Below are 288358 nucleotides of genomic sequence, written 5' to 3' on the forward strand. Positions count from 1 at the left end.
CTTCACAAGGTAGACAGGCTAAGAAAGTCTCCTCTGACATGTCCAGATCGGATTGGAGCGGTCTGGATACAAAAGGTCCTGGGGCAGCAGCATGTGCACTCATAGCGCCAGAGATGCCTTTGCACGTACATGTGATGTTCCATCACAAAGTGGCACTCCCTTGTCCAGAGTTTACACCAGAATCCCATCCACCTAAGCTTGCTGGGTGACATTTGCAGTGCTGCAGCTATTGATACTTTAGATACAAGTGCAGCACACAAAGAGGAATGACTATGCAAAAAAGGCAGCCAAAAAATCTTTGCAAAACGATCAATGCAGAATTCTCCCAGGCAAAGAGAGACTAAATTTAAAATGCGTGGTGCTGGTTTATAGAAATCTCTGCAGGCCAGCGAGGCCAGTGGCGTGGCATCACAAAAATGCTTGTTGGAAAAATCTGGCATGTTGAGATTCAGCCTACATGGTAAGACATCCTAGTGCGTAATGCTACAGTGTATGCTTGTATGCGCGGGAACACACCTGTACCGCACGCTATAGGGTAAATAAAATTTAGCCTATTACTGTAAACAGGTGTGAAATTTAAAGTGCCGGTGAGGACCAAGGTGGTGGTGAAGAACTGTTGCTGCAATGCTGGGTCCTGATGCAAGGCTGTGGGCAATGATGATGGTGGTCTGTTTTCCCCGGGTAATGGGCATCAACATGCAAGACCAGCTGCAAATTCATGAAGTGAAACCCTTTTTTGTTCCTGAAAGCAGTGATACTGGGGAGAGAGACCTTTATGGTGACATGCAAGTCATCAATAATGCTGTGCTTTGGAGAAATGCAGCCAGATGGTAAAAGTGGAAGGCTCTTGTGATTCTGCTCATTTTCGATGGGCCGGGCAAACATGTCTATGACCTGCACAATGCCACTGCGTGCGGCAGGTTGAGATACTTCCTGATCTGAAGAACCCAGGAGCATAAAAAATGCACGCCAGCAGTGACCTTGAAAGCCATTGAATGAGTAGTCCCTGTCCTGGAAATGTTTCTAAGTCTGGCTGAGGTTCTGTCATGGCCTCCTTGGGGAATAATGCTGTCTGCATGCAGGTTTTTTTTGGAACTATATCCAGCAATGATTGCCTTGGGCTGCATACAGGAGTGGCGGCAGAACAGGACGTCTTACTAGATGGCCCAAGGTGCAGATGCATCTGTCTTGCATTCCTTCTCCAGAACCTCCAAGTGGAGGTAGATGGCCAGAGGGATACTGAAAACACCTGTATAGACTGCTTAGGGAAACAGTCTCAAATAGCAACTTTATGAATCAGAGCAAGTTATAACCAGACGGATAATGACGAACAGGAAAAGACCTATTGCCTTGTGCATCACAACATTCCCCCACCTCACCCAGAGCCACGTGATCTCCGGAGACGAAAAAGCAGATAAACACAAGATAATCTGGGAAATTCCTCTCCAACCCCCTTGGGCGATCAAAACTAGTCCAGGAGAGCACTCTGGCCCTGATTAATGTTACATTATCACTTTAGGAATGCAGCAATGTAAATCAGTGTAAACAAACCAAGCAGGTATTGGTAACCAGTATAAAAATATAGGGCCCAAGTTTTCACACGAGCTTGGTGCCCGTTTTTCGCGCCTATAACGGCGCCGGAAAAAAAACTCGCGATTGTGGAGCGCCCTGCAGCTCCTTGTCTGCCTGGCGCGGCGCCCAGGGGGGCGGAGCCTACACTCGCGCCGGTTTTGTAAGTGGGAGGGGGCGGGTACTATTTAAATTAGTTTTTTTCCTGCCGGCAACGCTGCGCGTTGGAGCGTTCGCGCACGCTCAGTGTGAAGGAAACATTGGCACTCGGCCATTTTTGTAGTTCTTTGTAGCTGTTTAATTTTTGAACATTTTTTAATAAAAGCACATTGCCATCAGCACATCAGCACTGAGGCTTCCCTTCTCACTGTCTCCTTCCCCCCCGCCGTCTGGAACGTCTTCCTCCTCCTCCCCCTCCCCCCCGCCGCAGGAACGAACGAACGAACTTGTGTGGCTGGCTGAAGCACTTTCACACAGGTAGGAAGATGGTTTATTTAATCTTTTCTTTGCTTATAAATGTTTATTCAGGTTAGATTTATTTGTCTAATATTTGTAGAAGTATAAATAAAATAAGGATTTATTGTAGAATTTAATGACTCCCCCCCTCGTTCCGGACGCCTAATTTGTAACCTGCGCCTGATTTTTTAATGTGTAGAACAGGTTTTTTCAGTTCTACAAAAATCTTCATTTGCTTCCATTCTAAGTTAGTTTGGAGTACGTTTTCACTGTGGAAACTTTCAAATCAGGCGTCAGTGGCCAGACACGCCCCCTTGTGAAGAAAAAATTCTGTTCCAAAGTAGAACTGTTCTACCTGACTAGAACTGCAGAAAAAAAATGTGGAGAATTGCGATTTCTAGGATAGTCCGTTGTCCACCAGTTGCTCCTAAAAATCAGGCGCAAATCATGTGGAAACTTGGGCCCATAGAGTCTACCTCGAGAGGCACTAACAGGGAAGCCAAGCGTTCCATGCAGGACCCATTTGAAATGGGCACATGAGCTATGGAGCGCTGTTCAGCATTATGACTCCATTATGGGGATATGCTCTCAACATTTATTTTTAGGACTCAACGAGCCTTGCACATAAACAGGGCTGAAAGTCCCCAATCCCCTCTATTGCTTCCACACCCCGAATCTCCGGGGCCCTCTCCTCACCAAGAGGCAAGGGTCTTGGTTTCGGTAATCCAGCACACCCTCCCTCCCCTCCCCGGCTTCCCTTACATTACTGCTCGTTATGTACAGGCTTCTGTTGCAAGCAGATAGAAATGGGACATGGGTTGGAAAGAGAAATCAGGCGTGTGCACTCAGCAACAAAACATATGCGAGTCTGTGAACATGCAGCGTGCAGGTATATTACATGTTGGCAGTTTGCTTGGTGTTTGTTCTTGCAGCAGGGCAAACAAACTGCAATGGCAGCAATACCCAATTCCCTGGTAAAATAGAAGCATGCTTGTACATTTGGAAAGTGCATTAAACAGTTGCTAGAGTGCTGTTTATTCTCCTTGTGATGCTGGTCCAAACAAATTGCAGTGCCGCTAAGGCGCCTTGCATGGCGACATTTTAAAATGAAGCAACAGGTGAGCAGGACTTACCTTGGTAACCGTCCCAAGACCAGCAAATCATTTCTTCACCTTCTCCCAAGTGAGACAGCATTCACTCTTTCAGTCACCTCCATCCAGACTGTTCATCACTGGAAAGTGGCCCTCCCCTCCAAAATGGCCCGTCCTTCTTCACAAAACCTCTTCCAGCATCACTTCCAGAGATGCCTCATGAAGTGGAGTTGCTCTAGCATTTGCGCTTGCTGCAGCCATTCCTTCCCCGCTTCTAGAGCAGGACAATTTCACGGCAAACAGCAGCTCTTGAAGAACTGCTGGCACCGGATAACCTACCCTTGGCTACTGGATGCACCCAGCATTGTATGCGCTGTTAACCAGGAGCAAAGGAAATCGATTTAAATGAGCTGGCCTCAAGGCACTGCACCAAAGGCACCAAGAAAAAACAGCCCTGGTGCCTTTGCACAGGGACTAGATTATCGGCCCCATATCACCACTGAACAGCCTCACATCGTGAATGATCAGTAAACTGGAGAGCTCCAGATAGGTCTGTCAGTCTGGGTTTCTGAAGAATTATCGTAAGAAAAGATCAGTGAATCAATAAATAAATAAACCCTTGACTTTCGATCCTGATTTGCGTTCCTCCTACCTGCTGATCCTCTACAACATCGTTTAGTATCTTCTTCTCCTGCTTCAGGTAAGCAGCGACAACCTTTGCCAATAGGACAGGGTCCTCTCCATAACAAGCCTAATGAAAGAGAAGCCAAAGCATTAACGTACTACCTGCAATACAGGGAGAAGTTCTACTGTGAGGATTGGACGTTTCGCGTCGTCATCATAGAATTATACAGCACAGGAGGCCATTTGGCCCATCGTGCCTGTGCTGGCTCTTTGCAAGAGCTATTACATTAGCCCTACTCCCCCGCTCCTTCCCTATTGCCCTGCAAATTTTTCCCTTCCAATATTTACCCAATTCCCCGTTTGAAAGTTACTGTTCAATCTGCTTCCACCGCCCTTTCAGGCAGCGCGTTCCAGATCACAACAACTGGTCAGGCCATTAACATGTTAATAATATTTCTATATCCTTTCATTTAAATTGTAGCTAGGCCACAACATTGGATTTTAGTTGAATTATTTTTTTTAAATAGAAGCCATGGCTGCTGTTTCTGTTAAGTTTCCTTTTGTCCCTTTTAGCATGAGGGCCAAAGTGAAAAGGCACAGGAATTCTCTCTGGTCTGTAACATTTGATGACTTGTTGATGGATAATGTTTTGTGGGGGTTGGTGGTTGGAGATGGAGAGGAGAGCTTTACACTTTCCAACCAGCGGGAGTTATAAAAATAATTGATGTTGTTTCCAGGGCTGTTGAGAGAGAGTTTGGGCTTGCCTCAAAGGCACTTGCCTATTGCGATAGACCTGCCGTTCTTGGACATCAGAAGTCGCCTGGACCTGGTATAATTCCTGCAGCTTTGCGCTATATATTTAGCTCATTTAGCCAAACCAGAGTTACTACAGGAATGTGGAACTCCAGGATACTGAAGCACCCATGTTCTTTAATCCAAGATCCAATTAAAGGACGAGGAATTTAGAAAATCTTGATTTCAGAAAATGATTGATGAGTCACGTTATGGTATTGCTAGTTTATCTGATTTGCTTCAATGTCTTATTTCTTTCTCGCAATAAACAATTTGGAATTTAGCCTCAAATATAGGATCGATCATAGCAGCACTTTCCTACCTATCGGAATGGTCAGGAGAGTATGACGGGAATTCCAAACTGCAGCCGCATTTCCCCACCAAATAAAGCACTGGCAGCCCAATCCTTGCGTTCATACAGCTTACTCGCTGCTTTGTCCGGTTTGAATTGCACAGGCTCGAAGCTATGAAAAGAGCTGTTCTTTGCGCTGCTGCCTCATACTTAAATCCAAAATGAGAACAGCAAGATCTGCTAGAGTGTAAATAACCGCATATGCACCAAAAATGGGACGGACCGCGCAGCCAGTTAAAGGGCCCATGCACCGAAAAAAAATGACAGGGAACATTGTACAGGGGTATAAACTTTATATGTGGCTCCTGAAGCTGTGACCACCACTAGAGTGTTGAGACAGACTGGATTTACAATGTGGGCCATGCAGTTTTTGATGCATTTTATATTTAAGATTAGACGGTGGATGAGAGAGTATGGATGTCGCATACTGTGCCACAGATCGGTAGGATATGAATTCATGCCTATAATTCCCAACACAGTTTGGTTGGGGGGGGGGGGGGGGGCGGGGGGGAAAAGAGAAAGGATTAGAAGAGACAGCCCATCTTAAATCAAACACAATGCCCTCCCATCAAGTCAGGCTCCAGGCCAGCAGGTCTAGCTCCTCATTTATTCCACAGAAGACAAGAGATATATAATTCCAGAACATCATTTCAAAGTAAAGCAGTTCATTTATTTTTCACTAACTTAAATGTATAAGATATTACAAAGAATTTACTCGAAAGGGTTAATTGTTTGGAAACAGTAGGCACAAAGATATTCAGGCTTTGAAAATGCAGCTGGATCCTTGAGAAAGAAAGCTTCGTTACACATAATCTCTTTAACAGAGTGCTCATGCAGTTACTTTGAAATGCAGTGACTTATGTAGGCAAACGCCGCAGTCATTTTGCGCACAGCAAGATTCAAACAGCGATTAGCAACTAATATGTTTTTGATGGCCTTTGACTGAAAGAGAAATGATGGCTGGGACAAGTCCCTGTTCTTCAAATAGTGCCACGGGATCCTTAGCATGCACCTGATGGGGGTCTCAATTTAACACTTCATTCAAAAGGCAGTAACTTGGAACAATGCAACACTCCCTCAATACTGCACTTGGAATACCAGCTCTGATTACATGCTCAAGTACTGAAGTGAGGCTTTCAGAAAAAAAATAGTTCTCTTTTGCGCTTCATTCACTTAGACGGTGACCCAGAGATGCGTTCTCTGTGACCTTACAACTGTGGCTTCGACAACCACTGCGGTCAGAGCTGAAAACACCAGCAATCTGTCCAAACTGGAACTACCAACAGCCAGTTTGAAAGTAACTTGCAAATCTAAATCAGATCTTTTATTTTCCTTCTCATGTAGCCAACAATGCCAGACATGTGGTATTTCAGTGTAGTCTTTGTTAGAGAGGTGAACCAGTAACAGTAATTAAAATAGGTGGCAAAATACAGCGCAGGAAGCACAAACAAATACAACTCACATTTATACAGCACCGTTAACGTGGTAAAATGTCCCGAGGCGCTTCACAGGAGCATTATCAAACTAAATTTAACAGAGTCCCATTAGGAGATATTAGGGAAGGTGACAAAAAACTTGGTCAGAGGTAGGTTTTAATGAGCGTATTAAAGGAGAAAAGAGGTAGAAGAGGCCAGAATTAAGGGAGGGGTGTAGGGGCCGGAGGCGGTTACAGAGATAGGGAGGGGTGTAGGAGGTTACAGAGATAGGGAGGGGCAGGGTCATGGTCACAGAGGGATTTGAAAACAAGGGGAAGAATTTTAAAATCAAGGTGTTGCTTTGAGGATGTAACGAACAGGGTGGATAACGAGGAACCAGTGGATGTGGTGTATTTGGATTTCCAGAAGGCATTTGACAAGGTGCCACATAAAAGGTTACTGCACAAGATAAAAGTTCACAGGGTTGGGGGTAATATATTAGCATGGATAGAGGATTGGCTAACTAACAGAACAGAGAGTCGGGATAAATGGTTCATTCTCTGGTAAGCAACCAATAATTAGTGGGGTGCCGCAGGGATCAGTGCTGGGACCCCAACTATTTACAATCTGTATTAACGACTTGGAAGAAGGGACTGAGTGTAACGTAGCCAAGTTTGCTGATGATACAAAGATGGGAGGAAAAGCAATGTGTGAGGAGGACATAAAAAACCTGCAAAAGGACATAGACAGGCTAAGTGAGTGGGCAAAAATTTGGCAGATGGAATATAATGTCGGAAAGTGTGAGGTCATGCACTTTGGCAGAAAATATCAACGAGCAAGTTATTATTTAAATGGAGAAAGATTGCAAAGTGCCGCAGTACAGCGGGACCTGGGGGTACTTGTGCATGAAACACAAAAGGATAGTATGCAGGTACAGCAAATGATCAGGAAGGCCAATGGTATCTTGGCCTTTATTGCAAAGGGGATGGAGTATAAAAGCAGGGAAATCTTGCTACAGTTATACAGGGTATTGGTGAGGCAACACCTGGGATACTGCATGCAGTTTTGGTCTCCGTAATTGAGGAAGGATATACTTGCTTTGGAGGCTGTTCAGAGAAGGTTCACTCAGTTGATTCCGGGGATGAGGAGGTTGACTTATGAGGAAAGGTTGAGTAGGTTGGGCCTGTGCTCATTGGAATTCAGAAGAATGAGAGGTGATCTTATCGAAATGTATAAGATTATGAGGGGGCTCGACAAGGTGGATGCAGAGAGGATGTTTCCACTGATAGGGGAGACTAGAACTATAGGGCGTGATCTTAGAATAAGGGGCCGCCCATTTAAAACTGAGATGAGGAGAAATTTCTTCTGAGGGTTGTAAATCCGTGGAATTCGCTGCCTCAGAGAGCTGTGGAAGCTGGGACATTGAATATATTTAAGACAGAAATAGACAGTTTCTTAAATGATAGGGTATAAGAGGTTATGGAAAGCGGGCAGGGAAGTGGAGCTGAGTCTATGATCAGATCAGCCATGACCTTATTGAATGGGGGAGCAGGCTCGAGGGGCCGTGTGGCCTACTCCTGTTCCTATTTCTTATGTTCTTAACCAATGTAGGTCGGCGAGCACAGGGGGTGATGGGTGAGCGGGACGGTGCGAGTTAGGACACGGGGCAGCCGAGTTTGGGGGAACGTGGGAGGCCAGCGAGGAGTGTGTTGGAATAGTCAAGTCTAGAGGTAACAAATATTTGAATGAGGGTTTCAGCAGCGGATGAGCTGAGGCAAGGGCTGAGTTGAGCGATGTTCCTGAGGTGGTAATAGGTGGTCTTGGTGATGGTGCGGAAATGTGGTTGTAAGCTCATTTACAATAAGTCTTTGTTTGAAGGGACTACCCGTGTACAAAGACAAATTATAAAATTGGCAAACCAGCCTCCTGCTCCATTTCCTGATGCAAAGCAATCCATCAGAGCAGATTTTGCACAAGGTCATGGAAGAATTTTTTAAAAAACATTTGGTTCCTGGTATGTGGATGTTGCTGCCAAGGCCGGCATTTATTGCCCATCCCTCATTGACCTGGAGAAGGTGGTGGTGAGCCGCCTTCTTGAACCACAGAGGGCAGTTAAAAGTCAACCACAGTGCTGTGGGTCTGGAGTCACATTTGGCCAGACCAGGTAAGGACGGCAGATTTCCTTCCTTAAAAGGACATTAGTGAACCAGATGAGTTTTTACGACAATCATGGTCACCATTACCGATACTCGCAGAATACAGATGGGCTGGGTGCTCTTTGCCTTTCCGTCATTGTTTATAGGTTTATATGCGTCCAGGAGTGGAAATCATGCTGTGAAATTAATCCATCTCCTCTTCCCCCTCTGTGGCAGGGTGCAGCCGGCGAACAAGGGGATCCCCTCGACCATTAGCTCCCAAGGAGAGCATTACCTGCGAGAGAATAGCTCCGCAGGTCGGGCTATAAAAGAGATGGAGCAGCGTACCACTCCAGCGCGAGCTGCTCCAAGTGTCTGCCAATTTTCAGATAGGCGACTGGGTGATGTCATCAAAACCCTGGTCGCCGTTTTGGAGTGTGGACAGGAACATCGGCAGGACCCAGGCACAGAGGAGTGGGAAGGTCGGGGCGGATGAGCGGCAAGAGATCGTGGCGAAGGTGCGACAGATGAGGGTACGGGGCACAGGAGAGCCGAGGGCCCAGGGGCAGCACGGGCCAGCCCACACTGCGATATGTGTGCGCACTAGGTCCGTGCAGCAGAGCTGGTCTCCAATCGTCCTGGTTCAACCCTTGCCACTGGATAAAGACCTAGCTCTGTCAAGCCCGTGTGGTGGCTGGTGTGCAATGGTCACCACACGTTAAAAAAATCCACGCACAGGCATCTTCCACCCCCTCAATTGGAGTTCAGTATTGGAACATCGGGTCCTTCATCGAAACACCTGTGAACTCTTGGAAACAAGTCATCCTCGTTCGAGGGACTGCCTATGACATGATGATGAATACAGTGTAGAAAGCAAGGGATGGCAGATACATGTTTAATGTATTTTTTTTTTAAATCACGAGTCCCTGGACATGCCATTTCAATATTCAATTACACAAGCATGGCCTTTCTAACACAGCCTATACTTCATGCAAACTACAGGGTATAATAGCAGCTCAGATGAGGTTATGTGATTAAATCACATTAGAATGCTTGCTTCCAAGAAGACACTTGCATTGCTGAAATTAGAATGCAAACATCCTTTCCTTTCCCACAAAGATTCACCAACATACACAACAGTCTGCAATACATTTCACAAATATAGCATATCTAAGGGCGTGATAATGATGGGCTACTCAAGCTTGCTCTCAGTCCCCAACATCATCTCGACACATTACTGCTTTTTAACAGTCCACACTAAGGTCGTCTCACACATTATAAATCACATACGCAGGGCGGAGTGGCACTAATGTTTAGTTCCTGACCTGAGCTGCAGTGGGCTGGTGGGGGGAATCATGTGAGTGCATCATATTCCGAGCAGTCTTTTGTATCTCCCATAGGCCAGCTTCCATGCAACCTGAAGCCACGGTGATGGCATCAGTCACAGTGGAGTCAAGCAAAACCCAGAAAGCCACAATCTAGGAGGTATCCCATCAAGTGAGGACCTGCCGAATACATAGCAATAACCAGCTAGCATGGATTACTCCTGGCTTGGCCATCTTCACACACACACACACGCACGTATACAGATCTCCTGTTAATCATCAGTACAAAATTCTTCCCCTTTAAGAGCAGGTCTCTGTGGGTAGATGTGCCATCCTGTGTGGTAGTGAGGCAGTGTGACCAGGAGGGTCTCCGGTGCTCTCCATCATGTGTGCCGTTTCTGATCGCTATACAGTCACCCCTGCTGAAACATACTTGTGTGGGGCTGTCATGCGAGGGCAGGTTTGGCTTCGCTTGGATTACTGCCCCCACATGGTTATATGGGGGTTGGGGAATTCAGAGGTCGAGAAAAAAAACGACAGTTTAAACAAAATAACCCACATTAAAATCCATGACGTTTCTTTTGTTCTTAATCAAAAATGTTTCAAAATTCACAATACTCACTTCCCATTTCTGTCGATGTCACTTCCTGTTTCAACAGCAATGAAATTGATCGAAAATGCTCCGTTTCCCCAAAGAAGTGTGTTTTACCCAGGACACAGATCAGACAATTTGATTTTTTTCTTTAAACATTTAGTTCATTCTGTACTGTTTGGTTCTCACAACCAGATCCACGACCATCATATTGTCGGATTCTGTTACGAGTGTTGTTACTGGTCACTCCAACTTTTCTTTAATTGCGATCTCATCATGCACCTCTCAATCAACATAACAAAAACAGACTATCTGGTCATTATCACATTACTGTGTGTGGGAGTTGCTTGTGTGCAAATTGGCTGCTGCGTTTCCCAAAATAGCAGCTTAGAGGTCACAAGAATGGCTACGAGAAAAACAAAAGTGGTTTCTTTAACTGTGTCTCTGTGCGTGTACTTTTTTTGCTCATCAACCAGAAGGATACTAGTGCCGGGGAATGAATGCTTTCACGTGTCAACTTCAAGCAATCCAAGATCATGTACAGCAGAACTCCCTCTACTCCACCATGCAATGTGCCACAGCCCCAACTTTTTAAAAAGTGCTCTTTAATGCACCAATACAACATTTACCATTCCCCACATTAGCCATCCTGTAGCCTCAGAGTCTGGTGGAACATTTGAGGTAATTTTGTGCTGCAAACCCACTACCCATGCCCACTAGGAACTGGGTTAAAACTGCCAAATGTTTCATGTAGAACCATTATAGCCAGTTGACAGAGGAGACTTTCACCCCATCAGTCTGGGCTGGGTTTGAACCCAGAAGATAAAGATCAGTATCTAACCCACCGCACCATCCAGTCTCTGGGGGACTCTCTTCGAGGTGGCATTGATGCATATTATTGAGGTAGATGGAGCTCCATTCTGCAGCATGTTAGGAAGAGAAAGTTAACCGAGACTCCTCTAGTGCATCTTCTGGTGGCTGATCAGAGCAACACTGCCAGAGGCCTGGGATCAGAATTGGTGCATAGCAAGAAAATAAGGCTGAGGATGTAAGTTTAAAACAAAACTGTGCAAGTTTTCTGGAGTTTCCAGCATCCAACTGCTAACAAAGACTGGCAAGTTAGCTCAGGACCCACTACTGTAGCTGCACTTAATTCTCTCCTCCCATTTTCACCCCTTCCCTCCTGGGGTGTAGTTCCATGTCTGGTACAATGTTTAAGTGGCCCACTCTTCATAGTCAAGTGTAGACAAGTATTGGCAGGCTATTTGATATCAGAGCTGAGCCCAACCTGGTTCTTGCTGGACCTCCAACAAGGGCCAGGAATGTAGCATTCGAAAGCACTAATCCTGGCTGAATTATCCAATCCATTGCCCAGGAGCACTGCAGCCGATTAGAGCACCCCTAACAAAACAGAGGCAGGTTGTAGCACCCCTAAATCAATAACAGCAGAGATCAGCTAACAACACAGACCAGAAATCAAACCTGCAACCTTGCTGATCTGTACAGTGTAGTTACATGTTAGACATTGAGCAATCAGATGGGCTCTATGGCACTTCGAGTGGTTGTATAATCAGAAGCAACAAACGTAATGAACACAGCGATCTTTTCATTCCGCCCTTACAGACATGTATACTCATCTTTGCAGATGCAAGAAAACTATTTGCAAGACCACGCGATACCTTAAAGGATGCCATCAATAATGTACATCTTGCTGAAGAGTGCAGAATTGTGTGGAGGTGTAGAGTTGGGACTCCAGTGAGAGTGAGGGAACCAATTAGATGCGAAGAGGCTGTTTCTCCTGGGCTGGAGTGTCTAGAACGAAGGGGCACAGTCTCAGAATAAGGGGTCGGCCATTTAAGACCGAGGTGAAGAGGAATTTCTTCACTCAGAGGGTTGTGAATCTTTGGAATTCTCTGCCCCACAGAGCTGTGGACGCTGAGTCTTTGAGTATATTCAAGGCTGAGATCGATAGATTTTTGGACTCTAGGGGCCGGATTTTCAGCTTTCGGGGATTTTCGGCGAAAATGGTAGCGATACATGAAACTTACCGTTTTCAGGCTGAACGTTTGGCCTTTACATCATCGGTAACGGGGGCGCTGCACAAGCATTTGCGACGCAAAACCCGAGTTTTGGCAACTTTAGTCCGGGGCCGGGAGCACTGCGAGAGAGGCCTTGGGGCAGGGTGGGGGGGGGTGAATTCCAAAAAACATTTACAAGACGCTTAACTATCTAATTGCGGCAAAAAAAAACTTTAACTTGCCTTTTTTTGCAAGTTTTCTAACGTACCGCTGCTGGCAGGGCTGCACCGACAGGTTTGACCTGTCGCTATTCTGGGCGCGAAGTACGGGTCGGGAGAGCATCGAAACTCGGACGCAAACACAATCCGAGTTGTTGCACGTCAGCGCACCTCTCCCCGGCGGTACGTGGAAGCGCCGCCGCAAATAGGTACCCGAGGATCCCGCCCGAGCTTTCGCCGCAGAGGGTCAAATCGCGGCGAAAACCCGGTCACAAACCTCTCGAAAATCCGGCCCTAGGGGAATAAAGGGATATGAGAATCGGGTGGGAAAGCGGAGTTGAGGGAGAAGTTCAGCCATGATCTCATCGAATGGTGCAGCAGGTTCGAGAGGCCGCGTGGCCTACTCCTATTTCTTATGTTCTTATCAACGGGGAGAATCATATCTGGGCCATCTCTGGCGCCTTCCCTTAACCAGCGACAGGGCTGCAGGCAAAGGCCTAGCATTCCATTCACTTGGCTGGAGGAGTCGGCCAAACAAAACAAATAAAAATACAAAAATAACACAGAGTGTGGGACAAGTTGACCCAAACATGTCGGTGAAAGAAGAGTTTCACCTCCCCAGATACCCCAGTTGGAACAGCCATACAGACCAGACAATGCCAGGTTTGATTCCTGTTGTATGTGGAGTTAGCTGACTGCTGCCCTGGTGACAATTAGGGCACGACAATTGGTCTAGGAATAGGAAGGGAGAGAAACAAATCAACAATGCTCCTGCTCTTGGTTACCATCCAGCGGCCACAGCTGGAAGACTGCATGGGTTTTGGGCTGGGGGACGTTCAGTCTCAGCTGTGATGTGCTCTCCCTGCAACCTCCCCCCCCCTGCTCCTCCCTGGTCAAATAGCCCATCAATATGCACTGCCTGAGTAACCATTCTTGGATGTGAGCATAGAGCAAATGTATATGAGGACAACAAAGGTGAGTGGAAGTACACCACAGTGGAAATCAACACCTTCAGGAGAAGAGGGAGAGGGAAAATGGTGAATAAATTGGAGAAAAAGAAACACCACACAGGAATGGAAGAAAATCTACCTGCAGAAGCTAAAAATTCACAGCTTCTTTCCCAGCACTGTAGCTCAAAACTAATTCTCAGTATTACTCTGTTCCAGACGACAAGCAATGAGACAGCAGCCAGTTTGAATTACACAGTAAATAGAAGCCGTTGCAGAATTTAGGCTGTACAGTACCTGCATGTTTTGCCTGTATCTCTTGAAATTGTGCTGACATACAAACTTCTTCTCCTGCATAAAGCGGCTGTACTGGTTGTTGATTTGGTCCAGCAGATTTTGGTAGTGGATGGTGGCCAGTGAATAATTTGTTATAGCCTTATCCCTAGAAATAGAATAAAGGACATGTTTTGCTCCATTTTAACATTGCATGCACCAATCGCCCATGCGACTTCACTTACCCCTCCGATCTTTGGTTCCCTTCTTGTCATCCACCATCCCTCCTGTAAGAACATGGGCAGGTGGGCAAACGGCCACCTCTGCCAACGTTGCCCCTTCTGCTGTTTGTGAGCAGCTGGAAGCTATTTGCCCATTATGCCAAGATCTTGAACCGAAGCCCCATCACTTCGTAGCGCAACAGGTTGGAGTTTGACCAGACTCTTTTGGACCAGGTTAATAAAGATCATTGACTTGAGAATTTTCCCCCCCACAATTGTCTTTGCTTCTCTTCACCCATCTACTGTAGGTGGTAACTGGCAGCCTATCAATACCTCACCCAAGACCCCATTCTTCACGGGAACCCAGAGAGCGACTGATCGCTGCAACGACAACATGCAACTCGGTTGAATCCCCTGCTGCTGCAGCATGAATTCAAATGAGGAATGGCCCACTTGGGTAAAAGGCCTGTGGCATCCACAGACCTGTACCCCAGCATGTGTCAGCAGATGGGGGAAGTCAGTCGTTCTACAGTTCTTCGCAGTGCAGTCAGCCAGGCATGTTCAGGATAATAACCACTTTTAATTACAGTGTCAACAGATGCAGGGTTAGCATAGCACATGCAAACCATGATTCATTTACTATTTTTAGTAAATGACTGAAGTATTTCCTCATATTTATTGCCCATAGATCTCCCAGGACGATAGGCGGTACTCTGACGGGCAACTGCATTCCAGATCTGGCTGCTACCAACAGCAGCCTCGGGCCACTCATCCTCCCTGGGCTCAATTCTTCCCTAGAGGCCCAGCCAAACACAAAAACACAATGTGGGGGGAAATTGCCAAGCTAGTGCCACCTGGTACCAATGTGCAGGCTCATAGAAACATAGAAAATAGGAGCAGGAGTAGGCCATTCGGCCCTTCGAGCCTGCACCACCATTCAATATGATCATGGCTGATCCTCTATCTCAACACCGTATTCCTGCTTTCTCCCCATACCCCCTGGTGCCTTTTGTGTTTATAAATCTATCTATCTCCCTCTTAAATATATTCAGTGACTTGGCTTCCACAGCCTTCGGTGGTAGAGAATTCCACAGGTTCACCACCCTCGGAGTGAAAACATTTCTCCTCATCTCGCTCCTAAATTTCCTCCCCCGTATCCTGAGACTGTGACCCCTTGTTCCAGACTTCCCAGCCAGGTTCTATAAAACTGCAGACAGAAAATGTCAGAACATATCTAGATATCATCTCAGTAGTTCTTGGCCTCTTGTAACACAGACATATGCATCGGTTGCAGGCATGGCACCAGAGTAGTGGCATGCAGGTTTGGAGCCATACTCTCCCTAGAGTTCCTCATTCCTGCCAAGCTTTGAAAGGTCTGGTGTCGGACTGGAAAGGAGGGGGTGGTGGGGGCAGAAATCACTCTCTAACGTCTGCATCTCTCCTGAAGGCTGAATTCAGTCACTAGGACCAAGTGGTCTGTGCACTCTGCAACAGACATATTTAGCTGTTGAGGGGTTTGGGGTTAATGTCTGTTGTAGACCAGTATTGAAAGGAAAAGGATGCAGAATCTGGACTCCAGACTCACAGCCAGAGATTCATCCCATAGCTCTCAGCTTTATTCCAATTGTGCTTTCTATAGAAGTATCTGGTCTACATCAGCTGTCTGAATCATTTGCTTTGGCTAAGCAATGCCTCAGTCATTTGAATGTGATGTACATGCCAATGATGTAACGAAGTTCCTGTAGCACATTGTGCCAAATGAGTCACAATAATTATCCATTTACAGGGTCCAGGGTTGTCTTTTTGAGTTTGTTTGTGTCAATACAACTTCCATCTGAACCGCCAAACATTATCTAGGCTAAAGTGCAAAGAGAACAACTTGTTCCCATACATCTGCCAAATCTATGCTGCCCTGTAACCAAATGTCAGAAAATGGACAAGAGCTCCACAATTTATTTCCTTCTCTCCGGGGAATTGCCCAAAGCAGACTGACCAGCGAAGACCATGAATTCCCAGGGCACTGGCTGCATTCGACCACCTTGCCCACTGCTAAAAGTCATCTTCTACACTGCACTTCAGATAGCGGCACATGCAAATCATCTTATGCAATTTATTCCAATGCACTCTTGGCCGACCTCCTATGTTCTACCCGCTGTAAACTTGAGGTCATCCAAAACTCGGCAGCCCGCGTCCTAAATCGCACTGAGTCCCGTTCACCCATCACCCCCTGCGCTCGCTATCCTACATTGGCTCCTGGTTAAGCAATGCCTTGATTTTAAAATTTTTATCCTTGTTTTCAAATCCCTCCATGGTCCCGTGTCTCTCCTCTCCTCTCCTCCCACACTGAGATATCTCCAATTCTGGGCTCTTGAGCATCCCTGATTTTAATTGCTCAAGCATTGATGGCCGTGCCTTCTACTGCCAAGTCTTTAAGCTCTGGAATTCCCTTCCTAAACCTCTCCATCTCTCTCTTCTCATTTAAGACACTCCTTAAAATCTACCTCTTTGACCAAGCTTTTGGTCACCTGCCCTAATATTTCCTTATGAGGCTCGGTGTGAAATTTTGTTCCATAACACTCCTGTGAAGCACCTTGGGACGTTTTACTATGTTAGACGATGAGATAGGAATACAAGTTGTTGTATTAGAATTCAACAGTTCAGATCAAACCACAACCTTCCAGAGGGCCAATTCCACTGCCTTCCCGATGCAGCTTTTTGATGCCCACCTGAACAGGCAGGCAAAAAGTCAGTTTGTGCAGTTCAACTTAGAACAGCACCTCTGACAATGCAGCAATTCTTCAATACAGCACTGGAGTAGCAGCCTAGAATCGGAGCTCAAATCAGAGTGTGGAACTCCTCACCACGACATTCTGAGCTGAGTGTGCAACCTAACAATTGGGCCACTTTAAAAAGAAAATTCTCCCTTTTGGCAAATTGGACCCCTCCATGTCATTCCTAGACAAGAGTTCCCTATCGCAAGTGTGCCAGAGCACAGGCCAGGCACATCGACACAAGAGTCAAAGGAAGAAATAAATCAAAGGTGTAGTCACCCTCCCCAGCCAGCTTTCTAAAAGCATTGAAGAGGCGTGGAGGAGGTGCATACAACACAGGGAAAGCAGCGTAGTGTTTACTTAAATAGCGTTTACTTAATGATTTAACATACCAGTCCTGAGTTTCAATCCAGTGGGAAAGATATTCCCGGACATCCATAGGAAAGTTTTCATCCTGGTACAGAATATCCAGCTGCTCCAAGTACTTCGTATCCAGTTGCTTTAGGTTCTCCCACTGACTCATACTGCTGGAAAAAAAAATGTTTGCATCAACCAAGGATCACCTTCATTGAATCACATACACTAGAGAGCTTGGCAGCACCATTACAATGCCTTCTATTGGTTGGGAAAGTTGAGATGGGGGGTAACTAATTACAATGTATATTAATGACTTGGATGAAGGGACCGAGTGTATTGTAGCCAAATTTGCTGATGATACAAAGATAGGTGGGAAAGCAAGTTGTGAGGAGGACACAAGAAATCTGTAAAGGGATATAAATAGGTTAAGTGAGTGGGCAAACATTTGGCAGATGGGAGTACAATGTGGGGAAAATGTGAGGTATCCACTTTGGTAGGAAGAATAGAAAAGCAGAATATTATTTAAATGGAGAGTGACTATAGAATGCTGCAGTATAGAAGAGAATCCTCGTACATGAAACCCAAACAGTTAGTAAGCAGGTACAGCAAGTAATGAGGAAGGCAAATGGAATGTTGACCTTTATTGCAAGGGTGATAGCGTATAAAAGCAGGGAAGTCCTGCTACAACTGTACAGGGTATTGGTGAGGCCACACCCGGAGTACTGCGTACAGTTTTGGTCTCCTTATTTAAGGCGGGATTGTGTTTGCATTGGAGGAAGTTCAGAGAAGGTTCACTGGGTTGATTCCTGAGGTAAAAGGGTTGTCTTATGAGGAAGTTGAGCAAGTTGGGCCTATACTCATCGGTTTTTAGAAGAATGAGAGGTGATCTTATTGAATCATAAGAGACTGAGGGCACATGACAGGGTAAGAACATAAGAAATAGGAGCAGGAGTCAGCCATTTGGCCCTTCGAGCCTGCTCCGCCATTTAATAAGATCATGGCTGATCTTATCATGGACTCAGCTCCACTTCCCTGCCCGCTCTCCATAACCCTAAAAGAACATAAGTATACGCAGAGAGGATGTTTCTCCTCTTGGGGGAATCTAGAACTATGGGGCAGTTTCAGAATAAGGGGTCGCCCATTTAAGACAGAGATGAGGAGGAATTTCTTCACTCAGAGGGTTGTGAATCTTTGGAATTCTCTACCAAAGAGATCTGTGGAGGCTGGGTCATTGAATATATTCAAGGTGGAGATAGACAGATTTTTGAACTACAGGAGAGGAATGGGGAATGAGGAACAGGCAGGGAAGTGGAGTTGAGGCCAAGATCAGATCAGCCATGATCTTATTGAATGGCGGAGCAGGCTCGAGGGGTCAAATGGCCTATTCCTGCTCCTAGTTTGTATGTTCTTAAGTTAGCCTGCTTTGGTATGTACTATATGATACACTGCAATGAACATCAGAAGCTCTTAATTTAAAACTCAAATTTCTCACGTTTGTTATCTAATGTATACATACAATGTACCTTTTTAAAAAAAAAAATATTCTTGGGATGTGGGCATCGCTGGCAAAGCCGGCAGTTATTGCCAGTTTCCTAGTTAACCCTTGATAAGGTGGTGGTGAGCAGTAGCAGGATATTTGAAAAGCATAATTCAATCAAGCAGAGTCAGCATGGATTTATGAAGGGGAAGTCATGTTTGACAAATTTGCTGGAGTTCTTTGAGGATGTAACGAACAGGATGAATAAGGGGGAACCAGTGGATGTGGTGGATTTGGATTTCCAGAAGCCATTCGATAAGGTGCCACATAAAAGGTTACTGCACAAGATAAAAGTTCATGGGGTTGGGGGTAATATATTAGCATGGATAGAGGATTGGCTAACTAACAGAAAACAGAGAGTCGGGATAAATGGGTCATTTTCCAGTTGGCAAAAGGTGACTCAGGGATGGGTGCTGGGGCCTCAACTATTTACAATCTATATATAAATGACTTGGAGGAGGTGGATAAGGTAGTTAAGAAGGCATACGGAATGCTTGCCTTTATTAGCCAAGGCAGAGAATAGAAGAGCAGGAGGAGTTATGCTTGAACTGTATAAAACACTGGTTAGGCCACAGCTGGAGTACTGCGTGCAGTTCTGGTCACCGCATTACAGGAAGGATGTGATTGCACTGGAGAGGGTACAGAGGAGATTTACGAGGATGTTGCCAGGAGTGGAGAATCTTAGCCATGAGGACAGATTGGATAGGCTGGGTTTGTTTTCCTTGAAATAGAGGCGGCTGAGGGGAGACCTCATTGAGGGGCCCAGATATAGTGGATAGAAAGGGCCTATTTCCCTTAACAGAGGGGTCAACAACCAGGGGGCAGAAATTTAAAGTAATTGGGAGAAGGTTTAGAGGGGATTTGAGGGGAAATTTCTTCACCCAGAGGGTGGTGGGGGTCTGGAACCCACTACCTGAAAGGGTGGTAGAGGCAGAAACCCTCACCACATTTAAAAAGTACTTGGATGTGCGCTTGAAGGGACGTAACCTACAGGGCTACGGACCGAGAGATGGAAAGTGGGATTGGGCTAGATAGCTCTTGTTGGCCGGCATGGACACAATGGGCCGAAATGGCCTCCTTCCGTGCTGTAAATGATTCTATGAAGGGACCGAGTGTAATGTAGCCAAGTTTGCTGCTGATACAAAGATGAGTGGGAGAGCAAATTGTGAGGAGGACACAAAAAATGTGCAAAGGGATATAGACAGGCTAAGTGAGTGGGCAAAAATTTGGCAGATGGAGTATAATGTGGGAAAATGTGAGGTTATCCACTTTGGCAGAAATAATAGAAAAGCAAATTATAAATTAAATAGAGAAAAATAGCAAAGTGCTGCAGTACAGAGGGACCTGGGGGTCCTTGACGTGAAACACAAAAAGTTAGTTTGCAGGTGCAGCAAGTAATCAGGAAGGCAAAAGGAATGTTGGCCTTTATTGCAAGGGTGATAGAGTATAAAAGCAGAGAAGTCCTGCTACAACTGTACAGGGTATTGGTGAGGCCACACCTGGAGTACTGCGTACAGTTTTGGTCTCCGTATTTAAGGAAGGATATACTTGCATTGGAGGCTGTTCAGAGAAGGTTCACTAGGTTGATTCCGGAGATGAGGGAGTTGACTTATGAAGATAGGTTGAGTAAGTTGGGCCTATACTTATTGGCGTTTAGAAGAATGAGAGGTGATCTTATCAAAACATATAAAATAATGAGGGGGCTCGACAAGGTGGATGCAGAGAGGATATTTCCACTCATAGGGGAAACTAAAACTAGGGGACATAGTCTCAGAATAATGGGCTGCCCATTTAAAACTGAGATGAGGAGGAATTTATTCTGAGGGTTGTAAATCTGTGGAATTTTATGCCCCAGAGATCTGTGGAGGCTGGGTCATTGAATATATTTAAAACAGAGATAGACAGATTTTTGAGCAATAAGGGAATAAAGGGTTATGGGGAGCGGGCAGGGAAGTGGAGCTGAGTCCATGATCAGATCAGCCATGATCTTATTGAATGGTTGAGCAGGCTTGAGGGGCTGTATGGCCTACTCCTGCTCCTATTTCTTATGTTCTTTAATATAGTTCTTGTTAATTAACTAGTACAAGAGTACAGTGATCTTTTGGAATAAACAAGGAGTTGTTGATAAAGGCAGCTAATCATGAGGTCAGGAGGGAACTCATCATAAGGAAGTTAGAAGGAGTTAGCAGTCCAAAGGTCGGTCGATAAAATATGACGTACGTTACTTTTGCAGTTAACAACTAGGGTTGTAGGGCTAGGTAGATAGCTGGAGGGAGAGAGGAATCCAATACTACCCTTGTACTGTATAGATTGATCACCGATGCTGTATAAATAAAGTTGGTTCCGTGCACTCAAGTCCCGTAAACGTCTCACTCGAAGCGTGTTTCCAGAACCAGAGAGGGAAGGAGGTTGTCTAACAATAACACTACAGCTTCACCTGGACTACGCAGTTCCCTTCCTGAAGGCACATTCTGTCAGCCCTCAGGACTCGAGCAGTAGCACAGATGGAGAGGGTCAGAATTCTACTCAATCATAGAGCACCCCCACTTCGAGTTTTAAAATATCCTCACTAGACACCCACACACAGGAGCTTTCCAGACAGATCAATGCAATAACAGCTAGAAGCACAAATTCTCACTGATTTCTCCTGTCATTGGCACAGGCGAAACAGAACAATTGTCTCATGCCCTACCATCGTCAGTCATGGCTCAGTAGGTCGCACTCTCGCCTCGGAGTCAGAAGGTTGTGGATTCAAGTCCCACTCAAGGGACTTGAGCACATAATCTAGGCTGACACACCTGGTGCCAGTACTGAAGGAGCGCCGCACTGTCGGAGGGGGGCAGTGCTGAGGGAGCGCCGCACTGTCGGAGGGAGTGCTGAGGGAGTACCGCACTGTCGGAGGGGGGGGGAGGGGGGAGTACCGCACTGTCGGAGGGGGGGAGTGCTGAGGGAGCGCTGCACTGTCGGGGGGTGGGGGGAGGGGGGAGTGCTGAGGGAGCACCGCACTGTCGGAAGGGGGGGGGGGGGGGGTGGAGTGCTGAGGGAGCACCGCACTGTCGGGGGGGGGGGCAGTGCTGAGGGAGCACCGCACTGTCGGAGGGGGGGGGGCAGTGCTGAGGGAGCACCGCACTGTCGGAGGGGGGGGGTGCAGTGCTGAGGGAGCACCGCAGTGTCGGGGGGGGGGGGGCAGTGCTGAGGGAGCACCGCAATGTTCGGAGGGGGGAGGGGGGGGGGGGGAGTGCTGAGGGAGCGCTGCACTGTCGGAGGGGGGAGGGGGGGGGGTGCTGAGGGAGCACCGCAGTGTCGGGGGGGGGGGGGCAGTGCTGAGGGAGCACCGCAATGTTCGGAGGGGGGAGGGGGGGGGGGGGAGTGCTGAGGGAGCGCTGCACTGTCGGAGGGGGGAGGGGGGGGGGTGCTGAGGGAGCGCTGCACTGTCGGAGGTGCCGTCATTCAGAGGAGACATCAAACCGAGGACCCGTCTGCCCCCTCAAGTGGAAGTAAAATATCCCAACAGCCCTATTTCAAAGAAGAGCAGGGGAGTTCTCCTCAGTGTCCTGGCCAATCAACATTAAAATACATATTATCTGGTCATTATCACATTCTGTTTGTGGGAGCTTGCTGTGTGCAAATTGGCTGCTGCGCTTCCCACATTACAACAGTGACTGCACTTTAAAAAGTACTTTGGCTGTGAAGCGCTTTGGGACATCCTGAGGTTGTGAAAGGCGCTACAGTAATGCAAGTCTTTCTTTTATCAGCTGAGTCGTCACAGACTAGGAATTGAGCCCTGGATCTGTCTGTTCTGTATTGCTCAGTTACACACTGCCTTTATAGCAGAGCCGCAGTATTTTGCTACTTTATCATAAGAGGTCGGAATTCAAACACCATCTTGGTCACAAGTGCAGCTTCATTTTTGGAGATGGCATTCACAGTCCCTCGGTTACAGCTCAACGCACAGTAACCGGCAGCGTTCCATTTCCACCGATTGCATTCCTTGGCTCCTGAAATGTTGGGCGAGGCCAGTGCTCCCAGACACACAGAGCGGCATTAGCTGTCCATGCTACCACAGAGCAGGATCGGACTGGTTGCATTCTACACCACATCCAGCAGCTATCTCAATGACGCATTGCTCCAAGGTTCAGTTAGCCTAGATCCCAGCCAAACCACAGGTAGTGTGGGAGCACAAGATATCAGCCAAGCTAATGCAGTAATTAAAAAAAAAAACAAGAAGTGGTCGGGGTTCTTGCATCTGCTCGCTGATCGAATAGGCAAATTCACGGAGTCTCTGTTCAGTGGGGAGGCACAGTCGAAGGGTGTGCAGGTCGGGAGAATTAACACTATCGTTTTGTAGCCCTGCATCCAACCTGCGCACCCTACGAGCAAGGCATCAATTAATTTAACTGTATACACGCTAAAGGGGCAATACTGTGATGCTAAGAAGCTTTTGGGTAGGCCTATTTTTGAGGTGGACCAGTAGAGCGGCAGTGGGCTTGCCCAATGCCACCAGGACACAGATGTCACTACAAGTACCCCATGAGGAGGAGGGCACCACTATTGCACAGACGGCCCACTCAAACTGCTATCCATAGGGCTATTTTGGAGTGGACCAATAGAGCGACAGGGTGCTCCAAGTCAAAAGCACTGCTGCATGAGCTGTCCAGGAAGTCATTTTCTGATAACCGTCAAAACACACCCAGTTCGAAATCTCATGTTCAGCGACCAGTACGGGCCTGTGCTCAGAAGAACATAAGAACATAAGAATTAGGAACACGAGTAGGCCATCTAGCCCCTCGAGCCTGCTCCGCCATTCAACAAGATCATGGCTGATCTGGCCGTGGACTCAGCTCCACTTACCCGCCCGCTCCCCGTAACCCTTAATTCCCTTATTGGTTAAAAATCTATCTATCTGTGACTTGAATACATTCAATGAGCTAGCCTCAACTGCTTCCTTGGGCAGAGAATTCCACAGATTCACAACCCTCATGAAACAATCCAGTCAAAAGTCACCACGTTGTAGTGTGTAGAATGTTGAAGACTAACTGCATACGCTGCACTACACAACACAGCACAGTATTAACACCATGGTGAGTTAGAGACAGAGTGAAATGACTCAATTCTGGGCTGACTTGGGTAAACACCTAATGGAACAAACAGTAGTCTGAGATTGAGTGTCTCAGGACTCCAACCCACTGGTTACAGAACAAATACTGTATTCTGACTGATTTTTTTGGTTTCCTGTTGTTTTCTTTGGAACAGGAGGCTGAGGGGAGACTTAATTGAGGTGTAAAAAATTATGAGAGCCGAGATAGAGTGGATAGGAAGGATCTATTTCCCTCAGCAGAGGGGTCAACAACCAGGGGGGCATTGATTGAAAGTAATTGGGGGGAGGTTTAGAGGGGAAATGTCTTTACCCAGAGGGTGGTGGGGGTCTGGAACTCACTGCCTGAAAGGGTGGTAGAGGCAGAAACCCTTGCCACATTTAAAAAGTACTTGGATGTGCACTTGAAGTGCCGTAACCTACAGGGCTACGGACCCAGAGCTGGAAAGTGGGATTGGCTGGGTAGCTCTTTATCAGCCGGCACGGACACAATGGGCCGAATGGCCTCCTTCTGTGCCATAAATTTCTATGATGCACCATGTACAGTGCGAGGGATTGCAACATTTTCCCCACTTTTGACACCTAGGCTCACCATCAAGCATTCCCAAGCCCAGTACAGCATAGACCAAACACAGGGCGAATCTCCCTCCACTCAGTCTCAACAGGATTGTGGAACTTCAGCCTCAGAAAAGCAGCTCCCATAAAAGACTCCTTCCATTCATTTTTCCTTCCCCTCTTCTGAAGGCCTTGCTTCCTTACTGGGGTACAGCTCCACGAATACTCAAGAGCCTCAATTCTCAGGAAGGGAACAGCAGCAATTGGAAAACAAATCAGAGCTTCCACCTCAAGGGTATGGAATATTAAAGATTAACAAGACGACTACAATCACTTTGCAGCATACCCATCAACATCATGAAATACCTAATAATGTAATCGTGTTTTGAACACTAGAGCGCATTAAATCCCATGGGTCTTAAGTTGAGACGCTGCATTTGTGCTTTCTCAACACCTTGCTCTTAATACTGGGAGCAACAAGAAATGAATGGTAGTTGGGAGGGGATGAGGGGTTCTGGCCCTGGACTTGCAGCCCAGAGGTCGCAGGTTCAAATCGCACCATGGAAAGTTGTGAAATTGATTTCGAAAATCGGGGAATTTGTGGGCTGACACTGGGTATAATGACCACAAAAGCTGCCAGATTGTCCTAAAAACCCAACTGGTTCACTAATGTTCTTCAGGGAGGGGAGTCTGCCACCCCGACCCAGTCTGGGCCTACACGTGACTCCAGTCCCACACTATGTGCTTGACTCTCAATGCCCTCAGGTTCACTAGGGATAGACAATCAATGTGACCTTACCAGTCTGACCCACCTCCAAAGATCAATTTGTTTTTTTTTAAATGGGTCGGACGTTAAGACTTGCACACAGAGCCCAGCAGCATTTTGGATAAATGGAATCCTGAACAGGAATTTGCTTTTTAATAAAATAAAGTTAACTGAATGGAGAGGATTATACAATTTATTTTAGTTTTTTTGGTGGTGGTGGAAGAAGAGACAGAAGAGAGCAAAATGAGCTGAATTCCTAAATTACAACACTGACTACACGTCAAAAAGTACTTCATTGGCTGTAAAGCGTTTTGGGACGTGCAGTGGTCGTGACAGGCGCTATAGAAATGCAAGTCTTTCTTTCAGAATGCTGGTCTGGTCAAATGCACAGATCATACTAAACAGCCAAAGAATTACACAGGGACCTAGACAATATTTGGAAGTGAACTATGGAATTCAATACAGATAAATAAATACAAGGTCTTGCACACTGGGATTGAAAAAAGTTTAGAGAACAAATGGGAGTTAAACTAGCTGGGAGAAGAGGCTGAAAGAGATCGGGGAGTGATATGGACTCTGCACTGACCGTGTGCAATCACAGCAACAGAAAGCAAAGCTATGTTGCCAAATCAATAAAGTACAAGGCATGCACACAATAATGTGTGCTGCTCAACAAGGCACAAGGGAAACATCTAAGCCTGGGAAGTGGTGCAGAAAAGTGCCACGAAGCTGATCAAAGCTTAGAGTCTGAACGATCATTCTAGGGTTAATCACCATCAACCCAGAGCCAACAGGTCTGCAGAGGGGTCCAGACACATACACGCAGTCAGTGAGGACAGGATTGTTTGTGCTCAGCTATTATTCCCTTCCCTTCCTATCGGCCTCCATAGCTGGGCTGCCTGCCAACGCTCACAGTTTAGGTTTCCACGTGAAGAATGTGCATTTGGACAAAGCACTGGGGGGTAGAGCCAAAGGTCAGCAGAAAGGAGACAAGTCGTTTCATTTTCTCCCCTCGCGCTGATTTATGCTGAACTTCTACCCTCCAGGGCCTTGTCCAAATGCACATTACAAACTTCCATCAGTGCATATAAAAAAAATCTAGATGTTGCAAAGAAGAAATGTACTTCTGTTGACATATACTTTGTTGAAATCCCAGAGACATCAATAATTCTGAATATAATGTACACTGCTCAGATCAATCTCAATAAGCTACTTCCAGCACAAGGTATAATAACAAAAAACATCTCGTGTCCTTGCCAAGGTCTGTCCAATATAAATTGTAAGGTTTTTTTAAGCAAATTGAAAAACCTACAAAAAAGTTGTTATTTCATATTTCCGCATTGTTTCCTGGGGGGGAGGGGGACGACAATGTGAAGTAATGGGAAGCTTCACTGGCTGATTAACAGTCTGACAGGCCACAACATAAATGCTCCTTCCAAGGCCATAACCATCTTTATACCAGCCCGTAGAGTGGTTGGCTAGTCCTATATGGCAGGAGGATTTTATGGGCACCCACCGGGCACGAGTACCCCGCTAGATGTCAACCCAGAATTTAGTGGCAGAGCTCCACTCACCAGGACTGTCTGGAGTGAGGTTCGAACTCTGCACCTTCTGACTCAGGAGCAGGAATGCTAAACAACTAATGCAAAAGCTCACTCTACCTACCAAAGTAAATATTTTTTTTTAATAATTACCTATATATACACACACACACACACAGTGACATTTAACATTTCATAGAATCATAGAATGGTACAGCACGGAAGGTCGTCATTTGGCCCATCGAGCCTGCACCGGTTCTTTCAAAGACCAATCCAGTTAGTCCCACTCTTTTCCCAACAATTTTTTCTCCTTCAAGGAGATAGAGTATAAAAGCAGGGAAGTCTTGCTACAGTTATACAGGGTATTGGTAAGGCCACACCTGGAGTACTGCGTGCAGTTTTGGTTTCCGTATTTACGAAAGGATATACTTGCTTTGGAGGCAGTTCAGAGAAGGTTCACTCGGTTGATTCCGGGGATGAGGGGGTTGACTTATGAGGAAAGGTTGAGTAGGTTGGGCCTCTACTCATTGGAATTCAGAAGAATGAGAGGTGATCTTATCGAAACGTATAAGATTATGAGGGGGCTCGACAAGGTGGATGCAGAGAGGATGTTTCCACTGATGGGGGAGATTAGAACTAGGGGGCATAGAAACATAGAAAATAGGTGCAGGAGTAGGCCATTCAGCCCTTGGAGCCGACACCACCATTCAATGAGTTCATGGCTGAACATGCAACTTCAGTACCCCATTCCTGCTTTCTCGCCATACCCCTTGATTCCCCCTAGTAGTAAGGACTACATCGAACTCCTTTTTGAATATATTTAGTGAATTGGCCTCAACAACTTTCTGTGGTAGAGAATTCCACAGGTTCACCAATCTCTGGGTGAAAAAGTTTCTCCTCATGACCTTAGAATAAGGAGCCGCCCATTTAAAACAGAGATGAGGAGACATTTCTTCTCTCAGAGGGTTATCAATCTGTGGAATTTGCTGCCTCAGAGAGCTGTGGAAGCTGGGACATTGAATACATTTAAGGCAGAAATAGACAGTTTCTTGAGCGATAAAAGGTTATGGGGAGCGGGCAGGGAAGTGGAGCTGAGTCCATGATCGGATCAGCCACGACTGTATTAAATGGCGGAGCAGGCTCGAGGGGCCGTATAGAAACATAGAAAATAGGTGCAGGAGTAGGCCATTCGGCCCTTCGAGCCAGCACCGCCATTTAATAAGATCATGGCTGATCATTCCTTCAGTACCCCTTTCCTGCTTTCTCTCTATACCCCTTGATCCCCTTAACCGTAAGGGCCATATCTAACTCCCTCTTGAATATATCCAATGAACTGGCATCAACAACTCTCTGCGGCAGGGAATTCCACAGGTTAACAACTCTGAGTGAAGAAGTTTCTCCTCATCTCAGTCCTAAATGGCCTGCCCCTTATCCTTAGACTGTGTCCCCTGTATGGTCTACTCCTGTTCCTAGTTCCTAGTTCCTCAGTACATCCCAAAGTGCTTTACCACCAATGAAGTACTTTTTGAAGTGTAGTCACAAGGAATACAATTCAAGACATCCTTTTGATTCACATTTTGTTCAAATTTGAAGCATCAATTCCCATGATACATGCTTTGTATCTTAAAGACTTTCATTTAAATCATGATTTTCACATCCCAAAGCACTTTACAAGAACATTTTTGGAGTGTTGTCGCTGTTGTATTATGGGAAACACGGCAGCCCACTTGCGCACAGCAAACTCCCACAAACAGCAATGTGATAATGACCAGATCATTTGTTTTTGTTATGTTGATTGAGGGATAAATATTGGCCAGAACACCAGGGATAACTCCCCTGCTCTTCTTCAAAATAGTGCCGTGGGATCGTTTACTTCCACCCGAAAGACAGCACCTCCGACATTGCAGCGCTCCCTCAGCACTGCATTAGGAGTGTCAGCCTAGATTTATGTGCTCAATTCCCTGGAGTGGGACTTGAACCCACAACTCCTGACAGAAGTGAGTGTACTGCCCACTGAGCCACTGGCTGACACGATCGTTTATCCAATTCCATGTTGAAAGTTATTATTGAATCTGCATCCGCCATTCTATCAGGCCATGAACTCCAGACCACAACAACTCGTTGCATAAAGAACTTTTTCCACATGTCGCCTCTCGCTCTTTTGCCAATTATCTTAAATCTGATCTCAGTAAATTTAGTGAAAAGGAGAGAAATGTTTAAATGATTGTTGGAGATCAGTTATCAGTAAAATTCTCTGAGCGATGCAAACTATTATTTAGAAAATGTCCATTAAGCTGCTGCCTTACCTGAACTCCTCTGTTCAAACTTAGAATTTCAAATCATGTAAAAGCTATATTCTGTTATCGCAGATAGTGCTGTGCCGGCTGTTCTTGTTGATGTTTCACTTTTAATTAATTACATTGTATCTTTATTTGTTGTATCCAACTGACAATAACTGGACACACTGGAATACCACAAACACACCAGGCCCTTCCAGCAACTCGACAAACTCCAACCTCGGGGCTGTCCGCAAGCCCAGAACGTGTCCCGCCCCGCCGCGCACTTACTGGCGCTTGTCACCCAGCGTTCTCAGCCTATTGGTGCACCTTTACATCAATCATCCCGCTCTCGTCCCACCTCCCGCGATGTCTGGCCGCCCAACGGGCCACGCTGCCCTCGCCGGCTGATTGGTCACCGCGCCTATCGCTCCGGGACGAATGGCGCGGTGTGGTTGGCTGAGAGCGGGTGAAGCGCGGGGCGCGCGGCGGGAGGGAGTCCGCGCGGGAAGAGCGGCTGTGCCGCAGCTCGAACACGAACAGCTGATTTCGAAGAAATTGCGTCAGGCGCAGGCCGTGCGTGCGACGTCAGACGCAGAGGTTTTCACTTGTGGTGACGTAAAGACGTCTGCACTCTCCCTTACTTTGGCGGGGACTCTGCTTTACAAGAGCAGAGGGGAGTTACCCTGGTGACTGCGACCAATATTTATCCCTCAACCAACATAACAAAAACAGGTCATTATCACACTGCTGTGTGTGGGAGCTTGCTGTGCGCAAATTCATTGCCGCGTTTCCCATGTTACAAGTGACTACACTCCAAAAAGTACTTTAAAAGTAATACACTGAGGTTTGAAAGGCGCTATATAAATGCAAGCCATTTATTAAAATTTCACGGCATTAATTGCCTCCATGGCCTCCTCGCTCTTCCCTATCTCTAATCTCCCACAACCCTCCGAGATCTCCGCTCCTCTAATTCTGCCCTCTTGAGCATCCCCCAATTGCCATCGCTCCACCATGGGTGGCCGTGCCTTCAGCTGCTTGGGCCCCAAGCTCTGGAATTCCCTCCCTAAACCTCTCCACCTCTCTCCTCCTTTAAGACACCCTTTAAAACATATCTCCGTGACCAGTCACCTGTCCTAATATCTCCTTATGTGGCTCAGTGTCAATTTTGTTCGCTAACACTCCTGTGAAGCGCCTTGGGACATATTATGTTAAAGGTGCGATATAAATGCAAGTTGTTATTATCACACTTATTTCCTGTTACTTTTCCTGTCACCAATGTACCCATTAAGCTGCACAGTTGCTCTAGTCAGGAACAGTAGCATAGTGGTTAAGTTTCTGAACCAGTAATCTAGAGTCCTGCACTGATCATCTTGAGACATAAGTTCAAATCCCACCATGGCAGCTGGCAAATGTAGTTAATTAAATAAATCTGGAATAATAAAAGCTAGTGTCAGTAATAGTAACCATAAAACTACCAGATTGTTCTTAAAAACCCATCTGGTTCACCACTGCCCTTTAGGGAAGGAAATCTGCTGTCTTTACCCGGTCTGGCCGATATGTGACTGCAGACCCAATGGCCTAGCAAGCAACTGAGTTGTAAAGAAAAAAACCATTAACAATAATAAAAATAAAACCAGACGGATCGATCTTGGCACCGGCTACGAACCTCCTCACTAACATCTTGGGACTTGTGTCAAAATTGGGAGAGCTGTTCCACAGACTAGTCAAGCAACAGCCTGACATAGTCATAGTCACACTCACAGGATCATAGCTTTCAGCCAATGTCCCAGACTCCTCCATCACCATCTCTGCCCTGCCGGTGGGACAGGACAGACCCACCTGAGGTAGCGGTATACAGTCAGGCAGGAGTGACCCTGGGACTCCTCAACACTGACTCTGGATCCCATGAAATCTCATGGCTTCAGGTAAAGCATGGGCAAGGAAACCTCCTGCTGATTACCATCCACCGCCCTCCCTTAGCTGATGAATCAGTACACCTCCATGTTGAACACTACTTGGAAGAAGCACTGAGAGTAGCAAGGGCACAGAATGTAATCTGGGTGGGGGAACTTCAATGTCCATCACCAAGAGTGGCTCGGTAGCACCACTACTGACCGAGCTGGCTGCGTCCTGAAGGACATAGCTGTCAGACTGGGCCTGCAGCTGGTGGTGAGAGAACCAACACGAGGGGAAAACCTACTTGCCCTCGTCCTCACCAATCTACCTGTCGCAGATGCATCTGTCCATGACAGTATTGGTAGCAGTAACCACCGCACAGTAATTGTGGAGACGAAGTCCCGTCTTCACACCGAGGACACCCTCCATCGTGTTGCGTGGCACTACCACCGTGCTAAATGGGATAGATTCAGAACAGATCTAGCAGCTCAAAACTGGGCATCCATGAGGTGCTGTGGGCCTTCAGCAACAGCAGAATTGTATTCCACCACAACCTGTACCCTCATGTCTACCGGCATATCCCTCACTCTACCATTACTATCAAACCAGGGGACCAACCCTGGTTCAATGAGGAGTGTAGAAGAGCATGCCAGGAACAGCATCAGGCATACCTAAAAATGAGGTGTCAATCTGGGGAAGCTGCAACTCAAGATTACATGCATGTTAAACAGTGGATTCAGCATGTTATAGACAGGATTAAACAATCCCACAATCAACAGATCAGATCAAAGTTCTGCCACATCCAGTCGTGAATGGTGGTGGACCATTAAACAGCGATTGGGAGGAGGAAGCTCCATGACTATCCCCATCCTCAATGATGGCGGAGCCCAGCACGAGTGCAAAAGACAATGTGTTTGCAACCATCTTCAACCAGAAGTGCCTACTCCTGAGGTTCCCAACATCACAGAAGCCAGTCTTCAGCCAATTCGATTCACTCCACGTGATATCAAGAAACGGCTGAGCGCACTGATACAGCAAAGGCTATGGGCCCCGACAACATCCCGATTGTCGTGCTGAAGACTTGTGCTCCAGAACTAGCCGTGCCTCTAGCCAAGCTGTTCCAGTACAGCTACAACACTGGCATCTATCCGACAATGTGGAAAACCGCCCAGGTATGTCCTGTCCACAAAAAGCAAGACAAATCCAATCCGGCCAATTACCGCCCCATCAGTCTACTCTCAATCATCAGCAAAGTGATGGACGGTGTTGTCGACAGTGCTATGAAGCGGCACTTACTCACCAATAACCTGCTCACTGATGCCCAGTTTGGGTACCGCCAGGACCCCTCGACTCCAGACCGCATTATAGTCTCGGTCAAACATGGACAAAAGAGCTGAATTCCAGAGGTGAGGTGAGAGTGACTGCCCTGGACATCAAGGCAGCATTTGACAGAGTGTGGCATCAAGGAGCCCCAGTAAAACTGAAATCAATGGTAATCAGGGGGAAAACTCTCCACTGGCTGGAGTCATACCCAGCACAAAGGAAGATGGTTGTGGTGGTTGGAGGTCAATACTGACAGCCCTAGGACATCGCTGCAGGTGTTCCTCAGGGCAGTGTCCTAGGCCCAACCATCTTCAGCTGCTTCATCAATGACCTTCCCTCCATCATAAGGTCAGAAGTGGGGATGTTCGCTGATGACTGCACAGTGTTCAGTTCCAATCGCAACTCCTCAGATAATGGAGCAGTCCGTGCCCGCATGCAGCAAGACCTGGACAACATTCAGGTTTGGGCTGATAAGTGGCAAGTAACATTCACACCATACAAGTGCCAGGCAATGACCGTCTCCAACAAGCGAGAGTCTAACCACCATCCCTTGACATTCAATGACATTACCATCGCCGAATCCCCCACCATCAACATCCTGAGGGTCACCATTGACCAGAAACTTAACTGGGCCAGCCACATAAATACTGTGGCAACAAGAGCAGGTCAGAAGCTGGGTATTCTGCAGTGAGTGTCTCGCCTCCTGACTCCCCAAAGCCTTTCCACCATCTACAAGGCACAAGTCAGGAGTGTGATGGAATACTCTCCACTTGCCTGGATGAGTTGCAGCTCCAACAACATTCAAGAAGCTCGACACCATCCAGGACAAAGCAGCCCGCTCGATGGGCCACGCTACCCACCACCTTCAACACTCACTCCCTCCACCACCGGCGCACCGTGGCTGCAGTGTGTACCGTCTACAAGATGCACTGCAGCAACTCGCCAAGGCTTCTTCGGCAGCACCTCCCAAACCCGCAACCTCTATCACCTATTCCGCAGCTCCGCCCATACCGATTCCATATTATCCAAGCTAATGTCCTTCCTTACTATTGCGTTAATTTCTTCTTTAACCAGCAACGCTACCCACCTCCTTTTCCTTTCTGTCTATCCTTCCTGAATGTTGAATACCCCTGGATGTTGAGTTCCCAGCCTTGGTCACCCTGCAGCCATGTTTCCGAGATGCCAATTATATCATATTCCTTAATAGCTGCCTGTGCAGTTAATTTGTCCATTTTATTATGAATACATCTCGCATTGAGGCACAGAGCCTTCAGGCTTGTCTTTTTAACACACTTTGCCCTTTTAGAATTTTGCTGCAATGTGGCCCTTTTTGCTTTTTGCCTTGGGTTTCTCTGCCCTCCACTTTTACTTTTCTTCTTTCTACCTTTTGCTTCTGCCCCCATTCTACTTCCCTCTGTCTCCCTGCATAGGTTCCCATCTCCCTGCCATATTAGTTTAACCCCTCCCCAACAGCACTAGCAAACACTCCCCCCTAGGACATTGGTTCCAGTCCTGTCCAGGTGCAGACCGTCCGGTTTGTACTGGTCCCACCTCCCCCAGAACCGGTTCCAATGTCGCAGGAATTTGAATCCCTCCCTTCTGCACCACTCCTCAAGCCTGTCACACTTTGTCAATAACACTCCTATAGTTATAAAATAGTTCGGACAATTTTAACCATGCCCACCCAGCAGCCGGATACTTACCAGGTGGACAGCCGCCAGGAACCCACTCTTCCCATATTAACCCAAAGTTACAATAGCTCAGGTTAGAGTTACTTGCTGGCACGAGCTTCTCGGCCTTTTGGCTAAGATCAAGTGTAGTATCTGTTCTTATCAGTTTAATATCCCCTATGGGGACATGATATTGAATTGATTTTTGGACAGGGAGCTGGATCAGGGGCTTGCCCCGTCCACTCCAGGCACCGACCTGGTATTGCAATATTTCCAGGAACGGTGCAACTTCGCCTCTCGGCCTTTTGGCCTAAGATCAAACACATTGGCGCAAAGTGATCTTTGGCGTTAGAGTTGATCTGGAACGAAATTGGATTAAAAAAAAATACTTGCTGGCACAAGCATTGCTAAAGGAGTCAAGCCTTACAGGAGAAAAGAGTGCTGAACTGTCGGAGGGGCAGTACTGAGGGAGTCCTGCACTGTCGGAGGGGCAGTACTGAGGGAGTGCCGCACTGTCGGAGGGGCAGTACTGAGGGAGTGCTGAACTGTCGGAGGGGCAGTACTGAGGGAGTGCTGAACTGTCGGAGGGGCAGTACTGAGGGAGTGCTGAACTGTCGGAGGGGCAGTACTGAGTGAGCGCCGCACTGTCGGAGGGGCAGTACTGAGGGAGCGCCGCACTGTCGGAGGGGCAGTACTGAGGGAGTGCCGCACTGTCGGAGGGGCAGTACTGAGGGAGCGCCGCACTGTCGGAGGGGCAGTACTGAGGGAGTGCTGAACTGTCGGAGGGGCAGTGCTGAGGGAGCGCAGCACTGTCGGAGGGGCAGTACTGAGGGAGCGCCGCACTGTCGGAGGGGCGGTACTGAGGGAGTGCCGCACTGTCGGAGGGGCAGTACTGAGGGAGCGCCGCACTGTCGGAGGGGTGGTACTGAGGGAGTGCTGAACTGTCAGAGGGGCAGTGCTGAGGGAGCGCCGCACTGTCGGAGGGGCAGTACTGAGGAAGCGCCGCACTGTCGGAGGGGCAGTACTGAGGGAGCGCCGCACTGTCGGAGGGGCAGTACTGAGGGAGCGCCGCACTGTTGGAGGGGCAGTACTGAGGGAATGCCGCACTGTCGGTACTGAGGGAGCGCTGCATGTTGGAGGAGAAGTACTGAGGGAGTGCCACACTGTCGGAGGGGCAGTACTGAGGAAGTGCTGCACTGTCAGAGGGGCAGTACTGAGGGAGTGCCACACTGTCAGAGGGGCAGTACTGAGGGAGCGCTGCACTGTTGGAGGGGAAGTACTGAGGGAGTGCCGCACTGTCGGAGGGGCAGTACTGAGGGAGTGCTGCACTGTCGGAGGGGCAGTACTGAGGGAGTGCCACACTGTCAGAGGGGCAGTACTGAGGGAGCGCTGCACTGTTGGAGGGGCAGTAGTGAGGGAGCGCCGCACTGTCGGAGAGGCAGTACTGAGGGAGTCCTGCACTGTCGGAGGGGCAGTACTGAGGGAGTGCCGCACTGTCGGAGGGGCAGTACTGAGGGAGTGCTGCACTGTGGGAGGCGCCATTTTTCAGTTGAGACTTTAAATCGAGGCCTGTCTTCCCTCTCAGGTGGATGTAAAAGATCCTGTGGCACTATTTCAAAGAAGAGCAGGGGAGTTCTCCCCTGGCCAATATTTATCCCTCAATCAACATAACATAAACAGATTATCTGGTCATTATCACACTGCTGTGGAAGGTCATGAAAGGCGCTATATAAATGCAAGTCTTTCTTTTTGCTTCCATCAATCTTATGGCAGACAAGTGGGGGAACTCGACGCGAAAAGTCATGCCCCCATCATCATCATAGGTCGTCCCTCGGAATCGAGGAAGACTTGCTTCCACTCTTAACTTGAGTTCTTTGGTGGCTGAACACTCCAATACGAGAGCCACAGTCCCTGTCACAGGTGGGACAGACAGTGGTTGAGGGAAGGGGAGGGTGGGACTGGTTTGCCGCACGCTCCTTCCGCTGCCTGCGCTTGGTTTCTGCACGCTCTCGGCGACGAGACTCGAGGTGCTCAGCGCCCTCCCGGATGCACTTCCTCCACTTAGGGCGGACTGGTCTTTGGGCCCAGGGACTCCCAGGTGTCGGTGTGGATGTTGCACTTTATCAGGGAGGCTTTGAGGGTGGTCCCCGAAACGTTTCCTCTGCCCACCTTTGGCTCGTTTGCCGTGAAGGAGTTCCGAGTAGAGCGTTTGCTTTGGGAGTCTCGTGTCTGGGACATGCGGACAATGTGGCCCTGCCCAGCGGAGTTGATCAAGTGTGGTCAGTGCTTCGATGCTGAGGATGTTGGCCTGGTCGAGGACGCGAATTGTCATGTATGTACATGCTGTTTGTAACCACCAGATGGTGTCATTGTTGGAGGCCATTGAGCAGCACACACATGGTGCTGCTCTGGTATAAAAGGCCAGCCATGCTGTGAGTCAGGCACTTTGGGCCAAAATAAAACAAAAGCAAGGTTGTACCTTGCTTAGTTAAACAGTACTCAGTTTGAACCTTTATTGCATACATAACATTTGGCGACGAGAATACAAGAACCTTTGTTTGCAAAATGAGCACGATTGGATTTTTAGAGCGATTTGTGGAGGGAGAAGACTGGGCAGACTTTGTGAGCCGTTTGAACCAGTACTTCGTGGCCAACAAAATGGAGGGGGTCGACGATGCAGATCAGTGCTGGGCCGTGTTCCTCACTGTGTGCGGTTCAAAGATCTACGGTCTGATAAAGAATCTACTCATGCCTAGTGATCCAACAGAGAAAACGTACAGGAGTTGTGTACATTGGTACGGGAGCACTTCAAGCCAGATGACGGCATCATCATCTCGAGATACAGGTTTGATACACACGTTCGATCGGAGGGTCAGAGCGCGGCAGAATTCGTTGCCGACCTGAGACGCCTAGCGGAACCGTGCAAGTTCGGGACGGTATTGACAGACATGCTGCGGGACTTCTTTGTTATCGGTATCAACCACGAGGTGATCCTGCACAAACTTCTGGCGGTGGAGGAGTTGGATTTAAAAAGGGCCATCCAGATCACTCAATCATGTGTGACGACGGACAGGAGTCTAAAGCAAATATCGGTGAAGAACCGAACCTCGGCAAGTACTGTAAATGCGATTGATTCGGCGTTCGGCAGAGCGGCACGTGGCAGGGCCTATCCGGCTGTGTTTGCGAAACCTGTGGCTGCCCAAAGTCCGTCAGCGGGAATGTATCCGACTTCTCCGTGTTGGCGTTGTGGGGGAAATCATCGGCACCAGCAGTGCCGATTTAAACAATATAGGTGCAAAGGCTGTCTGAGGGTGGGGCATCTCCAGCGCAAGTGTCCGCAGATGAGCAAGCGTGCTGCGACACACCACGTGGAGGATGAGCATCAGACTAGCGTGGATCTGGATAGGCAATCCGAGGTGCCAGAGGAAGAAATGTGTGGACTGTACTCTTTCATAATCAAGAGTAAACCAATTTTGATTAACGTGAAGTTTAACGGGATACCAGTATCGATAGAACTGGACACGGGGGCGAGTCAATCGATCATGAATGAGAGGGCATTTAATAAGCTGTGGGATACTAAGACTGTGAGGCCCAGGCTGAGCCCTGTTAACGTCAAGCTGCGCACGTACACCAAAGAACTGATAAAGATGATTGGCAGTGCACAGATTAATGTGTCGTATAACGGTGCGATTCACGAGTTACTGCTGTGGATTGTTCCAGGCAATGGCCCAATGGCAGGAGCTGGTTGGAGAAAGTCAGATGCGACTGGAACGATATAAAGGCGTTGTCATCGGAAGAAGATACTTGTGCCCAAGTATTGAGCAAGTTCCCCTTACTGTTCGAACCGGGTATCAGCAACTTCACGGGAGCCAAGGTGCAGATCCACGTGGACTCAGATGCAATACCCGTCCATCATAAAGTTCGGGCAGTCCCATACATGATGAGGGAGAAGGCCAAAATTGAACTTGACAGACTCCAGCGTGAAGGGATCATATCACCGGTCGAATTTAATGAATGGGCCAGCCCCATTGTTCCTGTGCTGAAAAGTGATGGCACAGTCAGAATCTGTGGAGACTACAAGGCTACGATCAACAGGGTTTTGAAACAAGATCAGTATCCATTACCGAAGGCTGATGACTTGTTTGCAATGCTAGCCGGAGGGAAGTCATTCACAAAGCTGTACTTGACGTCGGCCTATATGACGCAGGAGTTGGTTGAGACGTCGAAGAGACTTAGGTGCATTAACACGCACAAAGGATTGTTTATTTACCACAGGTGCCCATTTAGAAGTCGCTCGGCTGCAGCAATATTCCAGAGGAATATGGAAAGTCTACTGAAGTCCATTCCCAGAACCGTCGTGTTCCAAGGTGACATCCTGATCACAGGTCGTGACTCCAAGGAACATCTGAACAACCTGGAAGAGGTTCTACTGCGATTGGACAGAGTGGGACTCAGACTTAAATGCTCGAAGTGCGTCTTCATGGCACTGGAAGTAGAATTCCTCGGGAGGAAAATCGCCGCTGATGGCATCAGACCGACTGACGTGAAAACCAAAGCCATGAAGAATGCACCCAAGCCGCAGAACGTGACGGAGCTGCGTTCGTTCCTGGGTCTACTCAACTACTTTGGTAACTTCCTACCTAAATTGAACACCTTACTTGAACCACTGCACATGCTATTGAGAAAAGGCAACAACTGGGTATGGGGTGTACTGTAAGAGAGAGTCTTTGAGAAAGCCACTAATCTGCTTTGCTCGAACAAGCTGCTGGTATATTATGCCCCATGTAAACGTTTAGTTTTGGCCTGTGACGCATCGTCATATGAAATTGGTTGCGTGTTACAACAAGCCAATGAGTCGGGGAAACTTCAACCTGTCGCGTATGCATCCAAAAGTTTGTCTAAAGCAGAAAGAGCCTACAGTATGGTAGAAAAAGCAGCTTTAGCGTGTGTGTACGGTGTTAAGAAGATGCATCAATACCTGTTCGGTCTGAGGTTCGAATTAGAGACCGATCACAAGTCGCCCATTTCGTTGTTTTCCGAGAGCAAAGGTATCAATACCAACGCTTCATCCCGCATCCAAAGGTGGACGCTGACATTATCTGCCTATGATTATGTCATTCGCCACAAACCTGGCACAGAGAATTGTGCCGATGCTTTGAGCCGGTTGCCGTTGCCCACACCGGAGATGGAAACGCCACAACCGGCAGATTTAATGTTAATCATGGATGCTTTTGAGAGTGAAGGTACCCCTGTCACGGCTCAACAAGTTAAGACCTGGACCAGCCAGGACCCGATATTATCGGTGGTAAAGGGTTGCATCCTCAAAGGGGATTGGTCTGCCATACCTAAGCAAATGTGCGAGGAGGCCAAACCGTACATTCGTCGCAAGGACGAACTGTCTATTCGAGCAGATTGCATATTGTGGGGCAATCGAGTTGTAACGCCTAAGAAAGAGAGAGAGAAGCTTGTGCGTGAGTTACACATCACACATCCTGGAATAGTGATGAAGGCCATCGCCAGGTCCCACGTATGGTGGCCAGGAATTGATTCTGAGCTGGAAGCATGCGTGCATCAGTGCAACACCTGCATGCAGCTCAGCAAAGCACCAGCGGAATCGCTGCTGAGTCTGTGATCATGGCCATCTAAACCTTGGTCCAGGATCCATGTAGATTTTGCAGGTCCCTTCCTGGGCAAAATGTTTTTAGTGGTGGTGGATGCTTATTTGAAGTGGATAGAATGCATAATCATGTCATCTAGTACGTCCACGGCAACCATAGAGAATCTCAATGTCATGTTCGCGACACATGGTCTGCCTGACATAGTGGTGAGCGACAATGGGTCGTGCTTCACCAGTCAGGAGTTTCAGGAGTTTGTAAAACTTAACGGCATAAAACATGTAAGGTCAGCACCGTTCAAGCCTGCGTCCAACGGGCAAGCAGAACATGCAGTACAAATTATCAAGCAAAGCATGAGGAGAGTAACCCAAGGGTCACTGCAGACCCGCTTGTCCTGCATACTGCTGAGTTACAGGACAAGACCCCACACACTCAGGGGTCTCGCCTGCTGAACTCATGATGAAAAGAGGTCTTAAGACCAAGTTATCTCTGGTACACCCAGATTTAAGTAATCATGTTGAATACAGAAGACAGAGTCAACAAGGGTACCACAATCACGTAACTGTGTCATGCGAGATTTCTGTTAATGATCCTGTATATGTGTTGAATTCTGGTCAGGGTCCCAGATGAATCGCTGGTACGGTCATGGCCAAGGAGGGCAACAGAGTATTTGTTATTAAGTTCAAGAATGGGCAAACTTGCAGGAAACACATGGATCAGACAAAGCTGAGGCACACAGACGAGCCAGAGCAGTCGGACGAAGAAACCGTCGACGACCAACCAACCTACCAGCAGCCTTCAGTGGGTTCAAGGGTCATCAGTGAATCCGGAATTTCCATCACAGACATGTTCAATAAAAATGGACTTGCAATTCCTGACATGGCCACTGCCACCCCCAACAAGTCAGTCATCCAGCCACCAGCCACAACAGACCCCGCACATTCACCCAAGGCCGGAATCGAACTGAGACGGTCAACCCGGGAGTGTAAAGCCCCGGACCATCCCAACCTGTGAAAGACTGGGATAAGATCTCAGAGGAGGGTATTGTCATGTATGTACATGCTGTTTGTAGCCTCCAGATGGTGTCATTGTTGGAAGCCATTGAGCAGCACGCACATGGTGCTGCTCTGGTATAAAAGGCCAGCCATTTTGTGAGTCAGGCACTTTGGGCCAAAATAAAGCAGAGGCAAGATTGTACCTTGCTTAGTTAAACAGTACTCAGTTTGAACCTTTATTGCGTACATAACACTAATGTCGGTGCATCTGTCCTCCCAGGGGATTTGCAGGATCTTGCAGAGGCATTGTTGGTGGTATTTCTCCAGTGACTTGAGGTGTCTACTGTACATGGTCCGTGTCTCTGAGCCATACAGGAGGGCGGGTATCACTACAGCCCTGTAGACCATGAGCTTCGTGGCAGTTTTGAGGGCCTGGTCTTCGAACACTCTTTTCCTCAGGCGGCCGAAGGCTGCACTGGCGCACTGGAGTCGGTGTTGGATCTCGTTGTCAATGTCTGCTCTTGTTGATAGGAGGCTCCCGAGATATGGGAAGTCGTCCACGTTGTCCAGGGCCACGTCGTGGATCTTGATGACTGGGGGACAGTGCTGTGTGGTGAGGACAGGCTGGTGGAGGACCTTTGTCTTGCTGATGTTTAGCGTAAGGCCCGTGCTTTTGTATGCCTCAGTAAACACGTCGACGATATGTCGCCATGCAGAGTACCCCCGAATCCCACAGGGAAAAAATGGTTATGTCTACAATACGCACCAGAGGGCGCTATTGTATGACAATTCTGGAATTGAGATTTGCAAGTTCTGCACTGAAGTGAATTGCAGAAAAATATTTACACAAGGAAATGTGTAGAACCCTTCAATTTTGTGTTTTAAGAATTTATTCAATTTCTACTTAGTTACTTTTTTAAATGTTAAAAGGTGCGGCCCAGCACCTCCCCACATCAGCAACAATGGCGGCATACATTTCCATAACGCTCTCTGCGTACAGAGAGAAGTCTCAGAGTGGTCTGCAGGGTGGTGGAAAGTGAGTAAATGCCGAGCTGGGAGGTGCTGCCCTCTGGATGTGTTGCTAAACTGAGGACCCTCCTCTGCCTGTTCAGGTGGGCCTATTTCAATTGGACCAATAGGGATGGCCCTGAGTTGCCCCAGTGTCACCTGACGGGAAACAACATCACCAGTGCCCCTTTTGAAGGGCACTACTAATACAATAGTTTAACACGTGGTCCAATTAAACAAAGAAGCTGCGACCAAAATGAAATCAGGATATTGTCAATATATTCAGGAAAGGATGAACAGGCTGGGTCTCTTTTCTCTTGAAAAAAGAAGGCTGAGGGAGTGACCTAATAGAGGTCTTTAAAATGATGAAAGGTTTTGATCGAGTGGGTACAGAGAGAATGTTTCCACTTGTGGGGAAGAGCATAACTAGAGGCCATCAAAATAAGATCGTCACCAAGAAATCCAATAGGGAATTCAGGAGAAACTTCTTTACCCAGAGAGTGGTGAGAATGTGGAACTTGCTGCCACAGGGAGGGGTTGAAGCGAATAGTATCGATGCATTTAAGGGGAGGCTGGATAAACACATGAGGGAGAAGGGAATAGAGAGTTATGCTGATAGATTTAGATGAGGAAAGACGGGAGGAGGCTCGAGTGGAGCATAAACGCCGGCATGGACTGGTTGGGCCCAATGGCCTGTTTATGTGCCGTATATCCTGTGTCATCCTATGTAGCTACACATTGTATGCCTTTTTAATTGATCCATAAAAGATCTATAAAAGAACAAAGAACGCATAAAACTGAATAATAAGGTTTTTCCTCGTGCCCACCTGTCGTGGAAGGCCTCAGCATATCAGTGGGTACTGCCTGCTCCCTCGCCAGGGCCACCGGGCACAGACAAGACCACGGAAGCGAGCGGGCAGCCAGTCCACTCAGGTGGCTATTATAGATCCCATGGCACTATTTGAAAAAGAGCAGGGGCAACATTATCCCACAAGCAGCATCACCAAAAACACATTAACTGTTTATTTCTGATCTAGGCACAAATTGCCTGCAGTGATTACACTTCAAAGTTAATTTGTTAGCTGTAATGTCCTGGGAGATGTTCCAGTGCTGTATAAATGCAAGTCTTTTCTTTCTAAATGGGATTGGCTTTGACCAAGCTATTGGTAACCTGTCCGAATATCTCCTGATGTGGCTCGGTGTTAAATTTTGACTGGTAACGCTCCTGTGCATCATCCTGGGATCTTTTACTATGCTAAAGGCGCTATATAAATGAAAGTTGTTGCTATAAGTCTGGAGTATGGAAAGAGGATAGGTTCAAACTGGTGAACAGTGAATTTAGGACAGAGGTCGGGAAGAATTTCTTCCCAAAGTGTATTCAACACATCCTGCATTACAACAGTGACTACACTTCAAAAGTACTTCATTGGCTGTAAAGCGCTTTGGGACGTCCAGTGGTCATGAAAGGCGCTATATAAATGCAAGTCTTTTTTCACATGAAATAGATTTCTAGGTAGTGGAGATTTTAAAAATCTTGTGTCATTCAAGAGCAAGTTTGTTGGGCGGGTGGCGGGGGGGGGAATAGAATGGTAAGTCTTTCTGTCCAGGCAAGCAAGCCCAATCACCTTCTCTGTCTGTATTTAACTCATGATGTCGACTGGAAGGAAGAATAAAGACTTGCATTTATACAGAGCCTTTCACAAACTCAGGACGTCCGAAAGCGTAATGAACTATTTTGGAGTGTAGTCACTGTTGTAATGTGGGGAACGCGGCAGCCCAATTTGCGCACAGCAAGCTCCCACACACAGCAATGTGACAATGACCAGATAATCTGTTTTTGTTATGTTGATTGAGGGATAAATATTGGCCAGGACACCGGGGATATCTCTCTCCCCTGCTCTTCTTCCAATAGTGGCTAATGAAATAGTACTAGGTAAAATAATGGGACTAAAGGCGGACAAGTCCCCTGGTCCTGATGGCTTACATCCTAGGGTTTTAAGGGAAATGGCTGCAGAGATAGTGGATGCACTGGTTGCTCCACAGGTCGGCTACAATAGAGCTGGAGCGGTGTATCACTACTACATCCAGTGCGAGCTGCTCCAGATGTGCGACGGCTTCGAGGTGGGCGACTGAGTGATGTCATCAGGACCCAGGTCGCTGTTTGGAGCGTGGGCAGGAGCATCGGCGGGGCCCAGGTACAACAGAGGAGCGGGAAGGTCGGGGCGGAGGTGCGGCGAGTGATCGAGGCGGAGGTGCGGCAAATGAGGGTGCGGGGCCCAGAAGAGCCGAGGGCCCACGGGCAGCACGGGTCCAGCCCACACTGTGCGATATGTGTGCACACTAGGTCCGTGCAGCAGAGCAGGTCTCCAGTCGTCCTTGCCCCTGGACCAAGGCCTAGCTCTGTCAAGCCCGTGTGGTGGCTGGTGTGCAACGGTCACCCCACGTTAAAAAAATCCACCCACAGGCATCTTCCACCCTTCAGCATGTCGTTCAGGACTGGAACATTGGGTCCTTCATTGAAACATAGAAACATAGAAATTTACAGCGCAGAAGAAGGTCTGTTCAGCCCATTGTGTCCGCACCGGAATGTTTCAATGTAAGGGGTGTCGCAGTTGTGTGGGGCGGACAATCACCCACCGAATCTCAGCCACGATCCCTCAACACTCCACCACCTTGATCACTCACCATACCTCTGCCACGACCTTCCCGCTCCTCTGCTTTACCAGGGTCCCACCGCTGCTCTTGCAGGCCAGCAGCCCTGAAGGTTACATATAAACCCATGAACAATGACAGAAAGGCAAAGAGCACCCAGCCCAACCAGTCCGCCTCACACAACTGTAACACCCCTTACACCGAAACATTCTACACTCCACCCCAACCGGAGCCATGTGATCTCCTGGGAGAGGCAAAAACCAGATAAACACCCAGGCCAATTTAGGGGAAAAAATCTTGGAAAATCCCTCTCCGACCCATCCAGGCGATCGACACTAGTCCAGGAGATCACCCTGGCCGTATTCGATTCCCTGCTGTACTTACCATTATATCTGCGCTGTCCAACAAAAGGTCATCCAGTCTAATCCCAATGACCAGCTCTAGGTCTGTAACCCTGCAGGTTACTGCACTTTAAGTGCCCATCCAACCATCGCTTAAAAGTGGTGAGGGTTTCTGCATCCACCACTCTTCCAGGCAGCGAGTTCCAGATCCCCACAACCCTCTGCGTAAAGAAGCCCCCCCTCAAATCCCCTCTAAACCTTCCACCAACCACCTTAAAACTATGCCCCCTCGTAATAGACCCCTCCACCAATGGAAATAGACCCTTACTATCCACTATGTCCAGGCCCCCCAATATTTTGCACACCTCAATGAGGTCTCCTCTCAACCTCCTCTGTTCCAATAAGAACAAACCCAGCCTATCCAATCTGTCCTCATAACTAAGATTCTCCAGTTGAGACAGCATCCTAGTAAATCTCCTCTGCACCCTCTCTAGTGCAATCACGTCCTTCCTATAATAGGGCGACCAGAACTGCACGCAGTACTCCAACTGTGGCCTAACCAAAGTATTATACAATTTAAGCATAACCTTCCTGCTCTTATATTCTATGCCTCGGCCAATAAAGGCAAGCATTCCGTATGCCTTCTTAACCACCTTATCCACCTGGCCTGCTACTTTCAGGGATCTGTGGTCAAGCACTCCAAGGTCCCTTTGTTCAAGTACACTATTAAGTGGCCTACTGCTTAATGCTTATACCCTTTCCTTATTAGCCCTCCCAAAGTGCATCACGTCACACTTCTCTGAATTAAATTCCATTTGCCACTGCTCTGCCCACCTGACCAGTAGATTGATATCCTCCTGCAGCCCATGACTTTCCTCTTCATTATCAACCACACAGCCAATTTTAGTGTCATCTGCAAACTTCTTAATCATACTCCCTATATTCAAATCTAAATCGTTGATAAATACCACAAAAAACAAGGGACCCAGTACTGAGCCCTGCGGAACCCCACTGGAAACATCCTTCCAGTCACAAAAACATCCATCAACCATTACCCTTTGCTTCCTACCTCGAAGCCAATTTTGGATCCAACTTGCCATTTTGCCCTGGATCCCATGGGCTTTAACCTTCATGACCAGTCTACCATGTGGGACCTTATCAAAAGCTTTGCTAAAGTCCATATATACCACATCATACGCACTACTCTCATCGACCCGCTTGGTTACCTCCTCAAAAAATTAAATCAGGTTAGTCAAATACGATCTTCTCTTAACAAATCCGTGCTGACTGTCCCTAATTAACCCTTGCCTTTCCAAATGTAGATTTATGCTGTCTTTCAGGATTTTTTCCCAATCATTTTCCCACCACTGAGGTTAGTCTGACAGGCCTGTAATTACTCGGCCTATCCCTTTCTCCCTTCTTAAACAAGGGTACTACATTAGCAGTCCTCCAATCCTCTGACACCATGACCAGGTCCAAAGAGGACTGAAAAATGATGGTCTAGGCCTCTGCTATTTCCTCTTTTACTTCACTCAACAGCCTGGGATGCATTTCATCTGGGCCTGGGGACTTATCCACTTTCAAAGCTGCTAAACCCCTTAATACCTCCTCTCTCACTATATTTCATCCAGAATATCACAGTCCTCCTCAATAGCAGTATCTGCATTGCCCCTTTCCTTTGTGAAAACAGACTCAAAGTATTCATTAAGAACTTTACCAACATCTTCCGCTTCCACACAAAGATTACCCTCATGGTCTCAAATAGGCCCTACCCTTTCTTTAGTTACCCTCTTACTCTTAATATATTTTTAGAACATCTTTGGGTTCTCCTTAATTTTACTAGCCAAATATATTTCGTGCTCTCTTTTAGCTTTCCTAATATCCTTTTTAATTTTGCCTCTTAACTTTCTATATTGATCTAAAGATTCTATAGCATTTAGCTGTTGGTATATGATATACCTGCCCTCCTGTATGGCTCAGAGACATGGACCATGTACAGCAGACACCTCAAGTTGCTGGAGAAATATCACCAACAATGTCTCCGCAAGATCCTGCAAATCCCCTGGGAGGACAGACGCACCAACGTTAGCGTCCTCGACCAGGCCAACATCCCCAGCATCGAAGCACTGACCACACTTGATCAGCTCCGCTGGGCAGGCCACATTGTCCGCATGCCAGACACGAGACTCCCAAAGCAAGTGCTCTACTCGGAGCTCCTTCACGGCAAACGAGCCAAAGGTGGACAGAGGAAACGTTACAGGGACCACCCTCAAAGCCTCCCTGATAAAGTGCAACATCCCCACCGACACCTGGGAGTCCCTGGCCAAAGACCAGTCCGCCCTAAGTGGGGGAAGTGCATCCGGGAGGGCGCTGAGCACCTCGAGTCTCAACGGCGAGAGCATGCAGAAACCAAGTGCAGGCAGCGGAAGGAGCGTGCGGCAAATCAGTTCCACCCATCCTTTCCTTCAATGACTATCTGTCCCACCTGTGACAGAGTCTGTGGCTCTCGTATTGGACAGTTCAGTCACCTAAGAACTCACTTCAGGAGTGGAAGCAAGTCTTCCTCGATTCCGAGGGACTGCCTATGATGAAGGTGTTGATGATATGACATAAGCTTCCCTTTTTTTCTTTATCCTCCCCTGTAAGTCCCTAGACATCCAGGGGGCTCTAGAATTATTATTCCCAGCCTTTTTCTTTAAGGGCACATGTTTGGCCTGAGCCTTCCGGATCTCCTCCTTGAATGCCTTCCATTGTTCCGACACTGATTTACCTACAAGTAGCTGTTTCCAGTCCACTGTGGCCAAATCACTCCTTAACTTAGCAAAATTAGCTTTTCCCCCAATTTGGGACTTTTATTTCAGGCCTATCCTTCTCCTTATCCATAACTAACTTGAATCTGACTGAATTATGGTCACTGGCACCCAAGTGACCATAATTCAGTCAGATTCAAGTTAGTTATGGAGAGCGAGAGGCGGGAGTTCTGGCGGCAGCGTTGGTGAGGCCTACAAAAGGCCAGCTTCTGCAGCTGCAGGGAGAAGGCAAAAAAGAAATAGAAAGAAATAGAAAGGTGACGTCACAGCCAAGGGGGTAAGTGATTGGCTGGTGATTGGTAAGTAGCTTTTCTTTTTCTTTTCTATATCAGTAAGTAACATTTAGCATTGTTGTTGTCAAATTAAGTTAATCTAAGGGTTAAGTCATGGCAGGACAGCTGGGGCACGTGTTATGTTCCTCCTGCACTATGTGGGAACTCAGGGACGCTTCCGGTGTCCCTGATGACTACGTGTGTGAGAAGTGTATCTGCCTCCAGCTCCTGACGGACTGCATTGCGGAACTGGAGCTGCGGGTGGATTTACTCAGCACGATGCTGAGAATGACGTGAATAGCACGTTTAGTGAGTTGGTCTTACCGCAGATAAAGGGTACACAGCCAGACAGGGAATGGAAGACCAACAGGAAGAGCAGTGCAAGGAAGGTAGTGCAGGGGTCCCCTGCGGTCATCCCCCTGCAAAACAGATACACTGCTTTGAGTACTGTTGAGGGGAATGACTCATCAGGGGAGGGCAGCAGCAGCCAAGTTCATGGCACCGTGGCTGGCTCTGCTGCACAGGAGGGCAGGAAAAAGAGTAGGAGAGCGATAGTGATAGGGGATTCAATTGTAAGGGGAATAGATAGGCGTTTCTGCGGCCGCAACCGAGACTCCAAGATGGTAAGTTGCCTCCCTGGTGCAAGGGTCAAGGATGTCTCAGAGCGGGTGCAGGACATTCTAAAAAGGGAGGGTGAACAGCCAGTTGTCGTGGTACACATAGGTACCAACGATATAGGTAAAAAACGGGATGAGGTCCTACGAGACGAATTTAGGGAGCTAGGAGTTAAATTAAAAAGTAAGACCTCAAAAGTAGTAATCTCAGGATTGCTACCAGTGCCACATTCTAGTCAGAGTAGGAATCGCAGGATAGCTCAGATGAATACGTGGCTTGAGCAGTGGTGCAGCAGGGAGGGATTCAAATTCCTGGGGATTGAAACTGGTTCTGGGGGAGGTGGGACTAGTACAAACTGGATGGTCTGCACCTGGGCAGGACCAGAACCAATGTCCTAGGGGGAGTGTTTGCTAGTGCTGTTTGGGAGGAGTTAAACTAATATGGCAGGAGGATGGGAACCAATGCAGGGAGACAGAGGGAAACAAAATGAAGACAGAGCAAAAGATAGAAAGGAGAAGAGTAAAAGTGGAGGGCAGAGAAACCCAAGGCAAAAAACAAAAAGGGCCACTTTACAGCAAAATTCTAAAGGGTCAAAGTGTGTTAAAAAGGCAAGCCTGAAGGCTCTGTGCCTCAATGCGAGGAGTATTCGGAATAAGGTGGTCGAATTAACTGTGCAGATAGCAGTTAACGGATACGATGTGATTGGCATCACAGAGACATGGCTCCAGGGTGACCAAGGCTGGGAACTTAACATCCAAGGGTATTCAACATTTAGGAAGGATAGACAGAAAGGAAAAGGAGGTGGGGTGGCGTTGCTGGTTAAAGAGGAAATTAATGCAATTGTAAGGAAAGACATTAGCTAGGATGATGTGGAATCAGTATGGGTGGAGCTACAGAATACCAAAGGGCAGAAAACGCTAGTGGGAGTTGTGTACAGGCCACCAAATAGTAGTAGTGAGGTTGGGGACAGCATCAAACAAGAAATAAGGGATGTGTGCAATAGAGGTACAGCAGTAATCATGGACGACTTTAATCTACATATTGATTCGGCTAACCTAACTGGTAGCAATGCGGTGGAGGAGGATTTCCTGGAGTGGATTAGGGATGGTTTTCTCGACCAATATGTTGAGCAACCAACCAGAGAGCGGGCCATCCTAGACTGGGTGATGTGTAATGAGAAAGGACTAATTAGCAATCTTGTTATGCGAGGCCCCTTGAGGAAGAGTGACCATAATGTGGTAGAATTCTTCATTAAGATGGAGAGTGACAAAGTTAATACAGAAATTAGGTCCTGAACTTAAGGAAAGGTAATGAGGCGCGAATTGGCTAAATTAGACTGGCAAATGATACTTAAAGGGTTGATGGTGGATAGGCAATGGCAAACCTTTAAAGATCATATGGACGAACTTCTACAATTGTACATCCCTGTCTGGAGTAAAAATAAAATGGGAAAGATGGCTCAACTGTGGCTAACAAAGGAAATTAAGGATAGTGTTAAATCCAAGGAAGAGGCATACAAATTAGCCGGAAAAAGCAGCAAACCGGAGGACTGGGAGAAATTTAGAATTCAGCAGAGGAGGACAAAGGGTTTAATTAGGAGTGGGTAAATAGAGTACGAGAGGAAGCTTGCCAGAAACATAAAAACTGACTGCAAAAGCTATAGGTAAGTGAAGAGAAAAAGATTAGTGAAGACAAACGTAGGTCCCTTGCAGTCGGATTCGGGTGAATTTATAATGGGGAACAAAGAAATGGCAGACCAATTGAACAAATACTTTGGTTCTGTCTTCACAAAGGAAGACACAAATAACCTTCCGAACGTACTAGGGGACCGAGGGTCTAGTGAGAAGGAGGAACTGAAGGACATCCTTATTAGGTGGGAAATTGTGTTAGGGAAATTAACGGGATTGAAGGCCGATAAATCCCCAGGGCCTGATAGTCTACATCCCAGGATACTTAAGGAAGTGGCCCTAGAAATAGTGGATGCATTGGTGATCATTTTCCAACAGTCTATCAACTCAGGATCAGTTCCCATAGACTGGAGGGTAGCTAATGTAACACCACTTTTTAAAAAGGAGGGAGAGAGAAAACGGGAAATTATAGACCAGTTAGCCTGACATCAGTCGTGGGGAAAATGTTGGAATCAATCATTAAGGATGAAATAGCAGCGCATTTGGAAAGCAGTGATGGGATTGGTCCAAGTCAGCATGGATTTATGAAAGGGAAATCATGCTTGACAAATCTTCTGGAATTTTGTGAGGATGTAACTAGCAGAGTGAACAAGGGAGAACCAGTGGATGTGGTGTATTTGGACTTTCAAAAGGCTTTTGACAAGGTCCCACACAAGAGATTGGTGTGCAAAATCAAAGCACATGGTATTGGGGCTAATGTATTGACGTGGATAGAGAACTGGTTGGCAGACAGGAAGCAGAGAGTCGGGATAAACGGGTCCTTTTCAGAATGGCAGGCAGTGACTAGTGGAGTGCCGCAGGGCTCAGTGCTGGGACCCCAGCTATTTACAATATATATTAATGATTTGGATGATGGAATTGAGTGTAATATCTCCAAGTTTGCAGATGACACTAAACTAGGTGGCGGTGTGAGCTGTGAGGAGGATGCTAAGAGGCTGCAAGGTGACTCGGACAGGTTAGGTGAGTTGGCAAATGCATGGCAGATGCAGTATAATGTGGATAAATGTGAGGTGATCCACTTTGGTGGCAAAAACACGAAGGCAGAATATTATCTGAATGGCGGCAGATTAGGAAAAGGGGAGGTGCAACGAGACCTGGGTGTCATGGTACATCAGTCATTGAAAGTTGGCATGCAGGTACAGCAGGCGGTGAAGAAGGCAAATGGTATGTTGGCCTTCATAGCTAGGGGATTTGAGTATAGGAGCAGGAAGGTCTTACTGCAATTGTACAGGGCCTTGGTGAGGCCTCACCTGGAATATTGTGTTCAGTTTTGGTCTCCTAATCTGAGGAAGGACGTTCTTGCGATTGAGGGAGTGCAGCAAAGGTTCACCAGACTGATTCCTGGGATGGCTGGACTGACATATGAGGAGAGACTGGATCAACTGGGCCTTTATACACTGGAGTTTAGAAGGATGAGAGGGGATCTCATAGAAACATATCAGATTCTGACGGGACTGGACAGGCTAGATGCGGGAAGAATGTTCCCGATGTTGGGGAAGTCCAGAACCAGGGGACATAGTCTTAGGATACGGGGTAAGCCATTTAGGACTGAGATGAGGAGAAACTTCTTCACTCAGAGAGTTGTTAACCTGTGGAATTCCCTGCCGCAGAGAGTTGTTGATGCCAGTTCATTGGATATATTCAAGAGGGAGTTAGATATGGCCCTTACGGCTAAAGGGATCAAGGAGTGTGGAGAGAAAGCAGGAAAGGGGTACTGAAGGAATGATCAGCCATGATCTTATTGAATGGTGGTGCAGGCTCGATGGACCGAATGGCCTACTCTTGCACCTATTTTCTATGTTTCTATGTATGTTTCTATTTGCTCCTCTATCTCACTCCCACTGTTTGGGGGTCTATAATACACGCCTAGCAGTGCGATCGTCCCTTTTTTATTTTTCAATTCGACCTATATAGCCTCATTTGATGATCCCTCTAACATATCATTCCTCCTCACCGCTGTAATAGTTTCCTTAATCAGAACCACAACACCCCCACTCCCCTTTTTACCCCCCTCTTTGCCATGTCTAAAAATCCTGCAACCAGGAATATTGATCTGCCAAACCTGCCCCTCTTTCAGCCATGTTTCTGTGAACTCATGTGGAAGCAAGTCATCCTCGTTCGAGGGACTGCCTATGATGAATCTACCAAAATTCCCTGGATTCGGGGGCTGTCCCTCAGGCAGAGTCAGCATGGTTTTATGAAAGGGAAATCAATGTTTGACAAATTTGCTGGAGTTCTTTGAGGATGTAACGAGCAGGGTGGATAAGGGGGAACCAGTGGATGTGGTGTATTTGCATTTCCAGAAGGCATTCGATAAGGTGCCACATAAAAGGTTACTGCACAAGATAAAAGTTCACAGGATTGGGGATAATATATTAGCATGGATAAAGGATTGGCTAACTAACAGGAAACAGAGTCGGGATAAATGGGTCATTTTCCGGTTGGCAAACAGTGACTAGTGGGGTGCCGCAGGGATCGGTGCTGGGTCCTCAACTATTTACAATCTATATTAATGACTTGGATGAAGGGACCGAGTGTAATGTAGCCAAGTTTGCTGATGATACAAAGATGGGTGAGAAAGCAAATTGTGAGGAGGACACAAAAAATATGCAAAGGGATATAGACAGGCTAATTGAGTGGGCAAACATTTGGCAGATGGAGTATAATGTGGGAAAATGTGAGGTTATCCACTTTGGCAGAAATAGAAAAGCAAATTATAATTTAAATGGAGAAAAATTGCAAAGTGCTGCAGTACAGAGAGACCTGGGGTCTTGTGCATGAAACACAAAAAGTTAGTATGCAGGTACAGCAAGTAATCAGGAAGGCAAATGGAATGTTGACCTTTATTGCAAGGGGGATAGAGTATAAAAGCAGAGAGGTCCTGCTACAACTGTACAGGGTATTGGTGAGGCCACACCTGGAGTACTGTATAGTTTTGGTCTCTGTATTTAAGGAAGGATATACTTGCATTGGAGGCTGTTCAGAGAAGGTTCACTAGGTTGATTCCAGAGATGAGGTGGTTGACTTATGAGGATAGGTTGAGTAGGTTGGGCTGAAACACAGAAGAATGAGAGGTGATCTTATCGAAACATATAAGATAATGAGGGGCTTGACAAGGTGGATGCAGAGAGGATATTTCAACTCATAGGGGAAACTAAAACTATGGGACACAGTCTCAGAATAATGGGTCGCCCATTTAAAACTGAGATGAGGAGGAATTTCTTCTCTGAGGGTTGTAAATCTGTGGAATTCTCTGCTCCAGAGAGCTGTGGAGGCTGGGTCATTGAATATATTTAAGGCGGAGATAGATGTTTGAGCGATAAGAGGATAAGGGGTTATGGGGAGCGGGCGGGGAAGTGGAGCTGAGTCCATGATCAGATCAGCCATGATTGTATTGAATGGCGGAGCAGGCTCGAGGAGCCGAATGGCCGACTCCTGCTCTTGTTTCATATGTTCTTATGAGATCTTTTACATCCATCTGAGTACAGCACTCCTTCACTACTCCACAACTCCCTGGAGTGGGGCTTGAACCCACAACCTTCTGACTCAAAGAGGAGAGAGCTTCCACTGAGGCCGGGCTGACAGTGCATACCTGTGGGTGGTGGGCGAACCTACTGTGCTTAAATAGCCTGCCAACAGTCACTTCCCAGAAACATGTCTGAAGAATGGCCCCTGGGACCAGCTGTTGGAGGGCTGCCAGCAATAGAAATATATATATATCTAAAGTCTTTCCCTGCATTAACCAGGTCCCCGGATAAGTCAAGAAAATAAATCGAGTCAAGCGCTGGGACACTGGCTGCATCTTGGATGCAAGGGTTCCAGATTGATTTCTTCACGATCCCTGAAAGCGTCGATGCTTTCATTGCATGATGCTACCGCCAGCACATAAATGCCCTTTGGACGGCATATTTTTAGTCGGAGTTTAAATACTGGCTGCTGGAGCAGAGGTAGCGGTGACGTTGAACATGTGGGCGAGGGAGCTGACTGCCGGCTCAACAGACAGCAGCAGCATTGCCCAGAGTCAGCAACAGGAGGAGGATGGGACCCTAAGACCCACCCGCGGAGAGGCAGAGAGACCAGTTCTGTGCGGCTGTTAACCCGCTCACCGCTTGGAAAGACACCTTTGCACTGCTCCTCACACAGAAATAGACATCGTGCATTCAAGGTAAGAAAGGGAAATGATTCAGAATACACCTGCATCAAAATAGCAGGATCCAATGATTCAACTGTGATTTTTTTTTTGCTGGTAAATCAGAATATCGGTGAACTTTCAAAACAAGATGCGCTCGACCCTTTTGGGGGTTTCCAGGTCAATTTCACTTCCTTGTTTGATGAATGTTTGATTTGATTTCATGTCGTGCTCTGTGTGATGCAGTGAGTGGATGTAAAGTTTCCCCAGACCGGCTGCCCCGGGCTGAACTGCCTTGGTTCGAGTCACAATTTGCACAGAATAGCTTTGCATGACATAGCTACGATCCTCTTTTGATAGATTTAAAAAAAAAACATTAAACCGCCCATTTGTCAGTTTGGAGAAGATGTTGATGAGCTCCGAATTTAATCCTCGCTCTCAATAAAAGGATGCCTGCAATTACAAGTGCTGGGACTTCGTAGAATTTCACAGCACAGAGGGATCCCATTCAATCCATCGAGCCTGTGCCGGCTCTATGACAGAGCGACCCAATCAGTCCCACTCCCCCCCCCCTGCCCTTTCCCCCACAGCCCTGTGAATTTTTCCCCTTCCAGTATTTACCCAATTCCCGGTTTGAAAGTCACGATTGAATCTGCTCCCACCGCCCTTTCAGGCAACGCGTTCCTGGTCGTTACTCACTGTGTAAACACATTCTCCCCATCTCCCCTGGTTATTTTGACGGCAATAAAACTCCCATAATATCTTGTGTTTCAAATTTTAAGTTCTCCTGCCCTGTCCGTCTGTCCTCTCCAGAAAGCACTGACCGATTGGTAGCATGGGTACTGGTCAGTCTCTGGTACCCCTGTCCAGGTGGTCATCCTTCATGTGTGAGCCGAGCAGGCTATTCAACCATGGGGTGAGCTCAGCATCACTTGAGGGTCAAACCTGGGCCCTTCCAGGTCTGTAGTTGGGGAAAGCTCTGCTTGTGCATTAGAGATAAGGCCTTGGTTTGTGTCCCTCACTGGAAAGGTGCTTGGATCCCGAATAAGCTAAAAAAATAGTCTGTACTGAAAACCCAGCGTTGCTATAGCGCCCAACTTAGATCTGCCTCAGTTGAAGCTGTTGCGATGAAGAGCCGCATACAATGGCTCAGTGTAAAGATCCTGGGGTCAATCCCAGTCTGTGCTGTGTCAGCTGATTTTAACTGGGGAGGAGGTAGAGGTGCTCATTGTTGCACTGAGAGGGAGGGGGGGCGGGGTTTGAGGTGGGGTCCAGCTCCTGATTTCTATCCAATGACACCTGCAGAAAGGGTGTGGACGTTTGGTGAGGACAGGATCAAGCCTGTCTGTGATGCCTCCCACGTTCAAATATCCTGCTGAGACGCGCTGTCTTGGATAAAGCACCAGAGGGTTGGCAGTGTCTGCTCAACTACTCCCCAGCAAAGGGGCAGAGGGGTGGAGAAAAATAGTGAGGGCAGGCAAAAGTCAATGAGGTAATGGACATACCCAGCACGTTCCTGCTTTCGCCCTTGTTTCCCTACCGAGTAAAAGCTCTTTTGCCCACTTCAATTGGTGACCTTGTGCCTTTAATTGTGGCTCATTCTGAATTTAGCCAATCATTGATAGGAGAGCCTGATCAAAGCGACTCACTATTTCCTCGTAGAACTCAATGGCAAAGTGACAACTTGGCTCTGCTCTAGGCTTGTGGCCATAAACAAGAAAGCACAAGTTCCACCATTTTATAAGGATACATTGGACCAGCTGACCTTCAAATGAGCTCTGCACCTTTAAAGCGGAGGTGTTACCGCGATAAAGCAGACTGCAAAACACTGTTACTGCCTTACAGAGCCCTATGGCGGGATGCCTATATTTTACAGCAACCCCACAACAGACACCGGTATGGGAACGACTTTCAGAGCTGTGGATGTGTACAGGCTTTTTATTGAGCAACCTCTGCAAAATGGCGGCCTCGCTCCACCCAGATCATAGCCGGTGAGCGTCTGAAATAGCTGCTGCTGTTTCTGACACAAGCGCCAATTTTCGAAGAGAATGAATGACTGTGCATCTTTTCCAGCGTTCTTTAGAGGCCAACCAGCTAATGGACCATTAGTGGTGGTAGGGGTAAGGGGTGAAGGCAAGGATTCAATTAGTGAGAGAGGAAGGAAAGGGAGGAAGAAAATGATAAGGGATGGGAGGGGATGTTATGAGAGTATTAAAGCATTGGCTGAGAAACAGAGACAGACAGAAGATTCTAAATGTTATAACCTTCAATCGGTATTTATTGTTCATTCATGAGCCGACCAAGAAAACCACGGAAACTGCTTCACAATTTCATTATTTCCACACTTTTTTGTGCCCTTAAACTCTGTGTGTGTGTATATATATATATATATGAAAAGACAGACTTGCATTTATATAGCGCCTTTCACCGTCTCAGGATGTCACAAAGCGCTTTACAGCCAATGAAGTACTTTTTGAAGTGCAGTCACTGTTGTAATGTAGGAAACCCGGCAGACAATTTGCGCACAGCAAGCTCCCACACACAGCAATGTGATAAATGACCCAGATAATCTGATGTTGGCTGAGGGAAATGTCAAAGAGGGGCCATAGGATCTTTTCTATCCCCCTGAGAGGGCACACGGGGCCCCCGGTTTAGGGTAAGTAAAACAGCCCAAAAAAAGACAAGTTTAAAAAGTGAAATAACAATCAGAAAACTCTGGAACTGTATAGCACGATGATCAGTACCTGAAAGAGAAAAGACAGGTTAAGATTTCCAGAGGAACTAAGAGCAGAATCTGGGAACACTGTTCTTATAAAGAGCTGCCGATATGACCATGTGATCAGTTGTGTAACAGCACTGTCACTTTGCTGATTGCAGGATAGCGCAGATGAATACGTGGCTTGAGCAGTGGTGCAGCAGGGAGGGATTCAAATTCCTGGGGCATTGGAACTGGTTCTGAGGGAGGTGGGACCAGTACAAACCGGACGGTCTGCACCTGGGCAGGACCGGAACCAATGTCCTAGGGGGAGTGTTTGCTAGTGCTGTTGGGGAGGAGTTAAACTAATATGGCAGGGGGATGGGAACCAATGCAGGGAGACAGAGGGAGACAAAAAGGAGGCAAAAGCAAAAGACAGAAAGGAGATGAGGAAAAGTGGTGGGCAGAGAAACCCAAGGCAAAGAACAAAAAGGGCCACTGTACAGCAAAATTCTAAAAGGACAAAGGGTGTTAAAAAAACAAGCCTGAAGGCTTTGTGTCTTAATGCAAGGAGTATCCGCAATAAGGTGGATGAATTAACTGTGCAAATAGATGTTAACAAATATGATGTGATTGGGATTACGGAGACGTGGCTCCAGGATGATCAGGGCTGGGAACTCAATATCCAGGGGTATTCAACATTCAGGAAGGATAGAATAAAAGGAAAATGAAGTGGGGTAGCATTGCTGGTTAAAGAGGAGATTAATGCAATAGTTAGGAAAGACATTAGCTTGGATGATGTGGAATCTATATGGGTAGAGGTGCAGAACACTAAAGGGCAAAAAACGTTAGTGGGAGTTGTGTACAGACCTCCAAACAGTAGGAGTGATGTTGGGGAGGGCATCAAACAGGAAATTAGGGGTGCATGCAATAAAGGTGCAGCAGTTATAATGGGTGACTTTAATATGCACATAGATTGGGCTAGCCAAACTGGAAGCAATACGATGGAGGAGGATTTCCTGGAGTGCATAAGGGATGGTTTTCTAGACCAATATGTCGAGGAACCAACTAGGGGGGGGACCATCTTAGACTGGGTGTTGTGTAATGAGAGAGGATTAATTAGCAATCTCATTGTGCGAGGCCCCTTGGGGAAGAGTGACCATAATATGGTGGAATTCTGCATTAGGATGGAGAATGAAACAGTTAATTCAGAGACCTTGGTCCAGAACTTAAAGAAGGGTAACTTTGAAGGTATGAGGCGTGAATTGGCTAGGATAGATTGGCGAATGATACTGAAAGGGTTGACTGTGGATGGGCAATGGCAGACATTTAGAGACCGCATGGATGAATTACAACAATTGTACATTCCTGTCTGGCATAAAAACAAAAAAGGGAAGGTGGCTCAACCGTGGCTATCTCGGGAAATCAGGGCTAGTATTAAAGCCAAGGAAGTGGCATATAAATTGGCCAGAAATAGCAGCGAACCCGGGGACTGGGAGAAATTTAGAACTCAGCAGAGGAGGACAAAGGGTTTGATTAGGGCAGGGAAAATGGAGTACGAGAAGAAGCTTGCAGGGAACATTAAGGTGGATTGCAAAAGTTTCTATAGGTATGTAAAGAGAAAAAGGTTAGTAAAGACAAACGTAGGTCCCCTGCAGTCAGAATCAGGGGAAGTCATAACGGGGAACAAAGAAATGGCAGACCAATTGAACAAGTACTTTGGTTCGGTATTCACTAAGGAGGACACAAACAACCTTCCAGATATAAAAGGGGTCAGAGGATCTAGTAAGGAGGAGGAACTGAGGGAAATCTTTATTAGTCGGGAAATTGTGTTGGGGAAATTGATGGGATTGAAGGCCGATAAATCCCCAGGGCCTGATGGACTGCATCCCAGAGTACTTAAGGAGGTGGCCTTGGAAATAGCGGATGCATTGACAGTCATTTTCCAACATTCCATTGACTCTGGATCAGTTCCTATCGAGTGGAGGGTAGCCAATGTAACCCCACTTTTTAAAAAAGGAGGGAGAGAGAAAACAGGGAATTATAGACCGGTCAGCCTGACCTCAGTAGTGGGTAAAATGATGGAACCAATTATTAAGGATGTCATAGCAGCGCATTTGAAAAATGGTGACATGATAGGTCCAGGTCAGCATGGATTTGTGAAAGGGAAATCATGCTTGACAAATCTTCTGGAATTTTTTGAGGATGTTTCCAGTAAAGTGGACAAAGGAGAACCAGTTGATGTGGTATATTTGGACTTTTAGAAGGCTTTCGACAAGGTCCCACACAAGAGATTAATGTGCAAAGTTAAAGCACATGGGATTGGGGGTAGTGTGCTGACGTGGATTGACAACTGGTTGTCAGACAGGAAGCAAAGAGTAGGAGTAAATGGCAGGCAGTGACTAGTGGGGTACCACAAGGTTCTGTGCTGGGGCCCCAGCTGTTTACATTGTACATTAATGATTTAGACGAGGGGATTAAATGTAGTATCTCCAAATTTGCGGATGACACTAAGTTGGGTGGCAGTGTGAGCTGCGAGGAGGATGCTATGAGGCTGCAGAGTGACTTGGATAGGTTAGGTGAGTGGGCAAATGAATGGCAGATGAAGTATAATGTGGATAAATGTGAGGTTATCCACTTTGGTGGTAAAAACAGAGAAACAGACTATTATCTGAATGGTGACAGATTAGGAAACGGGAAGGTGCAACGAGACCTGGGTGTCATGGTACATCAGTCATTGAAGGTTGGCATGCAGGTACAGCAGGCGGTTAAGAAAGCAAATGGCATGTGGCCTTCATAGCGAGGGGATTTGAGTACAGGGGCAGGGAGGTGTTGCTACAGTTGTACAGGGCCTTGGTGAGGCCACACCTGGAGTATTGTGTACAGTTTTGGTCTCCTAACTTGAGGAAGGACATTCTTGCTATTGAGGGAGTGCAGCGAAGATTCACCAGACTGATTCCCGGGATGGTGGGACTGACCTATCAAGAAAGACTGGATCAACTGGGCTTGTATTCACTGGAGTTCAGAAGAATGAGAGGGGACCTCATAGAAACGTTTAAAATTCTGACGGGTTTAGACAGGTTAGATGCAGGAAGAATGTTCCCAATGTTGGGGAAGTCCAGAACCAGGGGTCACAATCTAAGGATAAGGGGTAAGCCATTTAGGACCGAGATGAGGAGAAACTTCTTCACCCAGAGAGTGGTGAACCTGTGGAATTCTCTACCACAGAAAGTTGTTGAGGCCAATTCACTAAATATATTCAAAAGGGAGTTAGATGAAGTCCTTACTACTCTGGACTTCCCCAACATCGGGAACATTCTTCCTGCATCTAACCTGTCTAGTCCCATCAGAATTTTATATTTTTCTAAGAGATCCCCTCTCATTCTTCTAAACTCCAGTGAATACAGGCCCAGTCGATTCAGTCTCTCCACATATGTCAGTCCTACCATCCTGAGAATCAGTCTGGTGAACCTTCGCTGCACTCCCTCAATAGCAAGAACGTCCTTCCTCAGATTAGGAGACCAAAACTGAACACAATATTCCAGTTGAGGCCTCACCAAGGCCCTGTACAATTGCAGTAAGACCTCCCTGCTCCTACACTCAAATTCCCTAGCTATGAAGGCCAACATACCATTTGCTTTCTTCACCACCTGCTGTACCTGCATGCCAACCTTCAATGACTGATGTACCATGACACCCAGGTCTCGTTGCACCTCCCCTTTTCCTAATCTGCCGCCATTCAGATAATATTCTGCCCTTATGCTTTTGCCACCAAAGTGGATAATCTCACATTTATCCACATTATACTGCATCTGCCATGCATTTGCCCACTCACCTAACCTGTCCAATGAACCCACGACCTTCTGACCCAGAGGCGAGAGCGCTGTCGACTGAGCCACGGCTGACACAGTGGAGCCTCTAACCCTGCAGCCTCTTAGCATTTTCAAAGTATTTTTTCTCTCAATTATTGCCTCCCCTCCTGAAAGCGTTGTATCTTTGCTGGCTCCCGTTTCATGAGTTAACCTCTGGTCCCTGAGCCGAGTGACTATTTTTCCTGTGGAAGTCTTGATTGTGAGTGTCAGCAGTTTGCTCACAGAGGCATCTCAGTCAAGACTAATCATATCCTCATCCAGCTCCACTGTGTCAGCCGTGGCTCAGTGGACAGCGCTCTCGCCTCTGGGTCAGAAGGTCGTGGGTTCAAGCCCCACTCCAGAGACTTAATCCAGGCTGGCACGCCGGTGCAGTACTGAGGGAGCACTGCACTTTAATGTCTCATCCATAAGGTGCCGTCGTTTGGATGAGACGTTAAACCAATGCTTCTGCCTGCCCACGGCCACTATTTCGAAGAAGAGCAGCAGAGTTCTCCCCAGTGTCCTGGGGCCAATATTTATCACTAAAACAGATTGTCTGGTCATTATCACATTGCTGTTTGTGGGAGCATGCTGTGCGCAAATTGGCTGCCGTGTTTCCTGCATCATCATAGGCAGTCCCAGGAAATCCAAAAGTGAGTTCTCAGGTGACTGAACAGTCCAATACGGGAATTACAGTCTCTGTCACAGGTGGGACAGACAGTGGTTGAAGGAAAGGGTGGGTGGGACAGGTTTGCCGCACGCTCCTTCCGCTGCCTGCGCTTGGTTTCTGCACGCTCTCGGTGACAAGACTCCGAGGTGCTCAGCGCCCTCCTGGATGCTCTTCCTCCACTTAGGGCGGTCATTGGCCAGGGACTCCCAGGTGTCGGTGGGGATGTTGCACTTTTTCAAGGAGGCTTTGAGGGTGTCCTTGAAACGTCTCCTCTGCCCACCTGGGGCTCGCTTGCCGTGAAGGAGTTCCGAGTAGAGCGCTTGCTTTGGGAGTCTTGTGTCAGGCATGCGAACAATGTTGCCCCTCCCAACGGAGCTGGTCGAGTGTGGTCAGTGCTTCACGCTGGGGATGTTGGCCTGGTCGAGGACGCTGATGTTGGAGCGTCTGTCCTCCCAGGGGATTTGCAGGATCTTGCGGAGACATCGTTGGTGGTATTTCTCCAGCGATTTCCTACATTACAACAGTGATTATACCTTAAAAATGCTTTGGGACATCCTGAGGTTGTGAAATGTGCTGTACAAATGCAAGTTCTTGCTTTTCATTCTCCAGTAAAAAGCTAGGAGCTACCAGCATAGTGCAGGATGTCGGAGAGGGTGTGAAATGGAAAATAGCCATTGGTGCCAGTGACCTAACAAGTCTTTACAAATACTGAAATGAATTGTCTCAATGTACAGATACAAAGTACATCCAGATCGTCATGTCATATTTATTACTACTGATGCCATAATGTTGACTCCCAGGATACACACAGATGCCAGTACTGGCTGTGCCAGGTATTTACATGGATAATTGTACAACTCCCTTATAAACATACACAGAACTTCAGCAAAACCACCATCTGTTGTTAAGGAGTTAGGATTCTTCCATTAGTATTGGTAGACCAAGCTGACTTTCGCTATCACTGTGCACACATGGTCTGCTTGATATTCTGTCAGCACTTTCTCAAAATACCGGTATCTATATCACCCTATAGCTGAGATAAGTGCAATACTCCAAAGATCAATCATCATAAAAATCGCATTATGAACTACAGTATAACAGTGTAGATTTGTTTTTTGACAAGCATATAGAATGTTAATCCATATCAGACAAATCATTATCTTAGCTGTGCTTAATTTACGAAAAATTTTGCAAAGTCAGTGTAAAGTTCTGATAATGAATAAAGGTAGGAGACTGACAGCACTGGAACATAGGAACAGGAGGAGGCCATTCAGCCCCTCGAGCCTGTTACATTAGGAACAGGGGGAGGCCATTTAGCCCCTCGAGCCTGTTACATTAGGAACAGGAGGAGGCCATTCAACCCCATCGAGCCTGTTACATTAGGAACAGGAGGAGGCCATTCAGCCCCTCGAGCCTGTTACATTAGGAACAGGAGGAGGCCATTCAGTCCCTTGACCCTGTTACATTAGGAACCAGAGGAAGCCATTCAGCCCCCCCCCCCCCCCCCCCGAGCCTGTTATAACATTTAAAGATCACATGGATGAACTTCAACATTTAAAGATCACATGGATGAACTGCAACAATTGTATATCCCTGGCTGGAGTAAAAATAAAATGGGGAAGGTGGCTCAACCATGGCTAACAAGGGAAATTAAGAAGAATGTTAAATCCAAGGAAGAGGCATATAAATTGGCCAGAAAAAGCAGCAAACCTGAGGACTGGGAGAAATTTAGAATTCAGCAGAGGAGGACAAAGGGTTTAATTAGGAGGGGGAAAATAGAGTATGAGAGGAAGCTTGCCGGGAACATAAAAACTGACTGCAAAAGCTTCTATAGATATGTGAAGAGAAAAAGATTAGTGAAGACAAACGTAGGTCCCTTGCAGTCAGACTCAGGTGAATTTATAATGGGGAACAAAGAAATGGCAGACCAATTGAACAAATACTTTGGTTCTGAGTTCACGAAGGAAGACACAAATAACCTTCCGGAAATACTAAGGGACCAAGGGTCTAGTGAGAAGGAGGAACTGAAGGATATCCTTATTTAGCGGGAAATTGTGTTAGGGAAATTGATGGGATTGAAGGCCGATAAATCCCCGGGGCTTGATAGCCTGCATCCCAGAGTACTTAAGGAAGTGGCCCGAGAAATAGTGGATGCATTGGTGATCATTTTCCAACAGTCTATCGACTCTGGATCAGTTCCTATGGACTGGAGGGTAGCTAATGCAACACCACTTTTTAAAAAGGGAGAGAGAAAAAATTATAGACCGGTTAGCCTGACATCGGTAGTGGAGAAAATTTTGGAATCAATTATTAAAGATGAAATAACATCGCATTTGGAAAGCAGTGACAAGTCAGCATGGATTTATGAAAGGGAAATCATGCTTGACAAATCTTCTAGAATTTTTTGAGGATGTAACTAGTAGAGTGGACAAGGGAGAACCAGTGGATGTGGTGTATTTGGTCTTTCAAAAGGCTTTTGACAAGGTCCCACATAAGAGAATGATGTGCAAAATTAAAGCACATGGTATTGGGGGTAATGTATTGACGTGGATAGAGAACTGGTTGGCAGACAAGAAGCAGAGAGTCGAGATAAACGGGTCCTTTTCAGAATGGCAGGCAGTGACTAGTGGGGTGCCGCAGGGCTCAGTGCTGGGACCCCAGCTCTTTACAATAGACATCAATGATTTAGATGAAGGAATTGAGTGTAATATCTCCAAGTTTGCAGATGACACTAAACTGGGTGGCGGTGTGAGCTGTGAGGAGGACGCTAAGAGGCTGCAAGGTGACTTGGACAGGTTAGGTGAGTGGGCAAATGCATGGCAGATGCAGTATAATGTGGATAAATGTGAGGTTATCCACTTTGGTGGCAAAAACACAAAGGCAGAATATTATCTGAATGGTGGCAGATTAGGAAAAGGGGAGGTGCAACGAGACCTGGGTGTCATGATACATCAGTCATTGAAAGTTCACATGCAGGTACAGCAGGTGGTGAAGAAGGCAAATAGTATGTTGGCCTTCATAGCTAGGGGTTTTGAGTATAGGAACAGGGAGGTCTTACTGCAATTGTACAGGGCCTTGGTGAGGCCTCACCTGGAATATTGTGTTCAGTTTTGGTCTCCTAATCTGAGGAAGGACGTTCTTGCTATTGAGGGAGTGCAGTGAAGGTTCACCAGACTGATTCCCGGGATGGCTGGACTGACATATGAGGAGAGACTGGATCGACTGGGCCTTTATTCACTGGAGTTTAGAAGGATGAGAGGAGATCTCATAGAAACATATAAAATTCTGACAGTACTGGACAGGTTAGATGCAGGAAGAATGTTCCCGATGTTGGGGAAGTCCGGAACCAGGAGACACAGTCTAAGGATAAGGGGTAAGCCATTTAGGACCGAGATGAGGAGAAACTTCTTCACTCAGAGAATTGTGAACCTGTGGAATTCTCTACCACAGAAAGTTGTTGAGGCCAGTTCTTTGGATATATTCAAGAGGGAGTTAGATATGGCCCTTACGGCTAAAGGGATCAAGGGGTATGGAGAGAAAGCAGGAAAGGGGTACTGAGGTGAATGATCAGCCATGATCTTATTGAATGGCGATGCAGGCTTGAAGGGCCAAATGGCCTACTCCTGCACCTATTTTCTATGTTTCTACATTAGGAACAGGAGGAGGCCATTCAGCCCCCCGAGCCCATTCCGCCATTTAATCAGATCATGGCTGATCTGTATCTTAACTCCATCTATCCGCCTTGGTTCTGTAACCCTTAATACCCATACCTAAGAAAAATCTATTACTGCAATGTCTAAATCCGTCATGTGGTACTGAGCCATACTGACATGTAAAGTCCCAGATTGAATTCCCTGGCCTTCGTTGAGCTGATCTCCAGGAGTGACTTGCTCCAACATGCCTCCGGCTCCCCGAGCTCGGGTCTAGAAAACAGAGGAAATCAGCCTGTGTTCCCGCCCTGATCATTATCCAGTGAGCTCTTTCTCTCCCCTCAACTGCCCACAGTTCGAACGTGTGTGTGTGAATTTCAGGCGGAGACAGGATTGGGTTTGGCTGTGATGCCTGACATAAATGACTAGCTTGGTCAAACTCACTGGCCTACCTCATGCATGAAAAGTGCTCACTTGGGTAAGGTTCTGGAGGTCATGCAGTGTAGCAGCTGGATGATGGCCGAGAGCAAATTGTTAATCTGGTGCATTGCAAGAGGGAGGGGACCTAAACATTGGCCAAAATATTACACAAATCAGGGAGGAAGGGCATAAATTTTTGGAAGGATGTGAAGGCCTTGGAGAGGGTACAGAGGAGATTGACCAGAATGGTACCAGGGATGAGGGACTTCAGTGACGTGGGGAGATTGATTAGAATTACCCAGAGCGGGGTGAGAATGTGGAACTCTCTGCCACAGGGAGGGGTTGAGGCGAATAGTATCGATGTATTTAAGGGGAAGCTGGATAAACACGTGGGGGAGAAAGGAATAGAGGGATATGGTGCTGGGGCGAGATGGAGGAAGGGTGGGAGGGGGCTTGTGTGGGACATAAACACCAGCCCGGAGCGGTGGGGCCCAATGGCCTGTTTCTGTGCTGTAAATACCATGTAAAAGCTGGGATTGTTCTCCTTGGAGCAGAGAAGGTTAAGAGGAGATTTGATAGAGGGGTTCAAAATCTTGAAGGGTTTTGATAGAGTAAATAAGGAGACACTGTTTCCAGTGGCAGGAGGGTCGGTAACCAGAGGGACAGAGGTTTAAGGTAATTGGCAAAAGAACCAGATTTTTACGCAGGGAATGCACTGACTGAAAAGGTGGTGGGAGCAGATTCAATAGTGACTTTCAAACCGGGAATTGGATAAATACTTGAAAAGAAAAGAAAATGCAGGGCTATGGGAAAAGAGAAAGGAAGTGGGATTAATTGGATCGCTCTTTCAAAGAGCCAGCACAGGCACGATGGGCCGAATGGCCTCCTTCTGTGCTGTAAGATTTTATAAACAGAACTGCTAAAGGTACTGTACCGAATTTGGAAACTGAGTTGCAATGTGAACCCAGGGGTTGGTAAAAGTGTCCCCTCAATACTTTAGTCACTTGGCCAGTCCTTGCAATACCAAATTTACAACAATTGCAAGTCCAATATTTACAGCCACTTAAATGGTATAAGACTCTGGCTGTAAGTGGGAACTGCTTGTACTCTGATCAATAACTTTACACCTAATACAACAGCCAGAGGTGGAAGGTGTTTGAGCACAGACCCACATAACCCTTCAGAGATCCGTTTGTTTATCAGCACTTTATTCTAACTACCTCTCTCTGTGACTCCAAATAGACACAACAGTTATTTATTGGCTGCTATATTTTTGCAGAGTAAGTTCCTAATAGGCTGATCTTCACAGTCCTGAGATGGAGCAGTGATATTGATTGGTACTGTAGTCTAACCTTGAAGGAAATGGTGCTGTAATATCACTGTACTGAGTGTAGGGACAGCCTAATGTGAAGCAACAGAGGGAAAGGAGGAGAAGATGATTGTTTTGGCACACAATCATGTTGAAAGGCTTTTATCATTTTATGAACTTTTTATTTCACTGAATCATTAAATAGATGGGGCGCCAATGAAACAGGATGCTTTGTGACTGAGTCTGTATTGGGAGTGAGCTTTCAAGGTGGTTTTTAATCAGAATATTTCTGCTAATGAGGGGGTGTTACTTTATTATGGGAGTGGCAGGAGATGGGTGAATTCATACCGGTTGTAAAAGTGTTGACAGATGTCACGAACTGCAATAGTCTCGAGATTGTCCTTCTCTGTGCTCCTGGGCCCTCAGAGGGAGGAACTGAAAGCTGTTCTCGTGCACTTCCTGGTGAACCATCTATAGATTGGCATTGGCAGGGCCTTAGGAGCGGGGCGCATGCCCTCTTGATGCCAGCTGATATATAGTGCCTCGAACAACCTCAGGATGGCCCAAAGCACTTTATAGCCAATCAAGTACTTTTTTTTGGAGTGTAGTCAGTGTTGTAATGTAGGAACGGCAGCAGCCAATTTCCGCACAGCAAGCTCCCACAAACAGCGATGTGACAATGACCAGATAATCTGGGAGAAGGGCAAAACCCTAGGGGTTAAGGCAACAAGAATGGTTGTTGGAGCGTGAAATGCTTTGTCACAGAGAGTGGATGAGGCACAGACCATTGCAGCCTTTAAGAGAAATTTGGATAAATATTTAAAGTAAAGGAAGTTACAAGACAAAAGGGAGGAGTGGGGCAGTGGGATTAGTTTGGGGATTGATACAGGGCTATGGGGAGAGAGCGGGGCAGTGGGATTAGTTTGGGGATTGATACAGGGCTATGGGGAGAGAGCGGGGCAGTGGGATTAGTTTGGGGATTGATACAGGGCTATGGGGAGAGAGTGGGGCAGTGGGATTAGTTTGGGGATTGATACAGGGCTATGGGGAGAGAGCGGGGCAGTGGGATTAGTTTGGGATTGATACAGGGCTATGGGGAGAGAGCGGGGCAGTGAGATTAGTTTGGGATTGATACAGGGCTATGGGGAGAGAGCGGGACAGTGGGATTAGTTTGGGATTGATACAGGGCTATGGGGAGAGAGCGGGGCAGTGGGATTAGTTTGGGGATTGATACAGGACTATGGGGAGAGAGCAGGGCAGTGAGATTAGTTTGGGATTGATACAGGGCTATGGGGAGAGAGCGGGGCAGTGAGATTAGTTTGGGATTGATACAGGGCTATGGGGAGAGAGCGGGACAGTGGGATTAGTTTGGGGATTGATACAGGGCTATGGGGAGAGAGCGGGGCAGTGGGATTAGTTTGGGGATTGATACAGGGTTATGGGGAGAGAGCGGGGCAGTGGGATTAGTTTGGGATTGATACAGGGCTATGGGGAGAGAGCGGGGCAGTGGGATTAGTTTGGGATTGATACAGGGCTATGGGGAGAGAGCGGGGCAGTGGGATTAGTTTTGGGATTGATACAGGGCTATGGGGAGAGAGCAGGGCAGTGGGATTAGTTTGGGGATTGATACAGGGCTATGGGGAGAGAGCGGGGCAGTGGGATTAGTTTGGGATTAGCAAAGAGCTGGCATAGACACGATGGGCTGAATGGTCTTCTCTGTGTTGTGAAATTCTGTGATTCTCACACATGTTGCACACTTGAGGGGTGAGCTTTGAGGGGCAAATGGCCTCCTCTTGTCCTTCACTAAAGGCTTTCATTCCCTCTGTGAGCTATTTTAATCCAGTTGTTAATCTGGTTGAAATAAGACATGAAATAAACAGGTTAACAGCCGCCTTAAAGTCATGCAGACAGGGATTTATGAAACTGTGTTAAATGTGTCAGAAATCGCACAAAGAAGGAACTAATTGCACAAAGTTTAAAATGGTGCACAGTGTACAGACAGCAGTGGGGTGCTGCTATTAAAAAAGGCAGGTGATGTAAAATTATAATCATTCATAAAAATTCTTCAGCTGATTTATGCTGCACTTTCACCCGGTACAGTATCTTTTATTTGAATTAGATGGGTCAACAGTCCTTTTAACGTTTTATTTTTAGGGCTTATGATCATTCTTGGCTAGATAAGACTGTCTTTGCTAAGGTACCAGAGGACTCTGGGATTAATCCTGTGAATTCTGACACACAGAGTTCACAACCTCAGTTGTGCTGTTTTCGGATAGCACCAGGTGGAAATCCAGACTCCGACCAGTGGATCATAGAATCCTACAGCACAGAAGGAGGCCATTCAGCCCATCGAGTCTGCGCTGGCTCTGTGAAAGAGCTGCCCGATTTGCCCCCACTCTTTCCCCCCTAGCCCTGTACATTTTTCCCCTTCAAGTATTTACTAAATTCCCTTGTGAACGTTACTGTTAATCTGATCAAAGGTTGAGTCAGGCGGACCTAGTGGTCAAGCACCCAGCCGGGGCTGTGCAGAGCATTGGGAGACCACTGCAATGGGTGGAAACAGGGAGAAAATACCTGACTTTCCATGCGTCAGTGAGCCAGTGAAAATGCCCAGCCAAGTGTGAAATGTCATTCTCTAGTGTGCAAGCTCGTGTTATTGCTGTTTAATAATCACGATTTATGGCCAAACCCCATACATCACAATGCATACCATTCCAGCCAAAGTTCCCTCACCACGAGAAAGGCTTCTCAACCCTTTTCCCATCGCCAACAATCCAGGTAAGACTGTGAACCCACTGTGTGTGTGAAATCATACAAACCTGGCAACTAATGCACCACTCCATGGGGCCAGAGGACCCTCCAGTGTACACTGACACCACAGAGGACCCTCCAGTGTACACACACCAGTGTTCTCTCCAGTGTACGCTGATACCACAGAGGACCCTCCAGTGTACACACACCACAGCATTCCCTCCAGTATACACTGATACCACAAAGGACCCTCCAGTGTATACTGATACCACAGAGGACCCTCCAGTGTACACACACCACAGCATTCCCTCCAGTATACACTGATACCACAAAGGACCCTCCAGTGTATACTGATACCACAGAGGACCCTCCAGTGTACCGTGACACCACAGAGTTCCCTCCAGTGTACGCGGACCCCACAGAGGACCCTCCAGTGCACCGTGACACCACAGAGGACCCTCCAGTGCACCGTGACACCACAGGGTGTGTTACTCTTTTTAAAGCTGGCCCATGTCAGTTAAAAGTGATAGCGCAACATTCAATCACACTAATAACTGACTCTCATTACTTGGCCGCACTAGTGCAGAAAGTGAAAGGTAATGTCGGAGAATGGAAGCATTATTTATCGCCGTTGCCAGCTACAGAGAAATTGGACTTTACAAGGAGGTGGGGGCAAACCTGCAGGACAAAGACTACATTCTTATCTGGAGATAGCTGCCTGTGGTGCAACCAATTTCATTATTTTATACACTGCGAAATGGTTTCATTCATTTCATGTTGGTTTCATTCTTTGCAGTAACCAATCATGGCGAAGAAGTCCTCCTGCCTTGACAATACGGTTGGGGTGGGTGACATGGTGCTCTTAGACCCCCTCACCGACGAGACTCTACTTTCCAACCTCAAGAAGCGATTCAATAAAAATGAGATCTACGTAAGTACATTGAGGAGAGCCACTCGTGTGATGTCTGCAACTGTCACTTGAGAACATATGTTCCTGGGTGTCTAATATTATATAGTGAATAAATGTGGGCCTAGAAATGCTGGGACGTACTGTTCAGATGTCACACTGAACCGTACCGGCCATGAAGGCCACAGGTCTGATCCCACGCCTGTGCGGATTAAGCTGGTCTCAGCCAGGCTAGTGACCGGGGCAACAATTGGTCACAGCTCCTCTGGGTTAGAGAAGGGGGAAAAAATCAGCCACCATTTCCATCCCTGATCGTTATCTCGTGACACTCGCTGGGCAGGATCAGTTTGGCTGTGGTGCCCCCCGCATACGGTGGAATAGCCGGACAACACTGGCCCCTGGGGCAGGAGAGGCCGGAAGTCCCATTTCCACCTGGGTGAAGGCGTAAAATATGGGCTGGAACCCAGAACTGCAGGGATCTTGCCCCATTTAGACTGGACCTTTCAATTCTGGTCAGGGAAAGGGCCGTGGGAGGGTCTTCTGACCAACCGCCCCCCCCCCCCCCACAGTATCAAGCGGATGTGTCAGGAGAGAGTTCCTGGCTTTTCCTAGGAAATTCCTCCCTTGATGCCCATGAAATGCTTCAGTGGAACTCACGGCAGTTGAGATCCAGCATAAGTCCCTTTGAGGCCTTCTGAAGTTGAACTAAGGCAATCAATCATGGAGGGGGCCCATTACCTTCTCCAGCATCGAGTGGCTTCAGTGAGAGCCAAGGATTAGTTAAAAAGGTTTTTTCGCCATGGCCCACTTGGGCCCCAAGGCCTGCAGGTAGTGACAAGGCCTTAGAAGGGCAGATGACCTTGGGCTGGGGCGGCTGCTACTGATACACCCAGGCAGGTATGGCCCACCTCAGCTAGGCAAATGATTCTGTCGCCCCCCCCTGCCAGATCTGGGACGAGGTCTCCAGCCTTGGACAAGGCCACACCGAGATTCCAGTCCACACCACCTTACACCAGAATTTCCAGGCCCCTCTCTCTAGATTCACAAATAAGGAATGACAACTGAGAAAGTGACCAGAGGGAAACCAGTGCCCGGGGAATTTATCCCAGCAGGAATCGGTGCTTTCAGGAAGAGAGAGGAGCAGGGGGAGAGAATGGTGGAGAGGAGAGGGAGAGAGAACATTTTGGAGGTGGGGGCGGAGGAAGAAATAGCGTGTAGCAGAGACGTGGGGCCGCTTTGTGCCCATACTCTTCTGGTCAGGGGTCAAAAGGTGAGCAGAAAAATCTAAAATAGTATCAATAAGGTGCTGATGGCCTCTTGGCATTTGACTTATTCTCTCAGACCTACATCGGGAGTGTGGTTATTTCAATCAATCCCTACAAGATGCTTCCTATCTATGGCCAGGAGAAGATCAGCGAATACCGCAACTGTAACCTGTACGAGTTGAGTCCTCACATGTAAGTACTGCAGTCAACAGAGGCGCAGCAATACCGGCAATACAGGTGATTGCCCATGCAAGGGCCCTAAGAAACAAGGGTGACGTTCAAGCTGGAGCCAGTGCAGACAGCCATGAGGTCAATCCGCAGGATCAGGGGGTCTGAATTACGAGGAATGACTGGAGAAACTTGGGCATTTCCTGGAAACGACGTGTCTGAGTCGTGATCTGATAGATTGTTAAAGGTGCCGAAAAAGCTGACCCAGAATATGACTTCAAATTAAAGTGTCAGAGTAGAGCAAGAAATCCTTCTTCACACAGAGCTATCAAGATGTGGAATAAATGCCCAGATAGTGTTGTGAAGGTAACAATCATACAACCATAGAAGTTTACAGCACGGACGGAGGCCATTCGGCCCATCGTGTCCGCGCCGGCCGACCAAGAGCTGCGCAGCCTAATCCCACTTTCCCGCTCTGGGTCCGTAGCCCTGTAGGTTACTACACTTCAAGTGCACATCCAAATGTGGTGAGGGTTTCTGCCTCTACCACCCTTTCAGGCCGTGAGTTCCAGATCCCCACTTCCCTCTGGGTGAAGAAATTTCCCCTCAAATCCCCTCTAAACCTCGCCCCAATTACTTTAAATTTATGCCCCCTGGTTGTTGACCCCTCTGCTAAGGGAAATAGGCCCTTTCTATCCACTATATCCAGGCCCCTCATCATTTTATACACTTCAATGAGGTCTCCCCTCAGCCTCCTCTGTTCCAATGAAAACAAATCCAGCCTATCCAATCTGTCCTCATCGCTGATATTCTCCAGTCCCAACAACATCCTGGTAAATCTCCTCTGTACCCTCTCCAGTGCAATCACATCTTTCCTGTAATGTGGTGACCAGAACTGCATGCAGTACTCCAGCTGTGGCCTAACCAGTGTTTTATACAGTTCAAGAATAACCCACCTGCTCTTGTATTCTATGCCTTGGCTAATAAAGGCAAGCATTCCGTATGTCTTCTTAACCACCTTATGTACCTGGCCTGCTACCTTCAGGGATCTGTGGACATGCACTCCCAGGTCACTTTGTTCCAATCATGGGCTCATTCAAGAAACAATTGGATGCGACATGGCATTAGGATCTCTCTGGATGGATGAACAAAGATGGGCTGAATGGGCTTCCTCATCTGTGATTATCTTGTGAAATTATCACAGTCCTGAGTTCCACGTTCACCTGATTGTTTATGGCGAATGGTTATCATCAGGGCCATTGCTTTATGGTGACTGAATAGGTCAAATTCTGTTGCTAGCGTTGACTCCTTACTGGGGTGTAGTTCCATGGGTACCAACAGCTCTCACATATCTTGCCCAAGTTGCCACGTGTGAGTTTAGCGTGAGTGTTGGCAGGCTATTGGACTATGGAGGACCTCACGGCTGAGCCCGACCTTGTCCTCACCCAATGCCCACAACTATGCAACAGGGGTCACTGATCAGGAACAGAAACCATGGCTGATTTCCCCCCACTCCTATTCTAGAGGGGAAGAGGCATCATGTATTACCTCCATTTAGAACAGTTAACTCGGCACAGACCGTGAACTGAACCGGGAACCTTGCTGGTCTGTCTGGCCCAGTACACACGGGGTGATGCATCTATCTATTGGGCTGTCTGTTTATTTACAATCTTATACCATTAATTGCTACCAATGTAATGTAAGAAAGGGAATACACATTAAATGGTAGGGCACTGAGAAGTGTAGAGGAACAGAGGGACCTTGGCGTGCAGGTCCGCAGATCCCTGAAGGTAGCAGGCCAGGTGGATAAGGTGGTGAAGAAGGCACACGGGATACCTGCCTTTATTAGCCGAGGCATAGAATACAAGAGCAGGGGGGTTATGCTTGAACTGTATAAAACACTGGTTAGGCCACAGCTGGAGTACTGCGTGCAGTTCTGGTCACCTACAGGAAGGATGTGATTGCACTGGAGAGGGTACAGAGGAGATTTACCAGGATGTTGCCAGGACTGGAGAATCTAAGCTATGAGGAAAGATTGGATAGGCTGGGTTTGTTTCCTTTGGAACAGAGGAGGCTGAGGGGAGACCTCATTGAGGTGTATAAAATTATGAGGGGCCTAGATAGGGTGGATAGGAGCTATTTCCCTCAGCAGAGGGGTCAATAACCAGGGGGCATAGATTTAAAGTAATTGGGGGGAGGTTTAGAGGAGATTTGAGGGGAAATGTTTTCACCCAGAGGGCGGTGGGGGTCTAGGGCAGAACTCACTGCCTGAAAGGGTGGTAGAGGCAAAAATCCTCACCGTTAAAAAGTACTTGGATGTGCCCTTGAAATGCTGTAACCTACAGGGCTACGGACCGAGAGCTGGAAAGTGGGATTAGGCTGGAAAGCTTTGCCAGCTGGCGCGGACACGATGGGCCGGATGTCCTCCTTCCGTGCTATTCTATGATTCTACACTCTGACATCCCATGTGAACATGCTGCAGAATGCCAAACTTGACTGAGCTACTGAAGCAGGACTTGGCCTGAAGTCACTTCATTATAAATGATTGTTGCTTAAAGAGAATGTACAACAAATGCTGCCAAACAGAAATCCCAAATAATTGGAGTTTTGAGCGTGCTCTTGCAGTTAGTGAGAAGAGGCCGAGAGAAGAGACATGGAGAAAACCCAGCGAGCCCTGTTGGACTGTTCGTGTGTGTGGACAGGTTTGGACTCGGTTGAGTTGGCCCAGTGGTTGAGTAGCCAGCCTACACTCAGCATCTAGGCTCACGGGTGAAAAATAGGCAGCTGGGCAAAGTATCAGAGGACAGTCAGTGCCCTTGGAACCAGTCAGCACCTTCAGGAGAGATGGGGACATGAAAGGCGGAAATTTGGCAAATGACTTTATTGAATTTAAAATCCCCGGATCTATTTGTAAATCCAATGTTCTATCTGGCCTGGCAGCTGTTGTCCTACGTGATGGTACTATCGACATTTGGTTAATGGTTACACCCTGATCCTATTCCTGATCCTCTGTGACGAACAGTTCCTTCAATTGAAATCAGATTTGCTGTTAGCAGCAGTGTGCGTTAACCTGTGCATTTCTCATCTGTGCAATGCTGCAGATCTCCCTGGATTTTGTGTTTTTTTCTGACAAGGTCCTAGCAGCACTTTCCCCACAAACCCACTCCCACTGGGGCCCCAACCTTACCTGGAAGAGCAGGCATGAGATGCTTCCTGAGGGAGGATGCACAAGTCGTTCTCTGTCAAAGATCAGAGCTGGATTAACACTGCCCATCCCACCTCACCCTCCCAACTTAGAGGGAGTCTCCCCATCAGTGAAAATCAAAATGTTACGAATGTTAAAATGAAGTTTTCCTTCTATCTCTGATAAATATTTGGAATATTTTTGTCTAAACAGTGCTGTCGTCAATACTGGCGGACTCAGGCATTACTGAGCCTGTTTGAGTGAAGGAGTTGAATTAACATTTGTGGATAGGTCCCTCATCACCATAGGCAGTCCCTCGAAGCGAGGATGACTTACTTCCACGCCAAAAAAGAATGAGTTCACAGGTGTTTCAATGATATTCCGGATCCCGAACTACATCCTGAAGGGTGGAAGATGCCTGTGGGTGGATTGTTTTAACGTGGGGTGACCGTTGCACACCAGTCTGTGTTTAGTTACCTGATCTCGGCCGCAGGGTTGGGGAGGGGCCAGTAGGTGTGCTGCATTTGGCTTCAGTGCCACTGGGAAGAGGGAGGGAAATACTCAATGATGAATTATGCTCCTGATCATTAACCAGTGACCCCTGCTGCAACCTGTAGCTTGGTGGAGTTAGTCTGTTTACACATGTTGTCGGGACACTTGGCGAGGTACCTGGGGCAGCGGGTGGTCATGGTGCTATGCTCCCGCAAGGAGTCAACACCTTGAGAAGAAGAGGGGAGAAAACTGGGACAAAAGAAAAAACTGCAGCACGAGGGTCACTATCTGTTAATACGAAATCTTTTGAAGCTGTTGGACTTTACATCGGTTCCTTCAGGTGATACCTTGAGGAGGACAAGTTAAGCCACAGGCAGCAGTGGGAAAAGGGAGCCAAAATATATTGAGCAAAAAAACGTTTTAAGTATCTCACTTCTCCCTACAGCTATGCCATTGCAGATGATGCATACAGATCACTACGAGACAGAAATAAGGACCAGTGTGTTCTCATCACTGGGGAGAGTGGATCGGGAAAGACAGGTACAGTATCCTGGAACACAGATTGGACACTGTCCAATTGGTAAACACCACAGTTAGCTTAATGCATTGCGGGGTATAATACAACAGCAACAACTTACAAATGTGTGGAGAGAAAAACAGAGTCAATGTTTCAAGTCGTTGACCTTTCATCAGAGGTTCTTAAGATGGTCCTGAGATAGTTGCAGCATCATTTGAAATTCAATTCTGGAGAGTGACTCTCCTTGAGCACTGTCCCTAGACCCACCTATAACATAAAAGGGTGTGAAACGATGTAATATGTGGGTGTGATCCAAACCTTGCACTTGGAATTTAGACCGAGAGATAAGACTCAGGACCAGTTACCTTGTTGCTGGGTGATTATCAGCAGTGCATCTGCTGGGTTGCCATATAAGGGTAATTCAGCCAGGAGCTGTGTTTAATGTATAGCTGTCAAGGTCACATGCAAAGGTTGGGTTTTTTGTGCAATTAGAAAGTGGGAAAGTGATGTGCCTTTTTCACTCTAGAAATATTTAGTACTGTACTGTACACTGCTAAGAAACAGGTTAAAAACTTCCAACTCAGTTTATAATGTAGACTTCATACTGGTAGAAAGCCAGGACGATTTTGGGAGTCTACAGGAAATTTGGTGCAAATCTGGTATTGAAAGGTGGTTGTGACAGGTGAAGTACTGGTTTTACACCGGTGTAAAAGGGCCACAGAATTGATGTGGCATTAAAAAGAAAAACTGTGAATACCGAATTCTGAAATAACACCGGAAAGGTGGAAACGCACAGCATCTGAAAGAGAAATGGCCAGTTCATGTTTTGTGAACTCTGAAAGGCCTGACCGGAAGCGTTAACCTATCCTCTTTCAGATCCTCACTGACCTAATGTGCAATTCCACATTTTCTGCTTATTTAACCATCAGTGTAAACCCCACTGCGCCCAGCTGCTCATATAAGGTGTGGGTGCACTAACGTACTGCGCTGCGAGGCAGGGGTGGGGGGGGGGGGGGAAGTTAGGATATCTATTCTTGTGTCTTTTGGACAAGACGTTAAACCGAGGCCCCGTCTGCCCTTTCAAGATCCCATGGCACTATTGGAAGAAGAGCAGGGGAGTTCTCCCCGGCTTCCTGGACAATATTTATCCCTCAAACCAAAATCACTAAAACCACGTCAGCCCATGTTATGTTGGGTTTCTTATTACAACGCTACCTACAGCAGAAGCTCTGACCCTGGTGTTAGCACTATAATGGAGGCACTGTTTTTCTAGTGGAAGCCTGGCTGAGCAGTTTCTGCATTACTTCCCCAAACAGGGTGTAGTGTATGCACCTGTGAGTATGCTCACCGGTTTGTAGAGCTGTTGTGAAGGGGCTGCTCCTCAAATTCTGGCTGCACTTCAGTCCCACGCTCCTGATCTTTGGGCATCCTGTGCGGAGGGGAGCGGGTAGGTCCGAGGGCCTCCTCATGGGACTGCTCCTGGGCCTGGCCAAGGGGGCCATCAGCCGGTCCAGGCAGCGGGCGGTCGAGGAGGTCGTTCAGCCCGACTGCCTGCCTCTCTTCCGCGGTTACATCTGAGCCAGGGTGTCCCTGGAAATGGAGCACGCGGTGTCCACCGGTACACTCGCGGCCTTCCGCGAGAGGTGGGCGCCGAAGGGACTGGAGTGCATCATCACCCCCGGCAACAGAATCTTAATTTGATTTAAGATTACCGTCCAAAGTTTACTTTGTTCAATGTGTCGATTTTAGAGCCCCCTTTTAATCAGGGGGCACTTGATTTACAGATCAACTTAAAATAGTTGTAGAGCTGTTGCATTGTGAGTGGCTAAGCCAGTCACGTGATGTTCACAAGACTCAATAAAACCCCAGCCAGTTGGGTCTAGGTCATCCATGATGAGGTATGCAGTTGTGAGCCTGGTGGATGAACTGGTAATGTGTCGTGTGATTGTTAAACCTTTGCAAATAAACCGACTAGTTCTTAATAGCAATGTGTTGCTGTGAATTCTTAAGCAAAGAACCCATGAAGCAAATACATTACAAAAATACACAGGGAATCACCCAGAACGAAAAAACTCCCAGTCATAGCTTGATGTACCTTGCCTTCCATGCCGTGGAATCCACCAAAGGTTAAATGGGTTGATACCGGGTAAATCCACTTCGGGTGGAGAGGGCTTTGAAATGTAAAGGGTGCAATAGGGTAACCAGAGTTGTCCCCTCTTTCCCACCCACCAGTGAAGAAGGTCGTGTGGTGACCAATGTGGAACTATAAGCCTAAAAAGGTAGAGGGGAATGCTAAGGTAAGATGTGTGAATAACAGTGTCTCTGTTTTTCCCCCCTCAGAGGCCAGTAAACTCGTGATGTCGTATATTGCTGCAGTTTGTGGCAAAGGAGAAGAGGTCAATCAAGTCAAAGAGCAGCTTTTGCAGTCAAATCCTGTCTTGGAAGGTATAGTGAATCCAGTTGTATCTGCTCTTCCTTTAATGTTTTCTTTCCGTGTTCTCCCCTGAAGCCATCAGAAACAGGGATCCTGGCTGACTGAATTTGTTCCCCCCTTCCCTAACCCAGGGGCACTGAGGATAATTGTAGCACCCTTACTTCTGCTCTGGAAGAGATCAGATCATTCAACATACAGGTGGAATGGAACATAGGACCTACATGGTCTGAGAGCCCAGTGTGGAAATGGCTCAGTGCATTTACCCAGCAAGACACTGGGGGAAGCTCTGGTCTTTATTTCAAAGAATCTAGAAATTCCACAGGCCCAAATCAGGTCCAGCCAAAATGATGATAGACTCGAGGTGGAATTGGACTTCGGCGGGATGCAAAACAGGCAAAATCGCATGTGCCAACCATTATACAACAACAACACCAACTTGTATTTATATAGCACCTTTAACGCAGGTCGGGGCCAAAAAAAAGGAGCGGCGAGCGGCCTCGGGAGCAGCGTGGAGGTCCCGGGAGACTACTCCAGGGAGCAGTGCGAGCTGGTGCAGGAGGGCGACAGCAGCGAAGAGTGACATCATCAAGGTCCAGGTCGGTGATTGGAGCGCAGGCAGACACAGCAGGAGTGGCGAGGTCAGGGCGAAGGAGCGGCGAGAGATTGTAGAGGGACGCCAGGAGAGGCGTGAGTTCGGAGCCAGGGGCCCAGGGGCAGCACGGACCAGCCCACAACTGTGCGTTATGTGTGCGCACTGGGTCCGTGCAGCAGAGCTGGTCTCCAGTTGTCCTGGTTAACCCTTGCCACTGGACCAAGACCTCGCTCTGTCAAGCCCGTGTGGTGCCTGGTGTGCAACGGTCACCCCACGTTAAAACAATCCACCCACAGGCATCTTCCACCCTTCAGGATGTAGTTCAGGACCTGGAATATTAGGTCCTTCATTGAAACACCTGTGAACTCATCCCTTTTTGGCGTGGAAGCAAGTCATCCTCGTTTTGAGGGACTGCCTATGATGGTGATTCTGCCCTAGCACCGATGTTCCTTCTAATCTTTTTTGGGAGGGGGACTGCATGGCCCCTTTAACGGGCTGCACAGCCCATCCAAAACTCCGCATACGCAGATTTTCCATTTATGAGCCGGTTAGCCGGCTGCACGGGACCTCAAGAGCACTGCACGGTCGCGCAGCTTAAAGGGAACATTCCCGAGCACTATCCCATTATTATTCAAATAAACACAGTACTTTTACTCTCCCCTTGCTCCGGTTTCCCCAGTGCCACACGAAGTATAGCTGATGGACAAGGCGGATCAATCACTTGTTCCCACACCTCCACCAGTGCTCTTAACCTGCCGCGAGAAAGCACGTGACAGAGACCTGGGCAGCAGGCCTCTGATCAGTCACTCCTCACAGCAGCACAGCTGAGATCAGGGACCCAGTGCAATGGGGGAGTCAGCTCCACTGGCTGTGTCACCATTCACCTTGTGGCTGTATTAGTAGTAATACTGGGGAAGTCCAGGGCAAGGGCTCACAGTCTCAGGATACGGGGTAGGAAATTTAGGACCGAGATGAGGAGAAATGTTTTCACTCCGAGGGTGGTGAACCTGTGGAATTCTCTACCACAGAAGGCTGTGGAGGCCAAGTCACTGAATATATTTAAGAGGGAGACAGATAGATTTCTAGAAACAAAAGGCATCAAGGGGTATGGGGAGAAAGCGGGAATACGGTGTTGAGATAGAGGATCAGCCATGATCATATTGAATGGTGGTGCAGGCTCGAAGGACCGAATGGCCTACTACTGCTCCTATTTTCTATGTTCCTATGTTCCTATGTTTCTATGTTCCTATGTTTCTATGTTCCTATGTTCCTATGTTTCTATGTTTCTATGTTCCTATGTTCCTATGTTCCTATGTTTCTATGTTTCTATGTTCCTATGTTCCTATGTTTCTATGTTTCTATGTTCCTATGTTTCTATGTTCCTATGTTCCTATGTTCCTATGTTCCTATGTTTCTATGTTCCTATGTTCCTATGTTTCTATGTTCCTATGTTCCTATGTTCCTATGTTTCTATGTTTCTATGTTCCTATGTTCCTATGTTTCTATGTTTCTATGTTCCTATGTTCCTATTGCTGATCACTTCCCATGGAGCCACTCCTGACGATGTTTTACACCTTTTGTTTTCAACAGCGTTCGGGAATGCCAAGACTCTGCGGAATGACAACTCCTCCAGATTTGTACGTATTATTATGGCCCATTAGCTGGCATGTGTCGGTGAGGGAGGGGGAAGGGGGAATGGTTGGGGATGGATTTTGGGTGTAAAGAGAATCAGTTGGGAAATTTTTTTTTAAAACTCATATTGCACAGAGCAGCTGAGATCCCATATTTTGTTGTCCATATTATGGAGCAAATATGTGATTTACAGGCCTGTTGGAGCCTAGCATATGGCAGCACACAGCAGCAGGGTGGAACTTCCTGGCTAGGTCCCTTGACACTGCTGCATTCACTATCTGAACCACGGCTTTGTGAGATTGTGGTGAATGGAGACTAGAGCTGTTCTCTCGTGGAAGGGAGGAGGGGGCGGCCGGGGGAGACTGCGGGGAAAATCACTTTGGCTTGCTTGCACCACTCTCTCAGGAGTGTCGGAGGGGCAGGGAGAGGGGAGAACATAAGAACATAAGAAATAGGAGCAGGAGTAGGCCATACGGCCCCTCGAGCCTGCTCCGCCATTTAATAGAAACATAGAAACATAGAAAATAGGTGCAGGAGCAGGCCATTCAGCCCTTCGAGCCTGCACCGCCATTCAATGAGTTCATGGCTGAACATGAAACTTCAGTACCCCCTTCCTGCTTTCTCGCCATAACCCTTGATCCCCCGAGTAGTAAGGACTTCATCTAACTCCCTTTTGAATATATTTAGTGAATTGGCCTCAACTACTTTCTGTGGTAGAGAATTCCACAGGTTCACCACTCTCTGGGTGAAGAAGTTTCTCCTCATCTCGGTCCTAAATGGCTTACCCCTTATCCTCAGACTGTGACCCCTGGTTCTGGACTTCCCCAACATTGGGAACATTCTTTCTGCATCTAACCTGTCTAAACCCGTCAGAATTTTAAACGTTTCTATGAGGTCCCCTCTCATTCTTCTGAACTCCAGTGAATACAAGCCCAATTGATCCAATCTTTCTTGATAGGTCAGTCCCGCCATCCCGGGAATCAGTCTGGTGAACCTTCGCTGCACTCCCTCAATAGCAAGAATGTCCTTCCTCAAGTTAGGAGACCAAAACTGTACACAATACTCCAGGTGTGGCCTCACCAAGGCCCTGTACAACTGTAGCAACACCTCCCTGCCCCTGTATTCAAATCCCCTCGCTATGAAGGCCAACATGCCATTTGCTTTCTTAACCGCCTGCTGTACCTGCATGCCAACCTGCATGCCAACCTTGGCTGATCCGATCATGGACTCAGCTCCACTTCCCTCCCCGCTCCCCATAACCCTTTATTCCCTTATTGGTTAAGAAACTGTTTCTCTCTGTCTTAAATTTATTCAATGACCCAGCCTCCACAGCTCTCTGAGGCAGCGAATTCCACAGATTTACAACCCTCTGAGAGAAGAAATTCCTCCTCATCCCAGTTATAAATGGGCGGCCCCTTATTCTAAGACCATGCCCCCTAGTTCTAGTCTCCCCCATCAGTGGAAACATCCTCTCTGCATCCACCTTGTCAAGCCCCCTCATAATCTTATACGTTTCGATGAGATCACCTCTCATTCTTCTGAATTCCAATGAGTAGAGGCCCAACCTACTCAACCTTTCCTCATAAGTCAACCCCCTCATCTCCGGAATCAACCGAGTGAACCTTCTCTGAACTGCCTCCAAAGCAAGTATATCCTTTCGTAAATACGGAAACCAAAACTGCACGCAGTACTCCAGGTGTGGCCTCACCAATACCCTGTATAACTGGAGCAAGACTTCCCTGCTTTCACTCAGAGATTGTTAACCTGTGGAATTCCCTGCCGCAGAGAGTTGTTGATGCCAGTTCATTGGATATATTCAAGACGGAGTTAGATGTGGCCTTTACGGCTAAGGGGATCAAGGGGTATGGAGAGAAAGCAGGAAAGGGGTACTGAGGTGAATGATCAGCCATGATCTTATTGAATGGTGGTGCCGGCTCGAAGGGCCAAATGGCCTGCTCCTGCACCTAATTTCTATATTCCATCCCCTTTGCAATAAAGGCCAAGATTCCATTCCAAGAGTCTTGCATGAAGAAGGAACTCTGTAACTGTTATTTACGATGGGGTGGGGCTGCTTTGGAATTTTTATGGGTATCAAAAAATAAATAAAGCTAATGTGTCCTGCCTTTGAATTTTCTCCTAAACTGAGTCTCTGCGTTTCTCTGTTCAGGGAAAATACATGGATATTGAGTTTGATTTCAAGGGTGACCCGTTGGGTGGAGTCATCAGTAACTGTAAGTACTGTTCTTGATAATGCTAAAGGAAACCAGAGGCAGAGTTACCCCATTCCTTAGTTCTGGATTTGGCCTTCTGCTACCAAAAGGTCTGGTGGGCAGGCAGACCTCAGACCTCCGCTCGTGACCCTTTGGGGTGAGCTGCTGGAAGCCACGAGGTGAAGCTCAGGCAATGTCCCTTATCTGATCCCCCTCCTCCATCATGAGGTGTTGCTCTACTCAGCATGGCTCAGGCTGAGTACGGAGTGGAGCAGAGATTGGGCCTGCATTTTCTTACTCCAAGGCACTAAACGTTAGTGCGTTGAGACCTCAATCCCAATGTGACACCTTCAAGACCTATACATAAAGGCAGAGTTTTCAACCACATGCCAAAGACAGGGGATACAGAGTGTTGAGGAAAGATAGAGTGAGAGGAAAGGAGATGGTTTAGCCCAAATGTCAGAGACACCTGCAAGGTTAAGGAAGTAGATCCCATGAGATGTGGAAAACTCTCCCATGAACTCCAGTTTCTCACTATCTTCCCGCCCCCCCTCCCGCAGTCCTCATCAGACTCATGTTAATGAGCCCCAGGACCCGTTCCCTTGACCCTCTCCCAACCAAGCTCCTTGCCACTCAACTGACTCTCCTCAGGTACTGTTCCCTCGCCACCTTCCATACTGCCGTCATTCACTCCTCCCTTATTTAAGCCCACCCTTGACCCCTGCATACTTCCCAACTACCGTCTTATTTCCAACCTCGCCCTTCCTCTCCAAGCTCTCCCAGCTCCACATCCATCCCTCCCAGCACTCCGAGCTTGGAGTGCTTCAGTCTCATTTCTGTCCCGCCAACAGCACTGAAATCACTCTCGGCAGTTACCAATATCCCGTGTGACTGTAACCATGGCATATTAACCCTCCTTGCTCTCTCTGCAGTCTTCAGTATGGCCAACCATTCCATGCTCCTCCATCCCTCTCCTCTGTGGTCCATCATGTAGTACCACCCTTTCATGGTTCTATTCTTACCTATCCCTACATAGCCAGCACATCTTGTGCAATGATTTGTCCTCCCACCCACACACAGTCACTTCTGGTGTACCCTGAAGTTTCATCCTCGGCCCTTCCTATTCGTCATTTCCCTGCTGCATCTCAGTGACGTTATCCAAGTGCATGGAGTCAGCTTCTGGATGTACGTTGATGGCACCCAGCTTCACTGCTCCACCATCACCCTTGGCTCCACAGTGCTTTGTTGTCTGACTGCCTGTGGGATCCAAAACCACGCCTTTAGCTCATGGCTTTAATTATATATAATGTTTAGAAATGTAAATCGTTTTATTTTTGTTATTTTTTTCCACCAATGGTAAATTGTCTGCCGACTCTTGTCACATGATCTGAGTTACGGTGCACTCTGGGTATTGAGGTTCCACACGAGCACAGTGAAAACTACTAATACCACGATGCATCTCTCTCACACTCACACGCACAAAATGAACCCACAGCAACTGGAAATCTAACTGCCCAAGGCACGGGTGAACGCAATACCTGCGGACAGAAGGGCAGGCCTACATGTGGAAAACATCTTGCAGACATTTGTAACATTAAATAATGACATATGTCATTTTGCTTTTGTGTTTTCTATTTTATTAATATTGGCCTCGAGATTAGTTGCTCTAACTCCAGCAGGAGTCCGGCGAAAGGGCCACAAACACTGCCTGCACTTGGATATGCCAGGTCCCTGACTTGTGATAGAACTGGCTGTGGTTTGGTTTGGCGACACCTACCCCAAACGAGGCCATTGGCACGGATGGGGACAGGGCCGAGTGTGGGGACTCGCTACACTGGAAGCTCCTACTTCCTCAGCCTCAAAGGGACCTGGCATGAGTTTGATACTTTTGAGCAAAATGAGATGTACTGGCCTCCTGATGGGCGGAAGTAGGCCTCACTGGGATGGTCCAGGTTGAGATCTTGGCCTGCACCTCCAAAGATCGGGGATAGATCTGACGCAGGAGACCACAACCCGCAGCTTTCAGAGGAGGGACTTGATGCCTCCCTCCCTCCCCCGCCCGCCCCAGAATTTCCAGTGTCTTCAACGGTGGGGGGTGGGGGGGGAATGGGGACGAAGGGGAGTGCTACAGATGTGCCCACACACACAGCCCTGTTCCTGGAGGCCTCTCCAACTGACCCTGCAAGCCTCAGCAGCAGGTGCAATGTTGGCATAACGGCCCAGGATGGCACTCCTGCGGGTTTTCTGGGCCGTTATTTCTCGCGGTATATACCGACCTGAGGGAAGAAGTAAAACGGTGGCTGAAAACAGTACAAAGAAATTCCTTGAACAACTTTGTCAGTTTTAGGTTGTGAATGGCAGTTTTGGGGGGTGAAAAGTTGAAGGGTACGATTGCTTATTATTCTCCTGGTTATTTGTTTCTGTATTGGCACATTCTTGCTCCCTGTGATTCACTCTGATTACTCAATTATGGCAGGTAAGCGGTAATGCCAGTATTTGTTGCCCTATGGCTGTGTGATCGGTCGGAAGTGTGACTCTTTTGTGCTGTGCCACCTCTAAGGCCACACTTTCAAATGCAATGTCTTTTGAAAGTTGTGCTGCAACCAAGGCATGCTAACTGCCAGAGTGATACTTATTAGATAGATGGTATGGCGAGAATGGGTAAACTTGAAGAATTAAAATGTTAGGAGGAGGTTGTGGTACGTACACCTCAGCTTCCTGTACACTGCTGACAGTGTCCGTCAGTGACAATTAGTGGGCTTTCCACACCTCACGAACAGGAAACAGTGCCTGAGTGCTTAATGGAGTTGTTTAGCATGTAATTAATGCGCTATTATAAATTGCAGACTTTGACAAACTGTTGTGATGGAGCTCAGCCCAGCTGATTTTCATATCTGATTTTCATAACTGTCTAAATATCCGATCGCTATGGACCACTCAAAGTGAACATTCAATTCCAATGGAAAGTTATGTGATCAGTTTCAGGCCCTTTGATACAAGGTCCTAGAAATTTGTTGACAGTGCCCGTTTTACAGGCACAAACCCGACACCAAAGCGTCCAATATGGCTGGCAGCGTGTGCACACATATTCCACGCTGAAAGTGCAATACCCACCATATTGGTAAAGGTAGATAAAGAGGCATCCAGAGCCCATGGCTGAAACAGGCTTTGGGTCCTTTGCATATGCAAACAAGGGGTCTGACGTCTGTTTGAAGTCCACTTTTCTGGCTGCGTCCAGAAAAATGTGGTCTACACACATAAAGGGACTGCTGGAGGCCATCACTAAAAAAAGTACATTGGTTGAAAAATACTTATCTGAATGTGGAACCGGGAGGTGCACACAGGTTCCGAAGTTGATCACACGATGTTGCAGTGAAAGTGAACATTCCATCCCAAAGATGCTCCCGTGCCCCACCTGGCCTAGCACAGCCCCACAGTTTGAGAACCATTGTCCTAAAAGATGCTAATAAGGGCTGAAACTGAGGATGAACATAATATATGTTTACTTCCTCTCAATAGTCTGGAGAGAAATCCCGAGTAACACACCCTCCATTTTTGGAGATAATCCATGTAGGCTTAGCCACTTCAACAGCAATGAGATGGAGGTCCTACACTGGATCAAAGGATTCAAAACCAATAAATGCCAGGTGTAATATATTTGCTTCATGGGTTCTTTGCTTAAGAATTCAGAGCAACACGTTGCTATTAAGAACTAGTTGGTTTATTAACAAAAGTTTAATAATCAAACTACATGTTACCAGTTCATCCACCAGGCTCACAACTGCATACCTCATCGTGGATCCTCTGAACCCAACTGGCTGGGGTTTTATTGAGTCTTGTGAACATCACGTGACTGGCTAAGCCACTCACAGTGCAACAGCTCTACTAGCCTGTGAGCATCCTCACAGGGGTGTGCATTGCACCAGGGATACTTGCCATTTATCCCATGGTGTTAAGAGAGACAGGGATGAGATTTTGAGTTGCTGATGGTCATCGTGAGTCAATGAACCTTGGGGAGGTCTCAGGAGATTGGAAACAGGTGAACACAGGCACCACTTTCCAAACTGGGGACGAAACCGATCCAGGCAACTATACACCCATAAGTCTTCCATCAATATTGGGTAAAAATGGAGTTGGTTATCATTTGAGTACTATGAGAATGCGTATTGCTCAGTTTAAAATGCACAGCTTTTTAGGTGATGCTTGTCACCCTTTATAGGTTTGTTTGGCAGTGTGACACCGAAAAACAAGACCAGAAAAATGCCCCAAGGATCGTGGACTAGGATCAGCTACTATTTAAAAAATATAATTTTGGTTAAATAGTAATAGTTACGGTCCTTACAGTACTTGAGGAGCAGAAGAGGAGTTGAGGAGATCACAGCAAGAGAGCTGCAACAGAGACCTGGGTCAGTCAGCAACAGAAAAAAGGAGACAGATGTGGACCAGTCAACTGGCAGCAAGCAGCCAGTATCAGGGAACAAGCCCTTTGAACCATCAGCGCAATAACCAGCCGGCAGCAAACAGTCAGCAAACAGCTAGCAGCAAATAGCAAATGGTCAGCAAACAGCTAGCAGCAAACAGCAAATGGTCAGCAAACAGCAACAGCAAACAGAAGTCAGTAGTAGCCAATGATTGGCAGCCGCAATAAATAGCGACAAACAAATCAATATCTGGTCAGCAGCTCGCTGATCAGGGACTTGGAACTTGGTGGCAGAAGCACTGAAGTCTCAGAGGAGCACGAACAACATTCTTCGATACAAACTGAGAATCTTACTGTAAGGGCACCTGGATTGCTGCCGTTGCAGGATTCTAGTCCCACTCAGTTGCTCGGACAGATTCTGCCTTGGAGAAGCAGCAGTAGACAGTGGGAGTGCTGGCAATATAGTCAGCATTTATAGTAAACTTCTCAGTTTATACGGACGTCTCGGGTTACTGCCGCTGCTCCCGCGAGATGTCTGTGATCTGGTGCCACTTTCCAAATTCTGGGCGAGCAATTGCGTTCCATGATTTCATCTACTTTGTACATCTGTATGAAAATCTTAAATAAAATAGGTGGTCTTAATCATAACAGTACTGGTAAACAGTGGCAAAGTTGCATCAAGTGGGGAAGATCCTGCCGAACTAACCTCGGTGACTTCTGTGATGTCTAACCTCCCAAGTGGACTGTACAAAATTTTATAATGTGGCATCCTTGGGCATCCAAAAAGCATGCAACAAAGTTCTCCACAAAAGGTTGAACTGGCTGAAGGTTCGGAAGCAACAGATACTCATGGGGGCAAGTGCTGAGTGAGGTACCCCAAGGATCTATGGGACCCCTATTGTTTCCAGTTTACATATTCATAGATGATGGGTTCCCGGGGCAATGAGTTAGATGAGATGTATGTGGGAGTGCCAACCGCTGGCATATGAAATTCAATATAAACAAATGTATTGTATATTGGAAGAAAAATTGGACAGCGTACGTACTTTAACAACGGTGTTGAAATACCCAAGGGTGAAGCTGAAAAAGACTCGGCACTTAACTGCGTTCCATGGGATAATTCAGCGCCTCGGTCTACACTGGGATATGTGGGATGCTTTCTGTTGATAACACTCAGGTTTGATGTCCAAGATTTTACCCAGGATCAAATCAGGTGGAAACATTCCTTGATTATCTGCAACTCCAAAGCCAATTCATGTTAATGATTATTGGTGGACTTTGAGGGATAATCAATCTACATCAACAGCTGCAAACAGAGCTCAAAGCTGTCTGGAGTCGTATTAGGGATGCACTGACTCTGAGTGTTTATTTGGTTTTCAGAGTATTAGCCCAGATAACACAAAATTGGTCGGAAGGACTTTCCCATCCATATCCACAATTCAAACTCCTCCCACTCCCTCTCCCCGTGTTCCCAAGGAAAATGTCTGCTGTGTCGTGGTTCTAAAGTATAAACCCAGGTGAGATACCTGGATTATATCATCGTCCCTCCATATGAGTTATTCTACATCAAGCTGATTTTTGTTTGCTTACCAGGGTCTTAGAACATAAGAACACAAGAAATAGGAGCAGGAGTCGGCCATTCGGCCCCTCGAGCCTGCTCCGCCATTTAATAAGATCATGGCTGATCCGATCATGGACTCAGCTCTGCTTCCCCGCCCGCTCCCCATAACCCTTCACTCCCTTATCGCTCAAAAATCTGTCTCTCTCCACCTTAAATATATTCAATGTCCCAGCCTCCACAGCTCTCTGAGGCAGAGAATTCCACAGATTTACAACCCTCTGAGAGAAGAAATTCCTCCTCATCTCAGTTTTAAATGGGCGGCCCCTTATTCTAAGATCATGCCCTCCAGTTCTAGTCTCCCCCATCAGTGGAAACATTCTCTCTGCATCCACCTTGTCGAGCCCACTCATAATCTTATACGTTTCGATAAGATCACCTCTCATTCTTCTGAATTCCAATGAGTAGAGGCCCAACCTACTCAACCTTTCCTCATAAGTCAACCCCCTCATCCCGGAATCAACCTAGTTGATTCCCTGATAAGTTCCTGAAAATACAGATTTGAATACTGCAGGCACCCATAGGGGAGTTTCACTTTGGTGCAGATGCAGATTGCCACATTGCTAGGATTTACTGAAAAATCAGCCTCCCTTCCCTAACGTTCCATAACATCACTCTATGGGGGGGGGTCTGTAGTACAGTCCAGCAATGTGAAAACTGAAACAGAAGTGCCCGCATCCAACACTTCCATATTCTTCACACCACTAATGGCCGCTTACATTTGCCACAGGTGGCTGTAGGCCAGCAGAGACAGGAACCCCCGAAAGGACGCCATGAGGTACTGTTTTGTGCCTCCAGAGGCCCATACTCTGATATTGTTTATATTATGGAGCAGCCTGCAGAGACAGTGCTGTAGTATAAATAGGGAGAAAGACAGACTTTTGCAGTGTAGTCACAGTTGTAATGTAGGAAACGTGTGGGAAGAAGGTTTAAATACAGCCTGTTTTAACATTGACATAAGGGGATCTTACCTCTTTGAATTAACTCTTCATTTTCCTTCTACTTTCTGGAGCACGCTGCTTTTAAAAAACCCTGAGTGAAGCAGGCGGCAAACTATCGCTAATCTATTCTTCATGGCCATTAAAGATTCACAAGCTGGCAGACAGCAGATAACACAAGGTTGACTGGTATTTAAAAGAGTTACGGTTACAAAGTAAATGCGGGCGGTGATGGGATAGGAGGATCTCCAGCCTCCTCACAGGGACACTGGTCTGTGTGCCAATTGCTGTATTAATGTTTTACAATAAACCCATTAGAGCCAGTGGTCCGATGCTCATGGGAGCCAATCTGCAGCTGCTCCAAAAACAATGCACAGATTTTCCTCGGCACTTTTGGAAACTGCTGTAGAAGATTTTCTTCTTCAGCACCAGGGTGTAAGAGACGTTAAACCGAGGCCCCGTCTGCTCTCTCAGGGGAATGTAAAAGATCCCGTGGCACTATTTCAAAGAAGAGCAGGGGGAGTTCTCCCCGGTATCCTGGCCAATATTTATCCCTTAACCAACATCACTAAAACAGATTATCTGGTCATTATCACATTGTTTGTGGGAGCTTGCTGTGCGCAAATTGGCTGCCGCGTTTCCCACATTACAACAGTGACCACACTCCAAAAAGTACTTCATTGGCTGTAAAGCGCTTTGGGATGTCCCAAGGTCGTGAAAGGCGCTATAGAAATGCAAGTCTTTTGGTGGGCTAGATGCCCTTATTGCAACAGCTGCTCACGACTTTGCATGCATTAAAGTGAATGAATGGAAAATCATGAGCAGTTTGTGCTCGACTTTGCAATATGGGTTTTGGCCTCGTCAAGCTCTTATACCCTGAAGAGGAAAATCTACCCCCTGTTCTCTGGGCATTGGAATGCAGTTAAAGAGGTGGTCTCATCCCAACAACTGCTCAGACTGGGTGTGGGTCACGACTCGAACTGACAGCCACAACTCTGGAGACTGGGTGGCAAGTTGGGTTGGAACACTCTCCTCTCAACACTGAGACCTGGCTCCAAATCCAGCTCAGACCAACAAGCTGAAAGTCTCCTCTCTCTGCTGAGTGCAAGGGTTATAAATATGCTCTCTCAATCCAGTTACTAACAGGTGAGAAACTAGACAGTACAATTGCCCAGAGTTCAGTGTTGGTCAGTAAACTCTCTCAAACAGGCCATAATGATGGCTGGTGTGGAAAGAAATCCCACACACGTACAGTAGAGATTCTCATTCGCAGCTCAGGGTTAAGGCCCATAATTACAGAATAACTGTACTTTTTTGCTAGCTGATCTGGGGATGCTTCATACTCATCCTGGGTCAGTCTGTCTCGCCTAAAGCAGCCCCAACTGAAATGGCTTCACTATTTTTACACCAGTGAGCCACTCATTTTTTTCCATCATCGATTTTCCCAATAAACAAATGATTCCAGTACTACAACAGCAAGAGATGTCAGGGTGGAGGACAGAACCTTTAAAGGATGTTTATGACCTACGATTAGCAGTGAATAGAAAAATACTCGGGTGCTGAAGGCAATGCAGAGAAGGCCATGAAAAGCTGCCCCCAGTGTGAGCTGTGAAGGAGGACTGGAGAAACAGGAGCTTGCTAGCCTTGAAAAAAGGAAACTGAGATGGAACTTCTAGAAGTACATGATATAGAAAAGGTTAATCCAGAGCACTGCATTTTCTAGACAGATAAACTAAAACTGGCCGAACGCCTTCCTCATCTCTATCTATCTTGTGATCTTTATTGTTATTTAGTGTTGCAATACAGCACCATTTATTCTCATGTGTTTTCTTGTGAGTTTGAACTTCTTATCCTGGTGGAAACTTGACATAAAAAAAGGTGAGTAAAAGCAAACATGGATTTAATGTTGATTCATTTTGAGTTCTGATGGTGTGGGTGTTGTTTCAGATCTCCTGGAGAAATCTCGTGTTGTCAAACGTCTGAGAGGGGAGAGGAATTTCCATATCTTCTACCAGCTGCTAGCAGGAGCACCGCCGGACCTGCTCAGTGAGTGTTGTTTATACGTTCATTGTATGGTCATTTCCTGTTCCTCCATCTCATCTGAGGCTTTGTAACTCCACACATCCTATTCCAGTGTCAGGGCCACTCATACATCCGTGTCTACCTTGTTCAGGTGAGAAGTGACATCCCTGTCAAAGGAGTCATGGACAAAGTAGTATTCCTCCCTCCTGAAAACACTAACTTCGAGCAGGATGGTCCCTCTAGTACCTCACTTCAGCAGCGGTTCTTTATGGTGAACCTTGATGATGTGTGTCCTTTGGCTATTCAAATGTGGGAGACATCACAGCCAAACCTCATCCTGTCCTCATCCAATATCCATTACACATAAGCGACTTCAGCAAGGTTCAGTGGAACCTCACCTCCTGACTCCCCAAACCATCGATAAGGCACAAGTCAGGAGTGTGAGGGAACACTCCCCACTTGCCTGGATGAGTTGCAGCTCCAACAACACTTGAGAAGCTCGACACCATCCAGGACAAAGCAGCCCGCTCGATGGGCCACGCTACCCACCACCTTCAACACTCACTCCCTCCACCACCGGCGCACCGTGGCTGCAGTGTGCACCGTCTACAAGATGCACCGCGGCAACTCGCCAAGGCTTCTTCGGCAGCACCTCCCAAACCCGCGACCTCTACCCACCTCGAAGGACAAGGGCAGCAGGCGCATGGGAACACCACCCCCTCCACGTTCCCCTCCAAGTCACACACCATCCTGACTTGGGAATATATCGGCCGTTCCTTCATCATCACTGGGTCACAATTCTGGAACTCCCTCCCTAACAGCACTGTGGGAGCACCTTCACCACACGGACTGCAGCGGTTCAAGAAGGCGGCTCACCACCACCTTCTCAAGGGGCAATTGGGGATGGGCAATAAATGCCGGCCTTGCCAGCGACGCCCACATCCCGTGAATGAATATAAAAAAAAAGAAAAGCTTTGAGTTACTGGCTCGCAGATTTTCCCCCTCATCCTTTTAGGAACATTGGCTTTGCTGGGTGGCTGCCATGCAGAGAGTTGGGATAAATGGATCCTTTTCGGGTTGGAAATCGGTGGTCAGTGGTGTGCCACAGGGATCGGTGCTGGGACCACAACTGTTTACAATATACATAGATGACCTGGAAGAGGGGACAGAGTGTAGTGCAACAAAATTTGCAGATGACACTAAGATTAGTGGGAAAGCGGGTTGTATAGAGGACACAGAGAGGCTGCAAAGAGATTTGGATAGATTAAGCGAATGGGCCAAGGTTTGGCAGATGGAATACAATGTCGGAAAGTGTGAGGTCATCCACCTTGGGAAAAAAAACAGTAAAAGGGAATATTATTTGAATGGGGAGAAATTACAACATGCTGCGGTGCAGAGGGACCTGGGGGTCCTTGTGCATGAATCCCAAAAAGTTAGTTTGCAGGTGCAGCAGGTAATCAGGAAGGCGAATGGAATGTTGGCCTTCATTGCGAGAGGAATAGAGTACAAAAGCAGGGAGGTCCTGCTGCAACTGTATAGGGTATTGGTGAGGCCGCACCTGGAGTACTGCGTGCAGTTTTGGTCACCTTACTTAAGGAAGGATATACTGGCTTTGGAGGGGGTACAGAGAGGCTGATTCCGGAGATGATGGGGTTACCTTATGATGATAGATTGAGTAGACTGGGTCTTTACTCGTTGGAGTTCAGAAGGATGAGGGGTGATCTTATAGAAATATTTAAAATCATGAAAGGGATAGACAAGATCGAGGCAGAGAGGTTGTTTCTACTGGTCGGGGAGACTAGAACTCAAAATACGGGGGAGCCAATTTAAAACCGAGTTGAGAAGGAATTTCTTCTCCCAGAGGGTTGTGAATCTGTGGAATTCTCTGCTCAAGGAAGCAGTTGAGGCTAGCTCATTGAATGTATTCAAGTCACAGATAGATAGATTTTTAACCAATAAGGCAATTAAGGGTTACGGGGAGAGGGCGGGTAAGTGGAGCTGAGTCCACGGCCAGATCAGCCATGATCTTGTTGAATGGCGGAGCAGGCTCGAGGGGCTAGATGGCCTGCTCCTGTTCCATGTTCTTATGTTCTTATGTTCTTATGCCTGTCCAGTTAAGAGTGGAAATACATTGTCTGGGGAATCATAGACATTACTAACCTGTGCTTTCGCACTCCGTGGTGTAGGGCACCATAGCTCCAATACATTGTGCTGCTCCATATTTTAAAATTCAGCAGCTCAAGCAAATTCGGCTCCTCGGTACAAATGGTCACAGAAGGAATCATTCCCTATGTCTCTCCTCCACAGAGCATCTTAAGGTGCAGCAGGACTGCAATCGTTACATTTACCTGAGCACGGACGTGACAACATTGACTGGAGTCAACGATGCCGCCAATTTCAACACAGTTAAAGTAAGTGACTTGTGTTTAGAAAGGGAGTGTTGGCCTTAAGCAGCACGGTTCCTGCAGAGTATCTAGGAAACTCAGTGTTAGGCAAAACGTATTTCCCGTAAAATCCCTCAAACCTCCAAAAATATGGAAAGGAAGTGTCTTAAGTACACCCCCTCTCTTACCCTGTCTCCTGGAATAGATCTGACATACCTGGGATATCTAGATTGTATGCGGGGTGTCTGGGCTGTACGTGGGGTGCTCAATGAATGCTTTTCGATTCCAGTCTCTGTGTATAAAGTATTTGCTCAGAGTAACAATGGAGTCTGGTGAATATCACCAGACCAGCATCACTAGCATCGCCAATAGTTAGGCCAATTGTATATGCCTGTAACACAAGAGCTTCTGGGCTGCACTCTAACATTCCAAACCGTCTGCTTGAAATACCAACAGCAGAATTTCACACACTGCGGGCTAGAAATTCAACGCCGCCCGAAACAGGCCGCACTGCCCGTTTCTGACGTGTTTTCTCCCCCGCGGTGGATGAGGTGACCCTCCTGCGTGAAATTCAGCTCTTGGCCATTTTGTTTTGGAGTGGCCCGGAAGTGGATTATAATGGGGGCGGTCGTGCGGTGGTGAGCGCTCTGGAGGGGCGCAAGTGGAGCCTGGCGCTGAGGATGTCGCAATGCGTGTGTGTCACCATGGTGCTCCCCTTCACTGCGCCAGTTTAAAACTTCGGTGCACTGGGCCAGCGGCCTGGCACCCAGGGGTGGGGGGGGTGGGGTGTGTGTGCCAGGCTGCCTGCTGGTGGCCTGGCCGAACCCGGGGGTATAATTATCGGCCCGACATGGCAGTCGGCCGACAAACAATAAAATGGTGGCCGCGGCAGTGCGCCCTCCCCTTGAATAACCGCCACACCGCCATGTCGCACACGCTCAGCGAACACAGTGCACCGACAGAAAACGCTCTCGGGGGGCAGCGCCCGAGATTTCTGTTGCTGAATTTCGATGGAGGTGTGGGAGATCAGCGATGATACACTGAGGACAGTCGGCAGCAGAGGGGCGGGAGTAGGGACCGCCGGGAAAATCACCGAGGTGAATTTCACCAGCGGCGGCCATTCGACTGCAAATCGGTGGGCCACTGGATTCTGCCGCTTGGCCACCGCTTTCCGACGGCAAGAGGCCTTTTCAGGAGGCCGGGTTTCGGACCCTGATTCTCCTAGCTCTGAAACTCTCAGGTGGGTATAAAAGATCCCTCGGCACTATTGGAAGAAGAGCAGGGGGAGTTCTCCCTGGTGGCCTGGCCAATATTTATCCCTCAACCAACATCACTTAAAACAGAGTATCTGGTCATTTACTTCATTGCTGTTTGTGGGACCTTGCTGTGCGCAAATTGACTGCTGCCTTTTGCTTGCATAACAGCGAATGCTCTTAAAAATTTACTTCATTGGCTGTGATGTGCTTTGGAATGCTCTGAGGATGTGAAAGGCGCAATTTAAATGCAAGTTCTTTATATAAAGGTGAATGTACATTTAAATTGTACAATGGCTTCATAAAATAAACATGTGAATGTACACTTAAATGTGCAATGGTTTCATAATATATATGTTTGAATGTACTTTTTGTTTGCCAATAAAAAAAACCCAATAAAAATTGGTTGTCTGATACATTGTGTCATCCTAAACATGGAGCTAGCAATCATCGTCTGAACCTGGATTGCTGGATCCTGCATTGGCTCATGGGAAGACTCTCACCTGTCGACATTTGGCACAAATCCTCCAGATCTGTCTGTACTCTTAGCACTCGCCAGAGTCAATTCATATCATTATCAGTTGACTCTGACTGCACCCAGTCATCAAGCTACCTTCAGCCGTGTTTTCAGGGGGGGGCGGGGGGAGAAGAGTGTTGAACTGTGACCAAGTAGCTTTGCCAAAGCTAAAGAGAGGGGATCATCCACAATTACTGCACTGGTTGTCTAATTGTATTACAGACGGCCATGGAGGTTATTGGATTCAGCAAGAGTGAGGTGAACTCCATATTAGAGACTGTTGCTGTCGTACTGAAACTTGGCAACATCACGCTGAAGTCAGAATCTCAGACGAGCGGGATGGAACAGTGCTACATTAACGATACCAAAGGTCAGTATTTTCTAAATTGCGAGAAGCTAGAAACTGTGGAGGAGCAGAGAGATTTAGGAGTCCATTTGCAGAAGTCACTTTAAAAACTAGTGGACAGGTACAGATAATAATTAAAAAGGCAAATGGAATGTTAGCCTACATCTCAAGGGGCTGGAATACAGAGGGGTGGAAGTTATGCTACAGTTTATATAAAACTCTGGCTAGACCGTATCTGGAGTAACAGCGTCCAGTTGTGGGAGCCACCCCTCAGGAGGGTATATCGGCCTCGGGGAGTGGGGCAGCGCAGATCACCAGACTGATACCCGGGGGCTAAAAGGGTTAACTTACAAGGACAGGTTGCATAGACGAGGCTTGTATTCCCTCGAGTGTAGAAGATTAAGGGGCGATCTGATCGAGGTGTTTAAGATGATTAAAGGAGTTGATCGGGTGGATCGAGAGAAACTGTTTCCTCTGGTGGGGGAAGTCCAGAACAAGGGGGCAGAACCTTAAGATTAGAGCCAGGCCGTTCAGGGGTGATGTCAGGAAGCACTTCTTCACACAAAGGGCAGTGGGAATCTGGAACTCTCTCCCCCAAAAAGCTGTTGAGGCTTGGGGGGTCAATTGGAAATTTTAAGACTGAGATTTTTGTACGGTAAGGGTATCAAGGGTTATGGAACCTAGGTGGGGAAATGGAGTTAATATACAGATCAGCTATGATCCAATTGAATGGCAAAACATGCACCAGGGGCTGAATGGCCTCCTCCTGCTCCTAAGCGCATGGAGCTGTGTCTGTGTTTTGCTACTTCACCTGGTGGTACTCAGGCAAGTACTGTAAGGTTAAAGAGACTTTGTCATTCCATTGGGACAGCACAGGCAAGAGCAGTGATGATCTTACAGCAATTCTAACCTATGACAAGCAGCAATGCAGATTGGCTCAGGGAAATCTAACTGTCTGTTGTATTTTATTTTCATTAGTAAATACTTTGAAGATTATTTTCCCTCTTGTTTTTGCTCTTCTCCCACCCGGCACCTGTCCACTCACAGGTAGCAAACTGGTTGGCCTATTACCTGGCTGCAGGGAGAAGCATGGCAGTGATATTACCACTGCAATTACTTGTCGTAAAGATGCAAATACAAAAGGGATCTGTCCACTAACACAATACACACACGCTTCTTGCATTCTCCTATGAGTTTAAACACTGGGCTTTAAAGTGGGTGTTTCTGTTCTTGTGTGCAGCACTAAGTGAAGTCTGCAAATTGATTGGCCTTGACCAGTCCATTCTAGACCAAGCACTCTGCTCTCGCACTGTGGAAGCCAAGAGGGATAAAGTGATGACGGCATTAACTGTTGCTCAGGTAATGTATTGTGTTTAAAAGAGATCTAGAGAGTAATGGTGACCTGGGAGGGAGTTATACAGAGTATTGGGGACCTGGGAGGGAGTTATACAGAGTAATGGGGACCTGGGAGTGAGTTATACAGAGTAATGGGGACCTGGGAGTGAGTTATACAGAGTAATGGGGACCTGGGAGTGAGTTATACAGAGTAATGGGGACCTGGGAGTGAGTTATACAGAGGAATGGGGACCTGGGAGTGAGCTATACAGAGTAATGGGGACCTGGGAGTGAGTTATACAGAGTAATGGGGACCTGGGAGTGCGTTATACAGAGTAATGGGGACCTGGGAGTGAGTTATACAGAGTAATGGGGACCTGGGAATGAGTTATACAGAGTAATGTGGACCTGGAGGTGAGCTATACAGAGTAATGGGGACCTGGGAATGAGTTATACAGAGTAATGGGGACCTGGGAGTGAGCTATACAGAGTAATGGGGACCTGGGAATGAGTTATACAGAGTAATGGGGACCTGGGAGTGAGTTATACAGAGCAATGGGGAATTGGGAGTGAGTTATACAGAGTAATGTGGACCTGGGAGTGAGTTATACAGAGTAATGGGAATCTGGGAGTGAGCTATACAGAGTAATGAGGACCTGGGAGTGAGTTATACAGAGTAATGGGGACCTGGGAGTGAGTTATACAGAGTAATGGGAATCTGGGAGTGAGCTATACAGAGTAATGGGGACCTGGGAGTGAGTTATACAGAATAATGTGGACTTGGGAGTGAGCTATACAGAGTAATGGGGACCTGGGAATGAGTTATACAGAGTAATGGGGACCTGGGAGTGAGTTATACAGAGTAATGGGAAATTGGGAGTGAGTTATACAGAGTAATGTGGACCTGGGAGTGAGTTATACAGAGTAATGGGGACCTGGGAATGAGTTATACAGAGTAATGGGGACCTGGGAGTGAGTTATACAGAGTAATGGGAAATTGGGAGTGAGTTATACAGAGTAATGTGGACCTGGGAGTGAGTTATACAGAGTAATGGGGACCTGGGAGTGAGCTATACAGAGTAATGGGGACCTGGGAGTGAGTTATACAGAGTAATGGGGACCTGGGAGTGAGCTATACAGAGTAATGGGAAATTGGGAGTGAGTTATACAGAGTAATGGGGACCTGGGAGTGAGCTATACAGAGTAATGGGGACCTGGGAGTGAGTTATACAGAGTAATGGGGACCTGGGAGTGAGTTATACAGAGTAATGTGGACCTGGGAGTGAGTTATACAGAGTAATGTGGACCTGGGAGTGAGTTATACAGAGTAATGGGGACCTGGGAGTGAGTTATACAGAGTAATGGGGACCTGGGAGTAAGCTATACAGAGTAATGGGGATCTGGGAGTGAGCTATACAGAGTAATGGGGACCTGGGAGTGAGCTATACAGAGTAATGGGGACCTGGGAGTGAGTTATACAGAGTAATGTGGACCTGGGAGTGAGTTATACAGAGTAATGGGGACCTGGGAGTGAGTTATGCAGAGTAATGGGGACCTGGGAGTGAGTTATGCAGAGTAATGGGGACCTGGGAGTGAGTTATACAGAGTAATGGGGACCTGGAAGTGAGTTATACAGAGTAATGGGGACCTGGGAGTGAGTTATACAGAGTAATGGGGACCTGGGAGTGAGTTATACAGAGTAATGGGGACATGGGAGTGATCTATACAGATTAATGGGGACCTGGGAGTGAGCTATACAGAGTAATGTGGACCTGGGAGTGAGCTATACAGAGTAATGGGGACCTGGGAGTGAGCTATACAGAGTAATGGGGACCTGGGAGTGAGTTATACAGAGTAATGGGGACCTGGGAGTGAACTATACAGAGTAATGGGGACCTGGGAATGAGCTATACAGAGTAATGGGGACCTGGGAGTGAGTTATACAGAGTAATGGGGACCTGGGAGTGAGCTATACAGAGTAATGGGGACCTGGGAGTGAGCTATACAGAGTAATGGGGACCTGGGAGTGAGCTATACAGAGTAATGGGGACCTGGGAGTGAGTTATACAGAGTAATGTGGACCTGGGGACCTGGGAGTGAGTTATACAGAGTAATGGGGACCTGGGAGTGAGTTATACAGAGTAATGGGGACCTGGGAGTGAGTTATACAGAATAATGGGGACCTGGGAGTGAGTTATACAGAGTAATGGGGACCTGGGAGTGAGTTATACAGAGTAATGGGGACCTGGGAGTGAGTTATACAGAGTAATGGGGACCTGGGAGTGAGCTATACAGAGTAATGGGGACCTGGGAGTGAGTTATACAGAGTAATGGGGACCTGGGAGTGAGTTATACAGAGTAATGGGGACCTGGGAGTGAGTTATACAGAGTAATGGGGACCTGGGAGTGAGTTATACAGAGTAATGGGGACCTGGGAGTGAGCTATACAGAGTAATGGGGACCTGGGAGTGAGTTATACAGAGTAATGGGGACCTGGGAGTGAGTTATACAGAGTAATGGGGACCTGGGAGTGAGTTATACAGAGTAATGGGGACCTGGGAGTGAGTTATACAGAGTAATGGGGACCTGGGAGTGAGTTATACAGAGTAATGGGGACCTGGGAGTGAGTTATACAGAGTAATGGGGACATGGGAGTGATCTATACAGATTAATGGGGACCTGGGAGTGAGCTATACAGAGTAATGTGGACCTGGGAGTGAGCTATACAGAGTAATGGGGACCTGGGAGTGAGCTATACAGAGTAATGGGGACCTGGGAGTGAGTTATACAGAGTAATGGGGACCTGGGAGTGAACTATACAGAGTAATGGGGACCTGGGAATGAGCTATACAGAGTAATGGGGACCTGGGAGTGAGTTATACAGAGTAATGGGGACCTGGGAGTGAGCTATACAGAGTAATGGGGACCTGGGAGTGACCTATACAGAGTAATGGGGACCTGGGAGTGAGCTATACAGAGTAATGGGGACCTGGGAGTGAGTTATACAGAGTAATGTGGACCTGGGGACCTGGGAGTGAGTTATACAGAGTAATGGGGACCTGGGAGTGAGTTATACAGAGTAATGGGGACCTGGGAGTGAGTTATACAGAATAATGGGGACCTGGGAGTGAGTTATACAGAGTAATGGGGACCTGGGAGTGAGTTATACAGAGTAATGGGGACCTGGGAGTGAGTTATACAGAATAATGGGGACCTGGGAGTGAGTTATACAGAGTAATGGGGACCTGGGAGTGAGTTATACAGAGTAATGGGGACCTGGGAGTGAGTTATACAGAGTAATGGGGACCTGGGAGTGAGCTATACAGAGTAATGGGGACCTGGGAGTGAGTTATACAGAGTAATGGGGACCTGGGAGTGAGTTATACAGAGTAATGGGGACCTGGGAGTGAGTTATACAGAGTAATGGGGACCTGGGAGTGAGTTATACAGAGTAATGGGGACCTGGGAGTGAGCTATACAGAGTAATGGGGACCTGGGAGTGAGTTATACAGAGTAATGGGGACCTGGGAGTGAGTTATACAGAGTAATGGGGACCTGGGAGTGAGTTATACAGAGTAATGGGGACCTGGGAATGAGTTATACAGAGTAATGGGGACCTGGGAGTGAGTTATACAGAGTAATGGGGACCTGGGAGTGAGTTATACAGAGTAATGGGGACCTGGGAGTGAGCTATACAGAGTAATGGGGACCTGGGAGCAAGCTATACAGAGTAACGAGGACCTGGGAGTGAGCTATACAGAGTAATGTATATTGCTGCAAGGAGGAACTGGGCTGAAACAGCTTCAAATATATTTCATGTGGCCCCTTTACAACCATAGAAGAGGTTTTCATCCTACCCGTCTGGGTTGGATTGAAAGCCAATTCTCAGAGGTCAAAGGGCAGTGTCGAACCCAGTGCTCGCTCCCCTGTATAATTCAAAGCTTTCTACAAAGTCATTGGCACAGGAACTTTTTGGTTTTGATTTGCGCCCATAGTTACTGAACCAGTTGTCGATTGCTAATGGGTAGGAAGGATGAATCGCGCACAACATAATAATGAAGATGTCATATTTTTGCACAGGGTTACTATGCACGTGACGCTCTGGCGAAAAACCTTTACAACCGCTTGTTTAACTGGCTGGTGAATCGAATCAATGAGAGTATCCAGGTAATCCGGCACAGTGGAGATTCGCCGTTAATCATATTGGGACTCAATTGACACAAATGTCACCGCATTTAGGGTTAGGGGTAGGGTTATTATGGTACTACTGGATCCAATGGAGTCGAAACCTCGCAGTTTACACAATGCTGTTGCCATATTATAGCGAGAATAACTGGAACACAGTTGGGGGAAAATGCAGTCAAATGAATCCGCACATCAGCAGTATAAGATCATTGATGAGAGGAATAAATTGAGTATTATTGTAATGTATGCTCACAGGTTTGTAGAGCTGTTGAGTTGGGAGTGGCTTAGCCAGTCACGTGATGTTCACAAGACTCAATAAAACCCCAGCCAGTTGAGTTCGGGGGATCCACGATGGGGCAGGTGGTTGTGAGACAGGATTGACTTGGTTTATATTCACTGGAATTTCGAAGAATGAGAGGGCATCTCATTGAAACATATAAAGTTTTGACGGGATTGGACAGGTTAGATGCAGGAAGAATGTTCCCGATGTTGGGGAAGTCCAGAACCAGGGGTCACAGTCTAAGGATAAGGGGTAAGCCATTTAGGACTGAGATGAGGAGAAACTTCTTCACTCAGAGAATTGTGAACCTGTGGAATTCTCTATCACAGAAAGTAGTTGATGCCAGTTCGTTAGATATATTCAAAAGGGAGTTAGATATGGCCCTTACGGCTAAAGTGATCAAGGGGTATGGAGAGAAAGCAGGAAAGGGGTACTGAGGTGAATGATCAGCCAAGATCGTATTGAATGGTGGTGCAGGCTCGAAGGGCCGAATGGCCTACTCCTGCACCTATTTTCTATGTTTCTATGAGCCTGGTGGATGAACTGGTAATGTGTAGTGTGATTGTTAAACCTTTGCTAATAAACCAACTCGTTCTTAATCGCAATGTGTTGCTGTGAATTCTTAAGCAAAGAACCCATGAAGCAAATACATTACAATTATGAACTCCCCAACTGGTTCAGTGAATACACGCACTGCCCAATCTGTTACTGAGGCACACAAACAGGAAGCGCCCAGTTTCGAACTCCTGTCTGTGTTGAGACTGTTGGGCTCAGCCCCCCTGGGTTCGGAAAAAGGTCAGTCACTCCTGATCGATTTCCAATGACCGCTGATGGAAAGTGCGTCTGTGCATAGACATCCATTGAGGATAGTATCGGCTTGGCCGTGATGCCCTCGCAGTCAAATAGCCTGCCATTTCATTGTCTAGGCTCACACATGAAGGATGGCCATTTGTGCTAGGCGCTGGAGTGCTGCCGGTGTCTAGCACGAATCAGCATCTTCAGGAGAGGAGGGGGGAAGATTGGGTGTTGGGCACTGGAATGGAGTAGAAGAGACTAATAGGATGTCTCGCAAACAAAGTTATGGCAAACCAGATTAATTCGAATTATTTTTGTTGAAGGTTAAAGGCAAAGTACAGAAGAAGGTGATGGGAGTGCTGGATATTTATGGATTTGAGATTTTTGAGGTAAGTTTTCCTGTCAAAACTGTCCCAGAGCAAGGCAGCAATACAGGACAGGGAAATCGTACATGTTTACAATGCTACTCATGGAAACAAGAATGAGAGGCTGAAAACAGCAAGTACTACATCATATTGACAGCACAGAAATAGGCCATTAGGCCTAACAGGTCCATGCCGGTGGTTCTGCTCCACACAAGCCATACTGTATTGTGTTAAACAATGGAACTCTGTCCTGTCGGTGCAGAAATGAGGGGTTTTGATTTGAACTGATGCAAATTAAGGAGCTTTGTTAAATCCGGTCTCCCTGATGAACAGAGCCGTACACCCAGGTTTGACTGCGGTTTTGTGTTGAATTCGTTGGAACTGGATAGAGGTGGGACCATATCGGCCAGAGTTGCCGCTCCACGATTGCTGTCCAATGACTCTTGCTGGAAAGAGCACGTGTGGGGCTCCGGAGAGAGTGCAACTGGGTTCAGCTGTGAAACCTCCCATAGCCAAATAACCCGGCAACATTTACTGTCGAGATTCAGACTTCAACAATGACATCTTGGGCAAGATACTGAATGCCAGCGATCCCCGGAAAAAGTCAGCACCTTATGGAGAGAATATTCCCATTTATTTGAGTTGGCCCACTGTAAATATTTTGAGCTAATTTTATTTCTGTTCCTAAAAAGATTGAACTTCTGAAAATGTCTGATGTTTGTGTTCATTTTTTGGTGGCTACAGACTCCAGTAAATTCAGTGTGGAGTGATGCTCATTTGCTGTTAGTTTGCATACACTGACTGATTTGTGCTCTATTCTTTCTTTCGTTTTATTTTTTTGACTCATATTAAAGCTATTTCTCTCTTTAGGTCTCCTCCCCACTGAGAGGAGCAGAGAATAACCATCTCTCAGCCAGTGGCAATGCTTCTGTGTAATGTGGTGTGTGAGAGTGAATGCCTCTTCATTTTCACTCCAACCCTGGGTTTTCGGGGAACTGTTTGGGTCCTTACTTGTGAATGTGATTGCACCTCGCCTCGGAGTCAGAAGGTTGGGGTTCAAGTCCCACTGCAGAGACTTGAACACATAACTCTAGGCTGACACTCCAGTGCAGTACTGAGGGAGTGCTGCACTGTCGGAGGGGCAGTCTTTCGGATGAGATGTCGGAGGTCCCATCTGCTCTCTTGGGTGGATGTAAAAGATCCCACGGCACTATTTCAAAGAAGAGCAGGGGAGTTCTCCCCGGTGTCCTGGCTAATATTTATCCCTCCACCAACACCTGGTGAATTATCTGGGTCATTATCACATTGCTGTGTGTGGGAGCTTGCTGTGCGCAAATTGGCTGCCGCGTTTCCCACATTACAACAGTGACTACACTCCAAAAGTGCTTCATTGGCTGTAAAGCGCTTGGGAGCGTCCTGAGGTCGTGCAAGGTGCTATATAAATGCAAGTTCTTAATTTGATAGGTTTGAAAGTGTAAAATACTCACATAAACCAATCAAATTTCTTCTCCTAGGACAATAGTTTTGAGCAGTTTGTTATAAACTACTGCAATGAGAAGCTGCAGCAGGTCTTCATTGAAATGACACTGAAAGAGGAGCAGGATGAGTATGTACGAGAGGTAAGCTGTCCCTCAATCCGCTCTCATACAGATAGATAAATGTTGTTATTAAAACTAGTTGAGCTCTTCTGATAGTTCAATGGGTAAATACACTGCCCAGTATGGAATGTGTCATTCAGACTGAACCCATTTCAGCTTCTACATCTGGTTCATGGGGCAGGTGCTAGAATTGGCCTCAGTGCCCCTGAGCTAGGCCACCTGGTGTTTATTTACTTCTTGGAGTAATGAATCTTAATGACTGCATCACTAAAACATGTCTGTGCCCCCAAGTCTGGTCTTTGAGAATGATGGTGATGCAAACTCCAACTGAACATGTCCTGTGCTGAATATAATCCTCCTTCTGTTTTTCAGGGGATTGAGTGGACGCAGATCAATTACTTTGACAACGAGATCATCTGTGACCTGATCGAAAATGTACTTCTTTAAAAAAAAAATCAGTTCTTGCACTTATTATTTTTGTATTCATAGAATCATAGAAGTTTACAGCACAGAAGGAGGCCATTCGACCCATCGTGTCTGTGCCGGCCAACAAGAGGCTACCCAGCCTAATCCCACTTTCCAGCTCTGGGTCTGTAGCTCTATAGGTTATGGCACTTCAAGTGCACATCCAAGTACTTTTTAAATGCGGTGAGGGTTTCTGCCTCTACCACCCTTTCAGGCAGTGAGTTCCGCCCCAGACCCCCACCACCCTCTGGGTGAAAATATTTCCCCTCAAATCCCCTCTAAACCTTCTCTAAATTTATGCCCCCTGGTTGTTGACCCCTCTGCTCAGGGAAATAGGCTCTTTCTACCCACTATATCTAGGCCCCTCATCATTTTATACACCCCATGCAGAGTGGGAGAGTATTGCCTGAAGCGTGAGTGTGTGTAAGTGCGTATTTGTGTGAGGGTGTGTGTGAGAGCGTGTATGTGTGAGAGTGTGTGCAAGAGTCTGTGTGAGAGTGTGTGTGTGAGATTCTGTGTGAGGGTGTGTGTGTGTGTGTGTGTGTGAGAGAGTGTGTGTGTGAGAGTCTGTGTGAGGGTGTGTGCAAGAGTCTGAGAGTCTGTGTGAGGGTGTGTGTGAGAGTCTGTGTGAGGGTGTGTGTGTGTGTGTGTGTGTGTGAGAGAGTGTGTGTGTGAGAGTCTGTGTGAGGGTGTGTGCAAGAGTCTGAGAGTCTGTGTGAGGGTGTGTGTGAGAGTCTGTGTGAGGGTGTGTGTGTGTGTGTGTGTGTGTGAGAGAGTGTGTGTGTGAGAGTCTGTTTGAGGGTGTGTGCAAGAGTCTGAGAGTCTGTGTGAGGGTGTGTGTGAGAGCATGTGTATTTGTGTGAGGGTGTGTGTGAGTGTGTGCAAGTCTGTGAGAGAGTGTGTGTTTGAGGGTGTGCTTGAGAGCATGTGTGTTTGTATGTGTACGTGCATGCATATTAGTCTATAAAACCAGAATTTTAATGAGCAAATAGCAACGTCCCTTACAAATCAGTTAATAATGGTTAATAAATTAATAAAAACCTCACAGTGTGGTAATCGGGATCAGGAAGGTCCTGGGTCCAATTATTCGCTGCTCTCAATGCTGCTGGGCAGAAAGAGGAAACCAGCCATGCTCCTGTCATTAACCACTCTCCCGTGACCTCTCCTGGAAGGTGCACACATCCAGTGAGGACAGGATTGAGTTTGGCTGTGATGTGATCAAATAGTCTGCTGACCAACACTGTCTATACTTACACATGACGAATAGCCACTTTGGTAAGGTATCAGACAGCACCCGGCACTCGTGCAACTGTACCCCAGCGGGGTCAGTGCCTTGAGGAGAGGAGCAATTAAAAATTGGGGGACGGGGAATATCATGTAGCAATAAGAAGGTAATGTTGGCCATTCAATTGAGATGCAATATTGATTATCATATGTAGGGTAAAAAGGGCATCCTGGCAATGTTGGATGAAGAATGTCTCCGGCCTGGTCACGTCACTGAAATGACTTTCCTCCAGAAGTTAAACCAGGTCTTTTCTGGCCATCAGCATTTCGAGAGCAAAGAGACCAAGAATTTGAAGTTCATCACCGATGTAACGCTGTCTGACAACTGCTTCCGTGTGCAGCATTATGCAGGAAAGGTGAGCATTTCACCTCTTGTGGGATTGCCCACTGCTGGTTCTCATTCCTGATACTTTATAGTCCATGGTAGATTCTTCATTTTGAGCTGCATTTATGAATTTTGGAACCAGCAACCTGATCATCCGCTATACGTGTAAGTGAGGACTCATCGCCTCGGCCAAAGGGCCTGCAGATTGAGGGCAGTATGTTCATGTCGCTGCCTCTCGACATTTCCCCCTTTCAAATCGTTCGACAGTTGGAGGGGTTCACAGTATTTTACAATATTACTTTTGACTGTCACAGCAATTCTTTTTTGAAAAAGGTATTTTTCTTAACTTTTTTGGTCTCCTTGTGTCGTGCGCTATGTACACTCAGGATGGAGGGAAGCGCGTCCGTCCCAAGCCTTTGCCACTGTCTTTCTGTAACCAGCCACTAAGGGGGCCACACAAAAGCAAAACTAGGATGACACACCCTTCATTTTCTATCTCTTCGTGTAGAAAAGAAAGATTTGCATTTATATCGCACCATTCACCACTTCAGGATATCCCAAAGCGTTTTACAGCCAATGAAGTACTTTTGAGCTGTAGTCACTGTTGTAATATGGAAAACTTAGCAGCCAATTTGCACACAGAAAGCTCCCACAAACAGCACTGAGATAATGACCGGATAATCTGTTTTTGTTACATTGATTGAGGTATAAATATTGGCCCCAGGACATCGGGGGGAACTCCCCTGCTCTTCTTCAAAATAGCGCCATGGGATCTTTTACATCCACCTAAGAGAGCAGGCGGGTTCTTAGTTTAACGTCTCATCCGAAAGTCGGCACCTCCAACTGTGCAGCACTCCCTCAGTACGACCCCTTCGATAATGCGGAGCTCCCTCAGTACCGCCCCTCCGACAGTGTGGCACTCCCTCAGTACAGCCCCTCCGACAGTGCGGAGCTCCCTCAGTACTGCCCCTCCTACAGTGCGGAGCTCCCTCAGTACTGCCCCTCCGACAGTGCGGAGCTCCCTCAGTACTGCCCCTCCGACAGTGCGGCGCTCCCTCAGTACTACCCCCCCAACAGTGCGGCGCTCCCTCAGTACTGCCCCTCCGACAGTGTACCGCTCCCTCAGTACCGCCCTTCCGACAGTGCGGCACTCCCTCAATACTGCCCCACCGAGTGCGGCACTCCCTCAGTACTGCCCCTCCGACAGTGCTGCACTCCCTCAGTACTGCCCCTCCGACAGTGCGGCACTCCCTCAGTACTGCCCCTCCGACAGTGCGGCACTCCCTCAGCACTGCCCCTCCGACAGTGCGGTGCTCCCTCAGTATTGCCCCTCCGACAGTGCGGCACTCCCTCAGTACTGCCCCTCCGACAGTGCGGCACTCCCTCAGTACTGCCCCTCCGACAGTGCGGCACTCCCTCAGCACTGCCCCTCCGACAGTGCGGCACTCCCTCAGTACTGCCCCTCCGACAGTGCGGTGCTCCCTCAGTATTGCCCCTCCGACAGTGCGGCACTCCCTCAGTACTGCCCCTCCGACAGTGCGGCACTCCCTCAGTACTGCCCCTCCGCCAGTGCGGCACTCCCTCAGTACTGCCCCTCCGACAGTGCGGCACTCCCTCAGTACTGCATTGAAGTGTCAGCCTAGATTTTTGTGCTCACGGCTCTGGAATGGGACTTGAACCCACAACCTTCTGATTCAGCAGCGGGAATGTTCCCAACTGAACACTGGTGAGGACAGGATCGCACTCACCTGCAATCTCCATGGTGTCATACTAGAGGGTGGCTGGCAACTGTGAAACGCTACTCAGCACGACTGAGCAACTTCAGGAGAGGAGAGGTGGAAACTGAAAGAAAAGTGAATCTTTACGTTCATTTTTTCTTGTTCTTCCAGGTGACGTACAATGTTGCGGAGTTCATAGACAAGAACAATGACCTGTTGTACCGTGACCTGTCTAAGGCCATGTGGCAGGCCAAGCACAAGCTCATCAAGTCCCTGTTCTCTGAAGGGGACCCAAAGAAGACAGTGTTGAAAAGGCCACCAACTGCTGGCTCTCAGTTCAAGGCCTCTGTCGGTGTCCTCATGAAGAACCTACTGGCTAAAAACCCCAACTACATCAGGTAGGATTCTTCCCACATTTGACTTTGTTTGAGGGGTTGGTCCATGGTTGTTCAGCTAGAAGTAGGGCAAATGATTTGGTGAAATTGCTGAAGATCGTGGGGCAGTTGTGGGAGAAATGGTGGTGTTGTTTTGGGAGAGACCTTTCTTGAAGATGTGTGTTTGTCGCAGTCAATCTCTTCCCTAATTGGCACGTTACTTTTAATCCCCAGTGTGTTGAAAGTGTCATGTATTCAACCAGCATTGTAACCTATGTATAAACTGACCTAAGTTGTACACCGTGAGAACACCGACCACTAGGTGGGAGACACTCCTAACCTGGACCTTCAGGTATAAAAGGGGAAGCTCCACCCACCTTCATCACTTGAGTGCTAAGGAATAACGGACAGGTCACAGACTGACCTTCTCTCAAGCATGGGCCTCGTATGCATTTATACTGTGTAGTAAGGACGTATCAATGGCGACAAGAAACTGGGATTTAAACCACGCGAGCATGGCCACTAGCAGAACAGACGAGAGGTACTGTGTTAAGGAATGGTTGGGACAGAGATTCAACATTGTTAAAGCAGCACACAGTTCTCCAGGCAGACAAGGGCAGTCAGGCATGCCCCAACATGTAGTCGAACCCAGAGGGGGGAGTTCGACAGAGACAATGGCAAGCTGAACAGCGATTCACGCCATTGCAAGGGACAATGCGGCCAGTAATGGGGCCATCAACACCTGTTAATGGTGCACTCAAGGACAATAACAGGGGCAGTCAGGGACGATCGACTGGCAAGGGACCTTTTGTTTCAAACCGCAACTCATGCTGGAGGCGTGGAGGCATACACTCAGCCGGAATTTGCAGAGATGAGCAAAATACCTGCAGAAATTGCAGAAATGGACACTGGGGGAAATCGCTGGAAGCTGAAGTTCAGCGAGTTCATGTGGAGCACGTATACAGTTCATACACCAGGACGCCACCGATAATGATGAAAGTGCTCCTCAATGGCATCCCAGTATCAATGGAGCTAGACACGGGGGCCAGCCAGTCCCTGATGGGTATGAAACAGTTCGAAAAGTTGTGGGCATCCAAGGCCAGGAGGCCAAAATTATCGCCGATTGACGCACAGCTACGGACTTACACAAAGCAGATCATTCCGGTGCTAGGCAGCGCCACGGTAGTCGTGACCCACAAAGATTCGGAGAACAGGTTGCCACTCTGGATTGTCCCAGGGGACGGTCCCGCACTACTGGGGAGGAGTTGGCTTGCTATCATGAACTGGAAATGGGGCGATGTCAATGCAATTTCCTCTGTGGAGTATCATGTTCACAGGTCCTGGACAAATTTGACTCATTATTTCAACCCGGCATTGGCACTTTCATGGGGGCCAAGGTAGTGATTCACATAAACCCGGACGCCAGACCAGTACACCACAAGGCCAGAGCGGTGCCGTACGTGATGCGGGAAAAGATAGAAGGCGAATTGGACCGCCTGTTGAGGGAAGGCATCATCTCGCCAGTCGAATTCAGTGACTGGGCGAGCCCGATTGTGCCGGTGCTCAAGGCGGATGGGTCGGTCAGGATATGTGGCGATTACAAGGCCACCATCAATCGGGTGTCACTCCAAGACCAGTACCCGCTACCGAGAGCGGAGGACCTCTTTGCGACGCTATCCGGTGGCAAACTTTTTTCAAAATTGGACCTGACCTCAGCTTACATGACCCAGGAGCTGGCGAGTGAGTCGAAGAAGCTGACCACCATCACGACACACAAGGGGTTGTTTGAGTACAACAGATGTCTGTTCGGGATTCGCTCGGCCGCCGCGATCTTCCAACGAAATATGGAAAGCCTCCTCAAGTTGATTCCAGGGACGATGGTTTTTCAGGACGACATCCTCATTACGGGTTACGATACTGAAGAACACCTCCACAACTTGGAGGAGGTGCTACGCAGACTGGACCGGGTAGGTCTGCGACTGAAAAAGGCGAAGTGCGTCTTCCTAGCTCCAGAGGTAGAATTCCTGGGGATGAGGGTAGCAGCAGACGGGATCAGCCCTACTGCATCCAAGACGGAAGCGATCCAGAGAGCACCCAGACCCCGTAACATGACGGAGCTGCGTTCGTTCCTGGGGCTCCTGAACTATTTTGGTAACTTTCTTCACAAATTGAGCACGCTGCTAGAGCCGCTACACGTGCTCCTACGCAAAGGTCGCGAATGGGTCTGGGGGGACAGCCAGGAAAGGGCTTTTAATAGAGCACGCAATTTGTTATGTTCCAACAATCTGTTAACGCTATATGACCCATGTAAGAAACTTGTGTTAACGTGCGATGCATCGTCCTATGGTGTCGGGTGTGTGTTGCAGCATGTCAATGCCAAGGGTCAGTTACAGCCGGTAGCTTATGCCTCCAGGCGTCTGTCCCAGGCAGAAAGGGGCTACGGGATGGTAGAAAAGGAGGCGTTCGCATGTGTATATGCGGTAAAGAAAATGCACCAGTACCTGTTTGGCATGAAATTTGAGCTGGAGACAGATCACAAACCCCTAACGTCCCTTTTGGCCGACAACAAGGCCATAAATGCAAATGCATCGGCCCGCATACAGAGGTGGGCACTCACGTTAGCCGCCTATGACTACACAATTCGGCACAGACCGGGCACCGAAAACTGCGCCGATGCACTCAGCAGGCTCCCACTAGCCACCACTGAGGGGGCTACCGAGCATGGTGCAGAGATGGTCATGGCTGTTGAAGCTTTCAGAAGCGAAGGCTCACCCGTGACAGCCCGTCAGATTAAAGTCTGGACAAATAGAGACCCGCTATTTTCTCTAGTCAAGAAATGTGTCCTGAATGGGGACTGGGCAGCCACGTACAGGGCATGCCCTGAGAAATTTAAACCATTTCACAGGCGCAAGGATGAACTCTCGATTCAGGCCGATTGCCTACTGTGGGGAAACCGCGTAGTCATGCCCCAGATGGGCAGAGAGGTGTTCATCAGAGAACTCCACAATGGGCACCCGGGCATTGTCACGATGAAGGCAATTGCCAGGTCACACGTTTGGTGGCCAGGGATAGACGCAGACCTGGAACTTTGTGTTCGCAGGTGCAACACGTGTGCCCAGTTGGGCCATGCGCCCAGGGAAGCCCCCCTTAGCCTCTGGCCATGGCCCGCCAAGCCTTGGTCACGCATTCATGTGGACTACGCAGGTCCTTTCATGGGGAAAATGTTTTTGGTTGTAGTAGATGCCTACTCCAAATGGATCGAGTGTGACATTTTAAATTCAAGCACATCCTCTGCCACGGTAGAAAGTCTACGGGCAATGTTCACCGCCCACGATCTACCGGACATCTTGGTCAGCGACAATGGCCCGTGCTTCACAAGCACTGAATTCCAGGACTTCATGGCAGGCAATGAAATTAACCATGTTAGAACGGCACCGTTCAAGCCGGCCTCAAACGGCCAGGCAGAACGAGCAGTGCAAATAATCAAACAGGGGATGCTCAGAATCCAAGGGGGTTCCCTACAAACCCGCTTATCACGCCTCCTGTTGGCCTATAGATCCCGACCACACTCACTCACAGGGGTTCCACCCGCAGAGCTACTAATGAAAAGGACGCTCAAAACCCGGTTATCCCTTATACACACCATGAAAGAAATTGTCGAGAGCAGGCGCCAGTCACAATATCACTACCATGACAGGAATGCGAGGGCGCGATGTATTGATGTAAATGATCCTGTTTTTGTCCTCAACTACGCTGCAGGGCCCAAATGGCTCGCAGGCACTGTGGTTGCCAAAGAGGGAAATAGGATTCTGGTAGTTAAACTTACCAATGGACAAATCTGCTGCAAACATGTGGATCAAACAAAAAGGAGGTTCAGCAACCCCATAGAAGAAGCAGAGGAAGAACACGATATAGAGTTCACTCCACCACAGGTGACCGAACACCGGAACCAAAGGGAGGAGAGCCCAGTCACTGTGGGCAGTCCGGACAGGCCTGAGGCACTGCAAACAGCAGACACTCAGGCCAGCGCCCAACAACCGGAGCCCCAACTCAGGCGCTCTACAAGGGAGCGTAAACCACCAGAGAGACTCAACCTGTGATCCCAATAAGACTTTGGTGGGGGGAGGTGATGTCATGTATTCAACCAGCATTGTAACCCATGTATAAACTGACCTAAGTTGTACACCGTGAGAACACTGACCACTAGGTGGGAGACACTCCTAACCTGGACCTTCAGGTATAAAAGGGGAAGCTCCACCCACCTTCATCACTTGAGTGCTCAGGAATAAAGGACAGGTCACAGACTGACCTTCTCTCAAGCATGGGCCTCGTGTGCATTTATACTGTGTAGTAAGGACCTATCAGAAAGTGCTGCTGTTCTGTCTGCGTCAGCCCTCCTGAGAGTGACGCTTACTGGAAGAACTGTTCATACAGTTGGCAGGCACTCAGCTCTGTTCCACTCGCCGGCACTGTTTAAAATGATAGCAATAAAACCTAGTGATGGTGGAAATGCCACCCGCTCAGGACAAATAGATGCCTTCTGGTACCATACTGTACTCTCTGTGCCCATGTCCCCACAGTCAGCAAGCATGTGTACCAAAGCAACCTGCTGCAGGCCTCTGTGTATGTTTTATTTTGAATCAGTCTAAGGATGTGGGCATCGCTGGCAAGGCTGGTATTTATTGCCCATTCCCTAGTTGTCCTGAGAAATTGGTGATGGGGCACCTTCTTGAATCGCTGTCGTGGTTTGCTACAACTGAGTGGCTTGCTCAACCCACTTCACGTTAGTGTGGGACTGGAGCCACATATAGGCCCAGACTGGATAAGGCTGGCAGGTTTCCTTCCCTAAAGGACATGTGTACAAGGTACACTCTACCCTTTGACCCCTGCTCCTTGCCTACCTTCCGACCCCTGCTCCTTGCCTACCTTCCGACCCCTGCTCCTTGCCTACCCTTTGACCCCTGCTCCGTGCCTGCCCTTCGACCCCTGCTCCTTGCCTGCCCTTCGACCCCTGCTCCTTGCCTGCCCTTCGACCCCTGCTCCTTGCCTACCCTCCGACCCCTGCTCCTTGCCTACCCTTTGACCCCTGCTCCGTGCCTGCCCTTCGACCCCTGCTCCTTGCCTGCCCTTCGACCCCTGCTCCTTGCCTACCCTCCGACCCCTGCTCCTTGCCTGCCCTTCGACCCCTGCTCCTTGCCTACCCTTCGACCCCTGCTCCTTGCCTACCCTTCGACCCCTGCTCCTTGCCTACCCTTCGACCCCTGCAGGTCGACCGCATCTAATTGAACAATCACTGCATTTTCTTGGGAAATGTTCAACCGAATTTCACCCTAACCTGTGTGCTGACTCCTCACAGATGCATCAAACCCAACGATACCAAATCCCCATTGAAGTTTGTGGATCAGCTGGTGCAATGCCAAATCATGTACCTAGGGCTGATGGAGAACGTGCGGGTGCGACGGGCAGGATACGCCTACCGACATCACTACAAGCCCTGTCTGCAGCGGTACAAGATGATCTGTAAACAGACGTGGCCAAACTGGAAGGGGAATGACCGGTAAGGACATGTCACCGTTTCTCATAACCACAGCACTGTGTCCATGTAACACAGGAACAGGAGGAGGCCATTCAGCCCCCCGAGCCTGTTATATTAGGAACAGGAGGAGGCCATTCAGCCCCTCGAGTCTGTTACATTAGGAACAGGAGGAGGCCATTCAGCCCCTCGAGCCTGTTACATTAGGAACAGGAGGAGACCATTCAGCCCCTCGAGCCTGTTACATTAGGAACAGGAGGAGGCCCATTCAGCCCCTCGAGCCTGTTACATTAGGAACTGGAGGAGACCCATTCAGCCCCTCGAGCCTGTTACATTAGGAACAGGAGGAGGCCGTTCAGCCCCTCGAGCCTGTTACATTAGGAACAGGAGGAGACCATTCAGCCCCTCGAGCCTGTTACATTGGGAACAGGAGGAGGCCATTCAGCCCCTCGAGCCTGTTCCACCAGTCAATGAGATCGTGGCTGATTTGTGACCTAACTCCATATACCCGCCTTTGCCCCATATCCCTGAATCCCCTTTGGTTAACAGAAATCTATCAATCTCCGATTTAAAATTAACAATTGACCCCCAGCATCAATTCCCGTTTGTGGAAGAGAGTCCCAAACCTCTCCCACCTTTTGGGCCCAAGTTTCCACATGATTCGCGCCTGATTTTTCGGAGCAACTGGTGGAGAACAGACTATTTTAGAAATCGCAATTCTCCACATTTTTTTTTCTGCAGTTCTAGTCAGGTAGAACAGTTCTAGTTTAGAACAGAATTTTTTCTTCAAAAGGGGGCGTGTCCGACCACTGACGCCTGACTTGAAAGTTTCCACAGTGAAAACGTACTCCAAACTAAAGTAGAATGGAGCAAGTGAAGATTTTTGTAGAACTGAAAAAACCTGTTCTACACATTAAAAAATCAGGCGCAGGTTACAAATTAGGCGTCCGGAACGAGGTGGGGGGGGGGGGGGGAGGGAACTCATTAAATTGGACAATAAATCCTTATTTATACTTCTACAAATATTATACAAATAAATCCAACCTGAATAAACATTTATAAGCCAAGAAAAGATTAAATAAACCATCTTCCTACCTGTGTGAGAGTGCTTCAGCCAGGGAGAATTCTGCAGCCGTTCGTGCCGCTGAGAGAGAGAGAGAGAGAGAGAGAGAGGGAAGGAGAGAGAGGGAGAGAGGGAGGGAGAGAGAGAGAGGGAGGGAGGGAGGGAGACAGAGGGAGGAAGGGAGAGGGAGGGAGAGGGGGAGGGAGGGAGGGAGAGGGGGGGGCGTCGGGTCGGGGAACAGGAGCGCGGGTCGGGTCAGTCGGGGGGGGAGCGGGTCTCGGGTCTCGGGTCGGGGCGGGGAGGGGAGCGGGTGTCAGGGGGGGAGCGGGTGTCGGGTCTCAGGTCGGGGCGGGGAGGGGAGCGGGTGTCGGGTCTCGGGTCGGGGCGGGGAGGGGAGCGGGTGTCGGGTCTCGGGTCGGGGCGGGGAGGGGAGCGGGTGTCGGGTCTCGGGTCGGAGCGGGGGGGGGGAGCGGGTGTCGGGTCTCGGGTCGGGGCGGGGAGGGGAGCGGGTGTCGGGTCTCGGGTCGGAGCGGGGGGGGGGAGCGGGTCTCGGGTCTCGGGTCGGGGCGGGGAGGGGAGCGGGTGTCGGGTCTCGGGTCGGGGCGGGGAGGGGAGCGGGTGTCAGGGGGGGAGCGGGTGTCGGGTCTCAGGTCGGGGCGGGGAGGGGGGGGGGAGCGGGTGTCGGGTCTCGGGTCGGAGCGGGGGGGGGGAGCGGGTGTCGGGTCTCGGGTCGGGGCGGGGAGGGGAGCGGGTGTCGGGTCTCGGGTCGGAGCGGGGGGGGGGAGCGGGTCTCGGGTCTCGGGTCGGGGCGGGGAGGGGAGCGGGTGTCGGGTCTCGGGTCGGGGCGGGGAGGGGAGCGGGTGTCAGGGGGGGAGCGGGTGTCGGGTCTCAGGTCGGGGCGGGGAGGGGGGGGAGCGGGTGTCGGGTCTCGGGTCGGGGCGGGGGGGGGGAGCGGGTGTCGGGTCTCGGGTCGGGGCGGGGAGGGGAGCGGGTGTCAGGGGGGGAGCGGGTGTCGGGTCTCAGGTCGGAGCGGGGGGGGGGAGCGGGTGTCAGGGGGGGAGCGGGTGTTGGGTCTCGGGTCGGGGCGGGGAGGGGAGCGGGTGTCAGGGGGGGAGCGGGTGTCGGGTCTCGGGTCGGAGCGGGGGGGGGAGCGGGTGTCAGGGGGGGAGCGGGTGTCGGGTCTCGGGTCGGAGCGGGGGGGGGGAGCGGGTGTCGGGGGGGGAGCGGGTGTCAGGGGGGGAGCGGGTGTCGGGTCTCGGGTCGGGGCGGGGGGGGGGAGCGGGTGTCGGGTCTCAGGTCGGAGCGGGGGGGGGGAGCGGGTGTCGGGTCTCGGGTCGGAGCGGGGGGGGGGGGGGGAGCGGGTGTCGGGTCTCGGGTCGGGGCGGGGGGGGGGAGCGGGTGTCGGGTCTCGGGTCGGGGCGGGGGGGGGGAGCGGGTGTCGGGTCTCGGGTCGGAGCGGGGGGGGGGGGGGGGGGGGAGCGGGTCTCAGGTCGGAGCGGGGGGGGGGAGCGGGTGTCGGGTCTCGGGTCGGAGCGGGGGGGGGGGGGGGGGAGCGGGTGTCGGGTCTCGGGTCGGAGCGGGGAGGGGAGCGGGTGTCAGGGGGGGAGCGGGTGTCGGGTCGGGGCGGGGGGGGGAGCGGGTGTCAGGGGGGGAGCGGGTCTCAGGTCGGGGCGGGGGGGGGAGCGGGTGTCGGGTCTCAGGTCGGGGCGGGGAGGGGAGCGGGTGTCAGGGGGGGAGCGGGTGTCGGGTCGGGGCGGGGGGGGGGAGCGGGTGTCGGGTCGGGGGGGGGGGGGGGAGCGGGTGTCGGGGCGGGGAGGGGAGCGGGTGTCAGGGGGGGAGCGGGTGTTGGGTCGGAGCGGCGGGGGGGAGCGGGTCTCGGGTCGGGTCTGGTCAGGCGGGGAGCAGGAGCTGGCCGTGGGAGGAGCCCCAGTGAGGCCATTGGGCCAGGGCTAGGGGCTGCGTGCTTCGGGCCCCTCCCACACAGTTCGTCGCCTGGAGCTACTGCACTTGCGTGCCCACGGTAGCGCGCATGTGCAGAGGTCCCGGCACGGTTTTCAGCGCCGGGACCTGGCTCCGCCCCCCCACGGCTCGTGCTGGCTGCGCCGAGGGCCAGAGGACCTGTAAGTAGGTGGAGAATACCGAGGATTTTTTTAGGCGCCGTTTTAGGCGCGAAAAACGGGCGCCCAGCTCGGAGCGGCGCCCGTTTTTTTTCTTGTGGAAACGTGGGCCCTTTGTGTGTAGAAATGTTTCCCAACTTCACTCCTGGAAGGTCTGGCTCTAATTTTCAGACTCTGCCCCTAGTCCCAGACTCCCCAACCAGCGGGAACAGTTTCTCTCTCTCTACCCTCTCTGTTCCCCAAAATATCCTGAAAACTTCCATCAGATCACACCCTGAACCTTCTAAATTCTCGGGAATACAACCCCAGTTTGTGTAATCTCTCCTCGTAACTTAACCTATGGGGTCCAGGTAACACTCTGGTAAACCTACACTGCATTCCCTCCGAGCCCAATATACCCTCCCTAAGGTGTGGGCCCAGAACTGCTCACAGTCTCCAGGTGTGGTCTAACCAGGGCTTTGTACAGTGCAGCATGTACTCTAGTCCTCTAGATATAATGGAAAAGGTGTGCTTTTTAAAAAATAAAATAGAAGAGATTCACGTACCTGCCCCAATATACTAATGAGTATATACCCCACCCAGGGAGGTCCCAGGTTTGACCTCAGCCACAGGGGCAGTATGGTGCCTCCATTGGCCTCAGCATCCCTGAGATTAGCAACCTGCTGCCGATTCACTATCCAGTGACACCTGCTGCTAAGTGATCATTTGTGGAGGACAACATTCGTTTTGACTGATGCCCTCCACAGTTGAATTGCCTGGCACCACTCACACATGAAGAATGGCCTGTTGGGTGAGGTAACAGGCAGCTGTCAATCCCTGTGGAATTGTACCCTGGCGACAGTCCGAGCCTTCAGGAAGGAAGGGGAGAAAAGGCCACTTTCAGAGCAGACCACAATTTAACTGAGACTTTGGGGGTGGGGGGGGGCGTCAGAGGGCACTACATGTTCACTTATTGGTCGCAAACCAATTCATAAATCATACACATCTGTAATTCACTGCTTAGCATCTGCAGATAATGCAGGTAATCAATAAAGACTATTTTATCCAATGATTAGCATGCTAAGCTCCAACCTTGCTGACAAAATAGGTCACACTTCAAAACCCTGTTATGAAATGTGTTGTCACATATAGCACAAACAATAACAAATGTAATATCTGTCCCACCATTTCTGTGCTCTGTCCTGTTTTAAGAGATGGTGTGAAGACCCTTTTGGCTGAATTAAATATCACCCCAGAGGAATACGCATTTGGGCGGACAAAGATCTTCATCAGAAATCCACGAACAGTAAGTATTTGACTGAACTGCTAGGCATTAAGACAATTATTACATAATCCTAAATGTTGGAAAAGGAGATATTGGTATGTTGACTGGGGAGAGGAGTCTAACAGTACCTCCCTGAGGAGATATCAGTACACTAACTGGGGTCTCTTAGTCCTTTTAATGGGGAAATAGCTAGATGTTTACTGGGGTGTCCGCACAGGATATACAGCAACAAACCACATGCAAAGGAAAAGATTGTGGGGGTTGGGGAGGAAAATGAACCCAAGAAGAGATGTTTGACATCTGCCCCTTTGTTTTCATAGAGGAGCATCACTAAAAAACAACCCCTTTCACTTGAGACTTTTCTTCTGATGAAAGTTTACTGAGATTGGTGAAAGGTTATGACTTGTCTGTGATTCTCTTCCCTCTCCCAAACCCACCTTAACGACTACTTCCTTTCTGTACAGCTCTTTGACCTGGAAGAGCGACGGCGGATTCAGATGGAATTCCTGGCGACCTTGATTCAGAAGACTTACCGCGGCTGGAAATGCCGGACCCACTTCCTCCTGATGAGGAAAAGTCAGATCATTATCTCTGCCTGGTTCAGGAGACATAACGTGAGCCTGGGCCTTCCTGAGCTGTTGAGATAGATGGACAGCGGGATTTGAGAAACACACCAGGGTTCACATCAAAAGGCGGTGTCAGTGATTTGGCTCAATGATGAGCCAAGCGTGATCCATCTTATCCAAGATGTCAAAGTGACTGTTCCCTCTTTCTTACATTTCTTTTTGTTTTGAGAGTGAATTTTGTGCCTTACTGAAGTGGGGGATGTTACCAGATGTTAGTGCTGGCTATGGGACTATCATTCTCCATTTCAGCATCAAGCGCTCCCAGATTAGATGAAGAGTAAAGCTCCCACTCTCCCCGGAAAGCACCTTAATCCCACTCGAAAAGTACCCCTACATTGGCTCAGTAACAAACGGTGTACTAAAGTCACTGAGGGAACATCATTAGTGTTCATTTTTTTTTTTAAGAATTGGAATTCATTTTTATAAATCTGGAATAAATAGCTGCTATCAGTAAAAGTGACCATGCATCAGTCGGATTGTCGTAAAAACCCAACCGCTTCACTGATGGGAAAGGAAACCTGCCGCCCTTACCCGGTCTGGGCCTAGATGAGAATCCAATCCCACACTACTGTGGCCACTTAGCTGTCGCTCTGCAGTGGCCTAGTGAGCCTGTACGTTGTATCAAACCACTACTCAGAGGTTCAAAGAAATGGCCCACCACCACTTTCTTGGGGCAACGCGAGATGGACAATAAATGCCAGTCTTGCCAGTGATGCCCACATCCCAAGTTAAAAGAATATTGGCCTATGGACACTCACTGCTGAGGCTCAAACAAGAAAGGGTCTCTTGTCCATTGCAATGGTGGGCTGGTGGGGCTCATGGGCTGTACCCCAGCAACAGTCAACGTGTTCAGGCGAGCAGGGAGAAAATTGGTAAAATGTGGAAAAATACTCCAAACTGTTGAAAACAAGCTCAATGGAAAGGTTCTTTTTGACGCTGTATTTTTTTCTTCATCCTCACAGCAACAAAAGAAATATAAAAATATGAAGAAGGCTGCCATCTTTCTTCAAGCCTGTATCAGAGGCTGGAAGGTTAGTACTGCTTTACGTCCTGTCATGGAACAAATTGTCTCTTAAAAGGATACTCTCATCGAGTCAACCTAGGACGGGATACTGTTCACAACCTGGGTGTCACCTTTGACCCTGCAATGAGCTTCCAGCCACATATCCCGCAGCATAACTAAAACCGCCTGTTTCCACCCTCCGTAACATCGCCCGTCTCCGCCCCCTGCCTCAGCTCATCCGCTGCTGAAACCCTCATCTGTGCCCCGGTTACCTCTAGACTTGACGATTCCAACACACTCCTGGCCGGCCTCCCACATTCTACCCGACGTAAACTAGAGGTGATCCAAAACTCGGCTGCCCCCCCGTGTCCTAACTCGCACCGTGTCCCGCTCACCCATCACCTCCTGTGCCCCTTGTCCTAACTCGCACCGAGTCCCGCTCACCCATCACCCCCTGTGCTCACTGCCCCCGTGTCCTAACTTGCACCAAGTCCCGCTCACCCATCACCCCCTGTGCTCACTGCCCCGTGTCCTAACTCGCATCCAGTCCCGCTCACCCATCACCCCCTGTGCTCACTGCCCCGTGTCCTAACTCGCACCGAGTCCCGCTCACCCATCACCCCCTGTGCTCACTGCCCCCGTGTCCTAACTCGCACCCAGTCCCACTCACCCATCACCCCCTGTGCTCACTGCCCCCGTGTCCTAACTCTCACCGAGTCCCGCTCACCCATCACCCCCGGTGCTCACTGCCCCCGTGTCCTAACTCGCACCCAGTCCCACTCACCCATCACCCCCTGTGCTCACTGCCCCGTGTCCTAACTCACACCCAGTCCCACTCACCCATCACCCCCTGTGCTCACTGCCCCCGTGTCCTAACTCGCACCCAGTCCCACTCACCCATCACCCCCTGTGCTCACTGCCCCCGTGTCCTAACTCGCACCGAGTCCCACTCACCCATCACCACCTGTGCTCACTGCCCCCATGTCCTAACTCGCACCGAGTCCCACTCACCCATCACCCCCTGTGCTCACTGCCCCCGTGTCCTAACTCGCACCGAGTCCCACTCACCCATCACCCCCTGTGCTCACTGAGCTACATTGGCTCCCGGTTAAGCAACGCCTCGATTTCAAAATTCTCATCCTTGTTTACAAATCCCTCCATGGCCTCCTCACCCCTTCCCTATCCACGTATGTGGCTCGCTGTCAAATTTATTTGTTTTGTCTTCTAACACTACTGTGAAGCGCCTTGGGACGTTTTACTATGTTAAAGGCGCTATATAAATACAAGTTGTTGTTGTTGTTGTACAGGTATGACCATTTACACAAATACTTGTTGCATCTGTCCCTTGATACATTTGTCCTCTCCCACTGTCTTTATACGCCCATTTGCCACCAGCTAGCAGCAGGTGCAGCACAGACCTGGGATCAAACCTGGAGTTTGCCAGTCTGATGTTCACCAAGTGGTGCATTTACCATCCGAGCCACTTTGAGGAGCATGCTCAGGTCAACTTTGAACAGAGTGATGTAACTAAGCTTCATAAAGCATTTGAGGTGCTTCTATTGCCTGAGAACCTTTTACAGTGTTTATAATAAATCATAGCCTGCACGCCTCACTGTAACAAGTTTACTGGTAACTGACGGAGAAAGTCAACAGGGAGTGTTTGCACAGAGATTAACAGATATCTCCGAGTGAATTTCAAACTCATCCAGTCAAAAGGGATTCTAAAACTGCATGGACCTGTGAGAACAAGCTTGAGCAGTTTATCTCTTATCTGAAGCCCTGAGATTACAGCTGTCACATCATCTTGTACTCCTTTTCCTCTTAAGCTTCTACAGTAACGCTGCAAATTCCATTTCTTCCAAAATGCTGAATGGAAGTGAGATTATTAAAAATGGGAATGCCAGCCCATGGAAGACCCAATTAATTCCCATCCTCCTGTTCAGATCCCTCCATGGCCTCCTCGCCCCTTCTCTATCTCTGTAACCTCCTACAACCCTCCGCGATCTCTGCGCTCCTACAATTCTGGCCTCGTGAGCATCCCCCGATTTCCATCGCTCCACCATCGGGCGGCCGTGCCTTCAGCTGCCTGGGCCCCAAGCTCTGGACCTCTTCCCCCTCTCTCTCCTCCTTCAAGACGCTCCTTAAAACCCAACGTCTTTGACCAAGTCTTTGGTCACCTGCCCCGAATATCTCAATTGGCTCAGTGTCAATATTTGTCTGATTTAGACTCCCGTGAAGCGCCTTGGGACGCTTAGCTACGTTAAAGGCGCTGTACAAATGCAAGTTGGTGTTGTTTTATTCGTCCTTAACTTCTGTCAATGGGTAAGATGATCGTTTTGTCCCAGGTCCGCAAACTGCAGAGAGATATGAAGCAGCAGATGCGTCGTGCCTCGGCTGTCACCATCATTGCGGCTGGCTGGCGAGGTCTCCAGGTAACGGGGCGACCAGGAGTGCTCATTAAATCCTCACCCATTCGCAATGTAACCTCGAGCCAAATCAACACCTTTCACTCTGCTCTGGTGTGCTGTTCCGCTGATGATGTTATGAAGTTGAAGCACAACTTGTATTCCCCGTGTTAACTGTCGCACTCTTAACATCATCCCCGGGCAGTTAGTACAGATTTTTAATATTCATTTTTCACCCTGCCAGAATCTCTCGCTGTCAGCCGTGGCTCCGTGGGTAACACTCTCGCATCTGAGTCCGAAGGTTGTGGGTTCAAGTCCCGCTCCAGAGACTTGAGCACAAAAATCTAGGCTAACACTCCAGTGCAGTACTGAGGGAGCGCCGCACTGTCGGAGGGGCGGTACTGAGGGAGCGCCGGACTGTCGGAGGGGCGGTACTGAGGGAGTGCCGCACTGTCGGAGGGGCGGTACTGAGGGAGTGTCGGAGGGGCAGTACTGAGGGAGCGCCGCACTGTCGGAGGGGCGGTACTGAGGGAGCGCCGCACTGTCGGAGGGGCGGTACTGAGGGAGCGCCGCACTGTCGGAGGGGCGGTACTGAGGGAGTGTCGGAGGGGCAGTACTGAGGGAGTGCCGCACTGTCGGAGGGGCGGTACTGAGGGAGCGCCGCACTGTCGGAGGGGCAGTACTGAGGGAGTGCCGCACTGTCGGAGGGGGCAGTACTGAGGGAGTGCTGCACTGTCGGAGGGGCAGTACTGATGGAGCGCCGCACTGTCGGAGGGGCAGTACTGAGGGAGTGCCGCACTGTCGGAGGGGCAGTACTGAGGGAGTGCCACACTGTCGGAGGGGCAGTACTGAGGGAGGGCCGCACTGTCGGAGGGGCAGTACTGAGGGAGCGCCGCACTGTCGGAGAGGCAGTACTGAGGGAGAGCCGCACTGTCGGAGGGGCAGTACTGAGGGAGCGCCACACTGTCGGAAGTGCTGTCTTTCGGATGAGACATTTAACCGAGGCCCCGTTTGCTCTCTCAGGTGGAATTTAAAGATCCCACGGCCACTATTTGACGAAGGAAGGGGGGGGAGGGGTTCTCCCCGGTGTCTTGGGGGCCAATATTTATCCCTCAACCAAAATCATAAAAAAAAACAGATTTTCTGGATGGTCTCAAAGCGCTTTACAGCCAATGAAATACTTTTGGAGTGCAGTCACTGTTGTAATGTGGGAAACGCGGCAGCCAATTTGCGCACAGCAAGTTCCCACAAATAGCAATGTGATAATGACCAGATAATCTGTGTTTTTTTTTAAAAGGTCAGCATTCCATTAGCCTTTTCAATCGCTTTTTGTACCAGGCCACTAGCGTTTGGTGACTTGTGTACATGGACACCCGAATCGCTTTGCCCCACCACTGGTCCAATTTTCTCACAATTCAGAAGATATTGTCTTTCTTGGATCCAGAGAGGATGACCTCACACTTCCTTACACTGAACTCCATTTGCCATAATTTTGCCCACTCAAGATGCCTAAGTCCCTTTGTAACTTCCTGTTCCCACCTGCACTACTTACTCTGCCTCCCAACTTGGCATCATCTGCAAAATTGGCGAGACTGAGAGGTTAGAGCTAGAGTTGAGAGGGATCACCTATCAGACAACCTTTTCCTTGGACCTTGTTCAGGAGTGTGAGAGAGGGGTTAGTTGAGCTGTTAGCTACGGTCACTTGCGATTGTCAGAGTCTCATGTCCTTCAATGACATAAATGACGGCAGCTAAACTGGACAAGTGAAAAATCTGCTTTTCTATCTTTGAATTTTCTTGAACAGAAAAACTACACACAGCACTCCCAACACTAATATCCTTTGTTTGTGACCTCAGGTGCGGAAAAGGCACAGGAAGTATTTCAAAAGTAATGCTTCAAAGATAATCCGTAACTTCATAATGACGTCAATTGTGAGTTTGCCCATTGTATTTAATGTTTATGAAGGGAAGACTTGTCAATGCTGGGGAAAAGAACACTACCTTCTTTGCACCTAATGCTGGTGTCGAGCACTCCCAGGTATAGTTTCAGGAAGCTACATTTTAGAACTCACTTTGTCCCAACATCAACCTCAGAAAATGACTCCTTACTGGGCCACCTTCATGAGCTCTGTGAATGAGATTGTCCAGTGGTGCCAAATTATGAACCATTCTCTCCGGTGGATTTGTATCCATTTGGAAGTAGGTTGTCACATTACGGTCAGCAATAACCGTTTCTTTAATGAATCCACATATCAGCCATCTCGAAGGTTTGTTTTGCTTTTGCACCTCACGGGCTTCCTGCTATTTCGAGTCCCACTCTAGCTGTGAGATGATCTGGGTGATGGATGCCTCGTCAATCGCTGATTAGCAGGAGGCCCGCGTGGATAGGATGGTGTCACTAATTCCCCTCGTCCTATCCTGCTGGACCATCAGCGCCCCCTGGTACTCCAGCTACTGGGATTCCGACGACTGCTCATGAAAACATTAGCGGACCAAGTGGCACGCGGTCACAGAGTGGCAGGGGTGCAACTTTGTGGCAGTGACTTGCCACACTGGGAGTTCCCAATCTCGGCCCTGTGGAAGCAAGGTGCCTCCCCAGAGGGGAGAGGGCAGATTTAGGTGAGCTGCCCAGGCCACTCTCGTGCCTCTTCAAGTAGTTGCTCACAGAGTGGCAGAGTCTGAAAGTAGGTCACCTGTCTGCCCCCTCAGTATGATGCATAACACTGGATGAACTAGGAGGAAAAAGGAGTTTTTTTAAAAAAGATATTGAGAAATATGTTGGCAGCTAATATGGCCTCCCCACACAATTTACTGTGTAAGCTAAGGTTTTAAAAAAACATACAAAGCAACGTGATAACTTTCTTTTCTTTCATTTCTAAAGCTACAAAAGTACCTTCTTGGACTAAAGAACAAACTGCCTTCAATGTCTCCGATAGACAGGAAGTGGCCAGCAGTGCCTTATCTCTTCCTGGAGAAAGCTCACCAGGAGTTGAAGAGGATCTTTTGCCTCTGGAAGGTCAGCCTCATATGCACAGTACCAGTCTAGCCCTGTATTATTCTGCAGCAGCGTTACATAAGGGGCCATTTTGCTGAACGTACAACAAATACACAGGAACAGGAAGAGGCCATTCAGCCCCTCAAGCCTGCTTCGCCATCCAATCAGATCTCGGCTGATCTATTTCCTAACTCCATCTACCTGCCTTGCTTCTGAATCCCTTGATGCCCTTACCCAACTTTCAATTGATCACCAGCCTCAACAGCCTATTAGGGGGAGAGAGTTCCAGATTCCCACAGCCCTTTGTGTGAAGAAATGCTTCCTGACATCACCCCTGAACGGCCTGCCTCTAATTTTAAGATTGTATCCGCCTTGTTCTGGACTCCCCCCCCGCCAGAGGAAACAGTTTCTCTCTGTCTACCTTATCCAATCATTTAATCATTTTAAACACCTCGATTAGATCACCCCTTAATCACAGAAATTTACAGCATGGAAGGAGGCCATTTCGGCCCATTGTGTCCGCGCCGGCCGACAAAGAGCCACCCCAGCCTAATCCCACTTTCCAGCTCTCGGTCCGTAGCCCTGTAGGTTTCGGCACTTCAAGTGCACATCCAAGTACTTTTTAAATGTGGTGAGTTTTCTGCCTCTACCACCCTTTCAGGCCGTGAGTTCCAGACCCCCACAATCCTCTGGGCAAGGAAATTTCCCCTCAATTCCCCTAATCTGCTATACTCGAGGGAATACAAGCTGAGTCTATGCAACCTGTCCGCATAATTTAACCCTTTTAGCCCTTGAGCTTTTGAATGTGTCTGATCATATTGGTGGAGATCATTAATACCAGCTAAAAACACCCATTCCTAAAACAGCCTTAAGTGCTGTGGTTTCAGTTACAATCTGGCAACATTGACAATGAGAATTCCAGTGTCTCTTGCGCTGGGATAGGGGGAAGAGAACTGATTGACTCTATCGTGCCCTATTTTCTCCCCTGTTCTCCTTTTGGTCTCATTAGAACAGCCAAGAGACCAGGTGCACGATCTGTTTTAAGGCAGCTGCCAATGTTACTCTTGAGTCAGCCAGAAGAACAACCCAGTATTGACTTTCCTGATTTTCTCTCCCTGAACATGGGAGATGGCTGGACTCCACATCATCTGCTCACAGCTGAGATCAGGAGCTCAGTGAAGTGGGGATATTGAACTTGTATTCCACCACTCATTAGCACCTTTTTGTTGGTATGCCAGTGTGGTGACAGTGCTCGTATCTACCTTGTGCTTCAAATCATTTGCGGTTACTAGCTTCCAGCATAAAATACACTTGAATATCCATTGTGACCACTGGTATGTGATTTATAATTGCTCAATTGATGCCACATATACTGCTCCTATCTCTGTAACCTCCTCCAGCCGTACAATCCTCTGGGATCTCTGCGTTCCTCCAATTCTGGCCTCTTGTCCATCCCGGATTTCCATCGCTCCACCATTGGTGGCCGTGCCTTCAGCCGCCTGGGCCTCAAGCTCTGGAACTCCCTCCCTAAACCTCTCTCTCTCCTCCTTTAAGCCGCTCCTTAAAACCTACCTCTTTGACCAAGCTTTTGGTCACCTGTCCGAATATCTCCTTATGTGGCTCAGTGTCAAATTTTGTTTGATAATGCTCCTGTGAAGTGCCATGGGACATTTTACCATGTTAAAGGCGCTATATAAATGTAAGTTGTTGTTGTTGTTGCTAAACTGAATGGCCGCTCGCCCTGAATATGTCCTGTTATGCCCAGTGGTGTCAGAATTGTTCGGATATAATAATTTATAATGAAAGTTATAAGCAAAATAAGCAGGATCTGTGGTTGCTGAAAACACACACACCTGGCGATCAGCTCAACACTGCCACCAGGAGGAACTTTGGAATATTGCAGGTGCCGATTGAAGTAAGTGTATGATTTGTAAAATTACAACTTGTATTTATATCGCACCACAAACGTGGTAAAATGTCCCAAGGCGCTTCACAGCAGTGGATTTGAGTGGGCTGGGTGTATCTCACTTTAAATGCTGTGAGGAGATGGAAATGTAGAGTCCAGCTGCCACTCATCAATGAGCGAATCATCATGACTGATTCAACAGTGATAATTACAATGATGTTCAAAATTAGAGGCAATTGTCCTTGTGCCATCACGTATGATTTAGTACGCTTGGTTTGAGAATAGTGGACAGGTATGAACAATAAGGGGATATGGGGTTATGGGGAGCGGGCAGCGAAGTGGAGCTGAGTCCATGATCAGATCAGCTATGATCGTATTAAATGGCAGAGCAGGCTCGAGGGGCCGAATGGCCTACTCCTGCTCCTATTTCTTATGTTCTTATGAACATATTGCGATTGGGCGGGGGGGGGGAAGAGAGAATAGAGTTTCCCCTGACAGCTCAGAGGATAGGTGAACTATGTAGGGAGATACTGAGCTACATAGAGTAGAAGGATCCCAGGTTTGATCCTCAGACTGTTGTTAGCCATCTGACCCCCCAGCAATGGGAGGGGTGCTACATTTACCTCAGTTTTAGGGAGGGATTCTGCAAGAGTTCCTGCTCCTGATTTCTATCCAGTGACCGACCCACTTACTGTAAACTGCATTTTTTTTTAAATTAATTCTCGGGATGTGGGTGTCGCTGGTAAAGCCAGCATTTATTGCCCATCCCCCTAATTGCCCCTTGAGAAGGTGGTGGTGAGCCGCCTTCTTGAACCGCTGCAGTCCGTGTGAAGGTGCTCCCACAGTGCTGTTAGGGAGGGAGTTCCAGGATTGTGACCCAGCGACGATGAAGGAACGGCTGATATATTCCCAAGTCGGGATGGTGTGTGACTGGGAGGGGAACGTGGAGATGGTGGTGTTCCCATGCGCCTGTGGGTGTTGGGTAAGCATAAGCACACCGGTAATTTCGGTGGGTGTTCTCCTGATCTTTCACAGTAATTGGTGGAAATCCGCCAATCTTTCACCGCAGTTATGGGCAGAGATCGGTGACCCCACCCCATGGAAATTCTATCCCACGATCGGGCTTGGTTATGATGTTCCAAGGTCGATATAGGCTGCTGGAACTCACAGTTTGAGCTCACATATGAAAAATGGCCAAGAGGGTGGGTTACCAAGTAGTTCCTGGCACTATGGAGCCACAGCCCAGCCTAATCTACACTGGAATGTGTGTTAAGGAGAGCAAGGAGAAAGAGAACGGGAGGGAAACAAAGAACAGACTGCTGTTTGTTACAGTTGGTACAGGACATTCTGAAATGGGAGGGAGAACAGCCAGTTGTCGTGGTGCACATTGGTACCAACGACATAGGTAAAAAAAGGGATGAGGTCCTACGAAACGAATTTAAGGAGCTAGGAGCTAAATTAAAAAGTAGGACCTCAAAAGTAGTAATCTCGGGATTGCTACCAGTGCCACGTGCTAGTCAGAGTAGGAATCGCAGGATAGCTCAGATGAATACGTGGCTTGAGCAGTGGTGCAGCAGGGAGGGATTCAAATTCCTGGGGCATTGGAACCGGTTCTGGGGGAGGTGGGACCAGTACAAACCGGACGGTCTGCATCTGGGCAGGACCGGAACCAATGTCCTAGGGGGAGTGTTTGCTAGTGCTGTTGGGGAGGAGTTAAACTAATATGGCAGGGGGATGGGAACCAATGCAGGGAGACGGAGGGAAACAAAAAGGAGGCAAAAGCAAAAGACAGAAAGGAGATGAGGAAAAGTGGTGGGCAGAGAAACCCAAGGCAAAGAACAAAAAGGGCCACTGTACAGCAAAATTCTAAAAGGACAAAGGGTGTTAAAAAAACAAGCCTGAAGGCTTTGTGTCTTAATGCAAGGAGTATCTGCAATAAGGTGGATGAATTAACTGTGCAAATAGATGTTAACAAATATGATGTGATTGGGATTACGGAGACGTGGCTCCAGGATGATCAGGGCTGGGAACTCAACATCCAGGGGTATTCAACATTCAGGAAGGATAGAATAAAAGGAAAAGGAGGTGGGGTAGCATTGCTGGTTAAAGAGGAGATTAATGCAATAGTTAGGAAAGACATTAGCTTGGATGATGTGGAATCTATATGGGTAGAGCTGCAGAACACCAAAGGGCAAAAAACGTTAGTGGGAGTTGTGTACAGACCTCCAAACAGTAGTAGTGATGTTGGGGAGGGCATCAAACAGGAAATTAGGGGTGCATGCAATAAAGGTGCAGCAGTTATAATGGGTGACTTTAATATGCACATAGATTGGGCTAGCCAAACTGGAAGCAATACGGTGGAGGAGGATTTCCTGGAGTGCATAAGGGATGGTTTTCTAGACCAATATGTCGAGGAACCAACTAGGGGGGAGGCCATCTTAGACTGGGTGTTGTGTAATGAGAGAGGATTAATTAGCAATCTCATTGTGCGAGGCCCCTTGGAGAAGAGTGACCATAATATGGTGGAATTCTGCATTAGGATGGAGAATGAAACAGTTAATTCAGAGACCATGGTCCAGAACTTAAAGAAGGGTAACTTTGAAGGTATGAGGCGTGAATTGGCTAGGATAGATTGGCGAATGATACTTAAGGGGTTGACTGTGGATGGGCAATGGCAGACATTTAGAGACCGCATGGATGAATTACAACAATTGTACATTCCTGTCTGGCGTAAAAATAAAAAAGGGAAGGTGGCTCAACCGTGGCTATCAAGGGAAATCAGGGATAGTATTAAAGCCAAGGAAGTGGCATACAAATTGGCCAGAAATAGCAGCGAACCTGGGGACTGGGAGAAATTTAGAACTCAGCAGAGGAGGACAAAGGGTTTGATTAGGGCAGGGAAAATGGAGTACGAGAAGAAGCTTGCAGGGAACATTAAGGCGGATTGCAAAAGTTTCTATAGGTATGTAAAGAGAAAAAGGTTAGTAAAGACAAACTTAGGTCCCCTGCAGTCAGAATCAGGGGAAGTCATAACGGGGAACAAAGAAATGGCAGACCAATTGAACAAGTACTTTGGTTCAGTATTCACTAAGGAGGACACAAACAACCTTCCGGATATAAAAGGGGTCAGAGGGTCTAGTAAGGAGGAGGAACTGAGGGAAATCTTTATTAGTCGGGAAATTGTGTTGGGGAAATTGATGGGATTGAAGGCCGATAAATCCCCAGGGCCTGATGGACTGCATCCCAGAGTACTTAAGGAGGTGGCCTTGGAAATAGCGGATGCATTGACAGTCATTTTCCAACATTCCATTGACTCTGGATCAGTTCCTATCGAGTAGAGGGTAGCCAATGTAACCCCACTTTTTAAAAAAGGAGGGAGAGAGAAAGCAGGGAATTATAGACCGGTCAGCCTGACCTCAGTAGTGGGTAAAATGATGGAATCAATTATTAAGGATGTCATAGCAGCGCATTTGGAAAATGGTGACATGATAGGTCCAAGTCAGCATGGATTTGTGAAAGGGAGATCATGCTTGACAAATCTTCTAGAATTTTTTGAGGATGTTTCCAGTAAAGTGGACAAAGGAGAACCAGTTGATGTGGTATATTTGGACTTTCAGAAGGCTTTTGACAAGGTCCCACACAAGAGATTAATGTGCAAAGTTAAAGCACATGGGATTGGGGGTAGTGTGCTGACGTGGATTGAGAACTGGTTGTCAGACAGGAAGCAAAGAGTAGGAGTAAATGGGTACTTTTCAGAATGGCAGGCAGTGACTAGTGGGGTACCGCAAGGTTCTATGCATTGTACATTAATGATTTAGACGAGGGGATTAAATGTAGTATCTCCAAATTTGCGGATGACACTAAGTTGGGTGGCAGTGTGAGCTGCGAGGAGGATGCTATGAGGCTGCAGAGTGACTTGGATAGGTTAGGTGAGTGGGCAAATGCATGGCAGATGAAGTATAATGTGGATAAATGTGAGGTTATCCACTTTGGTGGTAAAAACTGAGAGACAGACTATTATCTGAATGGTGACAGATTAGGAAAAGGGAAGATGCAACGAGACCTGGGTGTCATGGTACATCAGTCATTGAAGGTTGGCATGCAGGTACAGCAGGCGGTTAAGAAAGCAAATGGCATGTTGGCCTTCATAGCGAGGGGATTTGAGTACAGGGGCAGGGAGGTGTTGCTACAGTTGTACAGGGCCTTGGTGAGGCCACACCTGGAGTATTGTGTACAGTTTTGGTCTCCTAACTTGAGGAAGGACATTCTTGCTATTGAGGGAGTGCAGCGAAGATTCACCAGACTGATTCCCGGGATGGTGGGACTGACCTATCAAGAAAGACTGGATCAACTGGGCTTGTATTCACTGGAGTTCAGAAGAGTGAGAGGGGACCTCATAGAAACGTTTAAAATTCTGACTGGTTTGGACAGGTTGGATGCAGGAAGAATGTTCCCAATGTTGGGGAAGTCCAAACCAGGGGTCACAGTCTAAGGATAAGGGGTAAGCCATTTAGGACTGAGATGAGGAGAAACTTCTTCACCCAGAGAGTGGTGAACCTGTGGAATTCTCTACCACAGAAAGTAGTTGAGGCCAATTCACTAAATATATTCAAAAGGGAGTTAGATGAAGTCCTTACTACTCGGGGGATCAAGGGGTATGGCGAGAAAGCAGGAATGGGGTACTAAAGTTTCATGTTCAGCCATGAACTCATTGAATGGTGGTGCAGGCTAGAAGGGCTGAATGGCCTGCTCCTGCACCTATTTTCTATGTTTCTATGTTTAATGCCCATCGGTTATGGTAGGCATGTTCACAAATGCGATTTGTCCATTATATGGGATGGCTGGTATAATGCATAAAACATCTGGGCACCCAGAGTGACAAAAAAAAGTTAGGATTTGCTGTACTCTGTCAGCTGAGGGGCTCTTAACCAGGTGGGTTGTAATTTTCTTAGCCATGCCTGGCGTAAGATGCATGCTCTGCTAGTTATTCTTAAAATAGTTCAGCAAATTCTCTACTTGTCCCCTGGAAATACTTCCCCTTAATGGGCAGGGCCCACGGCAAACTGAGTCGATTTAAAAGAGCCTCTGAACGACAGAAACAGAACTCATGACCGAAACTACAGCAACATCTGCCAGTAACAGGAAGGTGATTTCTCCAGCAGAAGGCTGTGAGTGGGGGGATAGTTACAAAGGATGAGCATAAAATCAATCCCAGTCACTGAGAGCAGTGTGGTCTCCAGGTGTGATTTGACGGGGGAATTACCCAATCATCTCCATTCTGGCCGGGACTTGTGGTGTCGCTGTACACAGTTTTTGTAGTATTTGGTACTCCGATAGGAATGATGCTAAACACAACCATCCAACCTGCAGAGCAATGGAACAAAATTCCTGGAACTCATTGGTCGTTTCTGCCCGAATTAAACGGAGCATTTAAGACACTATAACTGGCAACTCTGAAATAGACATTATTGCAAACGGCTGTTGCGTTTTGGCTGATACAAGAGACTGCCCGCTTTAAACATGGACGTCTTAAGTGGTGGGGACTGTACTTGTTTATGGTGCTGCATCTCTGAAAAATGAAAATTGCTAAACTGTCTCCCATTTCATGATTATAGTGTAAGAAATACAGGGAGACCATCTCGAAGCAGAGGAAAACAGAATTAGAAGAAAAGCTGTACGCCAGTGAGCTCTTCAAGGATAAGAAAGCCTCGTATGCCTCCAGGTAACAGAAAACTTTTTCAACTCCTCGAGTCTTCATAAACACAAAAGAATAGTATGCAGGTACAGCAAGTGATCAGGAAGGCCAATGGTATCTTGGCCTTTATTGCAAAGGGGATGGAGTATAAAAGCAGGGAAGTCTTGCTAGTTATACAGGGTATTGGTGAGGCCACACCTGGAATACTGCGTGCAGTTTTGGTTTCCATATTTACGAAAGGATATACTTGCTTTGGAGGCAGTTCAGAGAAGGTTCACTCGGTTGAACCCACCCGTACAGGCTGGCAGACTTAACTCTTCTAGCCTACTGTATATACCTTGCCCAGCCACTGGGATGCACTGCCTGAAAGGATGGTGGAGGCAGATTCAATTTTATCTTTCAAAAGGCAGTTGGATAAGTATCTGAAGGAAAAGAAATTGCAGGGCTACGGGGAAAGGGCGGGAGAGTGGGACTAGCTGAGAGTCAGCAGTGACTCGACGGGCTGAATGGCCTTCTTCCATGCTGTAACCATTCTATGATTCTATGTGGTGATCAGAGGCAAAGTTACAAACTGCCACTCTAAAACAAGTGTACTTGCACAAGTCTTCCATTCCTTCATGTGGTGACCCTGTAGCATCAGTGCTCAAATATTTAGACAGCCAACCAATGGGTGTTAGCAGTCCAGTAATTTCACCAGTTTCTGTCACCAGTCAGAGGATCCCAATGCCACTCTGGACTTTCCGCAAGGTTTTCCCGCATCTCCTGTTGGAACCCTCCACCCCCGAGAAACCGCGTAACAGCCATTTCTGCCACCTTTTCAGCGTCTCCACCACTGTTATGGCAGAGATTGGGAGAACCTCATGGAAATTCTCTCCCCAGATGTCCATTCATTCGTGTACATACAGTGGGAACTGTGCATGTTCAACAGCTTGAGCTTCAGAGGACCATTGTGCCTGTCGAGTATCTAATGATCTCAGTCTGTACCTGTCCCATTGATCACCAATCCTATTCTCATTTATCCCACTTCTTTTTCAAGGAGTTAATTGACTCAGCCCCAAGTTCACTATTGCGTTGCGGGAAACTCCCCTAGTTTTGCACGTTTGTTAATTTACTTGTGTTTGCACGATCTATTCCATTAAGATTTAATCTGTTTCTGTTACCTTGTTAGTGTGCCTCAGCCCTTCAAAGGACAGTACTTGGACACTCAGAAAAGGTCCAAGTACCAGAAGCTTGCCAGTGGCATAGAGGGGACGTTACTTATGATGGACACAGCCATGAAAATTAACAGAAAGAATGGAAAGGTAAGGAAAGGAATGGGACTCTGTCCTACATCTTAGAGTAGCCTGCAATGGACAAAATAGGGAGGAGAAATAAGACAATGTCCCAGCTTCCAAGGGCTGCCTGTGTGGAGAGAGCTGATTATACAATGATTGAATCTTGTGGATTAATCCTTCTGTGTTGTAAATTGATCTCCCTGCTGCCACTGGGCTCAGTAACCCCCTCCCCATCAGGAGTCATGCTGATGTTTTCCCTCCTGATCACTTTACCGGAAAATGTGTATGTTAACGTCACAATTGAGCATGAATGTCCTCCCCACGGCAATAGCTGCCCCACACTCACACATGGGCAGTTGGTGCGATATTAGTGGTGGCGTAGACCAAACTGCACAAAGGAGTTAGCCCCTTCCGTAAACAGAGAGGGAAAAAAGAGAAAATGCATGATGTTTGGCTACTTGTATGCGTCCATACTGCGCTTGGCCATTTTGGACTGTTGATCATGTACATGTGCTATCTCCTCATTCCAGAATTCTCCAAGGATCTTGCTGATGACAAACAGCTACTTTGCCCTGGCTGATGCAAAGTCCCCCCACATTAAAACCCTGATCAAAATGAACGAGATCAAGAGCATCTCTATGAGTGAACGTAAAGATGGACTCTTTGTGCTGCATATATTGGAGGTGAGCACTGAGCTGAACCTGGGATGTGATAGTAAGAGTAGAGTTAAACACTGGTAAGTGAATTATACCAACATTCAGGAACCAGCAGAATGAGGAATAGGTACACCATGTGGACCTGCAGCTGTTCTGGGGGGCACAAGTGTTGAGCAGCACGACACAAGTTTGATCCCTTCTCCACGCAGTTTACAATCCGACCTGTGCCAACTGGGGTGTGGAAGGAAAAGAGTGAAAAATCAGAGGAGAGATTGCTGCCTTGTTGGTCAGCTGTATTGGTACCAGTCTGGGACCATATTGACCATCCAACCTCTTGGCAGCGATTGAGTTTATGTCATACAGACCAAAGACGATGGATAATTTGCAAGAAACAAAATTACATTTTGAAAAAAGCAAAATGCACTTATCCTAGATCCACAACATGTCACCTGAATATCATAGTCTGTAATAAATCTGCAGATTTGATATTTTATTGCATGATATGGGCCAACACTTTGTAGCAGATGCTGGTAATGTCTGGCTGGTATGGTGTGCATTAATGCTCAAAATAGACTGTGGCTTGAGGCACTGAGATTTTTGTGCCCATTTTCTGAACATGGTAAATTTACCATCTTGATTATACCATGAAGAAGGGATGTTAAGTGCAGGAAAACACAGGAGTAATAGCAGTTTTTGCAATAAAATCCAAGGCAATTTCAGGATTTTTACCTTTTGAAGAATGGGTATTATTAGCTATTTAAAACTATAAAATCAGGTTAGTGATTAGTTTTAGTAATGAATAGTCATCATCATAGGCAGTCCCTCGAAACGAGGATGACTTGCTTCCACACCAAAAAAGGATGAGTTCACAGGTGCTTCAATGAAGGAGCTAATATTCCGGATCCCGAACTACATCCTGAAGGGTGGAAGATGCCTGTGGGTGGATTATTTTAACGTGGGGTGACCGTTGCACACCAGCCACCACACGGGGCTTGACAGAGCGAGGTCTTGGTCCAGGGGCAAGGGTTAACCAGGACGACTGGAGACCAGCTCTGCTGCACAGACCTAGTGCGCACACATATTGCAGCGTGGGCTGGGCCCGTGCTGCCCCTGGGCCCTCAGTTGAGTTTAATGAATAGTAACCCTACTTTCAAAATCATAAAAGTGCAGGCTTGACTGAGGAACTTTGCCATTTTGAAATTAAGTGACTAAAATGAACAAATGTATTGTAATTTAATTCCCTTCATCTTGCCAGAACTCCAGTGTTGGGGTTAAGGGAGACTTCCTCTTAAACAGCGAGCATCTCATCGAGCTCACCACCAAACTGCATCGCTCGATACTGGATGCCACTCAGCAGAGGATAAACCTGAAGATAGAGGACGAGTAAGTAAAACTAATCCATTGGGTGTAGCTGGAGATCCCTTCATTTCTGCCGACACTCATTTTTTTTTGTAACTTTAAGCTCCTCAAGATGGGTGTTTTAGTATTGGGGAAGGCAACATAATCCATCCAGGGCACTCAGCATTAGATATGATACAGAGTAAAGCTCCCTCTACACTGTCCCATCAAACACTCCCAGGGCAGGTACAGCACGGGGTTAGATACAGAGTAAAGCTCCTTCTACACTGTCTCATCAAACACTCCCAGGGCAAGTACAGGGGGTTAGATACAAAGTAAAGCTCCCTCTACACTGTCCCATCAAACACTCCCAGGGCAGGTACAGCACAGGGTTAGATACAGAGTAAAGCTCCCTCTACACTGTCCCATCAAACACTCCCAGTGCAGGTACAGCACGGGGTTAGATACAGAGTAAAGCTCCCTCTACACTGTCCCATCAAACACTCCCAGTGCAGGTACAGCACGGGGTTAGATACAGAGTAAAGCTCCCTCTACACTGTCCCATCAAACACTCCCAGGGCAGGTACAGCACGGGGTTAGATACAGAGTAAAGCTCCCTCTACACTGTCCCATCAAACACTCCCAGTGCAGGTACAGCACGGGGTTAGATACAGAGTAAAGCTCCCTCTACACTGTCCCATCAAACACTTCCAGGGCAGGTACACTGTCCCATCAAACACTTCCAGGGCAGGTACAGGGGGTTAGATACAGAGTAAAACTCCCTCTACACTGTCCCATCAAACACTCCCAGGGCAGGTACAGCACGGGGTTAGATACAGAGTAAAGCTCCCTCTACACTGTCCCATCAAACACTCCCAGGGCAGGTACAGGGGGTTAGATACAGAGTAAAGCTCCCTCTACACTGTCCCATCAAACACTCCCAGGGCAGGCACAGGAAATTCCCAGATAAAGGTGCAGGTGGCTATAACACACAAATAATGTTGGTATAATACACGATACTAAGGTCAGCCTTTGTATTGCACGAGTTATATTACAGTGTTGCACCATTTTCTCCTCTGCAGACTTTCTGTTAAGTTCAATAAAGACATGGTCTCTGTGAAGTTCGTAAATGCAGCAGGGAATAATGGAAACGTTCCAGTGTGCAAGAAGAAAAATAGTCTCTTATTCGAGGTCCAGGTTCCCTAACTGTAATGGCTCCAACCTGTCCAGTGGCTCAATACCCACCTCGACCCAGGGTTGTGGAAACTCCAGAGCCTGAGGCCTTATTGCGACAGTGATTTAAAAAAAAAACCACAAAGCAACTTTTGACTAATCATCGCTTCACCGATCGCACCATGCTTGCGCATGGCGTAAGTTAATTCATACATGAACCGAAAAGCAAAAATTCCGCGGCACTGCTCTTGTCCAGATGGAACACATCATTTTGCGGCTTGTGACCCTCAAAAGTTTGGTAATTGTTGTAAATGCTGATTAACCTTCTGTGCCAACCAATTTAAACCATGTCAAACCCAATCAGGCAAGGAGACAATCCTTCCATACACTCCTGTCAATGGAAAATGCTGTATATTCTGTACTTTTGTTCTAATTCATTTTTATGCTGATCAATGTTTTGCTACATGCTATTATGGGACCATGTCAAACCTGATTTTAACTGATTGGGATGTTGAAACAGAAAAAAAGCAGAAGTGTTGTCACATACTTCTCCCTGACAGCTGGTTATGAGCGATCACAAGGGACAGATATACACGATCTGGCCAAATGGGTCAGGGGGACCTGAAAATAACTAATGGTGGAAATCCGTTACAATACTGTTAACTCTCCTGAAACACTACAATATATAAAGTCCTATACAGTTCAAAAGGTTTGCACTAGCTAGTATTTCATTTTAGAATTTTAATTACCTCCCCCATTTTACTCCTCTCCTGTGCTGGAGGATGGCGGAACATGCACTGCTCCTCCAAGTGGTGCTCTTCATGCCTGAGCCTAGGTAGTGAGTGTCAGCAGGCTATTGGGCCGTGGGAGGCACCATAACTGAGCCAGATTCTTTCTCCCTCACCCTCACCACTTCCTAGCCCAGGGACACCAACTCCAATTACATTGTTAGCCAACACTGTCCTGGCTGCAAATCAGCCAACTCATCAGACCAAGGATTGAACTTCCCACTCTTATATGACCCAATACCATACAGGCAGTTTACTGAGGCATTTGGGGGCTGCATGTTAGCATTCAGTGTTCAAATGAGTTACGATTACCTGTGCTGTAGAATGTGTTTAGGATTAAGATTTGGAAGGAGCAGTTGAAGGAAGAACTGAACCCAGTGATGAAGTCAGGCTGTAAATAAGCAGCTCCTTGTGTCTATACTGCTTACTCGGGAATTCCCTCCCTAAACCTCTCCACCGCCTTTAAGATGCTCCATAAAAGCTACCTCTTTGATCAAGCTTTTAGTCACCCGTCCTAATATCGCTGCCTTAAGCTTGGTATCAATTTTTGTCTGACAACTTTCCTGTAAAGCGCCTTGAGATGTTTTTACTATGTTAAAGGCGCTATAGAAATGCAAGTTATTGTGCTTAGAATGAAGTCTGATACTGTACAGGAACTCCAGACTGAACATTCGCAGTTTTCGACGGTACTGACTGTTGCCGTATAGTCAGCCAACTCCATGGCCTGGAGTTTCCGCTAAATTGCGCCAAGCCACCGCAAATGATCGAGGTATTTCAAGTGCAAATTACGTCCATCGCAAATTGACTTTCCGCGATCTTTTGGTCTGCCCAGTTGCGCTGGCTCATAGAAGATTTTAATTTCAGTGATACGCAAATGCAATTCAGCAGAACTGGCACAAGTTTAAAGCGCAATTTGGGCCCAGATTGACAATTGCGTCCAAAGCAGAAACTCTATCCCTGTGTTTAATTTATTGTCATGAGAAATGACTTTATAAAGGTACACTGCAGTTACATCAGGTGTAAAATGGGTCATGCTCATCACTACATCTCATCCGAATCAGTTCCTTGGAAAACAAGGCAGTGTCAGATGGAACACCAGCACTTTAGAGTAGCGCTTCTCTCACCATCATTGGAGATACAAAAAGCATCAAGAGGGTTAGCCTGTCTTTCAATCTGTGCAGCCACTTCAGTTTGATTCACTTGGAGTGACCAGATTGTGCCACCACCGATTCCCTTTCCCAGGGAATTTCCTGCTTTCGGCCAAAAGTGGGTAGCCTTCCTTTAAAAAGGAATCTGTGTTGTAAATGGAATTATATGCCACACGGATCAGCGATTACATGAGCAAAAGCACGTGGTGTAAACGTAAGCTCGATTTTTCACTGGAGCACAGCAAGACGTAGACAAGAGTGCTACAGGTGCCTCACACAAGTGCAGTTCAGTGAGAAGATTTGCATTGTCCACAAATGCTCCACTTTATCCAGTTCCACTCTATACTAAAACAAATTTCAACATGGAAAAGTTTCAAGGTCTAGATGCTGGAGCGCCCGGAAATTTCAAACCCTCCCAACATTGGCCCAGTTCTATGCCAACAGCCAGTGTCAAAAGCATATCTACATGGGAGCAATCACTTCCTTCAGCTCTCATTCCAAAAGAGAACAGGTAAAACTTAAAAAGACACTCTACTATATTAACCGATAATGAAGACAACAGTGCTTGCTATAAATTCTAATTTTAAATTGAAAATATAATTATGCTGCAATACTATTTATATTTATTTTTGGATTATGCTATAAAAAAAATCAGTTGTATTTATAAATATGATGATATTCAATTTCTTTTCAGAGCACAATAAAATTTGAAAAAAACCGATTGTACTGCTGGAATGATCGGATTTCTGGCCTAGAGGGCAGATAACACCCGACCAAGCCTTTGGTCAAAGTTCCTCTTTACATTTATCATCTTATAACACTCCTGTGAAGCGCCTTGGGACATTTCACTACGTTAAAGGTGCTATATAAATACAAGTTGTTGTTGTTTAACCAACCACTAGGAGACAACAGTGTTAACTGTTCAGATCTAATTACAATGGAGTAAGGCCAATCAGCCCATCTTAATTCATCCATCCAGAAAGATCCTAGATCCCCGTCATTTCAGCCTCCAATTGTTTCTTAAACGATTCAGGGTTTTTCCCCTCCACTACTCTTCTTAGAAATCTGTTCAATATATTGGTCGCTTTTTGAATGAAGAATTGCCTGACAGTTATTTTCCCTCCCCAGAGGGAGCATCTTGGGGATTCGGTGTGGGTGCAGGGTAAAGTGAAGGGAAAACTTGTACCCTTCCACTCTAATGCACAATGCACTGGTGAGGTGCACAGGGCAGATCCAATATGTTACTGTCATCTGCACTTACAGCCAATAGGAAATGCATATCTAGCTTCCCCATCACTTAAGTCTATCTTGAGGTAAATCTAGTTCACCATTTCTTACTTCGAAAAGTCAAGCTTCAAAATGGAAGCAGAATGTTCAACTCTGATGAATGATTATCTTGTCCCACTACAATATCGAACTGAAGTATGTAGTACAAAGGTGTACAAAACATTAAATGGTGTAGAAAAGTTTGAAATAGTATCAGGAAGAACTTCTATCACAGTGAGAAACTTTTGGAGTCATTTGCTGGGTGGGGTGAAGGAGATGAAAGCATTGGTGATAGTCAGAATGCAGCTGGATGCTATAATGGGAAGAGTGGGGGTACTAGAGGGTTCGGTTTCAATGGGAAAGTTATGGTAATGGGACAGATGGCCTTTGATAGGCTGAGAGGCCTTATTCTACATTGTTAAAATTGCAGGTTATGTAAAACAAGTGACATACAACCCGTCCCATTTATTAATAAATCAAACTATTCAGTATGTGAAGAAGAATGGTGTGGAGATGTTCATCTAGGTAAACCCGTCACAATTAAGATATTCATGCACGCACACACACACACACACGCCATACAACAAGTTTTATTTAATTTATGTTCTGTCAGCAATTAAAAGCTGCCCGAAATTCATTATAACAAATACTGGGAAATCCCCAGCAGTTAACTTGCTCATTAGTAAACTTGACACACGGAACCGCAGGACAAAGAAGGAACCAACACCACAGCAGATGTCAAATCAGAAATAATAATGTGCACAAAGCTGAAGTATATAATGAAAGAAACATTACATTCAAATTCAAGGTTTCATTGTTGGTCATTGTAAATATTTAAAGAGGAATATAAATGGCCACTCTCTTTAATGTAACCAAAACATCCAGGGGGGAAAACATGAAAAGAATCGTCTCCCTCACAGAACACACACTAGACATTTATTTGAAGTGGGTATGGCGCCTTCCTGCATCCAACCAGGATAACTCCAAAGTCTATCCATGGATCTACTGTGCTGCTTCCAACAGAGGGGTGAAGACCAGCAGCAAGAAAACAAGGGGCCAATTGCTTTCATTCCTTTTTTGTAATTTTAAACCTCTCTGCCTCCTCCACCTTAGTGCTGCCTTCCAACCTCAGTCTTTCCTCTTTTATTAAACCTAGCCAGCTATATCCTTGCACTCTCACTGCTGCCCAGCTGCTTATAACCCACCTGTTTCAGAGAGCAGCACGAGTTAAAATACCCCACCTCAGACTTAGGCCGACGAGTACGTTTTGCAGTAGACCCCCCCCCCCCACACAAAATCCACTGGGGCTTAAAATTGACCTCGACCTGTGCCTCATGCAAGGAAAGTTTGCTCCTTCAATTCCCGAGTGAACTTTGTTTCTCTCCCTCCCACAAAAGAATCCTGTTTTCTGCTGCACAACAGCAGTGTTACAACACAAACACTGTAGAAAGGAGCTCTCAAAGTATCGACATTCATGTAACTGTTCAACACATGGCAAGTGCTGCAATTACATTTTTAAAAGCCGCAGGGCTCTCTTTTCATTTTCACAAGACGACTGCGGATCGAGAAACCTGTACAATCTCGTCATTTTTTTCCCCACTCACTTCTTTTTTTTTAAATTGGCTTTTAAAAATGTAATGCTTTAATAAAAACACGTGAATGCAAACACAGGTGGTTTAAAAATAGATGGTGCGAGATGTATATTGTATTGCTTCACTCTTTGAACACAATTGCTTACAAAACTTACATAAAAGTCTTTAATATTATCAGATGAAAATGAATCCTTTGTTTGACCCGATGTTCAAAATCATTTCAAAAAGCTGAAGTTCATCGCGGTTAATCCTCATCATCGTCTTCAATTGCCCGCCGCCGCCTTTTGATCAGTCTGTGGGTGACCTCAGAGTTGGACACCTCGGAGTCAGGCTCAGGGACTTCCATCGCCTTCACTTCAGCAGTTTCCTCAGCTGAAAGTCCACATTCAAGACCATTAAAATCACGGAATTAAGTCTCGATTTCCGCCCATGTGCAAAACACGCCCCGGCTGCTACCAATACTGCTTATAGCTGGCTGCTGCGGGCAAGGGCCACATTATGGTTTATTATTAGGAACTCATGCCCTCCCACAGTGGTGAAAAGTCATGCAGCTACAATGCACACTGCCCTTTACCAGAAAGTCCAGAAACAGAATGCTCCAATTTTAGGCTAAGATTTCTCTTCGTGTTGCGGTGGGAAGAGGGGGCGGATGTGGGGGAGAAAGGAAGATAGCATTTGCAGGGTCACAATGGTGCACTAATTATTGGACAATGCTTAGAAATGTCGAGAGATCTTTATCCACAACTGAAGATGCGACTTGAAAAAAAAAGCTACTGCATTAGTTTTAGAAGTTTACGAAGAAAGAACGAACAGAATCTTACCCTCATCTTCCATTTCATCATCACTATCGAGCAGGCGACTCCGCTTTAGGAGATGTTTGGGTTTGGTCTTCTCACCATCACTGTAACAGTGAAATATAATCTGGTTTTAATCAACACAGGAGCAGCTCAGCTCAGCCATCAAATTTACTGAGTAAAGGTACCAATCACTGGGATGTCCCTTTCACAAATTCCATAAAGTTTAGAGCACTCCAATAGCACAATATGTTCAGCCTGCTGTGCCACAACATTGTAGGACATGTATCCACACTGAGATAGGATCTCTGAGATTGGGTCATGGGGGAAGGAACAAATCACTTGCATTTATATAGTGCCTTTCACGACCTCAGGGCATCCCAAAGCACTTTACAGCCAATTAAGTACTTTTGAAATGTAGTCACTGTTGTAATGTAGGTAAGGGGAGGGCGGATATCCCAAGCAGAGGTGATGTGGCTACGTGGCTACAGTTAACAGAGAGTATAATTATAGCGATGCAATCTCGACTGCCCCTTCCAAGATGCACAGACTATGTATCGGCCTCTTCCACAAAACAAAGTAAGAGTTGGAGAAGCAGCCCATAATTTGTCTACAGTGAGAGACAAGACTATTTCTTGACTTATTTTTTTTTAAATAAAAAAGTTTAATTTACACTGGTTTCTCTTCCCCCGCCACTCCCCCTCTGATTGAGGGATAGTTTTTTGTGCTAATAGATGTCAGCATTGGGAAATGTAGTCATTTTCCCACTCTTTGTACTCAGTGTCGGTAGTAAGTACCTACATCAGATACAGGTAATGCACGGATCAGAGACAATGTGAAGCTCCCTTTACTCTGTCCCAATAATGTGCCTTAACCTCCAATCCCAGAAACATAGAAAATAGGTGCAGGAGCAGGCCATTCGAGCCTGCACCACCATTCAATAAGATCGTGGCTGATCATTCCCTCAGTACCCCTTTCCTGCTTTCTCTCCATACCCCTTGATCCCTTTAGCCGTAAGGGTCATATCTAACTCCCTCTTGAATATATCCAATGAACTGGCATCAACAACTCTCTGCGATAGGGAATTCCACAGGTTAACAACTCTGAGTGAAGAAGTTTCTCCTCATCTCAGTCCTAAATGGCTTACCCCTTATCCTTAGACTGTGTCCTCTGGTTCTGGACTTCCCCAACATCGGGAACATTCTTCCTGCATCTAACCTGTCCAGTCCCTTCAGAATTTTATATGTTTCTATGAGATCCCCTCTCATCCTTCTAAACTCCAGTGAATACAGGCCCAGTCGATCCACTCTCTCCTCATATGTCAGTCCTGCCATCCCGGGAATCAGTCTGGTGAACCTTCGCTGCACTCCCTCAATAGCAAGAACGTCCTTCCTCAGATTAGGAGACCAAAACTGAACACAATATTCCAGTTGAGGCCTCACCAAGGCCCTGTACAACTGCAGTAAGACCTGCCTGCTCCTATAATCAAATCCTCTCGCTATGAAGGCTAACATATCATTTGCCTTCTTCACCGCCTGCTGTACCTGCATGTCAACTTTCAATGACTGATGTACCATGACACCCAGGTCTCGTTGCACCTCCCCTTTTCCTAATCTGTCACCATTCAGATAATATTCTGCCTTCGTGTTTTGCCACGTCCCACACCAAAGCTGTTTTGTGGTTTCAGTGAGATTGGCAATTTGTGCCAAATTGTGGTCAATTTTATGCTGGGGATTGAAACCAACTGGCAACTGTTAAAAACCTTCCCAAATATAGTCTCCTATAAATTCTTAAAGCCAGCAGAGAGAAGCTGTGTCATCAGCCAGAGATGAAAGCAGCCCAGTGCACCATCCATTCTCCAGTGGGGGTAGTGCTCTGCTCTCGAACCTCTCCACTTCTGCTTTGTCATCAGCTGGTAGGGTGTCGGTATGAACATCCCGAATAAAGTGTTTATTCTTTCCCTTCCCCTTCTCTCCTCAGCAGCCTATAGAAAGGAGAGAGTAATCCTTGGGTAACCCTTGCCACTGGACCAAGACCTAGCTCTGTCAAGTGGTGGCTGGTGTGCAACGGCCAGCCCACGTTAAAAAAATCCACACACAGGCATCTTTCACCCTTCAGGATGTAGTTCAGCATCTGGAATATTAGGTCCTTCACTGGAACACCTGTGAACTCATCCTTTTTTGGCGTGGAAGCAAGTCATCCTCGTTTCGAGGGACTGCCTATGATGATGATGATAGAACGCTGGCCATGACACACCACTGGCCAACATTCTCGTTAAGCTGCATGGCCCTCTGGAGCTCCAGCGCAGGACGTTCACCGGCTTTTAAATGAAAGAAACTGCGCATGCGCGAATATTTGAATGGGCCGCGCAGCCACTTAAAGGGATTGCGCACGGAAAAATAAATGAGAGGGAATATTGCCGCTGGCTCTGCACCACCAGGCTCGGCACATGGAAGCTTACAAGCCGAAGGAGATTGTTTATCGCTTGCCTTTTGGCATCACTGTCTGATCCGGAAGCAGACTCGCGAGTTTGTTTGGTTCTCTCTTCAGGTTCATCATCGCCGCCTGTAAAATATTAAAAGATGCAAATGTGTATAGACTAGGGCAGGAGAAAAATATTTCTAAATCCGTTCTCTCCCCTCTCACGTTAGATTATTTTTAACTTGCTTAGCCCTTACTCCATAACCACAACCTCATGGTCTTGGAATTCCCTGCCAGGGGAAGGATGAGGGAAGTATCTTATTCAGTCGCTCCGCGAGACAGCATAACTGATTAGGGGCCAGTTGTTTGAAAACTGCAGATGCACAGCTAACATTCAATACACAGTAGGTTGGAGCACCATCAACAGCTACCAACTTTTAAATGATAAATAAATCTGCAGCAAGCCAAGAACTGAAACACAAGACCAGACGTTTCAGTTGCAAAGCTACTTGAATCTATTTCCAGCAATACCTTTAGTAGGGGCAGCATTCCTCTCCCTGGCCATCACCAGAGCTCGCAAGGCCTCAGACCTCTGATCAGCACTAACATCTTCATTGCGTTCCACTGCTTCATCTCTACCATCCTGCAGGGCGATAACTGAAGCAATCTTGCGCAACTGCCGAGCACTCAAGTTAGCAGAAATACGCCAGAATGATTCCTGAAATAAATAAAAAGGAGCATCACATGTAAAAGTGATTGTCGGGGCGAGCAGGAGGAAATAACAACATGGAAACTGCAAACTAAACTAAAAAGGAAAATACCATTTTGCCCAACAATCCCACCCATTTTTGGTTGATCTCAACCCTACTTTTTCCATCATATCCCTTAAATCAGTTCTCTCTTTACAAATATATCAGTCTCAAATTCATTTATACTGTCTGCTTTACTAGCCTTCTCCACTTCCTATTTCTATTAGACAGTATAAAATAGCTCTGCATAAATCCCTTACTTTTAAAATCACATCAATGCTCTTTGACTCCTCAGTCACTGAGAACCATTTGTCCAGATCAACAATCAATCATATTCATAATTCTGAAAACTATTAGCACATCTCCTGCTAACAAGAGCCTTTCCTCACAAATTACAGCATCAACATCAGTTTAATTCTCTTTTAAAAAGGACTTGCATTTCTCTAGCACCTTTCACGGCCACTGGAGCGCTTTACAGCCAATGAAGTACTTTTTGAAATGTAGGCACTGTTGTAATGTAGGAAACGCGGCAGCCAATTTGCGCACAGCAAGCTCCCTCAAGCAGCAATGTGATAATGACCCGGTAAGCTGTTTTGGTGATGTTGGCTGAAGGATAAATATTGGCCCCAGGACACCGGGGAGAACTCCCCTGCTCTTCTTCCAAATAGTGCTATGGGAGCTTTTACGTGCACCTGAGAGAGCAGACGGGACCTCGGTTTAACGTCTCATCCAAAAGACGGCACCTCCGACAGTGCAGTGCTCCCTCTGGAATGTCAGCCTAGATTTTTGTGCTCATGTCTCTGGAGTGGGACTTGAACCCACAACCTTCTGACTCAGAGGCGAGGGTGCTGCCCACTGAGCCACAGCTGACACTTAAAAAACTAAAATCCCCCAATTCTGAAGCGTGCAACAGACTATTGACGTATGCTTCCTGAAGTGCTATGTGAGCAACAGTGTAACAGTTCCAATAGGTGAACCAGGGTAATAGGAAGGAAGGGATTTAAAATCAATTAAAAGGGTCACATTCGGCATCATAGGAGATACATGACCAGATCAATCTTTAATACATAAAAACACACTTAAAGCTGGAGCATATACCAGACGGTGGCCATCATGGTCTGACAAACATCATCACACAGACGAGTACATTGGGTTGGGCTATAGTGCTTTAAGTGTTAATTGTAAACACTGTTGATGTTCGAACCAGTGCTGGCAAAATGAGCAATCTCGACCAAGACATAGCGTTGCTATAGCAATAATAGGAAAAACACTCCTTCTATGGCAAACACTATTTGTGTTAACAGCACTTTTTAGTTTATTTTTTATTCAGACTTTAAGAATTAGGAACAGGAGTAGGCCATCTAGCCCCTCGAGCCTGCTCCGCCATTCAACAAGATCATGGCTGATCTGGCCGTGGACTCAGCTCCACTTACCCGCCCTCTCCCCGTAACCCTTAATTCCCTTATTGGTTAAAAATCTATCTATCTGTGATTTGAATACATTCAATGAGCTAGCCTCAACTGCTTCCTTGGGCAGAGAATTCCACAGATTCACAACCCTCTGGGAGAAGAAATTCCTTCTCAACTCGGTTTTAAATTGGCTGCCCCGTATTTTGAGGCTGTGCCCCCTAGTTCTAATCTCCCCGACCAGTGGAAACAACCTCTCTGCCTCTATCTTGTCTATCCCTTTCATTATTTTAAATGTTTCTTTAAGATCGCCCCTCATCCTTCTGAACTCCAACGAGTAAAGACCCAATCTACTCAATCTATCATCATAAGGTAACTCCCTCATCTCCGGAATCAGCCTAGTGAATCGTCTCTGTACCCCCTCCAAAGCTAGTATACCCTTCCTTAAGTAAGGTGACCAAAACTGCACGCAGTACTCCAGGTGCGGCCTCACCAATACCATGTACAGTTGCAGCAGGACCTCCCTGCTTTTGTACTCCATCCCTCTCGCAATGAAGGCCAACATTCCATTCGCCTTCCTGATTACCTGCTGCACCTGCAAACTAACTTTTTGGGATTCATGCACAAGGACCCCCAGGTCCCTCTGCACCGCAGCATGCTGTAATTTCTCCCCATTCAAATAATATTCCCTTTTACTGTTTTTTTCCCCCCAAGGTGGATGACCTCACATTTTCCGACATTGTATTCCATCTGCCAAACCTTAGCCCATTCGCTTAACCTATCTAAATCTCCTTGCAGCCTCTCTGTGTCCTCTACACAACCCGCTTTCCCACTAATCTTTGTGTCATCTGCAAATTTTGTTACACTACTCTCTGTCCCCTCTTCCAGGTCATCGATGTATATTGTAAACAGTTGTGGTCCCAGCACCGATCCCTGTGGCACACCACTAACCACCGATTTCCAACCCGAAAAGGACCCATTCATCCCGACTCTCTGCTTTCTGTTCGCCAGCCAATTCTTGATCCATGCTAATACATTTCCTCTGACTCCGCGTACCTTTATCTTCTGCAGTAACCTTTTGTGTGGCACCTTATCGAATGCCTTTTGGAAATCTAAATACACCACATCCATCGGTACACCTCTATCCACCATGCTCGGTATATCCTCAAAGAATTCCAGTAAATTAGTTAAACATGATTTCCCCTTCATGAATCCATGTTGCGTCTGCTTGATTGCACTATTCCTATCTAGATGTCCCGCTATTTCTTCCTTAATGATAGTTTCAAGCATTTTCCCCACTACAGATGTTAAACTAACCGGCCTATAGTTACCTGCCTTTTATCTGCCCCCTATTATTTAGTCAGCATTCACCCTCCCTTGTGCGTCACCTAGTTTACCTGTTCATCAGCAGGAGGTCGAATTCCAACTTTCTTCAGAAGTTTCTGGAACACTTCATGCTCCATAGCATCTTCATTTTCTTCAGACAAGGGGACAAGTGGCACTGCAATCGAGGTCCCTGCACAGAAATCAGATTTACCGAATACTGAAACACAGGGAGATGCTACAGCTAAAGTCAGACAATTTCACACGTCACTGAAAATGAAAGTCAGTGCTTTCAGACAAGACACCTGCAAGCTAAAGTAAAGGGATTGTTTTTTATTCTCCCTGTGCCACATGTCACCTGAGCCAAGAGGGCGTGTGGAAGACTTATTAAAGTGCCAGTTGTGCCTCAGTGGGCAGCACACTCACCTCTGAGTCAGAAAGTCATGGGTTCAAGCCCCACTCCAGAGACTCGAGCACAAAATCCAGGCTGACATTCCAGTGCAGTACTGAGGGAGCGCCGCACTGTCGGAGGGGCAGTACTGAGGGAGCGCCGCACTGTCGGAGGGGCAGTACTGAGGGAGCGCCGCACTGTCGGAGGGGCAGTACTGAGGGAGCGCCGCACTGTCGGAGGGGCAGTACTGAGGGAGCGCCGCACTGTCGGAGGGGCAGTACTGAGGGAGCGCCGCACTGTCGGAGGGGGCAGTACTGAGGGAGCGCCGCACTGTCGGAGGGGCAGTACTGAGGGAGTGCCGCACTGTCGGAGGGGGCAGTACTGAGGGAGTGCCGCACTGTCGGAGGAGGCAGTACTGAGGGAGCGTTGCACTGTCGGAGGAGTTCTCCAATTTTGGCCAATATTTATCCCTCAACCAACATTACTAAAACAGATTATCTGGTCATTTATCACTTTACTGTTTGTGGGAGCTTGCTGTGTGCAAATTGACTGCCCGTTTCCTACAACAGTAACTGCACGTAAAAAAAAAAAAGTACTTCTTGGCTGTAAAGCGCTTTGGGACGTCCTGAGGTAGTCATAGGCGCTATAGAAATGCAAGTGCTTTCTTTCTGCCGATGTTGGTCTGAAACTTGCCATCAATGGCACATAAAAGCAGTGACATCCCTCTCTCAGATTTTCTTCCCCGGCGGGAAGCATTCGCTCAGCCACTCAGCGGAGTTACTACGCGAGTAGTACGATGCGGCTGTTAATTGGACTGCTGTTCCAGCCTAAAATGACAGTTCTTTTCACAGGACGTCAGCAATACAGTGTGAATGAATCAACAGGATAAAGTACAGTATCTTTAGATTCGGAACTGTAGTAAAGTACTGACCGTCATCTTCTCGCTTGACTGCTGTCCTGTTGAGGCAGTTCTGCAGCCACAGAAGAGGACCCGACAGACCTGTATTCAGAAGGTGAAATTAGTCATTTTAATCCATTGTAGCTCCCAGCTTCCATACATGGTTGGAAACTTATGTAGACCGAAAGCTTTTGTTCCAGATGAAAACCTAAATGCTTAAAAGAAAATTATTTCTATGGGGAAGGAGGGGGGGGAATGGGCGGGGGGGGGGGGGGGGGGGGGGGGAAAGAAAAGTAACAAGGTTTGGGGACCAGAGAGTTGAGAATTGCCAGAAATAAATATTGATATCCAAATAAGTCAATGCAAATTAAATTCTCCTCCCCTTCTATTCACAGATATCCTCTTTCCCACTATTTATTCTCTCAATCCCTCCCCAAAAAGCCATCAGGATTTCATTTATTTTAGAATGCCTTCCTCAACACAACTGAGCAGCAGCATATTTAATTTGGTTTTTTCCATCTTTCCTCTAGAACCTCATCCCTCCTCTGCTCCCCCCCCCCCCCCACTCTCCCCCCAAAGTGCTCACTCACGAATCAGGATTACTGCATTTGTTGCATTAAAACTGGAATCATTTGCTCAGGAGCTCAAAAGATTCTTGAATTGCGAAGGAAACAAAACAAAATTCTCTACAGATCCACTTTTCTAACCTTCACATTTTGAAGTAAGAACGAGCGAGAGGAACCATTTGTCTGGCTCCTTACAGCCTTGGTTTTCAGAAGAAATAGTGCTCCCTCAGTGAAACATTCTCCAATGTCTGCAACTGAGGCATCATAACCAATGCTTATCATCCAATATCCACACACGCACATTTCCACAACAAGTTTTTCCTCAACACTGGTATCACTCTCACCTGTCAGAAGGTTGTGGATTCAAGTCTCACTCCAGAGATTTCAGCACAAAATTTAAGCCGACATTTTATTACAATGACTACACTTCAAAAGTACATCAATTGTTGTACAATGTTTGGGATGTCTTGGGGCACTATAGAAATGCAATTCTTTCCTTTCTCAACAGACCTCAGGACGGTAACAATAACTGGAGCACCTCAACTGCGATCAGCTAACTCAGCAGCGATAGGGGCTTCACCTCGGACTTTCCACACTGAACCATCAGGAGAGCCCCTATAGCCAGTGGTTTTAACACACACAATCCCTGAGGAGAAACTTATCTGGAATGCAATGGGTCAACTGAATAATCGAATGAACCTAATCTCCTAGGAGACATCACTCAGATCAAATAAGGGGCCAAAATTGCCCCCCCCCTTTTTAAGGGTCGTTACTTTGAGGCGGTAACGGGGCAGTAAGGCCTTTGCGCCCGGGGGCAGGCGGAGAGTGTGACACATCTGCAACTGCCCCTGGGCCGGGGGCAGTGGAAACGGATAACCACTGTGCGCCCCATCTTTCCTGCCCGGCGCCGACCCCTTTTGCACCCCATGGAGGTAACTGCCCCGTGAGAGCGCAGTCGGTGCCCCCGACAGCTTCCGGGGTACGAAGCTGCAGGTGGTTGGGCGGTGCAGCTGCCCTTAAAGGGGAGGGCGAACTGCCGCGGTCGCCATTTTGTTTTAAATAGTCGGCTGACTCCGGAGTCGGCCCGACAATGGCGACCGCTGATTCAACAGGCAGCCCAGCCAAACCCCCCGACCCCCCCAGCGCAACAGAGTCCTCACTCGGCCTCGCAGCGTCCCTCACCTTTAAGTAAAGAGGAGGGACGTTGCGATGCTCCAGCGTGATGCGGCACGTCCGTGTCACGCTGACATGTTCAGCGCGGCGCTAAATGACACCGCCCGCCTTCCGCCCCGCTCCCGACTCTCTTCTGTCCCGTTCATTTTTGTACACAAAAGGGCCGAAGTTTCCTTCATTCTCTGCCCCATCTATCCTGGCGGTAATTCATCATTTAATTTGAATTATCCGCCCCAAACGGGGCAGAGGGTAATTTCCAGCCCTAAATATATTGGGAAGATTTTCAGCTACTACAATCCAATTATCACAAGTACCACCCATGCTTACATTGATATCATACTACAATTAAATAGCAGGAGCGGCGAGGTCGGGGCGAAGGAGCGGTGAGATATTGTGGAGAGATGTGATCGGGGCCCAGGAGAGGCGCGAGTTCAGGCCCAGGGGCCCAGGGGCAGCACGGGTCAGCCCACACTGCGATATGTGTGCGCACTGGGTCCGTGCAGCAGAGCTGGTCTCCAGTCGTCCTGGTTAACCCTTGCCCCTGGACCAAGACCTCGCTCTGTCAAGCCCCGTGTGGTGGCTGGTGTGCAACGGTCACCCCACGTTAAAATAATCCACCCACAGGCATCTTCCACCCTTCAGGATGTAGTTCGGGATCTGGAATATTGAAACACCTGTGAACTCATCCTTGTTTGGCGTGGAAGCAAGTCATCCTCGCTTCGAGGGGCCACCTATGATGATGATGACTACAATTAAGCACTGGAAAAAATCATCATTCCAGTGTTCAGTTGTGCAAAGTACATTTCGTTAGATGAATTTTGCATCAAGGTGAGGGGTATCAGTGTTGTGGAATGAAACACTTTTCTGTTTCAGGCACCCAGTGTCGGTGCCAAGCAGTCAGATGTAGCATGAACAGATGCAGAATAAAGCTCCCACTATTCTGCCCCAGCTTCAGAAGAGCGTCCCCTATTGCATCCTGTGGTCTGAGTGAAACTACCAGTTTGAGTGTCAATTAGGGCAATTTGGTGACATGGATCCACGCCTACCCCACTTGGACAGAGACTGCCCAAATACTGGAACCAAACCCACACCGCACAGTTGAAAGGCCAGTGTGCAAACCCCCTGCACAACCCAGTAATAACCCTTTCTTCCTCTCCTCCAGCCCTGTGACTACTTTCTCTTCTCCTCCACCCCACCCAACTCCGAGATTTATTTAGCAGTTCAAATGAAGGAATAAAGCCACATTAGCTCTGTTTGCCCCATCCTACAGGAGGACAGTGAATTTTTTTTCCAAACCTTGGCACAAAACCAACTTGAAAGACTGAGTTTTCATTTTAGAAATGACCTTGCTGCTGAAGCTTGCAGCACAGACTCGGGATTGCTGGGTCAGGCGCCATTTCGCCCATCTGTGGTCCATCTCCTTTGGGAGCGCATCTTGGTCTGGATTTAGTGTTCAGCTCTCCCCGCTCATCCTCACTACTGTCATCTTCGTCCACTTCAGCCTCTTCCTCGGACGACACCTGCACAGCATCACATCCCAGATCATTTAGGAAGTCCTCTTCCCCCTGAAATAACAATTCATAGTGAGAGCTTCTTACAGCGCAGGGAAAGTCGGCTGCCTTTCAGAGACATTTTCTTTCGAGGCAACACAGAATCAGCAAAATTCCCGTTTACCCAAATAGGTCAGTGTGCTCATTAATACTTTTAAAAACCATTTTAAATTTTGAGCTCCGAAAAGAACATATTGAAAACAGATCAACTAAATTCTATTGCGGGCATGAGTAGCAGAATCCTCTCTGACAGGAGGTCCCAGAAATCACTTTAAATTTAAGTATTGACGCCGAAAATTCCCCCAAATAAAAAAGAATAGATTCCAGACTAACTTTACTCAAAACCAGCATGATTCTACAGAACTAAAAGTTAATTACTGGGGGAGGTTAAAGATCTGACTCTCAATCAAACCAACTTGTATTCTTTGGATTATAGAAGATTTAAAATGTTAAAAGGATTCAATAGGGTCGGTACAGAAAAACGATTTCCTCAGGCGGGGGGATCAAGAACAAGGGGACACAACCTTAAAATTAGAGCCAGGTCATTCAGGGGCGAAATCAGGAAGCACTTTTTCCTCACAAAGGGTGGTGGAAATCTGAAATTCTCTTCCCCAAAAGGCTGTGGGTGCTGGGGGGTCAATTGGAGCTTTCAAGACTGAGATCAATTGATTTTTGTTTGGTAAGGGTATCAAGGGTTGTGGAGCGAAGGTGCGTAATGGAGTTGAGATACAGATCAGCCGTGATCTAATTAAATGGCAGAGCAGGCTCGAGGGGCTGAATGGTCTAATCCTGTTCCTAACAGCCATTATATCTTTTATTTACTTTTTTTTTTGTCAAAACTGCAAGTGGAACCATTCCAGTAACTGTGCCATGATTTCAATTAATTTCATGAGAAAACATTTAAAGAGCAGCCCCCCCCTCATAAACCCTTCTCTCAGTTACATAGAAACATAGAAAATAGGTGCAGGAGCAGGCCATTCGGCCCTTCACCACCATTCAATGTGATCATGGCTGATCATTCACCTCAGTACCCCATTCCTGCTTTCTCTCCATACCCCTTGATCCCTTTAGCCATAAGGGCCACATCTAACCCCCTTTTGAATATATCAAACAAACTGGCCTCAACAACTTTCTGTGGTAGAGAATTCCACAGGTTCACAACTCTCTGAGTGAAGAAGTTTCTCCTCATCTCGGTCCTAAATGGCTTACCCCTTATCCTTAGATTGTGACCTCTGGTTCTGGACTTTCCCAACATCGGGAACATTCTTCCTGCATCTAACCTGTCCAATCCCGTCAGAATTTTATATGTTTCTATGAGATCCCCTCTCATTGTTCTAAATTCCAGTGAATATAAGCCTAGTCAATCCAGTCTTTCTTCATATGTCATTCCTGTCATCCCGGGAATCAGTCTGGTGAACCTTCGCTGCACAGTTAAAGGCATAGACTGGAGGCGATTCCCTTACCAGGAGAGTCACCCCAGCTCACTTCTATGCTTCTGAGCAGCTTGTTACATATTGGCCTATTGGTTGAGGAAATGGGGCATGGATACATGCAAGTAGAAAATTAAAGCCTTTGGCAATTTCCCACCCCATTCTTCAGATCACTGCACTCATTTTATATGCTGCAAATCTTGGGGACCACTTACAGGTGACATGGCAGACAGCAAAGGCAGGCTCCAATGATCAGATCATGGTTTTATTTCACTGTATTTTACATGGGAATAGCACATCCTATTTCCACTATAATACCACAACAAAAACTTAAGTCAACCGAGGCTTTGGGATTGTACAGAAACACTAGGGTACCTGATTCCCTGCTTTTGTGAGCTTCCTCCTCTTCTTGTAGAGTTCCTTTCTATCGGAAACAAGGCCCATACTGATCAGCTTTTCAATAATCCTGGCTCTGGATCGCTTGCAGGTTACATTCTTCATGATATTACCAAGGACATCTTAAAATAAAAGAGATAACTTTCATCAATTGGATTACAATGCTCTAGGGTTTATGGACAAATCACTGAGTTTTCATTACACAGCATGAATGTCGAATAAATCATTTTAAAGAGGTTCAACTGGTTAAGGCAATGAGTAACTAAGTCCATACAGGGCTGACAGAGTGAAGATTTGCTCCGTTTTGCACCGGGTTATAAACTTTCAGCTGGTGGTGACAGAATAGCCTCGACAATTGGCTCTGTGGTGGAGAAAGACGGGGGCGAGGGTTCCTATTCCTCATTACTGTCTAATGATCTCAATATCTTTTCAAGAATGACACAAGCAAATGAATTCCAGCTGCCTACATGAGCAGCAAAAACAACTTACCATCTGATCCTCTGAACTCCACAAACAACGTCTCAAGCTCCATCTCCTGCTCCTCTCTCCAAAGCACAATCTTAGTTCCCTTCCTTAAAACAGCAAAAGCAAGGAGTTACAAAGTAATCTCAAAACACAGTAGCCATACATCTCCCACACCTTGGTTTATAAAAGCTTTGCCCATTATAAAGCCCCATAGGGACAGGTTGAAGAAACTGATTAAGGGAGATGGGGGGGAAAACACATTCTTTATCTCCTTCCTTCCCCTTCCTTCCATCCTGAGATCCACACCACCCCTGCCCTCAAGTAATAACACGTTTTCATCCCTCTACCAATTCTGCTCAAAAATTAGCCATTTGGATGTGATCAAGAATAGCTTGGTGCAACTTACCCTCAAATTTCCCTTCCATTTGAGAAAGCACCTGGCCTCGCCCTTCCACGTCACAGGTCGGACAAGTAACCCTGTATGTGAACAACCATGGGTGCAAACTCATGTGTTACTGCTCCACCATGGAGCTCCATACAAATGGTAAAAAGTGCCCATGGAACAATTAAGCTTTATACTGAAGAAACTGTGAAGAGAGTAAGAGGCAAGTCCAGAGAAATGACCATCCCCTTGAGCCAAATGACACTGCAAGCTTTCAGCTTGTGGTCGGTTTGTCAACAGTGCTAATTTGCTTGGTGTCACTTTTGAAACTCTTGACTGCCAAGATTCCATAGACTATCACTTTAGTAGCCAAACAACACTACAAACACTTACTTGGCACGTTTGACATCTTTTATACTGTCCACCAAGCTCATCTGGACGAGTTTGGCAGCAATCTGCTTTCTGGTCCTCATGTCATTTTTAATGTGTTCCATGATACAGTCAATGACATCTTTATCTGTAAAAGGTAGGAAAGATCATAATGCAACATAATGCCTAGATGGAGTATAATGTTGGAAAGTGTGAGGTCATGCACTTTGGCAGAAAAAAAATCAAAGAGCAAATTACAATTTAAATGGAGAAAGATTGCAAAGTGCCGCAGTACAGCGGGACCTGGGGATACTTGTGCATGAAACACAAAAAGTTAGTATGCAGGTACAGCAAGTGATCAGGAAGGCCAATGGAATCCTGGCCTTTATTGCAAAGGGGATGGAGTATAAAAGCAGGGAAGTCTTGCTACAGTTATACAGGGTATTGGTGAGGCCACACCTCGAATCCTGCGTACAGTTTTGGTTTCCATATTTACATAAGGATATACTTGCTTTGGAGGCAGTTCAGGGACGGTTCACTCGGTTGATTCTGGAGATGAGGGGATTGACTTATGAGGAAAGGTTGAGTAGGTTGGGCCTCTACTCATTGGAACTCAGAAGAATGAGGTGTGATCTTATCGAAACGTATCAGATTATGAGGGGGCTTGACAAGGTGGGTGCAGGGAGGATATTCCCACTGATGGGGGAGACTAGAACTAGAGGGCATGATCTTAGAATAAGGGGCAGTCCATTTAAAACAGAGACGAGGAGAAATTTCTTCTCTCAGAGGGTTGTAAATCTGTGGAATTCGTTGCCTCAGAGAGCTGTGGAAGCTGGGTCATTGAATAAATTTAAGTCAGAAATAGACAGTTTCTTAAACGATAAGGGGTTATGGGGAGCGGGCAGGGAAGTGGAGCTGGGTCCATGATCAGATCAGCCATGATCGTATTAAATGGCGGAGCAGGCTCGAGGGGCCGTATGGCCTACTCCTGCTCCTATTTCTTATGTTCTTATATTTTGCATTCCAAGTACGTATCTGTAATCATCAGCTTCCCTCTGAAGCCATTAAATATTGTTTGTATGAGAAATCTGAATCGTAAACCCCACTCGTATAAAACTTTTATGTGTATGTACTTGAAGGGGGAAAATTTGCAAGGTTATGGGGAAAGAGCAGGGGGCGGGGGGGGGAGGGAGTGGGACTATTTGGATAGCTTTTTCAAAGAAGCCGCCACAGGCATGATGGGCCAAATGGCCTCCTTCTGTGCTGTAAGATTCGATGTACTGGACTTGAAATAAAACTGTTGGGCAGGGGAAGTTAGTTGCACACTTGATGTGGGCTATATTCAGAAATAACCCAAACACAACACATACCTATTTCTTCCTCTTTGAATCTTAGATACAGTGTTTCAAGTTCCTCCTCTTCCTCTGATGACCATGTTGGAGCTCTTTTATTTTCTCCACTGTAAAAAGTCAAAAACATTCGTCATCACATCTGCAAAAGAATGTTGTGTTTATGCCTGTTGTGGACTATTCTGCAATCCCAGCCTCTTCTACTCCATTAACAGAAGGAATGCACCACGCATGTGGTCAGCAAGCACAAAACCTCAGCAGCCCAATCCACTTTGGCAACCAAACATTCTAGGAATGATCGATCATTTCAAGTCCACACAGGCCACAGTGAGGATGAGATAGTCCATATAAAAATAAGGATTGCCATTGCTATCGAAATGGCCTTTGCATCTCAACCAGCAGATTAACTGATCGTTATGGGGGACCAGGCAGTTTCAGCACAGTACTAAAGACCGAATACCTCCCAAGCTCTCATGCTCATTAACTTGCCTTTGCTCATCCTTCCTGTAGCCCTCAGTCATTTCTTGAATGGTTGCAAAATTCTTCCAGAAAAGCAGTTCCACATAAGCCTTGCTATTATTAGCAGCTAAAGTAAAGAATCTGTTCAGGACATATCTGGAGAACTTCACCAGCTCCTGTTGTGAAAAAAAAACAGGAGAGATTAAATGCTGAATGCAATCGTCTTGTCGCGATTGATGAGAGTGTTGAATGGGTTCTCAGACCACAATTCTGGATTTAACTCCGGTAGTAATTAGAAGGAGATCTTGTTGATCTGGGGGAGGGGAGGTAATCCTGATCACTGCCCAGCGACCCTTATAAAAATTGCCTGTTTGTGGATGTCAGGCAAGGAGGGGATCAGGCTTCAGTGTGACATCTCCTTACCAACACTCAGTGACTCAGCTCACAAAGAAAGAATGCCTACTTGGAGGAGGCACTGGAGGGCTGTGGGCACTCCTGGAAATGTACCCGAGAAAACAAGGGAGAATGGGGAAGAATTTTAATGGACCTTTTAGCAACCAAAGCAGGTACATGGGTATCTAAATTACTTGGGATAGAGCATGCAAAATTCGCTTAAAACAGCAATGTGGTTAATTTGCCTTGGGATTATTCACACCAAAAAGAGCTACACTCAAGACAAATCGTTATATTTATCCCATTCTAATAGGTAAACCAGTAAACCATTACAGAGAGCACTCGAACCAAAACTGAAATACTCTAATATAATTTCAGGAATGTTATAGAAAGACTGATAATTTGGCAACTTAATACATTGTACATTGTCCAGCAATATTTTTAATTGAATCCGAATTTTCAAAACAATTTTTCTGTTGTAGGTCAGCGAGCACAGGCAGTGCTCCAAAATAATATGACACTATGGCATGCTACAGTAATTCTTTAAAAAAAAATCACCAACTAGTAATTACCACACAACTATGACAATTCAACTTACTTGGTACGCGCTAGCTGCTGGATCTCCCAGAATGTGATTGAATAAGTGGAATACCGACAGCTGGTAAAGAAGAGTATCCATTTTCAAATCATATGCTACCCGATAGAGCAGCTTTACAATGCAGTGGTTGGTGTGAGCACTGTTCTGCCGGTAGTCCTTCAGCAGGAGAATGTACGGTTTCACGATACCAGCATTAGCGAACCTAAACACAACCGATAAAAGGATGGTGAGAGAGAGAATTGCACACAGGGTTTACTGTTCTCCATTTCCCAAACAAGCCATCACTGCTGCCCAACTGAGATGGTCAATTTCAAGCCAGCTTGTGGATATGTTTTGTGCCATGGGTTCCTGCCCATCATTGGGACTGCCAAAGCTTGATTTCACTAGAGACTCCTACAACTAGCAGGCAAAGGGGTTTACTCCGAACAGTCCAGCCTCGATTCAAACCTTTGCCCCAGAAGTGAAAGGAGTGCGTGTGCTAACCCCCACATCATATTTATGTTTTAAAGTCGGCTTAATGGCTTAACGCCCCATGCAGAGGCTTTAGGGGATTGTGCAAAAGCAGGTTCAGCCACAGTGAGAATAATTTTTAATTAAAGAAAAAAGAATTTTTGGAATGTTATACCTCTTGAGATAATCCAGAAAATTAAATTCACTTTCTGTAACTCTCACAGATTCAGTTTCTTCCTCTTCTATTTCTTCAGCTCGGAATTCCTCGGTTTCTTCGACCTCGACAGCAGGCTGCCCTGTGGGACGCAGAGAGAGAGAGAGAGAAAGCATTTGGACGGGGCTTCAAAACGATTTTCAAAACCGCGAACAGCAAGATGACAGCGGCTAAAATACTTACTCGGTAAGTTCGCAAACAGTACTTGTCGGAGTAATTGGGACTCTTCCTCAAGCCGCAAGTCAGAAGACCCAAAAACATCACCTACAGGCCACACTTCCCTGTGGGGACAAACATCAGATTAACAATCATTGCACAGTGCCCTTATAGAGATCACCACTCATTTTGTGGTCTGAGTGAGATTGTCAAGTTAGTGAGAAATTAGGGCAATTTGGAACTTGCTTCAGACTGCTCCAACTCATTTTACACATACAGCCATCTGCCTGGATTCAAAACCAAACCCCAAGATAGAAAGGACAGCATGCTAACCCAATGTACCAGCCAGCTCCTTTCCTCTACCTCTCTTAAATCAACATTTGTAATCCAATGTACATGGACATTACATTAACTCAGGAGTGACTGCAATGCTGATTGGCTGCAGTCAGTGCCATAATTCAATACTGATGATATTACACAGCCTCTTATCATGGACTTCATTCAGTTACAGCGCACGTTAAGTAATGAGAATGAGAAATGCTTGACGTCAATAGTTCACATTTAAAATTACTATTTACATACAGCTTTCAAATTGCTTCCAGTGGACAAAAGAACACAAAAAAATCTCCATAGCAGTCAGTTGTCAATTGACAGTGTTCAATAGATTACGTAACTATTTCCTGGATACAATGTCATCAAGTGTGCTATAAAAGCCATATCACAATTTTATGGTTGCAGCTTCAATTTGGGAAAAGAAAACACATGAATGGTACTGGAATCCAAGTCACTCGTGTACGTTTAGACGGTAGGAGTCATGGGGCAAGGTCAAACCCAGGATCCAGTGCAGCTCCGCTCACTTCCTGACTCAGCAAGAAGCTGCAGTAACTCCCAGAAAGTGAGGGGGGGGGGGGGGGGGGAAAGAGAAAAAAAGAGGATTAAAAAAAAAGTGAAAGATCACAGAGGCGAGTTATGCCCTTCAGTCACCACTGTGCTCACTGACCTACGTTGGCTCCTGGTCCGTCAATGCCTCAATTTTAAAATTCTCATCCTTGTGTACAAATCCCTCCATGGTCTTGCCCCTGGCTATCTCTGTAACCTCCTCCAGTCCTACAACCCTCCGAGATCTCTGCACTCCTTCACCTCTGGCCTCTTGTGCATCCTCCACCCCACCATTGGTGCCCATGCCTTCAGCTGCCTAGGCCCCAAGCTCGGGAATTTCCTCCCTAAACCTCTCTCTCTCCTTCTTCAAGATCCTCCTTAAAAGTCTTTGACCAAGCCTTTGGTCACCTGACCCATTATCTCCTTATTTGACTCGGTGTCAAGTTTTACTTGATAACGCTCCTGTGGAGCGCCTTGGGACCTTTTACTACATTAAAGGTGCTATATAAATACAAGTTATTGTAGTCTGGAAGCAGGTTCTGTGCCTACTCTCTTGGCTGGGTTGTGTGTCAGGTCAGATAAATGGAAAGAGATAAAAATATAAATCGTACCCAAAGACCTCAAAAATAAAAAGCAAGCAGGAAGTGGTATTATTTGACAGGTCAAAATTACAAATCAAGCTTCACTTAGTAACAAGGTAGGTTTATTCAGGATTTTATTAGTCCTTCAAAGCTCCGAACAAATAGTTACCGTGCGGCTCGGAGAAGCAAGAGGGCCTCTGCAGCTTTGCCAGACAGGAGTGCGTCCTGAATATGAATCATGGCTTCAGCTCGTTGCTCCTCCACAGGGATTTCTGAAGCAGCATCAAATGGAATAACGTCCTCAGGGAGAAGCGCTTGATCCTGGAAAACAAACGCATGCTTCATTCAATTAATCAGCTCGGGAAACCAGGGACATTGTACACTGGGGTGGATTCGGAGGAGATGGCTCAGGAAGTTAACCACCTTATGTGAAAAAAATAATTATGGCACAGCTCAAAGCCGGCATGTTTGCCAGGGAGGACAACGTCAGGAGTACAGAACGTTAGATGCCAAGCACCCACCTGCTTGGTTGTGGGAAATGCATTTGGCTTTTTAAAGAAAACATTATTGCCAGGCAGCGCAGTGGAATACCAAGGCACAGCACCACCTAGTGGTGAGGCATGGATTTGTGCTAGCACTTCACTTTGACATTCAGCCCAATCAAGTAGAAGTCCTAACTCCTAATCCCATGTTCCCATATTCCTTTATCCCCCTTTCCTTCAACCACTTGTCTAACCTATTCTTAAATGTCGACATGGTCTCTGATTTACACACCAACTCAGATAGTGCACTTCAGTCTCACAACCCTCGGTGCAAAAATAGTTTCTCCACACAAGTCAGAAGGTTGTGGGTTCAAGCCCCAGTCCAGAGACTGGAGCATATACACCAGGAAGACCCTCTGAGGGAATGCTGCACTGTCGGAGGTGCCGTCTTTCAAATGAAACGTTAAATCAAAGTCACATCTACTCTCTCAGGCAGATATAAAAGCTCCCATGACACTATTTCGGAGAAGAGCAGTGGCGTTCTCCCGGTGTCCTGGGGCCAATATTTACCCATCAACCAGTATCATTGAAACAGATTATCTGGTCATTTATCACATTTGTGGGAGCTTGCTGTGCACAAATTGGCAGCTACATTTCCCACATTACAACAGTGACCACACTTCAAAAGTGCTTCATCGCTGTGAAGCGCTTTGGGGTGTCCTGTGGTAGTGAAAAGCGCGATAGAAATGCAAGCTCTTGCTTTTATTTAATCTTATGTCCCAGTCAACCACCGGAAGCACCATACAGACCCGGTTCGATCCTTGGTCTGTGTTGAGTGGGCTGATCACAGATCGCCACAATGAGTCTCAGTGCACCAGGAGGATCACTAGCCAGTGATCTCTGCTGTAAGGTCATGCATGGACACAATCCAGTTCGACTGTTATACCTCCCCTGGATGAATATGCTGCTGACACACACTGTCTAAACTCAGAAATGAAGAAGGGCCATTTAGATTTGGTTCTGGAGGACAGCCAATGTCTGTGAAACTCCAGCTCACGTCGGACCCTTCATGGGAGAAAATTTAATTTAAAAAAAACAGATCATGCTTGGATTTATGCCAGTGGAGAAACATTCCAACTCTTGACTACAGCTCCTCAACAAATAGATCTGTCGGTTCTTCAGCAACACTGATCGTTACAATGGCCTATTCGAAGGGGCTCTCAGCTCATTGCTTTTCTATTAGGCATGTACCTCTGCACACTTGCCGAGCTGCTCCAATGTTACTTTCCACATTTCCTCGAGTTCTTCTTCGGATCTCTCTGATGAAGCAGCAGCAAGCTTCTTTGCTTTTGTCTTCTTCCTTTTGAGTTTCTTTTTCTGTTTCAACAAACAGGAAATAATCAAACAGCTGCATCAGGAGCAACAACTCATCACAAAACACCAAAGTCTCTCATTTCCAATCCCTTCATGGCCTCCTCACCCCTCCCCATCTCTGTAACCTCCTCCAGCCCTACAATCCTCCAAGATCGCTGCGATTCTCCAACTCTAGCCTCTTAAACAACCTCGATTATAATCGCCTCACCATTGGCGGCCGTGCCTTCAGCTGCCTGGGCCCCAACCTCTGGAATTCCCTCCCTAAACCCCTTCGCCTCTCTTTCCTCTTTTAAGACACTCCTACCTCTTTGACCAAGCTTTCGGTCACCTGTCCTAATATCTCCTTATGTGGCTTGGTGTCAATTTTCGTCTGATAATGCTCCTGTGAGGTGCCTTGGGGTGTTTTACTATGTTAATTACAAGTTGTTGTTGTTCTTGATTTCATCTTCATCTTACAAATACAGCTATAGCATCTGGGGGAAGTACTGATGAGCCCCTCAGGCACGCATGCGTCCTACAGGTCCAGCACTAGAAACGTGCTTTACAGTAAATTCCTCCAATAACTCTGTAGGCCGATGGACCGCATGGCACTGAGGCACATTCAGTAATTCTTGGTCTGTGCAGAATTATCTGACCTCAGCCAACTGGTTGGGAAAATGAGCCCAATTTCCTGACTGGACATCAGGGAGGACAGGACTAGGCTTGGCTGTGATGCCCCCTCCAGCCAAACAGTCAGCCAATATCCACTGTCAAGACTCGCAGATGAATAATAACCATGTGGGTAAGGAACCGGAGGATTAATGATTTAGACGAAGGAATTAAGTGTAATATCTCCAAGTTTGCAGAGGACACTAAGCTGGGTGGTGGTGTGAGCTGTGATGAGGATGCTAAGAGGCTGCAGGGTGACTTGGACAGGTTAGGTGAGTGGGCAAATGCATGGCAGATGCAGTATAATGTGGATAAATGTGAGGTTAATCCACTTTGGTGGCAAAACAGGAAGGCAGAATATTGTCTGAATGGTGACAGATTAGGAAAAGGGGAGGTACAACGAGACCTGGGTGTCATGGTACATCAGTCATTGAATAGATATGTGAAGAGAAAAAGATTAGTGAAGACAATCGTAGGTCCCTTGCAGTCAGATTCAGGTAACTTTATAATGGAGAACAAAGAAATGGCAGACCAGTTGAACAAATACTTTGGTTCTGTCTTCACGAAGGAATACACAAATAACCTTCCAGAAATACTAGGGGACCGAGAGTCTTGAGAGGAGGAGGAACTGAAGGAAATCCTTATTAGGCAAGAAATTGTGTTAGGGAAAATGATGGGATTGAAGGCCGATAAATCCCCGGGGCCTGATAGTCTGCATCCCAGAGTACTTAAGGAAGTGGCCCTAGAAATAATGGATGCATTAGTGATCATTTTCCAACAGTCTATCGACTCTGGATCAGTTCCTATGGACTGGAGGGTAGCTAATGTAACACCACTTTTTAAAAAAAGGAGAGAGAAAACGGGTAATTATAGACCGGTTAGCCTGACATCAGTAGTGGGGAAAATGTTGAAATCAATTGTTAAAGATGAAATAGCAGCCCATTTGGAAAGCAGTGACAGGATCGGTCCAAGTCAGCATGGATTTATGAAAGGGAAATCATGCTTGACAAATCTTCTAGAATTTTTTGTGGATGTAACTAGTAGAGTGGACAAGGGAGAACCAGTGGATGTGGTGTATTTGGACTTCCAAAAGGCTTTTGACAAGGTCCCACACAAGAGATTGGTGTGCAAAATTAAAGCACATTGTATTGGGGGTAATGTACTGACGTGGATAGAGAACTGGTTGACAGACAGAAAGCAGAGAGTCAGGATAAACGGGTCCTTTTCAGAATGGCAGGCAGTGACAATTGGGGTGCCGCAGGGCTCAGTGCTGGGACCCCAGCTCTTTACAATATACATCAATGATTTAGATGAAGGAATTGAGTGTAATATCTCTAAGTTTGCAGATGACACTAAGCTGGGTGGCGGTGTGAGCTGTGAGGAGGATGCTAAGAGGCTGCAGGGTGACTTGGACAGGTTAGGTGAGTGGGCAAATGCATGGCAGATGCAGTATAATGTGGATAAATGTGAGGTTATCCACTTTGGTGGCAAAAACACGAAAGCAGATTATCTGAATGGTGGCAGATTAGGAAAAGGGGAGGTGCAACGAGACCTGGGTGTCATGGTTCATCAGTCATTGAAAGTTGGCATGCGGGTACAGCAGGCGGTGAAGGCGGCAAATGGTATGTTGGCCTTCATAGCTAGGGGATTTGAGTATAGGAGCAGGGAGGTCTTACTGCAGTTGTACAGGGCCTTGGTGAGGCCTCACCTGGAATATTGTGTTCAGTTTTGGTCTCCTAATCTGAGGAAGGACGTTCTTGCTATTGAGGGAGTGCAGCGAAGGTTCACCAGACTGATTCCCGGGATGGCAGGATGGACATATGAGGAGAGACTGGATCGACTGGGCCTTTATTCACTGGAGTTTAGAAGGATGAGAGGGGATCTCATAGAAACATATAAAATTCTGACGGGACTGGACAGGTTAGATGCAGGAAGAATGTTCCCGATGTTGGGGAAGTCCAGAATCAGGGGTCACAATCTAAGGATAAGGGGTAAGCCATTTAGGACTGAGATGAGGAGAAACTTCTTCACTCAGAGTTGTTAACCTGTGGAGTTCTCTGCCACAGAGAGTTGTTGATGCCAGATCATTAGATATATTCAAGAGGGAGTTAGTTAGGGCCCTTATGGCTAAAGGGATCAAGGGGTATGGGGAGAAAGCAGGAAAGGGGTACTGAGGTGAATGATCAGCCATGATCTTATTGAATGGTGGTGCAGGCTCGAAGGGCCAAATGGCCTACTCCTGCACCTATCTTCTATGTTTCTATGAAAGTTGGCATGCAGGTACAGCAGGCGGTGATGAAGGCAAATGGCATGTTGGCCTTCATAGCGAGAGGATTTGAGTATAGGAGCAGGGAGGTCTTACTGCAGTTGTACAGGGCCTTGGTGAGGCTATACCTTGAATATTGTGTTCAGTTTTGGTCTCCTAATCTGAGGAAGGACATTCTTGCTATTGAGGGAGTGCAGCGAAGGTTCTCCAGACTGGTTCCCGGGATGGCAGGACTGACATATGAAAAAAGACTGGATCGACTCGGCTTATATTCATTGGAATTTAGAACAATGAGAGGGGATCTCATAGAAACATATAAAATTCTGACGGGATTGGACAGGTTAGATGCAGGAAGAATGTTCCCGATGTTGGGGAAGTCCAGAACCAGGGGTCACAGTCTAAGGATAAGGGGTAAGCCAATTAGGACCGAGGTGAGGAGAAACTTCTTCACTCAGAGAATTGTGAACCTGTGGAATTCTCTACCACAGGAAGTTGTTGAGGCCAGTTCGTTGGATATATTCAAAAGGGAGTTAGATGTGGCCCTTACGGCTAAAGGGATCAAGGGGTATGGAGAGAAAGCAGGAATGGGGTACTGAAGTTGCATGATCAGCCATGATCATATTGAATGGTGGTGCAGGCTCCAAGGGCCGAATGGCCTGCTCCTGCACCTATTTTCTATGTTTCTATACTCCGCACCTGTGGGCCCACACCCCAGAAAAGAGTCTGCACCTTCGGGAAAGGGAATAAAACAAAGTTGCTCTGAAAGCTATAGCCATCGGTTTAGAGTTTCAGATAATGTAGAAGCACAATGTGTAACCCAGACACAAACATTACCTGCACAAAAAGGTTATTTTTGCCTTTACAGAATTTCTCGATCATCCGGATGAAAAGATGAGTAGTTTCGACGAGGTCTTTCAGGAACGACTTGGGTTGCTTGGTTGCATCGTATTTTCGGAATAACGTTAAGAATAACTCCCGGAACTCCATAACATAGAAGATATTACCTGAAAATAGCACAACATAGAATCATCAGCTAATTGGATATGCAGATTACAAATGAAAATGTGTGTTCTTTGATATTCAGGTTTTTCCAAAGTAACCCCTTTTGTGTACATTATTTCCACCATCTCCCCTTAACCATCTCTGCTCCAAGGAGAACAATCCCAGCTTCTCTCGTCCTCCTAGCACACCACCATCAATATAGCTGTAAAGAGCATACAGGAAGGGCACCATCCCTGTGAGGAATTGGCTGGTACCATGTGGCACTTCCCTATCGTGGCACAGCTGAGATAAGTAACTCAGTCGGGGAATAAAGGGGAAGGGAAAAGAAGAAAAAGAGTGCGTGGGCATAACCTGATGAAGCACACAGGGACTAGCTTGCAAAAGGAGAACAACTAAACAAATTTCCACTGAATCTTTATAAAATAGAACTACAGATGTACAAAACAAAAAGGACAGAATTTCAAGATGAAACGTTGTAACCTTGGATCACAGCTACTCTCCCAAAGAGCTTACAGCAACATGGTTTCTGCTTGATTTTTTTTTCTCCCCCATCATGACCTCCACACACTGCAAACACAGCCACCTCAAGTGACACGAGAGTGTCATCGCGCAGGATCGAGATACATGGCACCAGTTTTAGTTCGAACTGTGGCTGCGTATTGTACATGGAACAACCTCCTCTTGACGGACTCACTTGGCCTCACAGCTGAAGCAGAATGCCTCGAGCCTTTGTGGTGGGGCATTAGCATTTTGTGGTATTATTCATAGGTCGCACTAAGGCAAGACTTATAGCAACAGGGAAATCTATCATTTACATCTTATGCTGGCTCGACCTCAATAGCTCAGCTAATAAATGCAGTACTTAGAGCGGAACTGAGCCACACAGCTCAAGGAAGAACGCCCTGGTCTCTGGGGAGTTTGTTATCTATCAAAATGTGGCTTAGGAAGGAGGAAAATCAGCCAAACATCCCATTCCTGACTGCTATACAGCAGTCTCTACTGGAAGTAGCCATGTGATGCAAACTACAGTTGAAGAGCCGCCTGGCAAAAAATAATCTGGGCTCCTGCTCCTGATCACGATCCAGTGACTTCTCCTGGCAAGTGTGGCTATTGGGCAAGCACAGGGTCAATCCTAGCTGCAAAGGCCCCAACAGGGGCGCTCATTAACATTTGGCTGAGGGCCACATTTCTAAGCAGTGACTTGAGGGAGCTCCCACAAACCCACCACAAAGTGGTAGAAGGAGCCGTATCAGGACTGGCCACACAAGCAGGGCTGGGACTGATGGCAGGACGAGGATCAGGGTTGCCGACTGCTGCAAAGTTAAAAAACCAGACAGGGCCCAGCAATGGAAGCATGTAACTTGCAGTTTTTCTTTCAACGCTTTGTGTCCCTCTGATCTTTTTTCCCCCCTCCCTCCTCCTCTCCTGAAGGTGTTCCGAACTCCTCGCTGGGGTACAGTCCCACTGGCACCTCCAGTACTTGCCAAAGTGCCCATTATTCACACGAGAGTCTCAGCAGGGAGTGCCAGCAGGCTCTTCAACTCCAGTTTGTATTACAGACAAACCCACGGACACTTCTGTATGGCAATCAGGAATGCGAACCTTGATTTTTTTTTAAATTTCCTAACCTACACCTTGCTTGCTATTACCTTGCGCTGCCCAGTCTGAGCTGGGACAATCCAGGAGTTCGAAGCAACTGAACTGAACATTGAATTGATCCCAAATCTGCAATGGCGCTGCATGGGCCCTGGGCTCAACATGTTATACTGGCAACAACAAACCACAAGACATGCAGCGTCACCTAATGAGTTATGCAAAGAAACAATCCAAATGCTGGCAGTCTGCTATGCACAGAGAGAGACACCAGCACATACCCTTTGAGCCGCTCTTGCAGCAGGATCAAGACACATGCCGCAATGTGGGCCATACAATGCCTGGGCTAGGCTCACACATGAATAAAGGGCCACCAGGACGGCCTGAGGGTGCTCCGCTTCTTCCTCGAGCAGAGGCCCAACCCGTCCCCATCCCCCATCACCCTCCTCCACCTGGCTGAACTTGTTCTCACATCGAACAACTTCTCCTTTAACTCCACTCACTTCCTCCAAATTAAAGGTGTTGCTATGGGAACCCACATGGGCCCTAGCTATGCCTGCCTTTTCGTGGGACATTCTTTGTTCCAGTCCTACTCGGGTCCCCTCCCTCACCTCTTTTTCCGGTACATTGATGACTGTATCGGTGCCGTTTCCTGCTCTCGCCCTGAACTAGAAAATTTCATTCACTTTGCATCCAATTTCCACCCTTCTCTCACCTTCACATGATCCATCTCCGATTCTTCCCTTCCCTTCCTCGACTTCTCTGCCTCCATCTCTGGGGATAGGCTTTCGACCAGTATCCACTATAAGCCCACTGACTCCCACAGCTACCTGGACTACATGTCCTCCCACCCCGCATCCTGTAAGGACTCCATCCCGTTCTCCCAGTTTCTCCGTCTCCGTCGCTCTGACGACGCCACCTTTCACACTGGTGCCTCTGACATGTCTTCCTTTTTCCTCAACCAAGGATTCCCCTCCGCCGAGGTTAACATGGCCCTCGACCGTGTCCGTTCTATTTCCTGCATCTCTGCTCTCACCCCTTCCCCTCCCTCTCAGAACCACGACAGGGTTCCCCTTGTCCTCACCTATCACCCCACCAGCCTCCACTTTCAACGGATCATCCTCCGCCATTTCCTCCACCTCCAGCATGATCCCACCACCAATCAAATCTTCCACTCCCCTCTCAGCGTTCCGTGACACCCTGGTCCATTCCACAGTCACCCCCAGCACCCCCTCCCCTTCCCACGGCACCTTCCTGTTCAAGCGCAAGAGATGCAACACCTGCCCTTTTACCTCCTCCCTTCCCACTATCCAGGGCCACAAACACTCCTTCCAGGTGAAACAGCGATTTACTTGTACTTCTTTCAAGTTGGTATACTATATTCACTGCTCACGGTGTGGTCTCCTCTACATTGGGGAGACAGAGTGTAGATTGGGTGACCGCTTTGCTGAACACCTCTGTTCAGTCCGCAAGTGTAACCCTGAGCTTCCGGTCGCCTGTCACTTTAATTCTCCACTCCCACTCTGTTATCTCCATCCTCGGTCTCCTACACTATTCCAACAAAGCTCAACGCAAGCTCGAGGAACAGCACCTCATCTTTCGTTTAGGCACTTTACAGCCTTCTGGACTCAACATCGAGTTCAACAATTTCAGATCATAACCTCTGGCCATCTTTGGCTCCCTTCCCCCACCCCTAGTTTTTTTCCTTCTTTCTTCTTTCTCCTTTTTTCTCTCTTTGTCTATAATGGCAGCTGGTCATTACCCCGCCATTCACACCCTTTCTAAATTAACCTTTTTCTAACCTCTATCATTACCATTTCAATTCGGCCCATCACCCCTTTTATCTCTAATCTCTCCTGCCTTCCACCCTATCACAGACCTTCCCTCTTGTTCTTTCTTCCCCCTCCCCCTTTCAGTGCTTAAGAACGTTCTCTTTTCGAACATTCGGCAGTTCTGACGAAGGGTCATCGACCCGAAACATTAACTCTGTTTCTCTCTCCACAGACGTTGCCTGACCCGCTGAGATTTCCAGCATTCGCTGTTTTTATTTCAGATTCCAACATCCGCAGTATTTTGCTTTTACATGAATAAAGGGCATTTGGGTTAGGTACCAGAGAACATCCCATGGAACCATATCAAAGCAGAAGTTAACGGCTTAAAGGGGAGGGGATGGGATTCCATTTTACAAGTTTTCTGGTCCTGCATACTGGACTTTTATGGCACTTTAAAAAAAAAAAGAATTCCTACATTTGATAACTCTGGCGCTCTCTCTCAGATTTTCATCCTTGGAGTAGTCCATCTCGTTGATTGTAGTAAGTAGTTCTTGGTAAGCTTTCAGTGCTAGGTGCATTCTGAAAGAAAATAATTGTTTTAACTGAAGTATAACTTTTTTGTTGCATATTAAGTGATGTAACAGGGTACAACCAGACACAACAATTTGTATTTATATAGCACCTTTAATGTAGTAAAACATCCCAAGGTGCTTCACAGGAGCATTATAAGGAGATATTAGGTCAGATGACCAAAAGCTGGATCAAAGAGGTAGGTTTTAAGGAGTATCTTAAAGGAGGAAAGAGAGAAGCGGAGAGGTTTAGGGAGGGAATTCCAGAGCTTGAGACCTAGGCAGCTGAAGGCACGGCTACCAATGGTGAAGAGATTAAAATTTGGAATGCTCAAGAGGCCAGAATTTGAGGAGGGCAGATATCTCAAAGGGTTGTAGGGGATGAAGGAGGTTACAGAGATAGGGAGGGGTGAGGAGGCCATGGGGGGGGATTTGAAAACAAGGTTGAGAATTTTAAAATCAAGATGTTGCTTAACCGGGAGGAAATCTAGTTTAGCGAGCACAGGGGGTGATGGGTGAGTGGGACTTGGTGCGAGTTAGGACACGGGGTCAGTGAGCACAGGGGGTGATGGGTGAGTGGGACTCGGTGCGAGTTAGGACACGGGGCAGTGAGCACAGGGGGTGATGGGTGAGCAGGACTCGGTGCGAGTTAGGACACGGGTCAGCGAGCACAGGGAGTGATGGGTGAGCGGGACTCGGTACGAGTTAGGACACGGGGGCAGTGAGCACAGAGGGTGATGGGTGAGCGGGACGCGGTGCAAGTTAGGACACGGGGTCAGTGAGCACAGGGGGTGATGGGTGAGCGGGACTCGGGGTGATGGGTGAGCGGGACTCGGTGCGAGTTAGGACACGGGGCAGTGAGCACAGGGGGTGATGGGTGAGTGGGACTAGGTGCGAGTTAGGACACGGGGCAGTGAGCACAGGGGGTGATGGGTGAGCGGGACTCGGTGCGAGTTAGGACACGGGGCAGCCGAGTTTTGGATGACCTCAAGTTTACGCCGGGTAGAATGTGGGAGGCCAGCCAGGAGTGCGTTGGAATAGTCAAATCTGGAGGTAACAAAGGCACGGACAAAGATAATGAAGACAGATTGGATATTAAGGGAATCAAGGGATACAGGGATAGGGCAGGAAGGTGGAGTTGAGATAGAAGATCAGTCATGAGCTCATTGAATGGCGGAGCAGGCTCGAGGGGCCGAACGGCCGACTCCTGCTCCTAATTCTTATGTTCTTATGTCTCCCTAATTTCACCCTGGCGGTTACTGGGAGTGCAGAAAGATTTAGAGAAATTGTACTTTGGCACTAACAAATGAGGCAAAGATTTACCATCACAAAACTTGCTTCAGCAGCCAGAGCTTGCTCTGTATTTGAAGCTGTATTATAGAAGGGACAGAATGGCAGGTGATGTTACAGTCAGGGAGACAGTTGTAACGTAGAGTCAAAAGTAATTAGTCAATGCTGTCCCAATGGCTCCGTGAGTACATGCACTGTCTGGTGCGGAATTGAGCCATGAACCCAAGAAGATCCCAGGTTCAATCCAGACCATGCTGAATGAACTAATATTAGGACAGCACTGGAGGCACAATAATTGCATGGACCAACCCTGGATTAATAGGAAAAAAAGTCAGGTTTCCCGCTTGGGCAATGTACCAGTGATCAGCTGGCATCTGTGGGACCACATCCAGGAAGAGTAAATGAAGAAATTGGAATAAAACTGGAAGAGAAAAAATAAATAACATATGGTAAATGCAGTAGCGTAGAATCCAGGAGTCACTAAGTGTGTCCGACAGTTCATCTCCACCAATAACGTTAATAGAAATGGTCGATAAACCCAGCAGTCTCATCGCTTCAAATGATGGAATTAGTTCACCGTACCGTCTTGACCAGGAACTGGCCGCCGCCTTGTCAGTCAGCATCATCTCGTAGTAGTTGGTGACATTGCGCTCCACGAAGTGAAACGCTCGAATGCTGACGGTCTCTGACACCAGCTCAGGGCGGAACCTGTACACCCTGTTGAACTGCATGAAGAACGGCATGGCCCACAGGTAGTAGGTCTCATCGTGCTGCTGTGCTTTCTCGCGAATAAGGCTGTCCTATAAACAAAAGTGCACACACCGATATATTAAACGTCTTTGTGTGCGCGCGCAATTCCTGTTTAATCGCATCTTCCAGTCATGTTATTTCAGTCAAGCCTGCCCGTGGCGACTAACTTAAACCGAGTTATACTTGCCTCTGATCTGAGTATCTCCAGCTCACCTCTCCAAGACAGGTGGCACAGTGCTCTTCACCCGAGAGTTACATGGCCTCTCCCAGCTCTATCTATGAGCACCTGCCTCACCGGAATGCTCAAGTCTCACTGATAATAGGGAGGATCTCAGCTAGCATGCTTTAAAAGGATCCCAAAAGCATTTAAACCAATTTGAAGCTAGTTCCTGCTGGGAATATAGCTTTACTTCGTAGAGGCAGGATTCCCACACTCGCTTGAGAATGCCCTATTACCTGAAACAGGAAACTAAGCCTCTTTATGTCTACCGTTTATGTATACTGCTGAACAAGCTATTCTTTAAAATTTAAATCGCCTGGAGGAGGAAAAGGGTTCTCGTGCTCCTTTGTGACTTAGCCCTGCATCTCATAAAACTTACCTTCACCACATACATGAGCCTGTTGTAACAGTTCTCCAAGAAATCGACACAGAATTCCTTCAGGAACAGCCTCACATTCAGAGCAGAGCGCCTTTTGCTCACCACCTCTTTCGCTGCTTGCTTCCTTTTATGGACTTTGTTGATCTTCTTGCCACAGTCATGGCTGTAATTTTTAAACTAAGATAAAATGTAGAATTAAAAAATGAAATGTCAAAACTGATTAAGTTGTAGAGTGAAAAATAAATGTGTTACAACTGGTTCAACACAATAAGGGCAAGAGCATCAATGGACATACTATGCAGCCAATAATATATATTTTAAAGTCTTCTATTCATTTTGAGTGTCCTTCAAGGCAAAGAGAGATTCAGTAATAGGATAATATATGAATAGCATAAATAAAAGTGCTCGCAAATTGACTATTCGGTCGAGGGGCAAGGGAGAAAAAAGAAAGTAAATCGAAGCAAGGTATCCGAGATGAAGATGGCTTCAAGACAACCGGCCTGGTGATGGAAGTTTGGAATCAAGTCAATACTATGTGACAGACTCTGTAATCGTATCTGAGCCAGACAGGTCTGCAGTACCCCAGGGCACTGTTGATGATGATGGACCAGCCAGCCTGGCTCACTAATGAAATTTGGAGGAGTAGAGCTATCACTGGGGGCATGGATCTTCACACTCAGTTCCAGATAATCATGCAAGCTAATGCCCTAGACGGGTGGCTCTGGCCAGGTAAGCTTACCAGTATTCTGCGCAGGTTAGCTGCATGCTTTAGACTCCAGCAGTACCCATGCCCACTGCACATTCGGGAGACGGGGGTGCCTGTGAGCCTTGGCTCTACCGACCTCTGCCCAAGTTCTGTGGCCTTGGGCAACTGGTCTGTCCCCCTATGGGGGAAGAGTGTGCACTCAGTTTCTAACACAATCGTTGTCTGATTTCTCAGTAACTTGTTCTGGAGATTCTGAATACAGTGACAGATTTCTGCGATGTCAAAGACACAGTTGAAACAAATTTTTTTGTTGGCAATTATGTTTTTTTTTTATTGCAACAGAGAAACACATCACCTGGTGTGGTACGGAGCCGAGCAAACATCAGAAATAGGAGCAGGAGTAAGCCATACGGCCCCTCGAGCCTGCTCCGCCATTTAATAAGATCATGGCTGATCTGATCATGGACTCAGCTCCACTTCACCGCCCACTCTCCATAACCCCTTATTCCCTTATTGGTTAATGAACCGTCTATTTCTGTCTTAAATTTATTCAATGTCCCAGCTTCCACAGCTCTCTGAGGCAGCGAATTCCACAGATTTACAACCCTGAGAAGAAATTCCTCCTCATCTGTTTTAAATGAGTGGTCCCTTATTCTAAGACCATGCCCTCTAGTTCTAGTCTCCCCCATCAGTGGAAACATCCTCTCTGCATCCACCTTGTCAAGCCCCCTCATAATCTTATATGTTTCGATAAGATCACCTCTCATTCTTCTGAATTCCAATGAGTAGAGGCCCAACCTACTCAACCTTCCCTCATAAGTCAACCCCCTCATCTCCAGAATCAACCTAGTGAACCTTCTCTGAACTGCCTCCAAAGCAAGTATATCCTTTCGTAAATGTGGAAACCAAAACTGTACGTAGTTTTCCAGGTGTGGCCTCATCAATACCCTGTATAACTGTAGCAAGACTTCCCCTGCTTTTATACTCCATCCCCTTTTCAATAAAGACCAAGATTCCATTGGCCTTCCTGATTACTTGCTGTACCTGCATATTATCCTTTTGTGTTACATGCACAAGTACCCCCAGGTCCCGCTGTACTGCGGCACTTTGCAATCTTTCTCCATTTAAATAATAACTTGCTCTTCGATTTTTTTTTCTGCCAAAGTGCATAACCTCACAGTTTCCAATATTATATACCATCTGTCAAATTTCTGTCCACTCACTTAGCCTGTCTATGTCCTTTTGCAGATTTTTTATCTCCTCCTCACACATTGCTTTTCCTCCCACCTTTGTATCGTCAGCAAACTTGGCTACATTACACTCAGTCCCTTCTTCCAAGTCGTTAATATAGATTGTAAATAGTTGGGGTCCCAGCACTGATCCCTGCGGCACTCCACTAGTTACTGGTTGCCAACCCGAGAATGAACCAGTTATCCTGACTCTCTGTTCACTGTTAGTTAGCCAATCCTCTATCCATGCTAATATATTACCCCCAACCACGTGAACTTTTATCTTGTGCAGTATGTGTCAAATGCCTTCTCGAAGTCCAAATACACCACATCCACTTGTTCCCCGTTATCCACCCCGTTTGTTATATCCTCAAAGAATTCCAGCAAATTTGTCAAACATGACTTCCCCTTCATAAATCCATGCTGACTCTGCCTGACCGAATTATGCTTTTCCAAATGTCCTGCTCCTTTAATAAAGGACTCCAACATTTTTCCAACCACAGATGTTAGGCTAACTGGTCTATAGTTTCCTGCTTTTTGCCTGCCTCCTTTTTTAAATAGGGGCGTTACATTTGCAGTTTTCTAATCTGCTGGGACCTCCCCAGAATCCAGGGAATTTTGGTAAATTACAACCAATGCATCCACTATCCCTGCCGCTACTTCTCTTAAGACCCTAGGATGCAAGCCATCAGGTCCAGGGGATTTATCCGCCTTTCGTCCCATAGGGCCAAAGTTTCGGGCCGCGCCTAGAACGGCGCAGCCCCGACCTGGCGCGCATGTGCAGTAGCTCCAGGTGCCCAAAACTGTGTGGGGGGGGCCCGAAGCACGCAGCCCCCCACGCCCAGCTCCTGCTTGTTCCGGACCGGACCCGACCCGACTTGACTCCCGCTCCCAACGCCCCCCGCTCCTGACCTCCGCTCCTGACCTTCCCCCCCCCCCCCCCCTCCCGACCGACTGACCCCTCCCCTCCCCTCCCCTCCGCCCCGACCCGCGCTCCCGACCCCGACGCCACCTACTTGTCACTCCGGTAAGTCTAAGCTCGAAGCCGTTCATTCCCCCCTCTCCTTTCTCTCTTGCTCTCTCTCTCTCTCTCTCTCTCTCTCTCTCTCTACCCCCTCTACCCCCCCCACCCTCCCTCCCTCCCTCCCTTCTCTCACCCCCCCTCCCCTCCCTCCCTTCTCTCATCCCCCCTCCTCCCTCCCTTCTCTCACCCCCCCTCCTCCCTCCCTCCCTTCTCTCACCCCCTCCCCTCCCCTCCCTCCCTTCTCTCAACCCCCTCCTCTCACCCCCCCACCCCTCCCTCCCTTCTCTCACCCCCCCACCCCTCCCTCCCCTCTCTTCTCCTCCCTCCCTTCTCTCCCCCCCTCCCCTCCCTCCTCCTACCTCTCCTCCCCCCTCCCCTCCTTTCTCACTCCTCCTCCCCTCCCTCCCTTCTCACTCCCCCTCCCCTCCCTCCCTTCTCACCCCCCCTCCCCCTCTCCACCACCCCTCCTCCCCTCCACCCCCCCCTCCCCATCCTTCCCCTCCCCTCCCCTCACTGTCAGAAACACAGGCACTGACAGAGTGAGAGAGACACACACAGACAGACAGAGAGATAGAGACACTGACAGAGACACACTGGGGGGGGGGGGCGTCCCAGCACGCTGTTGGAGGACTCCCGGTGCTGCGGTCAGTAAGTAGAAAATGTTTTATTTATTGATTTTTTTTTAATTTTTTTTTAATTAATTTTTTGATTGATTTATTGGTTGATTTATTGATGTATTTATCATTTATTATTGATGATGACTCTTCGTAAAATTGAAGTGTTTAATGTTTGTAAACTTCCCTTTAAATCCCCCCCCCCCACCCATTCCTTACGCCTGATTTGTAACCTACGCCTGATTTTCTAAAGTGTAGACAAGGTTTTTTCGAGCGTACAAAAATCTTCACGTACTCCATTCTAAGTTAGTTTGGAGTAAGTTTTCACTGCCGAAACTTTGAAAACAGGCGTAAGTGGCCGGACACGCCCCCTTTTGAAAAAAAAAATTCTGTTCCAAAGTGAAACTGTTCTAACTGACTAGAACTGGAGCAAACTAAATGCCGAGAATTTGAATTTCTAAGATACTCCGTTCTACACCAGTTGCTCCAAAAAATCAGGAGCAACTGAGGCCGAAACTTGGGCCCATTATCTTACTGAGTACCACCTCCTTAGTGATTGTGATTGTGTTAAGTTCCTCCTCCCCTATAGCCCCTTGACTATTCACTGTTGGGATATTTTTAGTATCCTCTACCGTAAAGACTGATACAAAATACTTGTTCCGAGTTTCTGCCATCTCCATGTTCCCCATCACTAATTCCCCAGTCTCTTCCTCTAAGGGACCAACATTTACTTTAGCCATTCTTTTCCTTTTTATATACCTGTAGAAACTCTTGCTATCTCTTTTTATATTTTGTGCTAGTTTACTTTCATAGTCTATCTTCCCTTTCTTAATCATTTTTTCACTCATTCTTTGCTGGCTTTTAAAAGCTTCCCAATCTTCTGTCATCCCACTAGTTTTGGCCACTTTGTATTCCCTTGTTTTTAAATTGGATACCATCCTTTATTTCTTTACTTAGCCCTTTCCTCCTCACTAGAATATATATTTTTTTGAGAGTTGTGAAATATCTCCTTAAATGTACGCCACTGTTCATCAACCGTCCTACACTTTTTTCCCAGTCCACTTTACCCAACTCTGCCCTCGTACCTCTGTAGTCTCCTTTATTTAAGCTTAGTACGCTGGTTTGAGATCTAACTTTCTCGCCCTCCATCTGAATTTGAAATTCAACCAAGCTATGATCACTCATTCCAAGGGGATCCTTTACTAGGAGATTGTTTATTAATCCTGTCTCATTACACAGGACCAGATCTAAGATAGCCTGCACCCTGGTTAGTTCCGTTACATACTGCTCAAGGAACCCATCCCTTAACCATTCTATGAACTCTTCCAATTAATATGGACGTTACCCTTTTTTCCTGCTTGTTTCCTCTGTCCTTCAAACTCACGTTCTTCATTTTTGCTTTGGTTCCCATCCCCCTGCCAAGCTAATTTAAACCCTCCCCAACAGCACTAGCAAACTGCTTTAAAATCACGCACACACGCGCGCACACACGCCTTTAACGCTTTCACTCACTTTGTGGACACCCATGTGGCAAACAACATCCCGGTCTGCAATCGACTTCAAGCCTTGTATGAGGTATGTGCCCCCAAAACGAGAATGCCTGGAACAAATAAAGTACACACTTGGTGGACAAGCAATTACATCTTAAAAAAGCTATCACTTGAGAAAAATAGTGCACACACAGTATTTGTTCCTTTTTTGGGTCAACGATTTGTTCGCCTAAGGGTGAAATAAAACAGCAATGTTTGTCGGGAAAGGATAGGGGGACACGAGTGATCCGATACAAGTCCATACCCAAGGTTCCTCACGGGGATGGAGGGGCAGGAACAGAAGGAAGGTTCTTTCCAGGTGAAACAGCGATTTACTTGTACTTCTTTCAATTTAGTATACTATATTCACTGCTCACGGTGTGGTCTCCTCTACATTGGGGAGACCGAGTGTAGATTGGGTGACCGCTTTGCTGAACACCTCCGTTCAGTCCGCAAGTGTGACCCTGAGCTTCCGGTCGCCTGTCACTTTAATTCCCCGCTCCACTCCCACTCTGTTATCTCCATCCTTGGTCTCCTGCACTGTTCCAACCAAGCTCAACGCAAGCTCGAGGAACAGCACCTCATTTTTCATTTAGGCTTCTGGACATGAGTTCAACAATTTCAGAGCGCAACCTCTGCCCATATTTGGCTCCCTTTCCTCCCCCTCCCCCCCCCCCCCCAAACATATATCTTTGCGCACTTTGTCTCCAATGGCAGCTGGTCATTATCCCACCATTCACACCCTATCTAAATTAACCTTTTTCTAACTCCAGCCATTACCATTTCAATTTGGGCCATCATCTCTTTTGTCTCTCTAATCTCTCCTGCCTTCCACCCTATCACAGACCTTCCCTTTTGTTCTTTCTTCCCCTCTCCCTTTCAGTGCTTCTTAACAATGTGTTCTTTTCCAACATTTGCCAGTTCTGACGAAGAGCCATCGACCCGAAACGTTAACTCTGTTTTTCTCTCCACAGATATTGCCTGACCCGCTGAGATTTACGGAAGGACATTTCCAGCCTGCTCTTGTGTACTTTATTATAACTGCGCATACTGCAGCATTGCCAAAGAATGGCACAGGGAGAAAATATTTTACAAAACAAAAAGCAACAGCACTTAAACATTTCTATACAGAAGCCTTGCATATAATAGATAAAGGCTGGCTGTTTGCTCTGCCACCCTCAACCCAACTACCCTGGTTAGGAAAAGTGAGGTACAATCCACTTTGGATATCACAGTCAATGGTGCCCCACAATTAATTCATCAGAAGGCGTGGCTAACTTTGTTTTCTCTGCAGCCCACAAGACAACATTTTTGAAGTGGAAGGAAGGGTGGACAACAACAGTTTTGAATGCAATTTTCAGTCAAGACTCAAATTCCAACTCAGGCCTATTAGTCACAAAAGCCCAACACATCAACAAGTGAACCTCTCTCAAAGGTTTACTCTGCAATGGTGCAAAGGGACAAGAATACATTTAATAAATCTAATCTTTCAGTGCAGACACCTTTTAACATGCATCCGTTTAACATCGTCAGAAAAAAACCACTTAGTTAAAGTTCCTTCCCAGAGGCGACTTTAAGAGAAAGGCATTTCCTAAAACAGGAATGAGGCACTTCAGTTATGTGGAGAGACTGGAGAAGCTCTCCTCAGAGCAGAGAATGCCAAGGGGAGATTTAATAGAGGTGTTCAAAGGACACAGATTGACGATAATCGGCGATGGAACCAGAGGGGGAGATGGGGAGAATGTGTTTACGCAGCGAGTTGTTGTGATCGGGAACGCGCTGCCTGAAAGGGCGGTGGGAGCAGATTCAATCGTGACTTTCAAACCGGGAATTGGGTAAATACTGGAAGGGGAAAAATTCACAGGGCTGTGGGGGAAAAGGCAGGGGGGAGTGGGACTGATTGGGTCGCTCTGTCATAGAGCCAGCACAGGTACTATGGGCTGAATGGCCTCCCTCTGTGCTGCATCATTCTATGATACACCTTGCACCCTCAATCGGGAGAGCGTGGTCCCAGCACTTGAAGGAGATGCAGGTAAGACACAGGGCTACAACCCTGTGGCTCCAATTCGCCAACCCATGCTCCCTTCACCAAGCATGGCACTCTGCTCGGAGCGAGGGGCCCTCTACAACACAAAACCTCTCGATCTCACCTGCTCCCCCTTTCAAAAGTTCTTTTCTTCTTCGCAGCCAGCTCTCTCTGCTTTAAGATTTCGAGCTCTCTGGACTCGCTCTCTTTCTCCATCACAGTTTTCGCTTGCCCCGTAGTGGCAAGTTGGTCAGGGTTCTGTAGGACAAATTCCAAAATAAATCGCTCTGTTCGGCAAAATTGAGCAGTAGCAGACAAAGTTTTACTTTTTCTTTGCAGGGAAACTTTTGTTGTGCTTGTGCGTCACTTAAAATGGTGACTTTTATGCCAGTAGCTTGGTCGGTACATGCACGACCAATGAGGTACTGAGCCACACAAGGCAGGTCCCGAGGTTGAATGCTGGACCTGTGCTGATCTCAGGTGGTAGGACACTGCAATTGGCCTCAGTACCTTAACAAGATTCAATGTCAGGAGAGAAAATTGCAGGGGTGGGTGGGGGAGGGGGGGGACAGAAAACAAATCAAATTAAAAAGCATTCTCTGCGAGCACGACATAGCAACCTGCTTCCAGGCATTCACTAATGCCACTCGCAAACTAGCTGTTGGGAGATGCTCATGAGCAGCTCAGGGCAATTCTCTCCTTACACAAAGACGACTTTCATTTCTATAGCGCCTTTCACGACGTCCCAAAGCGCTTTACAGGCAATTAAGTACTTTTGAAGTGTAGTCACTGTTGTAATGTAGGTGACAAGGCAGCCAACTTGCGCACAGCAAGCTCCCACAGACAGCAATGTGATCATGACCAGATAATCTATTTTTAGGGATGTTGGTTGAAGGACAAATACTGGCCAGAACTCCCCTGCTCTTCTTCAAAATAGTGCCATGGGATCTTTTACGTTCACCTGAGAGGGCAGACAGGGGCTCGTTTTAACGTCTCATCCAAAAGCTGGCACCTCAAACAGTGCCACATTCCCTCAGTACTGCACTGGGAGTGGCAGCCTGGATTATTAGGCTCAAGTCTCTGGAGTGGGGCTGGAACCCAGACCGTTGGACTCAGAGGCAAGAGTACTACCCATTGAGCCATGGCTCCCACAGAGCCTCCGTTCCCTACAGCAACACCGCTCAGCTCGGGAACAGGAGTGGAGGATTGTGGGCAGCAAAGGGTGTTCCACCATTCCATTGTGCGCTGGTACGAACGACTTCATTTGATTGAAGCCAAAACTGCAGCATTACTAATTGGATTCTAGCCACCACCCAGCCCCACCACTATAGGTGGTCCAGCACTAACCTGATCTCTGAACATGAGGGAGATTATCTCCAGTATGTGCATGGCCCACTGTTGCTCCTCTTGGGAAGTAGCCAGAAACTTAATCAGATCATCCATCCCACTCATGTGCATAGCCCATAACACCTTGTCGTGCACGCTGGCATCATCATCAATATTCTGCATGGAAAATAAAAATGGGAGCAAACAATAGAAAAAGTTTACAAAGTTACACTCAAAATTGAACACTCAAGAAGAAAAAATAAAATCAAGGTGTCGTGATGTTTAAAAGAGCTTGTTTGCCAAGTTACATGGATGGTCTTTTTTTCCTAAAGTTAGCCCAGCCATTTTTATTTATCTCCGAGCAACGCAGGAGTACTGGTTGTGGCCTGGGAGCCAGTCACCTGCCTATCCTCTCAGCCTCAGTGCACAGAACAATCTGGCCTTTCCCCAGTGGCTAAGTGCACCACACAGTACAGTACTGTGACATATAGACCAGGAAGGTTTAACCCTAGGATTGGGTTATTTGGGGAGGAGCTGGGGTGGGGTGGAGAAAAGGAAATAGGAAAAAGTCAGTCTGGATTTCTGCTCTGATCATTTTGCATTGACCCTGGCTGGAAAGTGCATGTATATGGGGACAGGATCAGGCTTGGCTGATTGCTCATTTATCGTCTCCTCCGACACGCGATGCCTAGGCTCACACATGAAGGATGGGTGAGCCTTGGGTGAGATAACAAAGGATGATCAGCGTCCAGCACGTGGAACCAAACTCCAATGACTGCAGGAGAAGAGGAGGACGGGGGGGAGAAATGTATTGAAGGTTTTATTCCTGATGAGCGAACCTTTGCAGAGCAGGCTCGAAGGGCCGTAGGGCCTACTCCTGCTCCTATTTCTTATGTTCTTTCAACAGTTTTATCATTGATAAAGAGTTAATCTGCTCAAATTGAGCTGACAGCTTGTGACTAAACAAGAAACAGAACAGATAGATCAACGAGATTGTGAAAGCTTAGTGATATGGATATCATACTTCCCACTTTAATTGGATATTGGAGACTTAATACAATTCAGAAATCTCCAATAAAACAAATGTCAGACTAGTCTTGCACCACAATCTCAGGAGAAGCCCATCATATTATTTCATCTGTTTTCCCCAAAAAGTGTTGAGAAAACAGTACAATATAGTGCACTATAGTTTTCAGCTGAGCCATTGTGGCACTCTCAATATACACTCAATTCCCGTCAGTCGGGTCGATTCATGCTAATTTGGATCATTTTCCCAGACCTAACCAGGACCAAACTGGAACAAACAAGTAGGAACCCATCTGGGACGCTAACATTTCATGCAAAAAGCAGTTGCACAATTAAGTAGATTAGGTTTACACGGCACATAATGGAAATGAAAAAAATCTCACATCCTCGGTCTTAAGTAATTAAATATTACATAATTAAGCCGGTGGTATTTATAATGGAACATTAGTTAAGAAAAGTGAGAACAGAGAATTGCAATTCAGGGTGGAACGTGTGAAGTTCATTTACTTGAGACCATATTTTTCTCTATTACGTACACACTTCCTTTTAATTTGTGCGCAGGATTGACACCCACTGAGACACGGTGAACCGCTAATACAAATCACTTAAGAAAAGTTTTGTACTAAATTGCTACACAAGGAAGATATCCATGCACCCATTCGTGTCCTTCAGACCTCCCTTGTTCCTGCATTTTGCGTTTTAGCTCACTGGTTTACAGGTAGTTAGCATCAATCGAGTGACATCATTGAAATGAGTGTGTTGTCGACAGTCCTCCAACCTGTGTGTGACATCACTTTTACACAAAAACACCTGTACCCAGCTACCTTCAAGAGACAGGAACTATTTAACAGCTCACTCTTTGTGTGTGGCAATTAACAGAATACTCTTTTCCTTTCATTACAACTTTAATAAAAGTTAATACATCAGCATGACCATTGTTTGCCCCTCGAGTGATGAATAAAAGAGAACGAATGTAGTCAGGCAACATTAACGAACCAAAAGGAAAACAAAGAATCTGGAAATAATTTATCACAACTGACCTGCTCCTCCTCAGGGTTAGGGGGCACATGTAGGACATTTCGAACCAGCAACAGGATCCTTTCAATCAGCAGATTATCCTCCTCCTGCCTCTGCTCCCAATCCTGTTACAGAAACATCAGCGTTAAGTGGGGAGAAAAGAACATCACAACCGAGTGTAATTCTTGTACCAGCATTTCTTCAACGCCAGATAAACACGACCAGAAGGTTCCAGGTTTGATCCTTTAAGGGAATTTGAAGTTTGTTATTGTTTCAATCAATTCCGTCACATGTTCAAATTAAAACTCTTACCACTAACTGAATTGAAGGGGAGACATCTGGATAGCGCCTTAATTTGAGAAAAAAAATAGGTAGTAATAATAAGAATCGAACATTTGTAAAAACAAAACAAGTTGACCCCTCCTCTCCAGAAGGTGAAGACTCTTGCTGGGGGAATAATTCTGCAAGATGCTGCCAGCCCTTTGATACTTCGCCCGAGTGGTCATTTTTCATGTGCAAGCCCAGACAACATTGGGGGAGGCATCATAGCCGCTCCCAATCCTGTCCTCAGCTGACATCCACATGTACAGTATCCAGCAAGGGTCAATGAACACAATAATTAGGAGCAGGAGCTCGTGGGCTATTTTCCTCCTCCCTAACCCAGGGAAGTTGAGGCCGATTGTAGGAGCCCGAGTGCTGGACTGGCTGACATCACCAAACTCCGCACCGACCAGAAATTAAGCCTGGGACCTTCATGTTGGGTTGAGGAACAAAACAGGTGGTGCTTTTATTCACTCAGCTATTACAGGCAGTTTTTCTTTTCAATCAAGCTGTACTTTCACCTACCAGTTGCAAGAGATCATAGAGTTTTTCACTGAGAACTCCAAACACCTTTTCATCTGCAAAAGCCTACAACATAAAGACAGTGGTTTAACTACACTGGACATTAGTAGTGCTTTTAAAAAAGTACTGTTAATGAGAGAAAAAAAGACTTGCATTCATATAGCGCCTTTCACAACCACCTCAGGACGTCCCAAAGCGCTTTACAGCCAATGAAGTACTTTTTGAAGTGTAGTCACTGTTGAAATGTAGGAAACGCGGCAGCCAATTTGCACACAGCAAGCTCCCACAAACAGCAATGTTATAATGAGCAGATAATCTGTTTCAGTGATGTTGATTGAGGGATAAATAATATGCTCCCAGGACACCAGGGAGAACTCCCCTGCTCTTCTTCAAAATAGTGACCATGGGATCTTTTACATCCACCCGAGAGAGCAGACTGGGCCTCAGTTTATCCAAAAGATGGACCTTCCGACAGTGCAGCACTGCCCCTCCAACAGTACTTCCCCTCCGACAGTGCAGCGCTCCCTCAGTACTGCCCCTCCGACAGTGCGGCGCTCCCTCAGTACTGCCCCTCCGACAGTGCGGCGCTCCCTCAGTACTGCCCCTCCGACAGTGCGGCGCTCCCTCAGTACTGCCCCTCCGACAGTGCGGCGCTCCCTCAGTACTGCCCCTCCGACAGTGCGGCGCTCCCTCAGTACTGCCCCTCCGACAGTGCGGCGCTCCCTCAGTACTGCCCCTCCGACAGTGCGGCGCTCCCTCAGTACTGCCCCTCCGACAGTGCGGCGCTCCCTCAGTACTGTCCCTCCTCCCTCAGTACTGCCCCTCCGACAGTGCGGCACTCCCTCAGTACTGCCCCTCCGACAGTGCGGCACTCCCTCAATACTGCCCCTCCGACAGTGCGGCACTCCCTCAATACTGCCCCTCCGACAGTGCGGCACTCCCACAGTACTGCCCCTCCGACAGTGCGGCACTCCCTCAGTACTGCACTGGAGTGTCAGCCTAGATTTTTGAGCTCAAGTCTCTGGAGTGGGGCCTGAACCCACAACCTTGACTCAGAGGCGAGAGTGCTACCCACTTGTACACGATTAGGTACAATCTACAAATCATTCTAGATGTCAACACTAACCTACTGGAAGTCATTGCACCCCACCACCAATAAAATTACTTTTTAATTTCTGACAAGTTAGGTCAGTGTCTCCCCAACCCCCCTCTCTCTAGGTCACTCTGAAGGGAATTGACTGGTGACCTCTCTCTCTGCCCGGTGACTGGCTGCCAAGGGATGCTCAAAATAAGTATGCTTAAGGGTGACTGGCCCTTCCTCCCTCCCAGTGAGACAGCAGCAGACCTGAAACCATTTATTCCTCACCACCCCCCCCCTCCCAAAACACAGCTGAGCCCAGCAACTCACCAGCCTGTGATATCTGGATACAAACCAGTCTCCTGCCCCACTGCGGTACATCGTGCTAGAGCTATCCCATCATGTCACCTTAAATTGCTTTTTACTGAATCCCAGATTCCCACCCCCTCCACCCCTTGAGGCATCAACTCTTGCTGCAGGATGGTTAATGGATGCTACTATCTCGTGCAAGTGTGTATTCTTCATGAGGGTCTATGCAGTGAGTGTTGGCAGGCAATTCAACCATGAAAGGCAACCATGTCCGCCTCTCATTAGCATCCTAAATGAAATGAGTTTAGACAGTCTCAAAAGGTTCACGGCTGCAGTAATCGTATAGTTGTATTCCATTACTGCAGTCATGCACCTTTGGCCACCTCTGAAAGTGAAGTGTCATTATTTACTGCTCCTATGAAGGAAGGAGATCCAAGATATACTTCTGTTGAATGTGGCTAACAATTAAGCAGTTTACTGGAGCCTCACATCCAGGCCTACTCTACAATAGAAGGTTAGCTTCCTTTCTATCCTTTGTTAGACTGATCCCTGGGATGAGAGGGCTGTCTTATGAGGAGAGAGTGAGCATACTAAGCCTATACTCTCTGGAGTTTAGAAGAATGAGAGGTGATCCCATTGAAACATACCAGATTGTGAGGGGGATTGACAGGGTAGATGCAGGGAGGATGTTTCCCCCAGGCTGGGGAGTCTAGAACCAGGGGTCACAGTCTCAGGATAAGGGGTCGGCCATTTAGGACTGAGATGAGGAGAAATTTCTTCACTCAGAGGGTGGTGAATCTTTGGAATTCTCTGCCCCAGAGGGCTGTGGAGGCTCAGTCGTTGAGTATATTCAAGGCTGAGATCGATAGATTTTGAGACACTAACGGAATCAAAGGATGTGGGGTTCGGCCGGGAAAGTGGAATTGAGGTCGAAGATCAGCCATGATCTTATTAAATGGCGGAGCAGGCTCAGGGGGTCACATGGCCGACTCCTGCTCCTAATTCTGATGGCTTATGTTCATGACAACAGTGACTACACTCCAAAAGTACTTAATTTGCTGTAAAGCGCTTTGAGACATCCGGTGGTCGTGAAAGGTGCTATATAAATGCAAGTCTTTTTTCTTTTTCTTATGTACTTGCCTCTTTGTATCCCTGTAGATTTGAAACAATTTGCAGAAAGTGATGCCTGACGGCTGGGTCGTTAGGAACCTTCCCAAAACACAGAAGTGCCGGCTGTGTTAAATTTACCAACAATCTAGAAACAAAACACAGAGGAGGAACACACCAGACATCACACTGTCTTACAAATGAAAAACTATTATTAAAATTGATATGTTCTGTTATCTATCCATTCAAAACTCCTGTTTCAACAGTGTCCGAGGTTTTCAATGTTAATTGTCTCCACATCTGACACCTGCCCTATCACATTTTCAATATTATTTTTTTTTTTAAATTTGTTCCTAGGATGTGGGCGTCGCTGGCCAGGCCGGCATTTATTGCCCATCCCTAATTGCCCCTCGAGAAGGTGGTGGTGAACCGCATTCTTGAACCGCTGCAGTCCGTGTGGTGAAGGTGCTCCCACACAGTGCTGTTAGGGAGGGAGTTTCCTATTTATGTGACAGTTCTGGGTGCTGCAGCTTCAAGGGAATACCTTAGTAATGGTGAGCACACATCAAAGTGTTTAGACTTTTAAAACAAAAGTTTGATAAATTTGCAGTACAGGTTGAACCTCCCTTATTCAGAACCCTCGGGACCTGGTCTGTTCCGGATAAGGAATTTTTCCGGACGAGGGGTGGTCACGTTAAATTGGATGGTACAGGTACCAAGCAAGGAGGTATCGGGGCTGGGAGTGCGGCAGAGAGATCATTGGGGAGGGGGTGGATCGTGGGGTCAGGCCAGCGATTGCGGCAGTCGGCAGCGAGGAAGGACTTCAATTTGTTCATGTCGGAGTTCTGCGCATGCGCCACCCGGTGGCCGGGAATGGTTCCGGACAAGGGGCGGTTCCAGATAAGGAAGGTTCAACCTGTACCCTTATTGTTTTTTTTAAAAACACTAACAAGTTTCTCTTTTCCCCCCCCCCAGGCCAATCCGGACACCAAACTTTCCACCAGGGAGCTAAATTTCACTTGTGCCTGACATTGGCCCTTTTGCCTCCCACACAGTTCAGATCTTTTAGAGCACCTTCTGTGGTGATGTCCCCGAATCTTAAGCAAAAAGCAATAATGACTGCACAGCCCAGCAGCATCCCTCCTGCAAGCATCATCATCATCATCATAGGCAGTCCCTCGGAGTCGAGGAATACTTGATTCCACTCTAAAAATGAGTCCTTAGGTGGCTGAACAGTCCAATACAGGAACCACTGTCCCCGTCACAGGTGGGACAGATAGACGTTGAGGGAAGGGGAGGGTGGGACAGGTTTGCCGCACGCTCCTTCCGCTGCCTGCGCTTGGTTTCTGCATGCTCTCGGCGACGAGACTCGAGGTGCTCAGCGCCCTCCCGGATGCACTTCCTCCACTTAGGGCGGACTGGTCTTTGGCCAGGGACTCCCAGGTGTCGGTGGGTTTGTTGCACTTTATCAGGGAGGCTTTGAGGGTGGTCCCTTGTAACGTTTCCTCTGCCCACCTTTGGCTCATTTGCTGTGAAGGAGTTCCGAGTAGAGCGCTTGCTTTGGGAGTCTCGTGTCTGGGGCATGCGGACAATGTGGCCCTGCCCAGCGGAGCTGGTCGAGTGTGGTCAGTGCTTCGATGCTGGGGATGTTGACCTGGTCGAGGACGCTAACGTCGGTGCGTCTGTCCTCCCAGGGGATGTGTAGGATCTTGCGGAGACATCGTCTCCTGCAAACAATTCCAATACTGAAAAGACAAAAATGCGACCTTGAAGGAAACAGCTAAGAACGGAAGATCAAATCTTGACTACCTTTAGCTCACGCCCTCAATCGCTGTGTGGCAAACCTGACCAATAGATATACAGTTCATGCACACTGCAAATCTTTGTCTGTGTTACAAATCATCCATTTCAGACAAAACTAGCAGTTGATTTCTGATGCAGTTTGCGACATCACCTAAACACTATTGCTGTATAAATTCTTTGCCCTTTTCCGTACAGGGAGCACTCGGCAAAAATGCTCCAAGCAGCAAAACTCTTTCTAATTTGGTTCACACCTGATAACTGCTTCGTAGAGCATCTTCTCCTGAGGGTACTGTGCGATAATGGGCAGCAAGTCATTTTGTAGGATCTGGGCAGCTCCCAGCTGTTGCCGAATGTCTCTCGTCTCATCTTCATGTCTTAGGTACCTGATTAAATCCTTGATGCTCTCTGAAAGACAAGAATGAATTCCAGTCACAAGATTTACTTTTAACAACAAACGTCACTTCCAATCTCCACTCCTTTCCCTGAAGGCAGTGACTCTCGCTGGGGTATGGTTCCACTCAAGTGGCCATTTTTCATGCGTGAACCTAGAAAGTGAGTGCTGGCAGACTGTGCCATCATGATGGGCATCACAACCAAACCCCATTCTATTCCTGTTCAACGTCCACATGTGCATTTTCCAGAAAGAATCCTTAGACAGCAATGGGACAAATTTGCTGGGCTATGGGGAAGGAGCAGGGGGGGGCACTGGGACTAACTGGATCGCTCTTTCACAGAGCCGGCACAGGCACGATGGGCCGAATAGCCCCCTTCTATCAGGATTGGGAGCTCTGGCTGATTTCTTTCCCCCATCCCTGGAGGCTCCGAGGCCAACAGTAGCACTGTGACTGCTGTTGGTTTATTTAGCACTAACCAAGGATCAAGCCTGCCAACTTCCTCCTCTGTAAGGCATTAAGCGGTGCATTTAACAGTCACTTTCAACCGTCACCGCAATCGCACCCCAAAATTGTATTTGTATCACAAATGCTTTGCCAAGACCGCGGGGAAGGCGTGGGTTACCAGTATTGCTAATCACCATCCACGTTTTCCCTTTTTTCTCTTGGCCGACTGTTAATGGAAAGAAGAGGAAGGCTGGATTGAACCTGCCCAAAAGCTCCACACGCTCTTGCAAATATTTTGTTTGTTGTGGGACATTGCTCGCACAGAATGGCTGCTGAACTTGTCTATGTAATAATCATTGCACTCCTAAAGTAATTCACAGCGTGCAGCACATTCAGATGCTCCTCAATGTGATAAAGTTTTGAAGTAGTAGGATGATTTGGAGTCCTGACACCACTGGGACAGGATTCAAGTTGTGCATTAATGTACGTTAACAGGGGTGGCCTGATAGAGGTCTTTCAGCTTATGAAAGGGTTTGACGGTCGAGAAGATATTTGCACTTGTGGAGGAGCCCTAAACGAGGGGCCATAAATCTAAGATAATCACTAATAAAACCAATTGGGGAATTCAGGAGAAACTTCTTCACCCAGAGGGTAGTGAGAATGTGGAACTCACTGCCACAAGAAGTGGTTGAGGCGAATAGCAGAGATGCATTTAAGGGGAAGCTGGATAAACACTTGAGGGAGAAAGGAACAGAAGGTTATGTTGATAGGGTGAGATGAAGAGAGGTGGGAGGAGACTCGTGTGAAGCATAAACACCGATATGGACCAGTTGGGCCAAATGGCCTGATTCTGTGCTGTACATTCCATGTAACTGCATTATATTTTGGTAACTACCACACTTACAGTGGTTGTATCACGATCATTAGTCCTTCAGCCTGGGCGCAATTGTGCATCAATATGAAATGCAGGGCTGTCGGTATCCACCATGACAGTCACTGTGGCAAAGGAACACTGCAAACATCCAAAGTTCAGATGATTATAAACCACTCGAGCTTTGCTACTATGGTTTTTGTTGTCATCTGAACCCGCCTTATGATGATGATTACTGCTTTGCATCTCACTCTCCGATACACATTGTGTGGTGACTATCAGATATCGGAGGGTGACATCATTACATATGATTTTTTTTAAATAAGTCAGTTGTCACTTAGCCATTTAGGACCGAGATGAGGAGAGACTTCTTCACCCAGAGAGTGGTGAACCTGTGGAATTCTCTGCCACAGAAAGTGGTTGGGGCCAATTCACTAAATATATTCAAAAGGGAGTTAGATGTAGTCCTTACTACTCGGGGGATCAAGGGGTATGGCGAGAAAGCAGGAAGGGGGTACTGAAGTTTCATGTTCAGCCATGAACTCATTGAATGGCGGTGCAGCCTAGAAGGGCTGAATGGCCTGCTCCTGCACCTATTTTCTATGTTTCTATGTTTCTATGTCACTCGAGTCACTTGAATCCTGGAATCGCACCCCATGTGACTCAGTAAATCTTCAAAAGTCGGTGGCCATAATTGAAGGATGGTTTCATTTTAAAGTTCCGAACAAATGGAACAATGGAATGGGGAAATTGTAGGTTATATCCCCTTGCCATTAGACCAAGACCTAGCTCTGTCAGGTCCGTGTGGTAGCTGTTGTGCAACGGCCACCCCACATTAAAAGATTTCACGCACAGGCATCTTCCACCCTTTAAAATCATCAGTCACCTTAGAACTCATTTTAGTGTGGCAGCACATCATCCCAGACTCCGGGGGATTGCCTAAGAAGAGGAGGTTATGAAAATAAATGGTGGCAAGAATGGTAAAACCAGCAACGCATTTGATGGGTTGGGATAATGATTGCAAGCAAGGCGCACCAAAATCTCCCAATTGTGTTACAACTTTTGTTGAGGTCATTTGAAGTAATCCTCAGGATCAAACCAGCACAACATTTAAACCACGATTGAAAGCTCTGGTCTGAAGTGGCTCACCTAAACAATCAGGCTCTTTGTGATAGTTGTCTCCTTCCAAGTACCCCAAGGCGCTGCACGTTGCTAATAGTTCACAGTTCATCATGTTCAGGTCCACACCATGAGCTACTCAGAGCAGCAGAGACACAGGACAGAAGCAACCTGGAACAATAGAAAAGCAGGGGGAGGTGGGGGGGGGGGAGAAAACGGTAAAATCCCACCAACCTAGGAGCGGGACATTGCAGAAGAATCATTCCATCACCTGCCTAAAAGAACACGGTAAAAATGTGTTATGAAAAGGGGGGGCGGAAGGGGGGAAAGGAACAGATACATCTGTACAAAGAGGACAAAAGATTTAAATACATAAATTTAAAGTCATTGGTAGAAGGTTTAGAGGGGAGTTGAGAACTTTCTTTACCCAGAGGGCGGTGGGGGTCTGGAACTCACTGCCTGAAAGGGTGGTGGAGACAGAAACCCTCACCACATTTAAAAAGTACTTGGAGGTGCACTTGAAGTGCCGTAACCGGCAGGGCTACGGACCGAGAGCTGGAAAGTGGGATTAGGCTGGGTAGCTCTTGGTCGGCCGGCGCAGACACAATGGGCTAACTGGCCTCCTTCTGTGCCGTAAACTTCTACGATTGTATGAAAATATGCCCACACTTCTACCAATGCTAATTTTAAGCTAACTAGCAGAAAGTAGCAATGCATAGCGATATGGCACTGATGGAAGTCACCCACTACCTTCTTGATGGGTGAGGGACTGGTACAAGTCTTGGGGTCTTCTGGGCTGCAATCAGTCTGTGGAAGAAACAGAGATTCCGTACCCCCAAAAAACACTCCCATCCCGAGGAGACGAGCACCCGAACAGCCCAGGATGAGTCTAGTTTCAATCTCTTCCTCTCCTGTTCCACCCAGTAGAACCACTTGTGGCCAGCAGTACCTTTGTTAGTACAGCAACGAATAGGAATACGCCTTGTGCAATGAAGTGTTTGGGAGAGATGTCACCCGTGTTAGAAGGCGGCATTTCTACATTTAAGTCCAAGCACCACTGTCCTAGATTTATGTTTCTTCATGTTGCTGCTCTGAGCCAAGGCCCTTTAGACCTACAGTTGATGGATAGAAGGCATTAAAATCTGGCTCTGCACCGTGTCGACTCAACAACCACTTGTAGGACCCAGGTCCAGTTTCCCCTGGTATTGAGGCCAACTCTAACACTCCAACTGTCTGAAATGAGATCAGCACAGGCTAGGCATTGAACCTGGGACCATCTAGTGCTACACCAGGCAGTGCATTTACCGACTAGGCTGTCAAATGAACTCTCACAAACTAATTTAACAGTGTTGGTACTGCAGACCATATTAATCTCAGGACACCGGACTCATTGTACTTTGCCATCCACTGTAAAATGGGGAAAGTTCACAAGGCTTACAACGAATAAAAGCAATTCTATACTGAAAGCGTGTCATTGGCGGCACATGTGTAGCCCTCACACCAGTGACAGCACTCTCGGACACAAAGCAGGGGAACCATCATCATCATAGGCAGTCCCTCGAAATCGAGGAAGACTTGCTTCTACTCTAAAAGGGAGTTCTTAGGTGACTGTACAGTCCAATATGGGAATTACAGTCTCTGTCACAGGTGGGACAGACAGTGGTTGGAGGAAACGGTGGGTGGGGAGTCTGGTTTGCCGCACGCTCCTTCCGCTGCCTGCGCTTGGTTTCTGCACGCTCTCGGCGACGAGACTCGAGGTGCTCAGCGCCCTCCCGGATGCACTTCCTCCACTTTGGGCGGTCTTTGGGCCAGGGACTCCCAGGTGCCGGTGGGGATGTTGCACTTTATCAGGGAGGCTTTGAGGGTGTCCCTGTAACGTTTCCTCTGCCCACTTGGGGATCGCTTGCCGTGTAGGAGTTCCGAGTAGAGCGCTTGCTTTGGGAGTCTTGTGTAGGACATGTGGACAATGTGGCCCTGCCCAGCGGAGCTGGTCGAGTGTGATCAGTGCACACCCGGCAAGATGACAGATGGGATAGCAGCTCCCTAGGGAGCTCTCCCCGAAAAAACCTTCCTCTGGCCATCTGCTGCCATCCTTCACCTCTCGCCACTGTTTAAGGGCAACCAATGGCAGCGGTGACCTACATTTTTGTGGGTCCTACAATTATTTTAAGTTGAACGTTTAAATCAAGTACCCCCTTTTTTAAAGGGCACTAGAACCCATAAATCCAAATTAACTTGGGAACTTTATCAAATTAAATCAAAATCATGTTCCCGGGGGTGATTCCAGTCCCTCCGGCGCCACCTCTCGCGGAAGGCCACTAGCGTACCGGTGGACACCGCATGCTCCATCTCCAGGGATACCCTGGCTCGGAAGTAACCGCGGAAGAGAGGCAGGCAGTCGGGCTGAACGACCCCCTCGACCGCCCGCTGCCTGGACCAGTTAATGGCCCCCTTGGCCAGGCCCACGAGGAGGCCCTCTGATCCGCCCACTCCCCTCCGCACAGGATGCCCAAAGATCAGGAGTGTGGGACTGAAGTGCAGCCAGAATTTGAGGAGCAGCCCCTTCAAATATTGAAAGAGGGGCTGTTGGGTCTACACGGCACAGAGCCAGATTTTAATACCTTCTATCCATCAACTGTAGGTCTAAAGGGCCTTGGCTCGGAGTAGCAACATGAAGAAAGATAAATCTAGCACAGTGGTGCTTGGATTTAAATGTAAGAGTGCCTTCTAAACACATCTGTGGGCCCTTCATTCTGCTCCAAGTGTCAGAAACAAATTTGACAATATTTATTATATTCAAGAGGGAGTTGGATATGGCCCTTAAGGCTAAAGGGATCAAGGGATAAAGGCCTCAACTGGAATATTGTGTTCAGTTTTGGTCCCCTAATCTGAGGAAGGACGTGCTTGCTATTGAGGGAGTGCAGCGAAGGTTCACCAGACTGATTCCTGGGATGGCAGGACTGACATATGAGGAGAGACTGGATCGACTGAGCCTGTATTCACTGGAGTTTTGAAGAATGAGAGGGGATCTTTTAGAAACATATAAAATTCTGACGGGATTGGACAGGTTAGATGCAGGAAGAATGTTCCCAATGTTGGGGAAGTCCAGAACCAGGGGTCACAGTCTAAGGATAAGGGGTAAGCCATTTAGGACCGAGATGAGGAGAAACTTCTTCACCCAGAGAGTGGTGAACCTGTGGAATTCTCTACCACAGAAAGTTGTTGATGCCAGTTCATTGGATATATTCGATAGGGAGTTAGATGTGGCCCTTACGGCTAAAGGGATCAAGGGGTATGGAGAGAAAGCAGGAATGGGGTACTGAGGTGAATGATCAGCCATGATCACATTGAATGGTGGTGCAGGCTCGAAGGGCCGAATGGCCTACTCCTGCACCTATTTTCTATGTTTCTATGTCAAAACCACCAGTTGATCTTTGTGGACAGGCCAAACTCTGCACAGTTTTAAACTATTAATGTTACTGGGACTCACGTTAGATTTTTAATATACACATTTTTTTTAAACTATTAAAATCAGGGGCACGGCTTTAACAAAGGACTGTGGGGAGAGGGGGCCGGCTGGAGGTGAAGCACCCAAAATAACTTTTAATCCAAGTACAACAGTGTTTGCAACACTAAAAGTTACAAAACGTTGCTGTTCTAATCTCGCACACTAGAAAAACTAAACGGTGATTGAAAGAAAAAAAATAAACTCACCTCAAGCTAGTTTCGGACAGCCTAATAAATATTTTCCACAAAACAACGACTGATGATAAAATATTTTCCCAATCGAATCACAACTGGCACAGCCGTGCGGAAGCGAGTGGCCAAATCCCGCCAAACCCGGAGCCGCTCAATCGGGGAGGGAGAGGGGGTGGGAGCCCTTGGAGATCAATAAAAGACAAACTACGGAACAAATGACCAAATAAATACTCTTATCATTGTTACATGACATTCTTACACATTATCTTTCTCGTGCTAAAACACAGAACGGGTTGTAAAGTAACGCAAGGCGATATATATACTGATACGATCACCCCTCTCGAGGTGGATTAAAACAGTCCACGCGCGTGCTGGCTAGCAACACAAAACAAATTATGTTTAATCCAACATACACGAAAATATTCCGTATTTTCTTCAGATTCGTGATTGTTTATCACGTATTATAAAAGTTAATACACAATCTATCTTTGTTCTCGAGGTGGGTGACCCTTTAACCCTGTAAACCCGCACTCGACCTGCTCAACGCATCACAGGACACTTCAAACATTTAAAAGGGAAACGTGTAATTAATAAGAGGTCCCAAATTAAGATCACATTTATAATATAAAAGTAGATGGAACATCCACTTTTTAAATCAATTTTCCCGCGGGGAGAGCAGTCGACGCTGTTTCCACTTAATCAATGACTTAAATGCCAGTCCTTTTTGTAACCATTTCGTATGAAACAGAAAAGACGGGCTATTGACATTTCCTTTCGGGTGTGGAGCCTTCATCAGAATTGTGCATTTGCAGCTTTTCTCATTTCAGATTTCCATCGTTAGAATTTTGCAGCCCGTTTTTCCTTTTACCTCCAGCAAAAGACTGTAATCATTGAGCTTTCTAAACAGATTTGTGACTTGTAAAACTCCTCCCAGCTGCTCTCTGAGCTGCTTCGGATGTTCAACAGTTTTCAGTCTGCTCCAGTTAATGTTTATCCGAGTGCTTTTCCAATCTATATTAAAACATCTCTGCGGCGTTTCTGTATGAGTCACGGTGGCCGAGTGGTTAAGGCGTTGGACTCGAAATCCAATGGGGTCTCCCCGCACAGGTTCGAATCCTGTTCGTGACGATGTATGTTTTTAAAAAAGAATTTATCAACAAATAACGTTTTATTGACATTTTGCTCTTGGGAGAGTTTAATTACTCAGTTCTCACACAGATTTAATACAGCGTTGTGTACAGTAATGATGAGGTACAAGATCCTGTTTTAATGTTCTCATTGTAAAATCCCGAGGTGAATGAATGATCAGCCATGATCATATTGAATGGTGGTGCTGGCTCGACGGGCCGAATGGCCTACTCCTGCACCTACTTTCTATGTTTCTATGAACGATTGTGTGTGGCATCACCGACTAAAAATATAGAAGGAAACTCCTGAAAAAATCATTAGTAACGAGTACCCATAAAATTAAAAATCATAAAGTCTGTTCACAATAGACTAAAATTGTCATATTTTGTTGACATAAAAACATAAGAACATAAGAATTAGGAACAGGAGTAGGCCATCTAGCCCCTCGAGCCTGCTCCGCCATTCAACAAGATCATGGCTGATCTGGCCGTGGACTCAGCTCCACTTACCCGCCCTCTCCCCGTAACCCTTAATTCCCTTATTGGTTAAAAATCTATCTATCTGTGACTTGAATACATTCAATGAGCTAGCCTCAACTGCTTCCTTGGGCAGAGAATTCCACAGATTCACAACCCTCTGCGAGAAGAAATTCCTTCTCAACTCGGTTTTAAATTGGCTCCCCCGTGTTTTGAGGCTGTGCCCCCTAGTTCTAGTCTCCCCGACCAGTGGAAACAACCTCTCTGCCCCTATCTTGTCTATCCCTTTCATTATTTTAAATGTTTCTATAAGATCACCCCTCATCCTTCTGAACTCCAACGAGTAAAGACCCAGTCTACTCAATCTATCATCATAAGGTAGCCCCCTCATCTCCGGAATCAGCCTAGTGAATCGTCTCTGTACCCCCTCCAAAGCTAGTATATCCTTCCTTAAGAAAGGTGACCAAAACTGCACGCAGTACTCCAGGTGCGGCCTCACCAATACCCTATATAGTTGCAGAAGGACCTCCCTGCTTTTGTACTCCATCCCTCTCGCAATGAAGGCCAACATTACATTCGCCTTCCTGATTACCTGCTGCACCTGCAAACTAGGAAAAGGGCCTTGTAAATGTCTGGTGTGTCACCCAGGTCGGGTGGCACAGTTTAATGTTTATGTTTTGCAGGTAGACTCTAAAAGAGTTTCATGCACAAGGACCCCCAGGTCCCTCTGCACCTCAGCATGTTGTAATTTCTCCCCATTCAAATAATATTCCCTTTTACTGTTTTTTTTTTCCAAGGTGGATGACCTCACATTTTCCGACATTGTATTCCATCTGCCAAACCTTAGCCCATTCGCTTAACCTATCTAAATCTCTTTGCAGCCTCTTTGTGTCCTCTACACAACCCGCTTTCCCACTAATCTTTGTGTCATCTGCAAATTTTGTTGCACTACACTCTGTCCCCTCTTCCAGGTCATCTATGTATATTGTAAACAGTTGTGGTCCCAGCACCGATCCCTGTGGCACACCACTAACCACCGATTTCCAACCCGAAAAGGACTCATTTATCCCGACTCTCTGCTTTATGTTAGCTAGCCAATTCTCTATCTATGCTAATACATTTCCTCTCACTCCGCGTACCTTTATCTTCTGCAGTAACCTTTTGTGTGGCACCTTATCGAATGCCTTTTGGAAATCTAAATACACCACATCCATCGGTACACCTCTATCCACCATGCTCGTTATATCCTCAAAGAATTCCAGTAAATTAGTTAAACATGATTTCCCCTTCATGAATCCATGTTGCGTCTGCTTGATTGCACTATTCCTATCTAGATGTCCCGCTATTTCTTCCTTAATGATAGCTTCAAGCATTTTCCCCACTACAGGTGTTAAACTAACCAGCCTATAGTTACCTGCCTTTTGTCTGCCCTTTTTTTTTTTTTAAACAGAGGCGTTACATTAGCTGCTTTCCAATCCGCTGGTACCTCCCCAGAGTCCAGAGAATTTTCGTAGATTATAACGAATGCATCTGCTCTAACTTCCGCCATCTCTTTTAATACCCTGGGATGCAGTTCATCAGGACCAGGGGACTTGTCTACCTTGAGTCCAATTTGCCTGTCCAGCACTACCCCCCTAGTGATAGTGATTAGCTCAAGGTCCTCCCTTCCCACATTCCCGTGACCAGCAATTTTTGGCATGGTTTTTGTGTCTTCCACTGTGAAGACCGAAGCAAAATAATTGTTTAAGGTCGCAGCCATTTCCACATTTCCCATTATTAAATCCCCCTTCTTATCTTCTGAGGGACCAACATTTACTTTAGTCACTCTTTTCCGTTTTATATATCGGTAAAAGCTTTTACTATCTGTTTTTATGCTTTGCGCAAGTTTACTTTCGTAATCTATCTTTCCTTTCTTAGTCATTCTTTGCTGTCATTTAAAATTTTCCCAATCTGCTAGTTTCCCACTAACCTTGGCCACCTTGTACACATTGTTTTTTAATTTGATACTCTCCTTTGTTTCCTTGGTTATCCACGGCTGGTTATCCCTTCTCTTACTGCCCTTCTTTTTCAGTGGAATATATTTTTGTTGAGCACTATGAAAGAGCTCCTTAAAAATCCTCCACTGTTCCTCAATTGTGCCACCGTTTAGTCTGTGTTTCCAGTCTACTTTAGCCAACTCTGCTCTCATCCCACTGTAGTCCCCTTTGTTTAAGCATAGTATGCTCGTTTGAGACACTACTTCCTCACCCTCAATCTGTATTACAAATTCAACCATACTGTGATCACTCATTCCTAGAGGATCTTTTACTAGGAGATCGTTTATTATTCCTGTCTCATTGCACAGGACCAGATCTAAGATAGCTTGCTCCCTTGTAGGTTCTGTAACATACTGTTCTAAGAAACAATCCCGTATGCATTCTATGAATTCCTCCTCAAGGCTACCCCATGCGATTTGGTTTCACCAATCGATATGGAGGTTAAAATCCCCCATGATTACTGCCATTCTTTTTTCACATGCCTCCATTATTCCCTTGATTATTGCCCGCCCCACCGTGAAGTTATTATTTGGGGGCCTATAAACTCCATGAACAAAAACTTTTAGTTAAAATGCTTCAGTAATTGTTGAGCGAAGGGTTCACACCTGCATGTTAACTCTTCTGCTTTCCCCACAGACGCTGACTGACCTGTTTTTCTTATTTCAGTCATTTTTCCTCGTTTGTTGCTAACACTATTTTAAATCTGACAGTAAAATCAACAATTCTGGAAGTTTTTGACAGCTCTTGATACTTTGAATGGTGAGTTATGAAAAACAGAAGTTTGAACACATATTAACTTCTATCTATACAAAATCATATTCCACAATTCGGAAAGATGATTTGAAACAGTGAATTATGTTCCTTTGCGGTTTGGTTCCAGTGTGAAATCCAATTCACTGACTGTTGGGCAGGGAGCATACACAATGTTTTGTTTTCATCACACTCCCAAACAAATTCTCAGAGGAAAATACCTCCTGCAGTTAGAATGTGATGTCACCGCCACAAAATATGAAAAACATTCATGGAACTAATTGTCACAACAGGTAAAATAATTACCCAACTTCCTTTTATTTTTGATCATTTTTTTTTCTGCATAGAAATACACAGAAGTTACAACATGGAAACAGGCCCTTCGACCCATCATCATCATAGGCTACCCTTGCTGATAATAGGCTCTCAAGATATGGAAAGTGGTCCACGTTTTCCAGAGCTGCACCATGGATTTTGATGACTGGGGGGGGGGGGGGGGGGGAGGGGGGCAGTGCTGTGTGACGGGGTCAGGCTGGTGAAGGACCTTTGTCTTACGGATGTTTAGTGTAAGGCCTATGCTTTAGTACGCCTCACTGAAGATGCTGGCTATTACTTGGAGTTCAGGCTCTGGATGTACGCAGATGTATGCGTCGTCCACGTATGTAGCTCGACGACAGGGATGGTCTTGGAACCGGCCTGGAGATGACGAAGGTTGAACAGGTTCCCACTGGTTCTGTAGTTTAGCTCCATTGTTGAATGTGAGGTGGATCATGGCCTACGCCCCAACCAGTTTGTATCAACAATAACGCACCAAGTTCCCATATCCCTTCAATCCTTTTTCCTTAATACACCTATCCAATCTAATCTTGAATGTTGGCATCATTTCTTCCTTTACCACTAACCCTGGAAGTGAATTCCACAGCCTCACAACTGTGTGTGAAGTTTCTCTGGCACTCTGTTCTAAATCTCTTAAATGTAATGGTATCTATGGACCTTCATTCTGGACGCCTCAACTAGTGGAAATAACTTACTTCTATCTACCCTCTCCTATTCTTTCATTATTTTAAAACCTCGATTATATTGCACTTTTCACCCCTCCAACTCTCATTGATTATAGCACCTTTAACATAGTAAAATGTGCCAAGGTATTTGACAGGAGCAATTAACAAAATTGGACACTGAGCCACATAAGGAGATATTAGAACAGGTGACCAAAAGCATGGTCAAAGAGGTAGGTTTTAAGGAATGTCTAAAGGAGGAGAGAGGTAGAGTAGAGAGACGGAGTGGGTTAGGGAGGGAATTCTCCTGTCCTGAAGGCACTGTTTTTTTCCTGGAGTAGCGTTCTGCAAAGGCTGGCAGCCCTTGTGTACTTTACCTCCCAAAGCCATGACCTCTACCACCTAGAAGAATAAGGGCAGCAGGCAACTCGGAACACCCCCATCTCCCCTCCAAGTCACACACTATCTTCTTCGTCGCTGGGTCAAAATCCTGCCACTCCCTCCCAAACAGCACTGTGGGAATACCTCCACTGCACGGGACTGCAGCAGTTTAAGACGGCAGCTCACCACCAACCTCTCAAGGGCAATTAGGGATGGGCAATAAATACTGGCCTTGCCAGCGACGCCCACATCCCATGAATGAATAAAAACAAGTGCCCATTCTTCATACATGAATGTATCCACAAGGTATGCCACCACAAAGAACATCAGTCAAACACAATCCTGTCCTCATATCATCTGAATGTACTCACACTTTCCAGCAAAGGTGGCTTCACTGTGTTGGGCTCAGTAAATCATCTAAGACAGTTACCTAAATTATGTCAGCATATTGTTCAAACAAAAACTGTTTAAAGACAAAAAGAACTAAGAAGATAAATTAGAAATTTTTGTAATAAAAACAGAAAATACTGGCAAAAGAATAGAAATAGAAGCCAGAGTAGGCCATGGCCCTTCAAGCCTGCTCCACCATTCAATAAGATCATGGCTGATCTTCGACCTCAACTCCACTTTCCCGCACTACCCCCATATCCCTTGATTCACTTCTTATCCAAAAATCTATCTATGTCTGTCCTGAATATACTCAATGACTGAGTATCCATAGCCCTCTGAGGTAGAGAATTCCAAAGATTCACTCGTGGGGTGCCGCAAGGATCAGTGCTTGGACCTCGGCTATTTACAATCTATATCAATGACTTAGATGAGGGGACAGAGTGTAATGTATCCAAGTTTACTGATGATCCAAAGCTAGGTAGGAAAGTAAGTTGTGAGTAGGATACAAAGAGCCGGCAAAGGGATATAGACAGGTTAAATTACCTGAAAATGACCCGTTTATTCCTACTCTGTTTTCTGTCCGTTAACCAATCCTCAATCCATGTTAATATATTACCCCCAATCCCACGAGCCCTGATTTGGCATAATAACCTCTTGTGTGGCACCTTCTGAGTGAAGAAATTTCTCCTCATCTCAGTCCTAAATGGCCGATCCCTTATTCTGAGACTGTGACCCCTGGTTCTAGACTCCCCAGCCCGGGGGAAACACCCTCCCTGCATCTACCCTGTCAAGCCCTGCAAGAATTTTGTATGTTTCAATGAGATCACCTCTCATTCTTCTAAATTCTAGGGAATAAGCGCCTAGTCTACTCAATCTCTCCTCATAGGACAATCCCCCCATCCCAGGAATCAGTCTGGTGAACCTTCATTGCACTCCCTCTAAGGCAAGTATATCCTTCTTTAGGTAAGGAGACCGACACTGTACACAATACTCCAGGTGTGGTCTCACCAGGGCCCTATATAATTGCAGTAAGACATTTTTACTCTTATATGTTAATTCTTTTGTAATACCATTTGCTTTCCAAATTGCTTGCTGTACCTGCATGTTAACTTTCAGTGATTCGTGTACAAGGACACCCAGGTCCCTCTTTACACCAACATTTCCCAATCGCTTACCATTTAAAAAATATTTAGCTTTTCTATTTTTCCTACTAACTTCACATTTCTCCACATTATATTCCATCTGCCATGTTCTTGTCCACTCACTTAACCCGTCTATATCCCTTTGCCAGCTCTTTGTGTCCTTCTCACAACTTACTTTCCTACCTAGCTTTGTATCATCAGTAAACTTGGATACATCACACTCTGTCCCCTCATCTAAGTCATTGATATAGATTGTAAATAGCCAAGGTCCAAGCACTGATCCTTGCGGCACCCCACTAGTTACAGCCTGCCAACCCGAAAATGACCCGTTTATTCCAACTCTCTGTTTTCTGTCTGTTAATCAATCCTCAATCCATGCTAATATATTACCCCCAATCCCACGAGCCCTGGCATAATAACCTCTTGTGTGGCACCTTATCGAATGCTTTCTAAAAATCCAAATACACTACATCCACTGCTTCCCCCTTATCTACCCTGTTAGTTACAACCTCAAAAAATGCTATTCGATTTGTCAAACACGATTTCCCTTTCATAAATCAGTGTTGACTCTGCCCAATCATATGATTTTTGAAATGCCCTGTTACCACATCCCTAATAAATTCTATCATTTTCCCTACTACTGATATCAGACTAACTGGTCTAAAGTTCCCTATTTTCTCTTTCTCTCCTTTCTTGAATAGCAGGGTTACATTTGCTACCTTCCAATCTGTGGAGACAGTTCTAAAATCTAGGGAATTCTGGAAGATAAAAACCAATGCATCCACTATCTCTGTAGCCACCTCTTTTAAAACCCTAGGATGTAGGCCATCAGGTCCAGGGGATTTGTTGGCTTTTAGTCCCATTAATTTCTACAGTATTATTTTTTTACTAATACTAATTTCTTTAAGTTCTTCATTCTCACTAGACCCTTGGTTCTTCACTACTTCCAGAATGTTTTTTGCAACTTCTTCCATGAAGACAGACACAAAGTATTTGTTTAATTTCTCTGCCATTTCCTTATTCCCCATTATAATTTCTTCTGTCTCTGCCTCCAAGGGATCCACATTTACTTTCCTAATCTGTTCCTTTTTACATACTTATAGAAGCTTTTACAATCTGTTTTATATCTCTTGCTAGTTTACTCTCATATTCTATTTTCTCTATCAATTTCTTGGTACTCCTTTGCTGAATTCCAAAATGCTCCCAATCCTCAGATGTACTACTCTTTTTTTCAACATTATAAGCTTCTTCCTTTAATCTAATACTAACTTCTCATTAGCTACGATTGGACCATTTTTCCATGGGGTTTTCATTCCTTAAGGGAATGTATTTTTGTTGTGAATTATGAATTATTTCTTTAAATGTTTGCCATTGCTTATCTACCAGCATATATTTTAATCTAAGTTTCCCAACCTACCTTAGCCAACTCACCCCTCAAACCTTTGTAGTTTGCTTTGTTGAGATTCAAGACCCTAGTATCGGACTTAACAAAATCACTCTCAAACTCAACATAAAATGCTGTCATATTATGATCACTGCTCCCCAGAGGCTCCAAGATTATTAATGAACCCTGTTTCATTGCACAATACTAGATCTAAAATAGCCAGTCCTCCACTTGGTTCCTCAACATACTGATCTAGAAAACTATCTTGGATGCATTCCACGAACTTGTCCTCTGCACTATTACTGCAAATTTGGTTTGCCCAAATGCTCTATATGAAAATTAAAGTCCCCCATGATTATTGTATTACCCTGGTTATCTGTACCTCTAATTTCCTGATTTACACTGTGCCTGGCACTATAATCTACTGTTAAGGGGCCTGTAAACTACTCCCACCAGTTTTTCTGCCCTTTGTTGTTTGAGCTCCCCCAAAGTGATTCTACATCTCGTTTTTCCCAAGCTAAGATCCTTTCTACTGTCTTTATCCCATCCTTTATTATCCCTATCCCTTCTAAAAGTCAAGTATCCTGGAATATTTAGTTCTCAAATACTGGATCACTCTGTAACCATGTCTCCATAATGGCCATTCGAGCAAATCCATTTATTTCCATCAGTGCCATGAATTCAGCTATTTTGTTGCAAATACTTCACGCAGATATCACGCCTTGAAAGAAAAATAAAAATAGAATGAGCGGGCAAGATCAAGGCAAATGGAATATAATGTGGAGAAATAGGAAAAATACAAAAGCAGTCTCTTTTTTTTTTTAAATAGCGAGATTGGGTAATGTCAGAGGGACCTGGGTGTCCTTATACATGAATCACAAAGGTAACATGCAGGTACAGCAAGCAATTAAAAAATCAAATGGTATGTTGGCCTTTTAGAATCAAATCCTTTGGTAATAAAGACATCTTACTCCAATTATATAGGGTCCTGGTGAGACCACACTTGGAGTATTGTGTAAAGCTCTGGTCTCCTTACCCAAGGAAGGATATACTTGCCGTGGAGAGAGTGCAACAAAGGTTCAGCAGACTGATTCCTGGGATGGGGAGATTGTCCAAATGAGGAGATTGTCCAAATGAGGAGAGATTGAGTAGACTAGGCCTGTACTCTCTGGAGTTTAGAAGAATGAGAGGTGATCCCATTGAAACATACCAGATTCTTACAGGGCTCGACAGGGTAGCTGCAGGGAGGATGTTTCCCCCCAGGCTGGGGAGTCTAGAACCAGGGGTCACAGTATCAGGATAAGGGGTCGGCCATTTAGGACTGAGGCGAGGAGACATTTCTTCACTTATCTTTGGGATTCTCTACCCCAGAGGGCTGTGGAGGCTCAGTTTTTGACTTTAGTGAAGACAGAGATCGATAGATTTTTGGATGTTAAGGGAATCAAGGGACATGGGGATAGTGCAGGCAAGTGGAGTTGACGTAGAAGATCAGCCATGATCTTATTGAATGACAGAGCAGGCTCAAAAAAGGGCCTACTCCTGCTCTTATTTCTTATGTTCTTATTTTCTATTTTTCCCTGTTGTCACCCAAGTCACTGATGACCAATTACCTATATTAAACTCTCTGTCCCTTCCCCCTTAATTTTTTTTAAAACCTAAATCACTACTCTGCTCTACAGCCTTGATGTTTCTCTCTGCTTTTGAATTGACCTTTTCACGAATCCTCCCACCACTCCCTTTCCCCTTCATTAGTTCAAAGCCCTATCACCCCAGCTATTCAATTTGTCAGACACGGATCCCAGCCCGGTTTAAGTGGAGCCTGTCCCAACAGAACAGCTCCCTCTTTTCCCAGTACTGGTGCAAGTACCCCATAAATCAAAACCCCTGCATCCCACACCAATCTTTCAGCCACACCTTTAACCTTCGAATCTGCTTGTCCCTATGCCAATTTGCACGTGGCTCAGGTAACAATCCAGAGAGATTATTACCCATGAGGTTTGGGGTTTTAATTTCGACACCTAGCTCCTCAAACCAGCCTTCGTCAGAGAAAGATATGTGAATGCTTCTAGAGTAACCTTTCAGATCTGATAGGCCCCACCCAAAGTATTTCCAGATAAAAGTCTATACTTTTTTATTTCTGATTTATAGCAATGTTTATTTTAACTCCAGAATTATTTGTAACAATAATATACCTATATTGGACTTTTAAGCTTTGCTTTATATAGTTTGACATTTCTGGTTACAGCTTTAGTTATTTGAAAATACAAAGTTATTGCTACTTTTCCAGGAATATTAGAAATTAACATCCCTCTGTATAAGGCTGCATTAAGTAGCTATACAAAAAGTATCAAAGAAAAAGAAAGCTTAATATGGTTTCCTGATCAAAGGGAGCCACAAGGAACACATTGCATCAATGTTTATGGGATATCAAAGTCCATATAGTGAACAGGAAATTACTTTTCAATTTCTGCAGCTATGTTTTCCTTTCCAGCAGCCACACCAGTTTTACAAAGCACATCACCAAATACAGTTTAAATACAACAACAACAACAACTTGTATTTATATAGCACCTTTAAGGTAATGAAACATCCCAAGGCGCTTCACAGGAGTGTTAAGAGATAAATAACTTGACACCGAGCCACACAAGTAGAAATTAGCGCAGTTAACCAAAAGCTTGGTCAAAGAGGTAGGTTTTAAGCAGCGTCTTGAAGGAGGAAAGAGAGGTAGAGCGGCGGAGAGGTTTAGGCAGGGAGTTCCAGAGCTTGAGGTCGAGGCAACAGAAGGCACGGCCACCAATGGTTGAGTGATTTAATCAGGGATGCTCAAGAGGGCAGAATTCGAGGAGTGCAGACATCTCCAGGGGGTGGGGGTTGTGGGGCTGAAGGAGATTACAGAGATAGGAAGGGGCGAGGAGGCCATGGAGGGATTTGAAACCAAGGATGAGAATTTTGATCTTAATCGGAATCCAATGTAGGTCAACGAGCACAGGGGATGACGGGCGAGTGGGACTCAGTGCGAGTTAGGACACAGGGGGCAGCCGAGTTTTGGACCACCTCTAGTTTACGTCGGGTAGAATGCGAGAGGCCGGCCAGGACTGCGTTGGACTAGTCAAGTTGAGGTAACAAAAGCATGGATGAGGGCTTCAGCAGCAGATGAGCTGAGGCAAGGGCGGAGACGGGCAGTGTTAGAGAGGTGGAAATAGGCGGTTTTAGTTATGCTGCGGATGTGTGGTTGAAAACTCAAGAATTCATCCAGTCTCCTTTTAAAAATAGAACATTTGCACCATCAGCCCTCCAAACCGAGTCATAACACTGCCTGACCTCAATGAGTTTTAGCAGCTCCGAGGCCACAGCTTATCACCATCCAGACTCACACATAAAGAATAGCCATTTGGCCAAAGTACTGGAGATCAACTGGTACCCATGGAATCATACTTCATTATGTGGAGGAAGAGAAGGACATAGTTAAACTCCAATACTATGAATGTGCGTAGAATCTTCCTTCACCTCCATCTTCTATTACCCTTCATAACTCAATCCCTCCAACATTAGGAACCAGCCTGTGGCTCATCTCTGAACCAGCATTTGAACGTTTCCCGGTTTCTTGTGGATCAGAACTGGACACAGTACTTAAGGTATAATCTGGCGAGCAGAGTTTGATCATGACTTCCTGACTTGTACATCACTGTTTTGGTTATGCAGTTCAGCATTCCATTTGTTTTGATGGCGTTTCTCTGCAGTGATGAGACATATTGAGTATCGAGTCCAAGACCCTCAGATCTCTCTCCACTTTGTCCTCCACTATTTTGATATTATTCATTTGAGTACAGACATCACCCATTTTGCCATTCCTACATGCAGTATTTTACCCATTTTGAAGGTCATCACATCCATTAACACATTTTATTTTGTTTTGCCCAGGCGGAGATTCCTAGTTTGGCATCATTTGTAAATTTGACCACTTTGCATGAATAGCTTAATATTTTGCATTTGAACATATAAAAACAGGCAAGAAAAGACGAACTGGTCCATCGAGTAGGTGGTTAACTGGTCAATGCCACTGTGGCAGGCAAGTACAAGCATTTAAAACTATGCACCAGAGCAAAGTGTGGAATGTAAATACCCTGGTGTGATTTGCATGGGTCAGCTGGAGGAGGCCATTCCGGCTGACTGTTGTGGGGCAATCACTAGCACAAACCATCCTGCCACCTAGCTTCTAGCTTGAAGTGCGGGTTGGGGAGATAAAGATCGACACACAGACAGACAGCGCAAGAGGCATGTGCAAGGTGCAAAGAAAAGAGCAACACAAAAAACAAATACATACTATGGGTTTTATTTCACAGATAATTTATAAAAAGTGTTTCGTTCATTAATACCAAGTGCCACAGCTTTTCAAATACATCACAACTAGTCAGCTACAGGAGACACAATTCGGGACTGCAAACACTTCTCCAATCACAAAATAACTTGTGTACTCAGAAGGTCCACTTTAAAAAAAAAAGTGGTGCACACAGACAAATACACATTTTTATAAAATTAACCAATGAAGCATTGAATTGTTTTCCAGAGCAACATAAAATAAAAACACTTCATACAAAGTTGCTCATCTTTTTACGGCAGGGTAACAGTTTCTAAAATACCATTTTATTTTCCATGTATAGTAACCAATAGACAACTATTCTGATTGGCTACTGCATGACCATTGCCGGACTTCCATTCGGACTAATGCAATGGCCAAATTCTGCTTTTCCATCTATCACATCTAAAGTTACTTTGCTAAAAATTTGGTTTTGATATTAAATTTCAAGTGTAGTTTGAGAGATTTACTCCCCCGTGTAACCAAATAATGGATTACACTGAATATATTCTATTATGAATGATCTGAACACAGCAATAAAATCAAAAACAAGTATTAGATAGCTGCTCCAAGAGCCTGGATAGAAGATGGCCCTCTTCCCCCATGGCGGGACTCAGCCATACAATGTGATCAAGGTTAGATTCCTGCTCGGAGCGGAGTTAGCCAATCTCAGCCAGGGCAACAATTGACAGGTATAATTGGCCTCAGAATCCTCAGGCTATGGAGGGGTAAAATACATCAGGGCTTCTGGCTCCTGACTGCTTCCCAGTAGTGACCCCAACTGGAAAGCACATATGCATCAAGCAAGATGAGGATCAAGCTTGGCTGGAATGCCCTCAACAACCAATGATCGAATATAAAATGGCAATTTGGTAACTGAGGGCTGCTAGCCACTGCTCCTTTTCCACACACACACACACACGGATATTTCCAGGTGATTTTGTTTAGTCCTGTCAAAGACAAGGGATATAGGGCTGGGAATGGAAATTTCTTTGCGCCCCCCCCTAATTCATCATTACGCAGAATCCTCAGCACTCAAATGAAAGTAGACTTGTTTGTTAACACCAATCATCACTACCATAGCTTTCTGTACATAACCAGGTGATTCTTTATCTTTTTTCTGACTGTATTAGGACAGATTTTATTCGAGGGCCCTCAAGACAGTTTGTTTAAAACTCTAGGCCATACCTCAATTTCAGGAAGGTGAGGATGTACAGGAGAAAGAAAGACAACCAATCATATTTCCAGGTGCCAACCTCCTGCCCATGGCCTACCAGCGCAGTACTAAGCCAGGTTGGAGGTTTCATTTTTCCATTTCCAGAAACAAGCTATGCCAGGCCACACAGAGACCCAGACTGAAACATCCAAAGGGACTGTGTGACACCAGACAGGTTGCAAACGAAACAAGTCTTTTTGTAAAGTTTTTAAATATAAAAGAGGCAAGTCATTAATGCATCTTTGCACAGTTTAAGTTACCAGCAGGTTGTAGAAATGGGGTCCGGGGGACGGGGGGGGGGGAAAGTGAGGAGCGGGTAGGCATGGGGAACTGGTCGAGGAAAGTAAAAACATGTTGGAGGCCCCTGGTGCATAAAGGGAATATCACAAGCTGAACCCAACTCACTTATTACAAACTTTGTGGTACAAGCCTGTAATTTAAGCCCTTCAAAAGTATTTAAATAGTTTTTAAAAAAGCATAGAACATACTCTGATTAAAACCACAAAATCAGGCAAAAACTAGCCGTTAGCTTGCTGAAAAAAATTCTCAATATACAGAATTCTGGAGGCTTATTCACTTCAGGTCTCCATGGAGAAAGTGCTTGGATAGATGTAGGGACATTCCTCAGGAACAGTCCCAAACAGAATAGCAACAGATTTCCATGTTGTCTAAGCACTGAAGTCCTCTTAACCGCTTCTCAAAAAAAGTGTTAAATAAATAACCTAATTTTCACTCTCCTGGAACAAATTTGAGCAAGAACACATCCTATATGCAGCATGCTGAAAAATGATATACATTCAAGACTTGCACACTAGATTTCACTACAGTTTGGACGGGACAACACACAAGGGGCTTTGATAAAGCTTAGTTTAGATTCAGCAAACATGACAGACTCTGCTCCAAGTCCCAACAGAGGTTAAACTGCATTCCATACTTGTAAGGGGTTTCCAAAACTTTGAGTTGGGACACTGGGGGAGAGAATTCACCAATTTTGTGGATGAAACAAAAAAAAAAAAAAACTACCTAATGGCAAGATTTTATTTAAAAAAAATACACACATAAATTCTAGTTAGAGTTTATAGGTTCACAGCATTTACCCCCCCCAAGTCAGGAATTTAAGCACCTTATTCCAGATCTGTTGCTGTTGGCAATTAGCCTGTTCATTTTTGGTTACTTTGGGTCAAATGTAATAATTGGGCGGGGGGGGGGGGGTGGTGGAGAAAGAGAAGGGAAGAATGGGGTTTCAGTGACCCCCATTTGGAGTCACTGAAAAATGTCCTACATTAGATGCAGTTACCAAAGTACCGATACCTTGTTCGGTCAGTCCCACCACTAAAGCGGAGCCAAATGAATATAATATTCTCTCCGATTAATTTTTTTTTTTTTTTTTTTTTTTAAATGTACAAGTTATATCCGGGCTTTCATAGATATCTTTCAGTCATACATATTTTTGGAATCCTGTACTGACTCAGCCTTCATTCTGGCTTCTTGAGGCCTGCAATCATACACTCAATACCTATCCATATGATAATGTCGCTGAGTTACTTCCGGAGGTTACATGAACACAAAGGCTCGTGTCATCAGGTATTTGTACACAACGTCTCAACTGAGAAGGCCTCCTGGTTATGTCACTAATAAAATACTTGTAGGATTTTAAAAGCAGCAAGAGACAGGATGAATTTATAATCTTTTTTAAAAAGCCCAATCTTTTTGTTCCCTCCCATGGATGCACCACTCCGATTTTGGCCATTCTCACACAAGACTCTGTTCAGAGGTCATTTGACTTCAGTTTAACAATTCAATTTAAGGCAAATCCAAAAAGGTAGGATTTAGGTTAAAGTGATTAAATGTTGGCATAGGTTCAACATAAAACAAAAAAAGTGAATGCAACTGCCTTGCACTGTAGCGGTTTCAAACTCAATTCATCTCGGCCCCGGCCTGGTCGCTTATAAAGAAACCACATCACGCGCATTGACGCATTTTCACATTCGATAGATCACTCCACGTCTTGTCACTTCACTTAGGTTTTGCATAAAGAGTTTTTGATCATGCCTGAATATAGACAGTTTGTGCAGCAAATCCGAGTCATTTTGATTGCTTTAGTGGATATTAAGCCATGTAGTACATACATTAAAATCTAGTTGTTTTAAGCTCTGCTCTGACAGAGAAACCTCGAAGCGGTCTCCCATTCAAAATGATCACAGAAAAACACTTTTGTATTCTACACTCGACCACAGTGTAATAGCAGCTACTACAATAGAACTATTGCCCATTACTATTTTCTGTTTAAAACAAAAAGGCAAAAAAACACAAACATATTAAATCGGAACTCAAACCACTGCAGGCAAAGTGACATGGCGCCACAAATGTCAACTTTCTCACGTGGCAGCAGGAACCTGGAATGGACAACAGAATTGTACTTCCTGCTTTTAGTCTTTTAATCTTGGAAGAATAAATACAACGGCTGTGATTAATGTTTTGTGAGCTGCAAGCTCATTCTTTAAGCCAGTTCTTGAGCTGCATAAAAGCTGTTGGTCAAACAGTCCGTAATGCAATTTGGCATTAACCCTCTGTCCGCGTAGAAGTCTGTTTGCTGAAGATATTCTAGTGGGGGCAAGGCCAAGTCTTGCTTTCTTCTCATGTTATGAACTTCATTCAGACAAAAAAAGGAACAAAATGGGTTTTTGCCTTAAAAGATTTCCTCCACACCATGAGCAAAGATCATCACCAAACCAGGCTCCATGATCATGTCCTCTCCCATGTGTTGGTTCTCGCACGCCATCACCACCACTGCCTGCTTCCCTGGGATTCGTTTAGCTACATAGTTCTCGTAGTACCTGCGGTTCATTTGACGAGTCTCTAAGGTGGCCAGCCCTTGAGGCCAGTTCCTCTCGTGTGCGTTTTCGATGAGGTCATTGACTATGGACATTGGGCACCCGCTGTCTATGAGAGACCGCTTAATGACGGCTTGCAGAACTGCATCAGGGGTGGAGATCATCCCTCCCCATCGGGTTACTCTAGCAGGTTGCAATGAATTGACCCACCTACAACACAGAAGATACCATTCACATAACGAGTGCATTTTATTTAACAAAAAACAAAAGCTATCGTCAACTAAAGGCCTATAATTCAGATAAATAGAACACAAAACTTTCCTGCTTGCACTCTCACCTCGTCATCCAGCTAGGAGGACTGTGTGACAGGCTGCACTGTGTCTGCATCCTGCCCCAGCTAGGAGGGCTGCAAAACAGGTTGCTGCCAACACTACAAAACCTTAAAACCTGTCTGGGAGGTAAACAAGTTGGAGTGACCAGTAACCCCAGGACATGACCACATTTTTCAAATTAATAGGCATTAAAATATGTATTTTACAAGCATACTAGGTACATATAGAAAACAGACTGCTGTAGGTTTGAAGCCTCCTGGGACTGTTTGGGCCAAAGTACATATTTCTCCTGCAGGCACTTGACTTCACAACTTTATCTAGATTTTCCTAATTGTTTTATTTCAAAAATGAGGCCATGCACCGATAGATGGGAGCACAAAAGAGAAAGAGCTTGCATTTATATAGCGCCTTTCACAACCCGAGGACGTCCCAAAGCGCTTTACAGCCAATGAAGTAGTTTTGAACTGTCGTCACTGTTGAAATGTAGGAAACGCAGCAGCCAATTTGCGCACAGCAAGCTCCCACAAACAGCAATGTGATAATGACCCAGATAATCTGTTTTTAAAAAAAAAAAGATATTGGTTGAAGAATAAATGGACACCGGGGAGAACACCTCTGCTCTTCATCAAGTAGTGCCATGGGATATTTTAAATCTACCCCCTCGGGCCTCCAAAAGACGGCACCTCTGACACATGCCCTTTCCATTCCAGACTGCAAGTGTCCTGTAGCTTACAGGGCAGGTAGTTGGCTTCCAGGTCACTGCCAAGAAATGTGCAAGTCCACAGCAGCATGCTAGATACATCAGGAACTCTGCAGCACTTGTTCGCCCCCATTCTAATGTTCTCACTTTTGCCTTCTTATTTCTCTTTTTTGTTCCCCTTTATTCCTTCTTCTTCAATCTCCTCAGATTAGCACTTAGTCTTGATCATCACCCACTACATTTTTAAAAAGTGCTTCGGACAAGCAAATAATTCCTCCTTTCTTTCCCCCCCCCCCCCCCCCCCCCCCCAAACAAAAGATATTGTGAAGCAGGATAGCCACTTTCTTTAGCGGTGTTTCTTAACCAAAAAAGTGACCTTGGAAACAAAGATATTCTGGATTTTGAAAGAGTTCAATTTTCGACTGCGGATTAATTGGAGGGGGACACGTGGGAGTTTCTTTGTAAAATAAGGAACCTAGTAACATTTTAAAACCAATTAAGTGACCAGTCAGCCTTCAATTAGGATTCAGGTCTTGTTGCACTCAAAACTGCTGAATGGATAGTTTAGCTTTGAAATAAAGAGGAAAAGCATGCTAGTCATTCATAAAGCTATACAGTTAGCTCCAGATCCAACTTCATGGGCAGCGGACATTCAAATATGGGCATCATAAAAGGTTCCAAAATGATGAGCATCCATTACAAGGACTGCTGGTGAATCAAGATATTAGAAAGAACTTGCATTTATATAGCACCTTGCACAACCTCAGGACTTCACTGCTAATTAAGTACTTTCTTTGAAGTGTAGTCACCGTTGTAATGTAGGAAACGCAGCAGTCTATTTGCGCACAGCAAGCTCCCACAAACAGCAGTGTGAGAATGACCGGATAATCTGTTTTACGGATGTTGGTCGAGAGATAAATATTGGCCCCAGGACACTGGGGAGAACTCCCCTGCTCTTCTTCCAATAGTGAAATGGAATCTTTTCCATCCACCTGAGCAGGCAGACAAGGCCTCGGTTCAACATCTCATTTGAAAGATGGCACCTCAGACAGTGCCGCACTCCCTCGGTACTGCACCGGGACTGCCGGCCTAGATTTTATGCTCAAGTATCTGGAAGTAGAAACATTTGCATTTATATAGCGCCTTTCACAGCCTTGGGACGTCCCAAAACGCTTTACAGCCAATGAAGTACTTTTTGAAGTGTAGTCACTGTGGTAATGTAGGAAAAATAGCAGCCAATTTGCGCACAGCACGATCTCACAAACAGCACTGCAATAACGATCAGATAATCTGTTTTAGTAATGCTGATTCGAGGGACAACTATCGGCCAGTACACCGGGGCAAACTTCCTTGCTCTTCTTCGATATAGTGCCATGGAATCTTTTCCATCGACCAGAGAGGGCAGATGGCACTCCCTCAGCACTGCACTGGAGTGTCAGTTTAGTTAGATTTTGTGCTCTAGTCTCTAGAGTGGGGCTTGAACCCACAACCTTCTGACTCAGAGGCAAGAGTGCTACCCACTGAGCTATGGCCAACCCCCAAGATGCTATTAGGTCATTGAGTGGATGCTTTATACATGATCATAATTACACGATGACAGACCATTATCATTGTACTAACTTGTCTCCACTTTGACGGTCATCTTGGTACTGGACTTAAAGAATGGACATGGGAGTCTGCAATAGGGCCCCCGTTTCAGTATCTTAATTCAGATAACATTTCAGTACAAATGTTCTGCATTATAAAAGGACGTAGCTACAGAACAAAGTAGGTTTATGGAATGAACTTGAAGACTGCGACCAGCTTACAAAGCGTGAACAGCTCATATGTCTCATACATCTCAGGAGTGGCTGGTTCCACAGCAGCAGAGATCTGGAAATAAGACAATTGTCCACAGAATGGTGCATGGCAGGAGGTAAAAGGACAAGAAACTGAACGGAAACGTACTCTAGGATCTCATTGTACTCAATGGTTTCCTCCAAATTCTGTAGGTTTGGGTTTGCACTGCGGATAGCCCTCATGTACGCTTTCAAAAGTTGAATGTCTCGTTTCTGCAAAGTAAGGAAAACACATACACACACAGTTCATCAATGATCGTCAATAATCTGCCTTTTCTCAGATGCTGACGGACCTGCTGGGTATTCCCAGCTTTTATTTTTAATTTTCTTTAGTGGATGTATTTTCATCAAGCGGAATGGCTGAAAACACTGAGGAACATTTCCTCCGTGTTCAGTGATATATTACCAAACTGCTACTAGGTGCAGCATAGAGATAATATTACAAAGTATTTACAGCACTAAAACAAAACAAACCATTCGGCCCATCCAGTCGATGCTGGTGTTTATGCTCCACACGAGCTCCTTCCCACCTTACTTCATCTCACCCCATCACCATATCCTTCGATTCCTTTCTCCCTCGTGTGTTTATCCAGCTTCCCCTTAAATGCATCTCTGCTATTCTCCTCAACCCCTCCCTGTGGTAGTGAGTTCCACATTCTCACCCCGCTCTGGGTAAAAAATACGTCTGGCTCAAGTGTGTGGCACTCAGAAGTTCACTGTCTGCTTCAGTGTGAAGTGCAGCCACTAATTTTTAATTTTAATGAATCACAACACAGAAAAGGTCCTTTTTTGAAAAAAAAATCCTCAACATTATTTGCCCATCCCTCCAAAAGATGGTGACTTGCGCTGGAGGCAGGTTGCACACAACAGCCATCGAGCACTTAGTCCCAGGTGGCCACATTTATCTGCAAGCAACTCAACTGCCTTCAAGTCAATGTCCATACACTCGCTGTGTTAAATAGCGTCAGTGGTAATGAGCAGGAGCTGGTACCCTTCGTGAGACCAGCAGTGCCAAGGCAAATGATAGAACCAGCCTGGTTGGAGTTTGAGCCTGGGACCGTCCAGGCCGGTATAACTCCGTGCCACAAGAGGCAGCGTGGTTCTACCTTTCACAGGACGCAATCTTATCCTGGTGACAGGCGGGGTTAAACAAAGGAGCTGCCATTCTTTAAAAAAAAAATTAAGATTTCAGACAGTTTACTATATACAGTCTCCACCGGTTATAGCAGGCGCAGTCATGCGAACGAGATGGCCGGCATAACACAGTAGCGCTACAAGAATGTTGGAGTCAATGAAAACCTTACTTTAAAAAAAAAAAGAGTAAAATTATTAAAAGTATATGAGAGGAGAAAAAAAAACAGATTAAGATTCTTTTCAGCTGAGATGGACGAGTCATTGGAACTTGACTTGGAATTGAGATTTAGAATGCGCATGGTTTATGGCTCTCTCACTAACGAGAAGCTGCAGAAAATACTCTCGCAATAGCATGCCACTTGCTGCAAAACGCACGTCACTTTTAATGCACCACTTTGCACACCACAGGTCATTTACGAGTCCCTCAGTAGGAGAGAAGCCATATAAAAACACACACAGGCTAGAACACATTACTCATTTGAACCGGTTTCTTGCACAATTCCCAATGGTCCCGCCTCCGAGGGAGCTCGCTCCGATTTGCTCTCGAGTCAGATTGCATCCTGACTGGGTTTCCTCTACAGCTTTAGCGTTGATGCGAAGTGCAATGTCCCCTCACGGATGCCACAGTTGCAGTTGTAAATTGCAACCCTAAACTGGACTCCACTCAAAGCCAGACCTCATCTCCGCACTGTTAATGCAGGTGGGAATTATTAGGAGCCCCACGGTTCTAAAGGCCGGCATTGTTGACGCACCTCAGTATAAGCATTAGAGAACCCCTCAACCAAACAGCCATTTAAACAGCCCAAACACCTCATTCGAGCACTAAATGCTAAATGTTGGGCTGCTGGAATGATTGTATTTAACAGAAATAACACTTCATGCACAAATATATATTTGTTTAAAGCATGCAGCAGTGTGTCATGTGTACTTCACTCATACAATATCACAGGTGAGCAAACACAGCTGTTTCTGCCCGAAATAAAACGGAGCAACTCGGAAATAAGACGTTATACCAATGGCCATTGGTATCATTGCATTTTAAACATGAACCTTTTAAGTGGTGGGGGCTGTACCTCAAAAGGAGGGGTGTGTTGCTATTTACAGTTAATCGTCCTGGGAAGAGAGGAATGAATGGGGGGGGGGGGGGGGGGAAGGAAGAAGACATTTAGTTAATGGGGGTGGGGAAAGAGAGAGAAAGGAGGAAGACATTTACAGGTAATGGGGGGGGGGGAAGGGGGGTTCAGTCAGTGAGGTGCAATATGCAGGTAGTCAATGGAAAATCCAAACCTGTGCCTTCCCCAGGGTGACGTTTGACGTTTTGCTCTCGGCCACCTGCCAACAAGCACCCACCTGCTCTGCCAGCTGATGTTTATGCTCTGCTGAAGTCTTCTCCAACTCTGCGATTTTACCCTGTTGCTGAAGTACCACTGTGCGAAGGTGCTTGATACAGTTGTGGTTTGGTAGTTCGTCTTTGGGCATTTCTAATCTGAAAAGTGGAGAAAATAAAAAAAAAAAAAGGTAAAGTAGCAAACACAGCTTCGTTTTTAGCTGGACTATAGGGTACATTTTCCACTTGGTATCATTTGCCAGTTTAAATTAGCACCAAGAATGAAAGAACATGTATTTATATAGCACCTTTCACATCCTCTGGATGCCCCATAGCGTTGTAAATTACACTGAAGTGTAGTCACTCATGTAGGCAAATGCTACAGCCATTTTGTGCACAAGATCACACAACCATCAATAAGATGAACGACCAGTTAGTCTGTTTTGGCCGTGAGATAAATGTTGGCCAGGACAGCAGGAGACCTCCCCTGCTCTTCTTCAAATAGTGTCACGGGATAAGTTTGAACAGGCAGACAGCACCTCCAACAGTGCAGCACTCCATTGTCCCCGACGACTACATGTGCAGGAAGTGCATCCTGCTGCAGCTCCTGACAGACTGCACTGTGGCACTGGAGCTGCGGGTGGATTCACTCTGGAGCATCCGCGATGCTGAGGATGCCGTGAATAGGCACTTTTAGTGAGTTGGTCATACCGCAGGTAAAGGTTACACAGACAGATAGGGAATGGATGACCAACAGGAAGGGCAGTGGAAGGAAGGTAGTGCAGAAGTCCCCTGCAGTCATCCCCCTCCAAAACAGATACATCGCTTTGGGTACTGTTGGGGGGGGGGGGGGGAATGACTCATCAGGGCAGGGCAGCAGCCAACCATGGATGGCTCTGCTGCACAGGAGGGCAGGAAAAAAAGTGGGAGAGCTATACTGATAGGGGATTCTATTGTAAAGGGAATAGATAGACGTTTCTGCGGCCACAATCGAGACTCCAGGATGGTATGTTGCCTCCCTGGTGCAAGGGTCAAGGATGTCTTGGAGCGGGTGCAGGACATTTTGGAGGGGGAGGGTGAACAATCAATTGTCGTGGTGCATATAGGTACCAACGATATAGATAAAAAACAGGATGAGGTCCTACAAGGTGAATTTAGGGAGCTAGGAGTTAAATTAAAAAGTAGGACCTCAAAAAGGTAGTAATCTCAGGATTGCTACCAGTGCCACGTGCTAGTCAGAGTAGGAATCGCAGGATAGCTCAGATGAATACGTGGCTTGAGGAGTGGTGCAGAAGGGAGGGATTCAAATTCCTGCAACATTGGAACAGGTTCTGGGGGAGGTGGGACCAGTACAAACCGGACGGTCTGCACCTGGGCAGGACCGGAACCAATGTCCGAGGGGGAGTGTTTGCTAGTGCTGTTGTGGAGGAGTTAAACTAATATGGCAGGGAGATGGGAACCTATGCAGGGAGACAGAGGAAAGTAGAATGGGGGCAGAAGCAAAAGATAGAAAGAAGAAAAGTAAAAGTGGAGGGCAGAGAAACCCAAAGCAAAAATCAAAAAGGGCCACATTACAGCAAAATTCCAAAGGGGCATAGTGTGTTAAAAAGACAAGCCTGAAGGCTCTGTGCCTCAATGCAAGGAGTATTCGGAATAAGGTGGACGAATTAACTGCACAGGCAGCAATTAATGAATATGATATAATTGGCATCACAGAGACATGGCTCCAGGGTGACCAAGGCTGGAAACTCAACATCCAGGGGTATTCAACATTCAGGAAGGATAGACAGAAAGGAAAAGGAGGTGGGGTAGCGTTGCTGGTTAAAGAGGAAATTAATGCAATAGTAAGGAGGGACATTAGCCTGGATGATGTGGAATCGGTATGGGTAGAGCTGCGGAATACCAAAGGGCAGAAAACGCTGGTGGGAGTTGTGTACAGACCACCAAACAGTAGTAGTGAGGTTGGGGACAGCATCAAACAAGAAATTAGGGATGTGTGCAATAAAGGTACAGCAGTTATCATGGGCGACTTTAATCTACATATTGATTGGGCTAACCAAACTGGTAGCAATGCGGTAGTGGAGGATTTCCTGGAATGTATTAGGGATGGTTTTCTAGATCAATATGTCGAGGAACCAACTAGAGGGCTGGCCATCCTAGACTGGGTGATGTGTAATGAGAAAGGACTAATTAGCAATCTTATTGTGTGAGGCCCCTTGGGGAAGAGTGACCATATGGTAAAATTCTTTATTAAGATGGAGAGTGACACAGTTAATTCAGAGACTAGGGTCCTGAACTTAAGGAAAGGTAACTTCGACGTTATGAGACGTGAATTGGCTAGAATAGACTGACAAATGATACTTAAAGGGTTGACGGTGGATAGGCAATGGCAAACATTTAAAGATCACATGGACGAACTTCAACAATTGTACATCCCTGTCTGGAGTAAAAATAAAACAGGGAAGGTGGCTCAACTGTGGCTAACAAGGGAAATTAAGGATATAATGTTAAATCCAAGGAAGAGGCATATAAATTGGCCAGAAAAAGCAGCAAACCTGAGGTCTGGGAGAAATTTAGAATTCAGCAGAGGAGGACAAAGGGTTTAATTAGGAGGGGGAAAATAGAGTATGAGAGGAAGCTTGCCGGGAACATAAAAACTGACTGCAAAAGTTTCTATAGATATGTGAAGAGAAAAAGATTAGTGAAGACAAACGTAGGTCCCTTGCAGTCAGATTCAGATGAACAAAGAAATGGCAGACCAGTTGAGCAAATACTTTGGTTCTGTCTTCACGAAGGAAGACACAAATAACCTTCTGGAAGTACTAGGGGACCGAGGGTCTAGTGAGAAGGAGGAACTGAAGGACAGCCTTATCAGGCGGGAAATTGTGTTAGGGAAATTGACGGGATTGAAGGCCGATAAATCCCCAGGGCCCGATAGTCTGCATCCCAGAGTACTTAAGGAAGTGGCCCTAGAAATAGTGGATGCATTGGTGATCATTTTCCAACAGTCTATCGACTCTGGGTCAGTTCCTATGGACTGGAGGGTAGCTAATGTAACACCACTTTTTAAAAAAGGGAGAGAGAAAACAAGTAATTATAGACCGGTTAGCCTGACATCAGTTGTGGGGAAAATGTTGGAATCAATTATTAAAGATGAAATAGCAGCGCATTTGGAAAGCAGTGACAGGATCGGTCCAAGTCAGCATGGATTTGTGAAAGGGAAATCATGCTTGGCAAATCTTCTGGAATTTTTTGAGGATGTAACTAGTAGAGTGGACAAGGGAGAACCAGTGGATGTGGTGCATTTGGACTTTCAAAAGGCTTTTGACAAGGTCCCACACAAGAGATTGGTGTGCAAAATTAAAGCACATGGTATTGGGGGTAATGTACTGACGTGGAGAGAGAACTAGTTGGCAGACAGGAAGCAGAAAGTCGGGATAAACGGATCCTTTTCAGAATGGCAGGCAGTGACTAGTGGGGTGCCGCAGGGCTCAGTGTTGGGACCCCAGCTATTTACAATATACATTAATGATTTAGATGAAGGAATTGAGTGCAAGTTTGCAGATGACACTAAACTGGGTGGCGGTGTGAGCTGTGAGGAGGACGCTAAGAGGCTGCAGAGTGACTTGGACAGGTTAGGTGAGTGGGCAAATACATGGCAGATGCAGTATAATGTGGATAAATGTGAGGTTATCCACTTTGGGGGCACAAACACGAAGGTAGAATATTATCTGAATGGCAGCAGATTAGGAAAAGGGAGGTGCAACGAGACCTGGGTGTCATGGTTCATCAGTCATTGAAAGTTGGCATGCAAGTACAACAGGCAGCGAAGGAGGCAAATGGTATGTTGGCCTTCATAGCGAGAGGATTTGATTATAGGAGCAGGGAGGTCTTACTAGAGTTGTACAGGGCCTTGGTGAGGCCTCACCTGAAATATTGTGTTCAGTTTTGGTCTCCTAATCTGAGGAAGGACATTCTTGCTATTGAGGGAGTGCAGCGAAGGTTCACCAGACTGATTCCCGGGATGGCAGGACTGACATATGAGGAGAGACTGGATCGACTGGGCCTTTATACACTGGAGCTTAGAAGGATGAGAGGGGATCTCATAGAAACATATAACATTCTGACAGGACTGGACAGGTTTGATGCTGGCAGAATGTTCCCGATGTCGGGGAAGTCCAGAACCAGGGGACACAGTCTAAGGATAAGGTGTAAGCCATTTAGGACTGAGATGAGGAGAAACTTCTTCACTCAGAGTTGTTAACCTGTGGAGTTCCCTGCCGCAGAGAGTTGTTGAGGCCAGTTCATTGGATATATTCAAGAGGGAGTTAGATATGGCCCTTACGGCTAAAGGGATCAAGGGGTATGGAGAGAAAGCAGGAAAGGGGTACTGAGAGAATGATCAGCCATGATCTTATTGAATGGTGGTGCAGGCTCGAAGGGCCGAATGGCCTAATCCTGCACCTATTTTCTATGTTTCTATGTTTAAAGGAGAGTTAGGTTAAACTGCTGCACCCATGCTTTTTCTTGTGCACAAGTTACATTGTACAAAGAGTGTCAACAGGAGTGAACAGCCAGTGTGTACTCATTCAGAACTCTAGCTTTAATACAAGGAGAGCAAGCCCTGACCATTGCAGAGCCCTGGTCTCACCTACATGGACAAAACCATTCAAATTATTTGCATTTGTTTTTGTGAATCCCAAGTTGAAACAGTTTTTTTTTTTAAATTAAAATATTTAGTTACATCCCAATCCTATTCAGATCATAGGCGGTCCGTCGAAACGAGGATGACTTGCTTCCATGCCAACAAAGGAGGAGTTCACAGGTGTTTTAATGAAGGACCTGAACTACATGCTGAAGGGTGGAAGATGCCTGTGCGTGAATTTTTTTAACATGGGGTGGCCGTTGCACACCAGCCACCACACAGGCTTGACAGAGCGAGGTCTTGGTCGAGTGACAAGGACTATTACTGTCGTTGCAAGGAACAATTCCTAATTTTAAATCAGCTTAGCAAAAGGAAATACCAACGAGCTAAAAAGTCTCACTATGGCTAAAGCAGATCCAACCCAGCTTTGTTTTGCAGATGTTTCAAGAATTGAACTCTGGACTTTATAGACCCCCCCCCGCCCCGCCCCCACAGTCCTCCCTTTCATTTTGAAGTTCACTCGAAACTCCCAGGTACCACCCATCAAGAAGCCATCCGATTTGCAGTCCCTGTTAATGAATGAGAGGTGCAGAAGAACAGCATAGGTCGACTCACATCATCCCCTTGGATGGCCGTCTCATTGCTGCAGGACATTTTCACCAACCAACACAGCCAGATCAGCAGCACACACGGTTTTGTGGAGAAGGGCAAATAAAAACAGAAAGGGAAAGGGAGTACTTTCCACGGCAGTGCAGTAGTGCACTGCTAAATGACCCAGTGTTCATTGACATCTAGAAATTAGCTTACTTACTCCATAACCCTCAGAGTTTCAATTCATCTCCTTCCTGGTTCATGGCACAGAAAGTGGTTCATGGCACAGGAAGAGCATTCTCAAGCTAAGAGGACTGGATTGGGGTAGTAAAATTGGCCTCTGGTCGACTGGGGGGGGGGGTGGGGTTGTGAAAGGAGAGAAAGCCAGCATTCCTGTTCCCAATTGCCATTAAATGACCCTTGCAGGGAGGAGTCAGCAGGTGGACATTAAACAAGTACAGGATTGGGCACGGTTATGATGCCCCAACAGTTGAGCAGTCAGTGGAGCCTTCTAGGCTCACAAATGAAGAATGGCCATTTAGGAGAAGTACTAGAGGGCTAACAGCATCCACAGAACCACACCCAGCTAGAGTTAGCACTAGAAGGAGGGAGAAAGGCAAATTCAATCATGACACAAAGTGCTGAAGTGGGATGTTTCCAACTCCCTCGAGGCTGACCTACCAGTACCTTACCCAAGTCATCATTCTTCATTTGCGAGCCAAAGTATCCCAGCCTCTAACTCCTCCCCTTCACATATTTTTGAAACACAAGATTCTGAGGAGTTGACAGGGTAGATGCCGAGAGGCTGTTTTCCCCCGGGCTGGGGAGTCTAGAACCGGGGGCATAGTCTCAGGATAAGGCCATTGAGGACCGAGATGAGGAGAAATTTCTTCACTGAGGACGGTGAATCTTTGGAATTCTCTGCCCCAGAGGGCTGTGGATGCTCAGTGAGTATATTCAAGGCGGAGATCGATAGATTTTTGGACACGGAATCAAGGGTCAGGGCGGAAAAGTGGAGTTGAGGGAGAAGATCAGCCATGATCTTATTGAATGGTGGAGCAGGCTCGAGGGGCCGAATGGCCGACTCCTGCTCCCAATTCTTATGCTCGCCAAAAAAAACTGTGATGCCGAACGGTGGCACCTCACCATTGCAGTGACCAAGATGGACAAACTTAGCACAGACCAGAGATTGAAGGTGGCACCTTTCTGGTCCATATGGCTCAGTATCTCACTACGTGCGATGTTTACTCGCCCAAAAAGAAAGAAAACAGGCTCCAAAAATGTGGTTCTGAAAGTTTGGCCGTGCGTTACAGCCGAAAGAAGTTTCAGAGACTTACCCACATCCCTGCTCACACGTCACGGGTCGCTTCGGATTGTGCTCGCAGTCGTTGAGGTGGGAGGTCAGCTGGTCGAGCCGCACCACAGCTGTGCAGCCAAAGCTGGCGTTGTCGCAAGTGATCTGCAATTTGGACAGCATGTTCCGCATGATGCGGGGCACAGGACGGAGGTGGGCTAGAGTGACGACACTGCGATCCACCGGGCAGGTCTGCTGCTGGGAGAACCACTGAGTGATGCAGGCATTGCAGAACGCATGCTCACAGTGTGGAGCCTAGGAGAGAGCAGAGGAGACAGCAAATGAACCGACGAGAGGAGAGAACAAACAAACCAGCACAAGTCATCTGGAAATCCAATTTGCGGTGACCCAATTTAAATGCACTGGGGCTCTATTCAATAAAAGCAGGTCTGCTTCTATAAGCACGCATGGCTGTAAATGATGATTGTATAGATCACCTAGATCAGGATGCACAGAGGAGACTCGACACACACTGCCAGCCACACAATTTCCCTCAGCAGCACGGAGATGAACACTGGCCCGAGGTGAAGCTCCTTTAATCAAATTCAAGGTTAAAAAAAAAAAGTCTGCGGCATTGTCAAGGAGCCAAATTTTATGATGCAGTCAGTATCAAAGTACCATTTTGAGCTCGTCAGTCGCTCCTGTAATCGTTTAAAAGATGCCCCATCAAATTTATTGTGCGTCACTTCATGGGGATTAAATGAATATGCTAGTGGAAAATGGGTACCAATTTACTCATGAATTTTCAATTATACAGGACTATAGTGGGGAGGAGAGAGGGGGAAACCGCAAGAGACGCCAGAGAAAAACTTAATTGAGAGGAGGCCTCTCAGCCTTCATGCTGCTGTTTATCAGAAAAGCATTTCAAGCATTAACCCTCCCTCAACCAGTCTAGAAACTTAAAGCAGTATTTAGCAAACAAGGACTAACGTCAATAGAAATCCTATTTCTTTTTAGGACACACTAACACTTTGCCTCCCCTTCTTGGCTCACATCTGGGGGGGGGGGGGGGGGGGGGGAAGAAAGGAGAGCGACAGAGAGAGAGAGAGAGCGACAGAGAGAGAGAGAGAGCGACAGAGAGAGAGAGAGAGAGAGCGACAGAGAGAGAGAGAGAGAGCGACAGAGAGAGAGAGAGAGAGCGACAGAGAGAGAGAGAGAGAGAGCGACAGAGAGAGAGAGAGAGAGAGCGACAGAGAGAGAGAGAGAGCGACAGAGAGAGAGAGAGAGCGACAGAGAGAGAGAGAGAGCGACAGAGAGAGAGCAACAGAGAGAGAGAGACTGTAATTCTGGGAATCCAAATAATTTGGTTACTAATTTGTTACCGTACCGTAAACTCCTGCCATTAATTATTTATCTCTCTCTCTCTCTCTCTCTCTCTCTCGTCAGTGCATGCCATTCGCTTCGAGTGGCAACGTCTTCAAACCAATTATAAATCGCCACTATTCTATAAATAAACCTCAAAGCATTCCTTAAATAAAAGTTTGCTGCATGCAGTAATTAGCAACTCCAATACAATCCTCAGCACTGCAGTGCCAATTCACGAGGTGGAAGAGACAGGGTTTTATCCCAAAGCCTTCCTTTCACATTCAACCCATTATGTATTGCTCCACACTGCCAATGCTTACTTCAGTGCTATCTCCCTCCTCGAATTGTCTCCAAAAGCCACACAAGATCAGGTCTCTGCCAATCGGAGGTGCACATTTACTATACTCCACTAAAGCAGCGGAGAGGGCAGGAAATGTGCAGAAAATGAGAGTTTCTGCTCACATACTGTGGAGTGGGATCAACATTGTACAGTTCAGAACTGAACTATAGAATTTGGTGAATTTTTTGGCCAATTTTCTCTCCTGGAAGGAAAGAAGATACAGACAGAATTGCACTTACATAGCACCTTTCACAACCACCGGATGTCTCAAATCGCTTTACAGCCAATTAAGTCATTTTTGAAATGTTGTCACTGTTGTAATGTAGGAAACACAGCAGACAATGTGTGCACAGATAAATATTGGCCAGGACACCGGGGAGAACTCTCCTACTCCTCTTCAAAATAGTGGCGTGGGATCTTTTACACCACCCGAGGGGGCAGACGGGGCCTCGGTTTAAATTCTTATCCGAAAGAAGACACCTCCGATAGTGCGGCGCTCCCTCAGTACCGCCCCTCCGAACCGCCCCTCCGACAGTGCGGCGCTCCCTCAGTACCGCCCCTCCGACAGTGCGGCGCTCCCTCAGTACCGCCCCTCCGACAGTGCGGCGCTCCCTCAGTACCGCCCCTCCGACAGTGCGGCGCTCCCTCAGTACTGCACTGGAGTATCAGCCTAGATCCTTGTGCCCAAGTCTTTGGAGTAGGACTTGAACCCACAACCTTCTGAGTCGGAGGCGAGGGTGCTACCCACTGAGCCACAGCTGACACTGAACCCTTGCTGGGGCACAACTCCCTGGTCACTCATTCCCCCCCCCCAGGTACCTTGCCCAAGTAGACAATATTCATGGGCGAGGCTCAACGGAGAGCTCCAGCAGGCCATCTGACAACAGGGAGAGCAAGCAGCACAGCGGAGCCCAGGCCCTGCTCTCCTGAAACAAATGTGCACTGACACCAGAGGTAAAGGGCGAGAGCTTGGGAGCAGGAACCCTGGCCTCTTACCCTCTCGCTAACCAAGGGGCACAGAAACAAAGTGTGGCACCCTGACTATTGCCCCAGCTAAGATCAGCCAATTCAGCACAGACCACCAGCTCACCCACCCAATGAATAACCCATGCAAGGACCCTTACTAATGCAAGCGCTCTACTCGGAACTCCTTCACGGCAAATGAGCCAAAGGCGGGCAGAGGAAACTTTAAAAGGACATCCTCAAAGCCTCCCTGATAAAGTGCAACATCCCCACCGACACCTGGGAGTCCCTGGCCAAAGACCAGTCCGCCCTAAGTGGAGGAAGTGCATCCGGGAGGGCGCTAAGCACCTCGAGTCTCTTCGCCGAGAGCGTGCAGAAACCAAGCGCAGGCAGCGGAAGGAGCGTGCGGCAAACCTGTCCCACCCACCCCTTCCCTCAACGTCTATCTGTCCCACCTGTGACAGGGACTGTGGTACTGTGGTTCTCATATTGGACTGTTCAGCCTCCTAAGGACTCCTGTTTAGAGTGGAAGCAAGTCTTCCTCGATTCCGAGGGACTGCCTGACGATGATGAATGCTGCTTAGAAGGAATCATGGCTGCCACCAACGCTCCCACTAAGCTGCGTGGTGGTCTGGAGGTCGGGCACAGACCGCTCGCCGGCTTTTCCTCGGGAGAAACCGCGCATGCACGAAAATTTGAGTGGGTCGCACAGCCACTTAAAGGGACCATGCACCAAAAACAAAATAATTCGGCAAGCATCTGAATGCACAGTTGATGGCATTGCCACCCACAGCTGGTTATTTTTAGACTGGATGGTTGGCATGGAGAACCCATAGATAACTATCCACAATCCAGTTAATCCGACTTTTCTCTCCTCAGTTCTGACCGACCTATTGCGTATTTCGAACATTCGCAGTTTTTTTTTTTTACATGCCTTAGTATTACACGGGACCTCGGATCTCAACAGAGGCACTTGAGTCACAAAGCCACGATCTCTATTTAAAACCTCCGAGAGATTTTACCCAGCTCTGCAACGTAGAAAGCATTCCGTTAATCTCCTGACCATGCAGATTTCTGACGCAGCACAGCTGCAGTCATTCCAACCCTGCATCAATAGATCACACTCGTCCAAGGAGATTTGATGGACAGCACTTCCCCGTTCACAGCTCAGAATCCCATTAACACCCTTGGCCTGAACCCAAAATTAAATCAGAAAGAAATACAAGATAATGTGGTCAGTTGAACCACTGTGATCTGAACATAGACTTTGACAGTGCGAGGTTCTCCCTTTAAAATAAAGACTCTTGCATGATCAGACTGTTGTGATGCACACCGCAGTTGAATAGCTTGCTGGTGCCAGAGCCAGATTCAGAGATCTTTGGGCACTAAGACCATTCAGAATCCCTCTGCACAGCCAACCCCAAGCCCCCACCCCAATAGTTTAGCTTACTCACCTGTACAGGTTCTTCCAAAACCCCACTGCAAATTGGACAAATCAAATCTTCATCCACCTCGCCTTGAAACCGATTGACGTCGTACCCCATGGCTCATACTGCGACAGGCTCAGGAGTTTCTGGCAAAAGAAAAACTGTAAGACATTGCTTATTTGCAAGAGATTCTATTGCGTGGTATAAAACGCTTCATTCCTGAATGCAATATAAACACACAAACAAAATGCAAAAATCTCAATTACAGACATGAAGAACATCAAAAAATGTTACATTTGGAGTCATTTGGTCTTTCCTTGGTCAGTCTGGATTGACTTCAAAAAGAAAATTAAGAGAACCTGGGGAATTAACAAGTCAAACACATCTCCCACATTGCAACCACCCCCCCCCCCGCCCCCCAACCCCACACAGACACAACTTTGCTTGTTAGTGTTTCTTTCCTCTTCCCCCTCCGCCCCCACCCTCAAAAAAAAATACAGCCTCCCTCCTCGGTTTCTTTTCCAACACCCCCACCCCGCCCCCCCCATCCTCCCCAGTCCTCCGTCGAATAACTGGAAGCTACATCGGAAACGTCTTACCATTTCAGAAAACTCTTAGAAACACAACTGGTGTGTTCACATGCAAAGCTCTTTTGAAAATCAAAAAGGTGCAGTCACATTAAAAAAAATCTGTCTCAATGCTAATCCTCCGAGCCAAATAGCAGAGGATCGAAGCTAATGGTAGCAGAATGCAGCTTTAATGTAGTACAGCAGAAATCCGCACAACGATATACATCCATTATTTTAATGACATCAGATGTCCTGGACTGGAATAAAGCCAACATCTGGAGATGAATTTGGGCAAAGTAAACATTTTTCCAATTCTTCCCAGCTCTGCCACTGGAACGATGCGCTTTATTCTCGGTTTTGACATGCACAGCAAGGCTGGTTTGCAACAACTGCAGGGTAAATTCTAATGCCATCACCGTCCCTTGGGTTCTAAAGAAAAACTATGACAAAACATTCACGATGCGTCATCTCCTCTCAGGCTGTACTTGGAAAACCCATCAGAAGAGCATTAACGGTTCACACAAGACCACTTTCAGTATAAACAGTTTGACATCCGCTCTCTGCACTCATTAGTTTTTATATCTGTACACTGTGATTATTTGGGGGGGGGGGGGGGGGGGGGGGGGCATAAAGAACGTGTCAACAAGCTTTCTCCAACTTCAACCATTCAGCTGTTCCGACAGGCAACATATTTGCCTCGTAGCAGAGAGAGTTTTAACAATTGCCAGCAAGAATCTTGTTGCCTCATGGGGTTTCAATAATAGCCACAAACAACATCAACCAAAACCGTGGAGTTTAACTGGCACACTAGTTTCTTTCCAGGCCATGTTCTTCTTCCCTTATTTTAACCAATAAGGGAATTAAGGGTTACGGGGAGAGGGCGGGTAAGTGGAGCTGAGTCCACGGCCAGATCAGCCATGATCTTGTTGAATGGCGGAGCAGGCTCGAGGGGCTAGATGGCCTCCTCCTGGTCCCAATTCTTATGTTATGTTCGGCAGCACCTCCCAAACCCACAACCTAGATGGACAAGAGCAGCAGGCGCTTGGGAACACCATCACCTCCAAATCACACACCATCCCTACTTGGCTGTTCCTTCATCGTCGCCTGGCTCAAAATCTTGGATTTCCCCCGCTTAACAGTACTGTGGGAATACCATCATCATCATCATAGGCAGTCCCTCGGAATCGAGGAAGACTTGCTTCCACTCTAACAATGAATCCTGAGGTGACTGAACAGTCCAATACGAGAACCACAGTCGCTGTCACAGGTGGGATAGATAGTCGTTGAGGGAAAGGGAGGGTGGGACTGGTTTGCCGCACGCTCCTTCCGCTTGGTTTCTGCACGCTCTCGGCGTTGAGACTCGAGGTGCTCAGCGCCCTCCCGGATGCACTTCCTCCACTTAGGGCGGTCTGGTCTTTGGCCAGAGACTCCCAGGAATACCTTCACCGCACGGGCTGCAGCGGTTCAAGGAGGCGGTTCACCACCACCCTCGAGGGGTAATTAAGGGTCAGGCAATAAACGCCGGCCTTGCCAGCGACACCAACAACCAGAGAATGATTTTTGTTAAATATATAATGTTGGCCGAGTTAGCTAAGGAAAGCCACTTCAATGTAAAACCAAATCAACACTGGGTGCGGACAGGAGTGAGCTCAGCTGTGATGGCTCTTGCAAGCAAAGATCTTGTCAACTCGCACGTGTTTTTTTTTTTAAATGGTTACTTGGGGAGATGCAGAAAAAGGGTCACCAGCATCCATGGAAATGTTTCCCCAGCAAAGAATCAATACCTCTGGAGAAGGACAAGACAATAGCAGCTGGGAGGGGAGGGGGAAGGAAAGAGAGAGTCATTGACCGAAAAAGTGGAAGAGGGCAGGGGAAAAATACATTTAAGTACAGGGAAAAACAAAGTGCAAAGTGTAAAGTTGAGGCATTCATTTTGATCAGGACTCCAGTCGCCAGCTGAACTGGAGCAACTCATTCGGTGCAAGAAACACCTCTCTCCAATCATCATCATCATCTTGCTGCTGCATCAGATTCTGAGGCTCACTGCACTTTGACCCTAGTCCTACTGGTCAGCTCATTGGCTTCTATACAAGTCTTTGCACTCACGCTCAAGGGAGTAACTTTATACCACAGTTATATCAAAAGGTGCTGCTGGAGGTATACCAGAAATAAACACAGTGGTACCAAGGCTCAAATAACAACTTGCATTTATATTGCACCTGGAACATAGTAAAATGTCCTATGGCACTTCACAGGAGCGTTATAGCAAGCAACATTTGACACGGAGCCACATAAGATATGACGACAGGTGACGGAGGGAGGTTTTAAGGAGTGTCTTGATGGAAATAGAGGTTGAAAAGGTAGAGAGGTTTAGGGTGGGAATTCCAGGGCTTGGGGCCTTGGCAGCTGAAGGCACGGCCAATGATGGCGGAAGAGATTAAAATTGGGGATGCTCAAGAGGCCAAGATTAGAGGAGCGTAGACATCTCGGAGGGTTGCGGGGCTGGAGGACACGAGAGAGATAGGGAGGGAAGTCGAGCCCAGCCAGGGGGGGGGGGGGGGGCCCCATGGACCAGGGGCAGTGCAGCATTTAACAGCGGTGGGGTCGGGGCCCAGGGAAGGCTCAGCAGAGCAGGTCTCCAGTCGTCTTGGTTGAGCCTTGCCACTGGACCAAGACCTCGCTCTGTCAAGCCCGTGTGGTGGCTGGTGTGCAACGGCCACCCCACGTTTTAAAAAAAAAAATCCACCCACAGGCATCTTCCACCCTTTAAGACGCAACTCATTGTAACACCGGTGAGCCCATCTTTTTTTGGTGTGAAGAGCATCATCCTCATCACGAGGCACTGCGAAGGAGTACTCCCCTCTGCTCTTTCCCCACAGCCTGCAATTTTTTTTTTCCCTTTTCCAAGAATATATCCAATTCCGTTTGAAAGTCACTATTGAATCTGTTCCCACCGCCCTTTCAGGCAGCGCGTTCCCGATCACAACTAACTCGCTGCACAAAAAAAACCTCCCCTCTGGCTCTTTTGCCGATTATCTTAAACCGGTGCCCTCCTGCCATTTCTCCCTCTCTACTCTATCCCTTCACAATTTTGAGCACCGGTAAAATTTCCCCTTAACCAACTCCGCTCTAAAGGAGAACAATCCCAGCTTCTCCAGTCTCGCCACGTAAATAGTCTCCTTGCCATTTCTCTCTCTCATCCCACCAAGTCTGTGTGCTAACTGGAAACGAGAGAAAACACACAGGCAGCAGTTTCAAAGCACCTCTCCTTCCCTTCCCCCGCCCCACCCCAAATTTGACATTTAAAAAAAAACAGCAGTCGAGCTCAGCAACTGGTGAACATCTCGCCCCGTAACTAGGTGACACATTAAAAGCCAATCATCTCGGTCTTCATATCCATTCCACAAAAGGCACATCACACAAAAGGAAAAAACATTCAAGACAAAGCTGGAAACAGCTGACATGATTCACGAAAGTGGAAAATAAAAGACTGCGTGTAGGAGCACTGCCAGCACACGGCATTCTCAAGAGACTGTCCACTCCCATTGTCCAATTCCAGACTCTTCTCCCTCAGCCCAAAATATTTCTTCCCTCCCCACAAAGTAAAATGGAACTCAATCCCTCCTTTCCACAATTAAGAGCTGTGGATTTAAAAAAATTTTTTTAAATTAGTTCACGGGCTGTGGGCAACAAGGTCAGCATTTATTGCCCAGCCCCAATTACCCTCGAGAAGGTGGCGGTGAGCTGGATGGCTTGCTGGGCCTTTTTAAAGGGCAGTTAAGAGTCAACCACATTGCTGTAGGACTGGAGTCACATATAGGCCAGACCGGGTAAGGGCGGCAGATTTCCTTCCCTAAAAATGGACATTAGTGAACCAGAGGGGTTTTTATGACAATTGGTGGTTTCATGGTCACCATTACTGATACTAGCTTTTTATTCCAAATGTATTTAATGGACTGAATTGACTTTCACACTGTGTTGAATTGTGAATATTGCTGTTCAAACAATTTGAACACGGGTCTCCAGATCATTAGTCCAGTAACATAACCACTATGCCACCGTAGCCACACATGAAGGAGAATGAAACATCACAAAGAGTTTAGGGCATCAAATTATTTGTTGGTAGCTGTATGAATTTTTAATGGTTCTGCAAAAAAATTATACTCAAAGATATTATGCAATGTTTCCAGAACCATCTCAGCTGCATTAATGTCAACTTACTAATGCCCTTCTGAAAGTATAGCTTCTATTTTTACAAGCTGGGAGTCCATTTCCCAATAGTCAGTTGTGCTGTTCTGAACAGGGGGTGGGCTGAAATGCACAGCCATGCTCAGCCCACCCTCATGCAAACTGGTAATCCCAGCAAGGGTGGCAGTGAGCTGCTCAGCTCAGAGAAAAGGTATGTCGTTTTCAAATTGTTTGAACAGCAATATTCACAATTCAACACAGTGTGAAAGTCAATGATGCTCCAGTCCCACTTACAGAGCACACCCTTCGAACACAGCACATTCCTGCCACAGCTTTTACACCTTACACATAATTTCCCTTTTCTCTTAACTACAATGTTCTAATCTCAAGCAGCCCTTTCAATTCTGACACCATATCAGTTACTTAAAACAGGTCTGGACAAGCTTTTATCCTTTGATCTAATTTTATGACATACATTGCAACAGTGACTCCCTTTCAGCAGTACTTCGTTGGTTGTAAAGCACTTGGAGACGTCCGAAGGTCACGAAAGACACTATATAAATATGCAAGCCTTTGTGGGTTTTTTTAAACTGCCGCCCACACAAGAGGCCCACTTATGTTCCTGTAGTGCCGGCTTCCTCCTGAAATCAAGAAAAAAAGCTTCTCTTCCACCCCCACACCCAAAAATCATCTTGAGCAAGTAAACTCCGCCAGTTTGACTTTTGCAATTTTAAAGGCTTCTATTTTATCGGCCCATAATCTGCGTAGTTTTACCAAAAAAAAAACAATTTTTACAAGTCTTTTTTGCCTTTGTATTTCCTCAGGTAGTATCTAGTGACTCCGATGTACCCCCTCTATGTGGAGCCCAATACTGCAGACAGTGCTCTAACCGAGGTCTTACTAAGGTTTTACATCGGCTCATCAGAACCCCTTGGCTTTTCTATTATATACCTAGTGATAAAACATTTGCGCTTTTTATAAAAAAATAAACAGCATCAACTGGAGGTGCTGCCGTTAATGACCTGCACCTCCGAATCCCTCTGCTCTTCCCCAGCACAGAGCCTACTTCAATTCAGAGGATCATAACTGCTGTTATTCTTTAACCAAACCCACTCTCACTGGTGCCGAATTCCATCTGCCACCTTTAAAGCCGATCCCTCCCCTTATCTTATCAATATCTCTGGCCGTCTAAAGAATTAACTACGGCTCCTTATTTGGGCATCATCTACAGATTTTGATACCACTCCCTCAAGGCCTATTTCCAAATCTCTGACATACAGTGAACAGAAGTGGCTCAGAATTGAACCAGACAGCACGTCCCATTTCCAACCGTTCGGAAAACCCTGTGTTTTCCCCGAAAAAAACCTCTTAAAATCTAGTTTGTTGTCCTTCTCCTAATTCCATACCCTTTAATCTCCTCTACTAATCTCCCATGTGGTACCCAGACAAAGGATTCCCCAAAGACCCTACAACCCACTGCACCTCCAGTGTCTGTTATCTCCTCAAAAAAAAAGGGGTTCCATGAGGTTTCTCAAGCGTAGACATCGGTACACCTCACGTTCCAGGAACCCGAGCCTCAGCTTTCCCTCCCCGACCCAGTGGCGCTCTGGCAGACCCCAGCACCCCAACCATTGGATCTGTGCGATCTCATAGAATCATAGAAGTTTGCAGCACGGAAGGAGGCCATTTCGGCCCATCGTGTCCGTGCCGGCCAACAAGAGGCTACCCAACCTAATCCCACTTTCCAGCTCTCGGTCCGTAGCCCTGCAGGTTACGGCACTTCAAGTGCACATCCAAGTACTTTTTTAAAATGTGGGGAGGGTTTCTGCCTCGACCAAGCTTTCAGGCAGTGAGTTCCAGACCCTCACCATCCTCTGCGTGAAAAAATTTCCCTTCAAAACCTTCTCTATATCTATGCCCCCTGGTTGTTGACCCCTCTGCTAAGGGAAATAGGCCCTTTCTACCCACTCTATCCAGGCCCCTCATAATTTTATACACCTCAATGAGGTCTCCCCTCAGCTCCCCTGTTCCAAGGAAAACAAACCCAGCCTATCCAATCTGTCCTCATAGCCAAGATTCTCCAGTCCAGGCAACATCCTGGTAAATCTCCTCTGTACCCTCTCCAGTGCAATCACATCCTTCCTGTAGGTGACCAGAACTGCACGCAGTACTCCAGCTGTGGCCTAACCAGTGTTTTATACAGTTCAAGCATAACCCACCTGCTCTTACATTCTATGCCTCAGCTAATAAAGGCAAGTATTCCGTATGCCTTCTGAATCACCTTATCCACCTGGCCTGCTACCTTCAGGGATCAGTGGACATGCACTCCAAGGTCACTTTGTTCCTCTAAGGCGAATGATTTCTCAGCAGGCATAGTGTTTATGGGCGAGAGAGTCAGGAATGGAGGCTGAAGTGCAGAAACATGGGCGAAATACACACCTGTAATTTATCTCCAGATAAACTGTTATTTTGCACAGTGTGTGCACAGTCAGAAATCACTGGCACATCAGGGGTGATGCAACTGTGCAGGTGGAAAGGAAACGGTTAGCTGGAGGGAGAAAGGAGAGAAAACAAAAACACAATCAGGAGGCTGCTGTGACTACCACTCCATATAACCCCTCCTAAACATACTTACACCAACCCCCTTGGTATCTCACGTGACCTCTCCATTTCCATCGTCTCAATTACAGACAAGGCCATCTCTGATTACTTCCTTGCATCACACCCACCTCCATCTGCATCTACCCTGGAAAAATAACTTTCCAAATCACTAACAACTGCACTTTCAAATTCCCATCTGCATAGGCTTTGGCTCTGCATTCACCACGACATGCAGTCAGAATTTTCGGTTTGCATTTCCAATTTATTTGCTTTTTACCTCTTCTACTGGATTGAACTTCAGAATAAATCAGGACACGCAGGGCCACCGAGGGTCGGAATAACCAGCACCAGTCCTTGTCCTCAAGACGAGAGCATGCTGAATATAAATCAGGCAAGCAGGAAACAACCATTGCCCCCAAACACGTCAGACACAAGGAAACAAAAAAAGGAAAGGTGGCCATATGCTTGGTCAAAGAGGTGGGTTTTAAGGAGGGTCTTAAAAAGGAGAAGGGAAGTGGAGAGTTAGAGGGTTGAGTGAAGGAACGAGTGTGGGACCTCAGCAGCTGAAGGCACGTGTGTCAATGGTGGGGGATGCACAAGAGGCTGGAGTCACAGAATGGAGAGTTTGGAGGGGTGTGCAGAGCTGGAGGAGGCCAGAGACAGACGGACTCGAGGGGAAATCAAGGGATTATGGAGATCAAGTGGGAAAGTGGAGTTGTGTTCGAAGACCAGCCATGATCTTACTGAATGGCACAGTAGGCTCGAGGGGCCGTATGGCCGACTCCTGCTCCTAATTCTTACGTTCTTATAGGGAGTGATGAGGTCATGGATCACAATTAGTTGGCCATCGCACTACAATGTGAAACAGCTGCTGAATTCTCCTCAATAATAAAAACATTTGACAATGAATCACAGCATGGAATTCGTTTTGCCAAAGCCAATAAGGTTTTAGTCATTTATCTAAAAAAAACATTATTTGGATAATGCCAACTGGTTTGTGCCAGGACCGTTTTACTACACTAGCTGAGCGTGAATGGCTCAGGCATGTCAGTACAATGCTTACTCTTTTCTGTTAACAGAAATAGTAATTTGCCTGGAGCTAGTATTTAAAATGATGCACTACTTGGTCTCCAAACATAAACAAGCTTACTATATTTAAAATGAAATGCTAAGCTTCTCGACATTGATTGGCTCACACACAGGTAAAGCTCATCAAACCCTTTAAAGAATGATATCTGAACGGAGGTCAGAATTATCAGGAAAGACTTAACAGGCTGGAGTTCTTTTCTCAAAAAGAGAAAGAAAAGACAGGTGAGCTGATAGAGGTTTTAAAATGATGAAGGGGTTTGACAAGGTAGACGGAGAGAAGATGTTTCTACTTGTGGAAGAGTCCAAAATGAGGCGTTATAAATAATGTTCCCTCTAATTTTCTTTTGGGGTGCGTGGCCCATTCAAATTTCCGCATGCATGTTTTAGCCATTTAAAATCACCATAGACAGTCCCTCGAACGAGGATGACTTGCTTCCACATGAGTTCACTGATGTTTCAATGAAGGACCCGATATTGCAGGTCCTGAACTCGAGGAGTGGAAGATGCCCGTGTGTGGATTTTTTTTTTACGTGGGGTGACCATTGCACATCAGCCACCACACGGGCTTGACAGAGTTAGGTGTTGGTCCAGTGGCAAGGGTTGAACCAGGGCGACTGGAGACCGGCTCTGCTGCACGGACCTAGTGCGCACACATATCGCAGAGTGGGCTGGTCCGTGCTGCCCCTGGGCCCTCGGCTCTTCTGGGCCCCGTACCCTCATTCGCCGCACCTCCGCCACGATCTCCCACCGCACCTCCGCACAAAACATTCGCCGAACCTCCGCCACGATCGCCCACCGAATCTCAGCCACGATCCCTCAACGCTCCTCCGCCACGGCCTTCCCACTCCTCTGCTTTACCAGGGCCCCGCCGATGCTCCTGCCCACACTCCAAACAGCGACTTGGGTCCTGATGACGTCACTCAGTCGCCCACCTCGAAGCCTTCGCACATCTGGAGCAGCTCGCACTGGATGTTGTAGTGGTACACCGCTCCAGCTCTATTGTAGCCGACCTGTGGAGCTGTTCTCCCTCAGGTCAGGGGGCCACGATGGTGGCCACCATTTAAAAACTGGTGAACCGGCTGCATGGGACCTCCTGACTGCTGCGCAGCTTAATGGGAACATTGCCCATCAGATAGTCGCTGATAAATCCAACAGGGAATTCAGGAGAAACTTCTTTACCCAGAGTGTGGCGACAATGTGGAAATCACTACCACAGGGAGTGGTTGAGGTGACTAATATAAATGCATTTAAGGAGAAGCTCGATAAGCACGAGACAGAAATAGAAGGATATGTTGACAGTGTGAAATTAAGTAGGGGTGGGAAGAGGCTCGTGTGGAGCATTAACCCCCGCACAGATCAGTTGGAGCGAATGGCCTGTTTCTGTGCTGTAAATTCTATGTAATATTATCTCTTTGCTGCACTTATATTAGCAAACTGCTTCCAGGGACAGCCACTCCCACATTAAACACATTTATCTTGCAGGGTAGTGTCTGTAGCAGCTGAATACACTTTCCCCAGTAACTGTATGGGCCAGCAATAGCAAAATTGGTCTTCAACCTCTAACCAACCCTCCAAGAGAAAACAGGCACCTTCTCATCTTCCTACACCAAACCTCTGACACATGCAAACATTGCTTTCAGTGGCACAACTGCTTTGTTACGATTCCGTTTGTTGCCAAGTCCAGCTGTGCTATCAGCAGAAAATTAGGAACATAAACAGGCTTTTAATTAAACTGCCACTCGTGTTAAGAGTTGGGGCGCCCTGGTGGTTCAGTGCTTGGCGTAGGAGAGGAGAGGGGCATCACAGTCGAGTCTAATGGTAGAGGCAGAATCAGGCAATGTTCACTAACTTGTATTTATACAGTGCCTTTAACATAGTAAAACGTCCCAAGGTGCTTCACAGGAGTGTTATAAAACAAAGTTTGACACCGAGCCACATAAGGAGATATAGAAACATAGAAAATAGGTGCAGGAGCAGGCCATTCGGCCCTTCGAGCCTGCACCACCATTCAATATGATCATGACTGATCATGCAACTTCAGTACCCCATTCCTGCTTTCTCTCCATACCCCTTGATCCCTTTAGCCGTAAGGGCCACATCTAACTCCCTTTTGAATATATCGAACGAATTGGCCTCAACAACTTTCTGTGGTAGGGAATTCCACAGGTTCACAATTCTCTGAGTGAAGAAGTTTCTCCTCATCTCGGTCCTAAATGGCTTAGCCCTTTTATCCTTAGACCGTGACTTAGAATTTTATATGTTTTTATGAGATCCCCTCTCATTCTTCTAAATTCCAGTGAATAGAAGCCTAGTCAATCGAGTATTTCTTCATATATGTCAGTCCTGCCATCCCAGGAATCAGTCTGGTGAATTTCACTGCACTCCCTCAATAGCAAGAATGTCCTTCCTCAGATTAGGAGACCAAAACTGTACACAATATTCAAGGTGTGGTCTCACCAAGGCCCTGTGCAACTGCAGTAAGACCTCCCTGCTCCTATACTCAAATCCTCTCGCTATGAAGGCCAACATGCCATTTGCCTTCTTCACCGCCTGCTGTGCCTGCATGCCAACTTTCAATGACTGATGTACCATGACACCCAGGTCTCGTTGCACCTCCCCTTTTCCTAATCTGTCACCATTCAGATAATATTCTGCCTTCCTGTTTTTTGTCACCAAAGTGGATAACTTCACATTGATCCACATTATACTGCATCGGGCCATGCATTTGCCCACTCACCTAACCTGTCCAAGTCACCCTGCAGCCTCTTAGCATCCTCCTCACAGCTCACACTGCCACCCAGCTTAGTGTCATCTGCAAACTTGGAGATATTACATTCAATTCCTTCGTCTAAATCATTGATGCATTTGTAAATAGCTGGGGTCCCAGCACTGATCCCTGCTGCACCCCATTCAGACAGATGACCAATAGCTTGGTCAAAGAGGTAGGTTTTAAGGAACATCTTAAAAGGAGAGAGGCGACGAGGTTTAGGCAGGGAGTTCCAGAGCTTGGGGTCCAAGCAGCTGAAGGCACGGCTGCCAATGGATGCTCAAGAGGCCAGAATTAGAGGAGCGAAGATATCTCACGGGGGGGGGGGGGGGGGGGGTTTGTGGGGCTGAATGAGTTTACAGAGATAGGGAGGGGGCGAGGCTGTGGAGACATTTGAAAACAAGGATGAGAATTTTTTTTTTAAATCGAGGCATTGCTTAACCAGGAGCCAACATAGGTCAGCGAGCACAGGGATGATGCATGAGCGGGAGTTGGTACGGTTAGGACATGGGGGCAGCAGAACTTTGGATAACGTCAAGTTTAGGTAGTGTAGAATGTGGGAGGCCAGCCAGGATTACTTTGGAATAGTCAAGTCTAGAAGTTGCAAATGGACCGATTCAGCCCAGGAATCGCCGGGGAGTGGAGATGGCGTCAATGGCAAACGAGTAGAGTGTGTGGCAGAGGCCAAAGAAGGTGGCTGCGGTCTCCGCAATGTCGAGCTGGAAGAATTTGTGGCTCATCCGAGACGTGATGTCCGACAAGCACCGACAGCAGAGAGTCAGTCGAGGAGTAAAGAGGTAGAAGCTGGGAGTCATCAGCACATACGGGAAAGCTGAACTCGTGTACAGATGATGACACAAAGGGACAGCATGTAAACAAGGAAGAGGCCAAGGATAGATCCTCAAGATAACGGTGTGACGACTGGAAGAGACACCACTGTTGGGAATGCACTGGCTCCACGAGAACAGATAGGAATGGAACCACGCAAGGGCGGTCCCATGGAGCTGGACAGAGGAAAGTGCTGGAGTGGTTAACTATATCAAGCTTTGCTGAAACGATAAGGAGGGATAAGGCATGATGGTCATGGAGGATATAATTTGTGACTTTGACTAGGGTGGTTTTGGTGCCGTGAGGTGGGTGAAATCCAGACTGGATATGTTCCAACAGTGCTACAGAAGAGATGGACACAGAGCTGAGAGGTTGGGACATGTTTGAGGAGCTGGAATAGGAAAGAGATGTTGGAGATGGGACAGTAGTTGGAGAAGACAGATGGGCAAGCGTGTTTTTTTTGAAGAGCGAGGTGGCTGTTGAACTTGAAGGGAGAGGGATAGAGTCTGAGGAAAAGGAGCCATTGATTTGGTTAGCCAGCATGGAGGCAGAATGAGCAATTGAGTGGGGAGGGGAAAAAAAATCAAGGATTATTTCCCATCATTTTGTAGATGCATTAACAGATCAAATATGGAATCAAACACCAGTAAAATACAGAAACATAATTAAGTAAATGTTACATCTTTAAAAAAAAAAGGGATTATGTACAGTAACCTTCACCTCAAATAAATCACTGGCACAAGCAAGCTTCAACTGTATAACTCATCCAGATCGCACCTCACATACATAGCGCTATTTATTCAATCTCATAAGCAAACCCAGTCACCTGTTCACACATAATCACAATGTGACTCAGTTTCCTCCAAAAATCACATGCTCATCTGCCAAGTACAAAATTGAGCTCCAGACAATGTACCGTGTTTTTATAAAGCTGCAAAACACTTGCGAGGTCAGAACAGTCAAACTGTAAATGCTCAAAAAAAACTGGATTCAAAGGTGATCAGATATAGGGGAAAAGGAATGACAAGGTCTTATACAATTTGGCATGTATGAGTCAAACACACATCAGAAAATTAAAATGAGCCACTAGAATTGCACTGTGGTTCCATGACATCAATAATCACAATAAAAAGCAATAGCTTTAAATCATTGTTAAAAAAATTAATGGTTGGAGTACATCCCCCTACCCCAGCCACCAAATAAGGGCTTTTTGTTAACAACCCAATTGTTTTAAATTATTTCATGATCAACCAGAAGTGATTGATGCCCTTCTACCCCCTTATAGTGGAGGGTTGATCTATTCAGGCACAATGTAACCATGACACCGATCAGCCTCAGAAGCACCTTTTCCCACCTCATCACTCGCCAACATCAGGAAAACTTATTAAAATGGCACCAGAGGCTGGAGACATTAATATTCTTCGCGAACTACCAGACTGGCGATAATTAAAATCCCTCCACATCACATTCGGTGACTGAAGTGAAGCGCGGGGAGTTGCTGCTCTTGGGCAAGGACAGAGGAAAAGCTGCTCTGTACAGTTAACCATCAAGGGCTCGATTGACAGAGAAGGAGACAGGAACGCCGGACTCTTCATCATTAGGGGGAGGGGGGAGAAGACAGATACAAAGAGCCTGTATATTTAACAGTTGAATTATCAGGGGATAGACAGAGCAAACCTGCACTCTTTATTTCAGTCAAACGACTTCCCGCTACCCCATCCTGTTACAGCTCGAGAGTCACACCGCATTTGATTTTCACGCCCAGCTCCATTTTAAAAAAAAAACGACTTTATTACTAGGCCCGATTTTAGACCGCGGTCTTGCCTGCTGCCCGCGGCGGGAACTGCGCATCCCTGGACCGTCGACTGACATCCCGTAGGTGGGTCAGAAGAACTTCATTCCAGGCACCCCACTGATTTAATCGGCATAACTGACCAGAAATCCATCAGCAGGCAGACAGCCGCAGACCCAGATCGCATGAGTAATGTTTTAATTTTATTTTCAGATTTTCCTAAATCTCGCACCACCACCTTTCAACGTCATCGTTGGGCTCCAGCCTTTAAACGGGTAAAAACCTGGGCCCGGCCCTCAGAACCAGCGCCTTTGATTGATATTCGGTCCCATCAACCCCGACCCTGCGATTTGAGCGATATCTCGGTTGACCAATGCGTGTTGAGAAAATGGCCGCTGATCCCGCCCCGTGGCAAGTCAATTCGCAAAACCAATTCGCGGAGCCGCCAATAAATGACTGGCAGCCCCGGCGACCATTTGCAATTAAGTATCCGCCCAGCCTGTAAGTGATTGACATCTCATTTGAACCAACTGCAAGAACGCTCACGTTGAGGAGCCAATCGCAGGCAGGTGGTGGCGGGGTATAGGTACGAAACCAAGGCGAAGAGCGGATTTCTATGGGAACCCGCTGGTGACGTGTCATGAATGACAGCTCACTCAGCCACTCGTGAGGCGAACAAGAATGAATGACCGCCACTCAGCGGCGGGTCACGTGGTATCAGAACCGTCCAGTTTCACTCATGGAGTTTCAGTTCATTTGCGGTGGCGGAATAAGGTCCCAATATGTACCAATATTGCAGACAACGCCACAATAAGCCGCTCCGCATAAAAAGTATCCCATTTCTGATTGTCGACACAATATCACAAACAGGACGTGGCACGACATGATGCAATGACATGTTATGATGTGAATTATATTTTTTATGTCTGAATAATTGGCAAGCAAATCAAAACTATTTGTTTAGGACTCATAGATAAACATCGTGTCCATTTAAGGGGTATTGTTTAACCCCAATAAATTCCTACCTTTTTACCCTCGTCCATGCTTTTGTTACCTCCAGAGTCGACCACTCCAATGCCCTGAAATAAAAATAGAAACATAGAAAATAGGTGCAGGAGTAGGCCATTTGGCCCTTCGAGCCTGCACCGCCATTCAATATGATCATGGCTGGGATGTTAAGAAATATTTCAAACTTAGTAATGGACTCCAATGGTGTGTAAATATGTCTCTGGGTCCAAATCCAGATCTACATCACATAAGTTTTGACATTTAATGAAATACATTCTGTCTTCTTACATGTTCTACATTATACAACACTGAAAAGCAAGACAATCACTAGCTTAAGTATTGCATTTTGTTTAAGAAACACAATACTAGCTCTCCCAATTGGAAACTTAGTTGATCGGGAGTAAATGAATAACAATTACATGGAATTTTACAGCACAGAAAAAGGCCATTCATCCCAACTAGTCCGTGCGATGTCTATGCTCCACATGAGCCTCCTCCCACCTTACTTCATCACACCCTATCCTTCAATTCCTTTCTCTAGCATGTACTTTTCTAGCTTCCCCTTAAATGCATCTATGTTATTTGCCTTAACTGTGTCAGCCATTGCTCAGTGGGTAGTACTCTTGCCTCTGAGTCTCTGACACTCCAGTGCAGTACTTAGAAAGCGCTGCACTGTCTGAGGTGCCGTCTTTCAGAGGAGATGTTAAACCAAGGCCTCGTCTGCTCTCGCAGGTGGACGTAAAAGATCCCATGGCACTCTTTCGGAGAAGAGCCAGGAGTCCTGGCTAATATTCATCCCTCAATCAACATCACTCAAAAAAACAGATTATCTGGTCATTATCGTATTGCTGTTTGTGGGAGCTTGCTGTGCGCAAATTGGCTGTCGCGTTGCCTACATTACAACAGCGCTCTGAGACATCCTGAGGTTGTGAAAGGTGCTATATAAATGCAAGTCTTTCTTTCTTTCAACCACTCCATTTGACAGCGAGCTCCACGTTCTCAGCATTCTCCTGAACTCCTTACTGGATTTATTAGTGATTGGACTTCCCTACAAGTGGAAACATCTTCTCTACATCTACCCATTAATAATTTTAAAGACCTCTATCAGGTCACCTGACTTCTCTGTTCCAGAGAAAAGAACCCATTTGCTGGTGCCCTTCCCCAAATCCCCCATTTACTGGTGCCCTTTTACCAGCCAGGAGAAGGGGAGGGCCCAGGTTTCCTTGCGGGGCCTGGAGGAGCACTTTTCTGGCCTCAGCTCTTGATCCAGGCAGGTTTAGCTTGGCGGGGAAGCCACTCAGTCCTCACGTTAAAATGGGAGATCGGACTCCAATGACATCATCGGAGCCCAATCTGCATATTCAAAGAGCACCCCGTTGGCTTAGAGCAGGTCTCCTTGTCACCTGCAATTTAAAATTGCAATCGTGCAGATTGGGGCTAAAGTCATTCAAATCCATCCCAGGGATTCAGGCACACAAGTTTTTAAAAGTGGGAGGGCATGTTGATAAAGTTGTAAATAAAAGACGTATGGGATCCTAGTTTTGTAAATACGGGCACTTAGTGCAAAGTCATCATAGGCAGTCCCTCGAAATCGAGGAAGACTTGCTTTCACTCAGGTGACTGTACAGTCCAATACGGGAATTACAGTCTCTGTCACAGGTGGGGACAGACAGTTGTAATATATATAGCTTTGCAGCCATTGCTGTTTACAACAATAAAGAGGGAACAAGTCATGTGACTGGCTTCCTGAAGTTATCAGCCATCTTAGAGGTTGCGTGTTTGTGAGGTCGTACCGAAAACATAACATTGGTGACGAAGGATAGGATAATCGGATAACCAAGCTGAAATTTTGTTTGGTGGATGATTCGGCCAACCGACAGAGAGAATTTGAGAGCTTCGCTGTTTTGATTAACAGCTACAAATCCAAGGTAAATTGCAAGTACACTTGGCTGAACTGCCAGAATCCAGATGGCCGCGCCTATGGGAAGAATAGAACGCTTGGGGGAGTTTCAATGCGACCGTGAAAGTTTTGGAGCATATGTGGAGTGGCTAGAAATGTTTCTCACCGCAAATAGTATCATCGAAGTCCCCGATGATGAAAATCGTAACCGGGTGGTGTTGGAAAGACATCGGGCGATTTTCTTAACTGAAGCAGGGCCCGAGGAGAATGAAACCCTGAAAAATTTGCTTGTGCCTATCAAGCCAAAGAACACGTCATTTAAGCAGATTGCACTACAGTCCTGGTGCCCCTGGAAATTGCTGAAAGTTATTGTTTCGGAATACGAGATCAGTTAACCGATGAAAGTATCAGTGAGTACATTGTAGCATTAAAAAAGCTATCTATGCACCATAATTTCGGAAACTTTCAGGACCAAACATTGCGTGACCGCTTTGTTTGTGGGATGAAAAATGATGCGATCAGAAGAAAGTTATTGACAACTCCTAACTTGACTTTTCATTTAGCTTGTCAGACAGCTATGTCATGGCCGATCAATATTCCCGAGAATTTCGTACCATTTCCAGTCATCAGGCAACCGAGGTGAATCGCCTGCAGGTTAAAAGTAAAAGGCAGTTGGGCTCCAAGGTTTCAGCAACTGGCAAGGGTAACAGAGCATTGAAGTCGTGCTATCGGTGCCTGGGACAACACAGTGCTCAAAGTTGGCCATATGTGAAGGCAGAGTGTTCCTTCTGCAGGAAAACTGGGCATCTTGCGAAGGCATGCCGACTGAAGAGTAAACCAACTTTCAAAGCTTTAAGTAGAAATCCCCAGAGACTACATAGCATGCAAGAACAACAACAGGACGAGGAGATTTTAGAGCTACACATCATCAGGAGCACGAGGATAACTAACAGCGATTCATCCAGTATCATCATCCACGTAGATGTTGCAGGAACCAAGATACCCATGGAAATCGACACTGGTGCATCCGTGTGTGTAGTACCGGAGTCGCTATACCTCAACAAATTGCAGGATTTCCCATTGGAGAAATCCAAGATAGAGCTGCGAGGCTACTCGGGAGAGAACATTCCGGTGGTAGGTCGTATCACCGTACCGGTGAAATACAAGGATCAATTTCAGAGCTTGCCTCTCTTAGTAGTGGCAGGAGACAAGCCTGCCTTACTAGGAAGAAATTGGTTGGGATCACTGAAGCTGGATTGGAGTGAGATTTTTCGCGTTGAAACGAGATTTACATCAAAGGATGATGTCATCAAACAGTATCCGAAGGTGTTTTGCGAAACGGGCAGTCCGATCCAAGGCTTCAAGGCGAGTGTCAGGGTACAGAAGGACGCTAGACCAGTTTACTGCAAGCCACGTTCTGTACCATATGCACTCAAGGAGAAAGTTGAGCAAGAAATCAAAAGACTAGAGACTGAGAACATTATCTCTAAGATAGATCTATGTAATTGGGCTACACCCATTGTTGTTGTACCTAAGTCCGATGGTAAGGTAAGGTTGTGTGGTGATTATAAAGTATCCGTAAACCAGGTTCTAGAGGGTAATGTCCCCAATACATTGCCAAATGTAGAAGATTTGGTCACAATACTGACAGGTGGTCAGATCTTCTCAAAGTTGGATCTTACAAATGCCTACTTACAACTTGAACTAGATGAAGAGTCCAAGTCATGCTTGACTATAAATACTCATCTTGGCCTATATCAATTTAATAGGCTACCGTTTGGAGTGTCTTCCTCCCCCGCCATATTCTTAGATGACATACTAATTTCAGCACCAAACAGGCAAATTCATAATAACATATTGAATGAAGTCCTCAAACGGCTAGAGAAGCACAGAGTACAAGTGACTGCTCACAAGTGTAAGTTATTTCAAAACTCAGTGGAGTACTTAGGGTACAGAGTAGACAAAGATGGTTTACATCCAACCAAGAGAAAGCTGGATGCAATCAGAAATGCACCCACTCCCAAGAATGTCACTGAATTTTGATCATTTCTGGGTCTTTTGAACTATTATGGGAAGTTGCTACCAAATTTGGCTACAGTATTACATCCACTGAATGAACTTTTGAAAAAACAGGTCCATTGGAAGTGGTCAAAAGAATGCGACAGGGCATTCAAGGAGTGTAAAAGCCAATTGGTAGAGAGCACCATGTTAGTTCACTATGACGTATCTAAGGAGATCAAGCTAGCATGTGACGCCTCTCCCTATGGAGTTGGGGCAGTGATCTCTCATGTACTACATAGTGGGAAGGAGAGACCAATTGCTTTTGCTTCACGCACTCTCAGTGCCAGTGAGAGTAATTATGCGCAAATTGAAAGGGAGCTTTGGCATTCATTTTTGGGGTCAAGAAGTTCCACAAATACTTGTATGGACGTAAGTTTACCATCGTTATGGACCATAAGCCCCTAACAGCAATCCTCCATCCAAAGTTCCCAGTTCCAACATTAGCTGCAGCCCGAATGCAGAGATGGGCTTTGATTTTGTCAGCATATATGTATGATATTGAATACAGACGATCAGCTGATCACAGTAATGCTGATGCTATGTCTAGATTGCCTTCCCCATCACAAGTTACACCCGATAGCGAAGAAGTGTTCTATTTTTCATACATTGATGAACTGCCAGTCACAGCTGAAGAGATTGGTAGAGAAACCAAATGTGACCCAGTTATGCCAAAGGTGTATGATTACATCGCAAATGGATGGCCAAACCTGTAGTTGTCACGCTGCAAAAATCATGTCCGTTATGCCCCGTAGGGGACGAAATCCGCACTGTGACTCTGGGAGGAGCTCCTCAGCCACAGGGAAAAGATGGTTGAGGAGGATTCTAGTGACAACTTTCCCAGTGGCTAACTAACCCAGTGGCGATTCCTCTGTAATTGCCGCAGTCAGACTTGTCCCCTTTTTTAAAGATGGTCACGATTACTGCATCTCTGAGATCTTCCGGCATGCTCTCCTCCTTCCACATGAGAGACATGAGGTCATGCATTCGTGCCAATAGTGCCTCTCCGCCATACTTTAGTGCCTCAGCGGGGATTCCAACCGCTCCCGTTGCCTTGTTGTTCTTGAGCTGGCGGATGGCCTTTTCTACCTCGTACAGGGCTGGAGTTTTGCTGAGATGGGGGCGGGTAGCATGCTGCAGGATGGAGTCGAGGACACTCGAGTCAAAGGCAGAGCTTCGAAGTGCTCCTTCCAGCGGGTCCTTGATGAGTGTTTCCCCGTTCTTGGCCAGCAGTGGGGTGTGGCCTTGGATGCTTGGGCCGTAGGTGGCCTTGACTGCGGTGAAGAATCCTCGCACATCATGGCTGTCGGCCAGCTGCTGTATCTCCTGTGCTTTCTCCACCCACCATCTATTCTTTAGGTCACGGGATTTTTGTTGAACCTCGGCCTGAAGCCGTCTGTAAAGCTGCTTTGCTGCTCCCGAGTTGTTTTAGGTTCAGAAATGCCCTGTGCTTGCGATATATTAGCTCGTGGATCTCCTGGTCATTCTCATCAAACCAGTCCTGGTGTTTCCTGGTTGAGTGACCGAGCGTCTCTTCGCAGGCACTGGTTATGGAGCCCTGGAGGGCAGACCAAGCGCTGTGGACCTTCTGTGTCTCAGGGTCATCAAGGGACGCCAGGTTAGCAGTGAGGCGCTGGCTGTATCGGGCTCTCTTAGCTGGGTCTTTGAGTGCCCCGGCATTGATTTTTCTGCGGCACTGCGGCAGTACAAAGTAAGCAGTAATGCTAAAGGTACAAATCACTGGTTAGTCTCCAGTTCGAATGTTGAGACCAGTTTTGGACACCCTACTTTAGGAAGGGCATCAAGACAATGGAGAGGAGGCAAGAGAAAGATTCACTAAGATGATACTGGGGATGAGAGGGTTTAATTATGAGAAAAGATAAGAGAAATTGGGGCTTTTTTATTGGAACAAACAAGGTCAAGAGGAGATCTAAAGAAAAGAAAGACTTGCATTTCTATAGCGCCTTTCATGAACACCGGACGTCCCAAAGCGTTTTACACCCAATGAAGTACTTTTGAAGTGTAGCCTCTGTTATAATGTAGAAAAAGCGGCAGCCAATTTGTGTACAGCAAGCTCCCACAAACAGCGATATGATAATGACCAGATAATCTGTTTTCGTGATGTTGATTGAGGGATAAATATTGGCCCCAGGACACCGGGGAGAACTCCCCTGCTCTTCTTCAAAATAGTGCCATGGGATCTGATAGAGATGTTCAAAATGATAAGGGGTTTTAATCAGGTAAATAGGAAAAACTATTTCTACTGGCCAATGAGTCGGTAACTAGAGGGAATGCATTTAAAATCATCATTAAAAGAATTAAGAGAGAGGTTAAAAGTATAAGAACATAAGAAATAGGAGCAGGAGTAGGCCATACGGCCCCTCGAGCCTGCTTCGTTTTAATTTCGGGGGTTGTTTGAACATGGAACACATGACCAGAAACAGTGGGGGAGGCACTATCCGTAATACATTTTAAAAGGGAAGTGGCTACATATTTGATAAAGAAAATTTTAAAAGGTTATGGGAAAAGGGCGGGGAAAGGGATGAAATGGATTGCTCATTCACAGAGAGGGCACACGCACGATAGACTGAATGCCCTCCTTCAATGCTGTAAAGTTCTATGATTTTATCTGTTGCTCATGGGAGTTGGATCATATGTTTGATAAGGAGAGGAGGATTACCTCTTCGAACAGAGAATGTCTTATTGTGCTGTATGTATTAAAATAAAGAAAGAAAGAAAGACTTGGATTTATATAACGCCTTTCACGACCACCGGATGTCTCAAAGCGCTTTTGGAGTGTAGTCATTTTTGTAATGTAGGGAAACACGGCAGCCAATTTGCGCATAAGCAAGCTCCCACACACAGCAATGTGATAATGATCAGATAATCTGTTGTTATGTTAATTGAGGGATAAATATTGGGCGCGTTTATTTGTTCAGCCAAAATGGCCACCATGCTCCACCCTTTGTCTATGATTGGTCCCCTTGGAGGATAAGCCACACCCTGAAGTTTCACTGGAATGTGTCACTGGAACCACCCATCACAAGGTTTCACTGACTTTGCAAATTGTCACTCGATCCACTTTGAATTCCTGAAGCGACAGAGGACATGGTTCCCCAGAAGTCAGCAAGGGCCGGCCAAAGTGCCTTACCCCAGTCCAAGTACATGCCTCCCCCAGCCAAAGTGCATTACCCTAGTCCAAGTGCATCCTCCCCCCCATCATAGATGGGGCATTGTGTACGGATTGTTAACAGGTTTATTGGGGATGAAGTGAATAGTGACCGTGTCGTAACTTCTGGATATCATCCACTCCAATTATGTCCCTTGTAGGGGGTTGGAAGAATGTGATCCGTCTTCCTTAAGTTCCCTCTCTCTCTTCCGATCCCCCCCCTTCCGTGTCTCTCTCTCGCCCCCTCAGCCCCTCTCTCCCCCCCTAGCCTCTCTCTCCCCCCTCCAGCCTTTCTCTCCCCCCCCAGCCTCTCACTCTCCCCCCCCAGCCTCTCACTCTCCCCCCAGCCTCTCACTCTCCCCCCAGCCTCTCTCTACCCCCCCAGCCTCTCTCTCCCCCCCAGCCTCTCTCTCCCCACCAGCCTCTCCCCCAGCCTCTCTCACTCTCCCCCCCCCAGCCTCTCTCTCCCCACCAGCCTCCCTGTCTCACTCCCCGCAGCCTCTCTCACTCCCCCCCCCAGCCTCCCTCACTACCCCCCCAGCCTCTCTCCCACCCCCCAGCCTCTCTCTCGCTCCCTCCCCCCCAGTCTCTCTCTCTCTCTTCCCCCCCAGCCTCTCTCTCTCACTCTCCCTCCAGCCGCTTTCTCGCTCCCTCCTCCCCAGTCTCTCTCTCTCACACTTCCCCCCCCAACCTCTCTCACTCTCCCCCCAGCCTCTCTCATTCCCCCCCCCCAGCCTCTGTCACTCCCCTCCCAGCCCCTCTCTTCCTCCCCCCAATCTCTCTCTTCCCCTCCCACCCAAGGCTCTCTCTCTCTCCCCCCATCCCCAAGCTCTCTCTCTCTCTCTCTTTCTCTCTCTCCTCCCCCCACCCCGCCCCCCCAAGCTCCCTCCTGCCACCATCGGGCCCAGACTGGCCGGGGGAGTGGGGGGTGGCAGCGGGAGAGAGTCGAAGCCTCATGTCCTGCTTCTCGGCACCACGCACATGGAATGATTTGGCCGGGAGGGGGGCGGGGAGCTTGACAGGGGGCAGGGCTTGTCACCTGTCAGTCAAAAAAGTGCAGTACGGGCAGTGGGTGGCGGGGCTGGACAGATGCCTGTCTGTCAGAAAGAGTGCAGTACAAATGGTTAGTCCCATAAATATTGGCCAGGAATAACTCCACTGATCTTCTTCAAGATAATGCCATGGGATCTTTTACATCCACCTGAGAGAGTAGATGGGGCCTTAGTTTAACTTCTCATCTGACAGATGGCACCTCCAACAATGCAGTTCTCCCTCAGCACTGCACTGGAGTGCCAGCCTAGATTTCTTTATGCTCAAGTTTGGACTGGGATTTGAACCCACAATCTTCTGACTCAGAGGCGAGAGTGCTACCCACTGAGCCCCAGCTGACACTGTTTATTATAGATCTCTGCACTCCTCTATTTCTGCCCTCCTGGCCATCCCTGATTATAATCGCTCAACCATCGGTGGCCGTGCCTTCAGTTGCCTAGGCCCCTAGCTCTGGAAGTCCCTCCCTAAACCTCTCCTCCCTCTCTACCTCTCTCTCCTATTTCAGGACGCCCCTTAAAACCTCCCTCTTTGACCAAGCACCTGCCCTAATTTCTACTTATGCGGCTTGGTGTCAAATTTATTATTTCCTAACCCTCCTGTGACGTTTCACTATGTTAAAGGCGCTTTATAAATGCAAGTTGTTGTTGTTGTTGCTGCATTATTGGTGTTGTTTTGTAATGAAAGCGCATTGGTTAAAAATAAGGAAATAGATTAAATGGTTGAGAGAAATGGTGCAGAAATTGAAATTAATGCAATTGGAAAAATGACACCAAATTATACATTGGAAGGTTTTATATAATTATAGAGATTTATCAATAAAAGAAATGGGAGTTAAACAATGATGGGTTTTTATTAAAACATAAAATGATCAAAAAAATTACTCCTGCAGTAAACTCCAGTAAACGTTTTGGTAGGACAATGTAATTACAGTGTGACACGTTCCATTAGAAATGTGAACATAGGAATTTAATAATGTTAGTGGAAAAATATGTACACAATGTGTGAGTATAAAATGTGGACTGAATTAGGTCCAATGAAACCCGCCTTTCTAACGCCACTTCACCCAAAGACTGCACTTGGTCTTGACTCTCATATTCTATATACAGATTAACTGAACACATTTGAATGTACTATAACTATTTCCATAGAGTGTGGGTGTGTTTGATTTCATTGTACGGAGAATTCTGCATACAGAAATAATAAAAATATTACTGAATTTTATATTGGGCTAAAGTATATTTGTGTTTATTTTGGCAAGTGTGTGAACATGTGTGTGTCCTGAGGCAGGAAAAATACAATCAGCATGAGCTAAACTAAAGGACTACAAAAACACTGGGTCTCGGACTACAACCTTTGGGGAAGGCTGGTTAATGGCCCAAGGTGATTTTATCTCGTCCCATCCCTCAAGCACCCTCCCACCATTCACCCCCAAATCACCCTTGCCCCTTATCCATCCACATCCTCTCCTCCTTCTCATCCCTCATTCCTCCTCTTCCAGGTTCCCAAATTTCCAGCTTATCTCTGAGCACTGAGCTGGGAAAGAGGATTTTTGGTTTTCCAATGCGCTTACACTGCATTTGCAGTTGGCCCATCCCTCCCCCACCCAGTCTTTCCCCGCCATCACCCATATACACTCACTTCCTCATTACTACCACCCCTCCCCACTTCTCCGTTCCCCTGGCCTCTCCCACCCTTCCTCTCTCATACCTTTCCCATCACTGCACCCACTTGTAGACACATCGTCATCATCATAGGCAGTCCCTTGGAATCGAGGAAGACTTGCTTCCACTCTTAAAAATCAGTCCTTAGGTGACTGAACAGTCCAATACGGGAACCACAGTCCCTGTCACAGGTGGGACAGATAGACGTTGAGGGAAGGGGAGGGTGGGACTGGTTTGCCGCACGCTCCTTCCGCTGCCTGCGCTTGGTTTCTGCATGCTCTCGGCGACGAGACTCGAGGTGCTCAGCGCCCTCCCGGATGCACTTCCTCCACTTAGGGCGGACTGGTCTTTGGGCCAGGGACTCCCAGGTGTCGGTGGGGATGTTGCACTTTATCAGGGAGGCTTTGAGGGTGGTCCCTGTAACGTTTCCTCTGCCCACCTTTGGCTCGGTTGCCATGAAGGAGCTCCGAGTAGAGCGCAGATGTAGACACAAACATAAAACTTGTTAACAGTTGAGTAGGAGTGAGTTATTAGCGGGAACACAATGTTAGGAGTTCAACCAACATTCCAGAACCAATCACGCTTTACCTTCAGAGTTTATTATCTCACATCAACATGTCAGTTATTTCGCAACATTGTCATGCACACCAGCTCAACTGCCATGATATCAAAATTCCTGTGTCATTGAATCAGATAAATTCCACTTGCCAAATCATGTGATTTGATTGGGGAAGTTGCTGTCTATCTGTTTTGTTTTAGTCCTCGAAATAATTTTAACTTTAATTCTTGCCTTTTCTCTAGATCTCAAATGTTAGTTCTAATTTATTTATAGTTTTCAGAAGCAATTTACTTCGAATTTTAAATCTAGTCTTTTGCTCCCAAATTTTAGTTTGATTCTTGGAGAAAATTTAGTTTTTGCTTCCAATATTTTTGTTCCTTTCAAAATTCATGTTTCAAAATCAAACCCAGTTGTTGTTTCCTTTCTACACAACTCACGAGGGCCCAAGAAATGATAAACTGGGGGTTGAGTAACAACTAAGACTTTAAACATCTATTTCAATTTCCAACACCTTTATCAATCATCATAATAGGCAGTCCCTCGAAATCGAGGAAGACTTGCTTCCACTCTAAAAGTGAGTTCTCAGGTGACTGAACAGCCCAATACGAGTACCACAGTCTCTGTCACAGGTGGGACAGATAGTGGTTGAGGGAAGGGGAGGGTGGGACAGGTTTGCCGCATGCTCCTTCCGCTGCCTGCGCTTGCTTTCTGCATGCTCTCGGCGATGAGACTCGAGGTACTCAGCGCCCTCCTGGATGCACTTCCTCCACTTAGGGCGGTCTTTGGCCAGGGACTCCCAGGTGTCAGTGGGGATGTTGCATTTTATCAGGGAGGCTTTGAGGGTGTCCTTGTAATGTTTCCTCTGCCCACCTGGGGCTCGCTTGCCGAGTAGAGCGCTTGGTTTGGGAATCTCGTGTCTGGGGCATGCAGACAATGTGGCCCGTCCAATGGAGCTGATCGAGTGTGGTCAGTGCTTCGATGCTGGGGATGTTGGCCTGGTCGAGGACGCTAACGTTGGTGCGTCTGATCTCCGAGGGGATTTGCAGGATCTTGCAGAGGCATCGTTGGTGGTATTTCTTTAGCGATTTGAGGTGTCTGCTGTATATGGTCCACGTCTCTGAGCCTTACAGGAGGGCCTGACCCTGCCACACAGCACTACCCCCCAGTTATCAGATCTACGGTGCGGCCCTGGACAACGTGGACCACTTCCCATACTTCGGGAGCCTATTATCAACAAAGGCAGACATCGACGACGAGATGTAACCTCCTCCAGCCCTACAACCCTCCAAGATCTCTGCGCTCCTCCAATTCTGGCCTCTTGCACATCCTTCGATTTCCATTGCTCCACCATTGGTGGCCGTGCCTTAAGCTGCCTGGGCCCCAAGCTCTGGAATCCCCTGCCTCAACATCTCCCCCTCTAAGACGCTGCTTAGACCCTGCCCTAATAGATCATAGGCAGTCCCTCGGAATCGAGGAAGACTTGCTTCCATTCTTAAAATGAGTTCTTAGGTGGCTGAACTGTCCAATACGGGAACCACAGTCTCTGTCACAGGTGGGACAGATAGATGTTGAGGGAAAGGGTGGGTGGAACAGGTTTGCCGCATGCTCCTTCCGCTGCTTGCGCTTGATTTCTGCATGCTCTCGGCGACGGGACTCGAAGTGCTCAGCGCCCTGCCAGATGCTCTTCCTCCACTTAGGGCGGTCTTTGGCCAGGGACTCCCAGGTGTCAGTGGGGATGTCGCACTCTGAGGAAGGACGTTCTTGCTATTGAGGGAGTGCAGCGAAGGTTCACCAGACTGATTCCTGGGATGGCAGGACTGACATATGAGGAGAGACTGGATCGACTGGGCCTGTATTCACTGGAGTTTAGAAGGATGAGAGGGGATCTCATAGAAACATATAAAATTCTGACGGGACTGGACAGGTTAGATGCAGGAAGAATGTTCCCGATGTTGGGGAAGTCCAGAACCAGGGGTCACAGTCTAAGGATTAGGGGTTGACCATTTAGGACCGAGATGAGGAGAAACTTCTTCACTCAGAGTTGTTAACCTGTGGAATTCCCTGCCGCAGAGAGTTGTTGAGGCCAGTTCATTGGATATATTCAAGAGGGAGTTAGATATGGCCCTTACGGCTAAAGGGATCAAGGGGTATGGAGAGAAAGCAGGAAAGGGGTACTGAGGTGAATGATCAGCCATGATCTTATTGAATGGTGGTGCAGGCTCGAAGGGCCGAATGGCCGACTCCTGCACCTATTTTCTATATTTCTGTTTCTATGTTTATCAGGGAGGCTTTGAGGGTGTCCTTGTAATGTTTCCTCTGCCCTAATAATAGATATTATGAGGCCCGGTGTCAAATTTTGTTTGATAATCGCTCCCGTGAAGCACCTTGGGACGTATTGCTGTTAACGGTGCTGTATAAATGCAAGTTGTTCTTGTTGTTGAGAAGATTACAATAACTTGTATTTATATAATTATAATAAGATCATAATTTAGTTCATTTTATTTTGTGCTTCCTTTAGTTGGAATGGACCACTTGTGACAATGTTCTCTCAGTGCTGCCCTCCTCTTGCAGTGACGTTGTCTATTGGTCTCTCAGAGCCCTGGGCCTCTGGGGAGTGCCTCACCTTTGACCTTGAACCGCGTGAGCCCGCCCACCGACCGCAGCCCGGAGCTCGGGTGTTCTCGGAAACACTCGGCAGACGAAGCCACCGAGCGGATGGCCCGCCCCCCGGCCCAGCCGCGGTTGGGCCAAGCAGGCGGCGCGAAGGCGCGCGCGCGGGGGAGGGGGCGGCTTCCGATTGGCCAGAGCTGCTGGTCTGTCAGAGGGGAGTTCCGGCGGGAAGCGCGCGAGAGGCGGTGCAGTGAGAGGCGGCACTGGTCGCGCGACTGGAAGAATCGGCGGGGTTGGCCATCGAAGAGCACCATCCCGGGCCCAGTCACCTCATGCGGCGTTTACAGGAGCTCTGGGGGGAGGGTTTGCGGTTTGGTTTTGCAGGAGGAAGGGATGGTTCTGGCCCTGTAAGCTCAGACAGTGATTTGCATGTGTTCTTCTGAGCCTGACCCCTCCAACTTGTTGGCTCAAGTTTGCAGCTTCAGAATAATTCATATTCTGTGTGTGGGAGAGAGTATGTCAAACGACACTAACGTGAAGGACATCAAAGCTGGTTTAAAAAACCTGAACCTCCTCTTCATTGTCCTGGAAATAGGTAAGTGAATGTATATTTTTATATTCCTCTCCCCTCAAAGCTATCACAGCTCAATCCAATCCTGTCTTTGTTTGCTGGACTTTTCAGCAGGAGTCACTGGATGATGCTGGAGTTGCCAAGATCAGCAAACTCCGTGTGTACCACCAAATGAACCTGGGATCTTCCCATCCCTAGTTCTCCTGCGTAGGCATTTAAGGTCAACTTGCACTGGAACCATATGTGGGCAAGATCTGGAAAATGGCATTGGTGAACCAGTTGGGTTTTTAACGACACTCTGGCACTGTGTAATGCAGACCTGTGTTTGTCCAGGGGTCTAGAATTTTATAAGTGACATTGCTGCAGGCCTGGGGAACAAACCCGTCCCCTGTTTGCTCCCTTAGTTGGGAACGCTGCATGAAGTCTGAGAAAGGAAAATATGTGGAGTTTTGGAGGGAAAACATCCCCGGCATGTGTTTTAAGTCCTTGCGTGAATGCTGTCCGGTAGTCTGTCATTGTGTTTCCTGTTCTGTGTAGGACGAGTGACCAAAACGAAGGATGGCCATGAAGTCCGGACGTGTAAAGTAGCTGATAAAACCGGCAGCATCAACATATCTGTGTGGGATGATGTGGGAGGTCTGATTCAGGCTGGAGATATCATCCGGTTGACCAGAGGGTAACTTGCTTTTTTTTTTTAAACAAAACCTGATAAAGTTGGAGCAAACATTGAATGCAAACCGTTGTTAAATAGTGCTGACTTTTCTCCTCTCCTCCTCCTCCTCCTCAACTGGTTGAGATGTGTTGGAATGACACTTGTAAGGGTACTTGATGCCCTTTTTAGCTCACCTGAGTACCAATGTTTATTTGTTCTCTGGGTGTGGGTGATGGAGGCCGTTTACTGCCCATCCCTCGTTGTCCTGAGAAGGTGGTGGGCTTTCTCCTTGGACTACTGTAGTGCTTGTTGCGATGGTGCTTCCGCGGTCATTTGTGTTTGAGCTTGCACAGAGTATCGGCAGACCATTCAACTATAACAGGCATAACCCTGTCCCATCCGACATCCATGCCAGCACCTTCCAACAGGGTTCGATGGTTAGTGGAATCCCTGACCAACTTCCCCTTTCCCCCTCTCTAACCCAGGGTGCTGAGGCTAAGTGTAGTATCCTTGCATCACCTGAGATCAGCGCAGACTGAGAATCGGACCTGGGAATTTGCTTGGATATATGGTGCAGTGCTATACTAAGTACATACGAAATAGGAGCAGGAGTAGTCCCTAAGGCCACTCGAGCCTGCTCTGCCATTCAATAAGATCATGGCTGATCATCGACCTCAACTCCACTTTCCCGCCCGATTCCCATATCCCTTGATTCCCTTAGACTCCAAAAATTTATCAATCTCGGCCTTGAATATATTCAGAGTCTCAGCATCCACAGCCATCTGTGGGGCAGAGAATTCCAAAGATTCACGACCCTCTCGGTGAAGAAATTCCTCCTCATCTCAGTTGGCAGTGCTTCTGATCAAGCCATCAGGGGAAGTCCTTGCTTTCAGGAATTTGAAGAGTCGAGAACAATTCTACTTGTTTCTGGAATTCCTGAGATGGAGGGGTTGGTTTATGAGGAACGGTTGAGTGGGTTGGGCCTGTACTCATTGGAGTTTAGAAGAATGAGAGGTGATCTTATTGAAACTTATAAGATTCTGAGGGGGCTGGACAGGGTAGATGCTGATGCCCATCAGAGATGAGGCCACACTTCACAAGATCGCGACCATTCGACCTTTCTTAATTCATCAATCCAGAGATCCTAACGCCCCTCCCCCTCCTATTGTAGTATCAAATTGTTTCGTGAATGATTCCAGGGTTTTTGTCTCCACAGCAGTGTCTGTTCCACATATTCAGCGTTCTGTGTGAAGAAGGATTTCCTGATTATCACTCTAGCTTTAAAGGTGAAAGGACAGTGTGCAACCCACTGTGCCTGTGATTTAATAGTGGTCTCCCCTTCCATGCACCAGAGCATGACTGACAATTCACAACCCTCTGGCTGAGGTACACTGGTTGTGGGCCCATCCGACCAGCTCGATTAAGCAGCAGCCTGGTGGCATACATGGTTTTGAATGGCGTGCGTTTCAGATTTTAAGACTGATCTATTTTAAAGAAAATCTGTCTTGTATCTCGCAGATATGCCTCGATTTGGAAAGGATGTCTGACACTCTACACAGGGAGAGGAGGAGACCTCCAGAAAGTAGGAGAGTAAGTTCTTTGCCTTAAAACTGGAAACTGGAGAGCTGCTTGTAAACTGTCCTTCCTGCCGTGCTCCTTCGGTTGCCTCCCTTTGATCTAATGGTTTGAAAGGAAAAGACAGACTTGCATTTATATAGCGCCTTTCACCACCTCAGGACGTCCCAAAGCGCTTCACAGCCAATGAAGCACTTTTGGAGTCACTGTTGTAGGAAACGTGGCCGCCAATTTGCGCACAGCAAGCTCCCACAAAAACAGTGTGATAATGACCAGATCATCTGGTTTTTGTGATGTTGATTGAGGGATAAATATTGGCCCCAGAACACTGGGGCGAACTGCCCTGCTCTTCTTTGAAATAATGGGGTTGGGATCTTTTACATCCACCTGAGAGCAGGCGGGGTCTCGGTTTAACGTCTCATCTGAAAGACGACGCCTCCGACAGTGCAACTCTCCCTCAGTACCGCACTGGGAGTGTCAGCCTAGATTTATGTGCTCAAGTCTCTGGAGTGGGACTTGAACCCACAACCTTCTGACTCCGAGGCGAGAGTGCTGCCCACTGAGCCACAGCTAACTCACCGATAAAGTTTGAGACGTTTCAACGGTGCAGCACCGTAGTGAAGTTTCAATATGGAGTCCGCGGAGGGGTCAGTAGTGGGTTTGTGTCCACCAGTAGCCCACTGACCTGATTGCTGATCTCGATTGAGTTATTGTACGGAGGTGTCATTTCCCCACAGGAAGGGGAAGGATTGAGGGGGGAGGCATGAGGGATGATGGCATGGGTGAGGGTGCTATAATGGTTCGGCTACTCTTATAAACTTCCAGCAATCTGCTTGAGCAGAGATGGTGTCAGGTTGGGTTATGGCTCAGGAAAGTGGGAGACGAAAGAAAGGTGTCTTTCCTTTTAAAACGGGGGCACACCTGCCAGGTGAAAAGCTGTCACTTTGTTCCAGTGCTTTGACCTGTGATACATCTTGGATATAGTTTCCCATCAGGGACACCCCTCCCCTCCGCTAGGTGCCCATAGGGCTGCAAAAAATGAGCTGCTTTTGGGAGATCCAATACTGATCTGGAGATGAGAATTTGTTTTTACACAGCGAGTCACTATGACGTGGAATACGCTGCCTGCAAGGGCACAGGAAGCAGTTTCAATAATAACTTTCAAAAGGGAATTGGATATATATCTAAAGGGCAGCCATTTGCAGGGCTATGGGGAAAGAGCAGGGATGTGGGACTAATTGGATTGCTTTTTCAAAGAGCCGGCACAGGTATGATGGGCTGAATGGCCTCTTTCGGTGCTGTCTGATTCTATGATCATCGAACCCCTTTGCTGTCAGAATCACCTGAACACTTCAGCACTGGAAGGAGTTTTCATTTACACAAAGTAAAAGCTAACATGAATAAACGAGCAGCCTTTCAATCTCTGCACTTCTGAGGAGGGTAGAGTTCACTTCACTGGCACTGAGGTTGCTAGTACTGCCCCAATGATTGATCACTCAGCAGCGACCAGGAATCTCGGGAGTCAGTGCTGTTTTTCGGTTGTCCACTAAGAGGCACACAATGTTGGCTCTGTGTGACTAGTTTTGACAGCTGTGGCTCAGTGGGTAGCTCTCTTGAGTCAGAAGTTTATGGGTTCTAGTCCCACTCCAGAGACTTGAGCACATAATCTAGGGCGCCACTCCCAGTGCTGTACTTTGGAGCTGCCGTCTTTCAGATGAGACGTTAAACCGAGGCCCCGTCTGCTCTCAGGTGGACATAAAAGATCCCATGGCACTATTTGGAAGAAGTGCAGGGGAGTTACCCTGGTGTCCTGGCTAATATTTATCCCGCAATCAACATCACTTTTTAAAAAAAAAAATTATCTGGTAATTATCACATTGCTGTGTGTGGGAGCTTGCTGTGCGCAAATTGGCTGCCTCGTCTCCTACATTACAACAGTGACTACATTCCAAAAGTACTTCATTGGCTGTAAAGCGCTTTGGAAAGTATTGAGGTCATGAAAGGCGCAATAGAAATGCAATATATTTTCTTCCTGGTCGTCCCTACGTGTAACTACAACTCAGAGTCTTGACGAGTATTGGCAGGCTATTCGAGTGTGTTTTTTGGGTGCATTGGGCAAACCCCATCCCTTCTGGAGCAGCTCCGCGACCATCAGACTCTCATCCCCCACAGTGTGCGTGTTGCAAGGTTTTGGCGCCAGACTCTCTGCTGTTGTCTGCTTCTTGCTTGCAAGGATTGCAGTGGACTGCAATCCACTGGACGGGCTCTGACAGCGGGCGTGCACTGTGCAGGCGCGCGAGATTCTAGCGGCGTGTAATCGCTTCTGTGTTCCTTTTCAGGTTTTGTATGCAGTATTCTGAAGTGCCGAATTTCAGTGACCCCAATCCTGACTACATATCCCAGGCGCCCTCCCAGAACAAGTCTGTAAGTCTGATCCCTTTGGGCCAGGTTGCTGCTGTTTTAGTTCAATGTAAGTTTGCCTCCCCTGGCATCATGGGTTGCATTTCTGCAGGTGGCATCAGCCCTCTGGTACCTTATCCAAGTGGTCATTCCTTTTTTTTTCTTGCTAGTTTTCTCCTCTTCCCTCCTCTCCTGAAGGTGTTGGCTTTTCAAGAACATAAGAATTAGGAACAGGAGTCAGCCGTTCGGCCCCTCGAACCTGCTCCGCCATTTAATAAGATCATGGCTGATCTTCTACCTCAACTCCACTTTCCTGCACTATCTCCATATCCCTTGATTTCCCCTAGAGTCCAAAAATCTATCGATCTCAGCCTTGAATATTCTCAATGACTGAGCCTCCACAGCCCTCTGGGGCAGAGAATCCCAAGATTCACTACCCTCTGAGTGAAGAAGTTTCTCCTCATCTCAGTCCTAAATGGTCGACCCCTTATTCTGAGACTGTGACCCCTGGTTCTCCAGCCAGGGGGGACATCCTCTCAGCATCTACTTGGTCAGATGCTGGTCAACAGGTCCACAGGTGTCCCCTGGGACCTCACCCAAGTGCCATTATGTGGGCCAGGCGATGCAACCACAACGCTGTGGGGGGAGGGGGCATTCTGGCTGAGACTCAGCCTTTCATTGTCTGACAGCTGCACATCCACAGTTCCAGCAGAGGTCACTGGTGAGCAATCAGAAGTAGGAACCCGTGACCCATGACCACTCCCTAATGCTGGATGCTAAGGCCAATTGTAGCGCTCCTCACCCCTCTCCCTGCTGTGTGCAGCTAACTTCGCGCAGACCGAGGATCAAATCCGCGACCTTTCCAAAGTTGCTCTTCACGAGGGAGCCTCAACGGTGAGTGTGGGCCGGCTATTTGACCATGGAGGGCACCACAGCGATGTCCGATCCTGTCCTCACCCTCCTCTGTACCCCATCATCATGGGCGGTCCCTCGAAACGAGGATGATTTGCTTCCACGCCAAAAAAAAGGATGAGTTCACAGGTGTTTCAATGAAGGACCCGAACTACATCCTCGTGGGTGGAAGATGCCTGTGCATGGGTTTTTTTAACGTGGGGTGGCCGTTGCACACCAGCCACCACACGGGCTTGACCGAGCTAGATCTTGGTCCAGTGACGAGGGTTAACCAGGACGATTGGAGACCAGCTCTGCTGCACGGACCTAGTGCGCACACATCCCTGGCCCCGAGCTCACGCCTCCCCTGGGCCCCGATCACGAACCAGGGGAACGCTGGATAGTGATCAGCAATGGAAGCCCTGGGTTTTGAATTGCCCTTCCCCCAGCGTAGGGCACTGAGGCCAGTTGTCGTGTAGCGCAGACCAGTGATGGAACCTGGGGTCTACTTGGTGTGTTCGGCAAGGTCTAGGTGCAGCTGCGTCCTGACGCTATCGGGCACACACATCGTGCACTCTCCAGGACTGAGTGCGGCGATGGTAAAGTCATCCGAATTGCTGGGGGGAGATTCAGGGAGCTGCCAGGTTGGGGGCGACTCTTGCTTCGTTCCTCCAGCAAACCACCATTGAGTGGTTTGGATGGAGCTCGGGGAGCAGCTTCTATCCGGTCTGAGAGAATCCGGTTCATTTTATCTGATAACTGCTAAATCTGTCTTCAGTAGCCAATTGAGGGGAAGTTTATTGCCTCTTCCAGGAGATTACATGGCTGCAGGGTTGGTGGTTTGCTGGGGGTGCAGGGGGGGGAAGCGAAGGTGTTTATTCACGAAGCTCCGGCTATCATGAGTGTGGGGCAGACTTGACGGACCAGCTGGTATTTTCCCGCCCGTCAGTTTTGTATGTTCCTAAGATGTGTGTTTGTGGGGGCAGGGCTGAGGGGTGTATAACTTGGGTGGGGGGGAGGGGGGAGAGAATTCCAATAACTCATTATGTAACCGGAGCACTGTTTCCTTTTTAAGATCCCGGCTGAGCAAAGTAGTACGTCAACTGGCCCAGTGACTTCACCGCCCTCTGTGACCACTGGTAAGTACCTGCATTAAAGGACCAACAGTATTCCACACGACTGTCACCACCTATCCTGGAACACGAGAAGAAATTCTATCATATGATGAGACGCAAATACATGAAATATTTTCCATTTGAGGTTTTGAGGCAGCGCCGCGCTGTCGGAGGGGCAGTGCTGAGGGAGCGCCGCGCTGTCGGAGGGGCAGTGCTGAGGGAGCGCCGCGCTGTCGGAGGGGCAGTGCTGAGGGAGCGCCGCGCTGTCGGAGGGGCAGTGCTGAGGGAGCGCCACACTGTCGGAGGGGCAGTGCTGAGGGAACGCCGCACTGTCGGAGGTGCCGTCTTTCAGATGAGATGTTATAAAAGATTGCATGGCACTATTTGGAAGAAGAGCAGGGGGGAGTTATCCCCGGTGTCCTGGGGCCAATATTTATCCCTCACAAACAGATTATCTGGTCATTATCACATTGCTGTTTGTGGGAGCTTGCTGTGTGCAAATTGGCTGCTGCGTTTCCTACATTACAGCAGGGACTACACTTTATTAAAAGTGCTTCATTGGCTGTGAAGCGCTTTGGGACGTCCTGAGGTAGTGAAAGGTGCTATATAAATGCAAGTCTTTCTTTCTAGCAGGCACTACAGGCATCACAACATTATTGCCGATTCCTGCACTTGTTGGCTCAGCTCATCGACTTATTAACACACTGCTCTATGATGCTGGACACTACATAAAGTGATTCTGCTAAAATTTAATGCAAACTTCGTTAGTTTACTTGCAAGCGTTGTTCCCTCAACCAACATCACTAAAACAGATTATCTGGTCATTATCACATTGCTGTGTGTGGGAGCTTGCTGTGCGCAAATTGGGCTGCCGCGTTTCCAACAGTGACTACACTTCAAAAAGAGCTTCATTGGCTATAAAGTGCTTTGGGACGTCTTGAGGCCATGAAAGGCGCTATATAAATGCAAGTCTTTCTTTCCTCAGATGCTTTCTTTACATTTCTGGCCTGGATTGGATTTCAGCTCAGACTGAGGAGGTGAAAGTCTGCTGGCTGTCTTGAAGTGTATTTTTTTATTCATTCTTGGGATGTGGGCATCGCTGCGAAAGCAAGCCGTGACAACTGAGTGGCTTGCTCAGCCATTTCGGAGGGCAGTTAAGAGTGACATTGCTGTGGGTCTGGAGTCACATATCGGCCAGGCCGGGTAAGGGCGGCAGATTTCCTTAAAGGACATTAGTGAACCAGATGGTTTTTCTCACAATCATGCAACCAGCAGTCCTTTAGGAAAGGAAAGGTAGTTAAACGTCACCGTTACGAACTTTTGCTTAAAAAAAAATCTAGATTTATTTAATTAACTGAATTTAAATTCCCCAGCTGCCGTGGTGGGATTTGAACTCGTGTCTCTGGATCATTAGTCCAGGTGTCTAGACTACTGGTCCAGGAACATACCACCATGCCGGTTTTTGGACAGTTAATCTGGTTCCTAGTGGGTACTATGTTGGCAATCTCACTCAGACATGCCATAGAATAGCTGGTGTGGGAAAACGGAACAACGTCACCCAGGTGCAGTAGGGCTTGGGGCGCCGTCGTGTTGGGGGTTTTACTCTGCAGCTGCCTGTGCTACACCTAATTTGGGTGAACGAGGTTGAAAAAGGTCTTCCACTTCCGTTGCACTGATGTCCTTTTACTTGAGCGCAAAATTCACCTGAGCAAATGCCCCTGCAGCTGACTGAACGCTCGCGCAGTTGACTGATGTGTGACTCTCTGTTTGAACTCTTGCGTAAAAGAGACCGAGTTGCAGGCAATGGGGAGAGGGTTCCCCAAGTGACGGATGTGACATGCTGGAGCTGTGCTGCTTGGATCCTGTGTGGACTTATTGTGGATTAATGCAGAACATTGAGGTCCAGCAGCAGGCTTTTGTGTTCCTGGCACAACCCTCAAGGCCCCAGCCAGCCACGCTTGTGTCGCTGCCCTGACAGAGGGCTGGCAGCCTGGGCACAGCTGTGCTCTAGAGTGTGGGCCTTGGCATGGAGTAAGCTGGCTTCTGGCCCAGTGGCTTTGCCTTGGAACAAGACCAAGATGTGCACTTTCTTGCTCTAGAGACTCCTGATACTGGATACAAGACGTTCCAGTCCCTGCTCCTGACAGCCCTCGCCTTGCTGAACAAAAAAAAATGTCTATTGGATTGTATAATTGCTGGCGTTCACCAACTTTATGTATTAACTGGGTATCCACGTGCTGTTTGCTGAGCACTAAGTGATGATAGAGGCAGCTTTTGACTTGGGCTCCACTTAGTCCTTGTACCGACCTATGCCAAGGAGGGAGGCACTCCGCAGGAAGGAGGGCGGAGGACCTTTGGCGGATTTTGGGCAGTCGCCATGAGGTGCCAAGTCTGTGCCATTGGTGGCAGCCATGGGACCAAACGGGAGTGCCTACGTCGCTCGGGGGCAGGTAGCTAGGGGCGGGGGAGAGGAGAATGTTGCCCAAATAGCCCATAAAGGGAACTCTTCTCAATCGGGATGCTGTTGTCATTCGGTTTTGTTCCTTGTTCCAGTCGCTCCAGGTAACGACAGTCTGAATGCTGCTGGCTCAGGTGGAGCGTCCCCGGGCAACACGAATCACCAGCCGCCGCCACCAGCAGGTGGAAGAGGCAATGGACGCGGCCCAGGAACTAACCAGGCAGCGGCCACATCCGGCTCCACCCCGGCAACCACCACCCTTAGCAACGGAAGGGATCCACGGCGGGTACCGAAGCGATGATTTTCTGAACTTTTAATTTTTCATTTTCTTTTTTAAAATTCCCTTTTTGATAACCTGTAGCAGCAGTATCAAAGTCCTATTGTTTTTAACAAACTCCATCTCATCCTTCACCCCCTGGGCTCCTTCAGATTGGCATTGGAAGCAAGGCAGTTGGCAAGATGACTCAATCCTCCAACCGCCCCCTCCCCGATCATCTTGTTTGATGGGGCCTATCTGGGTAATCATGTCCCTTTTAAAATACTTTCACAGTGGTTAATGCATCTTGACAATTTGAAGGCGTTTGGTCCAAATCCGAGGAATGCAGCTTTCATGGGGCCCTGTCCTGGGGGTTGATGCTGAATATGACTGATCCCAAATGGTGAGGGGCATTGTGTGGCGGGGCTGAGGCGCCCTGGCGTCCTCGCACTTTCTCAACGCTCTCCTGTACCGACACGACCAAATCAACCGCAAGATGGGGCTGGGGACCGACACCGATTTGAAGGTGGGTTGGCTTCCTCCCTGCCACACGGTATGTAATTAGACAGCACCTTGCCCATTCAACCGTGCAACCAGCCCGTGACTGGATCAAATCTGCTTTTTGTATCAGCTGAATTTCTGCCTCTTAATAACTTAGACTGGGAGATCCACGTCCATTTTGTGGTGTCTTGGTCCTCTCTCATTTATTTGGGAACAGGCATTTTGTGCACCATTTCCGCCTCCCCCCCCTCCCCATTCCCCTCCCATAATGTAAGATTTACAATGTCACTGCCAACGGAATTTGACACGTAGCTGCCCCCCTTCCCCCATGAAATTTATTAGTATTTCGGTAAATCCTGTCACTGTTGGGTGTGTGAGAAGATTCCTTTTGTGTTTTTCTCTCCTGTCGGTGTTGTACCCTTGCTTGGGGTACGGTCGCACCCTTCAATGCCTCCCCCAAGCGCCAATTCGTCACGTGTGAGCCTTAATGGTGAATTTTGGCAGGCTATTTGATTGCAGGGTGCATCACATCTGAGCTCGATCCTCCCAATGTTCACACACAAAGACACTTGTCGTCTCCCACTCTCTCGTATACTCTCACACTCAGGAGCAAGCACCCTGGGCAATTTCCGCACCACCCTCACCCTTCCCTTTCTCTGTCTTACCTAGGTGTGGCCGCTATTTTTAGCCATTGGCTCTGCCACCTCGGCACAGCCTGGGAATCAACCTTGGCACTCGCCTGCGGTGTGTGGCACAGCTACCCACAAAGGCACCATGGAACCTCTTTCTCTTTTTCTGTAGGGATGTGCCCAGCCTCCACTTGGCAACTGCTCACAACGAAATGGGCCAAATCAGAAGGTCACCACATGGACAATCTCGGGTGCAGACCTCTGGTTGCAGGATTCCTGAGAAAGACCCTTGAGCGAGATACTGTCTGGGACCTCGACAAAAAGAAAGTAACAGCCCCAAGTATCCTCAGCTGCTATCTCATTGCCCTTTTCATTCCCCTTTCAGCACAACTCTTCCTCCACATTCAGTGTATAACAGTACATTTAAGGCATAGCAGATATCTTGAGTCAGGCAGTCATTTAATCTCCGAATTCTGATATTTGTAACTCTTGAGTTGCACTCTTGTGCTTTCAGACATTCCAGGCGCAGCGTGGTTGAATTGTTACCTTGGAACTCATTTCCAGCTAAGTCTTGAACTATCTGTAATTTGGGCTGTATTTAAACATTTTGGGTTTAAATGCCTCGTCCCAACTGCTGCGGGCGGTTTTAATTTGTACTTTTGTTATCCAGCGTGGATTGAAGTGAAGTCGGTGTTTGAACCTGCAACACGGCTTTGGCAGCAGCCTAGTGTAAGTGGTTTGTGAATCCCCAGAACTGCCTGGCACCAATATTTCAAAACAATTTCTGTGTGTGTGAGTGTATATAAAAATACTAGTTTTAAAGTAAGTGAAGTGCTTTGAAAGGACTAGTCCCAGCAGGTGTGGGAGTAGGTTCACGTACCTCGCTGAAGCCTGACAGTCCAGTCCATTTCAGACCGTGATTTGGACGGGGGAAGAGGAGGTGAACTCCAAGCACACTCTTAACTTATTTTATTGAGGGTTAGTGGGATAACGTGACTCGAAGACCGAGTCGAGCAATACTCCTCATCCCTTCACCTTCCCGCCTTTCTGTTACACATTTATACAACACCTCTGGGTTTAATCTCTCTCAATCTTTGTTGTAAATAATAGTATAAAATCCCCTCGTCATTTTTTATTAAAGTTGTTACCAGTCAGTACAAGATGAGCCAAAAATTGGGTTGCTTTTTTTAAAAAAAAAATGTCTTTATCGGTCAGCTGTGACTCAGTGGGCAGCACTCTCACCTCTTGAGTCAGAAAGCTGTGGGTTCAAGTCCCACTCCAGGGAATTGAGCACAAAAATCTAGGCTGACACTCCAGTGCAGTGCTACACTGTCGGAGGTACCGTCTTTCAGATGAGATGTTAAACAGAGGCCCTGTCTGCCCCCTCAGGCGGGCATAAAAGATCCCACGGCACTATTTCAAAGAAGAGCAGGGGAGTTATTTATCCCCAATGTTCTGGCCAATATTTATCCCTCGACCAACATCACTTTATAAAAAAAACAGATTATCTGGTCATAATCACATTGCTATTTGTGGGAGCTTGCTGTGCGCAAATTGGCTGCTGTGTTTCCTACATTACAACAGTGACTACACTCCAAAACTACTTCATTGGCTGTAAAGCGCTTTGGGACGTCGTGAAAGGCGCTATATAAATGCAAGTCTTTTCTATCTTTTTTCCCCCTCCCCCTCCTCCTTTGTGACGGGGTGGGGGGGGGTGGATTGGAGTAGCGGGGAACTTGGTGGGGGTGGGTGAGGCGTTGTCTTATCACTGTTGCAATTATCATCAAGTTTCGATGTCGCTGTGTTTCATTCGGGGGCGAGTAAATCAAAGTAATGGCAGGTATGTTTCCTAACTCTGCAAATGTTTTTTAGTAAACTTGTCGAGACCTCCCTCCTGCCCAGCTCCCAGTATATCGTTGTCTGTGTGCCATCGTGTATGTTTTCCATTTTCAGTACTTGCATTCTGTCGCTGAACACGTCCTTTCCATACACTTTATTTTTAAGTGCCAACAGTGGAGACATCTTTACATAAGCCAGTATACAACGCTGGCCTCCGAGCCACGGCATCTAATCAGTTATTGATCATCGAGACCATCTTTTGTAGTAACTACACACAGAATGCCGTGCAATCTATCATTTTAATGGATTTGTGGATTTTAATGGACTGTCCTGGGGTCAATATTTATCCCTCAACCAACATCACTAAAACAGATGATCTGGTCATTATCACAATCGCTGTGTGTGGGAGCTTGCTGTGCACAAATTCACTGCCACGTTTCCTACATTACAACAGTGACTACACTCCAAAAGTGCTTCATTGGCTGTAAAGTGCTTTGGACGTCCTGAGGTAGTGAAAGGCGCTATATAAATGCATGTCTTTTCTTTTTCCAGTGCTGGATAAGGATGTTACGCTGGTAGTGGATACATTTGAAAGAATTTGGGGTTCTAGCATCAACACCAGTTCCACCAGAAACTACAGCTTCAAGGCCACTTTTTAGATTTTGTCAGAAAATGGAGAATGTTTTTTTAAAAACTCTCATTTCCTCCCTTAGGCAACCCCTGACATTGGAGCAATGTAGCCAAGTCCAGTCCTATCCTCCCTTGACAGCCACACGCACGCACATAGTTGCCAGCAGTACAGTCACTGGCTGACTTCTCTTTTCCCTAAACCCCCCCCCCTCCCCCCCCCCGGATCACTGAGGGCAATTGCAGCCCCTCTACTGCCACATCAGTGCTAAATGGTATATACTTCAATGCAAGGAGTATAGGGAATAAGGCAGGTGAGCTGAGAGCACATATAGACACATGGGAGTATGACATTATAACTATTACTGAGACATGGCTGAAAGAAGGGCAGGTATGGCAGCTCAACATTCCTGGCTACAGGGTTTTCAGATGGGATAGAGAGGGGGGGAGAAAAGGAGGGGAGGGTCGTAGTATTGATTAAAGATACAATTACAGCTGTGAGGAGGGATGATATGTTAGAGGGATCATCAAATGAGGCCATATAGGTCAAATTAAAGAACAAAAAAGGGGCGATCACACTACTGGGAGTATACTATAGACCCCCAAACAGAGGGAGATAGAAGAGCAAATATGTAGGCAAATTTCTGAAAAGTGCAAAAACTATAGGGCGGTAATAGTTGGGGATTTCAACTACCCTAATATTAACTAGGATAAAATTAGTGTGAAAGGTATAGAGGGTGCAGAATTCCTAAAATGCATTCAGGAGAACCTTTTTAGCCAGTATGTAGCAAGCCCAACAAGGGAGGAGGCGGTTTTGGATTTAATTCTAGGGAATGAAGGTGGACAGGTGGAAGGGGTGTATCAGTGGGAGAGCATTTAGGTGCTAGTGATCATAATTCAGTTAGATTTAGGGTAGTTATGGAAAAGGAGAATGATAGACCAGGAATAAAAGTTCTCAATTGGGGAAACGCCAATTTTGATGAGCTGAAATGTGATTTAGCCATAGTGAACTGGAAACAGCTACTTGAACGTAAATCAGTGTCGGAACAGTGAGAGGAGATCCGGAGGGTTCAGAACAAGTGTGTTCCTTAAAGAAAAAGGGTGGGACAAACAAATCTAGAGCCCCCTGGATGTCAAGGAACATACCCAGGGTAGGATAAAGGAAAAAAAGGGAGGCTTATGACAGATACCGAGGACTAAATACTGCAGGAACCCTATATAGAAAGTGCAGGGGTGAAATTAAAAAGGAAATTAGGAAAGTAAAGAAGGAGCATGAAAAAATATTGGCAAGTAAAATCAAGGAAAACCCAAAGATGTTTTATAAATACATTAAGAGCAAGAAGATAACTAGAGAAAGAGTGGGGGCTATTAGAGACCATAAAGGAAATCTGTGTGTGGAGGCGGAAGACGCGGGTTGGATTCTTAATGAATACTTTGTATCCGTTTTCACAAAACGGAGGGGCGATGCAGACTTTGCAATCAGGGAGGAGGTGTGTGAAATATTAGATGAAATAAACACAGTGAGACAGGGAGTATTAAAGGGTTTAGCAGCTTTGAAAGTGGATAAATCCCCAGGCCTGGATGAAATGTATTCTAGGCTGTTAAGAGAAGCAAAAGAGGAAATAGCAGAGGCTTTGACCATCATTTTCCAATCCTCTCTGGCTACAGGTGCGGTGCCTGAGGACTGCTAACGTGGTACCTTTGTTTAAAAAGGGAGAATAGGATAGACCGAGTAATTGCAGGCCAGTCAGCCTAACCTCAGTGCTGGGAAAATGATTGGAAAATATTCCGAGGGACAGGATAAATCTTCATTTAGAAAGACACAGATTAATCAAGGACAGTCAGCATGGATTTACTACGGGAAGGTTGTGTCTGACTAACTTAATTGAATTTTTTGAGGAGGTAACACAGAGGGTAGTATGTTTGATGTAGTGTATATGGATTTCAGCAATGCTTTTGATAAGGTCCCACATGGCAGACTGGTCACGAAAGTAAAAGCCCATGGGATCCAGGGTAAAGTGGCAAGTTGGATCCAAAATTGGCTCAGAGGCAGGAAGCAAAGGGTAATGGTTGAAGGGTGTTTTTGTGACTGGAGGAATGTTTCTAGTGGGGTTCTGCCGCACTCTGTGCTAGGTCCCTTGCTTTTTGTGGTATATATTAATGATTTAAACTTTAATGTCGGGGGTATGATTAACAAGATTGCAGATGATACTAAAATCGTCTGTGTGGTTGATAATGAAGAAGCTGTAGACTGCAGGAAGATATCAATGTATTGGTCAGGTGGGCAGAACAGTGGCAAATGGAATTCAATCCAGAGAAGTGTGAGGTAGTGCATTTGGGGAGGGCTAACAAGGAAAGGGAATACACATTAAATGGTAGGACACTGAGAAGTGTAGAGGAACAAAGGGACCTTGGAGTGCAGGACCACAGATTCCTGAAGGTAGCAGGCCAGGTGGATAAAGTGGTAAGGAAGGCAAAAGGAATACTTGCTTTTATTAGTCGAGGCATAGAAAACAAGAGTAGGGAGGTTATGCTTGAACTGTAGTTACACTAGTTAGGCCACAGCTGGAGTACTGTGTGCAGTTCTGGTCACCATATTACAGGAAAGATGTGATTGCACTGGAGAGGACAGATTGGATAGGCTGTGTTTCTTTTCTTTGGAACAGAGGAGGCCGAGAGGAGATCTTATTGAGGAGTATAAAATTGAGGGGCGTAGATAGAGTGGATAGGACCTATCTATTTCCCTTAGCAGAGGGGTCAACAACCAGGGGGAATAAAGTAATTTTAAAGTAATGGGTAGAAGGTTTAGAGGGGACTTGAGGGGAAATGTCTTCACCCAGAGGGTGGTGGGGGTCTGGAACTCACGGCCTGAAAGGGTGGTAGAGGCAGAAACCCTCACCACATTTAAAAAGTACCTGGATGTGCACTTGAAGTGCCGTAACCTACAGGGCTACGGACCGAGAGCTGGAAAGTGGGATTAGGCTGGTGAGCTCTTGGTCGGCCGGCGCGGATACGATGGGCCGAATGGCCGCCTTCCGTGCTGTAAATTTCTAAGATTCAGTTGAGATAAGTTAACAGCACAGACGGGGATCTGAACCTGGAATCTTCCTAATCCATCTGCCTCAGTACCAGGCAGTGCATTCACCCACTGAGCCAGCAGGATCTTTTTTTTTTTGTTGGTTTTATTTGTTCGTTTAGGAATTGCCAAACGAGTAAGATAGTCAGTTGCTGCACTGTGGCCCCAGTGGAAGAACCAACTGCAGGCGTGACTCATCGGTGCCACTCAGTGGTGACAATCTGATACTGCACCAGTGTCATGTTTCACAGTAAACTTTTAAGTTCAAAAGAGGATTTTCTGCTGGTCAGAACAGTGGGATTTGTAACCTCTTGGTTGACGGCTAACATATACCCTAGAGATGAAGACTTTCACTACTTTTAAAAGTTGCTTAATTTTTCTTAAATTATTGTTGGCACTCAGCAATAATGTCAATGTGTATTAACAAGCGGACATGGACGAGGACTGCAATTATTGAAGGACTATCACTTGCCTTTGTGGACTGTATACACCTCACTATGTTGCAACATACCAATTTGCCACAACTACTGTTAATAAATGCTTCCTTTGAACTTTTGTGGGTTTTTTTATTTCATCGAATTACTATTTTTTTTTAAAAAGTGAGGACAGGTAAAAGGCATGGCTGACTGGAGCCAGCATTTGACTCCCAACATTTATCTCTGGCATCCGTTTCTGGGACACTCACAGCGTCCGCTGGGGCTCAGTGTCGTTTGTGGGAGCTTGCTGTGCGCGAATTGGCTGCCGCGTTTCCCATATTAACAACAGTACTTAATTGGCTGTAAAGCGCTTTGGGACGTCAGGTGGTCGTGAAAGGCGCTATAGAAATGCAAGTCGATCTCTGGTTAATGAAAGACTAAAAGGAAGAAAAGTGCAAAAGCAAGGCTTTCGGGAGGGGGATTGAGCCAAATATTGGCCCCAGGACACCTAGGAGAACTCCCCATGCTCTTTGAAATAGTGTCGTGGGATCTTTTACTTCCACCTGAGAGGGCAGAACGTCTCGGTTTAACGTCTGACGAAAAACGGCACCTCCAACAGTGCAGCACTCCCTCAGTACTGCCCTTCCGATAATTCGGTGCTCTCTCAGTACTGCCCCTCGGACAGTGCGCTGCTCTCTCAGTACTGCCCCTCCGACAGTGCGCCGCTCCCTCAGTACTGCCCCTCGGACAGTGCGGCGCTCTCTCAGTACTGCCCCTCCGACAGTGCTGCGCTCCCTCAGTACTGCCCCTCCGACAGTGTAGCGCTCCCTCAGTACTGCCCCTCCGACAGTGTAGCGCTCCCTCAGTACTGCCCCTCGGACAGTGCGGCGCTCTCTCAGTACTGCCCCTCCGACAGTGCTGTGCTCTCTCAGTACTGCCTCTTGGACAGTGCGGTGCTCCCTCAGTACTGCCCCTCCGACAGTGTAGCGCTCCCTCAGTACTGCCCCTCCGACAGTGTAGCGCTCCCTCAGTACTGCCCCTCCGACAGTGTAGCGCTCCCTCAGTACTGCCCCTCCGACAGTGTGGTGCTCTCTCCGTACTGCCCGTCCGACAGTGCGGCGCTCTCTAAGTATTGGCCCTCCGACAGTACGGCGCTTCCTCAGTACTGCCCCTCCCACAGTGCAGAGCTCCCTCAGTGCTGCATTGGAGTGTCAGCCTAGATTTTTATGCTCAAATCTCTCGAGTGGGATTTGAACCCACAACCTTTTGACTCCGAGGGAAGAATGCTACCGATTGAGCCACGGCTAACACCTTGATTGATTTTTCCCTTCCTTAACTCGTGTGCCAAATGAGGGCAATGGTATCTCTTCAACCCACTCCCATAGTTGAGATCTGCCAACTCTGCATAGAACCTGGCTGAAGAGACAACGTTCCTGGATTGTGTCACTCAGCACCCTCTGGAGGTTTGTCCTTTAAGTTGTCATAAGGCACTGAGCTTATTTTTGATTGTGAAACTTTATGGAATGCCAATAAAAGTGGGCAGTCTTTGTGTTTAGATGTTTTGGCATCCATAACCTATTAGCCTCAATTACAAATGGCTGATGTTTTCATATAGCGAAGGACATGATGCAATATGAGGTTAAAGAGTAACTAACCAGAAATCAGTTGGCACATGTGCTTTTCCTCATCACCTGTGAGGAGAAGGGGCTGGCTGCTAGTCCACATTTCAACATTTACAGAGAGTGGTGAGAATGTAGAACTCGCTACCACGGAATGGTTGAGGTGAATAGTGTAGATGCATTTAAGGGGAAGCTGGATAAACACATAAAATAGAAAGGAATAGAAGGATATGGTGATGGGGTGAGGTGGGCCGCATGGCCTGTTTCTCTGCTGTATATTCTGTCTAATTTTTGCAACAGGCAAATTGAATGAAACCTCATTTGCCAGTGATCGTGCTGAGTCTGTCGTTTCCTGTTTGCCACAAAATATAATAGGGTACGTGCGGACTGAGTCTTCACTGCTTCCCACCAGCAACATCATCCTGCTTGGAGTATCACGCTCCAAGTGATCAACGAATCAGTACAGGTGGGGACATGATGGAGAGGAAGAGGAAAAAAGATTCTGAACAAATAAAGGATTGAAATAGAAACAGAAGATGCTGGAAACACTCAGCGGGTCAGTCAGCGTCTGGAGAGAGAGAAACAAAACGTTAATCCTGTTTCTCCACAAACGCTGCCTGAGTATTTCCAGCATTTTCTGTGAATATGTCGTCATCATCATAGGCGTTCCCTTGAAGCGAGGATGACTTGCTTCCACGCCAAAAAGGGATGAGTTCACAGGTGTTTCGATGAAGGACCTAATATTCCAGGTCCTGAATTACATCCCGAAGGGTGGAAGATGCCTGTGGGTGGATTATTTTAACGTGGGGTGACCGTTGCACACCAGCCACCACACGGGCTTGACAGAGCGAGGTCTTGGTCCAGGGGCAAGGGTTAACCAGGACGACTGGAGACCAGCTCTGCTACACGGACGCAGTGCGCGCACATATCGCAGTGTGGGCTGGGCCCCGATCACGACCCTCTACAGTCTCTCGCCGCTGCTTCGCCCCGACCTCACCGATATATACTCTGGGTAGGTGTAATTATACTATCAATATGGTGTTAATCATCGTGCAATTACACACATCTCTCTGTGTCTCAGGTTAAGTATGTTAGAAAATGCTTCACTAAACAATGTACCTACAAAATTGTTTCTTTGCAACATAGCAGAACAATTCACAGCCCATCAGTTGACTTATTGGAGAGCTGGCTGCAAATTAGCTCCAAGTAGGTCTCGGTACTTGTCTAAAACATCACAGTAATCATATCTCCACACTTATAGCTGCTTCAGTGGGTAGATGCACTGCCTGCTGTGGTACTGCGGCCCACAGACCTGAGTGAGCTGGGATAGGGATGCTACAAGAGGTCTCAATGCTTCTGGGTGGGTGGACTAATTTAATTGGACCATAAAGGGTGGCACTGGGTAACCCAGTGGCACCAGGACAGAAACAGCACTACAAGTGCCCGCTCAGTTTGAGGGGGGTGGCAAAGCCAATAGAACCTTCTTACAGATAGTCCAATTAAATGATTGCAGGGATGAGGGACTTCAGTTACATGGATAGACTGGAGAAGCTGGGGTTGTTCTCCTTGGAGCAGAGAAGATTGAGAGGAGATTTGATCGAGGTGTTCAATATCATGAGGGGTCTTGTCAGAGTAGATAGAGAGAAACTGTTCCCATTGGTGGAAGGGTCGAGAACCAGAGGTCACAGATTTAAGATGATTGGCAGAAGAACCAAAGGCGACATGAGGAAAAACGTTTTTACGCAGCGAGTGGTTGGGATCTGGAATGCGCTGCCTGAGAGGGTGGTGGAGGCAGACTCAATCGCGGCTTTCAAAAGGGAGTTGGATAAGTACCTGAGGGGGGAAAAGTTGCAGGGCTACGGGGAAAGGACGGGGAGTGGGACTGGCTGAGGGGCTCTTGCAGAGAGCCGGCACGGGCTCAATGGGTCGAATGGCCTCCTTCCGTGCTTCACGGTCAATGATACAGTTGACGTCCTGTGGGGCCCACTGGTGGCGGAAGGCCTCAAGCGTAATGGTGGGCACTGTGTGGTCCCTCTCCCGGGCACCGGCACACGCAAAATCCGTGGAAGAGAGGCAGGCAGTGACATTCTATGTGGGGGAGGTACAAAATGAATCAGGGGTCCTGCTTTTGGTCACTTTCTCGGAACCCCCGTTGAAAAGTGCCTGTGGATGCTGGATGAGAAGAGGCAAGATTGGGGTCACTTCCGATGCCCCCCTTCCCACAGGCTCACGTGGGAAGAATGGCTACTTAGGAGTGCAGCTTGCACCTATTCAGTTGTATGAAGCTCTGGTCAGACCCCATTTGGAGTAACTGCGTCCAGTTCTGGGCCCCGCCCTTCAGGAAGGGTATATTGGCCTCGGGGAGGGGACAGCGCAGATTGCCCAGAATGATGCCGGGGCTAAAAGGCTTAAATCACGAGGACAGGTTGCACAGACTGGGCTTGTATTCCCTTGGGTTTAGAAGGCTGAGGGGTGATCTAATTAAAGTGTTTAAGATGATTAAAGGATTCGATAGAGTCGATCAAAATGGTTTCCTCTGGTGGGGGCAGTCCAGAACAAGGGGGCATCACCTTCAAATCAGTGCCAGGCCGTTCAGGGGTGATGTCAGGAAGCACTTCTTCACACAATGGGGAGTGGGAATCTGGAACTCTCTCCCCCAAAAAGGCTGTGGATGCTGGGGGTCAATTGGAGCTTTCAAGACTGAGATCGATGGATATTTTGGGGGGTAAGGGGATCGAGGGATATGGAGCAACGGTGGGTAAATGGAGTTGAGGTATCGATCAGCCATGATCTAATTACATAGAATGTACAGCACAGAAACAGGTCATTCGGCCCAACTGGTTTATGCTCCGCACGAGCCTCCTCCCACCCTATCAGCACAACCTTCTATTCCTTTTCCTTCATGTCTTTATCTAGCTTCTTAAATGCATTTTTGAATGGCAGAGCAGGCTTGAGGGGCTGAATGGCCTCCTGCTGTTCCTAATGTAACAGGCTCGAGGGGCTGAACGGCCTCCTCCTGTTCCTAATGTAACAGGCTCGAGGGGCTGAACGGCCTCCTCCTGTTCCTAATGTAACAGGCTCGAGGGGCTGAACGGCCTCCTCCTGTTCCTAATGTAACAGGCTCGAGGGGCTGAATGGCCTCCTCCTGTTCCTAATGTAACAGGCTCGAGGGGCTGAACGGCCTCCTCCTGTTCCTAATGTAACAGGCTCGAGGGGCTGAACGGCCTCCTCCTGTTCCTAATGTAACAGGCTCGAGGGGCTGAACGGCCCCCTCCTGTTCCTAATGTAACAGGGTCGGGGGCTGAATGGCCTCCTCCTGTTCCTAATGTAACAGGCTCGAGGGCCTGAATGGCCTCCTCCTGTTAAAATGAACCTAACCCCAGTAAATATACAGTGTAATCTGTGCTACCAATCTGTGCTACCAACCAGTGCTGAGGAACACCTTCCGATAGCTGATCTCAAGCCTCCCCTTCTAATATTGACCATGCGGAATACATAGAATAGTATCCAACAAGCAGTTGGCGTCCCTTATCTTTTTAAATGTAAGTGTTTGGTGAATTGTGCAGTGTGGTAACAGGGGTAATACTGGTGGACAGTGTACCACACGGCACTACTGATTGCTCGTGCCAATGGTCTAGGGTGCAAAGTACAATGCCAATCCCTTTACTGCCTGAAGGATCCTCAGTCGCATCGCTCTCTTCACGTCACTTGCTGGGCTACACAGGGCAGTCAGTAATTCGATATATGCTTCTATTCTTCAGCTCTCAGAGACACTGTGGAGGGTTAAAGCCGAGGAATTGGAGCAGAGGCTGTTGCACTGGACTTGTTCACTTTGTTTAAGGGGAGCTCTCGGCTGACAACTGCCTTTAAGGGTTGTTGACCACCTCGCCTGGCAGACTTCTGCCCTCCAGAAAGTCCCGGAGACTCAGGATTGCGGGGAACCAGAGAAAGACGCAGGTAAACCAATTTTGCAACGAATTAATTCCCTCCCTCCCCCCATACAATTGCTCTTCCGATGCTTTAAGATTGTGCTTTGGAAAAATGTCGGCGGGCACAAATGACCAGTGAACACGAGGGTTACCTATTAAAGGTGCAAGGAGAGGGGAGAGTAAACTCGGTACTTTGTCTGAGTTTAAGCCGCTCTATTCGGTCCCCAGCGCGATTTAACCGCAAGAGTCAGCCGGTTTCAAATGTTCATTTCCTCCACATGTGTCCCCGGGGGAAGTCAGCCGGATTGATTGACAGCCCGGATTGATTGACAACCGGCGTGTTCATTTCCCAGTCGGGAAACAGACTTGCGAATGTTGTGGTCACATTTAAAACCTTTCTTTTGGGGGGGGTGAGACCACTTTGTCGTCTGACAAAAAATGCAAAACTTCAGGAGCTGGGACACTCGAGTCAGTTTTGAAACCGAGCTTCTGAAAAGGGCACGGTTAACCCTTGCAAAGCTGTGTGTAAATGGGCAAATACTGTCACCTTTTAGTGATTTGGTGCCAAAAATGCCGTTGTGTTTCTTGTGGATTTTTTGATGGTGAAACTGGCGAGTGGATTTTCTAAGCATTTCACCTCCTCAGATTTCCCACATTACAACAGTGACTCACTCCACTTCAAAAGTACTTCATTGGCTGTAAAGAGCTTTGGGACATCCGTGAAAGGCGTTATATAGAAGGCGCTATATAAATGCAAGCTCTTTCCTTACTGCATAGAAGAGCCTCTATATCCTCCAATTTAGGAATTTGTATAAAGCTTCTGTTATAAAGCAAAGCTGTGACCCTAGTTCTGTCATAAAGTCACTGGATCTAAGCTTACAATTCCTTTTTTCAAAATGTCTCCCCTCCTTGCCTAACACACTGACTGGTACTGATAGTTCCTGGGCAGTGGTCAGCCTCTGATGACGTCCCCCAAGTGGTCCACTCTGCTTCGCCCTAGCTGGTGAGTGTCGAAAAGCTATTCAACCAGGTTAGATGCTGGACTCGCCTGATGTTGATATCTGCGTTTTCCAGCAGCAGTCAATGGATAACATAGAAACATAGAAAATAGGTGCAGGAGCAGGCCATTCGGCCCTTCGAGCCTGCACCACCATTCAATATGATCATGGCTGATCATTCACCTCAGTACCCCATTCCTGCTTTCTCTCCATACCCCTTGATCTCTTTAGCCGTAAGGGCCACATCTAACTCCCTTTTGAATATATCCAACGAACTGGCTTCAACAACTTTCTGTGGTAGAGAATTCCACAGGTTCACAATTCTCTGAGTGAAGAAGTTTCTCCTCATCTCGGTCCTAAATGGCTTACCCCTTACCCTTAGACTATGACCCCTGGTTCTGGACTTCCCCAACATCGGGAACATTCTTCCTGCATCTAACCTGTCCAATCCCGTCAGAATTCTATACGCTTCTATGAGATCCCCTTTCATTCTTCTAAACTCCAGTGAATATAAGCCTAGTCGATCCAGTCTCTCCTCATATGTCAGTCCTGTGTTCCTGAGAATCAGTCTGGTGAACCTTTGCTGCACTCCCTCAATAGCAAGAATGTCCTTCCTCCGATTAGGAGACCAAAACTGAACACCAGATGAGGCCTCACCAAGGCCCTGTACAACTGCAGTAAGACCTCCCTGCTCCTATACTCAAATCCCCTCGCTATGAAGGCCAACATGCCATTTGCCTTCTTCACCGCCTGCTGTACCTGCATGCCTACCTTCAATGACTGATGTACCATGACACCCAGGTCTCGTTGCAACTCCTCTTTTACTAATCTGTTACCATTCAGATAATAATCTGCCTTCATGTTTTTGCCACCAAAGTGGATAACCTCACATTTATCCACATTATATCGGGAAGCAGAGACTCTGACTGCTTTTCCGTGTTTCCACCCAGTTCCACGGTTGCTGAGGCCAGTTGCTGCCGTTGTTGATTGAGACTGGCCAACATGGTTTGCAAGGCTCAATGCCACATGATATCCATTTGGGGGGAAAGGAACCCCTGAGTCTAATTTTGTTTCTGTAAATCATTCTGTCTGCTCAGTGAACAATGACTGGATCGTGTGGAGCAGGGAGATCCCAAGGTGTGATCCCTGATCTGTACTGGCAAACAGTGGAGATGCTAAAATTGAAATGAGTATCCCTGAGCTATAGGGGAGGGACGAGGGATTTCAGCCAGGCTCAGATTGGTGTCCCTCCCATCATGGTGAAATCGTCATCATATCATCATAGGCAGTCCCTCAAAATCGAGGAAGACTTGCTTCCACTCTAAAAATGAGTCCTTAGGTGGCTGAACAGTCCAATACGGGAACCACAGTCCCTGTCACAGGTGGGACAGACAGTGGTTGAGGGAAAGGGAGGGTGGGACTGGTTTGCCGCACGCTCTTTCCGCTGCCTGATTTCTGCATGCTCTCGGCGATGAGATTCGAGGTGCTCATGGTCAAATAGCTCACTGACAATCAGCGTCCAAGCACGCACATAGAAATGTAGAAATTTACAGCACGGAAGGAGGCCATTTCGGCCCATCGTGTCCGCGCCGGCCGACCAAGACCTACCCAGCCTAATCCCACTTTCCAGCTCTCGGTCCGTAGCCCTGTAGGTTACGGCACTTCAAGTGCACATCCAAGTACTTTTTAAATGTGGTGAGGGTTTCTGCCTCTACCACCCTTTCAGGCAGTGAGTTCCAGACCCCCACCACCCTCTGGGTGAAGACATTTCCCCTCAAATCCCCTCTAAACCTCCCCCCAATTACTTTAAATTTATGCCCCCTGGTTGTTGACCCCTCTGCCAAGGGAAACAGGTCCTTCCTATCCACTCTATCCAGGCCCCTCATCATTTTATACACCTCAATCAAGTCTCCCCTCAGCCTCCTCTGTTCCAAAGAAAACAACCCCAGCCTATCCAATCTTTCCTCATCGCTAAAATTCTCCAATCCTGGCAACATCCTGGTAAATCTCCTCTGCACCCTCTACAGTGCAACATCCTGGTAAATCTCCTCTGCACCCTCTCCAGTGCAACATCCTGGTAAATCTCCTCTGCACCCTCTCCAGTGCAACATCCTGGTAAATCTCCTCTGTACCCTCTCCAGTGCAACATCCTGGTAAATCTCCTCTGCACCCTCTCCAGTGCAACATCCTGGTAAATCTCCTCTGTACCCCCTCCAGTGCAACATCCTGGTAAATCTCCTCTGTACCCTCTCCAGTGCAACATCCTGGTAAATCTCCTCTGTACCCTCTCCAGTGCAACATCCTGGTAAATCTCCTCTGTACCCTCTCCAGTGCAACATCCTGGTAAATCTCCTCTGTACCCTCTCCAGTGCAACATCCTGGTAAATCTCCTCTGCACCCTCTCCAGTGCAACATCCTGGTAAATCTCCTCTACCCTCTCCAGTGCAACATCCTGGTAAATCTCCTCTGCACCCTCTCCAGTGCAACATCCTGGTAAATCTCCTCTGCACCCTCTCCAGTGCAACATCCTGGTAAATCTCCTCTGTACCCTCTCCAGTGCAACATCCTGGTAAATCTCCTCTGTACCCTCTCCAGTGCAACATCCTGGTAAATCTCCTCTGCACCCTCTCCAGTGCAATCACATCCTTCCTGTAATGCGGTGACCAGAACTGCACGCAGTACTCCAGCTGTGACCTAACTAGTGTTGTGCTGAGGGACAACCACTTGGGCGAGATACCAGAGGGCTACCAGTGCCCATGGAACCAAACACTGGCAAGTGTCACTGACATCAGGGGTAAGGGAGAAAAAACTGGACCAAGAATTGGAGGAGAAAGAAAGGCCACAGAGAATGTGTGTTCTCAACAGAATTCAGACTCCCCTCCCCCAGCGGGAAGAACCTTTGAGTTTGTAAACGCACGAATTGAGATAAAGATTTGATTGTTTTAATTGGCAAACCTCATGCCATAAATAGAACCTCAATTTCAGTTTGCTTCAGCAGACCCAACATGTTTTGCAGAAGGGATGCCAATGACAGAATATTCTTTCGCTCCTTTTTGAGCAATGGCGCCACGTACAACGCAGCCCGCAAAGCTTTGAGCAGCATCCATACATTGGTGAGCTTCCAACATTGTCAGTCTTGTGACCCCCGCTCTACTGCTCCCCAAACTTTGCTGCATTCTAAATGGGGGGCGCTGGAGGAGCCGAGATTTGTTTTTCCAGCTGCGGTCCTTGAGTGCTCATCCCGACAATGCTGTACAAGAGCTTCCTCTCGTGGGCAGAGGCAGATGTACACGGTTAGCTAGGTTTTATTTCACGAAGGAGGAGGGGGCGGGACTGGCATGTTTGCTGATTCTGAAACCGAGGAGGGGAAAAGTCATTTCAAAGATCAGAACCAGAGGGACACAGATTGACGATAATCGGCGATGGAACCAGAGGGGGAGATGGGGAGAATGTGTTTACGCAGCGAGTTGTTGTGATCGGGAACGCGCTGCCTGAAAGGGCGGTGGGAGCAGATTCAATAGTGACTTTCAAACCGGGAATTGGGTAAATACTGGAAGGGGAAAAATTCACAGGGCTGTGGGGGAAAGAGCAGGGGGGAGTGGGACTGATTGGATCGCTCTGTCACAGAGCCGACACAGCACGGGCAACGATGGGCCCAATGGCCTCCTCCTGTTGCTGTGCCATTCTGTGATTGTATAAGCCTCGATCCCCTGAACCTAGGCAAACTGATGGTTTGATATTGAGTGACCCGGGGGATTAGAGTGACGTCCCTGTGTGTTGGTCTGAGGCTCTGACCCCAACTGATGAACAGAGACTCCACGATGCACCTTGAACCTTTCTCTGAGCTCGATTGTTCTCGCTGTTTCAGAAGCATCAATTTGCTGTTTGCGCTGGACATGAGCTGGAGTCATAGAAACATAGAGCCAGCACCGCCATTCAATATGATCATGGCTGATGATGCAACTTCAGTACCCCACTCCTGCTTTCTCTCCATAGTCCCTGATCTCTTTAGCCGTAAGGGCCACATCTAACTCCCTTTTGAATATATCTAACGAACTGGTCTCAACAACTCTCTGCGGTAGAGAATTCCACAGGTTCATAATTCTCTGAGTGAAGAAGTTTCTCCTCATCTCAGTCCTAAATAGCTTACCCCTTATCCTTAGACTGTGACCCCTGGTTCTGGACTTCCCCAACATCGGGAACATTTTTCCTGCATCTAACCTGTCCAATCCCTTCAGAATTTTATATGTTTCTATGAGATCCCCTCTCATTCTTCTAAATTCCAGTGAATATAAGCCTAGTCGATCCAGTCTCTCCTCATATGTCAGTCCTGCCATCCAGGACATCAGCCTGGTGAACCTTCACTGCACTCCCTCAATAGCAAGAATGTCCTTCCTCAGATTAGGAGACCAAAACTACACACAATACTCAAGGTGTGGTCTCACCAAGGCCCTGTACAACTGCAGCAAGACCTCCCTGCTCCTATACTCAAATACTCTCGCTATAAAGGCCAGCATGCCATTTGCCTTCTTCACCGCCTGCTGTACCTGCATGCCAACCTTCAATGACTGATGTACCATAACACCCAGGTCTCGTTGCACCTCCCCTTTTCCTAATCTGTCACCATTCAGATAATAATCTGCCTTCCTGTTTTTGCCACCAATGTGGATAACCTCACATTTATCCACATTATACTGCATCTGCCATGCATTTGCCCACTCACCTAACCTGTCCAAGTCACCCTGCAGCCTCTTGGCGTCCTCCTCACAGCTCACACTGCCACCCAGCTCAGTGTCATCTGCAAACTCGGAGATATTACATTTGAGAATATAATGTCACCGTGTTAGGGTGAGGGTGACTTTATTTTGTTGAAGCAGAGAGTTTATTTTGATGAGGGATGAATCCATACTGGGAAGTGGGGAGGGGGTTGACTCAATACTGGGATCAATTCGTCGGGGAGAGTGACTGCTGGGTGGCTTCAACAGGGTGGATCTGTGACAGGGTGATTATATTGCATGATATTGGCCACTGACACACACGCCTGTTACAATACAGAGGTTGCTTGCACACATGCACATCATACCTGGCTCAGCATTTGCTCGTGTGACAAAACTAACCAGGGGGCAGAGATTTAAAGTAATCGGTAGAAGGATTAGAGGGGAGTTGAGAACTTTTTTTACCCAGAGGGTGGTGGGGTCTGGAACTCACTTCCTGAAAGGGTGGTAGAGGCAGAAACCCTCACCACATTTAAAAAGTACTTGGATGTGCACTTGAAGTGCCGTAACCTACAGGGCTACTGACAGAGAGCTGGAAAGTGGGATTAGGCTGGGTAGCTCTTGGTCGACCGGCACAAACACAGACTCCTTCTGTGCCATAAATTTCTATGATTCTATACATGTAGGCACATTTTACTAGAGCGTGGAGCGGCTTCAAAAGAGGTAGGGGTTTAATATGCTAATTTTCCATGTATTTTAAATGATATGGAGTGAGCTTTATGTGTTAGGGTGGCAACTACTGGTCCCAAATTCCTTGTGGAGTTGGCTTAAGCTCTTGTTCTTGAAAATCTCACATTTGGAGAAAGCCCTTGGAGCGTAGATAGGAGCAGATGTTCACTGAGGCAGTCGGCTGCTCCAGAAGGATGGGGATCGGAGAGTTCTTGGGGGAAGGGAGGAGGGATCTGTGTTGCAGTGGATTAGACCCTTGCCTTTCACCTCCAGGACCAAGGTTCAAGTCCAGCCCGGATTGAAAGTCTCACTCTACCTTAAGCGCTCTCATAAGAACATAAGAACTAGGAGCAGGAGTAGGCCACGTGGCCCCTCGAGCTTGTTCCGCCATTTAATACGATCATGGCTGATCCGATCATGGACTCAGCTCCACTTCCCTGCTGGCTCCCCATAACCCCTTATTCTCTTATCTCTCAATCCAGTTTCTAGTAGGCATGGACTTGGTCGCAACAATTCAGGAATAAATTAGCAATCTCGCTCTGAGTGGAGAATGGTTGGTGTGGGAAATGGAGAAATGATGCAGTCGGGTGCTGTTTAGAGGTTGGGGCAAAGTAGAGGTAGATTCAGTCTGTACCTAACTATGCTACCATCATCATAGGCGGCTCCTCGAACGAGGATGACTTGCTTCCACACGAGTTCACAGATGTTTCAATGAAGCACCCGATGTTCCAGTCCTGAACTCCAGTTGAGAGGGGTGGAAGATGCCTGTGCGTGGATTTTTTTAACGTGGGGTGACCGTTGCACACCAGCCACCACACGGGCTTGGTCCAGTGGCAAGGGTTAACCAGGACAACTGGAGACCAGCTCTGCTGCACGGACCTAGTGCGTACACATATCGCAGTGTGGGCTGGTCCGTGCTGCCCCTGGGCCCTCGCCTCCTCTGGGCCCCGTACCCTCATTCGCCGTACCTCTGCCGCAATGTTCCAGGGCCTGGCGCTCCAGCTCTATTTATAGCCCCGACTTGCGGTGGTGGTCTCACACAGGTCGGGGCTGCCCACAATGTTCCAGGGCCACTATGCTATACCTGACTTAGGAGTACGTCATGTGGTTACTTGTTCCATTCCCCAGCCCAAATATCCTTCAATTTGATTCATAAAAAATCAAATGGATAATGGATTTAATTTTGGAACGCGTTGGGCTCCCTCAGAGTATTGTCTGAGGATGATCTTCTGAACTGCCTATGGAACCAGGACTTGTAACCACTGCATGGTATGACACTGAACCATACAGATCAGGAAGTTCCATCCTCATTAACCTCAGTTGGGGCAACAGCGGGGAGCTTTGAATCAGCCTCGATGCTCTCGGGAGGTCTAGCCATACGTCCAGGTCCCAGTGACTTTTATTAGAAATATACATGTGCAGATTCTGAGTGAAGACGACAGTGGGCTTAGCTGTGATAGCCTCCACATCGAATGACCGCTGTCACGCGCTGTCATTGCTCACACATGGAGGATGGCGACTTCAGCGAGGTGCAGCAGGGCTGCGATCATCATTCGAGCCGTCCACAAGGACGACACCAGAACAGAGAGGATATACTTCTCAGGAAAGACTGAACAGGCTGGGACTCTTCCCTCTAGAAAAGAGAAGGCCGAGGGATGATCTGACAAAGGTCTTTTAAAATTATCAAAGGGTTTGATAGGGTAGACGTAGAGAAGATGTTTCCACTTGTGGGTGGGGTAGAGACCAGAACTAGGGGGCCATCAATATCAGACAGTCACTAAACAATCCAATGGGGAATTCAGGAGAAACC

The 288358-nt window shown here is 47.1% G+C and overlaps 6 protein-coding genes, 1 non-coding gene and 1 pseudogene across 17 annotated transcripts in view; 5 read left to right on the forward strand and 3 right to left on the reverse strand.

The window, feature by feature from the left end:
- Positions 1-29166, reverse strand: part of LOC139241016 (signal transducer and activator of transcription 1-like) — a 121643-nt gene extending 92477 nt beyond the window's left edge. Inside the window, exons 1-4 of one of the 2 annotated variants that reach the window (XM_070869713.1) lie at positions 28957-29166; positions 17192-17323; positions 13832-13976; positions 3769-3867 (exon numbers count right to left, since the gene is read on the reverse strand). In XM_070869713.1, the coding sequence (XP_070725814.1) occupies positions 3769-3867; positions 13832-13976; positions 17192-17322 (375 nt within the window). In that variant the 5' untranslated portion in view covers position 17323; positions 28957-29166. Of the gene's footprint in view, positions 1-3768; positions 3868-13831; positions 13977-17191; positions 17327-28956 lie in introns of both variants that reach the window. The other variant, XM_070869710.1, reaches the window with a different exon arrangement.
- Positions 29167-33932: 4766 nt separating this feature from the next.
- LOC139241035 (U2 spliceosomal RNA) lies at positions 33933-34111 on the forward strand (annotated as a pseudogene).
- Positions 34112-70094: 35983 nt separating this feature from the next.
- Positions 70095-137992, forward strand: LOC139240903 (unconventional myosin-Ib-like). Its single transcript, XM_070869410.1, has 28 exons — positions 70095-70220; positions 71538-71653; positions 75751-75845; positions 78163-78267; positions 80439-80485; positions 82648-82711; positions 91614-91712; positions 93996-94099; positions 96065-96212; positions 97429-97547; positions 101604-101690; positions 103107-103172; positions 104663-104767; positions 105119-105181; positions 106651-106851; positions 108710-108936; positions 114269-114469; positions 118817-118910; positions 119354-119503; positions 120478-120546; positions 122864-122950; positions 124780-124854; positions 125804-125938; positions 133439-133545; positions 134687-134819; positions 135323-135475; positions 136704-136831; positions 137869-137992. Exons 1-28 carry the CDS (start codon positions 70095-70097, stop codon positions 137990-137992), a joined length of 3228 nt encoding a protein of 1075 aa, XP_070725511.1.
- A 3743-nt stretch (positions 137993-141735) lies between these two features.
- Positions 141736-197637, reverse strand: timeless (timeless circadian clock). Its single transcript, XM_070869714.1, has 31 exons — positions 197524-197637; positions 196671-196859; positions 192987-193127; positions 190379-190532; positions 188358-188472; positions 185834-185896; positions 185011-185112; positions 182966-183121; positions 181743-181876; positions 179576-179663; positions 174491-174667; positions 173724-173941; positions 171758-171861; positions 167750-167919; positions 163879-164004; positions 162315-162466; positions 160713-160810; positions 160491-160611; positions 159866-160067; positions 158905-159050; positions 158437-158525; positions 157091-157214; positions 156340-156422; positions 155830-155972; positions 153820-154039; positions 150769-150837; positions 149521-149639; positions 146500-146686; positions 146037-146112; positions 143575-143654; positions 141736-143125 (listed from the first exon to the last, which is right to left on the reverse strand). The coding sequence occupies exons 3-31, from the start codon at positions 193069-193071 to the stop codon at positions 142998-143000; spliced, it is 3729 nt and encodes a 1242-aa protein (XP_070725815.1). The 5' UTR covers positions 193072-193127; positions 196671-196859; positions 197524-197637; the 3' UTR covers positions 141736-142997.
- Positions 197638-197701: 64 nt separating this feature from the next.
- On the forward strand, positions 197702-197783 carry trnas-cga (transfer RNA serine (anticodon CGA)). The gene has a single exon. It is a non-coding gene; the product is annotated as a tRNA-Ser (tRNA).
- Positions 197784-209657: 11874 nt separating this feature from the next.
- rnf41 (ring finger protein 41) lies at positions 209658-243994 on the reverse strand. 9 transcript variants are annotated; one of them, XM_070869716.1, is made up of 7 exons: positions 243681-243993; positions 236900-237008; positions 229731-229849; positions 225652-225923; positions 219102-219237; positions 216727-216830; positions 209658-213957 (listed from the first exon to the last, which is right to left on the reverse strand). In XM_070869716.1, exons 3-7 carry the CDS (start codon positions 229818-229820, stop codon positions 213603-213605), a joined length of 957 nt encoding a protein of 318 aa, XP_070725817.1. In that variant the 5' UTR covers positions 229821-229849; positions 236900-237008; positions 243681-243993; the 3' UTR covers positions 209658-213602. The 9 variants fall into 9 exon arrangements, with proteins under 9 accessions (XP_070725817.1, XP_070725816.1, XP_070725818.1 ...); XM_070869715.1 differs by having other exon boundaries at positions 243570-243993; XM_070869717.1 differs by having other exon boundaries at positions 229731-229864; positions 243570-243993.
- Positions 243995-257784: 13790 nt separating this feature from the next.
- Positions 257785-274697, forward strand: LOC139241021 (SOSS complex subunit B2-like). Of its 2 annotated transcripts, none has more exons than XM_070869727.1 (6): positions 257785-258147; positions 258661-258799; positions 260294-260365; positions 262690-262774; positions 264717-264780; positions 270992-274697. In XM_070869727.1, exons 1-6 carry the CDS (start codon positions 257982-257984, stop codon positions 271096-271098), a joined length of 633 nt encoding a protein of 210 aa, XP_070725828.1. In that variant the 5' UTR covers positions 257785-257981; the 3' UTR covers positions 271099-274697. The 2 variants fall into 2 exon arrangements, with proteins under 2 accessions (XP_070725828.1, XP_070725826.1); XM_070869725.1 differs by having other exon boundaries at positions 267310-271083.
- Positions 274698-279971: 5274 nt separating this feature from the next.
- The window catches only part of LOC139241020 (zinc transporter ZIP10-like), a 52588-nt gene continuing 44201 nt past the window's right edge, over positions 279972-288358 (forward strand). Inside the window, exon 1 of the mRNA XM_070869724.1 lies at positions 279972-280134. The gene's annotated coding sequence lies outside the window, so the exon portion shown is untranslated. The remainder of the gene's footprint in view (positions 280135-288358) is intronic.

This window comes from Pristiophorus japonicus, chromosome X, assembly GCF_044704955.1.
Source record: "Pristiophorus japonicus isolate sPriJap1 chromosome X, sPriJap1.hap1, whole genome shotgun sequence".
Taxonomy (NCBI): Eukaryota; Metazoa; Chordata; class Chondrichthyes; family Pristiophoridae; genus Pristiophorus; species Pristiophorus japonicus.

What these genes read in the sequence shown, in the direction of transcription:
- LOC139241021 (XM_070869725.1), top strand. Translation starts at nt 257,982, where the DNA reads ATGTGTTCTTCTGAGCCTGACCCCTCCAACTTGTTGGCTCAAGTTTGC. An exon ending in GACCTCCAGAAAGTAGGAGA is followed by an intron (nt 260,366 to 262,689) that starts GTAAGTTCTTTG and finishes GTTCCTTTTCAG; the next exon opens with GTTTTGTATGCAGTATTCTG. An exon ending in ACCGCCCTCTGTGACCACTG is followed by an intron (nt 264,781 to 267,309) that starts GTAAGTACCTGC and finishes TCCTTGTTCCAG; the next exon opens with TCGCTCCAGGTAACGACAGT.
- rnf41 (XM_070869722.1), bottom strand. Translation starts at nt 229,820, where the DNA reads ATGGGGTACGACGTCAATCGGTTTCAAGGCGAGGTGGATGAAGATTTG. An exon ending in AACATCAGCTGGCAGAGCAG is followed by an intron (nt 216,831 to 219,101) that starts GTGGGTGCTTGT and finishes CTTACTTTGCAG; the next exon opens with AAACGAGACATTCAACTTTT. An exon ending in GAGTACAATGAGATCCTAGA is followed by an intron (nt 213,958 to 216,726) that starts GTACGTTTCCGT and finishes TCTGTGTTGTAG; the next exon opens with GTGGGTCAATTCATTGCAAC.
- LOC139240903 (XM_070869410.1), top strand. Translation starts at nt 70,095, where the DNA reads ATGGCGAAGAAGTCCTCCTGCCTTGACAATACGGTTGGGGTGGGTGAC. An exon ending in CTACATTAACGATACCAAAG is followed by an intron (nt 96,213 to 97,428) that starts GTCAGTATTTTC and finishes TCTTGTGTGCAG; the next exon opens with CACTAAGTGAAGTCTGCAAA. An exon ending in GGATCTTTTGCCTCTGGAAG is followed by an intron (nt 125,939 to 133,438) that starts GTCAGCCTCATA and finishes TCATGATTATAG; the next exon opens with TGTAAGAAATACAGGGAGAC.
- timeless (XM_070869714.1), bottom strand. Translation starts at nt 193,071, where the DNA reads ATGATGAACTGTGAACTATTAGCAACGTGCAGCGCCTTGGGGTACTTG. An exon ending in TTGCTTCTCCGAGCCGCACG is followed by an intron (nt 160,811 to 162,314) that starts GTAACTATTTGT and finishes TTGTCCCCACAG; the next exon opens with GGAAGTGTGGCCTGTAGGTG. An exon ending in GGAGTTCAGAGGATCAGATG is followed by an intron (nt 155,973 to 156,339) that starts GTAAGTTGTTTT and finishes TTTTATTTTAAG; the next exon opens with ATGTCCTTGGTAATATCATG.